Raw genomic sequence first — 288358 nt, 5'->3', positions numbered from 1 at the left:
GTTTTGTACTATGTCAAGTCACAACCGACTTACAGCAACCCTGTAGGATTTTCAAGGCAAGAGACATTCAGACATTGCCTGCCTCTGTGTAGCAACACTGGTATTCCTTGGTGTTCTCCCATCCAAATACTAATCCAAATACTCTGCTTAGCTTGCAAGAGCTGACAAGATCAGGCTAACCTGGCTGAGCTATCCAAGTCAGGACTGTTCTTAACAATGTATTAATAGCCTTCAACAATTGTGAATAAACACTTTGTTTAGAGAGTGATGGATTGCAGCCCCTGCTCATGCATTATGGACACCTTGAAAAGCCAACAAGCGCCCATCATCTAAAAGGTCTAAAAGGCAGAGGTTTCGTGTTTAGAAGGGACTCCCTGTGAACCATCCCAAGTCGTCTTACCATGTTTATTATATGCCTTCCATTGTCCTTATTGCCTTGCCATGTTTTGTAAACTGCCTTAAGTCCCAGTGAAAAAGGTAGACTATAAATAAAGTAAACGAAACAAGCAGTTCTGAATGCTTTCCGTACAACATTTCCTACCAGCCTGAAATTGCATAAATGAAGGGTTTCCAAGAAGAAGTAACCAATTAACATCTGGATTCCACGTACCTCAGTGTTTTCTGTTTTATCTACAGCCCAACTGGATGAGTGAAACACTCCTGAATCTGTGTTTGCCAGGGACCACATGACCACACTGTCCTTTTGCCCTTTCCCTGAATGCACACAACAGTAGCCTTAAACTGTGAACATGATGACCTTTACACCCAATTTATACTCTTAGACGTGGCGGTCTGCTCAATGTGATCCTAACTGTGTGGGAGCCACTTGTCTGTTAGCAACTTCTGTACGGTTAGGATAATGTTGCAAGGACCTAAGTGCACAAGTGGGATTGCATCATCCTTGATCACAGAGCTTGTCCTCTGCTAGGAGGGGCAATGTTTAAACCAGGATCTTTTGCATTATTCAGTCTTGTTTTGTACATGGCTTTTGGAGGAAGTGGGATGCCTACCTTAAATGAGCGCCCAACTTAGGACAAATTTGGGCTCCTTTGTCCCCATTTACATGGTGAGAAAATGTAGCATGTGAGAAATGTAGTGAGGTTTGCTTGCTTCTTAATTGATAAAGTGCTCCAATGCAGACAACCATGACTGATTTTGCAATATCCCATGTTTCTATGTGGCAGCCTCCCCCTGTGTCCTGTGTAGGGCAAATAATGTTCACAGGTCAAGAAAATGGCACAGGAGAAGGCAGGGCATAGACTGGCTATTAAGACCACTGGGGAAAATCCTGGAGGGGGTGATAGACTGGATGGCCCCCTCCCATGGAGCTACCCCCCCCCCCCAGCCCCATGTACAAGGTGAGCAGAAGTCACTGCCATGAGCCAGCAATCCTCATCCACTGGCCAACTCATTCTCCCTTCCCTCCTTTGGGCAAGGTGGAGTATGGGGAAAGCAGGGACCTGGTCTTGCCAGCCATATACCACATGTGAAGGAGGGTAACTGTCCCAATTGAGCCTTTCTCCATTCTAACATCTAGGTGGGGGGCTGTTTTTCTCTCCAGTTCACCATGATATGACCCCCCCCTCCACCCTCCATGTCAAAATCCTGGCCAGAATCAGGCTCCTGCAGCTCTTCTATATTGAGTTCTCATTGAAAATTTGTAGTTGGTGTCCTCCTCCAAGTCCCCATGGCCAAGTAGCAGGCATCTCATGTAGTCTGGCCCTCTGGTACACAGATCAGTTGAAAGGTGATAAGAATCCTTACTGCGCGGATCAAAAAGTAGTCTTTCCATTCAGAGAAACTGTTTCCCACTAACAGAAAACTGTCACGAACAACAGATTTCTGCACGAGTGGAAGAACAGCACCTTTGGATCCCAATTATCATTTCCTTAGCCCTCTATTCTCGTTTTGGTTCACGGTAACTGAAATCTACCATTATCATCCTGATTTGAAAGTGTGGAGAGATCTGTTGCTTAACAAGGAGGATGTGGATCAAAACAGCACGTGAGTCTCTTTCCCAAACCCTTTCCCCTTTTTTCCTGTATGTGTAAGTAAATAAATAATCACCACACATGTGTTTCTTTAGAAAGCTCCTATGCCACCCAGTGAGAACCTGTGAAGAAAAAGAATGTCTCTGGTGCCATCTACTGTGCATCTGACAAAGGGAATTTGAGCCTGCCAAAACCAGTAACACTTCAATACCTTTGTTAGTCTCTACAGTGTTTCTACTTTATCAGACCAACAAGGCTACCCTAATGTCATTTGTGCCTACATAAACAGCAAGTTGTAAATCTTTTTTAAAATGCCGTATTTCTTTATAAGCACTGTCTGACTTGGCTTGCTGAATCTTAATTTAAATGATCAGCTGTTAAGCTGATGTTGCTATCAGATGGGGGGGGGGTGAACAGCTGACTAGGACTTCTAGTGGGTTCTGTGAAAGTGCACATGCATGAAATGATGCTGGATATTCTATGCCAGAATATGAGGCCAGAATATAAGGAAAGTAATCCACCAGATGGACTTCAGCTGCTCCAAAACAGCTTGACCAAAAATGAGCCCTGCTATTGCCCAGCAAGTAAAAATGTGAAGCCAGTCACTGGGTGCTTGATATATGTAATATAGCATATTCATTGGCTTTATGGTTTGTATCTTTTAAAAAGTTATTACCATTTTGTTTGTATATGCTTTAATTTATTAGCTGCTTCATGCTTTGAAGAAGCAAGATAAAGATACTTAAATCAATTAAAATATGCCCTCTTCAAGCTTTGCTGATCATGATATTAAGAACATAAGAGAAGCCATGTTGGATCAGGCCAATGGCCCATCCAGTCCAACACTCTGTGTCACACAGTGGCCAAAATTTTTTTATATATATATATATACACACACACACACACACACACACATATATATATACACATATATATATACATATATATATATTTGTGTATATATATACACACACACACACTGTGGCTTATTTATACAAACGGCGAAATCAACAACATTATGGTCACTGCTCCCAAGCGGCGCAATCACTTTTACATCTCTCACCAAGTCTTGGGCATTACCTAGGACCAAATCCAGGATCACCCCACCCCTGGTAGGTTCTGAGACCATCTGCTCCATAGCACAGTCATTGAGAGCATCAAGAAACTCAATCTCTTTCTCTCGACCAGAACACATATTGACCCAATCAATCTGTGGGTAGTTAAAATCACCTATTACGACACAGTTTTTACATTTAGCCGCTATCTTTAAGCTTTCCATCATATTATAATCGTCCTCTTTCTTTTGATTTGGTGGGCAATAACAAACTCTCATAGTTAAATTTCCTTTTGGGCCCTCTATTTCAACCAAAAGCATTTCTAAAAGGGAATATAATTCTCTGACCTCAGTCTTACTGGATTGTATATCCTCTCTGACATACAGAGCCACCCCACCTCCAACCCTTCCCTCCCTATCCTTCTGATATAACTTATATTCAGGAATCACCGTGTCCCACTGATTCTCCTCATTCCACCAAGTTTCTGAAATTCCCACAATGTCTATGTTTTCTCCCAACACTAAGCATTCCAATTCACCAATTTTACTTCGAACACTTCTAGCATTTGCATGCAAACATCTATAATTTCCCAGGCAAGCTAGGCCTGTCACCTTCCTCCTGCTGCCTCGAGACTCTGGCAGACAGTCCATACTGCTTGTCACCATCACAGTGGACAACTCTGATCCGTTACCCGGTAGAAAAATAGAAGCCAACCCTTCATCTCTTTGAGACGAGTCCTCCCGAACCAGAGACATTTCATCTCCTGTCAGCTTTCCCCCAAGATTTAGTTTAAAAACTGCTCTGCCACCTTTTTGATTTTAAGCGCCAGCAGCCTGGTTTCATCCGGGGACAAGTGGAGACCGTCTCTTTTGTACAGCTCCTGCTTGTTCCAGAAAGCATCCCAGTGCCTAACAAACTTAAACCCTTCCTCCTTACACCATCATCTCATCCACACGCCCCCGAGAGTCTTCCCCAAGTGCCTAACTGACCTCCTCTGCTTCCCCGGGGCAGTCACCTCGGCCTCAAGGGTACGAACTCGTTCCCTCAGGACTAGGAGCTCCTTACATCGAGCACACACCCAAGACTTCTGTCCTTTGGGCAGATAGTCATACATGTGACACTCAGTGCAAAACAATGGAAAGCCCCCACCCCCCTGCTGGCATTCTATCTTCATGATATATATATATTTTAAAATATACAGTCCTCTTAAAATGCTGTTTGTTTAAGTGGCTCTCCTTCTACAGGGTCAACTTACCTTATTGGGAGAACAAGGAAATCAGGGATCTGGGTTTCTGGTCCTGAGAGAGCCCCTAGGCCAAGAGCCCTTTGGCAAGGCGCAGCTTAAAATGCAAAGAGGGTGGAGCAGAGGCACTCCTAAGCAATCAGCAGCAATCACTCTCAATCTCTTTCACCTTTAGCCCACTCAACCAAACAAAGAGCAGTTCCCCAGCTATCACAACTCAGAATTTTAGGCAGTCCCACAAACCTCAGAATGAAGTCTTTCAAAACTCCAATTCTCAGCAACTTCTCCAGCTGTCTCAGCTATGAGAGCTGCTCTGCTCTGTTCTGCTCCTCTCAGACCTCTGTGAGATGTGCTCAGCCTTTGGCAAGGCACAGCTTAAAATGCAAAGAGGGTGGAGCAGAGGCACTCCTAAGCAATCAGCAGCAATCACTCTCAATCTCTTTTACCTTTAGCCCACTCAACCAAACAAAGAGCAGTTCCCCAGCTTATCACAACTCAGAATTTGTCAGTCCCACAAACCTCAGAATCAAGTCTTTCAAAACTCAAATTCTCAGCAACTTCTCCAGCTGTCTCAGCTATGAGAGCTGCTCTGCTTTGTTCTGCTCCTCTCAGACCTCTGTGAACATGCTCTCCAATCAAATCAAGTCCGTCAAAACTTCTGCTTTAATGAAGAAACTGGAACTTTGCAGGCTCAGCTCAAGTTTTAACTGTCTGATAAGCTCCACATTTATAACTCTTTGTCCTCCTTATAATTGGTTCTATAGGACTGCTTTTCATTTCTGATCATGCATTGCTAGGTTTCAGTCAGCTGGCAGCCTGAGTTTATTAGCAGAAGGAACTATGACATGGTATAGAAGATAACAACAACAAACTTTAGTAGATATTGAAAAAATGGAGGTGCTGTAGGGCCAGGTTTCTTATTTTAGGTGACCCTACATTAGCTGTACTCATGTATGATGTCACAAAGGATCACGAAAATAAAAGATGTCATACAGAACTGGATAAAAGGTACCTCCAGGACTGTTCCAGTTCAGGACGACACAGGGGGACTGAAGCAGCTCCATGTGCAATGCAATTGCAATCCAAATCAGGACAACAACAACAATAATAATAACAACAGCAACAAAGAGGAGGAGGAGGAGAAGAAGATATTGGATTTATATCCCGCCCTATACTCTGAATCACAGAGTGGTCACAATCTCCTTTACCTCCCCCCCCCCACAACAGACACTCTGTGAGGTAGGTGGGGCAGAGAGAGCTCTCACAGAAACTGCCCTTTCAAAGACAACTCTTGCAAGAGCTATGGCTGACCCAAGGCCATTCCAGCAGCTGCAAGTGGAGGAGTGAGGAATCAGACCCGGTTCTCCCAGATAAGAGTCCACACACTTAACCACTACACCAAACTGGCAGAATGGCTCTCAAAACATAGACCCTTCATGTGTACTCTGCCATTTGGAAATTGGCCAACATTTAATGTAACTTTTGCTGTCCTTGAGTCACGAATACAGCTTCTCTTGCATATGAGAACATGTGCCAAATCCAGACTTTTATGTTTTGTGAGCAGGCACCCCTCCTGAACTTTAGTACTAGATTCTGTACCTACAGTATGATGATATAGTCATTATTGTTATTAGGTGGGATCCTAAGCACCAGCAGCAGAGTAATATGGGTGGTGGAATGTCCCAACATCCATACTGCTGCTGCAGCCCACCAAAACTCCTGTTCCTGGAAGGCCAAGGTATCCTTGCAATAGGAGGAGAACTGGCAATTACCAGTATCACTGTCACCATTGTACTGGTGGAACCACAACTTTGGTTCCAAAGATTTTTTTTCAAAAAACACCTGAAGTTGCTACAGCTGTATTGTTGCCACAGTGTACAACCTTCTAAGTGTGCATTTCCCAGTTTAGTCAATCCTAGAATTAAAACATATATCTTGCTGTGATCTTAGAAGATGTCAGAGTTTAAAAAGGTAAAAGTAGTCCTCTGTGCAAGCACCAGTCATTTTCGACTCTTACTGCTTCATAAAAAATAAAAAAAACTTGGTATATTCTGATTTCTCTTACTTTGGTCTCATTAGGGTTGCCAAGTCCAATTCCAGAAATATCTGGGGACTTTGGGGGTGGAGCCAGGAGACACTGGGGTGGAGCTAGGAGCAAGGGTGTGACAAGCACAATTGAACTCCAAAGGGAGTTCTGTCCATCACAATTAAAGGGACCTCCCAACTTTTTAAATGCCTTCCTTCCCTCCACCCTTCCCTTCTCTGATTTCACATCAGAGGCGGAGTGGGTGACGCTGCTGTGCTGCTGCTGCCTCTTCTCCGCTTCACCGTAGCTGCTCCTCCGAGATGGGCTCAGCCTGAGCGCATCTCGGAGGAGCAGCTACGGTGAAGCGGAGAAAAGGCGGCAGCGCAGCGGCGCCGCCCACTCTGCTCCGCCTCTGAGGTGAAATCAGAGAAAGGAAGGGTGGAGGCAGGCCAGGAGTGTGGTGAGCCACGAGTCCAGGTCCTAGAAGGACCCAGATTCACGGCTCGCCATGCTCCTGGCCTGCCTCCACCCTCCCCTTATCTGATTTTACCTCAGAGGCGGAGCGGGCGATGCCGCTGCCCTGCTGCCGCCTCTTCTCCGCTTCATCTTAGCTGCTCCTCCGAGATGGGCTCAACCTGAGGAGCAGCTACGGTGAAGCGGAGAAGAGGCGGCAGCAGCGCAGTGGCGTCGCCCTCTCTGAGATGGGGCAGCTCGCCACGCTCCTTGGCACCGTTTCCTCCCTCCCCCCACTTCCGTTTTTTTGGGGAGCGGGGGAAGAGGCTGGAAATTCTGGGGTCCCCCGCCAGGGCGGGAGGGTTGGGAAGACTAGGTCTCATTAGTGTGGCTTCAAAAGTATTAGCCCTGAACATACAATGGGAAAGCATATAGGCATATATATGGGAAAGCATATATGTTGTATGAAAGCATATACATACGAGATCACAATCACTGCTCTGGGCCACCCTCCCCCACATTCATGTATTTAGCCTAATGTCATCCTAAAGCCTCCATGCAAAAGACCATTACTTGCATGCTGCTTTCCTCATTCATTTTGGTTTATCAGGGTCCAGATTTCAGGGCCAGAGGCTATGCATGTATGCACATATACCATTGCTGTTACAAATACAAACAAAGCAAGGGACAAAGGTGCAGTGCTGCTTTCTGTGTGCATTACCTATACATTCCTAGGACATGCATCAGGCTTGTTCAGGGCTTTTTTGGTAGAAAAAGCCAGCAGGAACTCATTTGCATATTAGGCCACACACCCTGACCACAAGCCAGCCAGAATGGCATTCCTGCTAAAAAAAAAAAAAAGCCCTTGTTGCATTTCCCCTTGGTTGTTTTTAAACCCATGCTCCTCAGTTCCTGGATGCTTGTCAGTTATCAAGTGCGTAGTCAAAGACTGAATGAGAAGGCCGCTGACTCTTGGGGCTCAGGCCGTCTTCACTCTGAGGGGGGGAACTCCTTTTGGACAGGGGCTGAACTGAACTGATCAAGTGAGGAACAAGCCTGTATGGTCAAGTGCCGTGATATGGATTTTGTGTTTTAATCTGTGGGGATGTTCTTGCCTTGCAGCAGGTTACACTAGCTGGCCTTGTGGGGTAGTTTCCAGATCTGTAGCTCTTTAAAAAGGCAGATTTTATCATTCTGTCCCTAAATAATGATTCTTCAGTGCTTTTTCACTCAAGAAGAATTGAACTGTAAAGTAGACCAGTACATCAGAAAGAGAGAGAGAGAGAGAGAAAGAAACAGTGCTGAATATCAGATGTCAACATTTTGAGTGTTGCAATTTTGAACGGAAATGCTTCCACATTGTTTCGAGAAATGTGGCTTTTTGCTCCGGTAAGAAATTCTTCACCTTGCAAAGTTATTAGGACAGAGATGAACACTTTGAGTAGCAAATAATTGTTGGGATAGTTCTGGGCCTTTTGCAGTTGAGTAACAAATACACTTGCACATGTATTGTGCTTTATTATTATTGCCTACTGAGGCCCTGCTACAGCCACAGTAGTCATGACTAAATACTGTTCGAAGGAACAATACTTTATTTAGTCATGACTAACTTTATTTAAGAAGTAGACATCGTCTGGCCCACCTCGAATACTTCATTGTGACCTGGGATTTTTAGCTTAATGCACCAAATTACATCAACTGAATTGGCAGTTACCCACCATTATTAATACAATCTACTGAAAGAACAAATAGCACCTACCATTGTTGTATGATACTGTTTTATATATTTTCACCTATGATGTATTTTATATTTTTTATGTACGGCTTATGAATACTGTTTTTTTATGACCTTTCAATGTGAGCCACCCTGAGCCTGCTTCGGTGTGTGGGGGGGGGATATAAGTAAAATAATTAATAACAATAACAACAACTTAGCCCATTAGTAATCAAAGACAGAATACTGTACTCAAAGATAAGAACATAAGAACATAAGAGAAGCCATGTTAGATCAGGCCAATGGCCCATCCAGTCCAACATTCTGTGTCACACAGCGGCCAAATATATATATATATATATATACACACACACACACTGTGGCTAATAGCCACTGATGGACCTCTGCTCCATATTTTTATCTAACCCCTTCTTGAAGGTGGCTATGCTTGTGGACGCCACCACCTCCTGTGGCAGTGAATTCCACATGTTAATCACCCTTTGGGTGAAGAAGTACTTCCTTTTATCCGTTTTAACCTGTCTGCTCAGCAATTTCATTGAATGCCCACGAGTTCTTGTATTGTGAGAAAGGGAGAAAAGTACTTCTTTCTCTACTTTCCCCATCCCATGCATTATCTTGTAAACTTCTATCATGTCACCCCTCAGTCGACGTTTCTCCAAGCTAAAGAGCCCTAAGCGTTTCAACCTTTCTTCATAGGGAAGGTGTTCCAGCCCTTTAATCATTTTAGTTGCCCTTTTCTGAACTTTCTCCAATGCTATAATATCCTTTTTGAGGTGCGGCGACCAGAACTGCACACAGTACTCCAAATGAGACCGCACCATCGATTTATACAGAGGCATTATGATACTGGCTGATTTGTTTTCAATTCCCTTCCTAATAATTCCCAGCATGGCGTTGGCCTTTTTTATTGCAAACGCACACTGTCTTGACATTTTCAGTGAATTATCTACCATGACCCCAAGATCTCTCTCTTGGTCTGTCTCTGCCAGTTCACACCCCATCAACTTGTATTTGTAGCTGGGATTCTTGGCCCCAATGTGCATTACTTTGCACTTGGCCACATTGAACCGCATCTGCCACGTTGACGCCCACTCACCCAGCCTCAACAGATCCCTTTGGAGTTCCTCACAATCCTCTCTGGTTCTCACCACCCTGAACAATTTAGTGTCATCCGCAAATTTGGCCACTTCACTGCTCACTCCCAACTCTAAATCATTTATGAACAAGTTAAAGAGGATGGGACCCAGTACCGAGCCCTGAGGCACCCCACTGCTTACCGTCCTCCACTGCGAAGACTGCCCATTTATACTCACTCTCTGCTTCCTATTACTCAGCCAGTTTTTGATCCACAAGAGGACCTGTCCTTTTACTCCAAGACTCTCAAGCTTTCTAAGGAGCCTTTGATGAGGAACTTTATCAAAAGCTTTCTGGAAGTCAAGGTAAACAACATCTATCGGGTCTCCTTTGTCCACATGTTTGTTCACCCCCTCAAAGAAATGTAACAGGTTAGTGAGGCAAGATCTTCCCTTGCAGAACCCATGCTGAGTCTTCCTCAATAACCCGTGTTCATCAATGTGCCTACTCATTCTGTCCTTGATAATGGTTTCTACCAACTTTCCCGGTATTGAAGTCAGACTGACTAGCCTGTAATTTCCCGGATCTCCTCTGGAACCCTTTTTAAAGATGGGGGTGACATTTGCTACCTTCCAGTCCTCAGGAATGGAGGCAGATTTCAATGAAAGATTACAGATTTTTGTTAGAAGATCCACAAGTTCAACTTTGAGTTCTTTCAGAACTCTCGGATGTATGCCATCCGGACCCGGTGACTTATTAGTTTTTAATTTGTCTATTAGTTGTAGGACCTCCTCTTTTGTCACCTCAATCTGACTCAGGTCTTTCAACACCCCTTCCAATATTAGTGGTTCTGGGGCGGGCAAACACTTCTCATCTTCCACGGTGAAGACGGAGGCAAAAAATGCATTCAGCTTCTCAGCCATTTCCCCATCCTCCTTCAGTAATCCTTTTACCCCATGGTCATCCAAGGGCCCCACTGCTTCCCTGGCTGGTTTCCTACTTCTAATATATTTGAAGAAATTTTTATTGTTGGTCTTTATGTTTTTTGCAATATGCTCCTCATAGTCCCTTTTTGCCTGCCTGATCACAGTCTTGCATTTGATTTGCCACTGCCTGTGTTCCCTTTTATTAATCTCACTTGGACTGGTTTTCCACCGCTTAAAGGAGTCCTTCTTACCTTTTACAGCTTCCATTACTTTGTTTGTTAACCATGCTGGCCTCTTCTTATACCTGTTTGTGCCTTTCCTAACTTGTGGTATGTATTTTATCTGAGCTTCTAGGATTATAGTTTTAAATAGTCTCCAAGCTTCCCCAAGGGTTTTGACCGTATTTACCTTTCCTTTCAGTTTCCTCCTCACATGCCTCCTCATCTCAGAGAATTTACCCCTTTTAAAGTTAAATGTGGTTGTGGCGGTCTTTTTGGGCAACTCCCTATTTATATAAATGGTGAAATCAATAACATTATGGTCACTGTTCCCAAGCGGCGCAATCACTTTTACGTCTCTCACCAAGTCTTGGGCATTACTTAGGACCAGATCCAGGATCGCCCCACCCCTGGTAGGTTCTGAGACCATCTGCTCCATAGCACAGTCATTGAGAGCATCAAGAAACTCAATCTCTTTCTCTCGACCAGAACACATATTGACCCAATCAATCTGCGGGTAGTTAAAATCACCTATTACGACACAGTTTTTATGTTTAGCCGCTATCTTTAATCCCTCCATCATATTATAATCGTCCTCTCTCTTTTGATTTGGTGGGCGATAACAAACTCCCATAGTTAAATTTCCTTTTGGGCCCTCTATTTCAACCCAAAGCATTTCTAAAAGGGAATCTAATTCTCTGACCTCAGTCTTACTGGACCGTATATCCTCTCTGACATACAGAGCCACCCCACCTCCAACCCTTCCCTCCCTATCCTTCCGATATAACTTATATCCACGAATCACCGTGTCCCACTGATTCTCCTCATTCCACCAAGTTTCTGAAATTCCCACAATGTCTATGTTTTCTCCCAACACTAAACATTCCAATTCACCAATTTTACTTCGGACACTTCTAGCATTTGCATACAAACATTTATAATTTCCCAAGCAAGCTAGGCCCGCCACCTCTCTCCTGCCGCCTCGAGACTCTAGCAGACAGTCCATACTGTTTGTCACCATCACAGTGGACAACTCTGATCCGTTACTCGGTAGAAAAATAGAAGCCAACCCTTCATCTCTTTGAGACGAGTCCTCCCGAACCAGAGACATTCCATCTCCTGTCGGCTTTCCCCCAAGATTTAGTTTAAAAACTGCTCTGCCACCTTTTTGATTTTAAGCGCCAGCAGCCTGGTTCCATCCGGAGACAAGTGGAGACCGTCTCTTTTGTACAGCTCCGGCTTGTTCCAGAAAGCATCCCAGTGCCTAACAAACTTAAACCCTTCCTCCTTACACCATCGTCTCATCCACACATTGAGACTTCTAATTTGCGCCTGTCTCTCCTGTCCTGCACGTGGAACAGGTAGCACTTCCGAGAAGGCCACCTTGGAGGTCCTGGCCTTAAGTCTCCCACCTAGCAGCCTAAATTTCTCCTCCAGGACCTCACGACTGCATTTCCCCACATCGTTGGTGCCAACATGCACCATGACCACAGGCTCCTCCCCAGCACTGTCTATCAGCCTATCTACTACACGCGTAATGTCCGCTACCTTCGCACCAGGCAGGCAAGTCACCATACGGTCAATACGCGGTTTCGCCACCCAGCTGTCTACTTGCCTAAGGATCGAATCACCAACTACCAAGACCCCCCCTCTCCCCCTGCCCAGGGATGGTTCCTTGGCGCGAAAGGATACCCGCTCACCAACCGAAGAAGAGGTCCCTTCTGAGGGCGCATTCCCCTTATCCTCAGCAAGGTGCCCTGTTCCCTCTAGACCCTCACGCTCTCTGGCAGCAACGGGGCTGCCACATTCAGAGTGGGGCTCATCTAATACGCCCCCAAGAGTCTTCCCCAATTGCCTAACTGACCGTCTCTGCTTCTCCAGGGCAGTCACCTCGGCCTCAAGGGTACGAACTCGTTCCCTGAGGACCAGGAGCTCCTTGCATCGAGCACACACCCAAGACTTCTGTCCTGTGGGCAGATAGTCATACATGTGACACTCAGTGCAAAACACTGGAAAGCCCCCACCCCCCTGCTGGCATTCTACCTTCATGATATATATATTAAATATACAGTCCTCTTTAAATGCTGTTGTTTACGTGGCTCCCCTTCTGGAAGGTCAACTTACCTTATTGGGAGAACAAGGAAATCAGGGATCTGGGTTCCTGGTCCTTAGGAAGCCCCCAGGCAAAGAGCCACAGGCCAAGAGCCCTTTAGCTCTCGCCCTTCGGCTCGCGCCAAAGGCTCGCGCCTTTGGCAAGGCGCAGCTTAAAATGCAAAGAGGGTGGAGCAGACCACTCCTAAGCAATCATCAACAATTACTCTCAATCAATCAATCAATCACTTTCACCTTTAGCCCACTCACCCAAACGTACAGCAGTTCCCCAGCTATCACAACTCAGCCTTTTCAGCAGTCACCCAAGCCTCAGAATGAAGTCTTTCAAAACGCAGAAATTCTTAGCAACTTCTCCAGCTGTCTCAGCTTATCAGAGCTGCTCTGCTCTGTTCTGTTCCTCTCAGGCCTCTCTGAGATGTGCTCAGCCTTTGGCAAGGCGCAGCTTAAAAAGATAGAATTGTTAGGCACACAGAGGGACAAAGCCTGCTGAGGAGAAATCAGCATGGCTTCTGTAAAGTGAAGTCCTGCCTCATCAACCTTTTGGAGTACTCTGTGAAAGTGAACAAGCATGTAGACAATGGTGACCTGGTAGACATTATATACTTGGACTTCCAAAAGGCTTTTGACAAAGTACCTCACCAACGACTCCTAAATCAACTTAGCAATCATGGGATAAGACAATGGGTTCTCTTATGGATTAAGAACCAGTTAAATGACAGGAGGCAAAGAGTAGGAATCAATGGACAGCGCTCACATGGAGGAAAGTAAGCAGTGGGGTGCCACAAGGACTGGTATTGATATTGTTCAGAATGAACAAACAGAAATTCTACTTTACACAGAGAGTGATTAAAATGTGGAATTCACTGCCAGAGCTCGGCTGTAGTGATAGGCACAGGAATAAACAAGTTTAAAGGGGGATTAGATATATTCACGGAGGATAAGTCTTTCAATGGCTACTACTCATGGTGACTGAGAGGAATCTCTGAATGTGACAAATCATCTGAATCCCAGAGTCAGGAGGCAACATCAGGGAGAAGGCCTCTGCCTCTATGCCTTTTGTTGGCCATCCAGAAGCACTGGTTGGCCACCTTATGAGACAGGATACTGGACTAGATGGACTATTGGTTTGATGCAGGAGGACTCTTCTTATGTTCTTAATGTTTCAGTGAGACACACAGCACAACCCTATGTGTGTTTACTTGGAAGTAAGTCCCATTAATTCTGTGACATGCTCAAATAAGTGATCATAGAATTGCAGCCTTAGTTTTACCTTTGGCAGCGCTCAGGCCAGAATTTAAAACTTCCATGTTGTATCTTATGACAGTTCCACCAATGAGGGAGCCTCATGATAGCAGAAGAGCCCAATTCTGCCAGTTCAAGGTTCTTCATGCCAGAGGAAAGATATGCTATTGGTCAAATGGAGTTGTAGGATTCAGCCCACCACATGTAAGCTGCTAGGAAACAAGTGAAGTGCTTTCACACGCACTTAATAATGCCCTTTCAATCCACTTCCAGTGCACTTTGCAACTGGATTTTACTGTGTGAAATGGGAAAAAAACACTCGTAAATAGTTGCTGAAGTGGACTGAAACTGCATTATTTAGCATGTGTGAAAGTGCCCATAATAGTATTCTTGGTTGCTTTAACCTTAACAGTGCCATCACAGCCTGGGACACCATAGTGGTTAGAGTGTCAGACCCAGGTTTGTATCCTCACTCCACCACAGAAGCTCACTGGGTGACCTTTGGTTAGTCACAGGCTCTCAGCCTAACCTAACTCACAAGGATGTTGCAGAGACAATAAAATGAAAGAGAGGAGGACTTTGCTGTAAGCTGCTTTGGGTCCCCACTGAGGAGAAAAGCTGGATATAAAGATATCTAAATAAATAAGTAAACTTTATTAATATAATTTGTTCTTTACTGCAGTTGGCAGATTCAACTAGCCAGGTACACCCAGGCTCTTTAGGTACTATAAAAAGGAATATCTTTGCCTGACTTCCAGCTAATACCATCTCCAGAAGACCACACACCTGTCTCGAAGCTATACTTTCCATTATCTTGTCTGCTTGCAACACTTTTAATGGAACAAGTTTTTCGAGCAAAAGAACACTGATTTTTATCTTTAATGAGCAGCCTATCATTTGGCTGCAGGAATAAAGCTTCCTGGTTCTAAACTGCTTGTGAACATTGGCTGCTCGACAACTCTGAGAGCTGACAGCAGAGTTTGCTCTCGCTAAGTCTTGGGGACGGTTTCCGAAATGCTGCAAGCTAGAGAAGATGTGAGCATGAAGCAGGAAGACTCGGCTTCCCAGAATGGAGACATGATCAGCTGGGACATCAATGACATCAAACTTCCTAAGGCATGTATCTGGAATGCTGAGCATACTTTTGCAATTGCAGATATTTTCGACGTATCTTTTTAAAACATTTTATTCTCTCCCCTTTCTGGGAATGTAGACATTTGCAGAAATTGATTCAGGTATATTGCAGCAGCAGTATACATGGCATTTTATATAATTAATGTAAGCCAACCCAAGTCTTTCTCTTGAGGAACTATCCAGTCGTTAACTTAGCACATTGTAATGAAATTAAATACAAAACTCAACTGAAAGGTGTTGGAATCTGGTGGGGGAAGGTTGCCAGTGATTCCATTGGGGTCATAAAATATAGTTGCCAAGTGTTTGTACCATTTTAACCTTGCAGAACAAGATTCAAAAATTAGATGAACTGATTCTGTATCAGTACTGACTTCAACTCGACATAATGGGCTTGATTGCTTGTATGCTCATCTTAGCAACGGTGGGCCATCACCTTACCTTCTTTGCATGTATTCTAGCAGGAATTGCTCAAAGTGACTAAGAGCTTTTCAGTAGCCTCTCATGACAGATGAAACTGAACTTTTTATCATTGACAATGAGGCTGGAATATGAGTTCCACAGGGAAAAAAAAGAAATATACAAATATGCCATGGTATGATCTAGCCAAACTGAAAATGTATCTAGATTCCATTGATTTCAACAATGAAAGTTAAGCATATGTTTAAATCTCTTCCCACTGAAATTAATGAGATCTAAATATGTTTAACGTTGGCTGCCTTGCACCTTGTATATCTGCTTTTACACCTAGCTTTTCTTCATATATATTGCTTTGAGAGGGCTTTGGGGCACAGCATTTTTGCTGATGCTAAGCAAGTCCAAATCTGATCAGTGATCTCAGATGGGAGACCCTTTGGGAACCCCATGGACATCATCTTGAACTTCATGATGGAAGAAAACTAGGAGAGAAATACAATCAATAAATCTAATGGGAAAGCAGGTTCCTACAAACAACATAGGTTCACCAAGAATTTTAACCACTTTCTCCTGGCAACCCTCCCCCCCTTATGCCCCCAAAGAGCTACTGGTCAGGGTTGGAGGACCCCTGAGAACAATTGTGTCATGTAGCATAGAGGGATGCAGCAAGAAGGAGAATTGACTAGAAAAGCCCTCAATATACTTACAATTTTGGCTAATTCTCCCTTCTTGCCACCAACCTGTCACATGGCATAATGTTCTGGAGAGGCCCCCAACCATCAGAAGAGATTGGGGCATAGTGGGGTCTAAAAGAAAGCAAGAAAACTCTTTTGCACTTTCTTGCTCCATTTGCAGAAGCTAGAAGCCTTGAATCCAATCCATAACCTTTGAAACTTTTTAAACTGTGATTCCATGCAAAATTTTCAGATTTATGGCATATATCCTGACAATTACAGCACTTTGTGAAAACCACACAGGAAATAATGGTTTCTTCAGGCTTGTTAACTTGAATGGCTATCAGTTTGAAACCACACATTTTCACAATGCCAATTGGTGGTTAGGTAGTCTCACGCAGCAGCTAACCGCTAGCTGAATTATAGTGGCCACAATCCAGTAGACACATAAATGTGCACACACATTTTGGTGTTCCTTGCTCAGTAGCTGCCTCATACATAGCAAGATACTGTTTGCATAGAGTTCAAAGCAGTTTGGAAAAGTTGTACAAAAGATTTTTTAAAAGGAAATGCTGTCTAGTTTCTTTCCTGGATATAGGAAACTACTCAGAGAATGTTGAATACGCAAGAAGAGGATGTGGGATCACTCCTCTTTATTTTAGAATACTTTTGATGCAAACTGTTTCTTATTGGAGCAAAGCTATCCAGCCATCTTGGGAAGCTTCTTAGACAGCTCCAGCATGGGCCAAGTGTTTTGCTGCACCCTGTCTTGCAATCTGGAGCGGGGGTGGGGGTGGGTTCCAGAGCATCTGTGCACCTCCAGTCATTCTCCTTCCATGATTTCCCCTGGCTTGCTCCAATATTTCCCAAACCCAAATTTCAACATTTCTGGATAAATTGTAGTTCAAAGTGGGTTTATTCTTCATGTGGACAGGAAGGGGTGGATTTCTGAACCTCCCCTCTATAGCGATATAATTTAAATGGACTTTTTAAGACCTCCAGTGATGGGGGGGGGGGGGAGAGAAAGTGGCAGACATGAGGGGATCCAATGGGAACCATAGAGAACCACCCCTAGAGAACCACCCAGGTGCTCTGTTTCTCTTGCTAATGCCTCTGTGATCACAGCAGCAATGAGGCCATCATATGAGACCACCCTACTATGCAAGCAGTCCCAGAGGAAGCAGAAATAAGCTGTTTCTAACCCAGCAGAATCCTCAAGCAAACAGCAGTGCACAACCAATAGTGAAATCCTAAATGGGATTAATGACTTTTAAACTCCCTGACTCCAGTCAATTAACAGTGGTATAATTCTGCTCAGGATTGCACCACAAGTTTTCCAGTCTGAGGTTAAGCAGCAAGGCCATCTTGGTATGTCCCCTATGCACCTTGTTCTCATCTGAGGGATGCAACATGAATCTCAGCTCTTGTTATTACTTCTGACTGGTGGCTGCAGAAGGAACATACCCAGCTTTCAGGAAGCTGCTAGGAGATGCTCAAAGGCAATAAGCATTTTTATTCCTGGAAAGAACCAGGACACTGGGGGATGATGTAAGCAATTAATACATAACACAATAATAAGAAGAAATGCCAGTAAATCAGGTAGCTAGAAATCAGGTAGTTTTTGGTTCCATGTGTGTCTTTCAAGAGGTCATAGCAGGACAAATATTCACAGGACTAGTTCATACAAAATCACTCATGAGGTTGGCTTATACTGAATCAGACCACTGGTCCATCTGGTCAGTATCATTTACTCAGACTGGCGTCACCTGGACTAGTTCAAGGTCTGTTTTTACCCTCATCCAGTTAAGGCACTGCCCCCGACAACCTCTACCCCCAACTAATTCTCCAACAGCACATGATATCTTGGGGTGGGGGGATATACTATTTCCTAGAAAATAAATTTATTTTAATACGTTAATTAAGACTTAAATATATTACAAGGTATTGTGGCTTAGATCCTAAGCAGAGCACACAGAGTCCTGTTAGAGGAAGATCACTTTCCCATGTTCCCCTTTCTGAACTGGGAGGAGAGGGAATTAATAGTGGTGAAGCTGTTTGGTCAGATTGCCTTTTTCTTTGCATCAGGAGGCATCTAAATGGCTGCTGCAATAGCTCTGCCGCCTTATAAACAATGGGGAATTTGTGGAGGCCACAGAGATCAATTCACCTGGAGAAAATGGCCATTTTGAATTCTCTTGAGTTCCCATACCTTGCCCTCCTCAGGCTCTACCGCCAGAAATGACAGATTTCTTGAAACAGACATCATTGCTGAATTAGAATGTGTCAATAAATTTAATTGTATTGTCTAGGGCTTAAACAAAGACAACACGTTCCTCACCTACAACAGTTATTGAATTAGCTTAACACAACCAGGGATAGAGCCAGTGTGATGCAGCTGGGAGACCCAGTTTCCAATCCCACACTGCCAAGGAAGCTCACCTTGTGACCTTGGTCCAGTCACACACACTCAGTCTAACCTACCTCATAACCTACCTCACAAGATTGTTGTGAAGATAACATGGAGGAGAGGAGAAAGATATAAGCCACTGTGCATCCCCACTGGGGAGAAAGGCAGGGTAGAAATAAATATTGTGTCATTACTATTTTCAGATGTTGAAGATGAGCACATAAAATTGATTTATCTCTGGGCATAATGTAGACTCCTCCAGACACACTTCAAGCTTCGAATTTATCTCTTCCTCATTCCAAGGATGTGAGGGTAGTGTACATGGGAATGCTCCCATTCTCCTATAAACAGGAAAGTTGTAGGGGACCCCCCTCCCCACTTCAGCTATAACACAAAATGAGGTGTCACTTGCCCACAGTGTTCCATCTTTGAATAGGATTTAATGCTACCTGCAATTATCCTCTACCTCTGAGAACCTGCCTACTGTTCCCCAGCAAAACCACAGGAAGAACACAGTTCTGATACTGGAACCTGCTATCTCCTAAATAAGATTGTTTTCATTCTCACTCTCTTGTTCTCTCTTTCTCTGGTTCTCCCCCCACCCCAACACACACACGCACACATTCTCTCCAGATCAGACAAGGGCAACAGGTTTCCATGGCAAAGAATATGGCTCCAAGCCAGAGCACCTTTTCAGTTTAGACATTAAGCACTGACATTTAAGTCATCACTGGCTGTGGCGCAGCTCTTCTGACCTGAAAGAAGGGCCAGGGGCATACACACCGTCCTACTAGGGTGGAAGGAAAAGGGAAGGAGGCAAAAGAAAGTATAGGAAAATACAGAAAATGTGGCTATAATATTCTGCAAGCTTGTTTGTGAAGAAAACCCAAGTAAACACGAACAGGTTCAGGTTGTAGATGCTTGCATAAGGGAGGGACAAAGCAACAGACATGAAATTAAGAGGGAGGAGAAGCACAATAGGCATTTACTAACATTTTCTTGAATACAAAGAGGAGCAACTATGAATGAGTCTATTGGAGCAGAGGTCCATCAGTGGCTATTATCCACAGTGTGTGCGCGTGTGTGTGTATATATATGTGTATATATATACACACACACACACACACACACACACACATATATATATATACACACACACACATAAATTTTTTGGCCACTGTGTGACACAGAGTGTTGGACTGGATGGGCCATTGGCCTGATCCAACATGGTTTCTCTTATGTTCTTATGTCCCAGGCCCCTGCTCTATCATGCTTTTCAAAGGTGGGAACTAGGGCTGCCAACCTCCACGTAGAAGCTGGAAATCTCCCACTATTACAATTGCTCTCCAGGAGGCAAAGTCTCTGCCACAGAGATCAGTTCACCTGGAGAAAATGGCCATTTTGAATTCTCTTGAGTTCCCAAACCCTGCCCTCCTCAGGCTCTACCGCCAGGTATTTAATGCAGAGCTAGCAACTCTAGTGGGGACTTGGCAAATTCCAGCTCTGTAGCTCACATGTGCAGTAGCTGTTCCATCAGGGAGTTCAGTATCTGCAGGTGTTAGGAGGTAGAGCAGAAAAACATTTTTCCATGAATTCATCTTCTTTGATTTCAGCCCTTTGCTTGACTCGAAAGCAGAACAAATGCTGTTTTACTGGGCTAGTCTAGTCCCAGCAAAAGAATGTGGCCACATTCTAGTTAAACAAAAAGTTAGATTGCTAGAGAGGCTTCACTTGCCACTTGGTTCTGCAGGCTGCTTGTTTGTTCTTGTGTGAGAGCAAAATGCTGAGCCTTCCACCTATTTCAGAGTCCAGGGACTTATGTATCTGACCAGTGTGAACAGTGCCCTCCTCATAATGTTACCTGAGCAGATAGGGGAGGAGCAGTGATTTAGTGATAGAGCACCTTCTTTGCATATAGAAGGTTCCAGATTCAGTCCCTGGCATCTTTCACTAAAAGAATCAGACAGTAAGTGATATAAGAGCCCAAAAAACTGCTTCAAGGTCAAAGCAGACAATGCTCACTTCTTGTTTCAACATTTGCACCCAGAGTGGTTCATCAGTTTCTATTTTTTTTCATATAATTTAATGGCATATTTCACCAATTGTTTTTGAAATGGAAAATAATTTTCTTTTTACCTGTGCTAAGTAGCCTCAGCTCAAAATGGAACATTATCTGGATTCTTTTGCAGGATGTGAAGCAAGTCAACAGCTTTCAAGAGTGGCCAGATTCTTACATGAAATGCATCTATAGCAGCAATGACAAAAATGCTCAGCGGCACCTGAGCAGCTGGGCCATGAGGAATACCAACAATCACAACTCGCGCATCTTAAAGAAATCCTGCCTTGGAGTGGTTGTCTGTAGCAATGATTGCTCAACCCCTGATGGGAGGAAGTTGTATCTGAGACCAGCCATATGTGATAAAGCCAGGCAAAAACAGCAAAGTAAGTATGGCTCTGGAAAGAGGACCACTTTCCTTACTTTGCCATTGGGATTCCATTGGCATGAAACCCAGAAGCACCTAGAAGACAAGCAATTCCCATTTGGGACCAATAGAGTTTCATTCTTTGCTACTAAGTAGTCTCACTGGCCTTGCCAGCATGGCTTAGTGGTTGTGATGTCAGACAAGGACAGGGGAGATGCAGGTTCAAGCCCCCACTCTGCCATGAAACTTGCTGGGTGACCATAGGCCAGTCGCTTGCTCCAAGTATAAGCTATCTGACAAGGTTGCTGCGAAAATATAGCAGAGGAGATTAGAACAACACATGCAACCCTGAGCTCCTTGGAATAAGGGCAAGATAAAAACATACCCGCTTCAGGAAAGGGCAGGCTATAAATAGAAAATAATAAACAAACAAATAAATAAAATATCAAGTAAATAAATAATAGAGGCAGCCGATAGAGTGCACACTGCAGTATGTCAGCCTGATCCTGTGTATTTACGTCTTACTAAGTTTCATCATGCTAATTCCAGGTATATATGAACTAATTTTAAGGATCAGATAAGTCCCACTGAGTAGAGATGGGCACAACATGGGAAAATGTGTTCGGTTCAGTTTATGGTCCATAGTGTGCCCAGGTTGCAAACTGTCATGAACTTTTAGCCACCAAATGAACCTGTTCCATTTTGAGTTCTACGACATTGTAGAATACACAAATACACACACAGCATGCTAGAGACACCAGATCCGCAGGGAATTTCTGACACTCCTGTACCTGCCTTCCAGGTTTGGTGAGGATTGTATTTATGGAGTCTGAGTTACAGCCCTCCCCCACAAACACCTTCCGAGGGAAATGACAGGCACAGGTTCAGGAGGTTCAGAAATGTATAGAATAGATCCTGTGCAAGCTAGAGACATTAAAGTCACAGGGGACCTCCCTGGATGCTCCTCTAGGTGCCCTCCAAGTTTTGCCATCCCTTTTGCTTTGATGTTTGGTAAACATTTAGACTGAGTGTAGACAGTCTGTCTGGAAATGTATCCATGCATAAACCAGTATGAACAGTCAGGAACTGCTTGAAAGTTCATGGAAAGTTCATGCTGGTTGACCTGCCACAAACTTCAGTTTGTGATCTATGAACCAGTCAAAATTCATCACAAATTTTAGTTCATGATCAGGTTCATGTCTGTTCCTACTACTGAAATTAATGAAACTAATACATGGGATCCTTACACTCCAATTTGAAGCATCCATGCTTGAAAATAAGTCTCAGTTAAATTAATGGGATTAGTTATTATTAGTGTATAGGCTGCCTTTCAATTGAAGTCTCCAAGGCAGTTTACAATGCAATAAAAATCAATAAAAAGGCCAGTAAGGTACAATAGAAATTTAATTCAAATACAATTGAAATGGATAAAAACCAATAGAAATCAATAAATACCATAAAAAACAATCTGCACATCAACTTGCAGAGAAAACTCAGCCACAATCATTGAAATGGATTCATTTCACAAATTATGCTACTTACATTAAGTCCTATTATATTACTTGAAAAAGGACTCAGCCCATATGACATCCAGCAGGATGTTATTTTCTTCTTGACATTTCAAGAGAGCCAGTTTGGTGTAGTGGTTAAGTGCACGGACTCTTATCTGGGAGAACCGGGTTTGATTCCCCACTCCTCCACTTGCACCTGCTAGCATGGCCTTGGGTCAGCCATAGCTCTGGCAGAGGTTGTCCTTGAAAGGGCAGCTGTTGTGAGAGCCCTCTCAGCCCCACCCACCTCACAGGATGTCTGTTGTGGGGGAGGAAGGTAAAGGAGATTTTGAGCTGCTCTGAGACTCTTCGGAGTGGAGGGCGGGATATAAATCCAATATCTTCATCTTCTTGGCTAATTTTCTCACCCTCCTAAGGGAGGCAGGAAGCTTCTGTTGGATTGTGTCCTATCTATGTAAAATTGGTGTGTCAGTTTCACAGTTGTTTGCCTGAATCCAAGCATCTTCAGGGGACATGGAATGGATGCTCAGCAATGTGCAAGTGTTGCATTTATGCCAATTCAATTATGTCCAAACAATGTAGATGAGCTTAATTACATGAAATGTTGATTTATTAGGCATTTTAGCTAGACACCAATGTTACTGTAAAAACATCAAAATAACAAAATAAGCATATTCAGAGTTCTATATTAGCAGCCATACAAACCAGGATATTTGAAAATTGAAGCAAACCACCTACTCATTAGCTTAAATACTGTAATTAAAATTAAACATGAAACAATTTCACAAAAAGTTCCCAGCCTACGTTATAAACTGAAGGCTGATTGTTAATTGAATTTAAACAATATATGTTATTTGCTTCATTATAAAATTCAGAAGTCTAGAAAGTTAATGTTTGATAGTACATGAACAAAACTTTTTTTTAAGTGGGGACAAAGTGGGAATTAAACCAATGAAGTGTTGTATCAAACTATATTTTAATAGAGTTGTAGCACACAGCCAGCCCTGGTTTTGATGTCAGCTCTGAATTCTTCTTAAATGCTGGCTGGATCTGAAAATCTAATGGATGACCTTATTAGAACCAGTAAAATCATGTTAAAACTTTGGATCAACAGAGATTTAATAAATGGGGAGGGGAGTTTGTTAAAAGGATTTATTGACAATAAATTCAGTTGGATATTGATTGCTTTAATTCTAAAATGAGACTGTAAAATTTATGACGATAGGAAAAGAAAAAATAACTCCCTTCATGAATGGAATAATATTAATAATCTGAAACGATGTTGGGACCTTTGAAACTGAAGCTTTCCCAAAGAAATCTCATTTCATTGAAAAAACTTCCAAATTAATTATACTAATAAGCAGTTTCTAATATCATATGTATTTCTGGTTGTGAAAAAAATAAGAAGGCATTGAAAAACCACCTCTGCTTCTCTCTCTTTTTAAGAAATTAAATTGTATTGGTTTCAAAGAAGACATAAAGGCAATATACAGACACAGGCACACAAAAAAACACCCCTCTACCCAAAGTAAACCCCCCCCTACAATGAACATATAACCCCAAGGGAGAATTGGAACATTGATAGAGAGCTCAGCATTTTAAACCTTGAAATAAATATAGTTAAAATGTAGAGAGAGTCATAATTTTTCCCTGTAAACTGAGGAAGGACTTAAATATGCTTTGAGTATTATTCTGAGTTATGTATAAAATAAAATCATGCCACGTTTCAAAGAAATTTTAAGTTTTGTCATTGTCTTTAATTGTTCTGATTTGGTTCATTAATTTTTCAACCGTAGCTATCTGCCATAATGCAATATAACTCAATATACCAAAACTGTAATGTTAATACTTCTACAGATTCCCAACTTTTGGCTATTGTCTTATGGGCTGCCATTAACATGTAATCCTTTAGATGCTACTTTTTCATTTGTAATACTTGGGTGAGAACGGACGGGCATTTTAAGCCACCCTAGGGACGGGAGGCAGGCAGATTTTAAAAAAGTGCATCCACATACGCACATCTGCCTGCCATCCCCATTCTGCCTCCGAGTTGCTTCGGCTTGCCGGAAGGCAACTCAAAAAGGCACCATTTTCAAAGTGGGAAGCCCACAGATCGGGCATGTGAGCATCCAGATGCTCCCTGGGGTGCCAGCAGCTCATCCAATTCCGAGCAGTCTGGAAACTCCTGGGCACTCTATTTCCAGCCAGCTCTTTTCCAGGACAGCTTGATGCCACCCTGAGCCGGCTGCCTGTTGTCAGCCTTTGTGTCTTCCAACTAATGTGGTGCTTGTGTCTTTCATTATCTGATTAAATAATTTTGTCATAAATTGGAGAAATAAATTAAATGGGAGTAAGCAAATTAAATTAATAGGGTTTTGAGTGTTTTATAAAATTCTGACCATCTATGCCTGGGAATTTTCCATTTTTAAAAATTTTTAATGACTTCATCTATTTCTCTGCTTTCCACAGACTTACTTAAAATATTGTTCCACTCACTCTTCAATTTGGAGATATTCAATTTTTGTAGAAATTCATTGGTTTTTTTCTGATGGATTTTCTGAAGAATATATTTTTTCAAAACATTTTTCAAACTGCTCAGCTATTTGTTCTGTGATGTATTGTTTACTGTTACATTCTATCACTGATATTCTATTTTTATTATTGTGTTTTCTCAATTTACTTGCTAATAACTTGGAACTCTTATTACCAAATTCATAATATTTCTGTTTTAAATATAACAGGTATAGAGACTCTCTAAGACATCTAGTTCCTTCCTTTTATTTACCAAATTCTTGTAGATCTTTTTTGATCCAGTTTTTTTAATGTTTTGCTTCTAATTCTCCTATTTCTGTCTGCAGTTTCAATTTTTTGCAATTGATTTTATTTAATCTAGCCATCTCTTGAATACATATTCCCCTTATTACTGGTTTTAATGCATCTCAGACAATATACAATGGCATACCTTCAGTTGTATTTTCTTTGAAATAATTCCAAATGCCCTCTTGTATTCTTTCTTAAGTTTCTGGTTTCGTTAGTAGGATAGTGTTAAATCTTCATGTGTATGTAGCTGGCTGCTCTCCAAGGATATTCAAATCTAACCACACAGGAGAGGAGAGTGATTGGATAATTTCTTAATGCCGATTTCTGCTTTAACAATATTTTGTGTTAAACCTGATGATGTCAAAATAAATTGTATTCTGGACTATGAATTGTGTCTGTGTAAATAATAAGTGAAATCCTTTTTCTGAGGGTTATGTACTCTCCAGACATCTACAAGATTAAATCATTGTAGGTGTTTTACTAGTTTGTTTTCCCATTTTCCTTTTTCTTTCCACTTTTGTCCCTATAGTCTATATGAGTCCAATTTAGGTCTTCCCCTATTACAACTTCCTCCTTTCACAATGTATTTAATTTATTGAAAGTATTCCTTTAAAATTTAATTTGCTTCTTATTAGGTGCATAAACGGATGTGAACGTAAATATTTTATTTGCATATTGCCCTTTAACAAAGATGTACTGGCTTAGTTTATCTCTTACTAGGTTACTTTTCTGAGGTGAGATGACATAGATTGCCTATATCTATGCCATGCTGTGGCACCTTTGGTGGATTCATTCCCTTCTTTCCATGCCTCTGCCTCTGCTTCTCATTTGCCTTGGAAATGAGAACCAAAATCAAACAATCATGAGCTTGTGAATTGCAATTCAAAGCACACTTAGGAGATAAATCACAGTGGAAGCTGCTCTGTCTACAGCACATTCCACTTTCTATAGACAGTTGTTTACACTGATCCAATATCCTAAACCTTACTTTGAAGAAAATCTTGTTACTTCTGAATGCCAAATAGCTAAGTAAACTCTTCCATAATTACACAAGCATTTTTCATATCCTCATTATACAACAGCTCCTCATACTGCTGACAAACTGCTCATACAGACATTTAATGGCTTAACAGGTGGAAATGGGTTTTTCATAGCACTGAGGCAAATTTACCAAGTGAATGTATGCATTCACTTGGTAAATGCATACATGCCATCAAATAGCAACTGACATGTGGGAACCAAAGCAAGGGACTTCCAAGGCAAATGAGAAGCAGAGGTCTCTGCAGAACCTTCTCAGTAGTCTTCCATTCAAGTATCAATCCTGTTTAGATTTCAAGATCTGATGAGTTCAGAATATGCCATGCCACCTTCCATTCCACCTGGTAAATAACCCATTCACCTGCAGGACATTTTCGTCCAGACCAGCTGGCTACTTTACCAACATAGCATCATAGGCTAAAACCAGATTTGAAAATCAGGAAACCTTCCTTCTTCTCATCCACTCGCCATGGATACCTGAAAATGCTCTCCATGTTCACATTAGATCTCAGTCAATATATTTAGGGTCACAGTAGCAGCTCTGATTCAAGGCATGCTTTGAATTCAATGATACTTCCAAGCATATGGAAGTCAGAATTAAAAATGGTTTACCACTGGCCACGGACATCAATGGCAGCTTTGGCTTGTGTCAATCTCTTTTATCCAGCCAGAATAAATCTGTGTATATATGCTTGCTCACTCTCTTTCTCTCTGAATGTATATATAAACTATACTGTACTCATACATACAGTTAGCAAACCAGAAAGGATTAATCTTAAAACAAACATCACTTGAAGGGAAATATCTAACAGTGTATTTCTTACAGGGAAATCCTGTCCTAACTGCAACGGGCCTTTGAAGCTTATTCCCTGTCGAGGCCATGGTGGGTATCCTGTAACCAACTTCTGGAGACATGAAGAACCATTTATATTTTTTCAGGTTGGTAAATAATTGTTTGATTTATTCAAAGCTGAACTCTATCTTTATGGTGAGGCACTGCAAACACCTTTCCATTGACTAAATGAGAACCTAAGAAACTGTAAGCAGCACCTCAGGTAAGTGACCCAGAAAACCTGTCCAATCATACAGGGTGTCCATTAGGTTTCGTTACTTCAGGATCTCTGTTTTGGCTCACTACAATTGATCTTAGAATCGAACACAGGAAACCCTCAGTTCTGTATGACCATTGCTAGCCATGAAAAGCTTCAGAAAGTATTAAATAAGTACTAGAAAAGGAAGGAAATGAGCTATGGTTATTATAACAGCAATTCTATCATCAGATAAACAGGCAGGAGAAGATACAAGCCACTAAGTGCTCTTTATTACAGAGGATAAAGTCCTTAATACACCGGATTAAGTCCTATTAAAATAGATAGATAGATAGATAGATAGATAGATAGATAGATAGATAGATAGATAGATAGATAGATAGATAGATAGATAGATAGATAGATAGATAGATAGATAGATAGATAGAATTTACAGAATCACACTTTAATTCATTTGGCCTCAATGTCACTATCTTGAGGAGTGTAACTGACCACCCTTTTTAAAAAGATAATTTCTATGTCCAACTATATAGCCATTTACATTTAGGACAAACGTACCCTTGGGGAAATCCAGGAAAACATTTAAAAGAGACTAGAATAACCTCTTTTATTTACACCCTAATTCTATGTATGTTTTCTCAAAAGTATCGCTACCTCCCATAGGACTTACTATCAAGAAAGTGTTGTGAGATCCTTAAAGAATCAGTTAAGAATGTGCAGATATTTATGCTGTAATTTCTCAAGCATTTTTAAAAATATATTATTAGGATTATATAGTGACTCTGACATTGACAGCTGTCTTTTGGTTTTATATTTCTTTCCTCTGTCTGTTTTCTAAGTCCAAGGGTACCCACAATCACCCAAGGCCAGAAACGAAGTTAGAAGCAGAAGCAAGACGATCAATACAAAAGGCACATACAGCTGTTCCACCTACATCCCCAAGACTTAAACGGAGCAGGGATATTGAGGTAACTTTTGTTTTATTGACTAGTGGAGCAGGAGGGAGGGAGGGCTTTCAAGCTGCAAGGATCCCTAGAACATGCATGGCAGAACAGACACGTCCAGGGCTTTTTTGGTAGGAAAAAAACCATCAGGAACTCATTTACATATTCGGCCACACCCCCAACATCACCATTGTTTCACACGGGGCTTTTTTTGTAGAAAAAGCTCAGCAAAAACTCATTTGCATATTAGGCCATATCGCCTGACGCCAAGCCAACCAGAACTGCATTCCTGTGCGTTCCTGCTAAAAAAACCCCTCTGGACGCATCCTTACTGTACCAATGCTTTTCAAGTACAGAATTGGAGTGAATAGCAACCATACACTGATATGAAAAAGCAAAAGATTAAAATTTCACTTCTAAGACCAAAATTTCGGAGGGCTACTTCTTCTCCTGACCCTGGTGCCCCAATCATTTATCAAGGCTGCCTCTTTATCCACTTATTCCAGTCCTTGGTTTCATTTCTGTGTCATGCTAGGATGTTATGGAATGGTGGGAGCAGAGCAGAATGTTGGGTACTGGTTGAATGTTCTGGCTCTTAGCACCAGTATACTTACTGGCAGGCCTCATTTTGGACAGGAACTCATAGGAGTGGAGCTCTGGAATCTCTAAATTTTATTGTGCTCTTTCTTTCTTACCCCCACCCCAAATACGTGCTTCTGGCTCCATTGTTCAAGCACCCTGTGAGAATTTTGCTGAACTCTAAGATTTTACAAACTTTCTAATAGTTCCCCCCCCACACACACACACAAATGGGAAAATACCCAAAACGTATAGAGCAAACAGATGGAAATCTTCATCATGCCACTGTGGCCACATAGGAGAAAGTGATTTTAAAAGAATGATGGGAGTAAGGTTTTATTATGACAATTATAGTTCAGGAAAAATTTTAAGGTAGATGCTGAGCTGATATAATTTAGTACACCTTCCAGTGATGTCAGGGGTGTGTGGCATATGCAAATAAGTGGTGCTTATGAGCTCTGGCACTTCTTTTTCTATGAAATGACCCCTGGACTGGACTCCAGCCTAAAATTTCTGCATGCAGGGGCATCTTGGGCTGCAAAAGGAAGGGTGCAACAGGGAAATTGTGCTTCTGTCTATGGGAATGGTAGGCAGATCCAAGCACTTGATTTCATGATTGTTTCACATTTCTTTTTTTGCACGGCATGGGGACTGTGGCTAACTATGACTTTTTTCTTGGCTGCTGCAGCCTCATTCTACCACTGCATTGCTATTGGGCAAATCTGTGCCGAGAAAAAGGAAAGCAAAACTTTTAAATGACAAAAGCGTTGACAGGAGACATACAGCCTGCAGGTTTTACATTTTCTCCTCCTGCTTTGCAATGATTGAATCTGAATGTGCTTTATTTACCCTAAATCAAGTCCTGCTGTTTTCAGTTGGAGTTAAGCACGTCTAACTTTTTTCAGGTTGGGGCCACTGATCCTTCTGACAGCAACTGGTTCCAATAAGTGAGCATTCTGATCTCGGATGTCGAGCAGCTTTTTAAAATGCAGAAAGACACCCCAGTGCAATGCATCAGGAAGACCTTCTCCGATATATTTTATGGTCTAAAAATAGAATGGGCTATAATTAGATGGTCTTTCAACATTTTCCCTGGGGCATCACCTTGCTCTTTAACTGGGAGGGGCTCTAAAGAATGCACCACCAAAAGAGTGCCTTCACACGAAAAGTCCCTGTGCATAAGAAGAATCCTGCGCTGTGCCTAATTTCTACAAACATTAATTTACTAGCATTATAGGAGTAATACAAAAAAGGGGAAAAAATAATTAGTCTTTTAACACTGATACAATGAGAAGGCTTTTTTTTTGGAGGGGGCATTAGCCCTTTTGCAATTGCAATCAAATAACTAAAGCATCTGAAGACACCTCATGGTGACACACCCAAAGAAAGATGTTTAGAAAACCTTTTGTGTTTCCTCCTTTCAGTATACAGCATGGAGAACCAGGGTAATGTAAGACTGACAAACCCTGGGCTCCAATTTTAGCCCCTCTCTGAAGGTCGCATTCTGGGCACCTTGGATCACTCAAATATATCTCACAGGGTGGTTATTAGGAAAGATGACCTGAGTTTTACCTACACCCCTCTTGTGGCACCCCAAATGTGACTCCTTATAATCAAAACAGCTAAGGCTGTCAATTTTGGATTGGGAAATTCCTGGAGATTTGGGGATGGAGGCTGAGGAGAGTGGAGTGTGGAGAGGAGAAGGACTTCAGGGGGGTATAATACCATTGACATAGAGTTTCCCCTCCAACATATATATTTTTCCCCAGAGGGACTGATCTCTGTCATGTGTAGATCATTTGTAATTCTGGGAGATCTCCAGGCCCCACCTGGAGATTGGCAGCCTTAACACTGCACATAAAAGTGATGGTCCAACTTTAAACGTAAGCAACAGTGTCTGTTAACTACCACCACCCTATAATCAGCAGTGAAGGCAATTGGAAGTTCTTTGTTTAGATTATTACGAGGATAAGTCACCTCCTATAGCAATACCTTTAACATGGTAAGAACATAAGAATGTCCCTGCTGGATCAGACAATAATAATCCATCTTGTCCAGAATAGCACACAGATTATAGAGATTATGACCTTTTCCTGAAGCTGCCTCCTAGCGTTGGTATTCAAATGTTTACTGCATATATGGGAAAGCTTGAGATTGGTTTATAGGGCTGCCAGGTCTGTGTTGGTAAATATCTGGAGACTTTGGGAGTGGATCCAGGAGAGTACGGGTTTTGGAGAGGGGAGGGACCTCGGCAGGGTACAATGCCATAGTGTCCACCCTTCAAAGCAGCCAGTTTCTCCAGGGGAGCTGATCTCTGCCAGCTGGAGATCAGTTGTAAAAGCAGATCTCCAGGCCTCATGTGGAGGCTGGCAACCCCATCAATAGTTTAATATCTCATAAGAACACTTATACATTTAAATATCTGTATACAGGTGTTGCTGCAGGTGTAAGTCTTAAAGACAGACATATAAAGCTAAGTCCTGCTTATGTGTAGTCCCCGTAATCATGCTGGTGGCTACTTCAGGTAATACCATTTATAAGCAAAATAATCTTGGGTGCATAAGTGGAAGAATATGTTTAGAAATAGGGGGGAAATATTTTGAATTAGAGTGCCTTTGGAGATTAGACATGATGCAAGGAGATTTGCTAATGGATTTTGCCAGCACTTTGAAATGCAAACAGTTACCCCACTGGAGCTTTTTAGGCTATGGCTGTGATGCAAGGGAACAAAGACTTTAAGATTCCCCCCTGCCTGCCCCTTGTGGTTTTATGGATTGAAACCACCAGGACTGTTGCTAGTCCTTGCACAGAAAGGAAGATAGAGTGCTGTATACCACTTTGGATCCCCATTCAGGGGATCAATCCCTCTCTCCATTGAATTAGAAAATCACAGGTTGCAGTCTTCCAGTTCATGGGGGAAAGACTAAAGTCCTGTGTGAACCAATAACTTTTATATTATCGTGTTATCATAGGAACTGGATTCTAATACTCATGGAACCGCTGGATCATCAGTAGTGGTTATGAAGTCCATAGCACTGATTGACTCAGCTGATGTGATGGCTGGAAATGTTTAGCTGGCCTGTGATGTAAAATGTCTGCAGTCTAGTTTCCATTTGTCTGGAATTAAAAAAGGGGTTGGCTGAGAACTGGAAAAAAAAAATGAGGCTAAAGGAAGAGGACAGGGCCGGCTCACCCACTAGGCAAACTAGGCACTTGCCTAGGGCACTGGGAGGGAGGGGGTGCCAAATTGGGCTCTCCCCTGCCCATGACAAACACCTAGTTTGACTGTCTGCCTCTCTCCCCCCTGCCATCCCTGCCCCCTTCCTTCCCTTCCTTTCCCTTCCCTCTCTTTCCGCCTGCCTCCCCGATCACTGCCTCCACACCTTTCTTTCCCTTCCCTCCCTTTCTGCCCGCACCCCTCCCAATTAGGGTTGCCAAATCAAACCCCAGAAATATCTGGGGACTTTGGGGGTGGAGCCAGGAGACTTTCGGGATGGAGCCAGGAGACACTGGGGTGGAGCTAGGGGGAGGGGCGAAAACGGCGCCGGGGAGCGTGGCGAACTGCCCCGCAGCCACTTCTCCGCTCGCCGTGCTGCTCCTCCGAGATGGGCTCAGCCTGAGCCCATCTCAGAAGAGCAGCCACGGAGCGGAGCAGAGGCGGCAGTGGCGCGGCGGCCTCTTCTCCGCTCGCCGTGCTGCTCCTCCGAGATGGGCTCAGGCTGAGCCCATCTTGGAAGAGCAGCCACGGCGAGCGGAGAAGAGGCCGCCGCGCCGCTGCCGCCTCGCTCGCTCCGCCTCTGGGGTGGAAGCGGAGGTGGGGGGTGGAGGCGGGCCGGGGGCGTGGCGAGCCACAAGTCCGGGTCCTAGAAGGGCTCGGATTCGCAGCTCGCCATGCTCCTGGCCTGCCTCGCCCTCCCCTGCGCTGCTGCCGTCTCTTGGCTGCTCCTCCGAGATGGGCTCAGCCTAGGCCCATCTCGGAGGAGAAACTGCGGTGGGCGGGGAGGGGGCAGCAGCGGCGCAGCGGCCTCGCCGGCTCCAGGATCCAGCGGCTCGGCGCCGTTTCCCCCCTCTCCCCCTGCTTCCATTTTTTGGGGGAGCGGGGGAAGAGGGTGGAAATCCTGGGGTCCCCCGCCAGGGCGGGAGGTTTGGGAAGCCTACTCCCAATCGCCAAGGCTCGGCCCTACCGGCTTTGACGCGACCAGCATCTTTTCCCTGCATCTGCCGCCTACTCGCAAGTATCCCCATGCATACTCGCAAATAGCCCCCACACCTACTCATGAGTAGGCAGCAGGAGTGGGGCTACTCATGAGTAGGTGGCAGGAACAGTGACTCGGGTTAGAGCTGTGTTGCCTAGGGCACCAGAAGGGCTAGGACCAGCCCTGAGAACAGAGTAGGCATGAATCTGAAGAGAGGAATCTGAAGGGAGATTAAGTGGAGACTTGAGGAAAGGGGGAGAGATGATAGAGAAGAAAGGCAAAATGGGAGGGGAGGCTTAGAAGAAACTTCACAGTTCATCACAAGGAAAGGCTGTATGCAATGAAAGGAAGGAAAGTGGAACAAAGCAAATAGGCCTGAAATACAAAGGCCTGAGGAAACAAGAGGTGACAGAGAGTGAGAATTTAAAAAAAAAAGAACACAAGAAAAGGACAAAAACAGGCCTATCGAAAGAGATTGCTTTGACCTAGACAGCCCAGGCCAGCCAGAATTATCAGATTATGGAAGCTAAGAGTCATCCCTGGTTAGTATTTGGATGGGAGACCTCCAAGGAAATCCAGGGTTGCAACACAGAGACAGGCAATGGCAAACCATCTCAGAATGTCTCTAGCCTTGAAAACTGCACTGGGTCACCATAAGTCTTGTGACTTGATAGCAAAGAAAGAAAAGAAAGTAGAACAAGATAAGAGGACTGTGCATTATTGGTAGCATTTTGTGGGAATGTGAGGAAAGGGGTTAAGAGAAGACACGAAGGGAGTTTAGAATCAACATGGGAACTGTGCTAGTTGTCATGTCTCAGTAGCCTTTTGATGTGGTCGCTAGGGATGGGCATGGAACGTGAAAATGGTGGTTTGTTTCATTTCGTGGTTCATTGGGTTACCCAATTTGGTGGTTTGGTTTGGTTCAGTTCATGTTTTTCCCCCTCAAACAATTCTTGGTTCATTCAATTCAGAAAGGAGTGGAATGGCCTCAAGAGGGCTAGAAAGTGCAGGCGCATTGCGATTTGCCCAGTGCAATGATGTCACCTGGAAGTTTTTTCCTAAGTGATAGAGTGCCCCCCCCCAACCAGTGTGCCTGGGGCGATAACATCACTTCCAAGCAACGTCATTGCTCACTCACCAATTATGTCGCTTCAGCCTTCTAGTACTGATCAGTTCTGTAGTACTGATATAAACTGGATTTAAATTTAGTTGCATCACTTTATGATGTATTTTTCTTAAGTCTCTGGCAGGTGACATGCAGAGCCAGGATACATTACCTCTGATCATTTCTAAACAGGAAGAATTGTTATCACAGAACAACTTCGATGGACCATTCAGAGACAAAAGCTCTGAAGAGCAAGCGCTTGATAATTGCTTACCACTCATTGAAGGCTACAGTTTTGGGAAGTCGACTTATCTAACAGAGCATGCTCAGGTCATGGGCTGTGACCGACTCTCAAACAAATGTCAACAGATTGGAATAATGGACTATAACAGCAGAGACCCAACTGAACCCGCTGCCTCTGCCTACTCTGAATGCGGGGAACAACAAAGCTGGAACAAAAACATGGAGCTAGGCAGAAACCCACTGGCAGAAAAACATCGCAATGGCACAACTACATTTCTGCCAGGTTTGCATTGTGAAACATTAGGCTCACTAAATGCAGGTGATTTTGGCATGTCACATGCTCCTGAAATCCCACCTGCAGTAAAGGTTGGCTACCACCCATTACGGTCTAATGCAAATATGTTTGGAGAAGACACGTTTGAAGGAAAGCCATACCTGAATTACAACAGCAACATCCCTTCCGCCTTCTGTCAGCTTTCCCCAGAAGATCCTTACCTCATTGCAGACACTGCCCATCATTATTACCAGAATGCCTTGCCCATGAAAGGAAATGAATGGCACACTGAAGATGAAAGGAAATACATGAACCTGGATCACTGCAACAATGAGCTGTTTTTTAACCTCTTCCCTTTACGGTGACACCATGTTATCATTCCCTTGTTGGTACTTCTCAGCAATGAGGCAGGTTCTCTGTCACCTGCACTTTGAGCAGTAATAGCCATTGGGGGGGGGGGGGTGTTTGTGTCAATGGAGTTGCTGATGTTGCTGTACTGAATCCCTCCTTAGGCTCCACACTATTACATAGGTCTACTCAGGTAATGCAGCCAAACATGCATGACAGATGATTAAGGGCAACTCACAGCTACTTGCCATTCTGCCTACATTGGCAGCAGAAAGACTTCTGAACAGAACTTTTTTATATTAAGATTGAATCGTTCTATTTTACTCCTGGAGACATTTAGGGAGGAAGTGGAGATAGGGCATACCTGTTTATTTAAACAAACCAATATCGGTTTGTATACTGGGGAAGAGAATAACCAAATAACTACCTAACTAGAATATTAATCTGTTGGGTATAATAATTTGCTTCCTTCCAAAGTGTTCTGAAAACGCAAGCTGTCATTTGTACCCCCAAACCATTATAAATGGTATTGTTATACTGACATGGGCAATGGTCCTATGGGAGCTTACATTTCTCTACAGCATAGTTTTCTACAGAATGTGCTTAGAAATGCCACTGTATTGACAAATCGCCACTGTATTGACAAATTGCCACTGTATTGACAAATTGCCACTGTATTGACAAATACGAAGTGTCTTTAAACTGGTTTTAGTTCAAATAGTAAGAGGTCATTAATCCTGCTGTCAATAGAAACCTCATTTTTAATTTTCATTACCACCAAATTTTCCTGTCATTAGAAATTGCTTTAATTAGGCACGTTGCATTTCCCCCCACATTCCCAGCTTTGCCGTATCTTACCCTTGATAAGGTTGCAAGTTAGCCACCACATAAACTGTCATTTTTACACAGCCTGGTATATTCTTGTAGCCTTGAATGGCGCTGGAATGCACAGATGATTTACTTAGAATAGAATCCATTGTGGATGGATTCTGACAAATCCATTGTTTCCTGCCGGAGCTGTAATCACAGGGGAATATAGAGCGTTTTCCCACAGAGCTTTCCGCGGAGCGACCTCACTCTTCACCGCACAGCGTCTGCGCAGATTTCCCACCAACTGCTCCGCAGAACCAGGAAGTGCTGGGCCTTTTGCGTCGCAAATGTAAACCGCTAAAAACCAGTTTACGTTAGTGACGCAAAAGCCGCGGCTCTTCCTGGTTCTGCGGAGCAGTTGGTGGGAAATCCGCGCAGACGCTGCACGGTGAAGAGGGATGTCGCTCCGTGGTAAGCTCTGTGGGAAAACGCTCTATAGTCTTTACCACGTTTCCTGGTCATGCAAACCTACCTAATGAACAATTATGTCTCCTAATAATGAATTAAAAGTGCTTGGAACTAAACACTAGGCTGGGGTTTGGGATGTATTGTTTTGGATATATATTGTTGGATGTATTGTTTCCACCTATAGAACCTGAAGATTTCCCCTGCATGGTAGCTTTCCATACTATCCATATAAACTGATGTGTAGTCTTGTAAAATTTTATTGTTACAAGACTGGGAAAAGAGCACAAACTGAGCAGCAGTAAAATATTTTATGGCACGTCACACTGCACCATTATTTGGCTTCTGCCAACTGGGCCCCAGCCAATATAATTTGTCTTTTTGTTTGCATGTCTTCACCTCTTTAGAGCCCCTCTGCCTTTGCCTCTCTTTTCAAGCACTTTCTGGCTGAGGAAACAATGCAGTCAGCAGGAAGGGTGGCATTTAAGCGATATTGGTGGGCGGTGGATAGGCTGGATTTATGGGATGTTTCAAAATGTATATTGCAATTTGTGAAATGTATGAGCCTGTAGTTGTGTTTGTAACTACACACGGGTGGTTCTGGGCTTGATTGTTGTCTTTCTAGCTACAGGCAAAAAGAAAAAGATGTGGTTAATCTGTCAAGTGCTACTGTAGCACCAGATAACCCCACATTTTGTGAATTTTACTACATTTTGTGAAATCCATAACTATTATTACCTACACAGACAGAGCAAGAGAGAGAGACTACTCTTCTGTAACTTGGAATTTTTAGGGAGGGGAAATGTAATAAAATGGCTTTAAAGTCTGGTGCTCCTGGTCATAAGTAAATTCTCCAATATGGAAAGTTTTAAGGACATTTTCTCTACAGATTACTTTGTCTTTTTGCATACTTTGGAAACTTTCAGAACAACTCACTGCTGGTGCTGGAGATGGGATAGTGGACTTACAAAGACTAATACATAGTAATACATAGTTCTCTAACACTTAGCAAATGTAGCTTGTACTGTGTAATGTTTCTGTTTCTGATAGCCCATAAAAATCTCTGCTCCCCCAGTCCCAAAATGCCAGCGTACATTTTACCATATGAGAACTCTTCTGTGGCTTTATACCACCTAATGTACCCTGCCTATTACCTTCTCCAGCTTCACTCAATCATTTGAGACATCCTTGCTGCTTTTTATAACAGGAATGGCCTCCCAGAACCCCTTTAACAATGGCACAACCCATCTTTTTCATGGTGCACGTACACACGTCCCTTCTGAAGTTAAAGAAGTGTTGTGCAAATGAACATGCATTCACCGTGTTTAACCCAACTCTTCCTCCCCTCCTCTCTTTGTTGTCTCTCTTGGATCAGATTTTTTTAATCATGAGTTTCCTGGCAGTAGAGACCAATTTTCTTTGACTCTAAAATGCCATCTACAGCATGTCCTGTCTTTTAATTACTTCACTGAAAGTGTTGGTTTAATTCTCAGCAGTGCATTACATATGCTATTGTGCCAGACTTCAGCTTTACTTTGATTGTCTAGAACATTGTAGCTGTCCAGTGCACATCCAAATGTCATGATTCAACACTTCGTGGTAATAAGAGCATCTTGTACTACATGTATACAGATTCCATATTTTTAGATGTAAGTCACCAACTATTTTTAACAGTCCACTGAGTCAATCAGTTCCAAGCATTTTTCCATCCAAAATTTCAATGTTTTTCTTGACCTATTATTTCTTGAAGCCAGACCTTGAATTCAGCAGGAGCTCACAGGAGTGCAGCTCCTGAACCTTCCTGACAGTTCCCCCTCCTCCTTCCCACCTTGTCAGTTTGGTGTAGTGGTTAAGTGTGTGGACTGGGAGAACCGGGTTTGATTCCCCACTCCTCCACTTGCACCTGCTGGAATGGCCTTGGGTTAGCCATAGCCCTGGCAGAGGTTGTCCTTTAAAGGGCAGCTGCTGTAAGAGCTCTCTTAGCCCCACCCACCTCACAGGGTGTCTGTTGTGGGGGAGGAAGGTAAAGGAGATTGTGAGCCGCTCTGAGACTCTTTGGAGTGGAGGGCGGGATATAAATCCAATATCATCTTCTTCTTCTTGTCCATTGAATAATAGGTGCAGCTGCATAACAATCACTGGATGAGCTCTACCACCTGTTTTTCTACAAAATGACGCCTGCTTTAAGCATGTGTGCCCATGTGGAACTCCTGACATCCCATTAAGGAGTATGATAGATGTCAGAAATTTTGTGATGGTCACTAGGATAGATAGATTGTTTTAAGGTTAGACAAATTAATCTAGCAACTGCCATCAGACACTCTAACTAAAATTCCACATTCAAAGGTTGTGGGCCTTTGATTTCCTACATTCTGGAGGCAAACAATGACAGATCTGTTATTTCAGCTTTGCAAAAGGAATTGCTAGACTGGCAGAGGGAGCAGATCCTTGATCTGATCCAACAGGACAGTTTTTAGCACCTTAACTAGCCACATATTCTACTGGCTTTTGAATTAGTTATTCTTTAATAAGCAAAAGTTCATGCAAAAAGAAAGGGGGCTATAAATAAAGAAATAAACCATAATTCAATTCCACATTAACATATTTAAGGTATATTTACCATACTAAATGTAATTCCAGCGCTGTTGTGACCTTCATCTGCAAAAGGATATGACACAAGTGGGAAAATAAAAGAAATCAGCAACAAAGGTCCATACTTAGCAGTTAAAAAGTGGGCACGAAAGATGGGCTTGTCTGCTTAGAGTAGACAAATGAGAGAAGGCAGAGCTAAAGGTAATCATCGGATGGTTTGTAGAGAGAATGCAGGAAGTTGATTAATGTCATAACAGGAAGGCATACCGTGAAATCTGAATGCAAAGAATGGAAAAGTAACCAAAATATGACCTAAATCTGACCGTTGCCAGCTTCATTGTTTGGATCAAATAAAAAATAAGGATTGTCAGTGGATACTAACAAAGGCATACGACAGTTTGTCTGAGAATATCAAACACATGGTCCTGGAAGTTAGAAATCTAGTGGAAAATGTTATTGAAATGAAGGAGTTAATGAAATAGCAGAGGTTAAACAAGGCAATGCACCTGCTCATTCAGAAGGCAGACTTCCTGTCCTTGAGAAAAGGCCAGACATAGGTATCTTGCAAGAGCAAGAAAAGCTATTGAAACCTTTTCTTCTAAACAATAACAAAAGGAACTGGCAAAATGTATTTCCTTGGTGCTGTTATTCCATTTGTGTTCTCCTTGGCCGTTTTCGCACTAGCGTTTACTCCGGCGTAGCACCCCATTTACCTCTGGATCTTTTCCTGGTTTTCGCACCTGTTGCTCCGGCGCTGCGTCTTGCTCCGGTGCTGCAGGGGTTTCACGCCGGAGTATCTAGATCCACCTCCTTCCGGAGTTTTTGAAAACCTCCGGATCCACACCGGATCCACTCCTCGGAGTTTGCTGTGGGAAATCCATCCACGCCGGATCGACTGCTTTGTGGGTGTCACCCTCTCCCTTTCCGTCCTCCCACCCCATCCACCCCCCTTGGCCAATCATCAGGTCTGGCCCTGCAGCTATCAGTTACTAATCTTTATAGTAAGCTTATAGCAACTTGTTTCTGCCTCCTTAGTGAGCATCCAGAAGCATGCCATGTTCTTAGGAAACTGGTAACTTAATAGAAACTGGCATTACAGCTGTCATTCTAAGGTAGGAGTAGGCATGCTTTAAGGCACACTTCTCAATCATGTTTGTTATTGTAAAGGAAAGCATTCATTCTAATAGAGTGTGGATTTTGCATTTCGCCATTCACAAGGATTGTCTTTAAAAGCAATGTCTACTCTTGTTTCTATAAGCTTCAGTTCTACAGGTCAATAAATGATTTAATTGGAACTTACCGTATGTAGTGCATTTAATGCATTCCTTAGAACACTTTCCTGGGACTAAGCCTCACTGAATAGACCTGAGTAGAATTTTGAATAGACATACTTAGGATTGCTGTCACAGTCTGGTTTAAGTGTGACTTCATTTGCCCAGTTTCTGCACTGGGAAGCAGACACAGTTTTCGCACTCCCCGGCTGGCGCTTGCAGCTGCAACGGGGACCTGACTGACTCCTGCTGCCAGAGCTCCCCCCCCCCGCCCCATTCTCTCCTTCCCCTTCTGTGGCGCGTGTGAAGAGCGAGCTCGTGTCTGTTTTCTAACCGAGCGGAATGTAGCCAGGGAGGAGAATGCAGGACTCCAACTTCCCATTTTATACATGGCGATTTTGTGCAGGTCCAGAAATGCTGGTGGCACAGCTGAGGGAGGCATTGCCTTTTTAAAACACACACACATGAACGCTTTGGCCCACGCCGGCACTAGATTTCCCCCCCCCCCAACAATGTATAATGTATAATGCAATTTCGAAGTTGCGAAATAACGCAACAGCGGAAAAGCAACCTCACATACCCGCCGCTTCAGGAGGGGTTTTTTTTTCTATTTGTTAATTTTGAAATATCGCTATTACGCAAGAAAGATGAAGTTTAAAAAAACATGGCATGCTTCTGGATGCTCACTAAGGAGGCAGAAACAAGTTGCTATAAGCTTACTATAAAGATTAGTAACTGATAGCTGCAGGGCCAGACCTGCCTCCTCCACCCGGTTGCCAACATAGAGGTGACTGGAAGTGTTGGTCTACTGCCCAATACAATGTACTCCTCTACTAAACTAGTTTTAGACCAGAGAACTGCTGCTTCATGTGACTGAGTACAAATTTTTCAGGTGAGATCTTATGATCTGTCACAGGGCTATTTTTCTCTCAACAACCTCAACAGCAGTTTGCCCCTCAGCTGTTGAGAATGTCTTTATCTTCAGAGTGGGATTCAAGTAGCTACTTATCACATGACACTGCTTCAAACCTTTCTGTGGGGTAAACCACCTGTCAAATCATGAGCTGAACGTTACCCAGATTGCACAATGGCCTTGGAAAAAGTAGAAGCAGAGGTACCATCTGAAATGCTTTGAAGTGATGTCCTTAACTGTGGGAGGTTGTATAAAGCAGGAAAGCATATAGTGTGGGGGAGTTTAGGATGGGGTGGGTTAAAATGAGACCAAAATATAATCAATCAATAAATTAATGGCTGGCAGGTTTAAGGACTGTGGGTGCATTGAGTTCTGATAGTTTAAATGTGGGTTTGAGGACTAGAGGAAGAACTTATAAGGAAGCTCCACACACCATTTGTTGTATGCTTCCCCCCGCCAATGAAACTTGAAATATACTGTACCCCATCCCAACTAAAAGAAAAAAATGCTGTTTGTTACCTTCACCCTTGAGGAGAGACCAATGAGGTATCATAAAGGAATCTCTGTTAACTTCCCACAATTAGAAAAGATTTTCTCACAGGCTTATCCGCTATTTTGACATATTTATTGCTTCAACAATTGTTCCCCCTTTATTGGATCCATCAGCTGTTGACCTTGTGCACTTGGCTTGTTCCTGTTTTGTCTCAAAATATCTTCTTGCTAATTTGCTTTTCAGCCCTGTCTGTAAGTTTGAATGGTTTTCTTCCACTGCATTTTATCCAAAGAAGTGTGTTTGCACACAAAAGCTCATACCTTGAATAAAACTGTATTGGTCTTAAAGGTGCCATTGGACTCTATTCTGTTGCTTCAGACCAGCATGGACCACCTGGATCCATTCACCCAATAAAGATAATAATTGTCCATTTACTACTGGTGTCAAGCAGAAATTTTTAAAGGCTGAACTTTTTTTGCTTCAGGATGTTCCAAGGGCAGGGATACCAAGACCCCTAGTTGGCTGCCACCACTTGGAGTCAAGGACATTTTAAAAAAAAGAATCCTTATGTATTAACGGGAAGTTCTTACTGAAACTGGCAAAAGGTAGCTCTGGGAATCACTGGAAACTCTTGAGTGTGCTGTTATAAATAGGTCTGATCTTGTAAATGACTAGGCCTTGGGTCCCCAATCTCATTGAGCTTGTTGCAATTTTGAAACTTTGAGAACAGGAAGTGGGAGCTGCCACCACATAGCTGCCAAGGGGTACTGGGACAAATCACAGAACATTGGGAGATTACAAGCCAAGTGACTTCCTTTGATGGCAACAACTATTTCTTAATTGGTGCTCCACTGTAGTGAAGGAAAGGTATGACTAACTACTCGCTTTGAGAAAGAAGTAAATGGATGTCTTGAAACCAACTCACAAGCATTTTGGTGCCCATGAATATCACACTGTGGTAGGATTGCCAGGCTGGAAAATACCTGGAGACTTTGGGAGGTGGATCTGGGACAGGGCAGGGCTTGGGGAGAGGAAGGGCCTCAGCATGGTAGAATGCCATAGCGTCCACCCTTCAAAGCAGCCATTTTCTCCAGGGGATCTGATCTCTACCAGCTGGACATCAGTTGTAAAAGTGTGAGATCAGATTGGCAACCCTATGTGACTGTGGATCACTGAATTAGGGCATAACTCAGAATAAGAGGAATATGGCACATGAGACCCCTGAAGCATCTAAGGATGAAAGGCATTTCTAAATCAGTCCATCATTCTCTAGATGGATGACACTCCCAATCTATGATCTGGTATTAGAGGGAATGAGACTTGGCACAGGCTGCTATAGTTAGAGACAGTACTGGCCAAGTTTTCTGATAGGATGTTGTCCAAAATGCCATTAGCCAGTGCGCTTCCTTAGCTCCAAGCTGCCCTTAATATGGTTTGATGATATTGATCAGCCATTCAATTTAATTAAATAATATACTAGTTTAATCCAATAGCATGGTCTGGTGTGATCACTTTAGGAGAGGAGTGCTGAGCTAAAAATGTATGGGCATCTTGGAGTTCTTCAGCTGGCTAGCCAGAGGGATGATGGGGTTAGGAATACGGTATACAGAATTTAATTTATTTATTTAAAAATTATATTCCGCCTTTCTGTCCTTACTAGGGCCACCAAGGTGGCTAACAGTTTAAAACATACATGATAAAATTACACTATAAAAACATTGAAATCAACCCCTCCCCAAAACACATAATTAAAACAATTTTAGAAAGAGTTTAAAAGCAAAGTTAAAATAGTTTTAGCAATTCACTTTCTCCTCCTCCTCCTGGATGCAGAAGCTAAATTTCACTTTTGGTAGGAACCCACTGAGTGGCTTTATAAACCTCTCTTTCAGCTTTGGATCCCCACTTGTAATATGGGAGTAATAACAGTCCATTTGCCCCAACCCCAACCCATGGTAAGCTGTTCCACATAAACTGTTCACAGTGGGGTAAATGCATGGAATGACTTTCACAGCCTTCTTGTGCCGGCTGTAAAATAGGGAATGACCCTAAACTGCAGAACTACACTAACAGAGAGATGTTACTTATTGCTCACCAGCACTAATGGTTGTTAATTGAATGCAGTCAAAAACAAGGACCAGTACTAAAACTTTCAGGTGATAGATCCAAGTGGGCAGCCGTGTTGGTCTGAAGCAGTTGAACAAAGCAGGAGTCAAGTTGCACCTTTAAGACCAACCAAGTTTAATTCAGAACGTAAGCTTTTGTGTGCTCTCTAAGCACACTTCATCAGACGAGGGGATGAATCCTCCATCCATTTGCTAAAGAGTATGTGTAGCTGTGGTAGTAGTCACAGATCAAGTGTCTTCAGCAGTCTTGTGGAAGATCACTTCTCTTTGTGTTAGTTCATGGGCCAAGCTCAAGAGCTGGTAGACCAACAGCCCCTGTTGTTGTTTTTTCCATCACGCTTCCCAATCCCAAATACATGATACCTATCCAAGAAACTTGGGGTGGGGTGGGGGGGAGGTTATCCAGCAACAACTGTATTCTGCTCCATTAGCCAGTTGTAGGCCAAAGAGCCAGGACCAGTATTGCTGCTACTTTATAGAAATTACGGAAAACATGATGGCCCCATTAAGTAAATAATAAACATGGCACTAAAGTCACTCTGTAGGTTTGGCCAGTAAAGAACTAAGATTATGGGCTGTGGAAACAAATGGTTTTATGTCATAACTAATTTCTGTTTATGATCCATTATCCTCAGGGAAACGGTACATTGTGTAAGGTAGTGTTACATAATGCTGAATATCTTCATTATAACTACAGCAAGTAACATGGTGCTTTGGATGACTGCTCATGAAAATGCAACCCAGGCATTGTAAATAAAATGTGTGTGTGTGTGTGTGTGTGTATATATATATATATATATATATATATATATATATATATATATATATATATATATATACGTACAGTACGCTCCTGGTATTATGTACAGTATTCCTCTTGTGGAAAAGGCAAAGCACATAAATCATAGGTGGGTTATGTATGGCTGTCACTTTTTGAGGTAGGGGAAGTTGAATATGAGTCTAGATTTAATTCAGCCTGGAAGGAGGAGAACCCTCAATAAGTTATTGCATTGTCTGTTTATGAAACCTACCCTACCCTTCCATCAAGGAACTAGATGTGGTTCTCTCCTCTTCAATTTTATCCTTGCAACAGCCTTGTAGGGTACGGTAGGGTAGGGTAGGTAGAGCTAAAGATCATCCAGCAAGCTTCATAGCAAGGTTGGGACTTAAGTCTTCCCAATCCTATTCTAACGCTCTCACCAGAAAGGGTATCCATTCTTTTACATGTGAACAAAAAATACTTTCTATGAGGAATGGGGGTAAAATGAAACAAGCGAGAAATAAATTTTAAACTCTCACTCGTTTTTCATTCATTTGACAATACAAATGCCTGAATGTGCCATGATCACTTCTTAGACACAAGAGCTATATGGTAGGATCCCAATCAGGCACATAAAGAGCCTTCTATAAGTGTCAGCATCCCTTCTCAGAGTCCAGAATTGTCCTGCGAGATTCAGTAAAGGCAATCTGATATGAAAGGCCACATCTAGAGGGAGATGAGCAGGAATGGTACATGGGTTACAAGCAGGGAAAACCTGACAGGATCTTCTCTTGAAATGAAAGGGAACTGAATGGTAGAAACAAATGAAGTAACAGTAAATGAAAACAAAATCAGAGCAAAAATCCAGCACAATTTTATCTATTGATTAAATAAAAGTGAAAACAGCCTTGTAGGGTACGGTAGGTAGAGCTAAACATATGGGCTTCTCCTACTAGCCACTATGTTGCAGAACTCAGTAAATAAATGTTTTGAGAACTTAGGTACCACCCATGAGCTCCAAGTATGGTCAATACTAAAATAAGTAATTTGGATCTGCAATGCATGAGATGCTGCAATCAGAAAAGGAAACTTTTCAGTTTCCTTCTTTGAGGGCTCCTTTAGAAGTCCTCAAAACTTCAGCCATATTAATGTAAGGAAAGCCCTAGATACTTTGTTTCATGGTTCAATGACATCCCCATCACTTAATTTGGTTTTGAAGAAAATTCAGATTACATTGGGTCATCTACAATACCATGAATTTGATATCAGTGAAAAGAAGATCCTTACCAACAGCTAGGGTTGCCAGGTCCCCATAGGCTTACGAGTCCCTAGGTCTGGGCAGGGGGGTCCCCCAGTTTTGCAGGCTCCTCCCTGCCACCAGCCAACTGGTTGGCAGGGGGAAGCCCCACCCCAACAGCCACTATGTACCTTTATATCTCAGGCAGGTTTAGAAGCTAGCAAAATGCTTGTGTTTTGGAAGGTGTGTGTGTGCGTTTAAATCTAACCAAGACTGAAGCTTATGGGGCAGGACAAGCAGGCAGAGACACTGTGTGAGAGAGGAAGAGAGCCCAGTTCCTCTGATCATTTTGCATTCCTTTCAGAAGCTGTTTATATAGTGAAAGGGATAGTAAAGAGTTAACTAGAACTTGATTATGGGATAGAGGAAAATTCAACCCCCTAGACCACTCTCTCTTTTAGTTGGTTGAAATACAGCAGATTGTTACATTCAGCAACTCCAGTGATAAAGTGATCTATATCATTGTCCCAGGGAGATCACAAGTATGTGCATGCAAACTGTTTATTTTGGCTGCTTTGTGGGTAAGTGTGTTCACCTTAATTTAGTGGAAGTGCAGCTGCTAGTAAACAAAAAAGGAAAAAAAACAGGATGAGGAAATGAAAACTGTATTCAGGGGAGAGACGATAATACTTCGGTCACTGTACTTTGGGTCTTGGACTATAAGAATTTTCCTTTGGTTGACTATACTATTGTCCACCCCAGTAGCTCTAAGGAGCCGAATTATTTAATACTTATCAAATGAAAGGATTATTCTTCATGACCTAATATGGAAAATGAAAGGAAATTTTTGGCACTACATAAAGACAGGTACTTTTAGTTCCCCCCTGTATTTAGGCTTGCCAGCTTCCAGATGGGGCCTAGAGATCTCCCGCTTTCAGACATCAGCTCCCTGGTGAAAATGCCTGCTTTGAAGAGTTATGCCATTGTACCATGCTGAGGCCCCTCCCCAAACCCCATCATCTTCTGGCTCCACCCCCAAAGTCTCCAGGTATTTTCTAATACAGATCTGGAAACCATCTTGTGCATGGTTAACTCTTCCCCCGTTAAACCAGTAAGATTTTTAAAAACTTAATATTGGTTGGATGTCAATAACTTAGCAAGAAATAAGTACTGAAAGTGTGGATTTTTCCACAACATAGAGATCCCAAACTGATTAGCATATACAATCTGCCCTTAGGAAGAAATTTTATACTCGGGAAGCATAGCAATCATATACATTTACTATCCAGCATATGATCTCGCTCTCATAAAAGGCCTGTTAATTAGAGGAGAAACCAGATTGAAATCATCCCTGTTTTGTTACATACCCAGACAAGCATTCATCTCTTGTCTTCGTATTTTCTTTAGATTTTCTGGTTTAACTAGATTTTTGTTTTGAACAACTGTCTTTAGAAGCTCAGTCTACAGAGAAGAAGGAACATTTTAAGATAGCTCCTTTGTGAAAGCTTTCATTGAATGATCTTAATGTTCCATTTTTGCAAGTTCTGCAACAGTTGAAAAAAAAAAATTCATGCTAGATACAGTGAGTTTTTATCCCGGTATTTAACCTTGGGATAAAAGACACATGCCAAGCATTCCTGCAAAGAGAAAATGGTTTGAGTGGTCAAATGATTTTGAGCATAAAAACACCTGAAGGGGGAAATTGAAGTAGGCATTCCACTATCACTCCATGAAGACTCTAGTGCTGTTTTCCACTGGGAGGTAACCAACAACGAGAACACCACGGTATGCTAAGAAAGCCAAAACAAGACAAAAAAACCATGCATGCAATAATGAAAAATATGTGAAAGGTTCTTAATGCAGTGTACAAATTACAAACATATAACTGAAGTAGTAAAATAATATTCATTCCAAGTCCATGTCTAGCGTATATAAAAAGTCCATTAATTTCATTAGTAGATAAGAAGTTACTCCAAATGGACTCACCGCCAAAGCAGACAGGTGCAGGATCAATTAAGTCCAAGCCTGATTATTTTTTTCAAAAATATTTTGCTTTTTCAAGAACCTGGAATTCATACCACATATTTGTGGATAAATATAACAATTTCCAAAGCAAAACAGCAAAGTCTTCAATAATAACTGGTGCAATGCAAAAAACCCTTCCAGAACAGGCTACATGTTCTAGAAATTGTTATATTTATCCACAAATACACGGTATGAATTACAGGCTCTTGAAAAAGAAATGTATTTTCGAAACAATTGTCAGACTTGGACTTAACTGATTCTGTACCTGTCTGCTTCAAAGGAGAGTCTGTTTGGAGTCACTTTTTATCTACTAGTGAAATTAATTGACTTTTTATATACAACAAGGTTTGAATTAATTACTGCTGGAAATGGACTTAGAATTGCAGGCCCATCAGAGATATATAAGTAGTAAATCATGTATCAAAAATGTCAAATTGGTTTTTAAAGCTTTCACTGTGTGCTGTTTTAAACAGAAAGGTGGCAGCACTGACAGGTGAGTGGTGAGAGGGGCAGTAGCACCAATGAGAACTATTTAAGAAAACAGTTGTATCAATGCATACAGTTATGTCCAAATTCATTTAAACACATTTGAAAAACTCAGCAAAGCACCATGAATGGCAAGGAGAAGATGAGTCAAACTGTTGGTTGTTTGAGCATATTTAGACATGGCCAACCAGAATGTAAGCTGAGTAGCACTCCCTCTACACAAATCCTTGATGCTTTGCAAAATTCAGGCTATGATCTGGAAATATATGTCCTGTAACTATATTGCAATTACAGTTTCCAGTTGTTTTTAGTAAATAAATTGTAGATCAACATAATAAAAATTTTATTAGTCCTACATTGGCCATTAGAACTTACATCCCTATTATGTAAAGATAAGTTAGTTCTCAAGCAGTTCTCAAGCTTGATGTCTATACCTGGAAAAGTTTTAGAGCAATTAGTCAGTCCTTGAGCATTGAAAAGGATGGCTGTGATTACTAAGTGCCAGCATGGGTTTCTCAAGAACAAGTCTTGTCAGACTAACCTTATCCCTTTATTTGAGAAAATTACTACTTTGCTGGATCAAGGGAATGCTGTAGACATAGTTCAACTTGATTTCAGGAAGGCTTTTGATAAGGTTCCAATTACTATTCTTGTTGACAAATTGGTAAGATGTGGTTTAGATCCTATTACTGTTAGGTAGATCTGTCACTGGTTGACAGATTGCACCAAAGAGTGCTTGTTAATCCTCTTAATGAAGAGTGACAAGTGCAGTGCCTCAAGGATCTGTCCTGGGACTGGTTTTGGTTAATAGCTTTATAAATGATTTGGATGAAGGAATAGAGGAAATGCTTATTAAATTTGCAGATAACACTAGATTGGGAGGGGTAATAAATACTGTAAAAGACAGAGTCAAGATACAAGATGATGATAAGCTGGAAAACTAGGCTAAAACAAATAAAATGAATTTTAACAGGGATAAGTATAAAGTTCTGCATTTAGGTAGGAAAAATCCAATGTATCATTATAGAATGGGGACTTGCCTTGGCAGTAGTATGTGTGAAAAGAATCTAGAGTTCTTAGTGGACTGTACACTGAACATGAATTAACAGAGTGGTGTGGTAGCTAAAAAACCAAATGTGATTTTGGGCTGTATCAACAGAAGTATATTGTCCAGATCATGCAAAGTGATGGTATTGTTTCATTGTGCTCTGATTAGACCTCACCTAGAGTATTGTGTTCAGTTTTGGGCACCACAATTCAAGAAGGATATAGACAAGCTGGAACATGTCCAGAGGAGGGCAACGAAGATGGTGGGGGATGGGGAGGTGAGACCAAATCCTATGAGGAAAGGCTAAAGGAGATGAGTGAGAGGTGATATGATCACCATCTTCAAGTACTTGAAGGGCTGTCATATAGAGGATGATGTGGAGTTGTTTTCTGTGCCCCCAGAAGGTTAGACCAGAATCAATGGATTGAAATTAAATCAGAAGAGTTTTCTATTAAACATGAGGAAGAACTTCCCGACAAAGTGGTACCTCAGTGGAACAGGCTTCCTTGGGAGGTGGTGGGCTGTTCTTCATTAGAGGTTTTTCAACAGAGGCTAGATGGCCATCTGACAGCAATGCTGATTTTCTGTGAATTTAGGCAAATCATGGGAAGAAGGGCAGGAAGGGTTGCATCACTGCTTAGTTCTTGTGGCTCTTTCTTGTACACCCAGGGAAATGCTGTTCCCCACTTTGGGGTCAGGCAGCATTTTTTTCCCAAGACAGTTTCCATGGATCCTGAAGGGTTGGTTTTGGGGGTTTTTGCCATCGTCCGGGTGTGAAGCAGATGTAAATGGGGATATGTGGGGAGAGGTGTTTGTAAATTTCCTGCATTGTGTAGGGGGCTGGATTAGATGGCCCTGGAGGCCCCTTCCAACTCTATGATTCCATGACTCTATGAAACACTGCCATCCTTAGGACACTTTCCTGTGAGAAAGCCATTGAATTGTCTTAAATCATATTCTGATAATTGCACTTTTAATCATCCCCCCCCCCTCCACATATGTCACTTGGTTCTGTCTCAGCCTTTTAAGCTCAGTAATTCTTAAATTTTCACAGATATGATTACTCAGCAGAATTAAAGTTGCAAGTATTTGTTTGTTTATTTATTTACTTTAAATTTATATATTGCCCTCTCCTCAAGCGGTCTCAGTAGAAGCAGCATGACTCGCTAGCTATATATCACTGTCAAGACCCTTTCATCACCTCCCTAAAATCTAGGACTAGTTCTAAAGAAATAAATAATGATCAGAAAGCTTAAAACACCAGATCCCCTTGACTTCAGAAAAATTACACTACAAAGGACATTACATCTATTTATTATTGAATTCATTTTTAAACTGCCTATATCTGTGAAACAGGGCTCAGGGCAGTATATACAACATGTATATAATAAAAACATTTTTAAAATCCCTACAATATTACAGCAATAAATAAACCTATAACAAATAAGATGGCAATGAAACTGCTAAAAATATACCTTTGGCCTCATGGGGGGGGGGGGTGGCAGGAGAAACAAGAGGGTAACCGAATAAAAGCTGTCACTGCCCTCAACCAATCTAGCCAAAGGGCACAACATTCAGACAATCCTTAATCCCACCACCTCTCACAATGGTGTGTGTGGGTGTGGCCATTAATAGGCTTTAAATAAATGTAAGGACAGTGCCTGCTCTGAATTTTGAAACTGTGCAAAGATGCAGTGAGTACTTTTCCTACACCACACAGACACCACTAATTTCCCTCCCTGCTTATCTGGGTGTGAGTTGCTAGGACAGAAGTGAATTGCATGGTTACACCCACATTATTTCTCCAGGATAACTAATATGGTGGCATCCTATAGGTCTTTTCTCTTCAGCTTCCAAAATTGGATGATATTCTCTCTAGCAACAGAGTCATTTCTGATTTTCACTCTTTTCTCAGCATTATCTGAAATCCATAACCCCTTTAATGGCTACTTTGTGGAAGAAATTTAGAGTGACACGTTTCTTCGCCGGTTTGGTGTAGTGATTAAGTGTGCAGACTCTTATTTGGGAGAACCAGTTTGATTCCCCACTCCTCCACTTGCACCTGCTAGCATGGCTAGGGTTGCCAAGTCCAATTCAAGAAATATATGGGGACTTTGGGGGAGGCCGCTGGCCAGCTGGCTGGGGGAGGCGGGAAGGCTGTAAAATCGGGGTATCCCCCGCTGGGACCTGGGGATTGGGAAGCCTAAGCATGGCCTTGGGTCAGCCACAGCTTTCGCAGGAGTTGTCCTTGAAAGGGAAGCTGCTGTGAGAGTCCTCTCCAGCCCCACCCACCTCACAGGGTGTCTGTTGTGGGGGAGGAAGGTAAAGGAGATTGTGAGCCACTCTGAGACTCTTTGGAGTGGAGGGCGGGATATAAATCCAATATCTTCTCGCGCACATTATTGTCATTCCTTTAGCTGTTTAGAGATCTCTCACAGCACCAGGGCTTTCTTTGTAGCAGGGACTCCTTTGCATATTAGGCCACACACCCCTGATATAACCAATCCTACAAGAGCTTGCAGGGCTCTTAGTACAGGGTCTACTGTAAGCTCCAGGAGGATTGGCTACATCGAGCGTGTGTGGCCTAATATGCAAAGAAGTTCCTTCTACAAAAAAAAAGCCCTGCACAGCACAATCCTAAGGGGGGACAGGAATGAGCTCAGGGATCTGACTTAAGGACCAGTTCTGCCGGCACAGGCCCCCAGTGCTGCTGGGCTGCTCCCAGGCACTGATGCAGCTTCACAGTGTCTGCCTGTTGGAGCAACTGAGGCATAAGCTTCTGCACCAGCATGGCTGTGAGTGGTTCTGGAGTTAGTCAGCTCCCTGAGTCCTTTCAGCCTGGGAATGCCCCGTCAGTGGTACAGTTACACCAATAAAAAACACTGCATAGTTCATAGGTGCCACTGCTGTGGCCACACCTATGAGACCCAGAGCAGTTCCAAATACTAACTAAAGGTATCACCAATTGTCTCCATCTCTTGTGGTGGCCAAGCTTCATTCCCAGCACCCAGTCATGGGCACCCAGCCTTTCCAAAGTCTTAGCTTGGATGCCCTGCCACTCACAAGACAGGGTGTTCATCACATCATGGGAGTCTGTCTCCCAGCTCCCTCCTGTGTGGACTTAAAAATGTGTGGCAAGACACTTTGGTGGTGGGAAAAGCACAAGAAAGAGCACTTAGCACTACTGGGCGACTACTTCGTCAAAGCATCCAAAGAGAGCAAAGTCCACACCTGTCCCATCTCTGGAGGCAGGACCCAAAGGGGTGGCTGTGCACTGACAGGTAAACAGGCACTTTCCCCCAAACTTGCTTACCTGGTAATGTCTCCTGCCACACCCAAGCCCAGCAGCATTGCAGTGAGTTGAGGAGGCAAGAGCTGGGGCCTCCTGGCACCATGACCCTAATGCACAAGGAGAAGTGCCCCCAACAGAGCTGCTGAGGGAAGGGGCCTAAGTTTTTTTGCTCCACACTTGGCTATCAGCTCACTTCTATGCAGCCCCGTAGCTAGGGGCTGTGAGGGGAGGGGGCCATGGGGAGCTGCAGGAGAGGGGGCCATTTAAATAATACATGAGCCTGCCACCCATCCCTTGCTATTTGGACCCTACCAATCAGCGGATTTGTGGGCCCTTTAAATGGCATAAAAGGTGCAGTGGCTGCTCCTGGATTAGGGTTGCCAAGTCCTCTTCATCCCCCAGTGGGGGACAGTCATGTGCGCTCTACACGCTGAAATGATGTTGCCCAGAAGTGATGTCATCAAAATGGCAGTGCCTGTGCGGGGCTGCTCTAGGTGTTTTCCCAGACGCTGTAGCCATTTGGGAGGTTAAAACTCTAGGGCACCTATTGCACCATAGAGTTTTACCTCCCAAATAGCTAGAGCGTCCGGGGAAACCATAGAGTTTTCCTGGAAACGCCTAGAGCAGCCCCGCACGGGCGCCATCATTTTGATGACATCACTTCTGGGTGATGTCATCGTGCCAGCGATGCGGAGGGAGGTTCTCCCTGCTGGCCCAATGTGGCCCAGCAGGTTGAGAACCTCCTGGGCAGGAGATTCCCTGCCCAATCGGGGGGTTGGCAGTCCTATCCTGGATGACCCGCCCAATTTAAATTGCACAGCAGAGAGGGGCAGTCTGGGGGTAAGGGGGTCCCCCAAACTGTCAGGGGGTCAGGCCCTGTGGACCCCTGGTTAGCTACGGGTCTGTTTCTATAACAGGCTGCTAGTGCTTGACTGGTTCTGCCAGCCTTGTCCTTCCCAGTCCAGTTGCTGCAACACAAAATGCTATGGTACAATTGCTGGGATTGCTGAGAGCTGTGACCATGAAAATTCAGCAATGGACTTTTCCCCCCTGTTGGCCCCTGCCCTCTAGATCGCTCTGCCCATTATCTACCACATAACTGAATGAAACATTATTCCTGTTATGAATTAGGTTGTGGTCTGTGTTTGGTCTATTGACTTCTTTGTTTGGGCAAGTATTAACTTCTTTATTTTGAAGGAAATAGTAATATGGGGTCACCACACATGAATACTTGGACACCTAGTCCTTCCAAATGAATGCAGATTCAAATAACAAATTAGCAGTGTCATCCTAAACCCTTCTAAATCCATTAACTTCAGTGCTTAGGATACACTGTAAATAACTAAAGATGTTTTTCAGACTTCTTCTGTCTCTTAGGATGACATAATGCCCTTCTGTCCACTCACCATAAAAAGTCAAGCTATGGACTTTAACCCATGGCCTGTTGCAATTTAGACTTTAATGTCATCTTTTATTTCCCATGAGGAGGTGTAAGTTTCTAAACACATACTAACCTTGTCCACATTCTGTTACAACTTTCAATACACAATGTGCTTTTATTTTTGTTGATGGGGCTGAGATGTTCAAATCCTTCCAGCTCCTCCTCATTGGCTTCCCTTATCTCACCTTTGTTGTTCCACTTCCTCTTTTACCTTTAGTTTCTCATGGTATATTTGGAGAGTGCTAAAATTATCAGCTGCTACCTGATGTTATAGAATTAAATTTCTTATGTTTGTTCTGTGTTCAGCTGTGGAAACTAGTAACACAAAATCACTCAGAGACAAATACATCTGTTGGAGACTGGGAAAGGAGAGAGCACAATTCTCCTTCAAGGCACTTCAGTGCACGCCTATAGGATAGTCAATCCTTCTTCCATACTAGAGAATAGTGGAAACAGTAGTTCTCCCCTCCCTTTGCAGATTCACCTACCACCCCCAGTGTTTTTGTGGGGTCCCTTGACAACCACAAAGGGCTGCTATAGGCCAGAAAAAATCCAGTCTGTCTTGCTGAGTGCTTTTGTGTCTGTTTTGTATTTTAGCCAATATGTCTGTAGACAATCTAGATCCATAGAATCCCTTTGAGAGAAGATGGCTCTGACAAGATTGTTGAGAAATATTCATGTAAAATCAACACCTCTCTCCATAAACTACTGCTGAGCTAAGGACAGTTCAATGCAAGGTCATGTTCCTCCTACAGCATGCCTTTTCATAATAATACAAAACTAGACAGAATTCCTCAGTTTTTCCTCAACAAATCACTTAGTTTGCTGAACAGGAGAGAAATAGGAGCTGACAGAACACCCTTCATTTGTCCACTCTAATTTTTGTTCTTCTTGTCCATCCCTTCTGGTATGAACAGTAAGATCTGAAGTGTTAGCTATTCCCCATTTGACTATACTTGGTCTATGATGGAGGAAACTCTAATCCCCCCCCCCCTGCACACATTATAAACAGATATGCAGGGCAGAGGAGAGGAGAGGGAAACTGGATAGCAGACCCTTTCCCCAATCAATATGCATTATTGGAAGTTGTACATAGCCTGCATATGTACCTTTTAATATACTGAGATTTCTCCCAAGGGGTTGGGGACTCTTTAACAAAGCAGGATTCCCCACAATGGAGAGAGAACTCTATGCATGTTCTGTACATATAGGCTGTACACATACCTTGCAGTGAATATGCATAGGTCATGTGCAGGCCCAGCCACTCAATTCCCTCGCTGCTTTCCCATATGCATTTATTATATGATATCCATTGATCACTAGGAATATAGGCTGTACACATACCTTGCAGTGAATATGCATAGGTCATGTGCACGGTAACCTGTGGCTGGGAATATGTGTTTTCCAGTGCAGGCCTTGCTCTTAATCATCTATGCACAAGAAGAGCATGTTAACAGCTTATCAAAAATCAGAAGCGAAGCTATTAATATGTAAATGCTGATACTATGCACTTGAGGTAGATAGATTATATGCTTGTTAACATTGAAATGACATATGTTTAATAGTTCAATTGTATTAGATGAAATTTGCATCCCTACAATGTACTTAAATGTGAGTCAAGTGGACATGTCTTGCCATTCTGCACTGTTAATAGTGACACATTGGTAGGGCTGCCAGCTTCCAGGTGAGGCCTGGAGATCTTCCGCTTTTGCAACTGATCTGCAGAGGGCAGAGATCAGCTCTCCTGGAGAAAATGGCTGCTTTGAAGAGTGGACATTACGGCGTTGTGCCATGCTGAGGCTCCCCCCCCTCCCCCAACCCTGCCCTCTCCTGAATCCACCTCTAAAGTCTCCAGGTATTTTCCAACACAGACTGGCAACCCTATTGATTAGTGCAAGGATCCTTTTAATTGACACAAAAGGGTGCCCTGACCTGCCTGCCTATTCTAGAGGAGCCTCTCCTCTGGCGGAAGGATTCTTCGGCCTTGGGAATGGGCTGGGGTGGCAAATATATTAGTTGCATCCAACACTCCACACAACTAATGGCAACATGTTCCCTCAGAACAAGTGAAGCAACTGGCAGGACAAGTATAGCTTTTATATAATGTTTACTGTACTCTCACCAATTGACCTTTTTTCCTTTATAACTGTAAATGGCACTAACACCATTGCTGGCAAGTTACCTTCAAGATTCTTGGAAAAACTCCAAATTTCAAAAATTATAATTTACAAGGCAGGCATGTGTGCCTTCTACGCAGGGGTGTCAAACATGTGGCTTGGGGGCCAAATTAAGCCTCTGTAGGGCTCCTATCAGGCCACCGAGCTACTGGCTGTCATCTGCTTCCTTCTCTCTCTCTCTTGCTTCCTTCTGCTTAGCAGCTTGGTTTGCAAGGCTTGCCCAATCACACAGGAGCTACAGAGCAAAACCTCTGTTTTCTCCATTGGCTAAGGTTCCTCCCTTGGGAAAGAAGGGAGAAAGGTAGACCTTGTTTTTCCAGGCTCTCTCAATTGCACAGCAGAGCTACTGAGCCAACCTCTCTTCCTTCTATTGGCTGAAGCTCCTCCCCCTCCTGGTCCCCTGGGGAAGGAAGGAAGGAGCCAGAGCTTCCTTTGTCCAGTTCCCTAGATCCCATGGGAGAAATACAAAGAAAGTACCTTAAAACCAACCAGTGCTAATGTTTTAAGATTTTTATATATATATTTGTGTTTGTGTCCTTTATAAAATTAATCTTAAATGGGCCCAGCCTGGCATGGCCCAGCCCAACAAGGTCTCATTTATGTCAGATCCAGCCCTCATAACAAATGAGTTCACCACTCTTGTTCTACAGGTTCCTAGAGCCTCTCACAGCTTTGTGATTGACAAGAAGTCCTCAGAAGAAGGTATCCTATACTATATATTTGTAGTGAGAGAAATGGTTCTAGCTGATCTTCTCTGAGATGCAACTGTTAAAAGTCCAGCAGCCCTGTCAGGAGGAAGAAAAAGGAGATGACAACAAAGTTTTATTTTTAGGCTTTCACAATATAGACATTTATGATGAACAATGATGAACAAAGACTAGAGAAAGTTAGAGAAGACCAAGATTTAGATGACTCAGAATCCATTAAAAATCCCTTCCAAAATTTAGTGTTTTTTCAGCAGTTATACAGAAGGCAACAAAGGCTCTGCCGCTTCCTTTTTCCAAATCAATCTAAATGACAGGATTACTTTTCCATAAGATCTTCCTCAGCTCATTTTACTACAAACATTTCACTCAGATTAGCAGTTAAAATTCTCACCACAGAAGCAAAACATGGTATCAGTTTGTTTGTCCTGTTCTCTCCCACAAAAGGAGACAAAGGGCGTTTTCACACTGACCTTAATCGGGCAGCGACGTCCCTCTTCACCGTGCAGGATCTGCGTGGATTTCGCACCAATTGCTGCGGAGCACCCGGAAGAGCCGCAAAATCCTATGGCTTTTGCGGCACAAATGGAAACCGCCAAAAACCAGTTTCCATTTGCACCGCAAAAGCTGCGGGACTTTGCAGCTCTTCCGGGTGCTCCGCAGCGATTGGTGCGAAATCCGCGCAGATCCTGCGCGGTGAAGAGGGACGTTGCTGCCGATTAAGGCCAGTGCGAAAACGCCCAAAAAGAAAGTCAGGTTTCCCATCCTTGTGTAGATATGATTATTCCTGTTTTCTCCTCTTTGGAAAACAAACTGTGGTTAAGTGGTTTGTACACTAGTTGTATCCAGGGGTGGAATTCTTGCAGGAGCTCCTTTTAGGGTTGCCAAGTCGAACCCCAAAAATATCTGGGGACTTTGGGGGTGGAGCCAGGAAACTTTGGGGTGGAGCCAGGAGACACTGGGGTGGAGCTAGGGGGGTGGGGGGAAACAGTGCCGGGGAGCATGGCGAGCCGCCCCGCAGCTGCCGCCTCTTCTCCGCTCGCCGTGCTGCTCCTCCGAGATGGGCTCAGCCTGAGCCCATCTTGGAGGAGCAGCCACGGCGAGCAGAGAAGAGGCGGCAGCGGTGCGGCGGCCTCACCCGCTCCGCCTTTGGGGTGGAAGCGGAGGGGGGGTGGAGGCGGGCTGGGGGCATGGCGAGCCGCAAGTCTGGGTCCTAGAAGGGCCCGGATTCGCGGCGCGCCATGCTCCTGGCCTGCCTTGCCCTCCCCTGCGCTGCTGCCGTCTCTTGGCTGCTCCTCCGAGATGGGCTCAGCCTGGGCTCATCTTGGAGGAAGAACTGCCTCCGAGGCAGTGGTGCAGCGCGGTGGCCTCTGGGCGACTCGCCATGCTCCCCGGCGCCGTTTCCCCCCTCTCCCCCGCTTCCATTTTTCTGGGGAGCGGGGGAAGAGGGTGGAAATCCTGGGGTCCCCCGCCAGGGCGGGAGGGTTGGGAAGCCTAGCTCCTTTGCATATTAGGCCACACACCCCTGATGTAGTCAATCCTCCAAGAGCTTACAGGGCTCTTTTTTGTTAGGTCTAGAATGTTCCATATTAACAGCTGAAGATCATTGCATGCAAACAAAGTTGTGCTGATGTCTAGTTTAATTACTTCATAAGTACTTTGCAGACATGACTTTGGGGTAACATAATTTCATGAAAAATTGGCCTGATTTAAACAGTATTATTCTGGATTATTTTTAAATTGCAGGCAAAAAGACACTTCTGTGGTTGAAGAGCTGCTAAATGGAACATGGAGTACCCTCTAGTGGCAAAGAAGCAATTTGCAACTCACAGCAAAGACTTCACTAAAGGAAAGGCGTGTGCATTCAGTTCCTGAGCCATGCCTACTCATGTACAAGCAGCTGGCTAGTTCTGTTGGGTAAGGGTCAGTGGTCTTCTGACCTTACACCTTTATGGTCACATCTACTCAACCATTTTTCTAGCCTAAGCTCTGTTTGCTTTCCCCAGAATGTTACATATTCAATACAGTGTTCAATATTCACTCCAATGTTCGTATGAGAATGCTAGATATACATCTCATTACTCTTCTTCAATGAAACCCAGTATGATTATATTAAAATGGTCCCTAGTAAGGTATGGCAATTTTCTACAATACCCCAATAATTTCATTTTTTATTTTTTCTAGCAAGGAACCATCAAAGATTTCTTCCTAACATATTAAAGCATCCAATTTACAGTGCGGTGTAGCCAACTAGGGTTGCCAGCCTCCAGATGGGACCTGGAGATCTTCTGCTTTTACAACTGATCTCCAGCTGGCAGAGATCCGTTTCCCCAGAGTAAATGGATGCTCTGAAGGGGGAACTGAATGGCATTGTACCATGCTGAGGCCCCTCCCCTCCCCAAACTCCATCCTCTCCTGGTTCTACACCCAAAGTCTTCAGGTATTTTCCAACACAGATATGGCAACCCTATCTAAGGGCCATGTGGGCACCATGTGACTGTCAGAGGGACTTTTTGATTTGTTGGTTTTGTGCTTGGAATTTAGTTTTTGGGTAGAAGTATCAACAGGTAAACATCAGTTCCCTGGGGCCATTTCAGGTCAAAAGAGACTGAAAACTCTTTCCCATGTGCAGCACACAACCAATCTGAATTGGACCCACATGCCTGGGAATTAAGTTCCCAGATGGGAATCCCAGAATGTGTCTGTTGGAAGTTCGCATGGGGGAAATGTAAAATAGTGTTGTACTTACCTGTAAAAATTCTTCAAGAAATGGTCATCTGTGCAGTCACACATGAGTACTGATCATGTGCAGGCCTGCTGCAAGAGAAAAAGAAAGCTCTAGAAGCATACATGGTGCCCCCCTTCTTTTAAGCATGGAAGGATAGAGGAGTGTCCTCCCTTCAGTTCTTCAAGGTTGTTGCTGGACAGAGTAATTGGAGAGTCCAACAGATTTCACAGTGGAGCTAGAGGGAAGGATGGGGGACTGCACAGGCTACCACTCAGGTGAACAGTAGCTACAAGTAAGTGCAACCCTGTTTTCATCTGCATGGTGCCTGTGCAGTCTCGCACAGAAGAATAGCGAGCCGTCGGTAGGGTTAGTTCTAGTTGAATGTGAGTAGTAGCACCATCTTTTCTTTGCAGCATATGTGCCCATGGAGTTGTGTTTTGCAAAGGTGAAGAACCAAGACTACTGCATGGCTACTGTGCAAACTGCATCAGCTGACCAGCAACAGCAGAAGGCTGCAGAAGTTGTCTGTGCTCTTGTGGAGTCAGTGAAGACCTGCAGAGAACAGTCAACTCAGGCCAACTCACAGCAGAAACTAATGGCAGAAATGATCCATCAGGAAATGGATTGTGCTGTAAACTCTTAACCCTTTTAAGTTCAATGAGGAAAAAAAATAAGTCTGAATCTCTGGGAAAATCAGGTTTTCTCAAGACAGAGAAATAACACTTGTTGAGCATCCAGGGAACGGAAAGAATACGCCTCAGGGTCCATGGACGGCTGAAAGAAAACAAGCAAAGAGAGACGTGAAAAGGATTGACAACTTCGTGCAAAAGAAATCAAGAGAAGGGTGAAGGACAACCCTGAAGCCGAATATTTTAAGGAATAGGGGATGGTTCCTAAGGGCCTGCAACTTGCTAACCCTACGGGCAGATATTATAGCAACTAGAAGAATGACCTTCATAGTATAGGGCAGGAGGCTAATGGCTCAAAGGGCTTGGACATCGACTGGAACAGAACAAGGGAGAGGCTCCATTGTGGTTTTGGTTGGGAAATGGGAGGAAACTTGTTAAGTAGACCTTTAAGAACAAAAGCTGGCTCCTGCTGTGTGAAAACAAATTTGCTTGCTCTGAGGACATGAAAAGCAGCTATTGTTGCCAGATGAACCTTGAGCCAGGGATAGGAGGTAATAAAAATGTCACAGGAATCAAGATTTAGCCCTTTGCTGTCAGCTCTTAGAGTGAATCTCTTCCATCTTAAGCATGAGTGCATGTGGAGGGCTTCTTGGGGCTCAGAACTGTGTAGCAAATCATGCTTGTCTGGGCAAAACCAGAGTGATTCACATGGCTTGGGTGCCCTTTTCCCTCATTTGGCAGAGTGCCCTGAGAATTAGGGGAGCAATGGGAAAGCATAGAAGAGATTCCTTATCCACTGTGTCTGAAAGACATCCCCCAATGTTTGAGGGTCCCTCCCTGCCAGGGAGCAAAAGGATTGGCACATTTCGATTTCCCTTGTTGCAAATAGGTCTATAGCTGAAAATCTCCACTGAGGGAAAACGGGTAAGAATACATAAATGCACATCCCACTTGTGTGGTGCTATCAGAGTGTGATTGAAGTAGTCTGCCAAAAAGTTCTTGCAATCAGCTATGTGGACGGCCTGGATAGTTGGGGGGTTGTTGATGCATCAGTTCCAAAGGGTCGAGGAAGCCGTACTTCCTTGCTCATTCAGGTAAAACATAACAGTGACATTTCACCAAGTGAAATTGAAAAGACCAGAATACATTTTGGGGCCATGTGCCATGTGCCACTGGCTATTGGGTACAGAATGTGATCCACAGCAATTGAGGGAGGCATCTGTAATTCAGATTCACCATGGGAAGAATACCAAAAGGGACACCTGTGTGAAGACTGGTTCATCCATCTATCACTAAAGAAAGTGAATAACAGATCTGGGGATATTGAGATTCTTGCTTTTGGGGTGTAGGAGGATACTGAACATCTAGTTGAAGCACAATTGGAGGTGTCTCATCTGCAGCCTCACAAAGAGAACTTTGTGCCAAAATAGGGCAGGAAACTGGATGTGGGGAGAGGGAGTGCCCACCCCATGTGCCTCTAGAGCTTTCTACATTTCCCACAAAGGCTTGTACATACGCAGTACCCAGGCCTGTACATACACAGCACCAGGGCTTTTTTGAGCAGGAACGCATAGGAATGCAGTTCCGACTGGCTTGGCATCTGGGGGTGTGGCCTAATATGCAGATGAGATCCTGCTGAGCTTTTTCTACAAAAAAGGTCCTATGCAGCACATATGCAGTGCAATTAATGTCTGAATCACACATAAGTCTCTCCATAGCCTTAAGATTTCTTATGAGTCTCCATTGACCTCTGTTCTCCTTCTCATTCATCAATTACTAATCAAATCCTCAACTTCCATTAGCAATCATTATTTCTGACAGGCATGCTCTCTAGTAGCACCCACAGATTTTTTTCCCCCCTTAGGTTTCCTTGAAGAAATTACACACCTCTTTTCTCATGTTTCTCTTGACAATGCTGTATTTTGATTCCCTATTTTTCTTCTACTAGATTAATTGTGGCATGGGCCTTTTACTGTAACTTTTTTTTTAAAAGTTTCTTTTAAAACTGCTTTCTGGTTTGGTCAGTCACTGACATTGCTACTCTTCCTTGATGTGCAGCTGTTAAAGTGTTATGAGAAATAACGGCACTGTGGATAATGAAATGTCCCAGAAAACCAGCATTCTGGTTATATAGTTAGGAAGACCTGCCCATGCAGTGATTGGCAGAAAGTGGAAATGCTGACACAAAAATACAAGTCAGGATGATGCTGTCTATAGGAACTTTTCTGATTGGTCAACATACATATAACATGTATCTCACTGTCCTTGCCCTTCCTGCTACCTAGGAAATTGAAGCCAAACAGCAAGGTACCAGAATGACCATCTGTCGAGAGAGAAGTCATCTTCAGAGGAAAGTTCCACTTAACTTCTCCGCTCCTTTTTTGGTCTGGAGCAGGTGTTAGTCCCGCCCCCCCAAGATAGTTACTAGCCAAGGTTGTTGCTAAAACTTGTTAATTAGCTTATCTTTTCCAGCTGTGGATCTGGTTAGAAGGAGGCAACATGCTGGTATTGATATGATTCCTTGGAGACTTCCCTGTGATTGGTTGGGGAAGGCCAGGAGCTTATGGCCTACTTTTCATACAAAGTATAGCCTAGTATGGGACAATATACCTTCCCTTTTGCATATCTTGTTTCCTCTTCTTTACTCCATCTGTGTTGTCTATGGACTTTTGCTGTATGCTCTGGAACACCCTTGTTTTTAAATGAGAAGCCAAGTTAATGTATGTAGAGAGCTAGTTTTTATTATTTCTGTATACTTTAACTGCCACTGGAACTATATGTGTTGCTTTAAAAACCTCTCTTTTGCTTTATGGTTTGTGTTGCTGAAGAGTTTTCTGAACAAAACAGTTTAAGCTTGGTTATGTTATTGCAAAGAGATGGACTGGACTGTGCAACTTGGAAGACTCTCCTCAATGTCAGAAGTAATCCTGGTTAGAGGAAGATCCTTTACAGTATTTTAGAATGAGGTACGGGTTCAGATTGGTGTTTCAGTAGTAAATTTCTGGCTGCGTGTCCTTTGTCAAAACTAGTTGCTGACCAAAGGCCTAGCATTTTCTGCTAAGACACTACATACTCCAATTTTTGTGCAAATCTAAAGATATTTCTTAAATCATAGTTTGTCACTTTTCTTACCAAGCAGATGTTATATCCGTAAAGCAGAATTACAATTTTCCAGGACAGCTACTTGGCTCACTAAAAGCTTTAATTAGGGCATCATTAACTTCTGGCAACATTCTGAAGGCAACAGTTAAGTTCCACAGTACAGAACTGTTTTATTTTTCCAGATAAAACTATTGTACATGGTTTTATTTTGTCAACAAAAGCCAACCTTATCAGGAAGGCATTATGCTGCAATACTGAATTAAATGACTTGTTAAAATATATTACGTGATCGACATTTTCAAAGTTTAGTCCACTTACTTTTTCAGATTCTCCAGTTTAAGTAATGAAACTAGCCTGCTGTTACCAATAAATCTAAAATAAAATGCAATGTTATTGAAATTAGACTAATGCATACATTTCTATCACTCGGGTGTTCAAGTGCAATGAAATATTTCATGAAGTGATTTGGAATTTCATGGCTCACTTGCTTGTATTAGACCACACTCATACAACACGCTAAGGTACTTTTTCATTCCATCATGGGATCATCTAATACCAACAGCCAGAGCAAGGACCTTTGGTCCTCCAAGTGTCAGGATCACACAATCATTTAAAAGCAGACACTTCTAGTCCTACAACTCTCCAGCTCCTTCCTCTTACGCTACATGGCCTAACTTCACTTACCAGTTCGGTGTAGTGGTTAGCAGAGAGCCAGTTTGGTGTAGTGGTTAAGTGCGCGGACTCTTATCTGGGAGAACCGGGTTTGATTCTCCACTCCTCCACTTGCACCTGCTGAGATGGCCTTGGGTCAGCCATAGCTTTCATAGAAGTTGTCCTTGAAAGGGCAGCTGCTGTAAAAGCACTCTCAGCCCCAACTACCTCACAGGGTGTTTGTTGTGGGGGTGGGGGGTGGGAAGGTAGAAGAGATTGTGACCACTCTGAGATTCAGAGTATAGGGCAGGATATAAATCCAAAATCTTCTACCAATCTTTGGCATGCCTGTTGGCTTATCTGACTCTGGAAGCATGAAACCATACAGAAGTACTCATCACAAGGGCATAGGGTTATTGTTGCCAGTTAGCCAGAATGTTACAGGAGGGTGGGGGGGTGCTTTATCACATAATACATGAAAATATTGTTGTTGAATGCAAAAGATATACGTAGTGATTTATTGTGTCACTGCTTAATAAAAGTTCATCAAGATGTGTACCTTTTCTAAAAAAGCAGGATGTATTTATTAAGAGTGTATGTGCATGTCTCGGTGCCCCAGATATCAGACTTGCCAGTCAGCTAAGATAACCTTCTCTAAATCCAATGATACTCTGCAGTCTTGCCTCAGCCACTTCTGAATGTTGTGCAGCATCTTAAATATGGAAGTCAGACTTTTCCACAGAGAAGACACTGAAGAGTACTTGCCCTTTAAAAAAGAAACTTGGCACGATAAGAAACACTCAGCAATCTTACAATGATCACAAATAGCCAGGCATCAGGACATCCACTACATTTGCTGTGTGGAAGAGGCTTGCATTTGAGCTGTTTTAACTATTGAAATAGCATTTGACACCAAATGCCAATACTACTTAAGTTGGATCCCATTTCAAATGCATTATCCTGTTCTAACAATGCTCTTAATTCTGTAATCATGTAACTGCAGCATAGTTTAAGGTGACAGAAGGACTATCATCTTTATTTGGATAGTATCCTTCACTATCAAAGTAAAAAATAAAAAAGCAGCAACATCCTACATAAGGTTTAGCAGAGGAGGAAAGTCAAGAGGGAGTTTAGCATTTGAAAGCGTAGTCTTGATTACAGAAATATACAAGCAACCATCATTGTTCAGCCTAAATTATTCCCTTGACCTTCAACCATATTTTAACAATGTAATATTTTACTTTCTGGTATTCACTTCTATAATAGTGGCAGATCCTGCTCTTTTAACTTAAATTACTTTTAACTATGTTTTGAGAAAAATACCAGAAATAGAGATTTAAGCAGTAACATTTAAATTTAATGTACACTATTTGTATGGTTTTCTTACATAAAAGCATGTTAGTAAATCTTGTCTGACCTACATTGCCAGTTGTTTAACTGGATCTTACAATTCTAGCAACGAAGTTCAGAAGAGTACTGAATTTCAGGTATAGGGAGACTTATTGCATGACAATCTGAAAATGTTATATGTATCCAGAGACTTTTGTCTTGTTTCTCAAAAAGCAGTATCACATAAAACCATTTCAAAACTGAGGCAAGTTTCAAAAAGCTGTTTATGACCTACAGCTCAATTAAAAAAAAAAAAATCATACCCAGTGCCCAAGGTTGCTAAAACAGATTCCACCTACTGTTTTTAAGTGCAGGTTATGACCCCCAAACTTTAAGCATTGTACTTCTGGGACCATTACTCAGGTGTTCGGCGTTGTCTGTGGCATTACATTGTAAAAAACACTGTATTGCCTAGGTTGAAGTCTCAAGTGTTTTAAGATTCCTTCTATGTAATGTGTCATATACGCAAGTCTTTTGCTTTAAAAGGCCAAAGTGATGGAAGAAATAGCAATGTCAGATATGAACCAGAGACCCCCAAACTCAAATCCAAACAGTGAAGCTTACTGCCTGAACTTACCCAACTCACTAAATCTGCCTAACATGGACCATGCAGCTAAAATGGGATAACTAAACTGAATACCCCTGAAATGCTTAAAAGAAGCATGAAATAAAGTAATAACATAATTCACAATTTTGTGCTCCATTATGAAGAAAAAATGCTTGCACAACTTGGAAGAAAAACATTTAGAAATTTTTAATTTTATGACTGAAAAGTACATAGTTATGATAAGCATCATACAGCACTTGCATCCAGCTCCCAAAGTACATATGCAGGAGAAGCAGCACATGGTACCTGAACATCTGTAGGAGTCCCAGAAAGCAAAAGTTAGTTTCATGTGACAAAACACCCAAGGGTTTGCAGCATTCTTAGTTAGGGGAAATTAGATAAACAAAAGACGAACATACTTGAGTACAGCCCTATTCTCATTTGCATAACTCAATTCAAACAACACACATTCAAGTGCAGTGGTCTGTAGTGTTGCAGCATGAAATATTCCTTTTGACACCATCCCTGGAGAGTTGCTGTCTCAGTCCAGAAGTCCTTTCCCAGATTCAACAAGCAGAGAAAGGCAGCCACTTCCCCGATGTAGCTGGCCTTCTCTTGGCACTCTTATCTTCCATCCTTTTTGATGATCCTTCCCAAATGAAGTATGGTATCAGAGGCTGGACTTCCAACATCTTCAAGTTTGTTTGCCCTTGCTTAATTTTTCATAAGGCTGCAGATTACACCAAAGTCTTTCACTTTTTGAAAGGCAACCCAAATACAAGAATTTCGAAGTAAACGTTTATTTTCTGTTCCTGTAGGCCACACACAGATGTAGGACAAATTCTTCACATTTTGAGCCTCCCCTCCCCACCCCAAGCACGCAATCTGTCTTATATACAGCAATAGGTTTATAATGTTTCCTGAACTTAAGGTGCATAGGCAGATGAAGCCTTACGCTGGAGAGAGAACAGCTTATAAATCTTCTCATAAACCGACAGAGTAAAAATGCCTCTTTGTTATCAAAGTCTTTTCACAACATAGTTTAAAATAACATGTAAACTTGACTCAGACCAATAAAATACCCCAGCCACCCTAAATCAAATGTATTTCCAGTATATATTCTTCCAAAAAGATTCCCCCATTTTAAAATAAAATTCAAATATATATACACATTTATAACTTAAGTGTTGTTTGCTGTAATTTCTTCATGCAAGAGTAAGAGAAGAGATGTGAACTCCTTAGAGAGGCTTTTCTGAAAATGCAGTAAAGCTCTTCACCCGTGCAAAGAACAAAGGGGTGTACATCTTGTCAATGTCAAAAGAAGAGACTGCAGTCTCACCAGTAGACCTGTAGGGAAATATTACAAAAATGTATTAGATCTGCCCAGTATCTTAAGTGCAAAGTAATGAACTACATGATGGTAAGTTCTCATCTCTCCCTATCTTTGTCAATCTATTATTTGTACTTATGGTATGTCAGAATTCAGCACATTGCAGCTGCTAGGTTGCCCTGGCATCTATAAATTTCATCATTGTGGTGCATAGTACTTTTAGCTGTGATTTTATTGTAGCTTCTCTCAATGGAAGTACAAAGCTTACGGATCATTTCACATCAGAATATGTTTTGATGTATAACATAAAAATGCACATAACATTCTTGTCATTGAATAAAGTTGGAGTCCAGTGGCACCTTTAAGACCAACAGTTTTATTCAAGGTGCCACTGTTTATTTTATTGCTTTAGTGTCTAGACCAACACAGTTACCCACCTGGATCTATTCTTGTCACTGGTTATTTATATGTTAATTTTACACCATTCAGAAGTGGCAGATTTTTTAACGAGTAACTTTTTTTTACCAGCTCCAATATTCAAATAAATGGAGTTTTTAAAAGCAATAAAATTATGAGAAATGGTGGGAGGCCTTAGGATTAAGCATAGAGGTTACCTTTTTGTTGTGGCACTGACTATTAGGATTACCCAAAATATTACAAAACTTTTGTCATAGTTTTAATACAACTATGAGAAATTTAAAAGAGTTTAGAATTAGGGTTTGTGGTAGCAATTGTTTAAAAATATGGTCATCAAAATACAGAACCTTGAAGGCTGATAATTAAGTCTGGCTCCTAAATTTGGGGGCTGGCTTCTAGAGTTAAAGAAAACTTAACAAGACTGGTATATCAATGGCCTACCACAAGACTTTGTTATGCCATGATTTTGAGGACAGAATATAGAATATACTACTAGATTTCCTGAAAATCTTAGATTTCATTTTTTAAAAAGTTTCTAAAGGCTATAGTTGCAGAGATATGCTTGAAACTGTGTATGCCAACCTGGTAAAACTCAGAAGTCACATAAATTTCTGAATAAGAATTCCAGTAGTCAAGAGGTAGGGTTTATGTGACCTATATAGCTCGCTGATCAGGAAAAGCAGACTAAAGAATGCATAATTATTGCATGTTATGCAAATTTTCATATTCTAATAGAATATCGTTGGATACCTAAATCTGGGGACAGGAGCTGTGAAAAGGCAAAATGGATCTCTTTCTGTAAAGCTACAAAAAGCCCCAGGTCTGCAGAAAAATTATCAAATCTTAAAAAAAAAAAAAACCACTGGGAACGCAGCTTACAAATTCCAAAAATGATAAAAGGAGCACTGGTAGCTTTAAGCAACAGATTCCTTTAGTGGCTATTGCTAGGCAACCAAAGTATTCCAGGCTTCTGTTTCTGTGAGTAAAAAGGCAGGGCCATTTCCAGTCCAACTTTGGCCTTTGAGGGAGTACCTACCAGGGTCAGAATTGGCTAGGGCTGCCAGTTTCGTGATAGAAAATTCTTGGGAGATTTTGGGGTAGTGAGCAGGGTTTGGGGAGGGCAGAGGCCAGCTGCTTATAATGCCATAGAGTCTATCTTCCAAAGCAGTATTTTTCTCCAGCAGGACAGATCTCTTGTCTAGTCAGCCGTAATTCTGAGATATTCTGGAGGATTCTGGAGGATTGCAACCCTAACTTGGAAGCAACCTCTGGGAGATTTTGCTGATACCTGACTTGCAAGACTGAACTATGCCTGGCTGCTTGTTACTATTACCCTATGAAAGCGTGATGTAGTGGTTAGAGCTTCCAAGTAGGGTCTGTGAGATCCAGCTTTGAACCCGTATCTTGCTGTGGAAGCTCACTAAGTGATTTTGGACCACATCCTAACCTACTTCACAAGATTGTTATGCTGATAGAAAGAAGAGAATAATGTGTGCTGCTTTGGTCCTCACTGTGGAGAAAGGTGGGGTATAAATGAAGAATAAATACAGATGAAGATGGGAAGCAGATGAAAGCAAGGTCAGTGAACAGCTGAGAAGGAGAACGAGGCAGAGAGAGGATATGTGTATTGTCAACAGGAAGGGAAAGGAAGACATTAGGAAATTCCTACAATTTTCTTTTGGGGGGGAGGATCCTGGAGAGGGTGGGTTTTGAGAAAGGAAGGGACCTCAGAGGGGTATATTGCCTCAGATGCTACCCTCCAAAATAGCCCTTTCCTCCAGTAGAAGTAGGGCTGCCAACCTCCAGGTGGGAACTGGAGATTACAGCTGCTCTCTCACAGATCAGTTCTCCTGGAGAAACGGATGCAGAGACCTTGTGCTTGGGACTTCCGGGTTTCGTCGCCTTGAGCTCAGCAGGAGTTCGCAGAGCTTGTCTCTTGTGGCCCCCCTGAATCGGACAGTTGGAGAGGTGCCAAAGACATGGCACCTCTAGAGGGGACCCTGGAGGGGTTGCCTTTCAGCATGGGGCTTTGGCAGGGAGACAGGGATACAGCGGCAGCTGTTCCTGCGCTTCAATGCTCCGCTGCCTTGATCGCCATTACAGCAGAAAGAGGTGAACACCTGACCGCTTGCTTTCTTTGCTCCTAAGAAGCCTTTGATGTATTGCTTTCCTATCTCAAACACGGCAATTCTACTCTGCAAGTAAGTTTGCTTTTCATATCATCAGCTAATGGGTCGTTTTACATAACAACAAACAGGTCAGTTCAAAGGAAGGGAAAGAGGTGAATTCCACCCCCACCCCCCCGCTTTCCCGTGAATCCGGCTTCTAAAAGATAAAAAGAACAACTTTGAATGCCTGCAACAATCTGAATTTGACTGAATATTGATTCTTAAATTGACCTGGATTATGATTGAGTAAGTGATAAAGAGACTATTATTTGGTTATAATTTGGTCTGAACAAATGAGATATATTCCAAAGAGACTGGTATTTGTTGTCTGAGTGCAACTGAAATGGCAACAATCAAGATATATGAATGGTGGAGATTTGGAAGGATAGACTAACTGGATCTCTTAGTTACTTTTCAACTTTGATTATTAGACTGAGTTATTCTGTAGAGTAAAATGGCATCACAAAGCGAAATGTTTTATTAAAAAAATACAATGGATATCATATTTTCTCTAAAGCAGGACCTTGGTTTATTAACAGCTGATAAAAAAACAAATGGGAGCTTTTATGTTGAAAGCTAGCAAAAACTTGAATCTACATGGGCAGAGTGACAAAGAGATCTTGGTGACGTCTGTGGAGTTGGAAATGGAAAAATGAAAAGAAGAAAACTAAAATGGAACCTTATGGTGCAGTTACTAAGAAGAACCAGAAGTTAAGGCTGTTTGAAGTTTTTTTGAGAGGATCTAATGGCGTGGGATTTTTACTATCATTACTGAGAGGGGTGCTTGCATTAAGGAGACAGGATGTACATTTCATAAAAAAAATCAAAATGTGGAAAACTTTCAGGAAGAAGGAATTTTAAATTGTTTTCCCTCTCTGTAGGTAACTGGATAATATGGAACTCTCAGCAAGATATGCAATTTTAAAAGGCAAAGTGAGATCTTTGGGACATAACAGGTTTATTCCTCTCTGATTAATATGGACATAAGAGCTAAAGGATTGAAAAGTTCTGAAAAGAAATTTAGATAAATAAACAGATTAATTTTTAAGAAGACAGACAACACAATTATTTTGTAATCTGGTAGATCTGCTCTTAATATGTTTGGAGAAATTGCTTATATGCTCCTTGTTTACCATTTTTCTTTCTTATCTCTCCACTTTTTACGTTATTTTAAATTTGATCTTTTCCTCTATCGTTTTGAAATATGTAAGTTAGAAGGATAAAGAAATATTTGTTTTTATGCCTATCTAAATGATGACATTGTTAAAATAACAAGTCAATTTGTATTTTTAATATGGTTAAGCTTATCCAGCTAGTTCTGCGTTGAGACCTTGGTGACTTTTTTTTAATATCTATGTTTGCTGAAGAAGAATAGTTCAGACTTGTATTTTAAGTAATAGTTTAATAAAAAGTGTACAATGGAAAATGAAGACGGTAAATTATAAGGGGAAAACTCAATACTTGCAGGTAGAAAGGATTAGGCATTTTGTTTTGAGGTAAAAATGTAACTGATATATTTGCAACTTTCTTTGTTTCTGATCTCCCACTCTGTATTTCCCCCTCCCTCTTGATGTTTCTGTACTTGAGCTTATGCTTTTTCTTCTTGTAGTTAAAATTAATAAAAATTATAAAATCCAGAGAAATGGATGCACCTTTGAGGGTGACATTATACCCTGCTGAGGTTGTTTTCCTCCCCAAAGCTCCACCTCCAAATTTCCAGGGATTTCCCAACCTCGATCTGGCTACCCTAGAGGGACTAATCCCTGTAGTTTGGAGATCTGTTGTGATTCCAGGTGATCTCTAACCACTCACCTAGAAGGAGAGAAGGAAGCAGGAACAAGGAAGAGACTATGCAGCTTTCAGGAAAAAAGAAACACTGGGGAAGGGGGAAGTGAGATGCCTCCCACAAGTCCTTGCAAGTTCCCACTTGTATTTATCTGTTTCCTAAACTCACAGACCTTATTTTGTTGCCAAAAGATTATTCATTTGTTTGTAAAATTAAGAGTTCTCACTTCAAGTTTTAAAGAAGGAATTTGCATGCAATATGTTGAATTGCATAGAGGATTTCAATGCAAGGGTGATTTTCACCAATTCCTCTCCTGTGGAAGACTGAGGTTAGAGATCACCTGGAATCACAACAGATCTCCCAACTACAGGGATCAGTTCCCTCTCCCTCCCCCATCATGTTGTTCCTGGAGGTCCCTTATCCCTCCATGAACACATTTGGCAAGGTGGAAGTTTGGGGGCTTCAACAGGAGAGGCAAAGTGAGGAAACTGCACTTTATGGACACAAATCCTCCATGAGACCCAATCTGTGAAGCTGTTAAATTTAAAGGCATAGTAAATTATAAAGATTTGTTGAGAACAGAGGTCTTAACCTTCAAATGCACCCTTGCAAAATGATTATCACACAACAGGAAAACATTAAAAAAGGTCAGCCTAAAGTGATGCTGGGTTACAGCACCATCCTTATGAAGCAAGCTAAGGCATCTGGGTGGGCTTTTTTAGACTACAAATAGACAATTTTTTAGACTACAAGTAAATAACTAAAGGGAATGTATTTTAACTCTGTTTTTAATTGTTTTAAACAGGGGCTTTTTTAGGGGTGGGACACAGCAGAACAGAGTTCCGGAACCTCTTTGCGGAAGCAAAATTCTCAAAAAATGTTTAAAAGTTCATGAGGGGCATTCATGTGTTTCTCCTTCATTTCCCTTTTTTTCTTAAACCCCCCCCCCCCCCCTTGGTTTTAATGATGTATGTTCGGGAAGAGTGTTGATTCTAAAAGTTTTATAATGTAATTTTATCTTGTATGTTTTAAATTATTTGCAGCCTCATAAACACCATAATTTCCAGTATTCCACAGGAACTACTACTATATGGTATACAATGGGTCATATTCACTAGCCACGCGGTATCTCAGAATTAAGAAAAAAGTTGCCAAATTGTTTTAGACTAATATGTTAGGATTTGGAACAGAATGCATCATTTTCATAAACTTTAACCACAGTTTCAGTCTCAATTAAAACATAGTTAAAGATTTTCCATCACCCATACAAAAAGCCTTTTTTTGCAGTTCAGAAGATGGCTGATTCTTAGATACAGCATTTATTTTTACACACATTCAAGCTCAAGCCACTGAAGAACAATCACATATGGAAAAAAGGTTTTACAAAAAGGCAGCTGCTGATTAAATGGGCTGGGTAGTTTCATCTAGCACCCAGGGATTCATGAGATCTCTCTCTCTCACACACACACAGAGCTGTCTTATGCCAACTGAGACCACTGATCCATCAAGGTCAGTATTGTCTACTCAGACTGGCAGCAGCTCTCCAAGACCTCAGACTGCAGTCTTTCACATCACAAACTCCCTGATCATTGTACCTGGAGATGCAAGGGACTGAACCAGGAACCTTCTGCATGCTAAGCAGTTGCTCTACCATTGAGTCACATCAGAAAATACCGCTCCTTCCCTTAATATGATTTGTCTATAGACGGTTGAGATTGACAGGCACATAATGTCACCTAAGTCTGGGGGACTGCAAAAGCCTCAAAGTATCCAACCAAAAATACCCTATATTGTCTTTCTTAGGTTTTGTTCTCAACCCAAACTTACTTGTAAGTTATGTGACAAGAGTGATGAATCCAAACAAGTTTGTTGAATCTTTGGCGTCCACTGGAACACAGCTGTAGCCCTACATGAAAGCTGTGATCAGTTTCTTGCACAGGGACGCGGCAGAAGTATCTGTACTTGTGGTAGTCAATTGGTTTCTATGCAATAAGCAGAAAGGGGGGGGGGGACTTGTCAAGAATATGAAGCTAAAGAGATAATTTCCAAATTGGTATTATGAATCAAAACTGATAATGAATTACACAGTCCATATATTTTCAGTTGTACAAAACATTATAGGTTCTAAATCATTCACTGCATGACAGCTAGACTTGAGAAATTAGAACAACAAAGGGCTATCTAGGTAGAAAATCAGCACCCACTTAGTGTGGGCAAAGAACTCATTTTAATTCTCAACTAACTGGATATGTTATTTGCAATTTATTATTAAAAAGTATACAAGCATCCTAAGTACAGAAACCATATTTATAATATGAAGTCAGTACTAAGAACCTACAAGTGAGACCTTGCAAAAATTATATTGGGAAGCTGAAGACAGGACAAACAGACTGCCCATTGCCTCTACTTGTCTCCTACCCCTTAACCTCAAACGCTTCTTAACCTCCTCCTGTATTTGAAAATCAAATCAGATGACCAGTGGAGTCAACAAGTTCAAATATCAGGTTCCTTGTAAGCAGGTGTTATACCAAACCCTCTTTTTAAATTCAGAGGAATTTTTTTAAAAAATGTTGCCTGCTACTTTGTTTGGGTTTTGTTTTGTTTTTTTAGAAAAAAGGTACTTTAAGAAAATGGTCTATCTGTGAGAGACAGAAAACACACATTTCATACAAATAATTACTGTCTCCTTGCTGTATTAATGTCTCATTCCTCAACAGTTTACTTTTGTACATACCTCTTCCTTCTTCTTTGTCATTACAGCAAATACTTTGGTTTGATTGTCTGTATCCTGGGAAAGGCGATAATGGCCAAGCAGGATTGCATCAGTTCTACAGTTTAGAAGAAAGACAGTTAAAAAGTGCGGATTAAAAGTGGGTAACCATGTTAGTCTGAAGCAGCAGAACTAAGTTAGAGTCCAGTGGAATGTTTAAGACTAACAAAGTTTTATTCAAGGTATAAGTTTTTGTGTGCACACACACTTCTTCAGATACAATGAAATGGAAATGATCAGTCCAACCATATGTAGAGGGTGAGCAGTAAATCAGTATACAGCCTAATGAAGATGTCTAACAGATTCAAGGACCAAACAGAAATAACAATATAAACTATATTTAAACTAAGTTTGTTACTCCTATTCGGTCCCTGAATCTGTTAAACATCTTATGTTGTCTGCTGATTTACTGCTCACCTTCTACCTATAATGTATAGACTGGTAACTTCCGCTTCGTTTTATTTCAAGAAGTGTGCACACAAAAACTTATACCTTTGAATAAAACTTTGTTAGTCTTAAAGATGTCACTGGACTCAAACTTTTGTTCAGTTAAAAAGTATTTTTCCCAGATCCAGAAGTTCATTATCATAGATGCAACATACAAACAGTTTGATTAATATGTTTTTTAGTTTATCCCTCATAATGGTGACTATTGATGGCACAGTATATATACAATATTTTGGACTCAGTTGTTTCAACTTGTGCAAATTTTACACACCTTGTGTTTTTAGTTCGTAAACGAGGAACAATAGACTGAGGTTCTTCTGGAGTTGTTAACATCATTACTTGGCCATCTGGGAAGAATCTCAGGTACCTACAAAGTTAAACAGTGTTAAACATTGCAAAGGCCAGGTTTGATTTTCCCCTTGTTCATCCAGAGATTGCCCCCTTAATCACCTACAGAAAGGTGAATAAAGACAACATAAATCACACAGAGATTCTTTACATGCTTTCCTACTTGGAAAGCAGTATTTTATTTACTTTATTTATAGATGCATGCCCAAAAAGTATTTAACAGTCAATCAGAAGGGGGGAGGTGAAGGGCAAAAATCTTAACAAGCCCTGTGCATGGGGCTTATTGTATCTGCATAAGCACTAGATGGGATGCCTAGTTTCTTCTTTTACTCACAGCTTTTTCTACCGTATTGGAACTGCTCCTAAAGACATAATAGGCAAATGAAATTGTGTGTCAATTTTAATCTTGTTTGCTGAACCTAACAGTATTATTACGGACCCATTTCTGCAATCATACTTTTATGTTTATTCATAAGCAATCCAGGTCAATTTAAACTCTCTCAAATATACTCATCCTTATGGCATTTGGGCCTGCACGGAAATAGAGAGGGAAAAATAATCAACCAATTTTACAATAGTTGTACCTGTAATATTCCACTTGATGCCATGCTCTATAGAAGCCATCTAGAGACTGTTCTCCTTGACGTATGTATGTTGTCTTGCTGATATACACACCTATTAAATGCAGTTGACAAGCATATCCAATCATCTATAAATTCATGTTCTGTGATACTTTGTGTTTCAAGATTAGATATATCAAGTGAGAGTATTTTCACTGATAACGTATTCATCCCAAACCTACAAACCAAGAGGATTCCTAAAACAGAAGTTACACAATGATCTCCATCCTTTACTATAGGATTACTCTATATGGTAGTTATGCTCATTCAAGGCTTTTTTTTTGTGGTGATACTCACTAGTACTAAATACCAGCACCTTGTTTGGGGGGGGGGGGGGGCTCTTTCAAGTCCTGAGGGAGGGAATGGGGAAAGTTGGTGCAACCTTATATGAGTACCAGTATGTTTTTTGTTTACAAAAAAAACACTGCTAATTTTAATAATAATTATCCTAGCACACTGGTCTTCAACTGGCAAGATGTACCAGTGGCAATATAATTTTGTTTCTTTGTTTGAGTTTCTTTATAAAGAAGCGGAGAGAAGCAGACAAAGAAAATGGGGACCAAGCACAAAAGACTTCTATTCATTTTCATAGTAGTGTGAAAAAAGTATTTTAATTAGAGGATGTAACTTTTTTATTCTCACATAACACTTTCTTTGTTAAAATAGGATCCCTGCTTGCCTTTGCTTTGGGTCATCCTAAACAAGAAACAACAGCATATTCTGTAAAAACCCGTTACAGTTTGTGATTAATGGTGAGTTAGAAAAAAACAGAACAGAACTAGCGGTATGCAATCATAATGACAAGTCATATATACCTATAAGCATAACCATTTCACATTTTAGGTTTTGACATTTCTTTTTTGCCAAAATGGACCCAAGTGGCTTACATCATTCTCTTCTCCTCCATTTTCCCCTCAAAACAACCTTGTTAAGTAGGTTAGGCTGAGAGTGTGTAACTGGCCCAAGGTCACCCAGTGAGCTTCCATGGCAAAAGTGGTGACTGGAACCTGGGTCTATACCACAATGAGAACATTCAACATTCCTGATATTTTGAAGTTACAATAACCCGAGGTCCTATGGGCTCTATGGCTAATTTAAACAGTCCAATTTCAACGTGGTTTATCTTACCATCAAATCGAACTCTGGGCCTTTCCAAAAACATTTCCCTCCATGAGGTATACGGAACCATTTTATTACAACTTCTGCCCCAAACCTTCAAACAGGCCTGACGCCAGATTTCAGGGTCCCTGATTGAAAGGGAAAAAAAAAAAACATAACCTCAAAGCTCAGTCCTCAGCTCTAACACCAAGGCACACAAGAATACTGACAACAGAGTCAATAAATGGGGAGAGACAGAGAAGATGCCGCTCATGAATGATAATACCACATTGAAATAAGGTTATTCTCCCTACAGCTACAAAGGAAAGGAAAGGTCCCCTGTGCAAGCACCAGTTGTTGCTGACTCTGGGGTGATGCTAATTTCGCAACGTTTTCACGGCAGACTTTTTACGGGGTGGCTTGCCATTGCCTTCCCCAGTCATCTACACTTTTCCCCCAGCAAGCTGGGTACTCATTTTACTGACCTTGGAAGAATGGAAGGCTGAGTCAACCTCGAGCTGGCTACCTGAACCAGCTTCCGCTGGGATCGAACTCAGGTTGTGAGCAGAGCTTAGGACTGCAGTACTGCAGCTTTAACACTCTGCGCCATGCTACAAAACATTAGCCTTAATGGCTACAGTACCCCAGAATTTTTCTCAACCTATTGTCTTCAAAGACTATCCAAGAGGGAGTTGAACATGTATCATCAGTGTCAACAAGAATTACATCCCACATGTTATACATTTTCTGTCAGTCAACTGGGATTCATGTCTGGCCTTCACATGTAGCAGAATGAGGTGGCAGAAGGTGCACTGTAAATGGGGAATGTAGTTTTTGAATGTTCATTCATGTTTTAAAAAAAACCATGGGAACTTAAAAATTTGGGTGCTCAGCTCCACTTCATTCTTCTTCATATGTAGAACTAGCCTCTGAATCTTACAGAATTACAGTGTTAAAGGATCTCCCCAGTCCAGTGCTACAAATAAAGACTGTATAAAGGAATGAAAGGATCATGAATCTCCTCTTCCTGTACACCATGGTAGACATGTCCAGCATGATGCACATTCATTTTACCTGGCACAAATGTAAAAACCTCTGCAGACCAAAGATAACTGCTCTAAAGACCGCAGGTCCAGATCACTGGAAACCACCCATCGAAAAATATACATCAACAGCTCCATAGGCAGCGCTACAAAAAAAGAAAGAAAGTTATTATCTATTATTCCTTAAGTAATTGTTTCTAAAATTAATTATCCTTTGGGATTTATCTAAGAATCATTCAACAGATTGATTTAGAATACTGTAGTTCAACAACATTCTTCAGCTTCATGGCGACCTTTAGAAACTCATAACAGGTTAAAAGGCAATTTGTTATGGTGAGAACTCTAAAGAAAAAAGCCTTAAGTTTAAATTATGTAAGTATAAGCATCTTAGTATGATCTACAAATAGTTGAATCCTATACACCATCAGCACAGGGCAATAACGAATAACAATATTTCCCTGCTTTTTCAATCCCTGCAACAAGAATGTTGACTAGAATGAGTGACAGGGGCCATATCACTCCAGTCTTGTTCCTTCTATAGTGTCTTGCAATTTCCTTATGAGCTCCATTCAAGGTGCTAGCATTGACCTTTAAAGCCTTATACAGCTCGAGGCTAGCATGCCTCAAGGACTGCCTACTCCCATATGAATGTATGCAACCATTACAGACTGCCCCTATAGCAACGTGGACTGCAGGAACTGCGGAAAAATGGGCCACATTGTGCGGGCTTGCAGGGCCAAGGCCGGCTGCAGACGCCAGTCCACCAACCAAGACTTGACCGAGGACTGCTCGACCAGCCTGCAGGTAATGAACTTGCCCAGCAATACCCCCGACAAGGTCAAGGTATCGATCAGGATCGAGGGAAACCCCTGCCTGATGGAACTGGACTCGGGTTCCTTCATCTCCATAATTTCGGAGGAGTCCCTAAGAAAACTGTGCCCACGTGGCCGGCCTAGGCTGCGACCGGCTGGTTTCATACTACGGGACTTCCAAAAGAACCCCATACAGATCCTGGGATGGGCCACGGTGAGGGTGGAGTTTAAGAGCTTTAGGGGGAAACTGGATATACTGGTGGTCAAACGCCAGCTCACCACACTGCTGGGCCTGGCCTGGTTTCGTCCGTTGGGAATTCAGATCGTGGGGGTGCAGCAGCTGGGGACGCAAGGGTTTAAGCATGTGTGCAGGGAATTTCTGGAGGTGTTTGATGGGGCCTTGGGTGCTACAAGGGTCCTCCCATATCCTTACCCCTCGACCTCCACATGCGGCCGATACGGCTAAAGGCCAGGCGGGTTCCGTTCGCTCTGAAAGGCAAAATCGAAGCAGAGCTAGACCGCCTCACAGCCCAGGGAGTGCTAGAACCGGTTTCCTACGCCACATGGGAAACCCCGATAGTAACCCCGGTGAAGCCAAATGGGGACGTGCGCATATGCACCGACTACAAGTGCACCATAAACAAGCCACAACAAGATAACCCCTACCCCGTCCCAGTAGTCAGTCACGTTTTGGCAGCACTAGCGGGATCAAAAAATTTTGGGAAGCTGGACTTGGCCCAGGCGTACCAGCAGCTCCCAGTGGACACCGATACGGCGGAAGCCCAGATCATAGCGACCCACAGGGGAGCTTTCAGGGTGCGGTGGCTGCAATTTGGGGTGAGTGTGGCTCTGGGGGTCTTTCAGAGCCTGATGGATTCTCTCCTCAAAGGGATCCCCGGGGTGCAACCGTTTTTCGACAATGTTCCGATCGCCGTACCAGACGCGGAGTTCAGCAACTGGCTGCGCGAGGTCCTCCGCAGGTTCCAGGCGGCCAGACTGAAAGTCAAGCGGGAAAAATGTTCCCTCAGGGTGCTGAGGGTGGAGTTCTTGGGGTTTGCGGTGGATGCTGCTGAGATCCACACAACAGCCGACAAAACCAAGCCCATTGTGGAGGCCCCGACCCCCATGTGCAGGGCGGAGCTACAAAGTTTTTTGGGGTTATTAAATTTTTATCATTTGTTCTTGCCCCACAAAGCGGCCTTAGCAGCACCCCTCCATAGGCTCTTAGATAAAAACGCCCCGTGGGTCTGGGGAAAGAAGCAGGCAGCCACTTTTCAGGCGGTCAAGGAGCTCCTCGTATCCAATAACGTGCTCCACCATTCTGATGAAGCCCTGCCGGTGCTCTTAGCGTGCGATGTGTCACCATATTGGGTGGGCGCCATCCTGGGCCACCAACTCCCGGATGGGAGGGAGGTCCTGATAGCATATTACTCCAGAAACCTGACCCCCGCAGAGCGCAACTGTGCCCAGATTGATAAGGAGGCCTTGGCAATCGTGGCGGGGGTGCATAAATTTAATGACTACCTGTACGGTAGACGCTTTACGATTGCCACGGATCACAAGCCGCTCCTGGGACTCCTTGCCCTAGACCGCCAGACGCCACAGATTCTGTCGCAGCGCGTCCTGCGGTGGGTCACGCGGACGCCCTCAGTCGCCTTCCGCTGCCCTCCATGGATCCGGCCCCAGCCCACCATGTGATGCTCATTGAAACACTACTGGAGAGACCCCTACACGCCGCCGAGGTAGCAAAGGCCATGGGCCGGGACAAAATACTTGTGCGGGTTCTCAACTGGGTGGGGAGGGGATGGCCCGAGAGAAAACAGGCCGAAGAATTCAGGGCATTCACATCTCACAGGGAAGAACTCTCCTCACACAAGGGGTGTCTTCTCTGGGGAAGCAGGGTGGTAGTCCCCCCCCCCCCGCATTGCAGAAACAAGTGCTGTAGGCCCTACACGAAACTCATCCCGGGATTGTACAGATGAAGGCCCTAGCGTGCAGTTATGTATGGTGGCAGGGAATGGACGAAGAGATCGAGGGGTGGGTTCGAAGGTGCCAAGCCTGCCAGGAGTCCCGGCCCGAACCGCCCAGTGTCCCGGTCCACCGCTGTGAAGCTCATAGGAGGCCGTGGTCTAGGTTACATATTGACTTTGCGGGGCCATTTCAGGGCCAAACATTCTTCATTCTGGTGGACGCTTATACCAAGTGGTTGGAAGTTATCCCCGTAGCCTCCACCTCAATGGCGGCGATGGTCCGAGCGTTGCGCAGGGTCCTTTGCACACACGGGATTCCTGACACCATCGTCTTGGATAATGGGACCGCGTTCACCTCCCGGGAATTTTGGGAGTTCTTGCAGAGATACCTAATAAAACACATTCGGTCCGCCCCCTTCCATCCGGCCACCAACGGCCAAGCAGAGCGGATGGTACGCACCACTAAAGAGGCCCTGGGACGCATAGTACAGGGGGACTGGGACCACCGCCTGGCCGCCTTCCTATTTGACAATAGAATCACCCCCAACACAGTCACAGGGGTGAGCCCATCAGACTTGTTAATGGGAAGGAAGCTGATCACAAGGTTGGATGGGTTGCATCCTGACCGGGCCACCGATTTCTGCAGCTCTCCTGAGATCAGGGAAGTGGCTAGGGGGTTCTTTCCGGGGGATCCGGTATACGCAAGGAACTATGCTAGTGGCCCCGAGTGGGTAGCGGGTTGGGTGCTGCACGTGACGGGGTCCCGCCACTACAACGTCTCAACGGAGGAGGACCAAATCCTGTGGAGGCATATAGATCTGATGCGCCGCCGCACCTTGCCGGAAGAGCCGGCTGCAGTACGGAACGAGGAGGAACCAGCAGCCGCACCCCCGCTGAGAGCTACCCCGGCCCTGCCGACTGCTCCGACCGATCAGGCCGAAGGGCCACACTGAAGCGGGGGCGAAACCCCAAGAGTAGGGACACCAGAAGAGCAGCAGGGTGCGGACAACCATAGGCCAGCGCTACTCCCACGCGGGGAAACCGCCGCCCCGTCCGCCGCAGCAGCCACGGCCTCGGCAGCCCCAGTGACCGCTCCTATTCCACAAGTAACCCCAAGGAGGTCAACCAGGGAAAAACAGGTTTCCTACCTGTAACTGATGATCTTCGAGTGGTCATCTGTGCAGTCACACCAATGGGGAGAGGCGCCGGTGCCGACCCTGATCGGTAAACTTCAAAAGCTGCGGATTTCCGTGCCTCCGTCCCAGCGCGCATGTGCAGACCCCCCCCCCCACTGCGCATGCTCGCCAGGACGGGAGCGGACATCCCGCCAGTTCCTTCTGACCGCTGCGTTAGCCCACATACGATGGACCGGCAGCGGAGGGGAAGGAGGGCGGGTAGTGTGACTGCACAGATGACCTCTCGAAGATCATCAGTTACAGGTAGGAAACCTGTTTATCTTCTTCGTGGTCTCTGTGCATCACACCAATGGGAGACTAGCAAGCAAAGGACATACCTGGAGGAGGACGCAACGGTCCATCAGCAAGAGACACTGTAGTACAGCACGGTCCACCGCCGAGTCCTGACGCCGCCTCATATCAAGCACATAGTGCGACACAAAGGTATGCTCCGATGCCCAGGTGGCAGCCTTGCAAATGTCCTGCAGCGGAACACCTTTCATGAACGCTGCCAAGGTTGCCACCGCTCGCATAGAGTGGGCCCGCACTGGCCCAGGAAGCGGCGTCTTATGGAGAAGATAGCACAGTCTAATAGTGCCAGTAATCCATTTAGATAATCTCTGGGAAGAGATCCTCCGACCCAAAGAAGGAGCCACATGAAACACGAAGAGCCGGGAATCCCGTCTGAATGGCTTCATTCGGTGTAGGTAGAATGCCAATGCTTGTTTCACATCGAGGGCATGTAGTCGCCGTTCGACCTCCGTCGAAGGACTCGGGAAGAACACAGGTAAGGAGATCTCTGCATTCAAGTGAAACGCGGAGACCACCTTGGGTAGGAACCTGATGTCAGGGTGGAGCACCACCCCCTCAGGAGAGAAGCAAAGGTAAGGCTTGTCACACCTCAGCGCCATCAGCTCGCCCACTCGCCTCGCCGACGTGACTGCAACCAGGAATGCTGTCTTCCATGCCAACAACTGGTGCGAACAGGTAGCCATAGGCTCAAACGGCTTTCCCATAAGCGCCTTGAGTACCAAGGGCAAGTCCCAGGTGGATACAGACGAGCAATGGATACAGACGAGCGACTCCCTTGAGGAACCTCTTAGTCTCCGGATGGGCGAAGACCGAATGCCTATCAATCTGCATGTGCTCACTCAAGATGGCCGCCAGGTACACCCTCACCGAGGAGGCCGCCAGATCACGGTCCAACAAGAAATCAAAAACTGCAGAGAGACCCGCCGCCCGCCGCTCCAGCCCTCTGCTCGTAGAGAACTGAACGAACTTTGACCACTTGTAGGCGTACAAGCGTCGGGTCGAAGGCTTCCTGCTGCTCAAAATCACGAACCGAGCCATCTCTGATAACTGCGAGCGTCCAGATGCCAGGCCGTTAACTTCAGGTGGGGCACATCATGGTGCACCACCCGCCCCTGGTGCGACAGCAGCAGATCCGGAACCTGCGGGAAGTGGTGGAATGTCCCACGGGCAAGACGCAACACCACCGGGAACCATTGCTGCCTCGGCCACCATGGCGTCACCAAGATGCCCACCGGCTTCTCCCTCAGGAGCTTCTGCACCACCCTGGTGATCAGTGGCAAGGGGGGAAAGAGATACACCTCATGGTGTGTCCATGGGACCAGGAGCCCGTCCCCGAGGGACATCGGATCTACACCGCCCCTGGTGCAGAACGACTCGCATTTTCTGTTGTCCCGAGTCGCAAAGACGTCCAGCGTGGGCGCTCCCCACCGGCGAAACACGGGTTCTAGGAACGTCCAGTTGAGCTCCCATTCGTGGAGCGACGCTCCCCCCCTGCTGAGAAAGTCTGCCCGGGTGTTCTGAACACCTAGAAGGTGGGTTGCAAGCAGCGATATCCCTAGGGCTATACACGCTTCCCAAATTGTCATTACCAGCCGGCAGAGTCTGCGGGACACTGTGCCCCCTTGACGATTTATGTAGGCCATGCCATTGTATTGTCCGTGAGGACTGCCACCGCTCGACCCCTGATGAGCGTCTGGAACGACTGGACAGCGTGAAAAATGGCCAACAGTTCCAAGTAGTTGATGTGCCGAAGAGCCTGATGGGCCGGCCACCGATCCCCGACGCACAGGCCCAGCGCATGCGCGCCCCATCCCCAAAGGGACGCATCTGTCGTGATCATCACGGACTGCTGTGGTCTGTGGAAGGGCGCCCCTTCCGTCAAGTTGCGGTCCTGTCCCCACCATTCGAGATCCGCCAACACTTCTGGAGGAACAGTCAGGCACCGATTCGGAGAGTCGAAATTGCAGCGGAACTCCTGGAGGAACCACAGCTGGAGCAGTCGCATGCGAAGCCTCGCATTCGGCACGACCGAAGTGGTGGCTGCCATGAGCCCCAGCAGGCGCTGAATCCGGCGCGCAGGAACTGACGGATTGCGATGTAGGGAGCGAACTGCCTGAACAATAGCCTCCGCTCGATCCACTGGGAGGAATGCCTTATATGCTACAGTGTCCAGCACCGCGCCGATGAACTGCACTCTCTGCGACGGTTGGAGGTGCGACTTCTTCCATTTGACCTGGAGCCCCAGGTCTGACAACAGAGCGAGAGTGATGTCGATGTGCTGAAGCAGAGCCTTACTTGACCCCGCCACTATCAGCCAGTCGTCTATGTACGGGAATAGGGAGATCCTTTGGAGCCTTAGGTGGGCGGCGATGACGACCATCTTTTTCGTAAACACTCCCGGGGCCGTCGACAGACCAAAGGGCAAGGCCCTGTACTGGAAGTGGGCATTGCCGATCGTAAAGCGCAGGAACTTGCGGTGCCGGGGGTGAATGGAAACATGAAAGTAAGCATCTTTCAGGTCTAAAGTGGCCATCCATTCCCTGTGATCAAGCAGCGGGAGAATGCATGGCAGGGAGGTCATTCGAAATTTGTTGTAGCGGATGAACTCGTTGAGACCCCGAAGGTCCATAATCGGGCGCAGGCCTCCATCCTTCTCCAGGACAGCAAAATAGCGGGAGTAGAACCCATGGCCGCGTTGATCCTTCGGGACCTCCTCGATGGCCTGCTTTAGGAGGAGGGACTGAACCTCTTCCTGAAGAGGAGGGGAGGGTGCAGTGTAGGCGAACGTTGGGGTAGGAGGATGCTGGAAAAACTCTATCTCGCACCCCCATTGGATCACAGATAAGACCCACTGGTCTGAGGTGATACAGGACCAGGCTGGGAGGAAACGGGATAAGTGAATAGAGTCCGTGTCCCCATGGGGACGAGTAGGTGGAGGGGAGTCAAAGGCCCTGTTTTTGCTGCTTTGCCCCTTTCTGCCTAGAAGCCTGAGCAGAGGACGGCAAGTACTTCTGCTTCCGCTGGTACTGCGGCCTTGAAAAGGTGGTTGCTGACTGCCGCTCAGGAGACTTGGCATAAGGCTTCTTCTGCCACTGTCGCGGCCACTGCCACTTCGCCTGAGAACGAGAGGTGGAGACCCCCAGGTTTCTAGATGTCTTTATACTCTTGTCCATCTCCTGAAGGACCGAGTCTGTGGTGGCACTAAAGAGACCCGTGCCATCGAACGGGAGATCTTCAATATACGCCTGCGTATCGGGTTGCAGGGCGGTGGAGCGTAGCCAGGAGTGTCTGCATAAAGATATGGCAGTAGTGAGAGTCTTGGCACAAGCATCACCTGAATGCTTTGCAGAATTCAGCTGCTGCTTCGCAAGGGCCATCCCCTCCTTCTGCAACTTCTTGAGAACCGATCTGCTCTGTTCCAGCAGAGTGTTCAGGATGGGCGAGATCTGGTCCCACAAAGTATATTGATACCTGCCCATACATGCAGAGTAGTTCGCAATTTTCACCACAAGCGACCCAGTGGAGTACAACTGGCGCCCCATAGCGTCCAGCTTCCGACCTTCCTTATCAGGGGGAGTTGAATGCATTTTCTTCGCCTTGGACGAGGACGATACCACAACCGAGTTAGGCTTAGGGTGCGTATATAGGAACTCCGCGGTGTTTTCCTGCAGACGGTACATGTGGTCCAGCCGGCGCGATGACACCGGCGTGGACGCAGGCTTGTCCCAGGACAACTTTGCCGTGTGAAGCATCACATTGGTGATGGGCAGGGCAACCGCCGTCGAAGTGTCTCTTTGGATGATATCAAAGACACTGTCCGTGACCACAGGCTGCGGCTGAACAGTTGGTAAAGACAGCGCCTGCACCATCCTTTTAATCAGGTCCCCATAGGACTTGAGGTCTTCGGATGGGGAGATGGGATGATCCTTTGTGGTCTTTGCCGGTGGAGATGGTTCACCCGTAGAGGAGGCCCCTTGCTCTTCAGGCGACGACTCCCTCAAGGACCTGGGGGATACTTCAGGCAATTCCGACTGCTCAGACGGCTGACGCCGAGGCGGTGACGTCCGAACCGTGGGTGTCGTCTTTGGCTTCTCCGGGGAGGCACGCCGCTCTGGCTCCCGACGCCGATCCGGATGCTCGACCTCGGGCGGCTTCGATACCGTGGCAGAAGGCGCACGTCGAGGGGTCCTACACGACTTCCAGGACCGATAGGAGGTCTCAGAAGCCTGATCCCAGTCCATCTGTCGTGGTGGCAACCAGGGAAACGGTGGTTGCATTGGGTAGGCACCATAGAGGTACTGCCATTGCCGCTGATCCCAAGGAATCTGCGACACTGGCTGATTAGGAGAAGGATCCCTCTTCTGGTAGCGAGGAGAGCGGCTGCTTGACAACCGATCCCGGTGCGAGCCCCGACGTCGATCCCGAGCAGGGCTACGAGAACGCGGGGTCCCTTGCCCTAGCGTAAGCCGACCCGATGGGCTTCTATCGGTACCGACACATTGTGCTGAATCGATCTCGGAATCAGAGTCGGAGATGAACAGCTGAGTCGACATCAAGGTAAGTGGCGGTGGGCTCGATCGACGAACGGGTGAGGCGAATAGCTTCAGAGGCGGGTTCAGATAACGATGCAGGTGAGGATTGCGAAGCGGACTTATGCTTCGGCTTATCGGCCTTCTTCTGCTTCTTCGCCTTCTCCGCATGCGACCCCTTGTCCTCCTTGTGCTTCTTTGCCGGCACCGAGGACTCAGATGCAGCTGCTGAGCCCGGCAGGCGATCGGCGTCGGAGGGACCTTTTTCGGCGTCGACCGATTTCGGTGTCAACAGTTCAGCCGAAGGTTGTCCTTGATCAGTAGAGAGCGCACGTGGTGATAGTACCTTCTCCATAAGTGCTGCCGCCAGCCGCACCGCCCTGTTCTTTTTTATCTGCTTTGAGAACTTGGCGCAATGGACACAAGAGTCCGGCTTGTGCCAGGCACAGCAAGCCCAGCGAATGGCCATCCGGCGGCGCGATTTTGCTTCCGCACCTCGAACAGCGACGGAAGAAACCCCAACGCTTTTCCATGCGAGGGTTAAGAAAAATGGGTGGAAGGCCCGAAGGGCGGGAAAAACTCACCCCACGCTCCGGACGGACAAAAACTAACACTAATTAACTAACTAAACTACTAACAGCTAACACTAACTATACTAACAATTTTAGACAAAATCCAACCAAGTTCACCGACCGTAGCGAAAAGATCAACCGATCAGCGCGGAAGTCAGAAGAGAACTGGCGGGATGTCCGCTCCCGTCCTGGCGAGCATGCGCAGTGGGGGTGTCTGCGCATGCGCGCTGTGACGGAGGCGTGGAAATCCGCAGCTTTTGAAGTTTACCGATCAGGGTCGGCGCCGGCGCCTCTCCCCATTGGTGTGATGCACAGAAACCACAAAGAAGATCGCAAGGCCCCCGCTTACTTGCAAGACTATGTGTCCTGAACTAGGGGGGAGGAGTGTTATGTCTTGAAACATAAGCTGATGTACCACATGGCAATCGCTACAAAGGCGACCCCATGGGTCCTCGGATGTAGCTCGCCAGACACCCCGCCCATCAAGATCTGTGGCGGGAAGTTTGGCTGACCAGGATTGGACTGGTCAGACTAGGGGACAGTTCCGGGAAATGTATATAAGCGGGACCCGGCCCGCGTGTTCTCTCTCTTGTAATGTACCACTGAATAAAGCATGTTGCCTTCAACCCGTCTCGCAACTCAGTACATTACACCATGACTGGCTGGTTAAAGCAGAGTTGACTGAAACTAAATCAAATCTGTGTGTCTGAGCTGTTAGGGGATGGAATTGCGAATCCAGCTCCCAACCCCTGATGGGTACTATTATGGTCAAAACTGATGATGAGTTTGGGTGTGATTTTGGATTCCTTGCTTTCTATGGAGGCCCAAATCACAAATGTTGTTAGTCAGGCAACTGGTTCCCTACCTCTGTCCCCATGACTTAGCCACAGTAATCCATGCAATGGTCACCTTTAGACTGGATTACTAAAGACTGGAGTACTGTAAATGCTCCGGGGCTGCTTACTAACTGCCCTTGATTCTGCTTTATACGTTTTTAACACTGCGTGGATTGTATTTTGCTTTATTTTATCATGTATATTTACTGTTGTAACCTGCTTGAGCCCTGCTGTGCAGAGGTCAGGTTAGAAATTCAATTCAATACATTTTAAATAAAATTAATAGGAACAAGTTTTTTAATGTTCACTTTTCCATGGTATGTTTGTAACATATGAAATGATTAAGACAATTTTTCTCTGTCATAAAGAAAAAACGTTTCAAAGGAGGGCGTTTTTTAAAATAAAATTCTCATATTCCCAAATTTTCAATCAGAAAACCCGGGGGGGGGGGGTGTTTCATCAGAAAAAGGCCTGTTGTTTTCTCATTCCCCTCCCCTTGCCTTCACATTTCTAACACTATCAGCAGCACAAAGTGGAAAAACCCAGACACAGGTTTACCATGTCAATGGTAAACCTCAATGACTATGGTCAGTGTCAAATACATAGGATTAAAATGTCATTATAACAATATTTTGCATTTTAAAAATTCTCTTGCCTGAGATATGGGTCTGATTCACATCAAGTTCAGGCTGACATAATTTGATGGAAGATTCCTGAAGAGTGAATTGCTGCTGAAAGTAGGACAGAAGGTCAGCCATCTTGCTTTCATCTTCATTATCGTCAATGCTAGAGAAAGAAAATGTCACTTGAATTGGAACAGCATAAAACAGAAGTCCAACTTAAATGAAATCCTAACCATATTTATTCCAACATAAATCCAATTAATTTCTACTAGATTTACTTTGAAGCAAATACATGCCTAATTTGGCCCCAAGTTTAAATTTTTAGGTTGCTGGAAGTGCCTGATCTCAAAGATTAATAGTACTTTAAATCTACAATCCTAAACACACATTTATGGGGCAGTTAGACCCAGTGAATGTATTTGGTGGGGCTACCAACTCTGCCTTGAAAAATTCCTGGACATTTTGTGGATCTTTGCGGGGAAGATGAAGAAGAGGGAGTTTAGCAGGATATAAAGACAACAAGTCCACGCTCCAAATTTTCTGCAGGGGAACAGGTGTCTATCATCAGGAGATGTTAGAACTCTGGGAGATCCACAGGCCCCACCTGAACATTGGCAACACTCCTTGGACTTACTTTTCAATAAAGATGCTTACAACTGTGCACATGTGCACAGAATGTATTAAATTGTAACTGGCTTTAATTAGGCTTATAAGTACAATTTTCCATATCCCTGGTTTGATCAATTTACTTTCTTTTAACTGAAGAACAAGTCATATCTAAACAGCTTTGCAATATCAAATATATTAATATATTCAGGCAAGCATGGATTACAAGGTGGGAGAAGCTAACTGAAGGATGCAATTAGAAATGAGCAAATGAGAAAACACAGTTGAGGAAAGGGTTAAGTACTCTTCCCCACCTGCTTCTGCTTCCAATCTAGTTGTCCTGCTGAAATGGCTTCCCTGGTTAAAAAGCATGTGTATATCTAGTTCAGTATTAAGAGAAACCATATAAGAATACTAAACAATAAGCAAGTGAGATTTTTGCAATGCTCTCATTTTATTCATTTTGCTGCTAAAGTTAACTTTGATTTAATGAAGGTAGGAAAACAAGGCTTTAATTACAGCTGCTGGGCCCAGAAGGCAGAAAATTATTATAAAATATAAAAACTTGCTGAGTTAAGAAAAGTAGTCCAAGATGACAACACAGTGACTTGAAAGAAAGTTCTATTTTGTTTCACAGGATTTACCCCCAGATAAATATGCACAGAACTGCAGCCGTAGAAGCATTGTATTACAGAAAAGCAATATAAAATGAAATCTTAGGGTTTCTTTTTCTTTTTTACAGTTCTAAATTAATATTGAATATTTAAAACTGCAGATGTTCACAATCAGGTAACATATGTCTACACAACAGAAACAGCAGTACTGAATGGTAATTCCTCCAGCAAGACAAACCCATGCAGTACAATTATTTTAAAAGGTGACTGAAAATGTTACCTGACACTGGGAGTGGTTTTGCATTGATTTCAGAAGCTGTATGTTCATGGGGGTTTTTTTTTTGCTACACTGAACTGAATAAAGAGAGCAATGATAACATTCACAGCACAACTCTAGGCACGCTTGCTTGGAAGCAATTCCCATTTATTTTCAACTGGACTAGCAAACTAACAAGTATTTATGGAAAGCAATATTTTTATTTATGGATGTTGAAGTTATGCTTATTCTGTGAAACACTATTTTATTTTTAAAAACGACACACATGACACATTCTGATGTCACAAAGGAAGCAAGTGTTATTGTTTAGCCTTTGACCTGTAGGTTTATTTAGTTTTATTTGTATCTGCCTATTTTTTAAAATAACAGATCAAGCACTGGAATGAAATCTTCCACTCCAGCATCTTAGCCCTCAAAGTAATAGATACTATACTTACTAGTTTTTCCCAACACCATCGCCATCTGGAGATCGGGTATAAGCAATCTTAAACTCAATGTCTGGTACCAGTTGCATGGCCAGGCGGTAGAATTTAATAGCTAAAAACAAAGGTAGTTTCTACTTAAATGGATATTTAATGTTACTGGATATATATTCAAACTATGTTTCTAAAATTACTAGGTTTTATGCAATTCTGGTCATCTTACAGTATTTTTGTAACATACCAAAAAGCAACTTATTCAAAAGCAACTTATAAAAAGAATGAAACGTGTTTTACTAAATTAATATAAAACTACTTTTTATAGTTTTACCCTAGTAAATATTTTACTATTTTGATACTTTTTAACTTTTTCCCAGACAGTAAATGAATTCATTTGAATGATTACAAACTGTTGCTATGGAGTAAGTAGTTGACATGTGCTTGAAACCAGTCCAAGAACAGCCTGTTTGCTTAAACAGAAGTGAAATAAGGCCTAAGCAGTTACACCATTCTATATCCACTGACTTCAACGGACATGGGTTTAACTCCACTTAAGACTGCATTGTTACATTCTTAGTCAGGCAAGCGATTCTGCTCATGCGACTGAATCCCATTTAATTAACTAGTCCAAGCATTCATATAGTTCAGATGAGCTATTCATGCTTATTCAGCTGAAAAAGAAAATATGCTAAAAATCTTATATAACACAATACGCTGCATCTAGACAACTATTTCATACAGTCTTACTTTCCCTCCTATCTCACATGCACCCAGTATCTCCAACTCATCTTGGTGGTCAAAATACTGCTCCTTTTTTCACTAACAGAAAAGATAGCTGGATTCAGCTCTACAGCGTGAAGGTCATTTGAAGGACTGTCTTGCTGATCCCTGAGTAATGACCAAGTTAAAAGGCTAAGACTTGTGACTTGTATTGGTTAGAAACAGGACATCTGCTGTTTTCTTTTCCAGGCCAAATGGGGAGAAACTCAATTCCCATTCTCTATCTTCCTGGGGACGCCAACCTCATGGTTCATCACTATACTCATATTCAGCAGTTAAGTGTCAGACCAGCAATCAATGTAACAGTTCAAAATAACCATACACCTGGTCCTATAAGTGTAACAGAAATATCTGGATTTATATGGCTTGAATCACTGATGGTATACTGTAATTTATTTTCTGAAGCACAGGGGGTTTTAAGAGCATTTTGTGAAATGGTACAGCTGGTCTACCATTTAAAACAGCAGAGCGCCACAAACACAACAGTAGTGGCATTATGAGAGCAACCAAGTTATTTGAAATGCATGGGCACATGAAAGAATATGATCAATACAGAGAATTATATTACAATGCAGACATGCAAATAGGCCTCCCCCATGAAATGTGCCCATGACCAATACATGTTAAGACCAGTACTTTTTAATGTGAGCTCCTGACTAATACATTACATTCAACTCCATTAAACGTCTACGCAGCTAAACCACAATAAAACAGAAAAAATGCATTTTTCTATTTTATTGTGGTTTGGCTGTGCAGAAGTTTAATGGAGTTCAATATAGTGTATCAGTCTGGGGCTCTCATTCTTGGTATATGAGATTTATTTGTACATGAGATATCAACTTTGATATCAAAAGTTAACAGAACTTAAATTGGTCAAGATATGAACAAGCTAGAATAGGTAAAAACGAAAAAAGGGGAGGATTATGTTACTCTGGTCTTAACATGTATTGGTCATGGGCACATTTCATGGGGGAGGCCTATTTGCATGTCTGCATTGTAATATAATTCTCTGTATTGATCATATTCTTTCATGTGCCCATGCATTTCAAATAACTTGGTTGCTCTCATAATGCCACTACTGTTGTGTTTGTGGCGCTCTGCTGTTTTAAATGGTAGACCAGCTGTACCATTTCACAAAATGCTCTTAAAACTCCCCCTGTGCTTCAGAAAATAAATTACATTAATTCACAAACCAATGGGAATGGAATGGTACTGGAATTTTTCAGATAAAAAGCAAAAACATACTAAAAGGACAAACCTTCTTTAAATGCTTTTGGATTATCAATACCTGCAAAACATAATTTATACGATGGTGTCCCAAACAGGGTTTAAAACACTCAGAATAAAACATTTATTTGTCTCCAATTTCTGCCTTTTGGCATGAGGCCTACTTTCCCTCTTAAAAAGGTAACATTTTCCTTCCAATCTGAAAAATTCCTTCAAATACTTGTTACAATGGTCAGTGCAGCATTCAGAAACCATGTTTCATCTAATGGGATAAATCCATTCATACTGTAAAATGGCAAGAGGATATGCTAAATGTTTTGAAATTCCAACAGACTTCAAGAAAAAATGATATTTCCTTTCAAGAAAAGCTCAATGTGCAGAAATGGGCAGCTGAAAGTAATAATGGCATGCACATAAGTAACATTACCTGATAGGTAACATCACATTAAGTCTTTTTTTCCAGGCAACTGCAATGCCATAAATGTTTCAGTTTGTCAGTGATACTTCTGGAAGATTCAGAGTAAATACTCATACCCTCATTATACATTAGCCTCATAGGTTTGCTACAGAAAACCTTGGAACTGATACTGAGGCACAGCTAATTCTCAAACACGCCTAACTAAAATGATTACTAATTTGAGTGGGATTTATTTCTTGATAAGTGTGGTTAACTATGCAGCCTTGGAACCAAGATTCCCAAATAGGTTTCTGTCAAACTGAAGGGTGGAGAGAGCTCCTGACTCCACCACCTAGGACATGACAGACCCTCAGCTTAGCGAAGCAAAATTTAAAGCACGCCAATTTGGACTCAAGTGATATGTAGGTTAGAGTGCTAGAGCAGGATCTGGCTTCAAATCCCAAGACAGCCACAAAATTCACTGGGTGATCTTAGGTAAATCATTTCCTCTCAGCCTCTTTTTCACAGGGCTGATATGAGCATAAACTGGGAAAGAAGATACAAGATATGTGGTATGCTATTGTATGCTACTGTGACCTGCCTAAAGAAGGGTAGTATAAAAAAGTACCATTAAGAGTAATCCTAAACTTAACTCTGAGATGAGCCTATAGTTAAATGAAGTTGTCCAAAGAGTAGATAGGAGCAACTACTGAAAGACAAGTGTTTTTTTGAAGTGGCTGGAAATCTTTAAGATGGCAACACTCAGTACAAAAGCTTTTAACACTGCACAGTCCTGACTACACATGCCATCCCACTACTGATAAGTTACATGACAAGTTACACTCGATTGGTTAATATGTGTGGCTCTTAGAAATGATGTTGGCTCCACTTACATGATGTAAGACATATAATGCAAGAATTAGTACTCAGCAACAAACTTTTATATTACCATCAGTAAATCAGCTCCAGTTACCTTAATTCTTATGGAGACATTTTGTTCCAAAGGATTTTCCACTCCTAAATATATTTTCCAGACTTTCACACCTTGCAGGAATATCAAGTTATTTACACACAAGATTTTGAAAAGTGTTTTTATTTACAGACATGTACAGTAAACAACACAAAATCAATAAAACTCCACTGGGTATCTTCAGTACCATACTGTGAAAGACCTTTTTTTTTGCCTGAATGTGCTGCCAGACAAAGTAGATAATACTGAGCTAGATGGACCAGTAAACAGTTCTTCTGAAAGTGTAGAATGGGCTGCCTGATCAGCACTGAGACTATAAGCATTAAGATGACTGACAAGTTATACTTTTGCACAAAAGCCTCCAGATATGGAGGCATAAAGTCTAACGATAATCTATCCCAGATATGTTTGGTAGATCCTATAAGCTCTGATAATGTCCTTCGCCTTGACAGCAACACTGCTTCACGAATTATGAAGTCGATATTATGTGTTAAGAGAAAAATGTATGTTTGGACAAACCTCATTCAAGTCAAACTAGACTTCACTTGCAAGTCTTTCCTTACACAACTGAGGGAGTTACTGACAAAAAAAGTGTACAGTTCTTAAATATTAGATTTCAAACTTCTTATGAAGTCTGTTTTAAGATATGGTAAGCTTTTCTTAAATGCTAACATTTTCTTGGTAGATATTCGCTTGGTTTATTTTTTTTGAAACATCTAAGCCAAGGGTCCCTCACATGGTGCCCATGGGTGCCAACGGACCTTTCCTGATGCCTACCAAGTGTCTTTAGTATGTGGCCCAGCAAGGCTTCTGAATGGTCACTGAAGATTTGATTGGTTGTGCAGATTTTTAAAGAGGTTGCTTTGGCAGCAGCCAAAGGATCTTTACTGTGTGACTGAATGTAAGCTGCAGCAGCCATTTTCCGCTTGACTCCACTTCCTGCAGCAGCTCTTTGTGGCTGTATCCACCGTGCTGTGTCAGAATTCCAAAGATGCCCACAAGCTCAAAAAAGCTGTGAACCCCTGAAGTAAGCATTTTAAAAAATGAAGACACTGACATCAGCTGTATAATAGACATCATTTAAACAAATAATTGTCACATCATACTTTCTGAACTGTGAAATCTGTCACACCATATTATTGGTAAAATTCAAAAGTTGTGCAACTAACAGCCTTTCCCACAGAAACATTAATCTTGAGGATCAACTCTTCTGCAATGTGCCCATTTAAAACAAGTCAGATATGGAATAAGCTAACTATGAAACCTACTTCACCAGTGCCAATGAACTTTATCTGACACCAACAGATGCTGGATTTCTAAAAATAACCAAAAGCTCCATTACTTTATGCTACAGCAGCATGTATCTAGATGAGAAGTCTTTCAATTTGAGAGGAATAGCTGTTTACTATAATTCATCCATCTTGTTTTCATCCAAATCTTTCTCCAATAAGTTGTTGCCACAACCACCCTGTAAGATTCTTCTCTCTAACCTACAACTTACCAAAGGATAACCTTCATGATTCAGCAGGGATTTCAATTAGCCTGGCAGTTAACTGGGACACAACATTGACTCTCTACTGCCAGAGGTTATGCACCAATTCAAACTAAATTAGACCAACTCTACACTGGTGTAGCCCCAATAAAAGGCTGCAGATTATCTTAAGCTCCATATAGCCTAATATTCCATGGCAAGATGCTATTATTCTGTTCTTGATATTTTTCAATATACATAGTGCTTCGCAATACATTTATTCATCCTCACAACAACCCTGTGAGGTAGGTTAAGTCATTTTTTCCAATGTCTTGGTTTCTTGTCTGAGCTTTGAAGATAGTTGTCCATTTCAAAACCAACACCCTCCCAAATATCATCACAGGATCTCTGAATGATCAACAGTCTGCAGTTTTATCTTTTTTTCAATGGGTTTATTCAACAATCGGCAGAGGCAACAATACTGCCTCAATCAATCACAATCGCATTTACAATTTGCTTGCCCTTAGCAATTATTTCATCACAGCTGTTATGAACAGCTATGGTGTAAAATTTGTGTGATTAAATTAAAATGCAAATATTAGATTACCTTCATAAAGAGCCCCATTTTGTTCTTGTTCTACTGCCTTCAGGAACAGTTCTCTTGCCTGCATAAAAATTAGTCAGCTGTTTAAGAATACATTACAAACTAAAAAATAAATTACTAGTTGTCATGGATGAAAAAACAGTAAAATGTAAGTATTAGCAAGTATAAGTACAGTTAGGTATAGCTATTAACAATGTTCTTAGGGTTGAGAACACCCTGCAGAAAAAAAAAAACCTCCTGCCTCTTTAATGGATGCTTCATGTGTGAAAGTGGGCCCTTTGAACTTTCCTGGTCATGGAGATACAACATCACTTGGTAAATGTCATCCTATTAAGCCTCCACTAAGAGAACAGGACATTTCTTCAAACTGTTGCTAACCCTAACTGTTCTATTTTTGATATTTGTTTTTTGGACCAAGCTATCTACCAGTTTTAGTCACTCCAACTTCTTGCATGACAATGAATGATTTCAGTATTAGGACACAATGTTGACGCTATAATGGATTTTTACAGAAGCCTTGTCTGCTGGAATTAGCAAGTCAAAAGTATGACTATCAGTATCTACTGAAAACACTAAGTCCTTGGAAATTATATTCTTCACCTAGAGAAAAAGTCTGTGAAAGTGAAAATAAGCAAGGAAACAAGCATCTGGTAGATGATTTTCAAACTTGAAGTCTAAGGTGATTGCTAGAAAAACTATATTCCAGCTGTAATATTTCTGTCAAGCCTTAAAATTAAGGCCTGAACATAGAAGCTAGAACAACAACACTAAGTTATTTTAACATCATCAGTATTCTGGATAGATGAAAGTCTACTTGACAAAGTTTCTTAGGACACTGAGTGAAAAGGCCCACAGGAAGAACAGAAGCAAAAGTGAATTCAGGAGTAATAGTGAAGCGCCATTTCCTCTTTTAAGAGCAAACTATTTAAAATGAAAGTTACTGAAGTTAACTGAGTTCTTCTGTATGTTCATACTGAAATGCAATGTATTTCTACAATAAATTATATCTATTTGAACATATAAATTGCACAAGCATGACTCATTGCTTTTACTTTAGTATCAAATCTTGCATCTCAGGGCTACTGGACTCCAACTTTGTTCTATTCCTTCAGACAAACATGTTTGCCACCTTTACCTTAGTGAAGTTAGATCCAAGAGATTTAAGAACGTAGCTTAAACTGCTTCCAAATACTTATCTCCCACTCTCTTTTCCATATTCCCTAGTGCTGATATCTACCTACACAGTTTCTTCAATTCAGGAGACAAATAAGAGAAAGCAATAAAAGATGACACACTGGTAAGGACAGAAGTAGGAAAATCAGTCCATGCCTTGCATGCTTTGCCTACATAGACAGCATTCCGTTAGCTCACTGCAGAGGAATGTTATCATTTAAGAAGATCAAGTTCTTTACCTTTTCCTCTTTTGCTAGTTCTTGCTTTTCTTTGGCATCAACAGCCTTTATTGAAGGCCCTCTTGCCGATACTCTCCAGGGTCGAGTTTCCAAACCAGCAGAACCCACCCCTGGGGTAAGTTCAAACATCCACTTTGCTCTGAACATCTGGAGCTCTGCCTAGAAATCCAGAAACTAAGTCCAATATTTGGGTAATCTACATACAGGCAGTTAAATGATGTGCAAGTCAGAAGTGACAAGTGCTTACATTAATTCCTTCTTAGTTGCATAAAGAATAAAATATCCTGAGTTATTTGCTTTTGTTATTTACCCCAGGGTATATTTATCTTAGCTAGGAATGGACATGTGGCTGCTCCATCTGTGAATTCACATGCATTATCCAAAGCTAGCACTGTGTGACTGAGAAACTCCCATGTTATCAGTATCATGAACCACCACAGGTCAAATGTACAAGGTTGGAAACAAATGGGATCTCATCCTTCTCAACAATAACAGTGCTTCTGGAACTAGACTGTCACAAAAGCAGATGCATCTATAATTTGGTTCCAACAATGTAACACCTTTTATACTAACTGTTCAATGTAATCAACCTAGGATACTAAATGTGATCTCTGAACAAGGAATTGCAAATATTTCCCCATCCCTTCTTCTACAGGAACACTACAAGAATAAATGTTGAAGAGCTAGCATGTAATATTTTCATTAAGTAATATTTTCATTTAGTCAAGTGGTGGTTTGGATCATCACTGCTTGATGCTGCAAAATGAACACAGAATAACTCAGTTGAATAGTTGTAGTTATTGCTAAACTGCATGCTGTCCACTTCATGTTTACTGAAAGAAAACTGTATAATTGTTAGACTCCATATCCTGCAGATATAAATATGGCAGCTTTCACTTTAAGATGCTGTTTCATAAGATCCCTCAGTCTAAACTTTAAGACCCTAAAGAGAAAGAAAATGTATACTTGCAGATGGAGCTTACTATAGCTTATTCTTTGAAGAATGACCAATAAACTTCATAGAACAGTGTTTTACAGTTCTGAGAAAGAAAGAGGAAATTCTTTAATGAATTAAAATATAAATTTTCTTCAAGCTGCCTTAATAGTGACAGACAGTAAATTACTAAAAAAAAATGACTGAAAAGCAAAGTGAATATTCAATTCAAGAATTTTAGGCACATCTGCCTGATTATGAAAGATCATGTTTTCAAACCTAAAAAAAAGTCTCCTTCCACAGCTTCTGAGAATCTGATGCCATGCATATTTTGAAGAAATGAATGTGCTCCCTTAGATTAAATGATAAAGAAAGATAATGGAAGGAAAGATAAGCGCCTACTCTACTGTCTCAATGGACCTGTAACTTTATCTACAAGAACCTATATTTATACTATTTTAGTTCAGGAAATTAGGCACATTATGAAACAGTTTAACTATTTAAGTATTTTTACACACTGGCTTTACTATGCTTAAGACAAGAGTACTAACAAAAGGACATATGAACCAAACAAAAAAACTGTGAGGTCACCTTATGTCCCAAAGCAGAGCAGCAGACATACCTGAAGATTTGCTTCTCCAGACCTTTCATTGTCATCTGTTCTTACCATGTCAGAGTGACAATCTTCTTCACCTTCTGCCTGATAGAGAATAAATCACATAAATGAGAAGATTCATAAGATGTGTAAGAATCCTAAAACTACACAGAAGTTCTAGAAAACTGGTTACTAGAGGTGTGCAGTTCAAGTTTGCCTACAATAAGCACAACATTTTGCTAGATTACCTTAACATAGGAAGATATACACATACATTAATTTATAATTACATGCAACCACACTGATCAGGCAACCAGTTTTGATTATCACAGTATCAGAAAATGGAATGTGCATAACTGCCTTCATTTGATCATGTGTTCAGTTTGATCTTTCTACAGGAAACTAGATTCTGTACTTCTTCAACCATTCCCCAATCTCATGTGCCAAAACAACCTTATTATAGTTCAGTGGAAAAGGTGGAGGGCATCAAACAGGAAAAACAAGAAACAAAACTGAGAGTTCCAATAAAAACTCATTTGTTTACACAGCTCTGTCACATGGTCAAGGATATCTAAATGAGTTTGTTAATATATACACATACCTAAGATACTCATGTCAGCCCCTGGTTTACCAATTTAATAAACAGAGAGGCTTTTTTTGGAAGGGGGGATAATCAGAATGTAAATAAGGATAAAAGAGTGAACAGGTCAATACTTTCTCTTTTCCCTAGAATAGAGGCATCCAGCAGCCTCAAGTAAAGAGAGCAGAAATAACAAACAAGTTGTATTTCCATTTTTTGAGCTGTTTGGCTTTGTGATTGAATCCCTTTATAAATATTTTGTTTTATTGCTATTCTTTACTTGTAAATAATGTTTTCCTTCAAAGTAGGGGTTAATAACTCAATTATATCATTAAAAGAATGCCCCTGCACAGATGATATTTTAAAAATCACTACTGCTTACAGTAAATGAAAACCTGTCTCTTAATATTGTTTAAATGTTGTATTACACACATTTTTCGAGCTGAATTAGTTTTTTTTCCAAAAAAATAATTTGTTTCTGTACCTAGAACAAAATAAAGCCACCAAAGTGCCTTTTTTGTTCTGTCTCAGCAGCGACATGAATACACTGACAGAGCAACCCTAGGCGAAGTTTCTCCATTGATTTCAAAGGGTTTCAAAAGGCAGCGCAAAACAAGAGTTCCTGCAGTCGGAGCCAATGGTTTCGATAAGCTCACATCCAAGACCGCAATACAAACCATTCGATTAGAGCTTGACCTGTTTTGGTCTCGCCGCTCCAACTATCTACTCTGCCCCGCCCCTCCCGCACCTGCGGTGGGCGGGGATAAGCGGCAAGCCCCCTCCGCGCGCGACAGCGCACCCCCCCCTCCGCCCGTCACGCGCCGCCCCTCCCCCTCAACCGTCTCACCATGCCGAGGCTGTTACTGCTAGGCCGTTCCGTCCAACGGCCGCTCTCGTCAGGCTGCGGCGCTGTTTACCGTTTCACGCGAAGGCGGCCCCCTCCTCTTCCTCCGCTGGTTCCCTCCGGCCTTTCCTTCGCGGCTGACCGACGGCCGCGGGTGGCCTTTTGTTTCTTCTCCCCTTCTCAAGCGTTAGCAAGCAGGGAAGACAGTTTAGCAGAGTTCTCGGTCGGAGAAACGGACCACGCAGCGGGAGTCACTGCGAGCGCGGCGTACGGCAGCCATTTTCCCAACCCGAGAGAGAGCGAGCGAGTGAGAGCGCGAGCCGTGGTGTGTATTCGTCTGTGCCATAAGCTGACCAGCGGCGCCCAACAGACGAGCCGAAATGCCAGACGGGATCCCGCGCACGCGCGTTTCATGACAGCCCTGAAGGAGGCGCCCGTTGCTTTACGTTACGTTCGTGACGTATATGGAGAAAAATAGAGAGACAGATACTTTTAAAAAACGGCAGTTCCTACCAGGCAATGCTCCTGCTCATTTATTTGTACTAATATATCACGGAGATCCCTTTGGGGACATTTTAGGCAACGCACTGAACGCTGGGAATGTCATATGGACCGCATAGGCTTGATTGGGTAGATTAAAGCATAGAAGATTTCAGTTATGCTTGCGGTGACTGTAGGCTGGTTTAGGCGCTGAGGGGCGGCGCTTAACCAACCAGTGATCTGAGTGCTTCGTTTTAGCTTTTGCTTCGTACTGTTGCTGGGTCCCCAAATCAGCTGCGGACTCGCACTCAGCGGAACATAGGACTCTCTAAAAACAACTGAACCCCAGCAGCAGCAACAAAGGGAACAGTTTAAAGATGTAAAAGCATAACGTTGCTTAAAAGCGCAATGGTAGGGTCTTAGCACTGAGCGAAACCGTTACAAGGAAACCTAAACCACTAAAATCTCAGGACAACTTAAAAATAGGATTTATAAGATTTGTACAACCAAGTAACCTGCAACGAGATTCTAAGCAAGTATTGATTTCGTATAAGTCCTTGACATTTCACCAGTGCTTTTACAATAAAGTAGCCTACGATAACCTTAAAAACTACCTTGTGGCAGTGGCACAAGCTTTTATAGATTAGAGTCCGTTTCAACAAGACTTTTTTTTTTTTGCTGTAACTGTCTTGCTGGCATTTGTCATGCCACTTTTCTTGCTTTTATTAAGTTAGGGAAAGAAACGTGGCATGAAGTAAGATGATTTGGTGGCAGGAGAGGTTGGATAGATGCAGTCCTTTAGCTCAGTAGTTGGGACCCTCGAGTCACAGAGACCCGCCTGCTGAGTCAAAAGTCCCTATAGAAGCACTTTTCTACTTTTTGCATGCATGTTGAGAGGAGCAGCAGAACAACAAGGTGGAGAGTAAACATAACTACCTGGTGTCTGGCTAGTTTCCCATCTCCAACTCTCTTGGTCTGCAGGTAAGGGTGCTACTTATGACGTTGAATAGGCCAGAATATGGAGTCCTCCACTTCCTGTTAGGTTTTCATTTATTTAGTATAGCTGTCATTCTCCCCTCCTGAAAAAGCATGAGTGGCCCAAGGCATCAAGCTTTCATGGCAGAGTAGGGATCTGACTGGAGGTTGCCCAACTCCTCTTGATATGCTAATCACTGCACCACTCTGGCTCTCATATGATCCTGATATCATATGCTTGCAGTTTGGTGTCCCATGCAGCTGTCTGAGTTAAAAGTGGGTTCCAGTTCTGGAAAACTTGGTTTAATTGCTTTAACTAGACTGTACTGCAGTAATCTCATCACTGGAAAGCATTCTTCCACAGTGCCCATATGCATGAACGGGGACCAGTGGTTTTTAATGAAGGACTCAGCTTGTTTCAGTTTCTACAAGTGGTATCATAGCTCACACCTACCTAAATCCAGGTTGAATGAATTAGAAGCTCACCCAGTGTGGGGGATGTAATAGGTGCTTGGCACATGTTTAGAAATCGTGTTACTTCACACATTTTAGGTGGAATCCAAGTATTGCAAAGAAGTCCAGTGTTTGAGCCACAGTAAGCTTTGGCTTCAAATGAAGTCTTTCTTAAATCAGAGAATACGAAATGAGTTTTGGCTGTGTTCGAGGGTAAGGTAATTGGAAGGCCAGAAGGGGGAGCCGCTGAGTTTCTTTCGCCTGGGAAAGCTGCTGGTCGTCTCTGCTAAATGGCTGTGTTTTCCTTTTGTGTATGTGTGTTTTGCCGCTGGGTGGAAAGCTCCTTCCTGTCCAGCTCAGCGTGATGATTCTGTCACAGACCCTGGCTTCGTGAGAGAATTTACGGGTTCCGGCGGCAGGGTTTGTATTAATTATGCTACAACTACTATCCAGGGCAGGTTTTTTTTATGTATTGTAGGACCTGTATTCCCCCCCCCCCCCCTATTTGCGGGATTTACTAGCATCTTGAAAGGCTGCATGTGGCATTAACAGGCTTTCTTGGGAGGACTACTGTATATGTGTCACTGACCAAGACATGACAGATTTGAGGCTTCAGTTAATGAGGTTAATCCTAATGTGGGTTCTCCCCTCCTCTCCAGAATCCTCAGTGTGTTGTAGGGTGCCGGTTGGTTTTTGGATTTTTTTTTAAAAAAATGAATCTCTAAAATTGTTTATGATTTTACTTCTAAATTTTAGGATTGGATGCCCCAATAAGAGGCCTAACTTGATAGCTTTCTGATGAGGCCTTATACTGTAAGAAAAGACTTTAAAGCCATTGCTTTCTTACATAACAAACATGTAAAGTGATGCAAAGCTGGTTCTTAGAGATAATGTTGATTTGTGTTATAATTATCTAGTGAAAGGTGCTGCACAGGATTCAGTTGTAAATTGTGGAGCAAAATCTGGAAACGGTAGTTTTGGTTATTTAGCTTCTAGAATTGAACTAATGCTGTGAAAGTTGTGTTTACTTAAAGAATGCTGCTCATGATTGAGTTTGGATCTTCTTTTTATGCAGCAGTACATTTTTCACAGACTGTCTGGTGCCAGCCTGGATTCCTCACAAGTAAGTATACTTTAAATTGCCTATTGGATACTAGTGCTAGAAAAACTTGGGCTAAAACAGAGATCCTCATCTTTGCTATACATACGGCTTTGTTTTTGTTTGTTTATCCCTGCCCAACTTGTGACCCATAAAAGCAAGTTCAACTCACGAGCCAAATATGGCGAGGGCCCTTGAGGCTTTGTGATAAACATCCTGTTTTTGCTGAGAGCACCAAGACAAAGGGATTGCCATCCATTTAGCAAGCCAGATACATGGCTGATGAACCATTAGTTGTGGAGGCTGGCTTTAAGGGGGGATTGCAGTAAGTGAATATTTTGCTGTTATCTCTAATCTTGCATGAATTCAGAAATAAAACCAAAAGCCAGTAAATATAACGTTCTGTGATGTGCTTTGCAGTAGTTACCAGTATTTGGGAAAAACTGGTATCAGCCTCTCTTCTTTCTCTTCAATAATAGTGACTTATTCGGCTTTATGCATTGTCAGGATATGAATATTCAGGATATGGCCCTGTTGGCCTTCAAGTATCCAATATGAAAGCTTCATTGTTCTCATTCTGGCATACTCAACTGCCTGCAGGCTCAAAACGTTCTTTTTAAATAGCTCTGCGTTCTTCCTTTTTCAAGTTTACTTTTTCAGCTTTATAATTCCTGTGTTCTGCATTGTAATAACAGATTTTATTTGTATATTTAGTTTGTTATCAATGGCATCAAAAAACCAAACCAGCGGGTACGTGTAGCTATATTTTTGTTAAATTTTCCCTAGTGCAAACTCTTTTCTGTGATGTGCCTTGTTCTTCATAATTTCCAAGTCTCTTAGGTTTGACAGTGGCTATTCCAAAGAGCCATGAACATCATCGTTCTGTGTAGAAGTTTGATTTTATGTTTCTTGGCACTATGATTCACAGGCTGATGGCTATGAACAAAAATAAAGCTGTACTAAGCCACTGTGCTCTATATGTCAGGGACCTACTGCTAATGTCTGAACGAAAGAATGATCTTTTTGTGTGTGTGCCAATAGGAAAATAAACTTTCTGGTGTGGTAATTCTTCAGGTGCTTTGTTTTGCCCATGCTGTCTTGTTAAATGCACAAGATGTTTGTAACTGATAAGATTCTACTTAGCCTTTCTGTATGTGAGCTGGCTGTCATAAAGAATATGGTTGCCAGATGGTAGACGAGTCAAAATTCTAAGTCTCTTTTTCATCTCTTTTCTGTAGCTCTTATTAGGGGGGCATCTGGTCTGATTGATAATCCAAGGATATTATTGACAGTGCAATCCAGTGTAGAGTTACTCCAGTCTAAGCACACCAAGTTCAGTAGGCTTGACCTGAACTAATTCTGCCTAAGAATGTTCTTAGGCTATTTTAACCTTTTTGAACTTTGGGTCTGAGGCAGAGAAAACAATTTATTTATTACCTGGCATAGGATCACTATGTAACTCATGGTTTCTCTTTCTGCACTGGTAGCTGATTGCTAAAAAATTAGTGCCAAAGGCATGTCTGCCTGGTAGTAAACAGCTTGAGCTTATTGTGGTTCAACTTATTTTAGGAAACTTTATTGCTATCTTAAAATAAACTGTTTTGGGGAGTCAGCCTGGTTTTCATATTTTTATATTCTGTATAGTCTTTGTCAGGGATCGTTTTTTTTATAAAAATAGGTTGTGGAGCTCATCCAGGGATTGTTGTACCCCTGCACCTACTATTCAATGGACAAGGTGGGGAGGAGGAGGGGGAACCAACAGAAAGGTTTAGGAGCTGTGCTCCTGTGAGCTCCTGCTGAACCCAAGGCCTGGTCTCTGTATTTGTTATTTCTGATGTTAACATCACAGTGGCCTTTGGCAATTAGCAATAAATACAGCTAGGTTTCCTAAGATTGCATTGTCATAACGTAATCATAAAGAGAGTGGCACCATTATAAGGGTGGATTTTCTGTGTGGAACTTTTCTAAGTGCAACTCTGTTTAGGATTGCACTGTTGTCTATGTCATGCTAGGATAACTTGGCTGTGGAAAGTTTGCCTGGACTGTTTGTTTCTGGTCTGCTCTTCTAGAAGTGAGATTTTTGTGACACAGGAGTATTTTACATAAATAAAATAAGAGGGTCTGTAAGGATTTTACAGTGACTGTGCAAAATTAGCCAACTTTCCCCTAAAAGTGTCCTCCCAGTTCATACTTGTTAATGCCCTTATCAGTCTCCATTGCTAATATAAATTGCAAACATCTAGTTCATCTAGGCAGTTTATCAGTAGTCCTCATGTACCCTTGTTTAAGGGTCAGCTATATTTGATCCCCTATCTTCAAGCAAATAACGGCAGTGAGCAACACTGCAGAGATATAAGAACTTTCAGGCCATTGATATTGAGAAATAGTGAGCATTTCTCTTTGCTGTGTATTTTTGCAGGCAGAAAACTAGTCCTTGTGAAAATATGAGCCCTGACAACATTCACACGGTCCTAGATACTGCATATTTGTGTTGCCACCGAAAAAACTGGCTTCAGTCTTAAGTGAAATGCTTCAGCCTCAGCCAAGCACGCTCCACAGATTGAAATGAGTTTTTATCCAAGAGGAATCCCATCATGAATCGGTATACAACTATCAAACAGCTGGGAGATGGAACATATGGTTCTGTCCTCCTGGGAAGGAGTATTGAATCTGGGGAGCTTCTTGCCATTAAGAGGTAAGCTTTTTGGTCATGAGAAACTAGTTTCATGGGTTGTTGGATAGGATGTATGCGGCACTCTTGTAGTAAGGTGCCATGTGTCCCATAGATTCAATGCCATGATGCCACTAGAATGCAAACATGAAATTATTAATGGTGTTACTGGAGGGTAACATTAACTTCTTTATTCTGTGTTTTTAAAAGGATGAAGAGGAAGTTTTACTCCTGGGACGAATGCATGAATCTTCGAGAGGTTAAGGTACTGGGTTGTAAAGTGTTAGAAATGTATCGAGCAGCTTTTTCGCTCAGCTTTTCCTAATTCCCTTCCATGCTACAGCCTCCATCCCACCATCCCACATGCTCTTTGTCCATATAGGCTCCATGATCCTCAGTATAGCCTTTTTGGGTGGTTACCCTTTTTCACTAGCAAAAGGAGGTTGGATCCCACCTAACATCATACGCTGCATCCTTCTAAGTTCATTGCAGTAAGTGGCTTTACAAGGATGATACTCAGCCTGAGATTGTATTGTAAATCAAGGTGTTCCTTTTAAACTTACTATGTAACATTGAAGTTAATGCCATGCTTTCAACTAGCTGTCCAGACAGTGAAACATCTTGTGCATTCTTTCATGCCTGAACAAATTTTTCAGGGTTATCATAGACATTGAAGTGTATAACCTTGATGCAGCATTTGAGAGGCTGATGGATGGGCAAAAAGCAAACAGCTGGTTCTCAATTTGCCCCAGCTGACATTCAGTATAATGCTAAGCAAAGTTACACCCTCTAAGTCCATTGTAGTCAATGGGCTTAGAAGTGTGTAACTTTGCTTAAGATGGCACTGTTAGTGATAGCTATCATGGATGTAACATGAAGAGACAAAGAGAAGAAGTTGATTGGTGTTTTACCACCATAGATAGAGAGCATGATTGAAAAAATGAAGGCAGGATGTTGTACTGGAATAAGCAACTTGAGCATTCAGGATCATGGGGTGCTGAAATACATTTTGTGCAAATAAGCCCATTATCAGCATGCATCATATATGGCTGAAGGAACGTTGTGAATGTCTGAGTGAGTTTTAACAGCCATTTAGAAATATATCTTGTTTCTGAGACAAACACTCATTGTCACATAACAGGAAACCCAGACTGCAACAATGCCTTGATAGTCTTATCTTGTACTTTCAGTCCTTGAAGAAACTCAACCATGCCAATGTGGTGAAGCTAAAAGAAGTTATCCGAGAAAATGATAATCTGTACTTTGTGTTCGAATACATGAAGGAGAATCTTTATCAGTTGATGAAAGAAAGGTATGCTGTTTTTCTTGCACGCAAATTTTTGTATGGATGTCTTAAAATGCATTCAGGGATAATCAATACTTTGGGAACTGGTCCATTAAGCTCTGCTGTTGGGCAATTTACAATCATTTCAGCAAATCACAGTAAGTACACAACAAGCAAAAACTTGTGATTCCAAGTACTGTGGGATGAAATAATGTAGTGGTTAGTATGTCGCCTGAATTTAAATCCCTGATGTCATTCTGTGTCATCAAATTCTATCTCAGATGGTTGTTCTAGGGATTAAGCCGTCAAAGAGAAAACCATGCTTGCTGCACTAATCTTTTGGAAGGAAGGGCGGGTTAAAAATGGCAGATCGTACAAACTGGTATCACCCAAGTAAGAGAATCAACAGAGATATATGGAATGTGGATAGCTAGTCCCATTTGTATCAGCCATGAGATTATACATGAGTACATATAAGAAACCCATGTACAAACCAACTTTTCTCCTTAACTTCTATCTTACAGGAATAAATTGTTTCCAGAACCTACTGTCAGGAATATCATGTATCAGATTCTTCAAGGGCTTGCCTTTATACATAAACATGGTAAGATATTAATGCCAAATCAGAGTCATATCTGTAACGATGAGGATGGCATAGAGGAAGGAATATTAATAATATTATAGAAGTTTTTGGGCTGGTAACAAGGATGTCATATTTCTTGTTTGGATTTATGGTAGTAAAAATGGTATAAAAATGTGAAGTATCTTGATAAAATGGAATATAAAATTTTTGTGGTCAGAGGTCTTGTTAGTATACGTATGTATCATAGCTCTGTGCTGTTCTGAGTGAAGCAATACTTTCCTGTTGTATGTAAGGCTGTTTTAAGAATCATTGGTATAATGTAGGCAGAACGTTGTGTGGAAGCCAGAATATCTGCAAGAAAGATATTTTCCCTGCATACTGAGTTTCCATGGACAGCAGGTTCTTGTTTGATTTTAATAAGCGGGAGCATGTGCTCCTAGGATCCCCTGCGCCTACACTGCTGGAAGACTGTTCCAGGTACTAGTTCTGTGCTTTTGTAGCTTGTGTTTTGAATATTATTATTTGATTTGCAGTAGTAAGCCCAGTGGTTTACAAATGTAGAAAGGATTCCAATGGGATAGTGCTTTGGTTCCACTGGAGCATTTCCACCCATGGAGTGCAACTTGCTGCAGCCTGAAACATGCTCCCAAATCCTACTTTCCACGGCAACAGAAGGGCGGAGTCAAGAAGATCACAGTCCGCAGATAGAAATCCTTCCATCCATGGAAATGCTCTAGTAGATCCAAGCCACCATCTAGTAGGAATGATTTTAAACAGGGACTCAGCCTCAAAACCTCAGTCAACATGACCATATCCTCTGTGCATTCCTGAGTCACCATAACCACTTTTTCATCCTGCCAGAGACACTGTCTTGAGCTCCACTGTCTCTCTTTAAAAATTAAGTACTTACTAGTGTTTGCTGGGTCTCTAACTTGAACAAACTTTTATGGCAGAGGTGCAGACCAGGCCAGTTATTTCAGGTCAGTCAGCCAGCATGCTGATCAGCAGCCATGAAACCATGCCCAGTAGAAGAAAGAATATAAAGGTGGGGACAAAAGACTAACCAATTTTATTTTGAACAATAGGATTTTTTCACAGAGACTTGAAACCTGAAAATCTCCTTTGCATGGGACCAGAACTTGTGAAAATAGCAGATTTTGGCCTTGCACGGGAAATTAGGTCTAGACCGCCCTACACAGACTATGTATCCACAAGATGGTAAGCTCCAGAATTGGATTTTTTGGCATGTGAAGTTGAATTTAACATTAGCCTCACCGTTAAGTTTGAAACTTGTGGTGAAATGATTGCATTTGTTGAATATTCCTTACCTGGGTGCTGAAGCTGACTTAAGTTAGGGATAGGTTCAACAGGTTGACTGGTAAAGCCCAAAGAAAGAGACTGTCCTGACCTTTTGCAAGTTAGAAATGCTGACCAAGAAAGGTAAATTGGTAGGTGCTGAATAGTTTGTTCAAGTACTGCTCACCTTACATGCTTTATAAAATTCTTTGTCAAGGTGGATTCAGTATTATCACATGAGTCCTGGAGACGATGTTATCAGTAAGAGATCTGCATTTTATTTATGAGATTTATATTTCTCCCTTCTCCCACAGTATGGGGCTCAGAGTGGTTCTCAGCAGTTTAAAAGACATACAGCTGAACCATAGAGATCATTAATTAAAACCATTAAAAACTTGCGCTTCTTCTAATAATTTGGTACTTACTTCGCCAACTTAGAATTCTGAAGGTTCCAGGGCAGACTATTTTTTCCTAAGAATTTCAAGGGGAAAGACCAGAGAAAATTAACAAGAGAGATAAAGGGGAGATAAACTGACATCATAAGAGAGTTCAGATCACATGAAGTGATGAAATCACTTTACTCTGCTCTGGTTAGACCTCACTTAGAGTATTGTGTTCAGTTTTGGGCACCACTATTTAAGAAGGATAAAGACAAGCTGGAACGTGTCCAGAGGAGGGCAACAAAGATGGTGAGGGGTCTGGAGACCCCTAAAAGGAAAGGCTGAAGAAGTTGGGTTTGTTTAGCCTGGTGAGGAGATGACTGAAAGGTGATACAATCACCATCTTCCAAGTACTTGAATGACTGTCATATAGAGGATGGTGTGGAGTTGTTTTCTATGGCCCCTGAAAGTTGGAGAAGAGCCAACAGGTTGAAATTAAATAAAAGAGTTTTTGACTAAACATTAGGAAGAACTTCTTGACAGTTAGAATGGTTTGTTAATGGAACAGGCTTCCTTGGGAGGTGGTGGACTTTTTAAACAGAGGTTTGATGACCATCTGACAGCAATGCTGATTCTGTGAACTTAGACAGGTCATGTGAAGGAGGGCAGGAAGGGTTGTATTAGCGCTTAGTTTTCATGGCCCTTTCTTACACACCCAGGGAAATGCTGTTTGCCAATTTTGCCAGGGATCCTGGAGAGGGTTTTTGGTTTTTTGGTCATCTTCTGGACATGAAGCAAGTGTCATGGGGTTGTGTGTGGCATATGATATCTGTGAATTTCCTGTATTGTGCAGGGGGTTGTACTAGATTACACTGGGGATCCCTTCCAAATCTGTGATTTTATGATTCTAAACAGTGAATAGAAAAGGGCAGCCAATTGCTCCTCCTTCCTTCTTTGTATAGCCTCTGTCCTCTTCAGAATACTAAGCCGGAAGAACCCTCTTGTGATGTCAGTAGCATGTTGTTTCCAATATGTTTTTGAGATTCAGTTCCCCTTTCCCTCATGGCAATCGCAGCACTTCCAAAGCATAGTTACTTTTTTGGGGAGAGTTGCAAGCAGAACACCCCCTAGCTCATTCAGCCTCCACAGAGCCACCTGAACAAACTTTAAGATTCTGGATCTTTAGGTGAAGGAGAGCAGACCCCTTCAGAATGAGTGAGAAAGAACTAGCTGAAAAAGGATGGAAGGGCTCTTTGGCAGTAGATATGAGCAGTACACGGAGAGAGTGCTTTAATGCTGCTGGCTGCATTGGCTGCTAAGGTGTAATCCTGTGTTCTTCTGCAGGTAAACACAAATAGGTTAAAGGACCAGTTGCACATACCCTTTGTTAAGAGGGTCAAGTCTTCCCATTAAAAGTGAAAATTTGCAGTCCTAAGCATCAAAGAATAGATCATTGCAAACAAACCATAAATATGATATTGCTGCTTTTATATTGAGCAGTCAGTTCTGCCACAAAACATAGAAGGATTGTTTTTTAGAGGAACCTTTTCCAGGGAAAATGGCGCTTCTTGGAGTCTCAGGCCAATGAAAGTCCTATGCAACCTTTTGATTAGCATGCATTAGAGATGACCATCTTTATTTTTGGCTTCCAGGTACAGGGCTCCAGAAGTGCTCCTGCGATCCACCAACTATAGTTCTCCCATTGATATCTGGGCTGTTGGTTGCATAATGGCAGAGGTTTATACCCTGAGACCTCTCTTCCCAGGTTCCAGTGAAATTGATACAATTTTCAAGATTTGCCAAGTGTTGGGGACACCAAAAAAGGTACCTAACAGAAACTCATTGATGTCCATTAAGAAATGTGATTGTGTATATATGTTCTTTTATTTTTCCTGTTCCCTTTTAGCGTATCTGTGGTGTGGATATTGTACTGTTAATAATAGTCTTTTACTAGAAGTGCATGCCTTCATGTCACACAGTGATAAGGTGATGCTGTAAAAAAATAAAGAAAAAAATAATGTGCAGCCTTCATGTTTACTTGGCAGCAAGTCTTTCCAGTAGGACCAGCTTCCAAGTGTGTGTTTTTAGAATTGCATCCAAGGAATAGGAGCAGTAGTTTACTAAAATCCGAGACCCACTTCAGATGCTAGTTAAAACAATAATCCTGGTTGTCACTAACCTCAGTATGGAGGGAGGGCAGAATTTGCTTCAGAGAAGAAAAGAGGGAACGTGTGTTCCTGAGGATAGCTTCCAGGTTCTTAGCTATAAGCAAGAAGGACACAGTGTTACACCTGCAGTGGTCCAAGTTATAAACCATTCCATTCTTCTGTGTAATGAAACAGTTGTGTTATTAAAAAACATATTCAAATCTCAGTGAGATAGTACACCGTTGGTTTGACCGCTGTGGGGTTACCACACAGAGCGAGGGGCTACAGTAACTGCCTAGACATTTCTTTTAATAGCAGGCATACTTGCATTCTTTTCAGAATGATTGGCCTGAAGGCTACCGACTTGCAAGCACCATGAATTTTCGTTGGCCGCAGTGTGTACCTAATAACCTGAAGACTCTCATCCCTAATGCAAGCAGTGAGGCAATACAACTCATGAGAGACATGCTGCAGTGGGACCCCAAGAAACGGCCAACAGCAAGCCAGGTTTGAGCTTATTGCACACATCCCATATTGCAACCCACCTCCCTTCCTGGTAACATGCCGCCTCTTCTGGAATTGAAGGCTCCTTCAGCCATGAAGGAAGAGAATATTAAAAGAATTGTGTGTCCTTCTGTTCTTCCTCATCACTATTGCTTCCACATCCCCCAGTCTGTAAAATAGTTATATGATCTGCTGGGAGCTGCGGCCACAACTTTGTTTCTCTCTAGGCCTCCCTTCTTACTCTTCCCTATTCCCAGCTTTATATATCATCTCTTCCCCGCCCCTTTTCCTGCTCTCTGCATTGTAATCGCTGCTTTTCAGAAAGGACATTTGTGATGTTGGGGATTTGTGGGCACTTCAGAATCCTTTAAAAAGGAAGCGAGGGCTCTGGGCAGCCCTGTTGGCTCTGTGTTGGGTGTGCAATGGGAATAAAACCAAGTAAGAATAAACTTCATTACAATAAAAAGCAATATTTCAGAGGACAGACCTTCTAAGCCACCATTAAAAATACAGTGATGGCATCACTCAGTCCTGTCCTCTGTATGGGATTGCACTGTTATGTCAGCTAGTTAACAGAGCAGTGCATGGTCTCTGGAGTAGTATTCAACCAGTACAGGGAGGGTTTGCACAGACACAAGGCAAAGTTCCAGGCAATCGAAATTTCAAAAAAAAAGTAAGTTTGCTTCGTTTTGTTACTTTTGCACAATGAATTTTGCCTTTTTTTCACTGCATTTACCTCATGGTAGTTTTGCCAGCTCTGGACCAGGATACCAAGTTGTGCAGAACACCCCAGCCATTGAATTCTATTCAGTTAACCACTTTGGGTTGTAGGATTTCAGCACAGGAATACCCAAACAATGTCAAGCATTTCTTCTACCCCAAGGGCTACAAACAGTCTCATTTTCAAAAAATGAAAGTGGAGAGTTTGGGGAAGCTAGATGTTATGCCTAAAGTCACAATCTGGGTTTTTCTGCACTCCTGCAGAATTGTTGCATACCTAACAGCTCTGGTTATAGAGACTGAGAATGCAACATTATGTATGTTTGTGTGTGATGAGTCTTCAGGCTGTTGTTTCCAGTTCAATAAAACTGTCTATTATTTTATTTTAGGCACTTCGCTATCCTTACTTCCAGGTTGGCCAAGCATTGGGCATCTCTCGCTGTATTCAGGAACCTGGAAAACCATCAAGGGACCTTCCTGACAAAGCCCAAGTCCATGTGAAGCCCATCCCACCTGCTGAGCCTCCTCCTAAGCCACACATTCGCCTCTCATCTAGACCACTGCAACCAAACCAGCCCTCCCATCCCCTGATATTCCCATTCAAATCTGACTCCTCCATGAATGGCCATTTAAGGGACGAGAAGCCCAATCAGGTGGTTCTGCCAAACATTCACTGTAAAATTCCTCAGCAGGTAAGACCCAGTCTTTGGTGACCCCCTTCAAAAGGAAATAGCAGTGTGGTTTAGGCACAGGTAGTGGAAATGGGATTCACTCTGCATGCTGGCCTGGGTAGTGTTACATAGGTTTGCCTCCCTGTCAAAATGTTCTGTATCTTCCCAGGATGTCATGTAGAGAAAGGTCTTTCCTAACACCTAGGATCCTGTAACTGGGATACTTGGGACTGAGTCTAGGGCTAAGAATGTAAGAGGCTATGAAAGATTATACTCTGCTGCTGAGCCACAGCCTTTCCATGGCCTTATGCAGAACCTTAAAATAAAACCAGATGTTTACATCTCTATTTGGATGGAATATGAAGAAATACAGGGATATGTTTTCCAAGATCATTTGCCATGTACCGCAACCAAATAGTATTCATAAATTGAAATGCTGGTGAGATCTAATGTGTTTCCCTGGGCCCCACTTTAACTCCTACTGTCCCCCCTTTCCATTCCTCTGCCATTGTCACCTATCTCATGGCCTGTCTCATTTTCCTTCTGATTCTCTCCCACATACACTTTTTTGCCCTAATCCTATTGTTCATTATGTGTGCTGTTCAGCTGTTTCACTGGTGTGTCTGTCTATGACACAACAACAAAAATGATTCTATAGCTGAAAAACAGAGATTGGAAAACACTCTGAAATTCTCTAGGGAGATCATACATTACCATGTAGTGGATCCAATTCCTGTATTTTTAGATAGATTGTGTTTTGCTCCATTCCATGTGTGTACTGGCAGTTCAGTCTTATTTCTGACCCTTCTCTAGCTAGACCAGTATATTTGCACACTTATGCTGCAGTTCTAATCTCATCTTCCCGAGATTTTGCTCTGTTTTTCTCACCATCATGACAGAAAACAGCCCTTGAGACTGAGCAGACCAATGGTGAGCTGAAGCCAAAGACCAGGCGTCAGTGGGGACACATTACTGGGATGCTGAAAAGTTCTGAGGACTTGGAAGGCTCAGAGGAAGGTTCTTCCCTCCCCAGAACGGACTTCCAAAGCAAAGGACAGACTGAGGAAGCTCTTTGTAGGTATGTTACTTTGTTCTTTGCAGAAAAAATAATGTCCATGTGTATGCATGCACATTGAACCACTTCCTTCCTTCCTTACACACATACAAAACCCTTTTCTTGGGAGCAAGTATACCACCCTAAGCATGCTTACTTGGGAGTATTAAATCAGCTTTTGCTTGTAGGAATGGGCATTATACTAGTGTAGCTCTTTATAGTATATAACTCAGGGATGAAACAGGCCTGCCCAGGCCTTTAATCCGGCCTGGCGACTTTCTCCCCTCTCCATCCTCGCAGTTCTGAACTTGACCTGCATCTGAGTATAGAGGGGAAGGCTGCCTCTGAAAGCAGGAAGCCAGGGCGGGGCTGCCTCAGAACAGGAAGCAGAGGGCAGGGCTGGCGAACTTCCAAGCCACTACTCCAGGCCTCTGTAGTCCTCCTTGCAGGTAGGGGCTGAGGGCATCTGTCTGCAGTGAACCTTGTGCTTTTTTATTTTAAAAATTGCTTTGCAAAATCCCACTATTCCCCCACTTTTTCCATTAAGCAGGGACCTTTTAAGGGTGGGGGGGGGAGGTTTAGAACCAGTCACAGTTAAAATATAGAGTTCTGCAACCTCAAGGAACTCCCAGTGTTGCAGAGAAATATTAGTTATAACACACATCCCTTCCCGGTATGTAGCTCCAATGGAATAACAGAAAAACAAGTGCTGAAGTGGACAACCAAAATCATTATCTCAAACCCAGTAAAAAAACCCTGAGACCCTGGAGAGCCACAGCCACTCTGAGTAGACCGGGGGGGGTGGAGAGAGAAACTTGCAATGCTCAGCCATTTCATGTTTTTGCCCTCGGTCCTAGGCTCAGACCATTTATATTTTTAGTTTATATTTTTAAGGGCAGGGGGGAAGGTTTGGGACCAACCACGGTTAAAATATAGAGTTCAGCAAACTCAAGGAACTCTAGTTTTGCAGAGCAATATTAGATTTAGCAAAAAAAAACCCCAAAACCATCTAATGTGGAGCGCGAATGAAATAGCTGCTGTAATATCTTTAATTGTGTTTGTCTGTGTCCTTTATAAAGTTTATATGTCTAGCATTACATCACATGGCCCAGCCCAACAGAGTCCCATTTAGGTCAGATCCAGTCCTCATAATGAGTTCAACACCTCTGATATAACTGCTTCTCTGTTTTCACAGTCACATATGGCATGAGTGGCACAGAAGGCTGCACAATAGCATTGTTATACCATGCAATGGGGTGGGGGCCTTAAAGGATCTTGACTGGATGAGGGGCCAGAAGACTGTCAGCTGAGAGAGCAGCTGATGTTCTGGACCCCCTCCCCATCTTCTCACTGTGTTTCTCATGGCACAATTGGAGGGGGGGGGGTGGAGTTCTGAATAACATCTCATCAATGTATCAGCTCCCTCCTCCCCTCAGAAACTTCTTCCTGCATCCCAAAGCAGAGACCTAGGAAGTGGTTTTCAAGGTGGCAGTCTCTTAGATGACAGTTGGGCATTTGGGCTGCACATGGGTCACAGGGATCCTGCATAGGTAGGTGGAATAAATCTCTCTAACACTGTGTGTAATATAGCTTTGCAGTTTATAAATGTTTACTTAGAATTAAGTCCTGCTGAGTTCAGTGGGCTCTACATCCAGGTGAGTTTGCATTAGATTGCACCCTTAGATACTAATGGTCCATAAACCCATGTCCAGTTTATCTCCTTTCTGCTATGCTTTGGGTTCACCTCACCTGACTCCATGGCTTGGTAGAAGCCCTCTCTGCCCTGTGTGTCCTTCCTTCAGATTTCAGAGTAAGAAGTATAGTGTGCAAAGGCTTTTTATATTGGAGTTGAGCTTCTTTCCTTTTGTACCTTTAGAAGCTCATTGATTCATGAATTTTGAGCAACAGAAGACATTCATTTCTTTTCTTTTTTTTATTCAAGGGCTAAAAGGACTGAGACAAATTTTGCAATTGCTAGAGTGACCTTAGAATCCTTATCACTGAGCAAAAGAGCCAGGGTTTCTGTATGGCGGGGATGGCTGGTTGAATAAAGGCTTAATATAGTAAGCCCTCATAACTCAAAATATCTGCATTCCAGCAGAGCATGAAAGGATGTATCAATCCTGATAAGACCACAAGGGCAGATTCTATCAGTGTAGAATCTGTTCAAAAATCTCCCTTTCAAAACCATTGTAGGTATAATGTTCAGTCTTGCAAACAAAAAAGCTCTGCCATAACATGGGATGTTAAGATAGTATATATGGGGGGGGGGGGGTAGAGTTGAGCTTCTTTAAATTTGACTGCAGCTGCCGTGAGAAGACAAATTGTCGATCTTCTTTGTTTCTTTGTTCTCCACTAGTCATGGCAATATGAAGGAAGGACTGTGCCATAATACATAAACAGGAGTCTTTTCTTTTGTTTAATGTTACAGATTTGAAAGCATTTTGGATCTGAAGCCTTCATCCTGCATTGGCACCGGCAATAGTGCACCTTCCTACCTTCGGCAGGACACGCCCACGTTACAAGTTTCTGCAGCCAAACAGCATTACTTGAAACATTCTAGGTATTTACCTGGTTAGTAAAAGAATTCTTTACTAAGATACTAATTCATAAAATATGGGAATTAAACTTTGAGACGGGGTGGGTGGCATGTCATCAGGCCTTATTCTGCTTATGCTATTCCTCTGGATGCTTTACAATTCTTTAATTTCCTTATACTATTTCAGTAAGTGTCCAAAAAATCTGCCCCCACCTACTTATCACTGGGAATTATCTTGTGCTCTGGTTGCCCAGTCAAGTACTGGAATTTGCAAGTAGGTGGGTAAACGGATGGGGGGGGGAACACAGTCTGGATACGGGGGAGGATACTTACGCATACCGTTAGTATGCTTAAGCAGTAATGAAGATAAATAGAAATGCTGTAGTCTGTTATAGAACTGCACTCCTTCAGCATTTTAACTGCAGCCTTTTATTTTTGCCTTAGGAACAAGCACAAGGAATACTTTAGTGTCCAGTTCAAGCAAAGATTCCATCCCATCTCAACCATGGCCCAGTTCTAATTTTCCTGGAAAGACAACTGCAGTGGCAGGAGGGATCCCCAGGCTGAATTCCGGTAAGAAGCAACTTTGAAAATGATAGGAGAGTGTAGGATTCCACTGTCTGTAGGGTTCTTGGCTATCCTGGCACATTGACGTGCCAGAACTTGATTGGATCTTCAAGCTGCTGAAAATCAAAGCTGTAGAAATTCAGGTTTTGTACACAGGATATTCTTTGATGGTGTTGTATGGGAATGACTGGTTGCTGCTCATTTGAGTAGATGTGATAGTCCAGATGGTGTATTAGTGGTAAAACATCTTATTAGATTTTTAAAAAACAAAAGAAAAGAAAAGAATCCTCTTGATTCAGAAATTAATTAGTTAACTTGGTACAATCAGTTCACATGACTGTACCTTTGTAGATATTATGTAGCTGCTCTGCAAGGAAGGGCTGGCTTACAGCTTGGTGAAAGGGAAGTATCTTCTTCTTGGTCCCTGTGCAGTCTACATACTTGGGTTTGTGCCCTTTGCTCGAAGCCGACCTCGGAGAACTCCAATAGCAGCGAAGTGTGGTTTTGGCAGGCTCCTCTCCCGCTTTGGGGAGCAGGCACTGCATCAACAAGAAATCTAGGTATTTCCATACATCGACAATTGGCTGATAGTGGCAGCATCGGCCAATCAGCTACAGACGGACATTACATCAACCTAGCAGCTCCTTTACATCAACCTAGCGGACCTGGGCCTTTCTGTGAACTTTGTGAAATCGCATCTACAGCCCACCCAAATCCTCCCTTTTATAGGAGCTGTCATCAATACAACAGCATTCAAAGCTTTTCTGCCTTTGGATAGAGCCCAAACCTTAAAGAACTTGATCCAAACCTTTTTTCTCACTCCGATGCAGACAGCGGAGTCTGTTCAACATTTGTTAGGCCTCATGGCGGCCACAACTGCAGTGATCCCATTTGCCCATCTCAGGATGCGACCACTGCAGCTATGGTTTCTCCACAATTTCAAGCCAATGACTCATCCTCAAAATTTACTACTGACTATTCCAGAAGACGTCCTTCACTCTTTGAACTGGTGGCTGCTGGACCACAACATGCTAATGGACAAGGACTTTCAACTTTCTCTGCCCACTCAAATGCTGACAACCGATGCTTCTTTCAGTGGCTGGGAAGCCCACTGCGAGAACTTCACAGCACAAGGATCCTGGTCCGCGACAGACAGTGTGAGGCACATCAATACACTAGAGCTTCTGGCTGTGCAGCATGGACTGAAATCTTTCGTCTTGCACCTGACAGGCTGACACGTTCAAGTAGCCTCGGACAATGTCACTACTGTTTACTATATAAACAAAAAAGGGGGCACGAGGTTACCGTCCCTTTGCAAACAGGCCCTTCTTCTGTGGAACTGGTGTATTCGCAACTACATCTTTCTCTCTGCAGTACATTTACCAGGAATAATGAACACTCATGCAGATGCACTCAGCAGATCAAGTCCCAGCGACCTGGAATGGACAATCAACGATTGTTACCTTCATCCCATCTTCCAGGTATGGGGCCTTCCACAAGTGGACACATTTGCATCTCGAACCAATATGAAATACAAAATCTTTTTCAGCAGGGGTCCCCCAAAGGACCACTCGTTAGGGGACGCCTTTCTTCATCACTGGACAGGGAATCTATTTTACCTTTCCATCGATACCGCTAATATCCAGGACCATACAAAAAATATGAATGGACTACACGGACTGCATACTGATAACCCCGTCAGGCCTGGTTTTCCCCTCTTCTGCTTATCTCTTGAGGGAATTGCCGTCGTTTACCTCTAGCGCCTGACATTCTGGCTCAACACAATGGGAATGTCTACCATCACGATCTGAAATTTTTCCGGTTGACCGCCTGGAGGATCAAACCTTAGATTTCCCTCCAGAAGTCAGAGAAGTATTCCGGAATGCAAGGAAGCTTTCAACACGCAAATCCTAACAACTGAAGTGGAAGTGGTTCTCAGTCTATGTGGGAAAGCGGGCTGTAAACCCATATATGGCACCATTACAGATGCTCTTTTCTTACCTGCTTTTCCTCTCTCGTTCTGGCTTTAGTTTTCCTTCTCTAAAGGTCCATCTATCTGCCATTTCAGCTTTCCACGTCCTGGTGGACAATTCATCAGTCTTCTCGCATCCGTTGTCAAAGGCATTCCTGAAAGGATACTCACATATGAAACCTTCTATTAAACCTCTTATCTCCCCATGGAGTCTCTCCCTCATTCTCACACGGCTCATGGGAAAACCCTTTGAGCCATTAGCCATGACTTCCCTACAGCTCCTTTCCTGGAAGACGGCCTTCTTAGTGGCTGTAATGTCGGCTAAAAGAGCAAGCAACATATCAGCTTTCAGATCTGACCTGCCATATAGTGTTTTCCACAAAGATAAGGTGGTGTTGCGCCCTGACCCAACTTTCTTGCCTTTTTACCTATCGCAATCCACTGTATTGCCAACTTTCTGCCCGGATCCTATGGACAACATCCAGAAAGCTTTACATGCACTAGATGTGCGTAGGACACTTGCCTTTTACTTGCAAAGGACAGCTGCTTTCAGGAAAGACCAAAGACTATTTGTGGCCTGTGGTGTTCCTTCACGGGGTACCAAGGTGTCACCTCAACGCCTTTCCAAGTGAGTGTCTTCCACTATCAGGCTGTGCTATGAGATTGCAAAAGAACCCTTACCTGAAGTCATCCGCAGCCATTCCACTAGAGCTGTTTCGACTTCCTCTGCCTTCTTACATGGGGTTCCTCTGGAACACATTTGTGCAGTAGCTACTTGGTCTTCTCCTGCTACTTTTGTGACGCATTACTCCCTCAATGTGCGTCCTTCAGAAGATCCATACTGTCATCTATTTTCCAGTGACTGCACCAGCACTGGATCTCAGGTGAGCCTGTAACAAAACATGCTTATAGGTCACTAACCTGTGTTTGATTCTAGGTTGCTCAGATCTTCGTACCGACACCCACCATCCAGGTATAATAGCTTGCTAATCACCCAAGTGTGTAGACTGCACAGGGACTACAAAGAAGATAAACACGTTGCTTACCTGTAACTGATGATCTTCGAGTGGTCACCTGTGCAGTCACACACGACCCGCTCAGCCTTCTCCACTGCTGGCACTTTCTTCTACTTACCTGCTGGACTTGCTAGCGGCGGCTAGAAGAAACTGAGCGGGAGGCGGAGCTCCTCCCCCATTCTAGGCATGCGCACTGTCTGCCTGCTCCCCGGAGCAGGAGAGGAGCCCGCCAAAAAATACTTTGCTGCTATTGGAGTTCTTTGAGGTCGGCTTCAAGAAAAGGGCACAGACCCAAGTGTGTAGACTGCATAGGTGACCACTCGAAGATCATCAGTTACAGGTAAGCAACCTGTTTTTCTGCCTTTCAGTTTTCCTCATGGAGTGGAGTTTTGGGATTCGGAGAACCTACAAAAACAGGAAAGAGAAGACAGTACCATAGCAGAGACAGGCCTTTGAACTGGCCCTTTGTGTTAGAACTTCAGTCTTTTTTCTTGAAGACAGTTGTGAAGCCATACTTAATTTATATGTCAAAAATGGCAAGGTATAGGAGATTTCTTTGTTTGATTACCCTAGTTGCAATGAGCACAGGTTTTTGTGCTATGCTAAACTAGATACACTCAGTGTAATAGTAATTAATTCATCCCTGCTGCTATTTTTAAACAATGCACTTCTAAAGATATGTACTACTTGTGAGTGTTTGTGCTGATCCACTGTCTCAGCCTCAGTTGTGTCTGCTTCTGTTTTCCATCTTATTCCTCAGGCCACACAGGACCAGGTGGACTGACCAGTGTTTACATCCCTTCCTTTCTGAAAAAAGAAGTTGGCTCTGCTGGCCAGAGAGTCCAGTTGGCACCACTCATTGATCCGCCCCCTGCTGATCTGTCTTCTCGTAAGAGCTGCTTGTCTACCCCCTCACCCTGAAAAGCTGTAGAGCCAGTAATAGGGTGACTGTGCTAAAACCTAAGGACACATCCATCTGCTGTTTCATTCCAAAATCCTTAAGCCGGTACTAGTTTCCCTCCTGTCTGTATATTTTAGGTGGCCCCAGGCAGAGGCACCTACCATGCATCTAACATTGTTCTTTAGAACCCACTTAAATAGATGGGCTCTTATCTGCTAATACTACATTCTTACTTTGCTTTCAGTGATTGAAAACGGCTGGTAGAGTTGCACTGCAATCTTAAACAGAGTTATACCCTTGTTAAAAGGGTGCAGATTTACTTACGATTGCATTGGAAAGCTCCTCCTACGGTGTCGTGTTCAGAATTCTTCAGTGCAAAATGGTTCTTTAATAGTGGTGCTGTGTATGGTTCTGCAGTTTAATGATCATACCCCACTGGTGCAGAATTCAGTATCCAGTCAGCTCCACTGAAACAACTACCACCATGTATTTAAAGCTGTCAAAATGGACTTGTAATGTGTGAGCAGGACTTCAGTGCGTTTACAACTCTGCACCACTCCAGCTGCAGATTAAATTATTGAAAATAAGCCACTGTTCTGAAATCTGCTTACATTTTAGTTATATGTACAGTCTCAGATGGCCTAACAGGTAAATCCTTACAATAACATAAGTGATCCTTTCCGTGGATCTTGGCAGATCCTAGAATGGTAGTTTGAAACCACTTTAAATTCCATTGTCGTTTCAGTGCAACAACTCCTGTCTTTTTTATGTAAGAAGATAGAAAGTCTTGCAGTCAACAATGAGAAACACATTAAGAATAATTTTGGTCCTTCTAATAAAAGTATTCAAATCCTATATTTTAGCTTAGTTCATTGATTATTCAGGCTTTCTAAACCCATTAAACTCAAAGCGGTTCCCCCATGCTTAGTTATATTCATCTTCATTTAAAAGCTGTGAATTGGATCTCCTTTTTAGTTGAAAAGAATTAATTAAATTTTGGCACTGAAAATACCTTTATTTAAGGTGCTGATGTCTTGTTAAATAAGTGTTGATTCAGATGTGGGCTTGGAATCTTGGACCCTAAGACCCTAAATCCGTGCATGATCCTTTGGTCAAAATCACAAATTTCCTACCTGAGCGTAACTCCTGATCCATCCCTCTTTGTATAGCTTAGGGTTTTTTTAATTTATTTGCAGAGTATGCTTCTCTGAAGTCTGTCAGACCTCATATTGGGAGGCCATCATTTCATATACCTATGAGAAGCACACCTGGACTGCTGCCACGCCCACCCATGGTCCAGCCCGTTCATGGACGAATTGACTGGTCTTCAAAATACGGCGCTCACCGGTGAATTCTCGAGTTGGGTGTGCTTTTTATGGAACAGTGACTAATGCTAACATAACCTCTGATAACATTTCATAAACCAGCAGCTTTATAGATCCCTACACTCTATAGCAAAGACATTTCAAGACTGTTTCAGGAATATAGATATTTTAGTTATATGTATTTGAATGCAATCTTGTATCTTTTTGTATTGTTTTTATTATATGATGGGGACAATTATTTTCATAGAAACATAAACATTTGTATATCAGGCCTAGAATGGTTTTTTTTGGCATTTTTATATGACAAACTTTGAAATTAACTTTTTTTAAGAAAAAGATTTTTTTTCCCTTTGGGAATCATGTTTTATATAAGTGAATAAATGTAGCAATTTGATGCAGTATTTAATGTTATTAAGGTACAGTTAAAAGAAAGAAAAAGGCATTTACCAAAGTTCTGGACATGACATATAGGGCAAGCAGCAAATTAAACATAACAGATAGAATGCTAACAGACCCATTATAGCACATATCCAATTACACTGTTCTCCAAACTAATGGTATTTCCACCAATTCCACTTTCCCATTACAGGGCCTCATGTTTGTTCCCTGTGGTGTTCTTGGGGGTATGCAGACCCCCAGGAACAAGATGGGATGGGGGTATTCAGATATAAATTTTCCAAAAAGTCAGAAGCTCTGTGTGGTATTGGAATCTTGGGCAAAATTAAAATATATGTAATATTTACTTATCAAAATTGTTTTGCTGCTTTAACTACATAAAATTTGTCATTCATCACTTAATTAGCACTGACATTTTTGTGGAGTTTAAAAATATAAATGTCTTGGATTTCTACAAGTAAATTGTAAATATGCCCAGTACTTCAGAGAGATGCAAGTTGCTGTACTTTATGCTCTTAATTGTTACAATCTAAGCAGTAGGACAAAATAAAACCAGTAAACACATTGTGTAGTAAAAGAAAAGATAATATATAATTTTGACAGAAGTATTTAATACAGTCATGATAGTTACAACTTTCAGCATATTTGGATGTGAAATTAAACTGTATCATTGAAAATAACGAACTCTCTAATATTAAACACGTTATCAGATGTTTCCAAAATTATTCCCATTTAAATAAGAGAAATATCCTGGAAAACATGATATGTGTCTACAATATACATAGGAATCACCATTATCTGAGGCTGCAGATTCTTACAGATAAATGTTCACGCTATACATTTCAGTGAGTAATCATTGTTTTAAAATAATTTTTAAAGCATTTCAGTAATACCTAAGGAGGTTATTTCTTAAGTGTTCCTCCAATTTCCCCATTAGCAAAATTGGGGGGAGAAGTTCCCCCCCCCGGTTCCCCTCCCCAGGCCTTTCTAGTGATAGATTCATTGGTTTGCAGCAAGAGAAGGAAGTAGAAAGGTCCTATCCTGTGAAGGTCATGGCTGGTTGGGTCCATGCCTGTAGTTCTGCTTTCAGGGAAGCAAGATATAAAAATAACTGTGTATGAAACTTCTCATATTTCCCATAAGACTGAGAATTTTGGCATCCCAGTCTGATCAGATGGATTAAGTCAACAAAACGTTGTGTTTTTTTTAATCCTGACCTTCCTAGTTGAAAAATAATACATTTGAACACTGACCTACCTGTCAAACATCCACAAAGAAAAGCGTCTGAAGTTGGCTTTTTTCCTGATAGTCAATTTTTGTGGGTGCAGCTCAGTTTTCCTGTGTGAAGGAACATTCCATTCCTCTATCCACAGATCTTGTGGTCCAGGCTAAACTTTACCATTTGACTGGTAACTATACAAAAATTGTAGACAGGAATATGTGTGGCAGTTGTTAATGTGGAAGCTGTCCCTGTTCTGCCTGCATGCCTTGCCACTCTGCTGTAGTGAAACTACACTACCTGCAGATAGAAGTATGCTTCCTTCAGGTGGGAACTGGAGCAGCCAAAACCCTTGGAGAGTATTTTAAAAGCAATATTAAGTTTGACAAAGCTGGCTCAGAGTGATAGAAACAAAGTATTAAAGATAACCGCCAGCAGCATAGTTAAAAGTCTTTGTAATGTAATAAACTTCTGCATCAGGTTAACAGAATAATGTCGCCTACCCTTAATATAATTAGAATCATATCTTCAAAAATTAGTTCTTGGAATCTTTTATAGTGTACTTTTAGGGTTGCCATGCAGGCTTTCTAGGTCAAAGTTTAGCATATGCAAGTAAGATATGGATTTAATGAGCTAAAATTTGTTTTTGAAAGGTGTGGAAGCTAGCAGGTAACATACAAATCTGTGCATTGTTTTAAAGGACTATATCCAGATGATGGTTTGTAAGGAGGATTGCTTTCTGTGATTTGTATTTAGCTAAAATGTATTATTTCTTGAATGAGGAGAAAAGTGGAATACTAATCTCCATGAATTTCACATTGGAAGGCTGCAGATTGTCTCTTCTCAGGGAGAAATAATGACCTAAATAAATTGTAACGTTTCAGTCCAGCAAGCTCAGTTATATAATATTTAACATAGAATTATTGTGGTCGTTTTACCATGTTTGTGTCGGAGCCATTCCAGTCTTGCATGGCAAGAATGCCTTGTTCTGAACCCTTGGCTGCCATGGCTTCCTCCTTCTCCTTTGAAAGGTAGAAGTTGCAAGTAGAGAAACTAAACTTGTTCCTTTCCCATGCAGATGAATAGCTGATGCCTCTTTGGCTGGATCTTTCCCTTTATAAATCTTTAGCTAAGAGGGCAATCTCAGCTCCTCCAGCATGTTTCTGCTACAGTCCTATTATATGCTGCCTTTCTCTTTGACTGCATAGTGCACCTAGAAACCATTGTTGGCAGCCTGTAAGGGGAAGGCAACAGGACTAGCTACAAGGTGCCTGTTCTCATGCATCAGCTGACAATTTAAAGGACAGTTTCCAGACAAAGAGATTGGGCAGTTCCAACAGCTGAAAGAGCAACCATGCTGGTGAAATCTTTACAAGCATAGGAGCCGTAGCCAATGCTTCAAATGTTCTAGTGTGTCACTAGCACACAAAGCTCAGGATATTCTGACAAAGGGAAGAATCTCAGCTGGTGAGGTAAACCTTCAGGTGAACTACCTGTCACCTCCACCATGCTTACTGTCTGCTTCTACCTATTTTGTAGGTTATCAGAGGAAGGAGGAGGCCTAAAGCAGCTGCACGACAGAGTGTGTTGTTATTTACAGCTTGAGGTTCAGCACAACAGAGTGGCTACGATGCATAAGAAGCTTCAGTGGATCCTGCATAAGGTTCCACTGCAAGCCTCAAAAGGTGCTATTTCCAGATGTTGCAATATGTGTATTTACTCCAAAGGAATGCAACCCTGAAGTGTAAGAAAATTCCCCTCCCCCTCAATTATACACTTTTTAAAAATTAACTGTACGTAGCTGTAACTTGTATGTGGATTTTAGATGCCCCATTTTTCTTACCAGCATATATATATAATATGGTGGTGGTGGGGGACTAGTCTTCCTTTAGGGTAAATAGGTACATAGCTTTAAGAGTAATAAATTACTAAGAAAATAAATTTGTTTCAAATTCTGCAGTGACAGAATACATTTCAGAAAGTGAGGAATTAAGAACCTTAAATTGGGTACTAACTCCTGGAAGGAAGATAATTTTATTTAGAACTGGAGATGTCAATAATTGGTAAAGTTCTTATCAAATGAACAGATCTTCAGTTCTTGTAAAAGTTTTTTCCCTTGGCAAAGCGAGCAGCTATAAGCACAGTTAATAAATTCTGTTGAAATGAATGAGACATTTCTGTGTACATTCCTGTGCTTAGGATCCTTCATCGGACAAATATCTGAAATATACTGTTGGGAAAAGTAATTTACATATTTTGCTTTAAGAGATATGCCTAGAATAGATTCATTCAGAGTACCTCTAATTAAATGGAATGCTTTCAGAGTCGAATTCCTGAGTCGAATTCCTGTTCTGTTTAAAATTCAGGCAGACAACAGGTTTCTGAATTCAGTAAACAACATGCATCCTTAAGGCTTACTTCCGCTGCTGATGCCTGCTAAAATTTAGGATGGTAAGGCTTGCAACACCTGAGAGGGTTCTCGTAGGGTCTGTGCCATTTATAAGCAGCAACTTGTATCCTGGTCAGATTTGACCAAAGGCCATGTCTCTACAAATCTCACTGCAGTAAACAAATTTCCTAGTCATTTCTGTAATGGGCTTTCATGTGTTTTTTGTTTTGTAATCTCTTACTTGTCTTGCATTCTACCGAGTAGCTCCCTTATTAGCTCTGAAGAGAATTCAAGTCAGAAGTGCCCCTTGTTAGGTGAGGTTGGTTTGCCTAAATCATCCTGTCTGGATTAAAGGTTTGTTTAAAATAATCTGCATCCAGCAGACTGCAGAATCTTTCACTCCACTCTACCAACCTGTAAAATTACTTTTCTTAGGGCAGCGATCCTAAGTACATTTAGGAAAGAGTAAGTCCTACTCTGACCTTCCTTCTGAATAAACATGCTTAGGCACATGTTTTTTCCCTGGAGCTTTTTGAATATTGTCCTTTTATATACCATAAGAGGACAATATTGAGCAACAGTTATTGATGCAGCAGCTACGTCAATAAATACACAAATCAAATTCTTCTGCCAGTGTTGAATAAATCCATTTTATATTAACACTTTACACATTAAGTTAAAGTTTATAGATTATGACACCAAGGACTGATTTTTTATCATTTGTAGGAAGCCATTTGTATGAAAAAATTAAGTCCTGGGGTGTCCTTGAGAAATGAAACTCAGCATGTTTTCTATTTGGGTCTTTTGTAAACTTTTACATACTTGTTTGTTAATGTCAAAAGAAACTCCAGAATTAAAATGGTTTTGAACAAAATGTAGTTTTAACTTTTGTTTTTAATTAATCTTCTGTTCACTGATTTGCTTGTGCCTTGTGTCTCAATTTATGGCAACTCCAGCAAGGGGCTTTCAAAGCAAATGAGTAGCAAGATGTGGTTTCCCACTGGCTTCCTCTGCAGCGTTTATACCATGATCAGGCTGTACCATGTCACTTTCCCTCCCCTACTTATGCCTTACAAGTTCTCAAACCTTTCTCTTTACTCTATGGCCACAAATTCTTACCATAAACACTTCACTAAGAAAGGGCATGACGATCAAGTCTAAGTTAATCACCTTTGAAATTAATGGGGCTTTTAAAATGGGTAGCACTCACAGTTCCAGTTAAAGAGCCAGTTCACAAACCCCTCATCTGCAACGGCCAAGCTGTATTAGGGAGAAGGTTTTCACCATCTATATTTTAATACTTGGCATATTCTGGGTGATTAATGGAACAGATTGCTTTGAGTTCAATCATGCACCCAAGAAGGGTGTGTATAAGCCACTGCTACCTGAGGACAAACAGCAAATAAGCTCAAAGTAGTTGATAATAAATCCTTGAGAAACAAGAAGGTTACTGTTGGGACTGGTTCTTCCTTTCCCTGGGTTTGATAGCATGGAGATTAAAAAGATCTGCCTGCCTGCCAAATCCCATTGTGGCATGAAAGTATGGGAGCCGATGTGTGCATTATAGTTGTGGGGCATTGTAGTTATGAAGTGGAAGTAAAGGAGTGACTTCAGAAGAATGATTGTGCTAGGTGCAAAATACTGGTGATGATCCTATGGTGATGAGCTGTGTCATCAAGGGAGAGAATGAGCCAGGTAAAGCAGGTTACTAGTTCTTTACAATAACATTATATCAGTATTGCCCTACCAGAGATGTCAAACTCATTTGTGAGGAGGGTTGGATCTGACATAAATATCACTTTGTCAGGCCAGGCCATGTGTGCCATAAAATGTAATGCCAGGTACGGGAGACAGACACTTTATAAAGGAGACAGGCAAACTCAATTAACTTACTTCTTTACTCAAAATACCAACATCCTTAAAACATATCCTTGAAGTATCTCCCTGATGCCCACCCTCCCACTTCCACCTCTCGTTATGCATTAGCACTGGGACATTATACAGGGACATAATGCACAGTCTCTGTCCTCTGGCAATAAAGACAATGCCCAGTCGCTCGTGGGCCAATAAGACCCCCGATGGGCTGGTTTCATTCTGCAGGCCGTATGCTTGACACCCCTGCCTTATACAATTCTGTGTGTGATTATGGGAGGTAAATCACCTTAAATTCAGTGGGGCGTATTCCCCAGGGTATATGCTCAGAACTGGTTTGTTTACATCATTGTACATTTTTGCCCCCTTAACAATGAGTGGAAAGCATGTGGCCCATAAAAGATCACTGGGCCTACCGGTGCAAAGTACAGATTCCGGTTTGAAGTAAAGGTTTTAGTTCATCAGTTGCAGGAGTGCAAAAGCTGATATTTATGAAGCACCTCATTTTATGCTTGGTTCTGCATAATTTGAAAAAAATTCTTAGAACCATTTATCATTTTAAAAAGCCATTAAAAGTATAAGAATGGGAGGGGAAAATAATTTTAACAACTTTTTGAAGGAGCCTGTAAACTAGATTTTGGTCTCTTGAAAAGAACTATAACAAGAAATAACGGTAGCTTGGCCGGGGTGGGAGTTTGTGTTTTTGTTTCCCGCTACAGAACGTATAAATATCCTTACCCTATCTTAAGTGTGAATGAACTTAATATTCTGCTTACTTAAAATCACTTTGCTCAGTTAAAATCTGTCAGTCTTCCTTCAAGTAATTTAGCCCTTTTTGTGCCGTCACAGCAACCCAGTAACGTAGGCGGGTTAATTTCCAGATCACCCCAGTGCCTGCCAGTTGCTGAGAGTCTTCCAAAGAATGCCAGACAGATGAATGAAAAAGGCATCTCTGTTCCTAAACAACAGTGGACCTGACCACAAGATATTAGTTATGCCTTAATTGCTAGGTGGTTGCACACTTGACCTGAACAATTCCAACAGAGGACGGACCTTGGGGAAGTTCTGCTCAAGTGGGGCAGACTATGCAAGCAAGGCTGGAGCCAATGACCTGTGTTATATCACACAGCTTTCCTATCTCACAGAGGGGACCTATTACCAGAACTTTAAGGAGCACATAGGCATGACTGGAAGCATAATCTTTTTGCAAAAAATAAGTTCCGCAGGGCCTGCAAAACCATCTTCTTCCAGCTGGCCTTTAATTAACATGGAGCCACATCATAGGTGGAATGCCATTGCATTGAATAAGACATAATACCTAGATCCTAGCACCAAATGAAATGAAATGTTGATTTTAATTAGTGAATGTATAATTTTTATAGAATGTACTATTTTTATAATATGTATTCTTTTAACTATTGTGATGTTTTTGTGTTGTGCTGCTTCTGCGGGGAGGGCAGGATATAAATAAAAAAGAAATAAAATCTACCAATCATTTTAGCTGACCTCTAGAACACTATTATTTTTGATTAACAGGGGTTTTTTTTTAAAAAAAATAATCTTGGGCTGAGGGGCTACATTTACAATAATTTGTTTAGTGTTTGCAAAGGAAAAACATATAATGCAAATGAAATTATTTTTAAAACAAATATGAAATCCTCTACTAGTCTGGGGAAAAATAGATTTTAAAGATCCATGCATGCCTTGCTCACAGAAAACTTGCTTAAACACTGCTACTGTCCTCAAATTTAAACAGCCTGGCAGCATGGGGGAGGGGGTGGAGAGAAAATGTAGCTTTCTGGAAATAAAAACCGTCCTGGAACTGTGGAGCCTAATTCTATGCACAGCTGTTCTCTCATAGCTCCGTTTCCTATACATGTAAAAACGGACTGCTTTATATGTTTCCTCCTCCTTCCCGGGGATTTTGGAGCACATTTTTTTTTTCTTTAAGGCAGCAAAATTGCCCCAGAGAAGTACTGCAAGAGGAGGGAAACTCTTGAAGCCGCTGGCCTCGAAAAAGAATGGCATACTGCCACATGCAGCGCCTCACTTGGATGTGTCTGGAGTCTTGGAAGCTTGACTACCCTACGTTCTCCTACAAATGGACCTTGAGCTTGTTTGGAGGTTCTAGCAGGGGAGCGCAGCTATCGTATACCCTTGACCGAAGAACGGTACACTCCTTCTATCTGGGATGGTCGTCCTCTTCCACCGAGCGCGCAGCTTCGGGAGGGACGCACATGGAGCGGTGAGGGAGGTAGGGGACACCCGCCTAGCCAGCCAGATCAGCCGAATCAACCCTGGCGATCAATGGGGTGACAGATGTCGCAGCCAGATCGCCCTCACATCCAAGCAATAAGAGGACCCATAGCTGTATATAAAGCCCTAGAAGTGCAATGCACAGTAGGTTACAGTGATTTCGTCCGTTCCTCCGAGCCAGACGTTTTAATTGGGAAAAACCCCCCACTGCAGCCGCCGGAAAACAAAAACCCAAGATCTTTGCGACAGAACCCCCAGCCCTCAGTGCCAGCCTGCTTCCCAGAAAGCTTTGCGTCCGCATGCAGATACCTCTGGTGTTAGTGGCTGGTTCCCTCCTGCTTCCCCACGCCTCCTTTGCTCGGCTTTTTTAAAAACAGCCAGGCTCTACGATTGCCTCGCTGGGCTCGGTGGCGCGTTGCCTTTCCACAGCTGGCGCCCTCGTTGTGCCTGTCCCGCAGCCGGAGGTGCAGGTGGGTTGGGTGGATGGGGAGGGATGACTGAGAGTTAACCTTTTCGAAGCTCCTGGCAAGAGTTTCGGGGTTGGGGGAGTGGGAAAGAGCCGGGGCGCTTTCCTTGCAAGGATTGCTTCTTCCGTCGCGGTATGCCTAGAGGCACTCTGGGTAAGGAGGGGGCTTCGTGCCCAATAACCAGGCTGGGGGCTTAATTGAACGCCGTTGCGGAGTAGAAACTCTTGACTATTTTTATGCATAGTAAAGACCGGAATTTCCAACAAATGGGAATACAAAGCCGAGCCTTAGAGCTGCTCAAGGGGGCTCCTTGGTATTGGTCTGGATGGGCTATCAGCAACCTGGACAGAAGAGGAAGGGTTTCTTTCCTGCAGGGTTGCTTATGAATGGGGAGCAGGGAACTGGCGCGTAGCATAAGGTTGCGCCGCTACCGGGATAAAGCAAGCAGGTTTCTTCGACTTCTCCTGACCTTCCCTTATGCCGTAGGATCCTCTCTTGAGCTGTTAGGCTACATTCTAGCGAGAAGCTCCAGCCAAGTGAACTTCGTTTTTGAAACAGGAATCTCCTCTGAGCTTGGGCAGAGTGCCCTTTCTTGCATCAGCTGCATGTGCTTGTAGATATCTTCAGGCTTGCGTTGGGCAGCCCCCTCTTCTTCAGGCATAACGGGAAAAGGTACCATAATCCATAGATGATTTCCCTCTACAGAAACCAGTGGCTTTTTTCAGCATTTTGTATAAATAAACCCCTGTTAAGTATTGCCGAGGGCAAACACCCGGGAAAGTGGTTGGGGATGAAACTCATCTGTTTGATGAAGGGTTCTGGGTAACAGCGAAGTCTGTTTTATCAGTAAACTGCTCCGATGGCCTTGTCGCTTGTGTTATTTGCTTGGAGGAGCCTATGACTCACATACATTCCAGGGAAAGCAGTATCACTTGCTTCAGGGTTGTCTTACAGTTGTCTCTGACTAAATATCCACAAGCCCACCGCATCAGATCTCAACTGTTTGTTCCACAGCTCTTCTGCTCTCTTGCTGAAGTTCGGCCATCATTAGTTCTCGTCTCCTGTCTTTAGTCCACTGGCTGCCCTTTAGTTTATCCTTCTTCCAACAGATTTCCCATATAATATATCCCAGGTTTTATTTGGTAAGGAGGCAATGAGAGCATAACAAGCAATGTTAATGCAGTTACCATATGTATTGGTCTTAGGCTAAGCTCAGTACAGCCGGCTAATGGAAGGTCTGCATTTCTCCCCTAGGGAGCCCATAGGGTCTGCTAAAGTTGGTAGAGGAAAAGACAGAGCCTTTTCTGAGGTGGGGCTGCTCTTGTAGCATGGGGTTTGGTTCCGACAACTCTTTTCCACTAAGACTCTTTCCAACAAAAGAAAAGAGTAAGAGTCCAGTAGCACCTTAAAGACTAACAAAATTCGTGGCAGAGTATGAGCTTTTATGAACTCACAAAAATTGGTAAGCCAATAAATTTTGTTAGATTTTAAGGAGCTATTGGACTCTTACTCTTTCCTGCTACTACAGACAGACTAACCCAGCTACCCGTCTTGATCTCTTTCCAACAGAGAGTGGCTTTCTCCATCACATTGCTATGGAGTCATTTTCCACTGGAGGACATCTTCCTCCCTTGAAGGAAAACGTAACAGAAGAGAGTCATAGGATCAGGTGAAAGGAATCCTAGGATCCAGCCCTGCCTTCCCTGGATATATTCTGTACTGGCTTGTAGATTCTGAGTTCAAAAGGCAGGTAAGGCAGAGTCATTCAGTCCAAGGTGAGGGGTCCTGAAGTCAGGTGAAGCAGAGTCATTGCATCCAAAGTCAGATGACCAGAAGTCAGGTGAGGTAGAGTCTTTTGGCTGGTTTTATAGCCCCTTGCCTAAGGGTCATGCTTGCAACCAGTTGCTCAGAAACAATCCTGCAACTACTTATCTTTGTTATCAGCAAACAGCTGGTGTTGGGTCAGAAGGCATGCACTTTGCCGCTTTGTCTGCAGCTCTGTTCTCAGCCTTGATCTGCCATGCTCTAAGAGTGTAGGTGATGCTGGTAGGCTGGGAATGGCCAACTGAGGTTCACCTGCTGAATCGGGGCTGGAGGGTGTTGATGGCTCTGCACCAGCTGTTGGCTGTGAATCCTGACAAGCCTGCAGCTCATTTTCCTGCTGGTCAGCTTCTGCTAACACAAGGCTAGCTACACAGGGCTCCTGTGAGTCCCCTATTACTGAGCCCTGGCTGACTCATGACATATTCATATGGCACATTAGATGTTTCATTAGAGATGCCTCTAGATTTAATCCACTGCTTCTTCTTTTCTGTGATGGTTCCTCATCTTTATTTTTTCTTCAGCTGAGCTTTGGCTTTTCTGCTCTCCAGATAGCCATCAGAGCTGCAAGCATCGGGGTTCTAAAAACACAGGTTTCTCTAGAGCTTCCATTTCTTGCTCTGGGGGCAATGTCAGTTCCTTGAGTCTAGCAGATCTAGAACAGTGCAAAACTACAAGTCTACTGCTAGTATTTGGGTGTCTTATAATCCAGTGTCCCCTCCTGCCTGCTATAAGCTATCAGGGTTTCAGATCTGGTGCCTCACCGCTAAAAGGGGAGTGAGAATAGACCTGTGCCCTACAGGGGAGTAAGGGCTATTTAATGATGACACATTGCTGCTGCGAGCAGCTGGAAATCTTGGCATCCCTAGTTGTTTAGAACAATTTCCTCCTAACTCATACTCTCAAGCGTTGTTTGGTTGGAGCGTTGTTCCTGTTTCAACCAGCAACCAGGTTTGGGGAAACAGTTGTAAGAGATTTTACAGCACTGCTAAATTATTTGAGGCTGTGTGTGTTTCAGTCTATCATAGCCTTCTTTACATATCCAATACTTGTTGAGTGAGTAGTGGCTAGGGTGAAAATAAGGTTGTGGGAGCAAGCCGTTCACATTCAGGAGACAGTAAATGGAGTGTGTGCATGTACAATGTGTGCATGCGTAGCTTTTGTATGCACAAAGTAAGGTTCTCAGGCACAAATACAAAGCATACTTGCATACAGTTTGTGGTCAACTGAGCTTGCCTAAGTACCAGCATTACCACCCAGACACAAACAGACACTTCTCTTTCCTTCATGCATTCGCTCATTTGGCTCCCCCCCCCCCCCATGAAATGATTGTCTCCTGAAACAAAAAGTATTTTTATGAAGAATACTGTATCTACTTTCCTCCCACTGGGAACTCTGAACACACTACCTTTTGAAATCAGTGGGATTTCTAGCCAAGTGAGTTCCAGGTTGTCTGTGTCAGGTAAGGTATATTTAAACTTTGAGCAGACACATGCAAAGATCTACTCTAAAGGTTAACAGCTGGTTTGTGTAGTGTCGCTTTTCCAGTACTGCAATAGAATATGCGGGAATCTCATTGCTGAAAAGTTTTGGATTGGGGCACTAAACACAGGAGGCAGTTTGCTGTGGATAAAAGCAACAGTCAAAACTGTACAAAAGATTTCTACAGGTGCCTCCAGCTTCCTTCTCTTAGGGCAAAAGCAGACATAGCTCTGTTTCCCAAACTTATTTTATTCCCTGCCTTAAAGCCACTGTGCATGTGTGTTCAGTCACACACTGCACTCCACCCTGAGTTGTTTTCCACCCATATAATTTTGTTTTAGCCTTCCTTTTAAAGCCCATTGTGATTTCTTGCAAGTTCATCTTCTTAGTGCCATAGAAAGCAGCAGCCCCGCTAGTAAAGCAAACTCCACGCGTGTCAGCCGACATTTGTTGCTGTTGCCTTCCTGTTCATATTGCACTGCGAGGTTGAGACTGCTCTGTTCACAGAATTTCTTAGCTAACCCATCTTGCACAAGAGCTCATAATCTGTTCACCGTCCCCACCCCACCCTTTTTCGAGTTGGTGGTAGGAGACAGAACAGAGAGGGTCTGTGCCAAGTGGCTGGGATGTGTTTGTCCACATTCCTGGATCCGCAGTGGACACTTGAAATCGAATGTTTGAGGGGCTTTGTTTTGCTGCCCCTGAGCTAACAAGCAGGCATTCTCTCCAACAGTGCATCTGTCTTCCAAGAGTTTTCAGAGATTGGTTTCTCCTGGCTTATGAAGTGAAGTCCCTCTGCTACCACGTTGGAAACTGAGGGCCATTGTTTTTGAGCCAGTCTGTAATTTTTCCCAGATATTTTTGTGGAAAGGCTAAAGAAGCTAACAATTCAGCCCTAAGCAGAGTTACTCCCCTTTTAACCCCGTTTGAAGCCAGTGAACGAAGAAGAATATAACTGTGTTTGGGATTGCACTATAGCAATGTGATGCCTTTCCCACTTCAGAGGACATAATTAATTTGACTTGAAGGATTTGCTACTGGTGTACGCCTTCTGTTTTTCTTATTACAGAAAGGAATCCATGTCTATTCTGACCTTCTGTAATCCTGTCCAGGAGGAAGAACTTTAAAACAAATTTGCAATAAGCGGATGATCACGTTCCTGTGACAGTAGAGTTCAGGATTACACCTTAACTATCCAAAAGCTTAAAATTTGCTAGATGTTCTTAATTGATACTTGGTGGTGTCATAAACCAGTGAATTGAAAACCCACCTTTTTCCATGCTAGGTTGAAGTAGTATTATGCCTTAGGCATGTGCATTTAGATATTAACTAATCAAAGTCCAAGTTTTGATTTCCATAGTAAAAAGGTAAAGGTAGTCCCCTGTGCAAGCACCAGTCATTTCCGACTCTGGGGTGATGTTGCTTTTACAATGTTTTCAAGGCAGATTTTTTTTTAATGGGGTGGTTTGCCATTGCCTTCCCCAGTCATCTACACTTTCCCCCTAGCAAGCTGGGTACTCATTTTACTGACCTCGGAAGGATGGAAGGCTGAGTCAACCTTGAGCCAGCTACCTGAACCCAGCTTCTGCCAGAATTGAACTCAGGTCATGAGCAGAGCTTAGGACTGCAGCACTGCAGCTTTACCACTCTGCACCATGGGCCTCTTCTGATTTCCATAGTACAGTTACTATAATGAGTTCTTTTTGAAAAAGTAACAATAGTTGGTAATATTCAGAAATCTTCTTTTCATTATTGCAGTTCCTCAATTAGAATGCAAGATCAGAAGAGATAAAACAGAGTAACTCAGCATATATTGAACTGATGAACAAGTTTTCCAGTCAGCAAAGATACACACAGATCTTCCTACTAAATATGATTGTGCTGATAAAAGCTGTCGTGCAGCTCCATTTCTGGTTTGACTGTTCTCCAGTGCTGATGTGCCTGGAGGGAAACAGGGTGAGCGTTTTGCTGGCACATCCTTAAGATTTAGAGAGTGCTGAAGATTGGGGTGGGACTCTCCCAGCTGCTGCTGGGTGGGCCACCAGGCCAGTGTTTTGCTTACACCAGAGCCTGAGGAAGGGAAACATAGGGAAATGCTACACCTGCACCCCTCAAAGGTGGCTTCACTACTTTACGTGCACTTCAGTTAGTAATGTGCAGAGAAGCTATGTGTGAAGTTGCCTTTCTGCTGTAGGGGAAGTTAGAGGAACAGTTCTCACACTAATGTGCCAAAGTTGCTGCCTCTGTAAGCTGCACTTCATCTACCGCAGATGTTCTCTTTGGCCTGTTTTATTTTCACAGCAGTCCTGTGAGCTATGTTAGGCTAAGAGAGCATGATTAATCAAAGGTCAGCCTCCAAACTCTAAGGCAGAATGAGGGTGTGAACTCTTTTTTAACCACTTTCTCTGCTGCATTTCTTGTCCAGAGAGGACTCCTGTCCATGCAGCACATAATGTCTGCATGTAATATCAACACAATAGTGTTTTATTTAGTCTTCATGTAGGCTTTCTGTACCTTCTGCTGCTTGCTTTCTCTGGTTGCCAAGCACCTCTCTGGGCTCGCTCTGCAAGTGCCAATTTCAATTTCTTATAAATCAGGGACCTTTTCTTCCATTTGCCTGATGGAGAGAATCCCTCAGTGGAGGGGCACATTCTCTGAAAATGTCATCACTGTTGGAGTGAGAGAGAAGTTACCACCATAAATGCGCGCCCCTCTGTGACTAAGGAAACAAATCAGTTTGAATGACTTTTAATAACAAATTTAATGAAGCTGAGTGGAGGGTTTTGAAAAGGAAATGATTAGTTTAGTGTTTGCACATCCCTCTGTGTTTCTGGAGAGGGGACAGAGGGCAGCTAAAGAGTGCAAGCTTTACATGATAAAGGTTTCAAGGACAGTCTCGCTGTTTAAAGAAAAGAATCTTAGTAACTGCTGGAAGAGAGGCCTTGCTCTCCCAAAGTCCTAGGAAAGAGCTACTGTCTGTCACCATTCCCAGTAGAACAAAGTTTGAGTCCAGTGGCACCTTTAAGACCAATAAGGTTTTTATTTTGCTTTCATGCGCATGTGCACTTCTTCAGATACATTGAAACAGAAGTCACCATCCATTACATATAGTAGAGGGTGGTGGAAGGTGTTGCTAGGAAGGATTGATTAGAGTCAAAATAGATAAGTAACTGAGCCAAAAAATATAGCTAAGACTTGATGAAGGCAACTGGTAAGACCTGTGAATAGCAGCAAATTAGCATACGGCATACCGAGCCTTATGGGGGGGGGGGGGGCGGGATAGAAATATAAATAAATAAATAATGAGTTAGCAAACAGATGCAAGAACAAACAAAAAGATGAAAGCCTTAGCATGTGTAGTGATATAAGAAACCAATATCTCTGTTAAGCCCTGAGTGTTCCATTGTCTGCAGTATTGTAATAACTTATAACTCGGCAGTCTCCCATTCTAATCTGTTTTGCAAGAAAACAGCGACTTTGGGGTTCCCCATTGAATGTCTTGGGAGACTGAAGTGTTCTACAGGATTTTCAGTTTTGTGATTCTTGATTGTGTCCATTTATCCTTTGGTGTAGGGTTTGACCTGTTTAGTTTACAGTGCCAGAGTAGATGGACCAATAACTCAGTTCAGTGCAAAGCAGCTTCATAAAATCAGGTTTTTAAAAATTTGAATAAGCCTGATCTTTTTCAGAGGAAAATGGCAGGTTCTGTTCTTCAGCATTCCTCTGTTAGTTTCAAGGAACTGCATTTCTCTCATGAATTATTGCCTGCCCATAAAGATGGTGCTGCTCAAAGGGCCTTCGGTGTCCTGTAAATGTGCTGGAACCAAATTTTGATGTTGAAAGTTGTCTTTTTCTCTTTTGTTGACTGAAAGTGTACGGGGGAGAGTGTTGTGTGGCAAGGTTGAACTTTGCTTTGTGCTCCAGTTCCAAGCATTTGTCACTAGATCCACCCTGCCATGGTTGCTGGTGTTCCAGAAACATGTGTCTGTTATAAAGTTCATTTGGCTTTGTCCTCTGGTTTTCCAGGCCTGTTGCACAAATGCCTTCCTGAGCCTTGTGGCTGGTGAAGCCAGTCAGTGGGACCTAAGGTTCCCTCAGAATTACAACTCATCTCCAACTACAGACATCGGTTCCTCTGGGGTGGGGGGGGAAATGTTCACTTTGGAGGCGTTGTGAACCACTGAAATCCCTGTCCTTCTCAGGCTGCACCCCCAAATCTTCTGGAGTTTCCTTACTTGGATATGGCATTGCTCTCTCCCCATCCTCCATTGGTGATCTAAAGGGACCTTCTGCAACCCTGTTGGGAACAGACTGTTTATCATTTCTTGGGCTGTTCTTGACTGAGTGGAATGATGGAAAGGGCTGGTAGAAAAAACGGGTTGTGTCTAATTAGCCTTTTTTATGTTTGAGACCTGCTGTGTGAAAAGTCATATGGAATGGATGCTCTAATAAGGAGGGGAGTTGGCTGAGACCAAGCAGGGAAAAAACTGCCTAGATCCAACCCATGAATTAATTATCGACACCATTCTGAACTAATGTGTGGGCTTTAATCAAATACCCGGGATAGAATGCCAACAAGTAAATTGGTATGGGTTGCAGAGAGGCTCCTGTACAGAAATTTTCAGATTTCTCCATTTCATCTTGTCCTTTATGTTAGTGAAAGTTGTTATCCTGTCTGCAAGTTCAGTGCATCCCAGTAGGCTAGGTACGTGGCTGCCTAGGGTGCTACCTGGCCTCAGGGACAGCCAGCAGGCACCCCCTCCCCACACGCCCCTCCCCACTGCCCCTTTCCCCCCACCACACTCAGCCTTGCCTCCCTCCTCTCTGCCTACCTGTGGTTGGGCGGCGGTGGGGAAGGGGCAGTGTTGTGGTGGCAGGTGCACCTGGAGGTGCTCAGTGCCATGCTGTCCACTGCACTTGCCCTTGCTGCCATAGGCATGGGGTGGCGAGGGCCCGGGGGCCTAGGGTGCCAGAAACCCTGGCGCTGGCCCTGCCTGTCTGCTTTTGATTCTAATACTGTACAGTAGCTTCATCCTCTGTGGACAGAAGGAACATAATTCTGTGTTTAAATCAGGACTGCTGGTAGTTTCAGAAGCCCTGCACACAGTGTGTGTCACTGATTCCTTCAGTGGTGGGGACATAAAATACCAGTTCTGAGGGGAAAGATTGCTGTGAGCAAGCTTTGAAGAACTGAGCAATGACTCACAAAAGCTCACACCCTGCCACGAATTTTGTTAATTTTTTAGGTGATACTGGACTGTTGCTCTTCTCTCCTGCTACAGACAGACAAACATGGCTTGGCTACCCATCTTGATCTATGACCAGGCTTATTTGTTTGAAACATTACGCCCACCATATTGGATGACGCTGCTTGTGTAAAAGCAGCTGTCACATCTCTAGGAAATGGACACAGTAGTCCTTTTTAGGCACAATATGGGAAGCAGGACTGCCAAGCCCCCGGTCCGATCGGGGGTTTCCCTGCCCGGGAGGTTCCCAACCCACATTGGGCCAGTAGAGGGAACTTCCCCCGATGTCGCCTCCATGCAGTGACCACTCTAAGCATTTCTGGGAAAACTCTATGGTACAATACATACCATAGAGTTTTTCCTTCCCAAATGGCTACAGCATCTGGGAAAACCATAGAGTTTCCCCAGAAACGCCTAGAGAGGCCCCGAGCGGTGACGTGCGTGTGATGATATAACTTCCCGGTTACATCATTGTGTCGGGTGCACGCAAAATTCTCCAGCCGGGGAGCAGAGGGGACTTGGCAACCCTAGAAGCAGATGGCTATAAATATTTATCCAACTGTAGGTCTTCTAGGTATTGTACAGGTCATTGGCCTTCAGCCTTTCCAGCTATAGCACCCAGTGAACCGTAAGCAGGTGTCAAAAAGTAGCATGACAACACAGTCATGTGACAGGAAAGGTGGGAAGTTTGAATTTCCCAGTTTTCAAGCAAGACATCCTTCTGCTGCTGAGTGACCTTGGCTAGCTGTCCTGCTACTTGTCACAATATGGATGAAAAGAGAGGCTCCTGATATATGTGCACTAGGAGCATGCCCTTTTCCAAAACAGCAAAAAAAGACAGCTTGTAGGAACATGCAGACTGGCAAATGGGACTCCAGGAATCACCCCATTGCTGTAGGTGACCAGGGTTGGATCTAAAGGTTCAGTTCTGTCAACAGTGGAACTTCCTGGTGGTGTCTAGAATGTGTCTTACTGGGATTGGATGTGGTGTTTCTTTTTCTAGAAGGCAGAAGAGTCTTTGTTCCATTGCAAAAGGCTCCTTCCTCTTGAGGAAGAGAAACCTGGAATGCAACCTCAAAATAAAATCCATCAGATTATAAACTTCCCAGCAGTACACTGTGGAGCTTGATGTGCTCCATTTCTCTTGGGTAGTAATAACTGGCAAATATTTAAATGACCCATCTGAACATTTAATAAAATAGATTGCATTTAAAATAAATATTTGTACTTGCTGAAGTATCCTTTTTTGTCGGATTTAACATTTTCGTTATGTCCTGTCCATCTTTTCTTGAATCACTACTCTTACGTATTTTGTGTTCTTTTGCCAGGAGACCAAGAACTTGAAATTATGGCAGGAAAGCCAAAGCTGTACTACTTTGATGGACGAGGCAAGATGGAACCGATAAGATGGCTGTTGGCAGCGTCTGGTGTGGAGGTTTGTTTCCTTGTCTACCAACCCAGAAAAACGATGGGGAAGGGGGTTGTGTTTTTTATTTTTGTTCTTTTCAAGAAAAGAATGTCTCCCAAAGCTGTATGATCCAGCAAAGCTGAAAATTGGGAGTGGAAAAGTTTGTTTTCAGAGGAAAAGTTTCAGAAAAGAGAGCCAGCATAGTGTAGTGGGTTAGAATGTTGCACTGGGATCTGGGAGACCCAAGTTCAAATCCCCACTCTGCCATGGAAGTTTGTTGAGTGACCGTAGGTCAGTCAGCTACTCTTACAGGCTTGTTGTAAGGAAGAAATGATGAGGGGGGAAATGCTGTCAGCTACTTTAGGTGTCTTTGGGGAGAAATTCATTTATGTATAATGAATAAATGAATAATCATTCCTATTGCAATTTCTTTTGAAAACCTCCCAGGCAATGCACTAGTGCATTTTAATCTTGATGGGACCAGTCCTACTCCAGTGCTTTAACTTAGCATTTTCTTATGCAGGGAAAAAAGTATTGGCTTTGCTGTATAAAGTTGCCAACCTCCAGGTGGCATCTGGCGATCTCCTGAGATTACATCTGATCTTTAAGCAACACAGATCACTTGGAGAAAATAGCCACTTTGAAAGGTGGACTCTATGGCATTATGTGCCATTGAAACCCCGCCCACCTCAGACTCTACCCTCAACATCATTTTTGTTTTTGTAAACTGTGAGGGCTGTATCTGCAATTTGGAGGAGAAGGGCAAAATGAATGTAAAGAAAGACATTTTAAAATACTGAAAACACAAGTTGTATAGCACTACAGAACATTGTTCTAGAGAGCATGTTAGCTTTTCTGGGGTTTCCCACTAAAGGATGGTAGGAATGTTACTGTACCTAAGAAGCGCAGTGTGGGACAGTTCGATCTCTAAAGAAGGTATAAGAAATCCCACTTAAAAACTCAGACAAGAGATGTAGTTTTTAGTAGTAATATCACACACACTGGCTTATAGGTACTGATATGACACTTTCTACAATCATTTGAGAAAAGCACTCAGGATTCCTCAGCAAGTTAGTCAAAGCAGCACATTGTATTATCAGTGGGAATGGTCTCAGAAGCTTGTGTTGGTCCTGTAAAATTGTAACTTGATGTTTTAAAAAAGTTGGGAAGAGAGTTGACTCAGACCCTGAATTTTGTATGCCTTTTTGCCTCAAATCTGTCAGGACTGCTTCATGAAGTGATTTTCCTGAACAGCTTTGGTAATTTTCTGCCAAATAACATGTAATTAATCTTGATTTATGATGGTGTTTTCTGCCCTACATCAATCTTATGTGTTCAAAAGAGATTTCAGGTCCTGATTTGGTATGGTGTGCATGAGTCCTGTGTTCGTGCTGTCTTTCTCTGGGAATCCAACACATACACTTCCTGGAGAGATCTGTTTCTGAGATTATGCTGCTTTACTAATGTACCAGATGAGTGCCAGCTTGGTGTAATAGTTAAAAGCAATGGACTATAATCTGGAGAACTGGGTTTGATTTCCCACTCCTCCACATGAAGCCAGCTGGGTGACCTTGGGTCAGTCACAGCTCTTTCAGAGTTCTCGCCACCAAAAACATAAGTCTAGTTCTCCACCTAGTGGTGTGTAACCCTAAAAGAGCTAGAACTTCAGGCTGCTGGACAATCTTAGGATCTCCTAGCTATTCTACACACATACAATAATAATAATTATTATTATTAATGTGCCAGACATTACCTCTGACTGATATTTTGTCATGGGAGAGCCTACGTGATGTAGTGGTTGGAGTATTGGACTAGAATCTGGATGAGTGAGGTTCAGATTGCTACTCTGCTGTGGGAGCTTGTGGGTGACATCCAGGCACACACTCTCAACCTATCTAGTTCACAGGGTTGTTGGGAGAGTAAATCGGAGAGAAATGTAAACCACTTTGGGTCCCCATTGGGGAGAAAGATGGGTATAAATAAAGAAAATATGTTTAAAAGAAGCAAAATAAACTGACATATGAAGTGGGAGATTCTGACATCGCTTCCATGTACTGTCTTGATCACCAGGAATTTCTGTATGCTTCAGACTAGGGGTGTGCAAAAAACCCCCCGAAAAAAATCAGATTCGGAAATATACAGGGCTAAAAAATCTGGAATACCGTATATTTTCGAACACCGGTACTCGGAATAGCCATATATATGGTAGATGCGTGGCTGTTTCTGAATATACGGCCCCATTATACCCTATGGCCATTGAAATCAATGGCAAAATAGGGTATATTGGAAGCCGCCTGGAGGGGAGGGGGTTTGAGGGAGAGCCCCCAAATTTGCAGGGGACCTGCAAGGGACTCTCCCCTATGAACCCTCCAAGTCCCAAAAAGATTGGGCCAGGGGGTCCCATTCCAGGGGCACCCAAAGAGGGTGTCCCTATCCCACCATTATACCCTATGTGCCATTGAAATCAATGGCAACATAGGGCATAATTAGAGGCTACTGGGAGGCAAGAGGTTTGAGGGAGAGCCCCCAAAACTGCAGGGAACCCGCAGGGGACTCCCCCCTACAAAACCCCCAAGTCCCAAAAAGATTGGGCCAGGGGGTCCCTGTCTTTGGGCTCCTCAAAAGGCCCATTGCCACCAATGCTGGGGAAAGCCCAATTAGCCACTTCCTCCACTATAATTGCTGTGGGGAAAGTGGCTCTGGCCAGAGGGGGGTTTGAGGGAGGGGCCCCAAAACTGCAGGGCAGCTTCAGGGGACTCCCCCACATGCAACCCCCTGGCCCCAAAAGACTGCACCCATCTGTGGGCACCCCAAAAGGAACACTGTTCCCAATGGTGAGAAAAAACCAATTAGAGCCACTTCCCGCACTGTAATTATCGTGGGAAAAGTGGCTCTGGGGAGCAGGGGTTTTGAGGAGAGCCCCCCAAACTGCTGTGCAGCTTAAGGGCACTGTCCTACACAAAACCCACAAGGCCAAAACCCACTAGGCCAATTCCTGGGGCACCCAAAGCCAAACCTAACTTCACACCAGATAATCTCTATAGGACCCAACTGCACTACATCCCTCTATCTACTCTATGAACCCTGCTGGCCTGGAACCAATATAAACCCAGTTGCCAATGTCACTGCCACACAAAACACAATCTGCTCAAGGTCTGCAGAGCAGATCTGGCTGCAGCAAACTGTCAGTCCTATGAGGTGCTCAGGGGAGACACATTGCGTCTCGGGGTGGCAGGAGGGGCTGGCTGCCGGGGGGAAGTGGGCACAGATGGAGGTACCTCTTGTGTCTCCATTTCTTCCCCCTCCACCTCATGGAGCCTCCCTTCCTGGCCATCCCCTGAAGGACTGCTGGTGGCCGAAGGAACCAAAGAAGGGGGCTGGTCCTCCTCAACCAGCTTCTCCTCCAGCTCCTGCACGACGCTCTGCACCCTCCTTGGGGTGATAGTTTTTGACAGAAAACTGTCCCCAAAGCTCATCTCCAAGGAGGGCTGCTCTTGCTGCCCCTCCTCCGGCTGCTGAGGCCGAGCGACATCAGCTGGAGGAGAGACTGCCCGAGCAGCAGACCCCTGCTCAGTGCCAGCACCTAATGGGCGCCCCAACAGCAGCCTCGATGAAGGGCCCAAGGTGGGACTTCTTCATCACACTCCGGCCAGAGGTCGGAGTGCTGGAAGGTGGCTGTGGAGTGGCCCTACGCACAGGTGGGGGCGGAAACTGGGTCCTCCCCCTCCCCTCCACTCCTCTAGTCTTCTCCTTGGCCTTGCCCTTGCCCCCAGGGCCCCTCTTCTGCTGACTGTCACTCATGTCACCCTTGGCCAGTCTCACACAACCTAAAATGAGAGTGGGGTTTTTTACAAACCTAACTCACTGCACTGTACCCTGAACTAATAGGTGCCCTCACTTCTTTTTAGAAACCCTCCCACCAAAACTTGTTTGTTTTTTTGGTCCCTAACCTGTCCTTCTTTGGGTTGGGTGGTAGTGATCTGGTAAAGTTTAGGAGACTAGGTGATCCTGCCTCTACCTGGCTACAGTTTTTAAAAGGCTACCTTGAGATGAAGGCAATCCTTGTTATATCCTCCTAGTTAAACTTCTCCTAACTAGATCCTGGGACAAACCGGATTTCCTTGCAAACTAGAAATCAGGTGTCCCCTATAACTTGAGAGAAGCTGTGGTTTACCCTATGAAAATCTAAGGATGCACCAGCTTTCAGTGGCTGAAAGCAAGATGCACTGCAACCCTAGTCTCTTTAAAAGGGAGCCTGATGTAGCCTAGTAGTCACGCCGCCTTTTATGAGAAACCTAAAAAATTTTTAAATCACCCCTATCTGGCCTAGTTGAATTTTGAAAGAAGATAAATCTCTAAACTTGATTAATTTGTTTTTAAATTTCAAAAAACACAATCCCTAAAAACACCCTCATTAGTGGGGCAGCCTATTTAGTGGCCCTAGCCAAACCGAAAGCACCCTCAGACTCCATAAATAACTCCATAAAAACATGAAAATGACTCAGCCCACACACCAACCAGAGGTAATTTAAAAAAACCAAAACGTGACAGAAAGAAACTTAACTTTTAACCCCCTCCCCCCAAAACCAAAACCAGGAAAAGGGACAACAGGACATGATGCAAAACCAACAGCAACAGATCCAAACAGATCACTGAGAAAAGGGCAACAAACTCAACTGTTAAAAAAGTGACCTTTTCAACAATGAAAATTAGGCCAAACAGCCTCCTCCCCAAGAACCAGAAGAGAAAAGGAACAACAGCAGCACAACACAGCAGCAACAAATCAAACACAGAATCCTTTTAAAACAGTAAAAAACTTGACTTTTAACAATACAGGAACTTTACCAACCCCTCCCCCCCAAAAAACCTTCACCCTAACCCCAAGAAATCCAGGCCACCCAAATCAGGAAAAGTAAAAGGACACTGCACTTTTAAAAGTCCTTTCACTAAAGTAAGATATGGGCAAATTGGCAAGCCCCCACCCCAGGCCCCCACCCCCAGCAGAACCCCCTAACCCTAACCCCAAATAAGCTACCCAGTACTCACCCACCCAAATCTGGATAAGTAAAGGGACTCTGAGTCTTAAAAAGTCCTTTTACTAACTAAAATAAAAACAAGAACTGCAAGACTGTCTTACTGTAGATGTCTTCTCTTCTCCAGGCAGGTCAGGCAAGGTTGAGAGAGAGCAGCAGCAGCTGAGGCCAAGGGCCAGCGCAGCACAATCTCTCTCTCACACCAACACAGCAGCAATGGAATGGAGTCCAGCCAGGCAGACTCCTTAAAAAGGTTCTCTGGCCCTGCAGAGAGCAGTTTCAAAAAATACCACTGCTCTGTGATTGGCCAGAGAACACTGTTTACTTAGATACCCAAGTAAACAAAAGAACAACAATGTTGCTGTTGGCTGGGGGATTAACCCAGCCATCAGCTACACAACAGCCCTGCAAAGCATGCATTTGCAATGCATTTTGCAAATGCATGCTTTGGATTGGCTGCTGGGACTCCTCTCCTCCTCCCCCTCCCTCCCTGATCCCAGGGAGGCAGGAAAAGGCCTCCAAAGGCGGGAAAGGAGGCAAGCAGCTCCCCTGAGGCTTCAAAAGCTCCTTTCCCGCCTTTTCCATGGAGTTCTGTATACTTCCGAATAGCGATGGCTTCCAATTGGATTTGGAAGTATACAGCGCCGTATACTTCCAAATCAGGGGTGATTCGGGGGTTTATTCGGTTTGGCCGAACCGAATGCACACCCCTACTTCAGATTGCAGTCTGAACATCAGAAATGGCTCTTTACTGCACAAACCCACTGACTCTTTGCCTTGAAGCATTTATTTATCAGAATTTTTCAAGGTACTTATTTTTCAGAGTTCTGGATCAGGATTTTTAAAAAATCATGATCCAGAAATCTTACCACAAACCAATAGTCACAGGTTTAGGAGAGAGGGGGTATATGAGTTTTAATGCAAGTCAATGTATTTTTTTTTCTTTTCCTCTCCTAGCCTTCTGCAATGGCTATGTATAATTCAGTTTAAAAATCATTCCGCAGCAACATGTGGAGACAGAGGATCAGAAAGTCTCCTAGGAAGTGGAGACAGCATTTCACTAGCTATGGAGATCTGACTATATTGGAAATGCATAAACCCCTGATAAGAAACTGTACAGTGTAATACTTTCTGCTTACATTTGCGGTTGGAAAAAGATAAACTTGAGGAACTCGTCCTTGGATCCCGCTCAACTATGATAATAGGTTCTGAAACAATTCCTTATATGTTTCTCTCTATCGTAGTTTGAAGAGGAATTTCTGGATACACGAGAACAATATGAGAAGCTTCTACAAGGTAAATCTCACTGATAAAAGTGCTGATGTTTGACCAGATTTTGCCCCCTCTAGTTGTGGGGGAAGTAGAAAAAGCAGGGTAGCTAAGCTACAAAATAGCAGTTGAGGGTTTGTTGATCTTTGCTTTTGAAGCAGAGCTGTGATGTACTCCTTTGCAGCTTTGGGGCATCCTTACAAACACAGCATGTGGTGGTCCGTCACCACTGGAGCAAGTGGCATCCATGACAGTGTGTTCATCAACATACATCTGGGTTGCATTTGACAGATGCCTACATCTCTGTGACAAAATGATTCGCAATGTAGTAAGCACTGCTGCAGTAAAGGGCTTGTTCTGTAAAGAGATCTCTTAAAATAGTTTTCTTAGCATCTAGTTCAGAGACCTTGGGTGGCACCACACGTGAAATAAATGTAACATTCATCAGTATGGCTTATGACTATAGCTGGGCAAATCCAGTTCAAATTCCCATTCTGATGTGAAGCTTTTGTAATCCAATTCTTAGCTATCCATTACTGAATGAGTTGAAATCTCCTATGTTGCTGTGCTGCTGACAGCAGAAAGCTAGATGCTGGGTTATTGTTTTTTTGTTCAGATTTTACAGTACATAATTTGCATCATGCAAAAAAAAAAATCACAATATAAATGTTGCTTATTAATGCAAAAAATACTTTGTCAACTATTGACTTCAAGGGCTTCTTTCCCCCAGATAGAAGTGTTTTAAAATCACCTTCAGTGGTGTTATCTTCTCTCATTGTCTTCCTCCAGCAGGTGGAGACCTTTCTCAGTTTTGTTTGGCCAGTTCCTCATTGACTTTTCTTCTCTGCCAGGTGTCTGTGTCTCCATATGTTTTGTTTTTTAATTGTTTTATATGTATTTTCAAGCTTGTTTTTAATGTTCTGATGCCTTCAGGACCCCAAATTGAGTGGAAAGGCAGCTTGAAAATGTTTTGAATAGAAGTGGGTCATGTGCGGATGCAAGTGCATTCTGTAAGGCTGAATGGCTCTCTTTTGCAACACATTTGTTAGCTGACTGCATTGGTCCTGAATCCCTTCCCTTTTTGAACTAGGGGCAACTCATGCAGCCATCATGCTTGCAGTGGCCACTTCTAGTCACTAGTTATTTGCAGCCGCTGCCAAGTGCAGCGCAAGGTTAAGGGTTTGTGTCTTGCGCTGCATTTGATCCTCATGAAGGATCACACCAATACACCAGAGCTGTCATTCTGCAAGTGAACAGCTGGTGACCTGTGGAGACAGTTTGCTCACCAGTTTCAAGATAAACATGTGAATCAGCCCCTGGGTCCTTTATGATAAACACAATACTCGAGCCAGGAAGACTTGTTCCTTCCCCTTACCTGAATTCTCTGCCATTTTTCATTTCTGCATCAGTTTACACCTTTGCCAGTTCAGAAGGAAAGGCAACAGCCTCTTTTTTTGCTTCTGAGTTGCTTTCGAAATGGGACGCAACGAGAGGATTGTGTTCCTGTTGCTCAGCCTGTTGCTATCCTAGAAGGAATTTCTGGCTTAAGCCCAAGTTCCTTTTTTTGGTGTCTTAGAGGCTTGAGATGTGTTTTAATATAACTAATTAGGTTTGACCACTTGGGAAATGAGCAGTTGTTTGATTTGTGTGCTTTCTAAATGTCCTTGATAGTCAGACCCAGCAGTGTTCAGATCTGAGAGGCCATCTTGCTGTGTCTGTTGGTCTTGGATTTATGTTAGGGTAGTGAATATCCCCATGCTGAGTTATTAGTGATTTGGTTTTTGGCATTCTTTCCTTTTCAAATAACCCCAACTTGAATGCTGCCAGCAAGTGGTCCACCATCATTTGGGCAAACCAATGGCTCCATGGCTGCATTACCATCGCCTTTGTTCATCCTCACTTGCTATTAAAACCATGACAGTAATTTCAAGTTTATCTTGAAACCTCCCCCAACATACCATTCCAGCAACTGAGGACTTGGTTGATGCTGCTAAGCCCCAAGGATGTCTCTTCCCCAAGCCACTTGGCCACTTGAGCCAATTATGGTCTCTCTTGGCAATAGCTCTTCATCCTGAGATGCTTCAGGGTGTTGGCCAGCCAGCCCCAACTTAACTACCAATCCACACCAAACTCTTCCACTCTAGCTAGAACATAAGGGAAGTCATGTTGGATCAGGTCCATGGTCTGTCTATGTCACACACTGGCCAAAACCCAAGTGCCATCAGAAGATCCACCAGCAGGATACCATCAGAACTCCAGAAGCCCTCCCACTTTTGCCCTACAAGCACCAAAAATACAGAGCATCACTGCCCCAGAAAGAGTGTTCCATTCTGTACCTTGTGGCTAATAGCCACTTACGAATTTCTGCTCCATATGTTTATCTTGAAACTATCAATGCGTATAGTTGCCACCACTTCCTGCAGCAGTGACTTCCTCGTGTCAATTACTCTTTGGGTGAAGAAGTTAGGCCCTGTTATGTTCTGTTTCTTGTTTTAAGGAACTCATGAGAAGAGGTTGAGCTGGCTGGTGATCACTGGAGTGAGCTATAGGCTGCTTGCTGATCATCTGCACATTGCAGAGAAGTACATCTTGGTTTATTGCATCAGGTCCCCTCAAGAGGGAGCTACTGGCTGTCCACTGAGTGTAGCTCTGTGATGCCTGTGTTTGTCACATTGATTCTATTACCTGTTCATTCAGATTATTTTTAAATGAATGTAGTGGTCCTAATTGTGTGGAGTTCTAGGAGTAAGTAAAAGAAGCATTGACACCCAACACAGTATTACTGATTGCATGAAATACTAGGCAGGCGTCCTAAATATAGACTGGTGTTAAGCAGAGTTGCCAGGTCTCCTACTGTGGTGGGAGACCTCCTGCCAACAACATGCTTTACTCACTGATGCTTGGAGTGTTGGCAGAAATAAACAGAAATCACTGTTGGGCTGATGGCAAGATATCTCTTCCAGGGAAACTCCAGAAGTAATGTCCCACCTCTCCTGGAATAACTGGAAACTCTGTGGTTTTACCATAAAGTGTCTTGCGATTTCTAAGTAGTCATGACATCGCTTCTGGGGTTTCCCTGGAACAGATGTCATGCAGTTACCAATGGCACCCCCATGCCACCTCCCCAAATCTAAGCCAGCCCTGACAGCCGTACTGTTAAGATACATTTAGTATCTCAGGTTATCTGATAGTGCTGGAAATTGGCTGGACCCTAGAGGTACAGACCAAGATCGGGGGTAATGTCATGCCAAATATAAGGAATTCAATGCTGACCCTAATTCCCTATCCTGAGTAGTTAGAATAATTTAGCCTTCAAGAATAAGGTTGAGGGGAATTGCTTCTTGCATATAACATGAGATTCAAAATGATATTAAAACATGGTGAGACTGACCTTCTTTTAAAAAAAGAAATCATTATATTTAAGGACCCAAAATGTCCTTCAGCGACATTAGTGTTTGACAAGCTTTCAGTTTTGGAAGCAAAAAACTCTCATGATAGACCACATGATATGCTTGTTTTTGTTTCCTGATGCTCTCTTCTCAAATCTGGATTGCATGTGATAACATTCCAACTTGAGAAGCCAGAGCGGGTCTAATTTTTTCTTTCTTTCTTTGTTGGAGATGTGTATACAAATAATACCTTTCCCTTTATTCCCCCCCGACACTGGGCTGCTAAACAAGCTGCAAGCACTGTTGTTTCAGGGGGCTCAAGGCTCTGATGGCCCTCTGAAGAGAATAGTTTGTTATGCTTTTATATAGCATCAGCCATTTATAATGTGTTTGAAGGGTACATGGGTTTTCTGCATGCTTGTGTTCTTCATGACTTTGTACTGTTACAAATCACAATAAAAACTTGTTTATTAAAAAAAATGCTTCTTCCATTTGGCATGTTACATAAAAGATGTGGTTTGTACTGTGTGGAAATCCAAGGGCCCATCTTATCTGTTACTTGTGAAGTGTTCCTGAGTGAGTGACTTGAGGGGAACGCAGAGTTCTCTTCTTGAGCATTTCTAGTCAGAATGTTTGACTTCTGTTTTTCTCCTCTAATAAGATGGAGACCTCCTGTTTCAGCAAGTGCCCATGGTGGAAATCGATGGGATGAAGATGGTGCAGTCCCGAGCCATCCTCCACTACATTGCAGCCAAGCACAACCTCTATGGAAAGGACCTGAAGGAGCGAGCCTTGTACTGTAACAGATTACGTTTAGCTAGCTTTAAAGTTAGGGACCTGTTTCTTGCAACTGTGAGGTTGCTTTCTAGATAGGAACTTTTTCTCTTGGTCCACATAAAATGGGCCATACAGTGCTGGGCACTGCTTGCTTCTGGGAACATGGATGGTGGGCAGGCTTGCCGGGGGTGGGGAGATGAATGGGGACAGGTGGATGGTGGTGGCAGTGGCCACTGCAGAAGCCCCAAGTCCTGATAACTGTTCCATCTTGGTATATGCAGGATCAAGCTTTCTAGTTAGAAAAGTGTAATTCGAATGATTCTCCAACTGCTGTCTTCTTCCAGATGGTCATTTGATATCTTTCAAAGTAAAACTGTCAGTGTTGGCCTTTGAAAATCAACTTTTATTTCTCTTAAACTTTTATGGAGAACCCACTTTAGGTTTAGTGGTCGTAACCTTGTTCTAAAAGGGACACAAGGTTTCCAGCTCTGCCAGTGGACAGGAAAGGACAACTTGTAGCCTATGCTGATGCCCATGGAGACTAGTTACATACAGCAGCTGACCTCTGGGAAACTGTAGTTATCCTGGATTATAACCGCTGCTGTGCAAAGCAGATAAAAGATAAAGGCTGGTATGAAGTCTGCTAGTCTACTAAAATTTGCCTTTTGATAAATAAAAAACATTCTGAAATGATCTGCATATCAGACACATTCTGAATTGGCATCTCTTTTCCCCTTCTCCACTCTCTAAAACATTTTTTACAATAGTACAAAGGAAGGCAGCCAGTGCCTACAAACTCTAGCTCTACAATGTAAAATGGCTTCCCTGGCTATGTCAGTCCTTAGCAGAAGAGCCCTATGTATTTTAAAAGCTGGCTAATTGCTTCATCAACAAGACAGAGATTGTTAATGATGACCTGTGTACTTGTTTCTTTAGAATTGACATGTATGTGGAAGGAACAACTGATCTGATGGGTCTAATTTTGATGTACCCTTTTCTGTCGCCTGAGGATAAGAAAAAGCAACTTGTCACCATCATAGAGAAAGCAACTAAAAGATATTTCCCCGTGTATGAAAAGGTATGTGTCAGTAACCTGTTAGTTAAAGACTTGGGTTATGAGTTACTTTACAATTTAAGATTACATTTTAACTCAATGAGTATTTAAAATATTAACATGCAAAGAAGATATATGAAGGTTCAGGCACTAATGTGTGAAAGTTGTATATATGGGGAAATAGGATTAGCCAGGGTTCCCTGCTGTGTGCACATGTTTGAAGATTAATGAAATGAACCCTGTACAATTTTGTACTGAGTTCAAATTCTATTTAGCATTGGTCTACAACCCTGAAGACATGCATTGAAATCTTCACTCTTCCACAAAGCAGACAAATGAGCTTTGGGCCGCTTTCCCTATCTCTCTCAGCTTAACCTATCTCACAGGGTTGTTGTGAAGACAAAATAGGGGGGACCACATGAACTGGCACAAGCCATTCTACCACATTGTTCCCATTTCATTGTGCTATGTCTCTGAACTGGGCCTAGTCTAAATAAGTTTTTTTTCTGAATTCCTACCCCACCCCCCGGCCCTGAGCATTCATTCCTGTTTTAGAATAATTATTGGTAATTATCCAATTTCTTCCGTGTTTGCTTCTGTGCAAACCAAGCAGATGCCTTTGTTCTTTAAACAAAAAAAACCCCAAACCCAAAACTATACTAGGCATAGATGTTGGATGAAAAAGCAGGGGTTTTGGGGGTTTTTTAGATATCAAGGTCTTGAAATATCAGAAGATCATGACTTTTCTTGAAATTATACAAACATTGGCATATTACAGGTGCTGAAAGATCATGGGCAGGATTATCTTGTTGGCAACCAGTTCAGCTGGGCAGACATACACCTCCTTGAAGCTATTCTAATGGTAGAGGAAAAGGCCTGTGATGTCCTCTCAGAGTTTCCCCAGTTACAGGTATGGAGAAAAAACACAAAACGGTGGAACCAGCTATGCTGCTGCTTCCTTTGGGGCCTATTTCCCAGAGTTCCAGGTAAATGGCTTTCTGAGGAAAAGTACTCTAGAAAATTGTAGTTGATGTCTAATCAACTGATTTTCCAGTCTAACAACTTTCAGATAAACTTAGAAATAATTTGCTTGATCGATGGCAACCATTTATTCCATACTGGAATTTAACTAGACCTATCAAAAATGTTTGAGATTATTATTATCAGTCTCATTAATTTGTTGATATGCTTTGTAATCTTTTAAACCTACACTTCAGTAATTCCTTTTAAAAGCATGTAGTTTCATTTGGTGAGTTGATAAAAGGAGCGCAAAAGGTCCACAGTAAAGTGATAGAACTTTGGGTTCTTGGTTTTTTTCATATGCATATGTGACTGTAGCACATGAAGAAATCCAGTGTTGACAACCACTGGGTATTCCATAGCTGCCATCTCCTCTCCCCACCCTCTCCCCCCCCCCCCAAAAAAAAAGCTTTTCTACCTCTTCCTTTGGTATGAAGCACCTTTCAGCCAGCGGAGATAAAAATACTCCCTCTCTGAGACTAATTACACTGTGCACTTCCCTGGGGGACATCCTCGGGTCTGGTCATTAAACATGGTTTGGAATTTCCACACTTGGAACTTGACTCCTGGATGTACAGGGCCCAATTTGGATCATGACTGTGAGGCTCAAGCCTGTCCCTCATTCCTGACCTAGGCTGCTAGTTTTGTTGGGGAAAGTCAGCATTTAGCCATCAGTACTCATAAGTTTCCCCAGTGGGGCAAATAGAGATTTATGGTCCTAAATCCTGATCCAAATCAGGCTCCTGTGTGCCCAGGAATCATTCCATCTGGTAGCATGGAACTCCTAGAGCTGACATGTTGATGGAGCTTGAGGATGTGCCTGGGAATTGGGGATTACACTCTCAGGCAGTGAGCTGGGCAGTTCATCAACCAATGGATGGGCCTGACCAAAACATGATGCTGGTGAGAGCGTCCTTTTTCATATACCCAACTCCTTGTTTGAACTGAACTCTTGGGTCACCATGCATACATGTGTGCAGTATTAGTATGCCAGTGATCTGTGGCCTGGGAGACAGTAGGGTTGGCTGACATGCTAACAGTACACAAATAGTGGGATTGCACTTCTAAAAGGGCATATGCAAAGTTGTATGGCTAAGGGGGTTTTTTATGTGCCAGCATCAAGTTTAAATCAGGCCAGTGATGGTGTGTTCCACGCACACAACTTGTAGGCTAGCATGTTTCCCCAATCCAATCAAACCACACGGGCTGCAGAGTCCTCCAAACGCAGAACCAAGGGAATAGCTTACCAGTAAACTAGAACAAAAACATATGCACAGAGAGAGATCTCTCTGTTCCAAAGTGTTTATCAGTACTTCTCAAAGAATCAGTTCCATTACAATAGATTATATAAACTTTTTGTTAACATGCCCAATATGGTACAATTAATCTTTAATTACACAACTTTGTCCTGCTCCCTTTGGGCTCCCCCCTCCCCAGTAACTTGAGCTGGTGCAAAAAAGTACCTTCTTAGTGATTCTCCAAAACTGTTTTCTGGGACTGGACAAAAATTTTTTTTGTTAACATTAGAAGTGCCCAAGGACAGATATAGGCTCATTACTATGGAAACATGGAGTTCATTCTGGGATGGATCAGGCCTTTCCTAGAATGATGATGTTTGCTTTTCTTTTTATTGTCATCTTGACCCATCCAGAACTTCCTCGGAAGCCTTCATTTTGTCTGTTCAGTACTTCCCTCCAAGGTAGTGGTTCTGATGTGTTGGAAACTTTCATCCCCTGGCTTTCCTTTTAGTTAGAGGCTTCTTAATATAAAATGCGAGTCTTAATATTAATCCAAAATGCAAGTCTATATATTAATATGCAACAAGCCTTAATCAATATATCTCCATATTCAAGTATGATTCTTTGTGCAAAGCATGGCTATATATGGCTCTTAATTGGTTTCTAAGGCAATAGTGCAAACTTCAGGTTCATAGAGGCTGACTCATCAATGGGGGGGTGTTTTTTGACATCTTTGGAGTGCTTGATGACTGTAGCCTCTATCAGCATAGGGTATGGTCAGATGCTAGTCATATGTATGTTTTCTAAAAAACAACAGCCCAAAGCATAGACACTGTGGGTCTCTTTGTCTGCACAAAGCCACTGGTAGATTCAAGCAAGAGAAAAGCAAAAAAAGGCAAACTTTGTGTTAAGAGCATGCTATTTTGTTTCTGATCTAAACAGTGTGTGTGTGCATGCTTGTTTCTTTCTTCTCATCCCCTCATTTAGGTCTTTAAAGCTAAGATAAGTAACATTCCTACCATTAAGAAGTTTCTGGAGCCGGGAAGCCAGAGGAAGCCTGTGCCTGACGACAGATACGTGGAGACAGTGAGAAGAGTTCTCCAGGCCTATCATGATGTGAAAGCCACTTAAGGGCTAGAAGTTCCAGGCTATGACTACCAGTGTTGAATCATGATGGTTATGCAAGGACCTCTTGTTTCTTCAATCACGTGTTCTTACACTAGAGATGAGTGATTGGTATTTGACACTTAGCTGATCAGTGAGCTCCAAAGTAGGCCTAACACATAGATAGTGGTGGCGGCCTGTAGCAAAAGGAGGGCAGCATATATAGCATGTATTGGATTATTCAGTTCTTTTGATCTAGACCCTTAGGCTTAATCCTCTTTAAAGACAGCTTTTGTGTATTCTACTGCATCAGGCAAAGAACTTTTCTTTGGATAGGTGGATAAAATATACTGTATTAGTAGAGAAGCTCAGATAACTCTTTTCTGCCCAGCAGTGAGTTCTGCCAACAGGAGTGATTGGCTTTAAAACAGACCAGCCTTTGTTTTCAAGACTGTCTTTCCTTCCTCGCTAATTCAGATTGTGACAGATTTGTAGAACATGTAGAAAGGATGTGTTGACTGCAAGTGAGTTCCTGGAAATGGATATTGCCCCAATATCACAGCTGCTGCTTAAAATCTCTACATCTGTTATAAAGCTTAACCTGATTTGTGAGATTGCAGTCCTTTTTCATGTACTGTACTGGAATACTGTCTCATTGTAATAAACAACTTGCATAATATGAAATATTTGTTTGCCTTATCGTGATATATGAGCTTGCATTCTTTTCAAATTTGCAATTAAGCATGTTCATGGGTATTTCAATAACTGATCATTGTTGCACTTATGGTTGAGAGAGATACTGGAACTAAACAGGGCAGGTTGTATGTTGCTTTCTTTGGCCTAAAATCAGCATTTGTTACTAGGGTTGCCAAGTCCAATTTAAGAAATATCTGGGGACTTTGGGAGTGGAGCCAGGAGACATTAGGGATGGAGCCAAGATCAAGGCTGTGACAAGCATCATTGAACTCCAAAGGGAGTTCTGGCCATCACATTTAAAGGGATGGCACACCTTTTCAATGCCTTCCTTCCATAGGAAATAATGAAGGATAGGGCACCTTCTTTGGGGACTCATAGAATTGGACCCCCTGGTCCAATCTTTTTGAAACTTGGGGGTATTTTGGGGAGAGGCACTAGATGCTATACTGAAAATTTGGTGCTTCTACCCCAAAAAACAGCCCCCCCCCCCAGATACCCACGGATCAATTCCCCATGATTTTCTATGGGAATAAATCTCTATAGGGAATAACAGAGTTCCCAGCAGACATTTTCCTCCCCTCCCCCCACTTTCTGATGACCCTGAAGCGGGGGAGGGCCTCCAAACCGGGGGATCCCCTGCCCCCACCTGGGGATTGGCAACCCTATTTGTTACAGTCCTTCGGGATTGACTCTGGGAGAAGCTAGGCAGGATATATATACCAGTTAGATTTTTTTTTAGTCATCTTTAATACGTTAAAATCCATTATGATGTAAATGGCTGTTTATCTGCTTCCATAGAGGTCAGGAGGCACATAAGACAAGGTTGTGTCCCTGGTCCTGGTACGTTGTATAATCTTTACATGAACGATTTAGTTCTACTGCAGACAACTCGGCTCTGGTATCAGTAACCAAAGTGGGATCGTGTCGATCTATTGAGATCTTCATTCATTAGTGTGCTGATGAATACCTGGTAATTAATTTCAAAAAAATCCAAGGTTTTAGTTTTTGCTAGATCTTGTAGGCCAGAGTTATTACACTGAAATATCTCAGGTCACATTATGGAAGAAGTCCAATTTTATAAATATCTGGGAGTTGCATTCCAACGTTCACACTCTTGGGCTTTGCACGCTAAGGAGATATCTATGAAAGCAATGAGTACAGCTACAATTTTGAGCACCTACCACGGGTGCTCAATTTGTCCTTGCAGCTTTGGATGCATTTTGGGCAAAAATAACCTCACTGGTTATGTATGCTGTTCTGATGTGAATTGGTAGCCTGGGCACATGCCCAGGTATAATCCAGACAGATTTCCTTAGATCAATCTTAGCATGTCCTAAATGTATCACCTCTTCCTCCCTGTTAATGAAAACTGGGCAGAAGACAATTTCTCTTATAACCTGGTTAATGGTTGTTAAATATCAGCTTGAAATTAATCTAGAGAGTAAGGAGGAGCAGGCCTCAGATTCAGTGGGAACTCACAAGAGCACAACTCCTGAACCTTTCTAAGAGTTCCTCCTCCTCCTCCTGAGAGTTCCACCTCCTTGTCCATTGAATGTATTGCAGCTGCATAACAATCCGCCCTGAGTCCGCTTGCGGAGAGGGCGGGATATAAATGGAAAGTAATAAATAAATAATAATAATAAATCCCTGGATGAGCTCCACCACCTATTTTTCTACAAAATGACCCCTGGTAAGGAGTCACTAGTTTCACTGTTAGTATTAAATTATTTAAAACCTGGATATGTTCACCTGTTCATAGATAAACTGAACTCACTTGATTTGGATTGTGACTCTCTTCTGACCTTAGGGAAGACTGGTGCTTATTGTTTGGTTAGTAGACATCTTATGGCAGAAGTAGGGCATGGTCTGCAGGAAGACAAGTGGCACATACATTTGTCCGTGTGTTTTGGATATTGATACTTCAATCAATGCCAATTATATTGTTTCTATCGTATTACAATACCATGCAATCAGAGATTTTTTTTCTTGCAAGAATGAAGTCACATCCACTTTACATGGAAAAGTTACAGGCCAAGAAAGGTGATCTAGAGTTTGTATCTGTGATTAGTCTTTGGTAGAAACTATTGAGCATTTCCGTGTAATTTATTTGGATCTGAGAAGAAAATTTCTGGATCCTCATCTGAATAAGAAGGCTGTTCACTCTTCTGACTTTCATTTAAGGACTCTGTTAGTGGACCTGGATTTTTATATAACATTAGATGCGTGCAAATATATAGCTGCTGTAATTAAACATTTATTTTAATGAATATTGAACAGCAGTAACTTTTTTGTTATATTGCAGTCTTTTTCTGCTTGAACAGTCCATTGGCTTTAAGACCTAGATGGAATATAAGCATGTTCTACAGCAAATGTACATCTACTTTGTTCATTTGTGGTTGAAATTCTACTTCCCCAAAGGGCATGCAACACTTTATAAAACTTATACAGCAGACTTAAAACACAATAGCAGTGGGATGAACATACCTCTTTGTGAAGAATGCTGTTAGGAACAAAAATGAATGCGCAACTGAAGAAACTCCCTGGTACTAAGCGTGACCGTATCTTACAAATAAAATGCAAGATGTGGCACAGTTCATACCGTTTTCCTTGCTTAAACACGGGGAACGATGTTACACACATAGCACAATTCTGAAAGGTAATATTTCGATACAGGAGTGGTAGAACCCTCAAATACACAAATCTGAGGTACTGAAATCTTAACATACATTTTCTTACTACCTTAGACCAGCAAGCATATATTTTGAAGTTAAGATTCTGTTGGTTTTTTTATACAGTATGTGGATAGCTTCTTGCCTGAGGGTTTAGCTTTCAGTAAGAGTCTTCTACAAGTCACTGGGTTCATAGGCAAGGCTTTGTAATAGGGACTCACCAATATTTTGCTCCCCGCTGGGTTTCAACAAGCTGACACATGTTCCAGATCTCCCCCTCCAGGATTTCATTAAGTCTCAGGACCTCACAGCAGGCTAATTTCCCTTGCCACTTGGGTTTTTAAATTGGTGCTTAACTGCTGTCAACATTCTTGTTCCTGGAGCATATTCAGTACTCACTGAGGCAGTTATGAAATCATGTGTTTCTGGAAAATCCCATGAGGATATATGAACCCTTGCCTTGCCCATAGATTGCCTGGGTTTGGTGTTTATTTTACTACTTGAAGTAGGAACAATACATTGTTGGATGCTATACTATTGTGTTGAGGAAAATAAGCTATATAATGAGATATGGATTGACGTGATAAAGGAAGTCATGACCCTAAGTTTGCAAGACCTGTTAATGATAGGATGTTTTGGAGATCATTAATTCATCAGGTTGCCATAAGCTGGAAGTGGCTAGACAGCACTTAACGCCACGTGTGTGGCAGTATGGCAGAGATGGTTCACTTCTTCAGAAGCTGAGAACTCCCTTACTGCACCACTTATGACCTACGGTTAATTTATTTAGGAGAGTTCCATGCTACCTCAGCAGACTCCTGCTGTGCATGTCTTTTAAGGCTTTGTGCTTTCTTTGTCATCCAGCAATGGAATATCAAGTGTGTGCATGATAAACACACACTGGCTGCGATCACACACACTAAATAATGCACTTTCAAACTGGATTTTATTGTATGAATGGGCAAAACTCAGTTGGAAAGTAGATTGAAAGTGCACTAATTAGTGTGTGGGATCACAGACTCTTTTGATTTAATTTATTTAATGTGTCAAACAAGTAAATCTAATACACCCTGCAGCCAGGGTTGCCAGGTCACCTCACCTGTCCAGCAGGGGGATTTGGGGGGCTGTCCTGGGGGGTGGGCGGAGATGTTGTGCATGTCCCCAAAACAATGCTATCATTTCTAGGTGATATCACACAATGGAGGCTGAATGGGGGCACTCTGATATTTGGGCAAAACTCTAAGGGGTTTTTCATCCTCAAAACCATAGAGTTTGCCCAAATACCAGAGAGTCCCCACTCAACGTCCCTGGCACAATGACATCACCTAGAAGTGATGTCCCTGTTTAGGGGTGGCAACCCTACTTGCAGCAAATCTACTCCTAAAATTGCCATCCTTATAAAAATCCTTAATCAATTGCGAGGTAGTCAGGCCACTTTGGTGTAGTGGTTAAGTGTGTGGACTCTTATCTGGGAGACCCAGGTTTGATTCACCACTCCTCCACATGCATCTGCTGATATGACCTTGAGTCGATCACAAGTTCTCTCAGAGCTGTTCTCTCAAGAGCAGTTTCTGTTAGAGCTCTCTCAGCTCCACCTACCTCATAGTGTGTATATTGTGGGTAGGGGAAGGGAAAGTTGATTATAAACCTCTCTGAGACTCTCATCAGGTAGTGAAGGGTGGGATATAAATCCCATCTCTTCTGGAACCCAAAGCAGACTCTCATTTATTGCAGGACGTCAATCTGCTATTCTGACGTTTATTACTGTTTTTGTTTTTTTAGCCCAGTGGACACAGGCTGGCAGTGGCTAGACCCCAGCTTGTGATTCTTTTAATCTGCTAAGGGACATTTCCATGATTTTGCATGCTGATTCACTGCCCATTTTCTCTATATTTAGGGCTGCTTGCCATTCCATCCTACTGTCTGATGAAGTGTGCTTAGAGCACACGAAAGCTTACATTCTGAATAAAACTTCGTTAGTCTTAAAGGTGCTACTTGACTCTGCTTTGTTCTAGGACATAAGAACATAAGAGAAGCCATGATGAATCAGGCCAGTAGCCCATCCAGTTCAACACTCTTGTGTCACACAGTGGCCAAAATCCAAGTGTATCAGGAGGTCCACTAGCAGGGCCAGAATTCCAGAAGCCTCCCAATGTAGATCCCAAACACTAAGAATACAGAGCATCATTGCCGCAGGCATAGTGTTCCAGCTATATGTTGTGGTGCTGGACGAGTGTTAAAAGTAAAGCTTCCAACAGACTTGTAAGAAAATATCCTTTTCATAGAGGCTTATCATGTAGAAATGGGAGAGCTCAGATGGACCTGTTTTTTGCAGGCAAGTGGGCAAATAGCCTCCCTGGATAAATCTTAAGTCTCTGTTAAAGAGAGACTTTTTTTTTCTTTAGGCCACTGGCAACTCTACCTAAAAGAAGGTGGGATTTTGGGGTTTTGGGGGGTGGTGTGGAATTATAAGGAAAGATGGTAGCTAGCTTAAAATTTATCAATATTATTTTACTATTGCCATCTAGTGGCTAAAAGTTTGTTTTCTGGCTGAAGAAAGGCATTAGGAAAACAAGTCTCAATGTTGAACTGGGCACTGCCACCTAGTGGCCAATGATTTGTTTTCTACCATTTTCAATTAAAAGCACCAACATTTGGGGGATCCTAGATAAGAACTTTGACAGAAAAAAAGGAAAGAATGCAAGAATGACTTTTGCAGCTTATTGTCATAACTTGATTTCTAATGCTGATTTTTAGTCAGTTAAGCACAAATGCGGGACTGAAAAAATACTGATATGAAAAACATATTTCTACATTGATCTAGATAGATATAGTACCCAGCTTGCTGAGGATAAAATGTAGATGACTGGGGAAGGGAAAGGCAACCTACTCCATAAAAAGTCTGCCAAGAAAATATCATGTGAGGTCACCCCATGGGTCAGTAATAACTCAGCGCTTGCACAGGGGACTACCTTTTTATATCTTACAGTGTAGAGTTTATAAAGGAAATAAAATACTGGTTTCAAATTTTATATGAAAAAGTTACTTGTGATTTAACAAATATCTGGTTGTTAGCAGGGTCTGTGGGTGGAGTAGCAGCCTGAGTTGTGCTGTATTTTCTGACACCTCTTGACAAATCCATTTTGCTTTCAAATAATTCTTGCCTTGTAGAAAAATACATACTTTTGTTTGTCCTTTGATAATTCATTCCTTCTCATTTTCCATATTGCCTTAATATGCTATTTTCATTCCTCTGTGTTACCATTTTTTCTTGTGTCCAGACAACTTTGTTAATATCCCTGTGCTGTCCCGGTTTCTCCTTGTTTTTTTTTTTTTTCCTATTCTTTCCTAAACTAGTTTTTCCTTGGGTTGCCAGGTCCGACTCAGGAGATATCTGAGGACTTTGGGGTTGGAGCTAGGAGCAAGGTTGTAACAAGCATGACTGAACTTCGAAAGAGAGTTCTGACCATCACATGTAAAGGCAGGCCTCAGATTCAGTGGGAGCTCACAGGAGCGCAGCTTCTGCACCTGGCCTACTCAGACTCCTATTTAATTAGTCTATTCAGCTGGGCTTACTCCCAGGAAAATGTTCTTAGCATTGCACTGTACCCATCTAGAATTCACCACACTCTAATTCCTCCACAAAATTAACCTATACTGATCTCAGTGGAAAGCTGAAATTTCAGGGTTTTCTACTCATATGGCATTAAAAGACTGGAGGATCTGAATATTCATCTCCGTCTGGACAAGAAAGTCACCTGAAGCTGCCTAATATTGAGTCTAACCACTGATTTGGCAAGGTCAGCATTGTCTCTTCCAGGGCTTTTTTTTTTGAAGAAGCCCAGCAGGAACTCATTTGCAGATTAGGTCACACACCCCAATGCCAAGCCAGCTGGAACTGCGTCCCTGTGCATTCCTACTTCAAAAAAGCCCTGGTCTCTTCTACCTGGCAGTGCTTCTCCAGGATCTCAGGCAGAGCTCTTTCATATCACCTCCTACCTGGTCCTTTTCTGACTGGAATGCCAGGGACTGAATCAAGGACCTTCTGCACATGTTCTGCCACTGATCCACAGTTCACTTCCCTACAGCAGGTGAATTACTGCAATAATGCTGTGTTCATGTGTGAGTGTTTTTAATCCAGGATAGAAAGCAGGAATTGAGTGTGCATTCTAGCAAACAGTTTTATACACACGTATTACTGATACCTGAACTGCCAAATCATCATGTGCAAAAAGAGGCCTGTGTCTGCCTCTGGTTGAATAAATGTCACATGACTGCAAAAGTTACTTTGTCAGAGGAGTTCCAGAAGGTGATTGTTCCGGGTAAAGCTTCTTATGCAGCAGAAGGAAGGGGTGGCTGAGACCTCAGATCAAAGACTCACCAGAGGTTAGTTACTGAAAATGCAGTATGCCTTTGATAAGATTCTGCCGACACTTTCCATTAATATGTGCTGGTGAACTGTTTAACTTGTAGAAGTGGGTATCTGTGTTTGCATCTGAGAGAACTCTGGTCGCCAGTGTCTCCATACCTGAATAAATGTACTTTATCTGTTGAGATTTTGTTTATTGGGCAACATACGAGACTCTGAACTCCCCACAAAAAGTGTAATCTGGTAAACATACTTGAATTCTATAAGAGCAAGGTCGTTGGTGTAATGGTTAACTGCCATCTAGAGTGGGTTAAGTAATAGTTAATTAAATATCTACAAAGTGATCCTGGATACATCTATAAGACATTTTAAAATCCTGAATGGATTTTTAAGAATGCTATTTTGTGACTCAAACATTATATTTTGGTACGATGAAACTGGCATTTCAGAGAAAAAAGCAGGTTCACTGTCCCCTGGGCACATTTCCATGTGGAAGGCCTCAGGGTTCCTTAGGAAGACTAGTTATACGTGATGGTATACTCTGATCACATAGAAAGCCTGTTTGCTTAGCCTGATACTTGGATTGCGGAAGTTCAGTGCTTTGTTATGTGGGAACAAAAGAGCTGGCAGGTGGATGCTGAGAACTTTCCCAGCAGCTGAATTTTTTTCTGAAGGTTTTGTTACAGTTTTTCTTTTCCAGTGTTATTGTTCACCCTAGAGTATGCCACTCTAGGCTCCTGTAGAAGTTGGGTGTGACTGCTTGAAACAAAAGCAGTAAAGCACTCTCAAAGATCTGTGTTTAATTCTCAGATTTTGAAATGCAATTTGTGAACTGTCCACCCTGCAGAATATCTTGCTAGCATCACATTGGTGACCTGCACACTTTTTGCCTTATATTTCAGAATTGCTTGAAAACCATGGCAGAAAAACCTAAACTTTACTATTTTAATGGAAGGGGGAGAATGGAATCTGTCCGCTGGCTCTTGGCAGCAGCTGGTGTTGAGGTTTGCAACTTTTTTTTCCCATAGGGAACTTCTTAGGGTTGCCAAGTCTAACTCAGAAAATATCTGGGGACTTTGGGGGTGGAGCCAGGAGACTTTCACATTCCCTAAAATAAATAAAAATACAGCAGAGCAGTTCCCCTGAGTACAGTGTTCATTTCTTCACCCCCAAACAGCTGCACGTCCCCTGTATTCTCTCTCTCTCTCTTTCTCTCTCTCTCACACACACAGACCCATACACACAGAGAAGCCAAAATAAACAGTTTGCAATCCCATACTTGTATGGTCTCACTGAGGCAATTAACTCATGAGTTATTAAAGTTCCAAGTTTGTCAGACTAACACAGGGAAACCAAAGGTTCTAGTTTATCCTTTACTATCCAAACGACTTCTGAAAGGACTGTAAAACAAACTGAGAGTCTGGGCTACTTCCCTTCCTTTCTTACAGCTTCAAAGCTAACTGGGAACAGCCATGTTGTTCTGCCAGCTCACCCTGCCCCCATTCAGCCTGAGTCCTACAGATTTAAAGGAACAGACACACCATCCAAAAACCAAGCCTTTCCAAGCTTCTTCTAGCCTTCCAAAGTGGAAAGGCACATGGTGGCTGTGGGGGTGGGGCTCTTCCCCCCACCAGCCAGCTGACTGGAGGTGGGAAGGAGCCTGCAAAACTGGGGAATCCCCTGCTGGGACCTGGGGATTGGCAAGCCTTATCTTCATACAGGTGGCTTGCTAACATAAATGCCTACATTATAATGTATTTTTTATTTCTAAGCCAAGAGGAAAGGGACCTGGGGATTGGCAAGCCTTAACTTCATACAGGTGGCTTGCTAAAATAAATGCCTACATTATAATGCATTTTTTACTTCTAGGCAAAGAGAAAACTTAGGGACAAACTAGACATAACTATGGATTGGGAGGGAGGTGTATTTAGATAGGTATACACATGTGGGAAAGGAGAGCTAAACCTTGCCCCTTCCTCATGTTCTCTCACTGTGTTCCTTTACTTTCAGTGCTTGTCATGATTCTAGGCCTAGTGAGGCCTACAAGCCCCAAGGAAGGCTGTATTAAAGTAGCTACAGTGCCTACATTTCCCAGGATCCCTTCTTTCCCTTTGATTGGGTGGGCAGAAGTTTTGGAGGGAAAACTTGCCCAGTGGAGACCAGAGGGCTGGGACCTAGGAGGAAAGGATAAAAGGCCTAGCAGCAGGAGGAGTGTTCTCTCTGAAACAGCTGGGCTGGAGAGAAGACTGCAGTCATGAGAGTTCCCTCATCCAAAGAGTGGTGAGTCAGTTGGAAGTAGAGGAAGGGGACATGTAGTTAGTCACATCAAGGCTTTTATTTTCATTGCACCATCTTTACTGTTTTTCACTATTGCATCAATAAGGAAAAATCATGTGTTTGTTCTTGAGCACTTATAATAAAATTGTTGTTGTTATACTGCCTGGGTCTGCACACCACTTGAGTAACACCTCTTTATTGTTGTAAGCTGCCTTATTGTTGTAAACCTGCTTCGGCGGGGAGAGCGGGATATAAATCCAATACAATAATAACAACAACAACAGATAAGAGGTGCTTGTTGAGAAGGAAAACACAGGGGTTGGGTAGCCGCCCTGAGCCTGCTCCGGTGGGGAGGGCGGGATATAAATAAAATAAAATAAATAAATGTTCTGGGCCCTCCCAGATGGACCCTTACCAGAGTGGTGGCAGCCAGTAGAGGCCTTCCTTGGTCCCCTGCATGTGACAGTGCTCTTCATGGTTTCAATAACAGAAGAGATCTTTTTTTGAGAGAAAAGTGCAAACAGCAGCAAAGTCAGTGAAATTAGGTAGGGGAGGAAGCACAGCTTAGCTGCACTCATGAAACTGCTCCATTTTGACTTTAATATGACCTTTTTAAAATCTGCAACCCACTAACTCCTTGATTTAGAGGAACTGGTGGACAAATGCTCATGCTCTCCTCAGTCATATTTGGCCTGACTCTTCCCCCCTCCCCCATTTCACAATAATAACTGTTTGGGACCTATAATCTCATTCATGGTCATATGAGTGTTTTTTCAATGCAATACCCTCGCTATTTAAAGAGCCAACCGGTAGATAGCAAAGCAAGTCCAGGGCTGTCATAATTCAAGAGATGTTACGTTTTGTCTGGTGTGGCACCATCTTTTAATATTTAACTAATAAAAAGAGAAGTCAGACCTTGAGTCCATCTGGAAGTTATGCTGTCTGAACTGGAACTTCTAACCCAAAAGATGTGGCAATGGGAAATGATTACTCAGTGTTGAGGAGGAAACATTCTGCACTCCAGAACAAGCTGTAGTTTTTAGCCAAAAAGCTACAAGTGGATGGTCATTCTGGCCCTCACCCTCTCTAATTCTCCCTTAATTATTACTTTTATGAAAGAAATTGATTCTGAAACTTTCAAGTGAAGTTTCTACGCATCAGCATGATTACTATTTGCTAAAGTGGAAAGTCTCTCTCTCTCAGACACACACATACATGCATGCACACATTTGGAATCTCTTTTATATTTTATACAAGTAATGTGCATACATACCCTAAAAACAGCAAATGATATGATTAAGGCCTGATTATACCTCCATGAGTTGGATAACATGGCTCTAGTATAACGTTGCCAAGTCCCCCTGGCCACTGGAGGGCAATAGAGGACAGAGTTGCCAGATCCAAGTTGGGAAATTTCTGGAGATTTGGGGGTGGAGCCTGGGGAGGATAGGAACCTTATTGGGAGATACAATGTGTTAGAGTCCACCCTCCAAAGTAGCCATTTTCTCCAGGGGAAGTGATCTTTGTAGTCTGGGGATGACAGAAGATTCCCAGGTACCACCTAGATAGTAGCATCCTTGCTCTAGTAATATGTATATCTTTTGCCTGTATTGTTAGGTGGGTTGTGTGACCTACCCTTGCAGCTCATACACAGAGACAAATAAGGAGCCACATATAGGATGTGGTGGTGTTTTAATGTCGCCATCCTGGTATTTTAATTAAATCTGATGTTTAACTTACAATGATGTATGATATTTCTTGTATTTTATGTGTAAAAACATATAAAAATTACAGTTACCCACCCTAAGCCCATTCTTGGGAAGGGTGTGTTATAAAATAAATAAATAAATAAAGTTTACTGAGATGAATCTTGGCGGCATGATGTGACACTGTGCGGTTTCAGCCAATCAATATAGCTACTAACACATACATTTATTTAGTGTAATTCTGTTTCAGCACTCCAGAAACCAGTCTTTCAATCTGTTATGCAATCTGTCAGTATTTGGCAAGTATAATACATTTACTTGTTTGTTTCTTATTTCCTTAAAATAAGAGCAGAATAACTTTGGGGGTTCCAGTGCCCAGAAAAAAGCATTAGTCCAGCAGGAACTGCTCTTCACCCGTCTCATGAATGCAGTGCTGCACAGCAATCAGATATTTTTTTACTTAGTCATACAGAACCTGATTAGAAGAAGGCTTTCGTTCTTTGCATAGTACGGAGGCACTCTTTCTGTTCGATGTTCTCACAGTGTTGTAGCTTTAATAAATGGTCGACAAAAGTTTGTGCTTGTTTCCGTTATGCATACATAATTTCTTTCTCTCCCTCTTCAGTTTGAAGAAGAGTTTTTGGAAACTAGAGAGCAGTATGAAAACTTGTTAAAAGGTAAGACTACCAAACTAGATGGGATACAGGAAGGGTGAGATTAGGCTCTCCGAATCGTTAAAAGCACTCACTGTGTGCATGTGTGACCTGAATAACAGCCCAAATGCTGAGCTGGTAAATGACCCTTTCCCTTGTGCAGTTTCCCCCATCTAAATCACACAGACAGAAGAATCGGGCCGGATATCCCCCGCAAGTTTGGTGTCTTTAGCACTCGGTGGAGGGGGGGTTCATGCCCACCCTGCCCAGTTCATGCCCACCCTTCCCAGCAACTTTCACCCTGTGCTGTTGTATCCCCATGTTTCAGCATTCCCCATCCCTATGCTGATTTACCAAGGGGGCATTTTGAAATTCTCCATTGCAAATGCAGTACAGTATTTTTGCGTGTGAGGAAACAGTATCTCTGTTCTCTCAGCCAAGATAGTATAGTTTAATAGCTGATTGGATGTGATCCAGCTGAGATTGTAGAACAGAGGAGAAAAGAAAAAGAATAGCACATGCAATCATATCTGTTGAAAGTAGCAAGACCACCTGTGTAGGAAAAAGTTCATCCCTGTGCATCTCTCTGATGGGAAATAATACCATGCTTGCAACTAAGATTGCATTACTGGATATTGTGCAATGACTGTCATTCAGCTCCTGAATATGCTGTCAGTCATGTCAAACACTGAGATGTTACTGAACTGGTCTGCTGTGCAAATAAAGCTTGACTAACTTGGCACCTGCTTAAATTGAGTTTTAAAAAAACCCCTTCTTTACCATACTAAGGATTAAAGTCACACATTACTTAAAACAACTGATGCAGTACTTGGGGCTCTGCTTAACTGGTGAGCAAGCTGAGGCTCGCATGCAATCTTCAAAGTATTCAAAGAACACAATGCACAACCCTAAAAGTGAGCGTACACAGTGCATAACTTGAGTCTATGTGCACAACCATAATCCACTACAAAAAAAGAGAGGGGGGTGAATTAGGTTAAAGCTGATTCTATAAATATTGCTGCCTATGGATCTGGTGCTACATGAGCAGACATGAAAATATGCTCAGTGTGGTTCCCTTTGCATGAGTAGTAGGACAAGGGCTCCAGCAACAAATAACATTTCAGTATAATTTTTAATGAAATGATAATGTGTACGTATAGCAAGTGGACATACAGCAGATTTCATTATTTCATTTAATTTATTCTTGAAATGGTATTAGGAGAAATAGCTTCTGCTCTGCTATGCAGCTGAGGGAAAGACCATAGGAATATGATCACATTCACTAAGTGCAAGCGGAGAGCAGGGAACAATTTTGGCACTTCTGCTTGTCCAAAGATTGTTGCACATGCAGAAATCCTGTGTGAGATCCATCTCCATGTGTCACAGAAGGGGAATATTTAAAGACGTTGTCAAGTATGTTTGATGGGTCTTGCATAGGAGGTATTGTTAATTTTTGATTGAAGCAGGATGTCAAGGACCCAAGCTTGGGTCCCTCTGAGCCATTACTCAGAGCTGTGACTCCTCAAGGTTAGCTGCACACAAGAAACCAGACCTTGGTTAGGTCTGGTTTCTTGTGTGCAGATAACTCTGAGGACCCACAGCTCTGAGCACTTATGTATGTGTGTGTGTGTGTTTATTAATTACTTTAAGAGACAAGATATCACTAGTCAACACAATCTCAAAAGTCCTGCAGCAAGAAAATAAGAAAAGCTAGCTGTTCTATCTAATACTTCAGTATCTAGTATTAGATGACACACCTTTCAGAGTCCAAGCTAGAGGCTTAAGCGTTGTCTGTGTAGCAGTCCATTGCAATGGGGCTTGACATAGTCTGTGCCGCTGTCCAGTCAAATCATGAAGTTAGCATGGATTCCCTCTTGTCTATGGCATAAGTAAAGCCTTGGGCCATCTTGCATCAGGTCTCAAGCCCAATCAGGGAGCTTGCTTGATGAAACCCTCCAAAAGAAGATGACCTCTGCTCCTGCTTTGCCCTTCCCACCTGGTTACAGAACTGGGCACAGCTTCCTGGGATTAGCAATAGCAAATTACCACATTCTTCAATCCGGCCTTGAAGGATGGTATAGGCAGGGGGAGGCCCTATTACAGATATCTGCAAACCAGAGCAAGACTACTAATATTCACCCAGGGGTGGGGAAGAAATCAGGGTTCTTTGCCTCACAGAGACATTGGCCCACAGTGCTGGATTAAACCCTGTGGAGGCCCCTGGGCAGTCAAAATCTCGGTGGCCCCCTTGCAAATTATCTCTGAGTTGGAGCGCCTGCCCCACCACCCATTGCAGCTTGCAGGCACCTTCTCAAAAGCCCCTTTGACAAAGCTGTGGGGGAGAAGCAGAGAGAGGCAAACTTGGCCATGATGCTAGCAGCAACCTCACCAAGCAAATTGGGCAAAGAGCAGCTCAGTTGCTGGCTTCATATGCAGGCTCCAACGGCTGCAAGCAGGGGGAAAACTGGGGGGAAAAGCCGGTCCAGGGCCTCGAAAGGTGTGGGGGCCCATTGGCCAGTGCCAACTTGGCCTAATTGTTAATCCGAGCCTTTTGGCCCATGAAGCTTTTAACATTGTCTCTACCTAGAGAGATAACCCTAAAAGAGTATGCAGAAACTAAATGGTGTGACATGTTTCTCTTTCAATAGATGGATACCTGCTCTTTCAACAAGTCCCAATGGTGGCAATTGATGGACTGAGGCTGGTGCAAACTCGAGCCATCCTCAACTACATAGCTGCAAAACACAACCTCTATGGGAAGACCCTAAAGGAGAGAGCTCTGTACTGTATTAACAACCACATTGCTTTCATATCTAATGAAGATGCAAAATGCCTCTGTCCAAAGACTCTTGTCCAACATGCACTTATAGCAAATAGACTTCAGGGTAGGCTCTAAAGAGGCTGCCTTGAAGCAAAATGCAGAAGCAACTTGGCTTTAGCTAAGAAATGCCATTATTCTGCACTGACATGATACTGGGGCAAACTGTGGAAATATTTACTCATGGAGTCTTAATGAACTTGGGAACGGCTAGTTTTAAGCCTTCTGTACTATGGCCAACTGAATCAACATGTCCATTTGAGCATGAAGCATGTATGTATATGCTTGCAGTGTACACGCCTTTCTTTCTAATTGAAAGCAAAAGGCTGGGTTAATTGACATGTTGAGGCTGTTATCAGTCATCACACTGCTTTTGTCTCCTCCCACCTTATTTAACTTTCTAAGAAGTAACGATCCAAAGTGATTCATCTGGGTGGTGATGGTTTTAGCAATTCTTCTGGAGGCAGACTGAAAATTCATGTAAATTCAGCTTAAGAGAGCGAGCAACCTCTCCTATGAACTTCCCCAATAGTCTACTAGTCACTATTTCTCAGCTTCAGCTTTCATCTGAAATAGGAAGAGAGTCATACTGGCCTACCTTGCAGGTTTGTTCTGAAGATTAGTAGAGGCGATGTATCACAGGCATCCTGAATCCTATAAGGCACTCCATTCCCCTTTTTGAGTATTTTGATTCCTTTCCTTCTCCTTGTTTTGAGGCAAGCCTTAGTTTGCTATTCCATCTGAACCATCAAACTGGTTTGTGTTGCCTCACAAACTAGGGCCGTTTTCCCACTTAGCGTTTGCTCCCCTTATTCCCCGGCGCAATTATCTCCGGATCACTTTTTTCGGTTTCCCACTAGTGACTCTTTGCGGAGTCGCCCTCCCTGAAGCGCCGGCTCAAATCGTTTTCCCACCGGCGTTTTCCCAGTGGCATCGACTGGAGTCGATGCCCTGTCAATCATTTTTTTTTAAACGTCATTCTAGTTGCGTAATTACGTAACAACGTAACAACGCGACAACGTGATAGAGAATCCCCTTTTTCGCGGGCAAACCATCACGTGACGGCTCTGTTTTAATACTGGCCGCAGCGGCGTCCTCCACACTGCCTCGTATCGTCAGAAGCATTCACAATGGAGAATCCTGATGACGAGACTATGGCGCTGCTTTATTCAGCAGTGGATATTCTGATTTTGTGTATCTACGCCGCGCGCCAAGTGCTCCGCACCGGAGAAAAACTCCTCGCTCATGGACTTGGATCACCGAAATCTCTGGCCGCCTCTAGGAAGTCTGACGCCCGGCTTCGGCTGATTAGAGGTGGCAGTCGCCGCCAGCAACGTAGATGGCACTACCTTGCCGGTATCCGGTTCGCTCCCAGGTATTGGGTGTTCCCCCGTGAACTCGGCTGGTGGGAGAACTTTGTGCTTGTGTACTGGGGCGACGAGCAATGGCTGGATAACTTCCGGATGACCAGAGGGACCTTTATGGAGATTTATGCCGCTTTGAAGGACAAGCTGGAAAGGCAAACCACAAGGATGAGGTCTCCGGTCCACCCTGAGAAGCGGCTCGCGGTAGCGCTGTGGTACCTCGCTACCGGAAGCGCCTATCGGGAAGTCGGCACGCAGTTCGGGATCGGCGTTACCACCGTCCATGGGATTGTGATGGAGATCTGCGAAGCCATCGAGAAACGTTTGTTCTCAAAGGTCGTGTGCCTCGGTGACGACATCGGAACGGTGTGTATTTTTTTTTCTTTTCCCTAGTTTTGCGTTATAACGTAACATCGATATATCTGACCCTGATGTGATTCTCTATTGCTAATACAGTGGAAGTTGAAATATCCCTGATCCATTGTACTCCATTTCTCTACAGATTATGGATGGCTTCGGTAAGCTCGGTATGCCGCATACGGTGGCTGCTCTGGATGGATCGCACATCCCGATACGGGCGCCTGGGGGCAAATCGGAGGAGTTCTGCAACCGGAAGATGTTCTGCTCCATGATCCTCCAAGGCACGGTTGATCACACAGGATGCTTCGTGGATGCAGAGTTCGGCCACAGCGGAAAGACCAACGATGCCTTTGTTCTCGCGAACAGCCATCTCTGCTCTGGCAATGATGCAGGGCTCTGGGTTCCGGGGAACCCCACGGTGACTTTGGGAAATGTAACCATACCTGCGCTTGTATTGGGCGACGGAGCGTACCCCCTTAGACCGTGGCTGATGACCCCGTACAGGACACCCGTCGGGCCCGTGCAGAAGCACTTTAACAAGCAACACGCCAGGGCCAGGAACGTGGTGGAGCGTGCTTTCGGGAGGCTTAAGGCTCGCTGGCGTGTCCTGCTAACGCGAATGAACGCGCAGTACCGGAGTATTTTCTCCATCGTGACCGCATCTGTGACTCTGCACAATATTTGTGAGGGAAAGGGACATGCGGTCAACCTGGACATTCCAGATAAGGAGATAACGCTCCTCCCAGACCAAGAAGAACCAGACTTCAGGGTTATAAACAGGAGGCAGTTAGAGAGTGGGAGGACTGTGCGGGATGCTGTCGCAGAATATATTTATCAAAGGAGATGATTCTTCGGCTTTCCGTCCCCCATGCCTCTCGCTGCCGCTGCCCTTGAATGAAAGACTGCTTTTCCGGTGCTGCGAAGTTACGCTGTTTCAATCGTTCTATGTATAATCGCCTTAACGTTATACCTGCGTTTGTTTGTACTGCTTCCCGTTTCAGCGAATAAAGCTTTGGGCATTATAAACTGCATAGTGTTCATTTACTTTGGTTGCGGTTGGGGGGGGGGGTAATTTTTTGGTGCACCAGGGGTTTCTGACACGTGTTTCTGGCCTGGGTCTGTTTTTGCCTTGTCAATCAGGATATGCCTTCCACATGATTGGATAAATCAAATCAGAAAGGGGAGGCTGCTATTTCGCAACATCGAAAGAGCGTTAGTTCGAAATGGCAGCCAGGGGAAGGAGAGGGACGTTCTGGCAGCGGGAGGAGGTGCTGGCTATGCTCGATATTGTTGAGAGGAGCGGGCACGCTGCCGAGGTGATGTCGAGCACCCACCTCAACACAAGCCACATCTATGCGGCGATAGCCCGGAGGCTGCAGCGGAGGGGGTTTGACCGGACTGCTGCGCAGTGCCGGTCAAAAATCAAACGCCTCCGCTGCAGCTTCATGGCTAGCCTTGAAGCTTGGGGCGGTATCCCCAGGGCGTCAGGCCGGACGCCGTACCATGACGCCATGGTGCGTCTTTGGGAGTTGGCGGGGCGGCCCCGTTGGGAGGACCGTCATCATGATTGTGAGTAACACCACACACACACACAACACAAAAACGCCACACACACCCCTCCCTTCTTTATTACTGCCTTATTACTGTAATGTAATGGCCATGGGTGACCACAGAAACCTCCTTAATTGGATCCAACAGCCAAACCTTCCTATGCTCTGCTGAGCATTCCTGGTGGAATGGGGGGGGGCCATGGGTGACCACAGAAACCTCCTTAATTGGATCCAACAGCCAAACCTTCCTATGCTCTGCTGAGCATTCCTGGTGGAATGGGGGGGGGGCCATGGGTGACCACAGAAACCTCCTTAATTGGATCCAACAGCCAAACCTTCCTATGCTCTGCTGAGCATTCCTGGTGGAATGGGGGGGGGCCATGGGTGACCACAGAAACCTCCTTAATTGGATCCAACAGCCAAACCTTCCTATGCTCTGCTGAGCATTCCTGGTGGAATGGGGGGGGGCCATGGGTGACCACAGAAACCTCCTTAATTGGATCCAACAGCCAAACCTTCCTATGCTCTGCTGAGCATTCCTGGTGGAATGGGGGGGGGCCATGGGTGACCACAGAAACCTCCTTAATTGGATCCAACAGCCAAACCTTCCTATGCTCTGCTGAGCATTCCTGGTGGAATGGGGGGGGGGCCATGGGTGACCACAGAAACCTCCTTAATTGGATCCAACAGCCAAACCTTCCTATGCTCTGCTGAGCATTCCTGGTGGAATGGGGGGGGCCATGGGTGACCACAGAAACCTCCTTAATTGGATCCAACAGCCAAACCTTCCTATGCTCTGCTGAGCATTCCTGGTGGAATGGGGGGGGGCCATGGGTGATCACAGAAACCTCCTTAATTGGATCCAACACCCCGCCCCCACCCCATTCTATTTCCTGATGTGCCGTCCTGATCCAGTACATATTACCTGCAGGTTACAGTGCATTTTTCACATATGATGTGTGCTTTCATTCACACCACTTGCATGTATGAGTTTCATTGTTTGGTTTTTTTCTAGTTGACACCTGTCCACGAGGCACGGCGGAGCGGCCAGGCCCACCATCGGAGGGAGAGGAGGAGCAGGGTGCGGGGGAGCAAGAAGGTACATTACCTGACAAAGCGGCCGCCTCTTGGTTACTGTGCAGTAAACGCATTAATAAGCCATGTGCGCAGGGGGTTCAAGATAATAACATAATGCTTACTTTTGCAAATCTTAGGCGGTGTGAGCCCAGCAGCCCAGCAGGCCGGAGGCGCTGAGGAGGCGGGAGGCGCTGAGGAGGCGGGAGGCGCTGAGGAGGCGGGAGGCGCTGAGGAGGCAGGTGAGTTCGCTGAGCTGAGCCGCAGATAGAAATCAATAGGCATGGCATGCAAGTTTCTAATAAATATGATGTTGCAGCCCTTGTTAGCCGCCCTGTCAGATGAGTACAGGAGTGCACTAACTACCTGTCTCTAGGGCCACGAGGCGAGGCAGAGCGGCCAGGCTCACCCTTGGGGGGAGAGGAGGATGAGCAGCAGGGTACTGAGGAGCAAGAAGGTACATTACCTGACAAAGCAGCCACCTCTGGGTTACTGCACATTAGAGGCATTAAAAAGCGATGTGCGCAGGGCGTTCAGAAAAAAAAATTAATGATTAAAATGATTAAAGGAGGGCGGTGATCCGGCCAGAGAGGCAGGTGGGTTTGCTGAGCTGCCTCTCAGGGCACTGCGAACTAATGTTGCTATACAATGGACACATGCCTATACAATGCACACATGCTATGTGTGCATTGTATGTGCTATACAATGCACACATGCCTATAATTTTCTAATGTGCATGCATGGTGTGCTTGCATTTCAGTGGTGGAGGAGCCGGTGCAGCAAGCACAGGACACCATTGCCCGTCTCGAGGCCCTGATGCGCCGGATCGAGGCCATCGAGCGGCGCCCATCAGTGCCGGAAATGGAGGCCCTCACCCAACGGGTCGAGGCCCTCGAACGGCGCCCATCAGCGCCGGAAATGGAGGCCCTCATCCAACGGGTCGAGGCCCTCGAGCGGCGCCCAGCACCGGAGGCACCGCTGGAGGCCATTGCCCGGCTGGAGGCCCTCTGCCGCTCAGCGTGTGAGTGCTCACTATTTTGCATGATGGGTGGTTCTTGTGAGTGATTGACTGCTGTGCGTACATTACTGAGGGCGTTGCACTTACTTGCTTCTTTTCTAAATTCCAGTGAGCGCCTTCACACGCCGGATTGACGCCCTGGAGCGGCATGTCCGGAGGCAGGAGCGGCCCAGGGGTGGGGGGTTGGAGGAATAAAGTTGTATATATGTTGTATATATGTTTAAAGGTGTATATATGTTTAAAGGTGTATATATGTTTGTCAGTTGTAATAAATTATTGTTAATGTTGAAACCTGAAGATATCGTTTTTCTTTACCTAAACACCGAGCTGGGACCTTTGCAAAACATAACTTTATTAAAAGTGCGTTAACCGGACAAGAACACAACATCAGCTGTACACAGCTGCTGCGTAATAATCGCTAAGGTAGGAACAGCCTGCCCGTGCAGGTATAAGCACTGAGATAACATCATCAATAACAACATGCACAACATGTAATCAATGAAATAACATCATCTTGCCCCTACGGGAAGCCGCCACACTGCCACTTGAGCAGGGTGCAGGAGACAGCAGGCTCTGCCAAAACCGGGCAAGCTATATCTGAAGGCAGTGGCCCATGAGTTTCGCTGCAGTCACAGTTTAGGTGAAGCTGCCAATTTATTTATAAATTGGTTTCCCAATTTATTTTGGGTGGGGAGAAGCTGATATCTCGGCTTGTGAAGGGTTCAAATGCTTTACATTCAGACTTTATTAGGGATCTTCTTGAAAGACAGGTGGCCTCCCTGATTAAAGCAAAAGTCACTTATGTGTGGAAAAAGGACTTGGCAAGTGAAGCAACTATAGCAAGTCCAGAAAAAGAATTCGGGGGAAGGGAGGAAGAAAAAGCCTTATCCAAAACCCACTATGCCTTATTTCGTACTGAGCCCTATGGTTCCAAGCTAATAGAATTTTAAAAAACACAATATTTCATTTCTAAAGGACATCCGTGCAGTTCAAAAAATCAGGACTTCTGACACATTCTGAGGATTTCCGCCACAAACACACTTTTTAGGTTTCCACCCTGATCTGGGTAGCTCAGGCTAGCCTGATGTTCCATCTCAGAAGCTAAGCAGGGGTCAGCCCTAGTTAGTGTTTGGATGGGAGACCAGCAAGGAATACCAGGGTGGTGACACAGGCAGGCAAGGGGAAACTACCTATGAATGGCTCTTGCCTTGAAAACCCTAATGGGTCACCATTTCAGCAGTCGAATCAGCTGCCTAGGGAGGTGGTGAACTCCCTCACACTAGTAGTCTTTAGCACCTGACAAACACTTATCTTAGGCCGGAGGTGACAAAGTCATTTGGAATGAGGGCTGGATCTGACACAAATATCACTTCGTCAGGCAAGGCCATTGTGCCATAAAATACCAGAGATACTAGAGGAGCCCCGTGGCACAAAGTGGTAAAGCTGTAGTACTGCAGTCCAAGCTCTCTGATCACGACCTGAGTTCAATCCCGGCAGAAGCTATGTGTGACAGATGGTGGAGATGCTGCATATGGTGGAGATGTTGCAGTGGCTGGTGCCTCACCCACCCTTCCCTGTGCCCGACCTTCCCTAAAAATTTGGGCAATGCTGCCTAGCATATCAACAGATGCCCTCATAACATCCACAGTCTACCTTGTGGCCTGTTCGAAATTCTTTACCAAGCCTGTGTCACGCTCTCCCTGCAAAGTGAACCTGCGTTCTTCAGAAGCTAGCATTCGGTCAAAGCACTCCATCGCATCTTCATGGTCCAGACGGCTTTCCAGGTCCTCCCCTCTGGATAAAGCACCCTTCTTCCTCCTCAAAGTCACCTGGAATTGAAATTGACACCACACTCATTCCTCTCCATGGTTAGTGCTGCAAAGCCCATGCTTACCTTAAAAATCTGTGCTATAACATGTCTTCAGGAGCAGTTCTGCTCATACATGAAGCAGGAAACGCAGGGTCAATGGCTCAGCAATTGTAAGCTGGGCAATGCATCTAAGTTCCACTGAAAGCTTTCACATTCCACATAAGACTTATCAGAAGCACTGCAGGCCGCACTTACCCCGAAATGACTCCTCGCCTGGATGTCCATCAGTAAAAACCTGGCTGTGTTCCTGTTCCTGCAACGCACTGCTTGGGTTCACGCCGCTTGTACCTATAGCAATGCAGAGAAATCAACAGTACCACGCAAGCGGGGGGGGGGGGAGGGAGGCAGAAGGCGGAGGAGTGTCGCGGGTATAATAAGTGCCAAACACCAACGTCTCCCTTCATCTAGGGGCGGTTTCATTAAGGTTTTCCCCATGGCCCCCTATCACCGGCCAACCACTTACGTTTTGTAGTTTCGTTAGTACGAAGTATCGCTATTGCGATAAAAGATAAAAGTCAAGCTCCTCTTAAACGGACCTGCTGTGCGGTGGCGGGAGTAAGATGCTCAATGGCGGCCAGCAGTATCTGTCCCTTCTTCCTCCCAGTGTTCTGTTCGGCTCCTGCAAATTGTGACGACAGCTGCTTCTCGCCTCATGATTGGCCACTAGCATCGGCAGCATGATGTGGGCGATTCCCTGATTCTAGCTCCGCAGCTGCAATTCTCGCGAGACCCAACACCCTCAACTATAATGTATCGTCCGCAATTCTCGCGAGACCCTCGCCATAGCACCCATCAGAGTCTCGCAAACATAACACCCAACCAATAATAATGCATATTATCAATAATCACGTATCCCCCGAAATGTGTTATTTGTAACGCAACTACGAAGTAACGAAACATCACCCGTAATGACCCTTCGGTTTAGTGAAGTAAAAAAAAAATAAAAAAAACATTAATGCATCCACCGTTGAAATGGTGTAACAGCGGAGAGACAGCGCAACATTGCAAAAAAAACTGCAATTGAGGCTATTCCGGGAGGGGTTGTTATTTCGAAATATCGCTATTACGCAAAACTGAGATGCTTTAAAAAAAAAAAAATGGTCGCGCCGGCACTTCGGGGAAGCGCCGCGAAAGGGTGATGATTGGCCAAGAGGGTGGATGGGGTGGGAGGACGGAAAAGGGGGAGGGTGACGCCCACAAAGCAGTCGATCCGGCGTGGATGGATTTCCCACAGCAAACTCCGCTGAGTGGATCCGGAGTGGATCCGGAGGTTTTCGGAAACTCCGGCAACATGCTGGAAAACATACTCCGGCGTAAAATCCCTGTAGCGCCGGAGCAAACCGCAGCGCCGGAGCAACATGTGCGAAATCCAAGAGAAGATCCGGAGGTAAATGGGGCGCTACGACGGAGCAAACGCTAGTGCGAAAACGGCCCATGAGACTTGTGCAGATAGTCCAATGGTATGTTGATGTACTGCATGGAGGGAGATAGTGGGTTTGAGCATGCTGACCCTACCTCCCTGCAATCATGGAGTCTTGTGCATGGTGCAAACTTGTGGAGGAAGTGCCTGCTCTGCCTGATGAGCAACACTGCTTCCCAAACATTGCTGATCAAGGGGAGAGGTTGTGAGCACGGTTTCTTCCCCTGCACATTTGTGCTGTGCAGATGACTCCATAACTGCAGTGAAGTGAGGGGTGGGGCTGGTGTGCTGGTGAGTGAACAAGCAGATAGCTTATCTGCATAAGGCTAGAATTACAAGTGATGCTGATTTGCAGTCCTAGTTTGGAGGGCAATGGTAAGCAACAGTTTGCCTGTTTGGATGTAATTATCTTGAACCAGGCAGGAAGAGAAGAAAGGACAAGGGAGGTGGGGGGCTGTCTGGTCCCAAGCTTACTCAGTAAAGCCAAACTTTGGCTTGATGTTACATATGAACAGAGTCATGGGGAATCTCACATATTTGGGGAACACTGAGAATTCTCATGCTATGATTGTGAGATTAGTAGGGTTCCTGCAGAGAGAAGTAGCAGCGCGTGTTGTATACCTGGAAAAAAAAATTCCATAAGGTAGTGATGCTCACGATTGGAACCTATGTCTAAATGGACCCTAGTTTTTCAAAACAGTGCAATGATTGGTTCAGACTTAGCCATTGCTAGTAGAGGAAGTGTGTCCACTGCTTATCATGCTGCTAATGGTTAGGAGCAAGCAGTGAACATATGAACATATGAAGCTGCCTTATACTGAATCAGACCTTTGGTCCATCAAAGTCTGCCTTCTCAGACTGGCAGTGGCTCTCCAGGGTCTCAAGCTGAGGTTTTTCACACCTATTTTCCTGGACCCTTTTTTGGAGATGCCAGGGATTGAACCTGGGACCTTCTGCTTCCCAAGCAGATGCTCTACCACTGAGCCACCATCCCACCCCAGTGCTCTTGGGAATGAATGGGACCACAGAGAAGAGAAGGGAATAAAGTAACTCAGCCCTCTCTTCTTTTCCTGCAACTAAGGGACACAGTCTCCTCTTCCAGCTCAGGAATTTAAACCTTGTGAGTCATTTGTGAGAGGGTCATGACCTTGTTTTAGGTTACAACCCACAGTTTGAGAACCACAGCCATAAGGCATAGGTGAATAACATTGACCATAGCAAGTGTAACTCATTATGGCTGATTGTTTCCTCTCCCAGAATTGATATGTATGTGGAAGGAACCACCGATCTCATGGGACTAATCAGGGTTCACTACAAATTAGAGCCTGAAGAAAAGGAGAAGAATCTAAGTTTGATCATCGAGAGAGCCACAAAAAGATACTTCCCAGTATATGAAAAAGTATGTAACAAATAGACAAAAAATGTTCTGTTGAATCACAGTATATTTTACTTAAAAATATCACAAATAATGTAACTTCTGGCATTGGGCAGTAGCATTTTGACTTAGAAGCAAACCATCTAGTGCACAGAGAGGAAACCTGTTTTGGCCCATGTGCTGAAAAAATGCAGCATTTACCTGTGAAAATGCTGGTGGGTCAAACAAGGTGACATATACGTTTCATTCTATTTGTTCACACTCAGTTGGTGCAAGCAGCCAGGTCCCAATGGTGCTGCCTGCATTTTAGGAATCTGACTTGGACTAAGCTGGTGGCTGTGCAAGTCTGGGAGGTGTTGAGAGGCATAAGCCACACCTGTTGCCTTCTCCTGCATTGCTGGCCTGGCAGTGCTGCCAGTACCTCAACTGCCTGGACAGAGATCTGCCTATGGGCACCAAGCAGAATGGTCTGGTGTGCATGCCAAGGGTTGCCCAACCTGTGGTCTCATGGATCAGTGCATCAGGCCAACAGAGTTCCTCTTGTGGAGAGGCAAGGTGGGCGAATTTGGTTGGATGAAGGGTGAGGAATTTGTGGTTAGTGTATGCATGGAGTACTTATGTGCCAAGTGAATGTGATCCGTGTACATCTGTCAAATTTTTATCTCATAGGTTTTAAAAGACAGCGGTCAGCATTTTCTGGTTGGAAACCAACTAACCTGGGCTGATGTCCAACTAATTGAGGCCATATTCATGGTAGATGAAAAGGAGCCCACCGTTCTCTCAGAGTTTCCTTTATTGCAGGTAATAAAAAGTGGCCAAATAACTTGTATTTGGTGTAGTTGATATTAATATAAACCCTCACTATGGCTCAGAGAAAGTTTGCCTGACAATAGGTTGGATCCAGTGACTCCCTTCTGCGAAGTGAGCATCTTCCTCTAACAGAGCAAAGCATATTCCATTTGAGGAAAACTCTCACTTAGCAGAGCCCAGTCCACTGCCTCCACTACTTCCAGGAAACTGGTGCTGCTGTGTGTCATCTGACACCACTGAGAACAAGGACGTTTGTTAAGCAAGCTGAGAAATATTACAGTGAAAACCAGAGTTTGCAGAGAGCCAAAGTTAGTGGCTTGAATTACACTGAAAGTTGTGTATTTTTACAGTGCTCTGTTCTAGGTTCGTAATGCCATCCATTTTTTACTATTGTTGTATGAGCTGTGTGTGAGGAACATGCTGGATGTTATACAGCATTTATATGTAATAGTTTCTTGTGTATTTTTTAAATGAGCTGATCCCTGTAGGTAAACAAACAGCTTGGGGTAACTTTGAACAGCAAAAATGGCTCAAACTGTTAAACACCTCCAGTTCCCCCCCAAACACCTCTAGACCCTTCATTCCTCTCAGTTCTAGTCTGCCAGGACTGGTTTTCATTATGAAAAAATGTAGGAAAAATTGTACAAAAATTGTTCCTGGGGAAGAGAAGATTTGGCTTTAAATTCACAGAACCTCATTTAATCCCTTAGGGATGGGGGTAAGCATTCTGTTCACTTGGTTTTTCCTTATTTTTTTGTTAAAATATCTCTGAAGTATTCACCTATTATTATTATAGAATTTATTTAAGGGTTTTTTCATATTTTTCATATTTCATATTTTGCAGCAGTAATTTCTGCAAATGGGCAGGATTTCCATTTTCAGAGTGGTACCCCCTCACCTCTCCCCTTTCCTGCTGTAGCCTAGGGTTCCAATCCCCAAGGAATGTCTCCTGGGCACTCCATTATTCCCTATGGTGACCAATTCACACAGGGTATAATGCTGAATTGATCTGTGGGTATATGGGGCTCAGGGGGCTGTTTTTTTAGATAGATGCACCAAATTTGCAGCATAACATCCAGTGACTCTCCTCAAAACACTCTCTAAGTTTCAAAAAGATTGGACTAGGAAGTCCAGTTCTATGAGCCCCAAAAGAAGGTGTCCCTATCCTTCATTATTTCCAGTGGAGAGAAGGCATTTAAAAGGTCTGCAGTCCCTTTAAATGTGATGGCCAGAACTCCCTTTGGAGTTCAATTATGCTTGCCACAACTTTGCTACTGGCTCCACCTCAATGTCCCCTGGCTCCACCCCCAAAGTCCCCAGATATTTCTTGAATTGGACTTGGCAACCCTACTATAGCCCCAAATTCTCTTCAAAATGCTGCTCCTTTGGTGGGGGGGCTCTGTGTAATAGCATAGGGGGCAAATTGTAGTGGAAGGGGGGGAATCAGTGACAATTACCGCCCCTTTTTCATTAGCAGACAATCCAGCACTGGATCCAGCCCTTTCATTGTGAAGTTCCTAGTTAGACTCAACAATGATTCTGAACAGTGTTGTCTTGGAGATGTGAGTTAGGTCACACCTGTAGCTGGTCTAGTCATGATGCCTTTTCCTTGAAGAATTGCCATTGTGATCAGCAAACTCTTAATACTCTTGCACCTCCTCTTCATTTCCCAGAATCCAGCACTGGGTTAGTCCATTTCCACACAGGTTTTTTCCAGTTTCAGTGCTCTTTTGAAGTGGGTTTTTTTCCTGCTTCCCCAACAACATCATTGTACATTTGTATACATCTCTAGGAGTTTGCCAGATTGTCTCAAACCTGCTTTACTGTCAAGTTTGGGGAAATATTACAGCAAAAGATGGCTGCAATAGTGGTGGGAAAGTAGTGGTTTTCCTTGTCTACCCAGCAGCCATTTTCCCTACAGTAGCTATTCTCTCCCCCTGCCACCATGGAGCTTTTAAGATTTTTTTATTATTGGCAACTGAATATCATTGTGCTGAGATAACATTATAACAATATGCGTTATGAATTCCCAGCTTTTGTGTTAAAAGTAAATCTATGGAACCTTAAGTTGGGGAGATGTAAGGGGACAAGTATATCTTCTCAAGTAAAAAGGCTAGAGACTTACTTTTTTAAAACTAAAATCTTGGCATTTAGAGAACAGTACACAGTAGGGTTGTCAAGTCCCCTATGTTGTGGAGCGGGCGACTTTTGCACACGCGCAAAGCGTGTGCATGACGCAATGACGTCACCCGGAAGTGACATCATCGCACCAGTGATGTTGCGTGCGGCTGCTCTAGACATTTCCAGGAAAATTCTATGGTTTTCCCAGATGCTCTAGCCATTTGAAAGGGAAATGGCTAGAGCGTTCAGGAAAACCATAGAGTTTCCCTGGAAACACCTAGAGCAGCTGTGTGCAATGTTGCCAACGCGACGACATCACTTATGGGTGACATCATCATGCCAGTGACTTAGGGGGAGGTTCCCCCTGCCGGTCCAATGTGGGCTGGCGGGTTGGGAACCTCCTGGGCGAGAAATCCCCGCCTAGACCGGGAGCTTGGCAGCCCTAGTACACAGATTGATATAAGTTTATGCCAATTGACAATTTTAAAAGGAACACAAAAACCTCTGGTAGTGTCAAAGAGGTGGGAATAGCTGCCAGACAACCAAGGCAGGGAAACTGGCCATGTTGGAAGCCCTGTTGCTGTTGTGTTATGTTGGCAGTTTCAGCTGTAATAGGATACTACACATGCCTTTCCCCGTGTGAAAAACACTTCGTATTCAAACGTCAAAACAAGCTGTGACTAAGCCAAGATCTGTACAAATACCGCTTATTGTCATGCTTCCCCTCCCCTCTCACATAGACACAGGAGTAGAGACTTCTCTATTTCTTGTGGAGGATGGGGCTGAACCTGGTCCAAGTCCATATTTAATAATCTATATTAAATTATTTAAATATGAAATAATTTATATTTCCCAAGAAACATATGCCATCAACAATTAATTATGTGGTTTAAAAAAATTATTACTCATAATAGTCTGACTCTCAGTCAAAGAAAGATCACTCTGTGAGAGGAAAGATGTCATGAACTCCTTAACTGAGACAATTTGAGTAAATATTTATGTTTGAAAGAAAATACTCTTTCTTTTCCTCACAACTTCGGCTGAGTGAGCAATTGACCCATGGTCACATTGTGTGCTTTGTGGCTAAGAGGGAATTTCAACTCTGGTCTCTCCAGTTTTATACCAACACTCTAACAATACATCACTCACATACTGAAGACTCAGTATGAATCTCCACATGAATCTCAGAACCCCCAGTTAAATCCACAGTAAATAATGGCTTCTAAGATACCCTGACCTAAAATTATGGGAGTGTTTTCTTTGGTTAAAGTACAGTCCAGGACAGCAGAATTGCCTCACTTTCTATTTTTGGTGATTTATCTACCCCCCTGCCATGTACCACCCTGCCTCACAGAGGCAAAAAATAACTTCCATTTCTTCTTCTCTAAAGCTACAAGTCTTAGGTACCCAAATTACCTTTACTTCCAACATTTAAGCCTCAAGCTTCTTCTCTCCCTCCAACACGCATAGCTAAAGATAGAAATATTTGCATGTCCTTTATTTCTTCTCCTGTTAAGATGCAAGTTCCAAGATACTGAAATTATCCTAACTTCCAGTAAAATGTGAGTTTTGATGATCCACAAGTTGCAAGTAGGGGCTTTAGACAGAGCTTCTATAGATCCCAAAGCGGGGAGCAAGATAATGTAGTACAGGGCTGCTCCTGTGTGGCAAGTAAATGTCCCAAAGTCCCATAGAAAGAAAGTGGATTTGGTAGCTTCTGCATGGATTGAGAGGATGAGACTGCACAGCTGAAGCCTTAACTGGTTCATGATGCTACCTGGCAGCCTGTGTGTGGGAGGGTGCCCTCTCTGGGAAAACGGGGTTGGGGGGGCTTGATCCCCACTGCCCCTCTCCCAGTTTACACTCCTGCATGGAATACAGTTCCTAGTTAGAAACAATCTCCAGGTCCCAAGATGTATGAATCCAGGCAGCAGAGGTGAATCAGCATTAATTTCCTCTAACAGGAATTCTGTACGTGGATTAAACCACAGTATAGAAACCTGATTGTGAGAAATAAACAAAATTTGATTCATCCAGGTACTGGCATTTGTACATTGTGAGGAATAGGAGTTTGTTTCAAACCAGGAATCCTTAACTGTGTTCCGTGTGACAAGGCAACATGAAAGCACAGTTACATTTGTGTACAATCTCAGTTTAACACGAGCTTGTTTCAACCTGCAGCTTTTTAAAAAAGAGTTTATAGTTTTAATTCTTAGTACTACTTTATACTGCAGGATTAATTTTCAGGGTGTGAACTCTGTTTGGCATTTTAGGCTTTTAAAGTGAGAATGAGCAACATTCCTACAATTAAGAAGTTCCTGCAACCCGGCAGTCAGAGGAAGCCTCCTCCTGATGAAGCTTTTCTAGCAACGGCAAAGAGAGTCTTCAACAGGAAATAAAACAAACTGGGAACATGCTGTGATTATGAGCTTATTTAAACTGCTTCTTGTGAGGAGCTGTTTATATTTGAGGTTGTACTGATGATCCTGGACATTTGTGGACTCCACTGAATTATTAGTTATGCTGGAATTGATTTTCCTAATAACATTCTGAGACTGATTCAAAACCTATTATAACTAAATAGGAAAAATGAACATCCAGATCTTGATTCAAATATTTGATAATTTGTAATCCATTTACTGATCACGTGATGTTATCATATTTTGTAATCCACCTTCTGGTTGATGGGAAAGGTTCTGGGTTTTTTTGGTCATACTTGTAATCCAGTTTGAATCTCAGTGGGAAAGGAAGACTATAAATGGAAATAATGACAAATAAAGTATACTGAGACATTTTGTTTTTCTTGATATACTGTTTAAAATTGAGCCTCAATAATCTGCAGTCCTATACAAAGTGGCTTCAGTCTTTGTCCACTGAAATCAATTAGATTAGACTGGAGTCACTCTGCATATAGGACAATGTTCCCTCTAAGCAGCAGAGTCTTGTGAGCAAAAAGTTGTGGCATTAAAGTTGTAAGCTACTGCATAAATTATTGTGCTCTGGGGCCATCCTTCTTGAGCTAAGACAAAAATGTGTGAGCTGGAGGCTAAAAATCTGTGAGCTAGCTCACACTAACTCAGCTTAATGGGAACACTGATATAGGAGTGCAGTGGTAATATCATGACCTGGGAGAATATGTCCAGAGGCTCCAAACTTTTTGCTGAGGAGCAAGAAAATTCTTTGTTTGGTTTGGATTCCATTCTTGCCTAGTGACACAACCATATCTGGAACTGCATATAAATATTTACATAGACTCATGATATGGAGAGGGGGAAAACTGACCCAGTGGTAGAACCCAGACCCTGCATGAACTTCTTAATCTGAACTATCACAAAATTGACCATTGAATCTCTTAATGATCAGTCTCAAATGCAGAGGATTCTGCTTACCTTTCAATCCCCCAACACTCCTTCACTAATTTTGAGGCGAAAGAATTACTTACGGTCGAAGGGGGTTTTCCCTGTGTGATCCTTTATTAACTCTCAAACTAATGATCTGCTGCCTAACCTGTCTGCAAGGGACAATACGTGAAGTAATCCTCACCTTTTGAAGAAGGCATCATCTTCAGCGGCAAAATATAAGGCTTCGATGTGTTTTAAGGTATCCCGATCTGGTCAGTCCCAATCAAACCCTGAGCTGGATAATGAGTCATCAGTGCAGCCCTCTATGGATGTGATGCATAGTCCCCTTAATGTTTCAATAGAAGATGACCTTCTGCAGTCATTTGGGAGTCTTCCAGCAAAAGATCAACAGGCAATCCTTGTAAGATTTGAATGTACTAAGCGGCTGCTGCAAAGGTCTTTAGAGCTGGAGAAATCAGTTCCCTCAATCAACCTGGATCCTGCAGGCAACCCCCTGTCCCCTTGTCCCCCATCGGCTGATTTAATTGATCTGTCTATGGAACCCTCTCTAAATGGCTCAAGGGCACCCCAACATAATGGCTGTATTTTCACTGATGACGCCAGGGTGCTAGAAAGGATATCCATTACTGATTGACTACCAGCTAGGGAAGCCACAAGGAATATCCACATTGTCTCCTGGAACATAGCTGGGTGGAAGAGTAAAGTGAATGACTCAGATTTTTTGGACTGTGGCATTTAATTAGTGGGTAAAACATATTCTGTGCATCCTCAGAGGAATACATTCTTTCACACAGTTAAGTTGCAAAAAGGTGGCTTGCAAATAATGATTAACATCAAATGCCAGGCTGCATGAAACTGGGAATTTGCTTTTCTGCGCTGCACCTCCCCTCCCCCGGCCTAGGTACTGCTGTCGCAAATTCCCTACTGAAAACAGAAGAGACAACCCCAAACCAGTATATTTTCTGCCCATTAAAGAATAAAGGAAACAAGCAATAAGAATTTAAAAGTTCCAGAGTAAAATCTATGGAACAGACCAGTGAAAATGTACTTGGCCTTTTAGGGGTTTCTCAGGACGAGTGCTCCAGAGCTGGCCTGAAGCTCTCCCTATGCCAGAGTTACACATTGAACATTCTCCCTTTTATCTTGTAAGAAAGGAGGATTTGCTTTTTAATAAATGGAAACTGGAAATTTAGGAGAAGGGTGTGATAGGTTTTCTAAATGAGCATGGCTCCCCCTTGCCCTCTTTAACCTAAATCACAAATTGCCTGTGTTGAATGAAAAGGCCACACAAAGGCAAACTTCCTAAAGTCTTAAATGCTTCATTCAAAAGTAATGCAGGGTGGAGTTCTCATAGTTGTCTGACTGCATCACCAAGGGTTTTTTTTTTTGAGCCGAATCCTTTTGAAAAAGAAATGGTTGAGAAGAATCCTGCATCTTGGTGGGCTTGAGAAGTGTGAAGACAACTCACAACAAAACTTTGCAAGCAAAAACCAGGTGTTTAATTGAACTTGGAGAAACTACTGGTTACATTTCCTAAAGCCTTAAATGCTTCATTCAAAAGTAATGCAGGGTGAAGTTCTCATAGGTCGTTTTCGCACTCACCTTAATCAGCAACGACGACCCTCTTCACCGCGCAGGATCTGCACGGATTTCGCACTAATTGCCGCGGAGCACCCAGAAGAGCCGGAAAGTCCCGGCGCTTTTGCGGCGGAAACGGAAACCGCCAAAAACCAGTTTCCGTTTGCGCCGCAAAAGCGCCGGGACTTTCCGGCTCTTCTGGGTGCTCTGCGGCAATTAGTGCGAAATCCGCGCAGATTCTGCGCGGTGAAGAGGGTCGTCGCTGCTGATTAAGGTGAGTGCGAAAACGACCATAGTTGTTCCCCCTTAAGCAAAATAAGCAGCCAGTTCTGCCTTCAGTGGCTGTGTGAATAGAATCTTATGGCTGTTTCATACATGCTGTGGCGGCATGTGGATTTTGCCTGCCACCATCATTCCATATTGTGGGAGGTCCTGCAGCCATTGTGGTACGGTAGCTTAAGAGTGTTCAACTAGGACATGGGAGGCTAAGGTTTAAGCTCCTCTCTGCCATAGAATCTTGCTGGGCAACTGTGGGCCATTCATGCACTCTCACAGGCCTGTTGCTGGAGAAGAGGAGAATGATATCAGCCATTCTGGCTCCTCCCTGGGGAGAAAGGGAAGGAAGGAAGGAAGGAAGGAAGGAAGGAAGGAAGGAAGGAAGGAAGGAAGGAAGGAAGGAAGGAAGGAAGGAAGGAAGGAAGGAAGGAAGGAAGGAAATTCTAATGTGCATATAGTAACTATGGTGGAAAGATGTAGTCAGACCTAACTCCCTGGCTTATATATTGCACACTTTTGCCACTTCGTGGTATGCATATGTAAACCCCATGAACTGGTTCAGCACAGTAGAGGAAGAGTCTGTGAATGCAGACTAGCAGGACAGGGAGAGTCTGCTGGGGAGATGAATACAATTCTGGGCTCTTACATGTATAAGCTGAAGATTGCTGTCTATTGACTGCATCACCAAGGGTTTTTTTTTTTTGAGCCGAATCCTTTTGAAAAAGAAATGGTTGAGAAGAATCCTGCATCTTGGTGGACTTGAAAAGTGTGAAGACAACTCACAACAAAACGTTGCAAGCAAGAACCAGGTGTTTAATTGAACTCGGAGAAACTACTGGTTACATTTCCTCTTCACTGCTACAGTAATTATGTGTGAGCCGTATCAGGTTTGTGGCATTGTTCTGTTTTGAGCTAAAGAATTCTTTTTATTGTAAATCAATGTGTCTTGCAAGTTCTGTCTCTGAATTAGCCCCATGAAATCCACATAGAAACCAGTTATACATGCATTACATTTTGCGTATCCATGTGAAAACAATGTCTGGTTGCAGTAATTTGGCACATTCAGATCAGTGCTGAAACATCTTCTGTTTATACATAAAGGAAAACAGATTAACTGTGGCATAAGTTTTCTAGGACTAGAAATGTAACTGACTAAATGGGCTGTAGCCCAGAAAAGCTTATGTGCCAATCAGTCTGTTAGATGAGCAGCAAGATTCCTTTGGGGGTTTGCCGTATTAGACTTGGTACACCAGTGGAATTCACAGCAGTGGGTGGGTGGGTGTGTCTGCATAATGCAAAACAGTGAAGATAGTTTTCTTTCCTGTCTGAGTGCACACTGTGATAAATTTAGTTCTTCTGTAAAACACAGTCGATCCAGCAGTTTCACTAGCAGATTCAGCATTTTTAAAAATTTTACTTATGCAACTCTGAATTTGGAGATAGGAGGAGGAGACTTCCCCAGAGTAGGTGGTGCTTCTGTGGTGCTTCTTCATAAAACCTGAAGGCACAGTCTCTCAGTGGGAAAGGAAACCACCTCAGACATTGAAGAAGGTTAGTGTGGAACAAGGGGACCTCAGCTATTTGGGTGCTTTAAATTCAGCCTCAGGATGCTTTAAATTCACTGCTTATAGGGATGAGCAGATGTGTAGGTGGTCATATATTGTATGTATTGAAATGCTTGTATTAAGCCTGCAAGCTTTACCTTTGTTTGCAGACCCTTGATGTGAATGAGCTGGGAAAGAAACGATTACACTTGAATCTACTAAAGAAGCATATTGTAGATTAGGAAGGGCAATGAGTGAAAGTACAAAATGTGGGGAGGGGGAAGAAGAGGAGTTTGAATTTTGGTTAGATGAAAGACAACAGCAAAATGGGCATGCCTGGATGTTGAACTGCCACATCTGATCAAAGTCAAGCAAGAACTGTCTCTCCTGCTGTGAAATCCTCTCTTCTCCTCTGTGAGTGTGGGGTTCCTTACATATTATATTCCTCTGGAAGTGACTTTCTTTTTGAACAAAAGAAATTAATTGCTATAAAAAGTTGGTGGGAAGGCACTACAACTGCAGAGGGTTCAGGATATTTAACATTCTCTCCTCAAACTATTCCATATGCACCAGCTATTTTTTTAAAAAAAATCTACAAAAATGACCCTGAAGTTTTTGATCTGCTTATGTGTGCAACACCACCTGACATGCTGATATGACTCATGCAAAGATGAATTAAGGGGGAAGACAGTATTAACATGGAATGTTTATCTAATCCTTCAGCGTTCAAAACGGTTCCCACACACACTTAATCCTCACCACAGCTCTGTAAGGCTGGCTAAACCACTTCCCTCAGTGTTTTTGGGCTGTTGTTTAAAAACACTTAGTATGCCTTTTTGCTGTGCAATGTGTGCTCCTATGATACAAACATAGAGCATGTGCGAATGAGCCAGTGTGATAACATATCAGAGAACACAGACCATTAATGGTGCATAGCAAGGCCTCAACAGCCCTGGGAGCAGTGTTTGTTTGCACTTAAAGAATGACAAGCAACTTAAGTTTTCATTCCCTGGCATCCCCAAGTAAAATGATCAGGTGGCCGGTATTGTGAAAGACCTCTACCTGCAACCTTGGAGAGCTGCTGCCACTCTGAGTAAGCAATAATGACCTTGAGGTTCCTGTGGTATGACTCCGTATAAGGCAGCTTCATGTGTTCATGATGGAAGTGGACACATGGAAAAGGCAGGAGGAACTATCATTGACCATTCTTCCCAATTTTAGACACCATCACTCTTCCTTAGGGTCTTCCTGTAGGTTTTACTGCCATTAGAAAATGGGTTTCTGTATTAAGCTTGCATGTCAAAAGGACAGATCCTTGGGTTTCTTAAAGAAAAAAAGAACAGCTAAATGACCTGTGCACATAACATATATTTAAAAGTTGTGGCAACGAATAACTCTACCTCTTTACTGTCTTGATGTGTCCCATGTGCTGAAATACAAAAGTATTTCCAAAGACCTCTGGTAACTTTAGAATGCTGGTCTCAAAATAGGTATTGCAGGCAAAATGCTTCAAATGAATTGCTCTGTGTCCACACATGTTTTCATATAAACGCTGTACATTGCAATGAGTTTTTACTTCTACAGATTCAAGTCAAAATGCTACCTAGGAGGAACTCTGTTCCCTCCTTCATAACTGTGTTCATGTTTCCAAAGCCACTCACTTGTGGTCTCACACAGTTGTAAATACCTTGCAATTCAGGAGTTAACGCTATTGGTGGAGCAGCATCAGTGGTAATTAAGTTCACTTGCTTCTGTCACAGAAATGCTCTCCCAGAATGTACCCCAGTTAACTGCAGCTGCTGAGGTCAATCCCAGGATCCTGATTAGAATGACCAGATACCTATTTATTTACTTATTTGGAAAATTTATGCCAAGAAGCCTAGAACTCCAGTATATTTAACTGTTATATGGAAAAAGGAATTTCAGCAACCTTGCTCATTTCTGCAGGATAACCTACAACTATTTAAATTATTTTTCATTGTATTTATATCCCATCTTTCTTTTATGATAGAAATCAAGGTATCAGATGTAGGGCTTGAAAGAGATACCCCAATCCAAGCACTACCCTGATCCATTACTCTTGAGTGAGGTTGCTGCATAACAGGCTTTAACAAATACTTATTTTCACACAACCATGTATCAAAACCCTAGTATTTACAAGCTGGGAGCTCAATGGAGAATTGCTATAATTAATGGGTATTTTCTTTTTGGCGTTTGCATGATGTGTATGTGGTTGGGGCTCCATTGTCCTTAGTTTAAAAATCTAAGCACTGGTGTCATCCATTTCCTGTTTTGACATTCCTAGGCCACCACTGTTTAATCACCCAAGAGACAAAGGTGTGTGGGGGGGATCGGCTTGTTATAGGTATGTAGCTCATCTTTTTATTTCTGTGTAACTGTTACAGAATTTGTAGGAAGAAAATAATAACAACGAACAAGTCAAGCATTTGAACCAGGCTAGAATGTTGACAAACAGCTAAGCAGCTGGTTTCTGTACCTGTTGGTTATGTTGTAGGCTCCACAGATGGTTGATAGTGCACTGCGAAATGGGGACTCTACCCCACTGGAGAGTGGTATGCAATGAGCTAAGAAAGACACATGGAAGGAAGGTACTTGAGGCCACACTAGATGTTCCCCAGACCCAACTTGGGTTCCCCACAGCCACGCTGATGGAGGAAGGGCTACTGCCTTTCTCTCCAAGCCCTTTTCTCATGCAGAATCAGTGCTGGAGAGGGAATAATGTCCCCATTTTTTTACTGCTCCACATGGAGTATCCTCTACATGTGGCACAGTAAAAATGGGGAAGTGCTGTGGCATTCCAAGCCCAAATTGTCTCTCCTTTATTTTTAAATAGCCATTCCACATTTGCTTTGTGGCTGCAGGGAGCTCAAGATGGGTTTGGAGAACCTTTAAAAAACCCTTTTAAAAAGTGAATGTCTAGTTTGGCCCTTGCTACTGCTGGACATAATTAACAGCCAGCATATGGGCTCAAGAGCTTGGCACATGGTGCCAGTCACCCACCTCTTCTAGTAAATTGCATAGAAAAGTCTATGTAAGCAGTTTCTGTTTAGGGAGCTCCCTGGAGATCAGATCCTGCAAGGCAAAGGGGCTTATGAACAACTGGAGTGGAGTAGGTGATGTTCATCCTGAAATATGGTTATTCTCATGTTTCCCCATTTGCATGTGGGGTTACACTGGCAAGACAACACACCAACCTGGCAGTGCCTTCTAACAGTATATCTTGGGGGCGTGGGAAATCCCTCTCTGCATTGTGTATTCTTATCATGTCCTCAGTGGAAAACATGGCTAGCAACTGATGAGGGAGGAAGGGCTGCTGAACAACACACTGCAGCATGCAGACCCATGTTGTAAGGAAGTTATATATTTTTACCAGAGTTCAACGCAGGTGAGTCTCCTCCCTTGCTTATGCATGTGTGGGGAGCATTAGAGATATGGGTGACTCAGATTGGTATTTGTGACCTGAGGGGTACTACAAATGATTCTGACTAGAGCAGTATTAGCTATACGCAGCAGTTCATTCTGTTTGGAGTTCTTATACCTGTCTGTTTATGCAAAGTGCTCTTTCTTTAGAGTTCCCATTACCAAAGGCCCCCCAATATATGTGCGTGTTCTACATTTGCATGATACAAGGGCTAGAAATGTGTGTTTCCAGCCACATGAGGCTCACAGTTTCCATCCTTATCAGTTCTGTCTGTGGTTTTAGGAGTGGACTCAGGATTGCATGCCAATTGTTCTAAATCCTACTCTTGTGAGCAATGCAAACTAACAATAACAATTTTAATGAGACAAATTCAAAAACAAATGAATAAGTTTTGCTGTTAAATGCAGGCACTAGTAGTTATATTCTTAATAAAGATACAGCAAGCGTAGAAACAAAATGTCCTCTAGGTCCTGTTCCCCATTCAGAAATTTAAGCACCTATGTGCCAAAGCATGTGCAAATTTAAAAAAAAAACAGGCCCCAAATTATTAATTTCTTGGGGGGGGGGGTGTATTCCATCCCTGGGTTTATAAAATACATATAAGCTCCTAATTTTAAGAACAGAAATTACATATGACCAGTGCTTGTTTGATCCTAAGGAATGTTAATTGATTTCAGTTCCAATATGGAAACATCAAATATTGAGAAGAATTTCAAGATGTGAACTTGAACTCTTGGTTTCTTAATTAATGATGCCAAGCGTCTGCTGGTGGGGGGCAGAGAATCCTCCACCCTCAGCTCCCATTTCACACTATTGCTTGGGATACTGGTGGAAGAAAAACTGCCATTAGGCCAAGAGCATGACATCACTTAGGGCTGCCAAGTCCAATTCAAGAAATATCTGGGAACTTTGTGGGTGGAGCCAGGAGACATTGGGGGTGAAGCCGGGAGCAAGGGTGTGACAAGCATAATTGAACTCCAAGGGAGTTCTGGCCATCACATTTAAAGGGACTGCACACCTTTTTAAATGCCTTCCTTCCATAGGAAATCATGAAGAATAGGGGCACCTTCTTTTGGGGCTCATAGAATTGGACCCCCTGGTCCAATCATTTTGAAACTTGGCGGTATTTTGGGGAGAGGCACTAGATGCTATACTGAAAATTTGGTGCCTCTACATAAAAAAAAAACAGCCCTCCCCCAGAGCCCCTGATACCCGCGGATCAATTCCCCATTATTCCCTATGGGAATCGTTCTCCATAGGGAATAATTGCCCAGTAGACATTTTCCTCCCCCCCCCCGCCACTTTCTGATGACCCTAAGGCGGAGGGGGGGGGGTAAAGGGCCTCCAAACCTGGGGTTGGCAATCCTCTCTCTCACACACACTTACCGGTTGGTTCCTCCACAACGACATCTGAAAAGAACAGGGGCTACGCTGCTCTCTCCCTCTCCCTCTCCCTCGCCCTCGCCCTCTCCCTCTCTCTCTCTCTCTCTCTCTCTCACACACACACACACACACACTTAATTCCTCTGAAAAGAAAGCAAAACAAACCAAGGGACTGTATTGCTGACCCTTCCCATGAAGTACTTCCTGCTCAACTTTAAAGGCACACTGACACACACACACAGTTTGAAACGGACCTGTTTGCAAGTTTCTAAACCTGCCGGAGATCTAGAGCTGCATGGTGGGGGTGGGGCTTCCCCGCTGGTCAGCTGGCTGGGGACGGGGGGGGGGGGGAGCCTGTAAAACTGGGGGATACCCCGCTGGGACCTGGGGATTGGGAAGCCTACAGCACTTCCAGAGAAAATACAGAATAATGTCATAGATTTTACCACAGAATTTCTTGCGATCACTAGAGAGGTAAGATGTCTCTTCTGAATTTCTCCTGGAAGTGAGATCACACTACCCCTGACAGTGTCCCCCTGTCTTTGTTTCACTGGCTACCAGGCCATGGCCATGACTGACAACCCTACTTTTAATCCATTTTGAATTGCAGCAAATTGTTTGGTTCGTTTCCTACCATTTCATTTCAGCCTTACAATAATAATAATAATAATAATAATAATAATAATAATAATAATAATAATAATAATAACTTTTATTTCTATCCCGCCCTCCCCGCCTAGGCGGCTCAGGGCGGCTAACAACAACTTAGACATTAACATAAATGATAAAACTTTAAATTTAACAATTAAAATTAAGCATAAAAACCAGTCAGTTAAGTTAAAATACATGATTTTCGTTAGCCTAGATATATATGAGTGTATCTGGCAGCGATTGAGCTGTTATGGCGCTGGTTCTGCCAGTTTAGGTAGTCTTATAGATAGTCTTATAGATGGCGGTTCTTACAATAAACAATTCAGATATGTAGAACTGGTAGTGTTCTTTTGAAAGGTAGTATGTTTGCTGTTCAAAAATAATACTAAATGCACAGCAACAGTTAATCCATGTGTTCTAAAGATCAATGAGAATCTTAGTGGGGTAATGTCAGCAGGCTTTGGATTAAGTGTCTATATTTCACCAAGCCTTTGAGCTCTAATAACTGTAACCCAACCAAACTCTATTTACTTTCTTCACAGCAACGCCCAAAGTACTGCTCTTTTCTCTCCAGAATCTCTCTTTGTATCAGATATTTCCATTAAAAGCACTATGAATTGAGGGCGTTTCACACAGTTCCTGACCTGTTTACTATGCAGGCACCACACTTTTCTATAATGTAGACTCTCATTGACCAAATACATTGAGTGGAAAGGACTGGAATGCCAGAGGAGTACATAAGTCTTGCTTTCCCAGCAGGATCTGTTGCACATGGCCTAGTGCAAGGGTGGGGGAAGGGACAGAGCTGGGCTTGCAAGTTCTAACTTTTCCCCTGTAGAAAACTTTTCAGTCATTCATTGTTTATTGTAATGACGTTTTTGAACATCCTACAATGTTTTTTTCAACATTTCCCAATCTTGTGTGTTAGAATTGTTAATCAAAGACCAGTTCCTCACTAGCTGTTACTCTGCCCCTGGGCTTCTGCTTTCCTCGGATCAAGCAATTAATTCCCCGCTAGTTGCTACATGACTGCATTTTGACTCGCAGCTCCCTCCAATTTCTTTCACAGCTTTCAAATCTCAAAAGAAGAAGAAGAAGAAGCAGCAGGATCAAAATGTGCCTGTGCAGCAACTGGTAGGAAATGGATTGCTTGATCCAAGGAAAACACAAGCCTGGGGGTGGAGTGGTTGCTAGTGAGGAATCTGTCAAAGTCTTCCTCTCAGCAAGAAGCATTTCATCATTATTGATATTTTGTTTTGTTTTTTTTAAAAAAAATACTAATTTAGATTAAATTTAAAGATAATCTCTTCCCCACTTTGCATTATACAAATCAGGAAATCATCAACTCAGAAGCATAATGTGTGAGAAACCCAAACTTACCTACTTTAATGGAAGAGGGCGAATGGAATCAATTCGATGGCTGATGGCAGCATCTGGAGTAGAGGTTAGTTGTGTGGTAAATTGAAATCAGTGTTTTTGTTTGCTCTGAAATGTGAACTGTGGATGGCCCATTTCATCGCTCACATTCTTAAACATGCAAGAAACTTAGCGGTTAAAAGAACCTACATGAGATGTGGGGATATATAATTTCTCTCACAATTTTTTTGTACAGTTTGAAGAAAAATTCTTGGAAACAAGAGAACAGTATTTGAAGCTAATCAAAGGTAAACTTTATCAGCACTGTAGTGCTCAAAGTGTGTGCAGGGCGAGAAGGGGGGGAGGCAGAGGGATGGTTCCCTGTCATATTAGGTCATACTCAGTTTAGCCAGTGGTCAGTCCACCCACAGGAATGCATTAACTTAGAAACATGATGTCTCTGTAGAAACTATGTAATAATAAGCCTGATTTAGACATTAACACTTTGAAATCATTACTGTCAGTTAGTGTCCCCTCTAGGCTGAGTTGGCATGAGCTAGCTCACAGATTTTTAGCCTCCAGCTCACATATTTTTGTCTTAGCTCAGGAAGGATGGCCCCAGAGCACACTGATTTATGCAGTAGCTGACAACTTTAATGCCAGTAGCTCACAAAGTAGGATACTCACAGTGTAAGCAGTCATTATGCTAGTGTGTGTTCCCACAAAAATTTTATATGCTGCATTTCCGCCCAAATAGAGCCCCCAAAGTGGTGAACAACAAGGCATTAAAACATCAAAAGCACACACATTACACACATATGACAATAACAATAAGACATATAAGCACACCAACAATACAGCCATGGAGGAGGGACAACAGACATTTACTGGGGGGATATCAAATGAAACAGAAAAAAAATTATGCACTGGCAAAAGGCAATGACCAAGGCAGAAAGATGAATCATCCTGTGAAGGGACCTCCACAGTTTTAGAGCCATGACCAAGAAGACTTTTTCAGGTTGCCATACGCCTAGCAACAGCTGGGGTGGGGGGCACCTGAAGCAAGGTCTGTGAAGATGACTGAAATAGACCCTGAGCTATATCATCACCTGGAAAAGGGGGTTTACCCTACCTCTATGTAAGTGTGAACCCAATCCCCAAAGCCACTGTTTTAGCCTGCTTGCACACAAGACAGAGACAGGATCCCTGCAGTCTCACTCACTGAAAGTTCAGACTCCATCTGATCAGAGCTGACAGTCTAATAGCATTTTCTCTCTCCCTCCCCACTCCTGTCTACCGTCTTCAGCCAGCCCTGATTAGCTGCTCTGCACAGATATCAAATGGCAGACGGGATTGGTGACTGATGGAAAGAGGCAGGACCTTTGTCTATCATCCCAATGTGAAAAACACCCCAGACTACATAGCACAGATGTTGGCAGCTGGCTAAAAAGACTGTCCCTGAGGTGGTCATGTGGATGAACTTGAATAGAGAAACCAAAGCAGTGCTGACTAGGCCAGACTGTCCTCCTCAGCTAGGTACATAGCTACCGAATGACATGATGGAGAAGTTCAAGTGGGAAGCTTTGGGGTGAGCCTTGAATAAAGGCAATCATAGAATCATAGAGTTGGAAGGGATCTAGTCCAACTCCCTGCACAACTCACAAATACTTCCCCCTAAATTCACAGGATCTTCATTGCTGTCAGATGGCCATCTAGCCTATGTTTAAAAACCTCCAAGGAAAGAGAGCCCACCACTTCCTGAGGAAGCCTGTTCCACTGAGGAACCCGCTCTAACGATCAGGAAGTTCTTCCTGATGTTGAGCCGGAAACTCTTTTGATTTAATTTCAATCGATTGGTTTTGGTCCTACCTTCTGGGCCACAGAAAACAATTCCACACCATCCTCTATATGACAGCCCTTCAAGTACTTGAAGATGGTGATCTTATCACCTCTCAGTCACCTCCTCTCCAGGCTAAACATGTCCAGCTCCTTCAACCTTTCTTCATAGGACTTGGTCTCCAGACCCCTCACCATCTTCGTTGCCCTTCTCGGGACCCGTTCCAGTTTGTCTATATCTTTCTTAAAATGTGGTGCCCAAAACTTAACACAATACTCCAGGTGAGGTCTTACCAGACCAGACCAGAGCAAAGCGATACCATCATTTCACATGATCTGGACACTATACTTCTGTTGATACAGCCCAAAATTGCAATCATACCTCCCTAGAGATTTCAAAAATGGCAGCCGGAAGGACCTATCATGAGAGGTAGGAGGCAGGAAGCTATTGGCATTCCTGTAATTCAGAAAGCAATCTTAAACAGGACAATTCAGAATCCACCTCAGGTCCATTACACTGGGACTTATTCCCAGGAAAGAGTTCTTAGGATTGTACTGTCAAGTGCTGCAATGAGGACACTTCTGTCTTATTCTTTGACATGGGAACATTTGTTTCTTTGCCAGATGCATTGTCAGTGCATGAGATGTACAGCTCAAAATTCTTTTTAAGGTGGAGTATAATAATAAGGTGTATAATTACATTAGATTTGGTCAAATATAGCCTGGCTCTTTGGTTTTTGCAAGAAAGTGAAGCACACACTCACTTGAATATGCCTTAATTGGGATTAGATCTCATCGCAGTTCCTGAATGCCACAGAATATCTTTTCACAGTACAGGACTGATCAGTGTTTTTTTTCTTTTCTTTTCAACAGATGGCTGTTTGCTATTTGATCAAGTCCCCTTAGTGGAGATGGACGGACTGAAGCTGGTCCAAACAAAGGCCATTCTCAGCTATTTAGCAGGGAAATACAACCTCTATGGGAAAGACCTGAAAGAAAGAGCACAGTATTGTATCATGATTCCTCTTCCTATACTTTGCAGCTTTAAAACCATTAACATTATAGCATTCACATGTGCTCCCCAATGTGCATTAAGCAGGTGAAGCAGCTTCTATTTGCCCCATCACATGTGTTGATGAGGCACACAAAGATTTTTCCAAAAGGGCAAAAAGTGGCTCCCAGAGGTCATTCCAGGTCAGTAAAACAGTGTGGAGAGAAAGGCTTAAGCCCCATCACCCTGCGCACAGCAGTTTTGAAGCACAGTAGGGCCACACACAGGGGAATAGAGTTCTCAGCATGAAATTGTAGGATGTGTCTGATCAATGGGGCTCAGGAAGGATGCAAGGAAATCATAATGTGTAGCTAGGCCCTTATATCTGAAGAAGTGTGCATGCACACAAAAGTTTTACCTGGAATAAACGTTTATTGGTCTTAAAGGTGCTGCTGGGCCAGAGCCGGCACATCCATTAGGCAGCTGTAGGCAGCTGCATGCAGCACAGCCCTGGGGGGAGGGCGGCAGTTTCAGCCCTCCCACACACCCTCACCTCTTTGGCAAGGGAAATAGAGAGCATGGTGGCTGCTGCTGCAGGGCTTCCGGCCTCAGCACACATGCACGCTGCTCACCCATGCATGCCACTCGTTCCTGAAGCACAAAAGGAGTGGAGCAACAGTGAACGAGTGGTATGTGTGTGCACTGAGGGAAGGAGCCTAGGGTTGCCAATCCCCAGGTGGGGGCAGGGGATCCCCTGGTTTGGAGGCTCTCCCCCCGCTTCAGGGTTCTCAGAAAGCGGGGGAGGGGGAGAGGGGAGGGAAATGTCTGCTGGGAACTCTATTATTCTCTATGGAGATTTATTCCCATAGAAAATCATGGAGAATTGATCCGCGGGTATCTGGGGCTCTGGAGAGGCTGTTTTTTGGGGTAGAGGCACCAAATTTACAGTATAGCATCTAGTGCCTCTCCCCAAAATACCTTCAAAGTTTCAAAAAGATTGGAACTGGGGGTCCAATTCTATGAGCCCCAAAAGAAGGTGCCCCTATCCTTCATTATTTCCTTGGGAAGGAAGGAATTTAAAAGGTGTGCCGCCCCTTTAAATGTGAGGGCCAGAACTCTGTTTGGAGTTCAATTATGCTTGTCACAGCCTTGATCTTGGCTCCACCCCTAATGTCTCCTGGCTCCACCTCCAAAGTCTCCTGGCTCCACCCCCAAAGTCCCCAGATATTTCTTGAATTGGACTTGGCAACCTAAAAGAGCCCTGTGGCGGCTGCCGCCATGCTCAACCTTGCTGGGGTTCTTGAGATCCAGTGATATGTATGCTGCATTGCCAGAGGTCCTTTGATAAAGCACTAAAACTAGCATGAGGACACACTGGGTGTTCTTGTGCCTACTCTCAGGGCTACTGCTGCACCAGGGCCACTACTGCTGTCCTGAGTGGTGATCACTTGCAGCCTTGTTTTGGTGGGTTTGGCTGCCACCCAATGTCAGTTTAATTCTCACTCCTCTTTCCCAATGCATTTTTAAAATGTCCCTTATTTCCCTGTACATAGGCTTGCTCTTTGTGTGTAGCTCCGCTTCCAGTGGCAGCCAGGGCTTTTTTTTTAGCAGGAATGCACAGGAACACAGTTCCGGCCGGCTTGGTGTCAGGGGGTGTGGCCTAATATGCAAATGAGTTCCAGCCGGGCATTTTCTACAAAGAGCCCCATGTGAAGCAATGGTGATGTCAGGGGGTGCGACCTAATATGCAGTTCCTGCTGGGCTATTTCTACAAAAAAAAAAGCCCTGGTGATAGCCATTTTGTAGCTGTGCCAAATTTTAAAGGGGCTCACAGGCTCAAAAAGGTCAGGGGGTGTTGGAGCAGCAGTGAAGCAGCAGTGTTGGAGCAGTGAGCAGCAGTTTCTGCCACCAAAGCACAATTGTGTTTTTCTTTGGGATAAAGCCTAGGGCAGGGGTGGCCAAAGGTAGCTCTCCAGATGTTTTTTGCCTACAACTCCCATCAGCCCCAGCCAGCATGGCTGATGAGAGTTGTAGGCAAAAAACATCTGGAGAGCTACCGTTGGCCACCCCTGGCTTAGGGGAAAGAGTAGCAAGGCCAAGCTTGCCAGAAGGAGAATTATATAAGGGTTGTAATGCACACGGTTGTTTCTTGAGATTCTCATGCAGCTGATTTTATGCAATGTTACTCATTCATTTGTGCAGGCTATTGAAAGGAAATTGGATGATGAATCATTGAGCACTGCTGTGGCTGTAATGATAAATAATATACCTATGTATGATATATAATGCATAGAGATTTGGACTTATACTGGGTGATGTTGGGGCAGTTATTCATGTTCTCTCTGGACTCAACTAGGGCAGGAAGACAACTGACCTGACTTCTGGTCACCCTTAACATTAGGGAACTAACATTTCTAAGCACTTTGGGGCCCAATTTGGCTCAGGAGCATGGCATGGGAGGTAGGGCTTCAGCTTTCCCTCATGTTCTGTTTTTGCATGCTGAAGCAGCTAAAGGGATCTCTGTTTGTCCCGCTATGGGGTACCACATGCTGCAGTCAGCACTCATGGAGCTCCACAGTGAAGAAAACAAACCCCTCCCCTGGCAGCTGATAAGGCTTGGGGGAAATGTGGGGGAGGGCAGGTTGAAGCCCCTCCTCTCCTTATGCTGCACCTCCAAACTGGATCAGTCCCTGGAGCACTTAGAAAGAGTAGCTTCTGAATGTTGTATGTGTCTCTTCCACATTTTTTTTTTGCAAATGTTAGTCAAAGTATGCTGCCCTGATTCCTTTGGGGGTAAAATAGATGCTAAATAATTTTTTTAAAAAAACCAGAGGCTTATCAATCAGGTGTTCTAACAAGAGCCAGTTTGGTGTAGTGGTTGAGAGCATGGACTTTAATCTGGGAGAACTGGTTTTGATTCCCCACTCCTCCACATGCAATGGGTCAGTCATGGTTCTCTGAGAGCTCTCTGAACCCCACCTACTTCACAGGTGTTTGTTGTGGGGAGAGGAAGGGAAGATTGTAAACCACTTTGTGACTATGAGTGAAGGGCAATCTCCTCCTCTGCTTCTCCTTCTCTTCCTCCTTCTAAGGTCTTGGGGAAAATGTACTGGAATGTAGTTTCCTTGCATGTTATTAATTGATGCTGCAATCCTAAACAGAGTTATACCCTACTAAGCCCATTGATTTCAATGGACTTTGAAGGGTGTAACTTTGCTTAAGACTGCACTGTTAGACTTCTAACAGAAACTGTTTAATAGATGCTAAAATGTGATTCTGCTAAGTAGACAAACTGTTTAATAAACTGCAATGGAAAATGGCTGGCTTGACTTTGTTCTCCACCTCCTGTGTCTGCAGAATTGACATGTATGCAGAAGGCACTCTGGATATTACGTCAATGATGTTAATGTATCCATTCTGTCCACCTGAACAAAAAAAGGCTCAGTGTGCCTCCATCATTGAAAAGGTGACAACTAGATACCTTCCAGTCTATGAAAAGGTATGTCATGGTGATTCCTGCTATGTACTGCATATTACTTTGGACAAGTGGCAGAGGCACTAGAACAGCAACGGAAACACAGAAGGCATATTTGCGCTAGTTCATTTTGAGCACTGGGTTTGTTTCAGTACACACTAGAAGTCAGACAAGATAGGCTGAGCTGAAATCAGACCATGTGACAGGACAAAACTGTAAAAATAACATTCTCAACCATGGAAGCTTCCCGGGTGACAGTCACACACCCTCAGCCTAACCTGCCTCACAGGATGGTTCTGAAAGTAAGATGGAGGAGAAGACAATGATGTAAGTCACTTTAGGTTCTCACTGGAGAGAAAGGGAGGGTATAAATGAAGTAAATAAATATATGACTCCAAAGTTTATGTGTTTGATTGGCTTTCTCACTGTGAATAAGGGACCAGTGTCTTGACAAAAGAATGTCAGTGTTGCTTAATGACTGCACAGGGAGACAGAATCCACATATTATGAGAAATTACACTATCAGAACCATTCACAGCCTGAATTTTCCTATCCACTCAAATGTAATATCCAGTAATGTGTGGATCCACCCATCATTTCCTCTTCATGAATGAGCTCCATAACCTTTGCCTTCAAGACACTCTTGGTGAGAAACAGCACTACATAAATATAAGCCACTCAAGGACACTGCATAGATGGCTGTGGCACATATGACATCTGAAGCTTGTCCTAGAGTTGCAATGGTGTTATTTAACCAGCTTGCTTTTCACCTAAACTAATGACATATTTTCTCCTTTTCTAGGCATTTAAACAGCATGGGCAAGAATTTCTTGTTGGTAATTGCTTTAGCTGGGCAGATGTACAACTGATTGAAATAATTTTGATGTTAGAAGAGCTCAAATGTGACATTCTTGCACAGTTCCCTCAACTACAGGTAATCAATCAATATATCTAATTCTCAACATAGTCAAATCTGTGGATATTTAAATCTGGAGACTGGAGCCATGAACAAACAAGACAGATCTTTCTACAGACCTGAGGAAAAATCCCAAGTCTGCAGAAAAATCTGATACCTTAAAAAAAAAAAAAGGAAATTAACGCCCACAAAATAACAGAAGCAGCACCAATAGCTTTAAGAGACAAATGCCCTCTGCAGTGGTCATTGTGGAGGTTGAAAGGCAACCACAATTTTGCCAGCTATCAAGCCTTGGTTTCTGTCAGTAAAAGAAATGGTGAAGAGCTTTTGGCTTTGAGCTCACTGGGGCCAGGACTGGCAGCAACCAGTGGCAAACGAGCTGCTCTCTGCTATTCACAGCTACCGCCGCATGAAAGCCAGTGGGGTGTACTGGTTAGACTTTCAAGCTAGGATCTGTGAGACCCAGATTCAAATCACAACTCTGCTGTGGAAGCTCAGTCAGTGACCTTAGACAAGTAGTGCTTTCTCAGCCTACTGTGCATCACAGCAAATTATAATAAAAAACAACAATAATAATGACCAGGCCCTTTTTTGTAGCAGGAACTCATTTGCATATCAGGTCACACCACTCTTATGTAGCCAATCCTCCTAATACAATCCTCTTAGTACAGGGCTTACTGTAAAATCCAGGAATATTGGCTACATCAAGGGTGTGTGGCCTAATATGCAAAGGAGTTTTGTTCCTGCTACAAAAAAGCCCTGATAGTGACAACTGTGACAATGATCCAGAGCTGACTTCAAACAGTACCAAACCTGAAGGTGGCTTTGCCTATAAACTGGGTGTTTCTGTAGGAGAATAATGGTGCCAGGGGAGGGGATATTTTGTGGCAAAAGTTACACTGATGTAATTTACTAGAAATCATTGATTGTAATCTGATCACTTCTAGGTGTTGGTTTCCAGTCAAGGCTTCGTCTCTTGCTTTTCTTCAGATCTTTCTGGATGTTGCCTAATCTCTTCCAACTAGTTTGACTGAACTGGGTGTATCTCTTGTCTTCTGCTCAACCTCTGCCTTTGTCTTTTGCGGGTTGAAGATTTCTTGCATCAGCTTGAAGCAGGTTTCATGCACATCAGGTAGAGAGCAGGCCTCAGCATCAGAACCAGGGTTTGGGGCAAGAAGGGAGCATAGAGAAGCAGCAGGGGCATCTGATTCAAAATTCATCATGTTCAGCACAGAGGTGACTGGCTGCTACATTCTGAATTCAATAATAGTTTGATTAGCTCAGGGTTTAAAACCCTTGAATCTTAAAAGATTTCGTGCAGCTTCGTGTTATGGTAGGTACATAAACTGAACAGCATAATTTAAAAAAACAACCCTATCTTGTAGTATAGTTTAATACAGTCAAGGGCCAATCAGATAAAATGTACATTCTAGATAAAAACATACATTCAGAATAGAACATCTAAGTATAAAACCAACCTCAGATAAATATCGTGTTCCAGATTTTCAAGTCTCAAGGTTAATAAACCAGTTAAGTCCTTCCTTCAGCGATTTGCTTCTGGGATCTTATAGCTTGCATAGCCAATATTGCCACATTTAAGGTAATTTTTTTGTTCCTATCAGCTAGAAGCTTATCTAAATAAAATGTGATATTTCCCCCTGGAAAGTAATTACAGATTGGAGTTACATAGGTGGCTCTAATACTTTGGTAAAGCCTTCACTCAAACAAAACATGTTCCCTGGATTCCAGTTTCCCATCTTCACAGATACAGTCTTTCCTCATATGGCTACTGTATGCATCTTTGTCACTACTCTTTTGATGAGGTTTGCCATTAGCTGTCAATCAATTGTCGTTTGAAACTGGTTTGCACCAGCTCAGGTTTTCTATTATGTCCCAACTGAAATGAACATAGTTCATCCTTTCCTGACTGAATTCAGCCCACAGAAAATCAAGAACATGAATGGGATGGGAATCGGGCAGTGATGGGGGAAGCAGGGAGAGTGAGAATTAATGCATTGGTGAGGAAGTCTACGGCAGAGGCTGCAAGGAAAGGACGAAATGCCCTGTGTGATTTCCACAGCCAAGATAAACATAAATGTCTCCAAAGAGGTGTGCCTTCTGCTGCTACTCCAATGACAGGCCAGCACACAAAGGAACACTTTGCCAGCAGTAGTGCAAGCAAAAAGCAGTGCTTTTACAGAAACCATCCAGGGATTCTTGGGGGAGACAAGTGTTAAAACTTAGAATGTGATCCATGGATTGTGTGAATATTTAGAAGGCAAACTGTGGTCTCATCCATAAATTACAGTTTGTGCAACCTACGATTTGGCATGAATTGTGACTGACTTCTAGTCTCTTCTTTGTTGCAATGAAGGCTCTCATATGACAGATAAAGCTGTTTTCCCCCAGCACTGTAGTTGACAAGAACATTTGTACCTGTTGACGCTGGTCACTGTCATGCAGCTGTTACAGGGACAAAAAACTTCTCTCTAGAATGGAGGTGGCAGCCCAAATTCATTTCAGACAGTTGTGTTTAGGGCTAAGGCAGAAGTCAGGAGCGATTCATACTGATTGTGTGGGAACACTGCAACCATGAGACAAATTGACACCATTTTATTAGCACATATTTGGGGAATTCTTCCTTAAAACTTATGGACACAATCCAGATTCCACATTCCACACACCAGTCCACATTCCACACCAGTCCAGTGATGCCAAACCCTTTGGGAAGTACCCTATTTGAGTTCTTGTTATTATTTATTTCTTAATTAAAATAGTTACATACCCAGCCTTTCCTCTTGGTTCAGGCAGCAGTTGGGATAATAAGTATGCTATTGGGAACAGCCGAAATGGGGAAGGGCTTATACACATTGCTCAACAGCTAGGGAGCAACTGTAGAGAAATGGACAGTGAGAACATGTACTGAAGAATGTGTAAAGCGGGAAAGTTAGTCATAGCTGATTCTTGCAGGCCCAATCATATTGCAGGACATTCAGTTCTAACAGTTGGGAAGATGCAGTACTGATATGGTAATATCCTATCTGGGGTGTTAAACATGCGGCCCAGGGGCCAAATCAGGCCCCCGAAGGGCTCCTATCAGGCCCCTGAGCAACTGGCTCTTGTCTGCTTGCTTCTCTCTCTCTCTTGCTTCCTTCTGCATCTCAACTTGCTTTGCAAGGCTTGCTCAATATCACAGGAGCTATAGAGTAAAACCTCGATTTTCTCCATTGTTTGAGAACCCTCCGCCTCCTGGTCCCCTAGGGAGGGAGGGAAAGAGCTAGAGCTTCCTTTGCCCAGTTCCCTGGATCCCATGGGAGAATTACAAAGAAAGCACCTTTAAGACCAGCAAGTGCTAATGTTTTCAGCATGTTTTAAGTTTTAAAAAATTTAGTCCTGTTTGTCTATGTCCTTTAAAAAGTTTATATCTCTGCTACTTAATCTTAAATAGGTACACACATGGCCCGGCCAAACAAGGTCTCATTTATTTCAGATTCGGCCCTCATAACAAACGAGTTCAACACGCCTGTCCTACATGATCTGTCAATCCCACCTCACAGTACAATCCTAAACAGAGTTGGACACTTCAAAACTCATGGATTTCAGGGAGCTTAGAATGGTATAACGGTGCTTTGGATTGCATTGTGAGATGCTCACACTGCAGTATGGAACCAAAGCAGTAGCTATGCTACCCACAGACAACATCCAACTCCGTTCTTTGTTTATATAACAAGAAGTTTCTGCTTGTGATGGCTGACTTACTTTGGAAGAGTTGCTGAAGTTAAATAGAATATGCTTTAAAAATGAGTCTTTAAAAGGGTTTTGTACAGACTGCAGAAGCAGTTTTGTTAGTATAACTTTGTTTTAGCTTCCTTTTTAAATCTTTGCTTTAGGCTTTCAAAGCAAGAGCATGCAACATTCCTACCATTAAGAAGTTCCTACAGCCTGGGAGCCCAAGGAAACCACCCCCCGATGAGCCCTATGTAGCCAAAGTGAAGAAGATTCTCGCCCTGAACTAAGAATTGCATCAAGCATCAAGAATGCCTGTCAGCGTGCCTGAGAATGCTGAAAATTAGAAGGCAGTTAAATGAAATGATCACCTGCATGATTAAAAGCACTAAGTGGGAATGTAGAATGTTGAGTAACCGTTGTTTCTTGGAGTGTAGCTTGCTTTACAGGGCGTTCAGTTATTTGCTTGAAAATATTCAATATAATGTAAGAGAATGTTTATCCATTCTTGAAAATATTAAATATATTTTTTTCTGCTACACTTCATGTCCAGTGGGAATTATTTCTCATCCAAAAATGGATTATAACTTTGTCTTTGGATGCATGGCTGAATACCATTGACTGAACTAACATACCACCAGTGAGCACACAAAAGCTGGCAGGGAGGTCATACCCTCAAGAGGGGCAAATTACACCAGGGTCAGATTTGGGATGCAACAGTATCATCCTAAACAGAGCTGCACCCAAATCCATTGGTTTGAAAGAGTGCAATTCTCTTCAGGGTTGCATTGCAGATTTTATTTTGGAAAAGAAATATTAAAACATAAAACAAGAAGACCAACAAAATAAAATTTTATAAGTCAACCTTTCCTATCACCTGCTGCCTGGTCCTTCTAACTGGAGATGCTGGGGCCTTCCAGATGCCAAGCAGATGCTCTGCTCCTGAGCCACAGATCTTATTTGAAAATATGAGATAATGTAGACTATTGCCTGGGTGGCTAGAGGATTCTGGCAGCATTTAGCAACTGTGAAAGCAATGCTAATACACACGGCATGATTACTATTAGAAGTCACAATTAACATGCATTTGTGACTTTGAGCCGACAGAGTGTGGAGCTAGAACATGCTGTGGAAAGTGCCATCAAATCACTGCAGACTGAAGGGTTTTTCAAGGCAAGAGACGTTCAGAGGTGGTTATCCATTGCCTGCTTCCGTGTCACAACTCTGGTATTTGCTGGAGGCCTCCCATCCAAATACTAGTAGGGCTGACCCTACTTAGCTTCCAAAATCTGACGAGATCTGGCTAGCCTGGGCCATCCAGGTCAGGGTTGAGTTGGAACATACCACATGTAATCTAAGTGTTTTGCCAAAGCCCACCCCCCTCGGTTAACGTGCACATCTGAATCACTCTGGCTGCTTCATCAAGAAGCTGTGTGAAGAATACCCACACCATAGCAGCAGCAACAAGCAGGGCAGGAATGGGTGGAAACAGTATCTACATTCACTTTTCCCTACTGAGCTGCATAAAAAGGCGTGTGCTCTATTTACAGGATTGTAGATTAACCCAGTCTTCAGGCCCTATGAATTTACTCTAGATGGCTCTGGTTATCAGTTCAAAATGATTCCATAGTCCTCCTGAGCTATCATGAACTGGCAGAAAGTGCAGCTTCACTCAGCAAGTTTCTCAGAACACCCATCCTCTTGCCCAGTGTGCATTCTCTCATCATACAAGCTTGCATCAGAACTGTCTATACAACACAAAATTATGCAATAGCCTCATACTGAGTTGAGACAGTTTAGCTATTATTGCTGCTCAGGGCAGCAGCTGTCAAAGATTTCATCCCTGTGCTCTGAGAGCCTGTGAACCGAAGGACATTCTGTGTGCAGTAAGTTGAGCAATGTGTTGGATCCAGCCAACTTTTTATCTCAGCTTTTCCCTTACTACAGCCTGCATCCCACGTAGCTTTTATACATACAGGTCTTCCCATGATCAATGGAATAGCCTTGCTGGAGGCCAAAAAAGGATCCCCTCCTTTGTTTTTGCCAGTGGGAAACCTGGTTGGATCCAACCCTTTGCCTTTCCCTTTAAAATCCCGAACAGCTTGAACTGCTTCATCTTGAGTTACTTACAACATTGATCCATCAAGCCCAGTTCCCGTCACTCTTCCTGGCAGAAGTTCTCATTTTTGCAGCCAGACATCTTTCCCAGTTGTATTGATTTGGAAACTTTTAACCAGTAGAGATGCCAGAATGTGTTTCTGGGGTTGCCTGCTTGTATAAAGTGGATGTGTGTGAAAAGAGGGGGTGGAGGTCAAATCGTGCTGCTCTGCACACTCCGACTCAAAGGATTCAGCAACGGGCACAGGACCCAAATCACCTGTGAGCAAAGGAGAATTCAGGAAGTTGTAAGCCAGCCATCCTGCTGGTGTATCAGTCACCAGGAGCAGGCGTGAAGTGATTAGATTAAACGCATTACCCCATATCTGCACTGTGTTACATCATGTCATATGCAAGAGAAAGCCTTTCCCTCTATGGATTAATCAGTAAGACAGCTGTACTGTAGGTGAAAAGTCATGTAAAAGTCAGAGCAGATTTCTCCCTCCCCTTCGGTTTGCTCTGGAGAGTTTCCCTTCCCGATTGACTGCTCTCATTTTAGGTGGAGCTCTAGAGCTATATAAGCCTGAGGCATACCCATTCAACTTTCTGCCACAGAAGAACCTATCCAGGAATTCCAGAGGTTAGTACTTTGAGTTAGGAAACGTATTCAACAGTCTATAGTTGCTGACCTCATCCTTGAGGGAAGACAAGTTGCAGGGACCAAGCCAAGCCCTTGGTCCCAGCTGAGATCCAGTGGGGGTATTTTCAGGGGGGCAAAGTTGTATTTGAATGGGCCCATTCTTACACAACTGTAAACTTTCCCCCTTTTACCTACAGAGCCCAAAGCCAGGAATGGTGTAGCAAGTAGGAGTTCAAAAAAAGCTATGTTAAAAATAACATAATTTCTTGCTACTGCCACCAAAGAGAAGTATCCCAGGAAGGTTGCACAGTGTTGCTTGCAGGAAGGTTCTTCATCTCTATTGTCTCTTCTAATCTGAACAGGAACCCAAGAATTTATAGCCATGGCCAGTAAACCCAAACTCCATTACTTCAAAGGAAGAGGCCGCATGGAGAGCATTCGGTGGTTATTGGCAGCAGCTGGGGTTGAGGTTTGTTTTTGTTGCTCGGAGAACTGTTTGTTTTTTATTGCTTTTATTTCTTGGGGAGCCCTGGCTTGGAGAACTGTTGAAGACAGCTGCGTTTATTCCGGGTTCTACATTGTAGGCAGTGGCTGATTTGAGTGCAGACTGAAGGTGACAGAGTAAGCTTAGGGCTGGGGAGGCTGGAATTGGGATCCTTACATAACCATAGCCCTCCCTGGTAACCAAAGGACAGTCATTCTATTGCAGCCTAATTCACAAAGTCATGATAGGATACAGTTGGGGGGGAGGGGGCTACGTGTGCTTCCCTGAACTCCCCAGAGAAAGGATAAAAATGTGATAGTTCCTATACCTCATGTTTGCACAGGGCAGAAGATAGTTCCCCAACTGGCCTGAAGGTACTGAATTATTTAAATTGATTGCTCACAGCCAGTTACAGATAGTTTCCCTTTATATTACACTACTGCTTTGAGACACAAACCATACTGCACCTCAGCTTTCAGATACAAAATGTAACTCTTTTCTATCCTATTCTGTATGGAGTTCCTTCACAATGAAGGACTTCTGTTCTTTTCTAAAGCAACACGTGTAATGCGAACATTATTCCCAAAGAGAATCCCCTTTACACGTACTGTGAAAATCTGGCAATATGTTGCACATTAGATAATAAATGGCAAGTGGAGTGAAGGTTCCAGAAGTCTGGTCAAAATTCCTTTCCTAGCAGATGTGTCTTCCTGCTGAAAAATACTCAGTGGTTGGGTACAGTCCTTTGTCTCCAACATCATACCTGATAACCCTCTCTCAAGATTTCCTAAAGTGATCATAAAAGAGGAAATAAATTAGGAACTGAAACTGAAATTCTCTGACATTTGTGAGATTCCTAGCATCTTTTGGCTCTATTGTTTTCCAGTATGAAGAACAATTCATTACAGTAAAGGAAGACCTAGAAAAGTTAAAGAAAGGTGAGTAAAATAGATGAATATTTGGTATGTTATTTTAACTGCAGCCAGAATTCTCTATGCAGCTCACTGGAAACAGACGTATGTACCCACAAAAGAAGAGCTCATTGGAAAAATTTTAGAGATTGCAGAACTAGATGTTCTGACTGATATTGTAAACGGTAAAGCTAAGGAAGAGGCGCTAGCTAAATGGAAGAAATTCTATGATTAGCTAAAATAGTCCAAAATAGAATATTTAAATATATTATGTGAATGGATAATAAAAATTAAAAGGTGGAATTTATAATTATTAGTTAATATTATAGAGGTCAAAATTTGTAAGAGAATGTGTATTATCAATTTAAAAGGGTCTTAGTATTGGAGAACGGAGATTTATCCCTCAAACAAAAGATATTGAGTAGTTGTTTACTCTCTACCTCTGTATGTACCGTAAATATAATTTGGTTTCTACAAAGTGACCTACTTGAGAAAACTGATGAGAAGTGGAAATATTATGTTTTCTTGGTTATATTGGTCATTTCAATGTAGTAACATATAAGGAAAAACTAATAAAAAATTATTTAACAAAAAAAAAGAATAGTTAAAGAAAGGTAAGATGAATATTTTATAAGTCTGTTTCTGTGCACGTGAATATAGCTTTCAGAATTGATTTAATCTAAGTATGACACTTGGACATCAGGATAGCACCAAATATAATGTCAAGATTACCATAAAGCAGGATTGCAGACTGATTGGGTTCTTTGTACAGCAGCATTTGAAGAGCAGGTGGGCCATTTTGAGAAGTTTGGGTCAAATGTCCTCAAAACTGTCCTTGCTATGCACCAGTTTTCTCAGATTCTTAGTTTAGGCTCAGTTATACTGGCATTATTATAGGTAAGAATAGCTTTGAATGCAGAGTTACCATGCCGTCCCTGCCACCAAATTGTATATTTGGGGAAGGAGATGAAAGTTTCTTTGCCTGTTATTGGAGCAAATTAGCACCGCTGGGCCATTTGTGGTCAAGAAATTTGGTGCAGGGGAAAAGCTGAAGCCCTTTCTTCCTGTACTCCACAGTCCCAGTCTGAATCAGCCGCCTGTACCTTGTGCTTGGAAACTGAGCTCCCAGCAGGGAATCTGATGCTGACATGTGACTGACTGATTAAAATTCAAATTGGGAGACTCAGATATAACCCATTTTCTAACTGTCATGTGTAGTGTGGCTTTTAAGGGTCAATAGTACAGAGCAGCTTAAATGACAGGAATGGACTCATACTCTGAATCCTCTATAAATGTTTGTTGAAACCTCTGCAGTTTCAGGACAGCAACAATAGTTAAGACTTTTACTGCATCCTAATTTGAGAACTATTAAGTTATTTGGGGGTTTCAGCAGATTTTTATGGGGGGAAAAGTGTAGATGACTGGGGAAGGCAATGGCAAACCACCCCGTAAAAAAGTCTGCCGTGAAAACGTTGCGATGTGATATCACCCTAGAGTCGGAAAGAATTGGTGCTTACGCAGGGGACTACATTTACCTTTTTTTTCTTATCCAGGAGAGAGTTGGTGCTGAAATTTAGCTGAATATCCATCTTAGGCAGTAGGAGGCCAACCAACCTTAATTAAACTATATTATTTATCCAGCATCTTGTTTTTCACTTTGGAAAGAAACTTTAAAACAACAAAAAAGCACAATGCAGGGGTGAGATTTAAATTCCGAACAAGAGATGTGCTTCTGGAATCCTCTGTCAGGATATAGCTGAAGTAATTTCTCATCTTCTGTTCTCAAGGTGGATCCCTGCTGTTTCAGCAAGTGCCCATGGTGGAAATCGATGGCATGAAAATGGTGCAGAGCCGAGCGATCCTCAACTACATTGCCGCGAAATACAAACTCTGTGGGAAAGACCTCAAGGAGAATGCATTGTACTGTAACATTTTTAACACTAGCTACTTATTTCATATTTCAGCTTACTATACATAACGTTAGGCAAAATCTCTAGTTCGTGGCAAGATCGACTGACAAATTATGAATCTGCATATTTCAGCCCAGGGCCACTATCAGCTTGGACAAAAGAAAGCAAAAGGGCATTGTGGAGCAATGAGAACTCATTTCACCTCTTAGTCATGGCAGGTGAGAGGGAAATATCTTTTCCCTCAGCAAACAGGGTAGTTGAACTCTTTTTCTGCGAGGGCATCACCATAGCACGTGTTCCTGTCACACATGCACTCATGTCACACTTTCCTTTTATATGGTTCATACACTATTGAAACAGTTTTGTACTTTGTTTCCTGTAAACTAAATGGTACATTGGGAGTTCTCTTTTCAAAGGTTCATGGAGGTCCCCTCCCCCTTTCTTAGCACTGGAACAATGATGCTTCATATACACATAGTACTCTAAGTACCAATTTCCTAAGCTGAACCTGAACCACTGAATTGTAAAAAAGTAAAAGGGCACTGTGGAGCAGTGTGAACCCATTTGACCTTTCAGTCATGACAGGTGAGAGGGAATTGTCTTTTCCCTCAGCAAACATGGTAGTTGAATTCTTTTTCTCAGGACTTTTTTTTTTTGAGCAGGAATGCACAGGAACAAAGTTCTAACTGGTTTGGTGTCAGGGGTGTGTCTTAATATGCAAATGAGTTCCTGCTGGACTTTTTCCTACAAAAAAAATCTTGCTTTTTCTGCAAGGTCATCATCATAGCACACGTTCCTATCACAGACAGACCCTATCACACATGTACTTTCCTGTTAGACAGTGGTTTCATGTGGTTTCAAAACAGGTTTTGTTCTTTGTTTTCTGTAAACTAGATGACACATTGGGAGTTCTCTTTTCAAAAGTTCATGGAGGGTTTTTTTCTTTCTTTCTTAGCATTGGAACAATGATGTTTGTATATACATAGTACTCTCAGTACTAATTTCTTAAACTGAACCTGAACCACTGAATTGTTATATGCCCCACTGGGACGATCATGAGGCAAGCAGTTTGTAACCTGTCCCAATGGGGTAAATACTCATTTCATGTCAAGAAAATTGTGTATTCACTCTTTCCCTTTATTTGGGAATGGGTATCACTTGCTGAAGTTAGCAAAAATAAAACATTAACCTTACCTCCACTGTGAGTTTATTACATGGCCTTAGGCAATCTCCCTTCTCTGCAATATGGACATAATAATACTAACCTATCTGACCAGGTGATATACATGTACCTAGATACTTCATGTGAAGATATTGTATGTAAATGGTTTTAAACATTGAAAAGTTCTATGTAATATATTCCAAGTGTTATTATTTATTTGCAGTCAGATTGGTCTACTTTATTCAGAGGAACGAATACTTCCACTGTTAAAGAAACTGGCCTTATTACTCTGAATTCAGTGTATTTAAAATGACAAGTTAATGCTCACCAGATATCTGGTGTTATTTCTACAATCTCTTCTGTTCAGAATGGATATGTACGTCGAAAGTATTATGGATCTGGGTGAAATGATCATGCTTCATCCTTTCAAGCCAGCAGATGCCAAAGAAAAAGATCTTGCACTGATCCTTGAAAGGGCCACCACCAGATACTTTCCAGTCTTTGAAAAGGTATGAAGCAACTTAGTTTACAACCATAGTTGGATGAGAAGCTCAGTAATGCTCTAGTGGGTTTGACAATTTCAACTCTTCATGATCCCTCATTTCAGTCTCATGATTTCTAATATGTACAGCTTCTCAGATACATAAAATTCACTTGTGCTTTGTAAAATCCAATTGAAATCCTCAGTATAGCACATCAGAATGCCTTTCCTTAATCTAGGATTTCTGAAACTTCTGATAGCTGAGGTATAATGCTTTTGTATTACTGAAAGCACACTCCACTCTAAAAGCAAAACTTTTCGCTCGTGACAGATATATGGGATCCTGATCTGCATGTTTGTTGACTGCAGCAAGGCAAGTATAGTGCAGGAAGTATAGTGTATAGTACAGATCATACATATATGCAACAGGCATCCTCCTCTGTGAGATTATTCTGCTCTAAACTTTTCCATTGGCCAGTTGGCATATTGAGTCACTCTCAATGCAGTGATTCAGCAGAATTATCCTTCTCTTAGAGTAAGCGACTGGAAAGACATATGATACAAAAATAGTATCTTATGCAGGTCAACCCATAAGAGCACTGTTACAAATTCTTACAATGGAACGTTACAATTGGGGAGATGAGAATTTTTAAAGTAGTCCATACCTTTCTCCTTTATTTTGTATATGATAATTTCTAAGCATAATATGAGCTCCTTAACATATTTCCTGTTCTGTAGGTCCTCAAAGATCATGGTCAGGATTATCTTGTTGGAAACAAGTTCAGCAGAGCAGATGTTCAATTGCTTGAAGTTATTTTAATGGTAGAAGAGCTCCAGTCCGATGTTCTGTCAGCATTCCCACTTTTAAAGGTAAGCACTTAACAACCCTTAACAAGTTGTGAAAGATGTGGAGAGGCCATTCCTTGATTGAGTTCAGTGGACCCTGCTCGGGCTTTTCCAGTGACCAAATTGCAACAGAGCTGAAAGCAGTAATTCATCATGTCAGTGGTGCTCTCAGTTACTTTCAAGTAAAGCCGCAGGAAGTCTTATTCTATGCTTAGATTCCCCAGTTAATCAGGGAAAACATTTTAAATATGAATTGTTTCTGTGGGTGTTGTGTATGTGGTATGTATGTCTCTAAGGCAGAGGATCCTATGTTCACTGTCCCTTTATGATTTCATATATAAACTGCATCTCAGATGCACTTAACTCACTTTCCCACAAGGGCTGCACCATTAATTCTTTGGGTATACCTGTTGCTCCTATTTTTAATGAATAAAACACCTTTCATACATGGAGTCCTGAATCAGGATAACTGTATGCAAAAGGATCCAATATTTGGAGCTTTTGTTCTTTGAAAACCCTTTGCCTCAGAGCCCCAGAACCTCGAGTTACCTTTCTCAACTCATACACCATTACCGCTCTTCATTTACTTAATCAGTCTACTATAATTCATTTCATCAAAGAGAATGGCTTATGTTCATCTGGCACTAAAGGGTACATCTACCCTGCTTTTTAACCAAATTTTTGTACCTGACAAATTTCTTATCTGTGGTCTGGGTATCATATGATTCTCTTTGAATGAGAAATATTACACAAACTCTAAAATATATACGTGAGCCACCTAATGGACAAGCCATTAGGGAACAGATTGCAAACATGCCCAAAACATAATTATGAATTTCAGTGAGACAGAAATGGTGACCTCAGTTTCCCAAGAACCAGCCTTGAACTAAATGGGATTTTAGGTAGATGCCAAAGATTTTCTCACAGGAAGCTTTGTTACTAATCATGAGGATATCATCATCAGCAGCAGCAGCCTTTATTGGTATAAAAGAAATCAGTTATACAGAGTACATGAAGATATATCATAACCTTAAGTTCTTCGGGTGACAAATGACTCCTGGGAAATGGCACCTTTTCTTGCTAGAAAATGCTTCTTGAGCCAATATTTTTTCTCTCTAGACTTATAAAGGAAGAATAAGCAACGTACCAACAATCAAGAAATTCCTTCAGCCTGGTAGCGCGAGAAAACCACGCTTAAGTGAAAAAGAGGCTGCAGAAGCCATCAAGATATTCACCTGAATCAGGATCATGGCTACTTGTAGCTGCAAGCAACATGCCTTGGTTGGGACACTCTTCAAATAATTTCATGAGGCCAGCAATGTCCAAGTGCAGCAGACAATGTGGAGTTAAATGTATGATCACAGGAAGATTTTTGAAGTAGAAATTGTGTCAATCACATGCTGTTACACTCAAAATACAATAAAACATTCTGTTGTGCTGGTATTTGGCTATGTGATTTGCTTGATGTGTCTGAGCTGCCATAACCACATTGACAGATGCTTCTTCCCAATGGTAACTTGCATGAATTTGATGGGCAAAAAAACAGATACCTGCTAGTTTGGTCAGAGTGAGTTATTGGCAGACCAAATTTAAGTCTATGTGATGGTTGGAGACATTGTCATCAGCAGGGCTGTGACTACACATTATTCACAAAGATAACTAGTTACAAAGACAACATAGATCTACTGCGTTCTAACCCCTTGGAGCAAATACTGCAACACTAAGCAGAAACAGGGCTTTTATTGTAGCAGGAATGCACAGGAACGCAGTTCCGGCCAGCTTGGTGTCGGGGGGGCGGGGGTACGGTCTAATATGCAAATTAGTTCCTGCTGGGCTTTCTCTACAAAAAAGCTCTGTGTGAAACAATTGTGATGCCAGGGATGTGGGGTGTGGCCTAATATGCAAATGAGTTTCTGCTGGGCTTTTTTTTGCCAGAAAAAGAAAACCCTGAACAGAATTCTACTCTTCTATATCCATTGAGTGCCCTGACCTGGATAGTGCAGGCTAGCCTGATCTCAGATTTCAGAAGCTAAGCAGGGTCAGGCTTGGTCAGTATTTGGATGGGAGACCTCCAAGCAATACCAGCGTCACTATGTGGAGACAAAGCAATGACAACTGAATGTCTGTTGCCTTAAAAATCCTATTGTGTTACCTCAAATTGGCTGCAACTTGATGCCAAGAAACCAAAAACCACTGGTATGATTCTGCTTCTGATGACACTGCAAACTTGGTAATGCTGATCCTGGTATTTCTTACCATAGAGAAGTGGCATGTAGGTAATGCTATCTATGATTAATTGGGTTTGGAAATTCTTTTGCAGAGACATCAATGAATTTAAATTGCTTGTCTTCTGCCATCCTTCATGAAATCAGCATTCCAGAAGTGGAATGGTTAGTGAGACTGAAATGCTTTCTGCATTCTCCAGTCTTCAGCATCTGCTATGTACTTACAAATTCTCTTAAGCAAAGATAGAGCCACTTAGCTAATATATGCCTTTTCGAGGCCACGTAATGGGAAAAGGTAGTCTAGAAGAACACAGTATCATAATGCCCCTGTATAAATCGATGGTGCTGTCTCATTTGGAGTACTGTGTGCAGTTCTGGTCGCCGCACCTCAAAAAGGATATTATAGCATTGGAGAAAGTCCAGAAAAGGGCAACGAGAATGATTAAAGGGCTGGAACACTTTCCCTACGAAGAAAGGTTGAAACGCTTGGGACTCTTTAGCTTGGAGAAACGTCGACTGCGGGGTGACATGATAGAGGTTTACAAGATAATGCATGGGATGGAGAAAGTAGAGAAAGAAGTACTTTTCTCCCTTTCTCACAATACAAGAACTCGTGGGCATTTGATGAAATTGCTGAGCAGACAGGTTAAAACGGATAAAAGGAAGTACTTCTTCACCCAAAGGGTGATTAACATGTGGAATTCACTGCCACAGGAGGTGGTGGCGGCCACAAGCATGGCCATCTTCAAGAGGGGGTTAGATAAAAATATGGAGCAGAGGTCCATCAGTGGCTATTAGCCACAGTGTGTGTGTATATATAAAAATTTTTGCCACTGTGTGACACAGAGTGTTGGACTGGATGGGCCATTGGCCTGATCCAACATGGCTTCTCTTATGTTCTTATGTTCTGAAATGTAAGCCACTCAAGAACACTGAATAGATGACTATGGCACATATGACATCTGAAGCTTCTCCTGGATTTCCAATGTTGTTTTTTACCCAGCTTACTTTTTACCTAAACTAATGACATTCCTCCGCCCCCTTTTCTAGGCATTTAAACAGCATGGACAAGAATTTCTTGTTAGTAATTGCTTTAGCTGGGCAGATGTACAACTGACAGAAATGATTTTGATGTTAGAAGAGCTCAAATGTGACATTCTTGCACAGTTCCCTCAACTACAGGTAATTGGTTGATATATCTAATTCTCAACCTGGTCAAATCTGTGGACACTTAAATCTGGAGACTGGAGCCATGAACAAACAAGACAGATCTTTCTACAGACCTGAGGAAAAATCACAAGTTTGCAGAAAAATCTGAACCCCACCCCGCCCGCAAAAAAAAGCACAAGCATTGGAGATCAATGCCCCCAAATAAACAGAAGCAGCACCAATAGCTTTAAGAAACAAATGCAGTGGTCATTGTAGAGTTGGAAGGCAACTACATTTTGCCAGCCATCAAGCCTTGGTTTCTGTCAGTAAAAGAAATGGTGAGGGGCTGTCGACTTTGACTACATTGGGGTCAGAACTCACAGCAACCAGTGGCAAACCAGCTGCTCTCTGCTATTCATAGCTACCGCCACATGAAAGCCAGTGAGGTGTACTGGTTAGAGTTTCAGACTAGGATCTGTGAGACCCAGGTTCAAATCACAACTCTGCTGTGGAAGCTCAGTCAGTGACCTTAGACTAGTAACACATTCTTAGCCTACTGTACATCACAGCAAACTATTATAGTGACAATGATCCAGAGCTGACTTCAAACAGTATCAAACCTGAAGGTGGCTTTGCCTATAAACTGTGGGCATTTCTGTAGACAAATAATGGTGTTGGGGGAGGGGATACCTTGTGGCAAAAGTTACACTGATGTAATTTACTAGAAATCATTTATTGTAATCTGATCACTTCTAGGTGTTGGTTTCCAGTCAAGGCTTCATCTCTTGCTTTTCTTCAGATCTTTCTGGATGTTGCCTAATCTTTTCCAGCTAGCTTGATTGAATTGGGTGTATCTTTTGTCTTCTGTTCAATCTCTGCCTTTGTCTTCTGCAGGTTGAAGATTTCTTGCAGCACCTTGAAGCAGATTTCAAGCAGGTAGACAGCAGGCCTCAGCATCAAAACCAGGGCTTGGGGCAAGAAGGGAGCACAGAGAAGCAGCAGGGGTATCTGATTAAAAAATCATCATGTTGAGCAGAGAGAGGTGACTGGCTGCTACATTTCCGAATTCAATAATACTTTGATTAGCTCAGGGTTTAAAAGCCTTGACTCTTAAAAGATTTGGTGCAGCTTCATGTTATGGTAGGTACATAAACTGAACAGCAATCCAACACTAGACAATTATGAATAAAAGTTCCACACAGTAGTCTCAGCTCAAGGTGCGTTCCAGATGAAGACCCCAGAATTTATTATCTCCATTTCATAACATCTTCAACACTGGAATGCACTACAATGTATAAGATATTATTAATTATTAACAATTATTTTTTTAAAAAAAACAAACAATTTCATTATATTAGATTAATTCAGAAGGTGACCTTCAATGAATAATTCTGGACCCCAATGTTCATGGAAATTACTCCTGATTATTTCTACTGCAATTAATTGAAAATATTAAATTAATACATGCATCATATTATATACAAATTATTAATAAAATTACTTATATTTTGATACCTTAGTATTTGTGAAAATTCCAATAATTATTTTATGGTGATTTCCACCCAATTTCAGTCTTTTCTCTACAAACAAAAATAAATTCTTTTTATAATCATTCTTCTTATTATTTTTTTTATTTTATCATTCTGCAATATAACTTACCATTTTTAGTAAAGTTTATTTCATAGGAATCAATCCTTCATCCTATGTAACACACACCTAATTTACACTCCCATGCAATCTTCTGTATATCCATACCTTCTAGCTGTAGCCAGTTACAGTCTCACATGTCAATTCCATGTTCACTGAAAGTAACAGAACATTTTACAGAAAGCAATAATGTACTTGTTGATTCAAGCCCTTTGGCATTAATATATTGAACTGATGTATATAATAAGATTCTCTCTGTAATAAAACCTTTTGTATATCTATTCTGTTATACTTATGATGCTTAACGGTTTCCAGGAGAGCAAATCTGAAATCTTCTACGGTATGTCTCATTTTATTGAAATGAAGTACCAAATTTGTTTCTGCCATGCCTCTTCTAATTGTTGATTTATGCTCAATTATTCTGGTGCGGACAGATCTAGTTGACATGCCAATGAATGCCAAATCACATTTGCAAATTAAAATATAAATACAGCCTTTAGTAGCACAGGTATATAATTCTTTCATTTCTTTTTTAAAAGACATACCCGGTAATTCTATGCTGTTTGTCTGCCTTGTCTGAGCACAAATGGCATGTCAAATAGATATGTCCGCACCAGATTGTGTGAGTATTTGGAAGGCAAACTGTGGTCTCATCCATAAGTTACAGTTTGTGCAACCTACAATTTGGCACAAAATGTGACTGACTTCTAGTCTCTTCTTTGTTGCAGTGAAGGCCTTGTATGACAGATAAAGCTGTTTTCCCCAGCACTGTAATTGACAAGAGAATTTGTACCTGTTGACACAAGTCACTGCCATGTAGCTGTTACAGGTACAAAAAAACTTCTCTCCAAAATAGAGGTGGCAGTCCAAATTCATTTCAGACAGTTGTGTTTAGAGCTAAGGCAGAAATCAGGAGTGATTCATACTGATTGTGTGGGAACACTGCAACCATGAGACAAATTGACACCATTTTATTAGCACATATTTGGGGAATTATTCCTTAAAACTGATGGACACAATCCAAATTAACATTCCACGCCAGATGCCAAGCCCTTTGGGAAGTACACTATTTGAGTTTTTGTTATTATTTATTTCTTAATTAAAATAGTTATATTCCCAGCTTTTCCTCTTGGTTCAGGCAGCAGTTGGGATAACAAGCATCTATTTACTGGGAACAGCTGAAATGGGGAAGCGCTTATACCAAGTGTGACCAAACTGTGGCTCGGGAGCCGTCTCTTTCACACAAACCGAGCCAGCTGACAGCTTGGAGAATGCATTTAAAGTTAAAGTTGCTTTCTTTCCACCTCTCGCTCCCTCCTCATCTTTTTTCCTCCCTCCCTTGTGGCTCTTACATTAAGCAAGTTTGGCTACCCTTGGCTTATATACATTGCTCAACCGCCAGGGAACAACTGTGGAGAAATGGGCAGTGAGAACATGCACTGGAGAATGTGTAAAGGGCAGAGGTTAGTCACGGCTGATTCTTGGTGGATTGGGCCCAATTGTATTGCAAGACATTCAGTTCTAACAGTTGGGAAGATGCAGCATTGATATGGTAATATCTACATGATCTGTCAGTCCCACCTCACAGTACAATCCTAAACAGAGTTGGACACTTCAAAACTCATGGATTTCAGGGGGTGCTTTGGATTGCACTATGAGATGCTCACACTGCAGTAGGGAACCAAAGCAATAACCATGCTACCCACATCCACACCCACAACATCCAAATCCATTCTTTGTTTATATAACAAGAAGTTTCTGCTTGTGACGGCTGGTTTACTTTGGTGGAAGAGTTGCTGAAGTTAAATAGAAGATGCTTTAAAATGAGCCTTTAAAGGGGTTTTGTACAGACTGCAGAAGCAGTTCTGTTAGTATAACCTCACTTTAGCTTCCTTTTTAATCTTCGCCTTAGGCTTTCAAAGCAAGAGCATGCGTCCTTCCCAACGTTAAGAAGTTCCTCCAGCCTGGGCGCCCAAGGCCTCCCCCCGCCCCCCATGAGCTGATGTAGCCAAAAAAGTGAAGAAGATTCTCGGCACGAGCGAAGAATCGCATCAAGAATGCCTGTCAGTGTGCCTGCACGCCCCGGCCTCTCTGCAGCGCTCAGAGCAGGGCGCCCTCCCCGTCCTCCTCTGGACACAGGAGACTGTGGTGGGCTGGGTGAGCAGATTTGTTTTCCAGGAGGCCCGCCCCCAACCCCAGGGCGGAGTGATCAGGAGAGGAGAGCGCTCCCCTCCACCTGTGCCCCATCCAGAGATGCAAGTAAGGGTAGGGTGGGGTGGGGGGAGGTCAGTCACTTTCTACTTTTCAGGGAAGCCGCCCCATTGACTCCTGTACCCTCCCCCAAAGCAGAGAGAAACCAATTCCCATTCCCAAGGCAGCAACCCAAAGCCAAAGTAAGCCTTCAGGGGGCTGGGAAATTGACACGTCCACGCCCGCCCCGTTTTTGCTCCAGGCTTTTGGACCCTGGTCGGGGCTTCTCGACTTGGCTCGCCATCTCAAGTTGTCCGGCGCTCTTTCTTTCCTTCTGCAATATCAACTGCGGCGTCTCCGTGCTCCGGTTGAGTTCAGTGACCTCTGTCTGTGGCTTGGATAAAGAGGACGCTTCCAAAAAAGGAGCAGCCAAGGAAAGTAAAAGAGCACTGAAAGCACTTCCGAGGTTGCACGCGAAAAGACGGACAGAAGGTTAGATTTCCGCACAACACACACACACACACACACACACACCCACCCACCCACCCCGCTGCCGCTTTCCGCATGTAGATTCTGAGGGCAAAGCGAGGACACTCTTTCACCCTGCTGGTTACGAAAACGGAAGCGGAGTAATAGCTCTTCCAGGTTAGTTAATAAGGAATGCGATTGTGCGTAAGTGGCTGCTTAGGGTTGCCAACATTGGGCTAGAAATCTCCTGGAAATTTGGGGGCATAGCCTGGAGGCCAGAATTTGGGGAAGGACCTCTGAGAGTTATAATGCAATGCAGTCCACCCTCCAAAGCAGCCATTCCCTCCATGGGAACTCAACTCTGTAATCTGGAGATCAGTTGAAATTTCAGGATATATTTATGCCCCAGAGAGAGAGAGAGAAAGCTTCCTTAAAATCCAGGGATTCCTACACTCCCTTTCGTTTGTTTTGTTTTTTTGCCTTCCTCTGGGCAGTGAGTGAGGGAAGGGCATAGCAGTGAGAATTCCCTGCATTGTGTGGGGGGTTGTCCCTTCTATCTCTGTGTTACTGTGGAAGTAGTTCACTGATGTCAGTGGGGATTACTTCCAAGGAACCATGTTGTTCGGGGCTGGCAGCTGTCCAGATCACAGCACGGTTGGACTTACTTGATGATCCTGGAGATCCCTTCCAACTCTATGATTCTATAGTCTTTAGGGATTGGAGCAGCTTTGGGATCGTTTTGAAAATGCTGACTTCCTGTCCAGGAAAACAGTATAGAAAGAGATACTGATATTACATACACACTTTTTGGTGGGTGGGTGTGAAAGAGAATATGCAATAAATGGGGCTAATTTTCAGATAATAAATCTCTAAATGGAAAAATTACATTGCTAGCCTTCTAGAATGTAGTAGCCTGACCTTGATCTATGGCAACAATTGAACAAGTCGACTTTAAAAAATTCATTGCACTCTTTTTTATCTTCTGTTCTTTCCTCCAAGTAAATATATTCCAAGAATGCTTACCATTTGGTGGGATGAAAAAGCCACCCATTTTTACAGGGAGCATTGCCGTGCCGTTCTAAATGAGAATGTTTACGGCTCAGTGCTGTAAAATGACACAAGCACTTGGAGACCAGCACTAGCCATGCTTTCAAATGTGTGCAGGAAGTATAGAGGGAATACTGAAGCCAGAAATCGCTGGGATTGCAATTCAGAAGCATAATTGTGTTTAAGTTTCTATGTGAAAGGTGATTTCCCTCTCAGCACTTTCATCAGGGCAACTGTGATTAAAACATCAAAACAAAGAGGAAGCTGTCCTTTTATTTTGTTGAACTGTCAGTCACTTAGCTGGTATGCAGGTGTGGAAGGAAACAAGGAATAAAGTGCATGAGAATGTGCAACTGGAAATATGGTAGTTACTGAAGGAGAATGCATATTCAAGATACTTAAATTGTAACTTTACAGTTCCATAGGATGATTCAAAGTGATTTGTGTGTAAAACTGTTTTCTGTTGAGAAAGAAAATACATGATGGTTGTCTTACTTGTTCTCACACTTATTTTAAAAAACAGTGATTTCAAGTTGGTTTCTTTGTGTGTGTGGGTGTGTACACTTGGAAGTCATGATGGCAATTCATCTGTTTTCAAAAATTGGTTATCAGTGCATGGGGGGGAGTGACAGAAATTAATCTTGCCTAGGGCACCAGATAATCTGGCAGAGATCAACTCAGCTAGAAAAAATGGCCATTTGGGAAGGTGGATGCTATGGCATTAGACTCCATTGGTCCCTCCCAAATATAAGGGAACACAATTTTTTACTTTTGCCCCCCTCCCCCCCCAAAAAATGTATATCCAGCCTGGACACCATCTACATCCACTTTTCCCTGCTAAGCTGTATAAAAGATGTGTGCTCTATTGATGAGATTATTAACAGGATTGTAGATTAACCCAGTCTTCAGGCCCTATGAATTTACTATAGATAGCTCTGGTTATCAGTTCAGAATGATTCCATAGTCCTCCTGAGCTACCATGAACTGGCAAAAAGTGCAGCTTCGCTCAGCAAGTCTCTCAGAAGACCCATCCTCTTGCCCAGTGTGCATTCTCTCATCATACAAGCTGGCATCAGAACTGTCTATACAACACAAACTTATATAACAGCCTCATACTGAGTTGGGACAGTTTGGCCATTATTAGTGTTCAGACCAGCAACTGTCTGAGATTTCATCCCTGTGGTCTGAGAGCCTGTGAACCGAAGGACCTTCTGCGTGTGATAAATTGAGCAATGGGTTGGATCCAGCCAGCTTTTTTTTCTCAGCTTTTCCCAGTTCTCCTCCTTACTACAGCCTCCATCCCACATGGTTTTTATACATGCAGGTCCTCCCATGATTACTGGGATAGCCTTCCTGGAGGCCAAAAAGGGACACTCCTCCTTTATTTTTGCCAGTGGGAAACCTGGTTGGATCCAACCCTTTGCCTCCCCCTTTAAAATCCCAAATAGCTTGAACTGCTTCATCTTGAGTTACAACACTGATCCATCAAGCCCAGTTTTTGTCACTCTTCGTGGCAGAAGTTCTCATTATTGCAGCCAGTCATCTTTCCCAGTTGTATGGATTTGGAAACTTTTAACCAGAGATGCCAGAATGTAGGGGAGGGATGGTGGCTCAGTGGTAGAGCATCTGCTTGGGAAGCAGAAGATCTCAGGTTTAATCCCTGGCATCTCCAAAAAAAGGTCCAGGCAAATAGGTGTGAAAAACCTCAGCTTGAGACCCTGGAGAGCCTCTGCCAGTCTGAGAAGACAATACTGACTTTGATGGACCAAGGGTCTGATTCAGTATAAGGCAGCTTCATATGTTCATATATGTTTAATGTGTTTCTGGGGTTGCCTGCTTGTACAATGTGGATGTGTGTGAAAAGAGGGGGTGGAGGTCAAATCCTGTTCCGCACTCTCCAACTCAAAAAATTCAGCAACTGGCACAGGACCCAAATCACCTGTGAGCAAAGGCGTATTCAGGCGGTTGTAAGCCAGCCATCCTGCTGGGGTATCAATCACCAGAAGCAGGCGTGAAGTGATTAGATTAAATATATTACCCCATATCTGCACTGTGTTGCATCATGTCAATTGCAAGAGAAAGCCTTTCCTTGTATGGATTAATCAGTAAGGTGGCTGTATTGTAAAAGTCACAGCAGACTTTACCTCTCTTCCAGTTTGTTCTGGAGAGTTTCTCTTCCCAATTGATTGCCCTCGTTTTAGAAGGTGGAGTTCTCGAGCTGTATAAGCCTGAGGCATACCCATTCAACTTTCTGCCACAGAAGAACTTCTGCCTATCCAGGAATTCCAGCGGTTAGTACTTTGGGTTAGGAAACGTATCCACCAGTCCATAGCTGCTGACCTCATCCTTGAGAGAAGACAAGTGGTAGGGGCCAAGCCAAGCCCTAGGACCCAGCTGAGATCCAAAAGGGATATTTTCAGGGGGGCAAAGTTATGCTAGAATAGGCATATGCTTACACAACTGTAAGCTTTCCCTCTTTTACCTACAGAGCCCAAAGCAGGGAATGGTGCAGCAAGTGGGAGTTCTAAAAACAACAACAGTTTCTTGATACCACCACCAAAAAGAAGTATGCCAGGAAGGTTGCACAGTGTTGCTTGCAGGAAGGTTCTTCACCTCTGTTGTCTTTTTTACATATGAGCTCATCTGATCTTAACAGGAACCCAAGAATTTATAGCCATGGCCAGTAAACCCAAACTCCATTACCAGGAAGGAAGAGGCCGCATGGAGATCATTCGGTGGTTATTAGCAGCAGCTGGGGTTGAGGTTTGTTTTTGTTGCCTGGAGAACTGTTTGTTTGTTTTACTGTTTTTATTTCTTGGGGAAGTTTTGCATGGAGTACTGCTGAAGATGACTGCATTTATTCCGGAGTCTACATTGTAGGCATTGACTGATCTGAGAGCAGATTGAAGGTGACAGAGTACGTTTAGGACTGAGGAGGCTGGAATTGGGATTCTTATGTGGCCATGGCTCTTTGTGATAATCAAAAGACAGTCATTCTGTTGCAGCCTAACCTATCTCACAAAGTCACTGTGGAATAAATTTGGGGATCGGGGCTACGTATACTTCCCTGAACTCCCCAGAGAAATGATAAAAATGCGGAAGCTTCTGTATCTCAAGTTTGGGCAGGGCAGAAGATGGCTGGTCCGAAGGCACTGAGTTATTTCAATTGGTTGTTCACAGTCAGTTACAGATAGTTCCCCTCTATATTACACTACTGCTTTGAGGTGCAAACCATATTGCACCTCAGCTTTCGGATACAAAATGCTACCTTTTCTCTTTTAGATCCTGTATGGAGTTCCTACTTCTTTTCCAAAGCAACATGTGTAGTGTGAACATTATTCCCAAAGAGCTTCCCTTTTCCACTTACTGTAAAAATCTGTCAACATGTTGCACATTGGATTGTATCTAATAAATAGCAAGTGGAGTGAAAGTTCCAGAATTCTGGTCAAAATCCACCACCACCACTCAGCAGATGTGTCTTCCTGCTAGAAAATACTCAGTGGTTGGCTACTGTCCTTTGTCTCCAACATTATGCCTGATAATCCTCTCTCTAGATTTCCTAAAGCGAGAGGAAATAAATTAGGAACCTGCTACGAATTTACTCAAGAAGTTTCAGCAGTACTGAAATTGAAATTCTCTGACATTTATGAGATTCCAGACATCTTTGGGCTCTGTTTTCCAGTATGAAGAACAATTCATTAGAGAAAAGGAAGACTTAGAAAAGTTAAGGAAAGGTGAGTAAAATAGATGAATATTTGGTATGTCTGTTTCTGTGTATGCTAATACAGTATTCAGAATTGATTTAATCTTTGAGTATGATACTTGGACATCAGAATTACCCCAAAGCTCCCCTGTCAAATATAATGGCAAAATTACCATAGAGCAGGACTGAAGACTAATTGGGTTTGAAGAGCAGTGGGCCAGTTTGAAAAGTTAAGGTCAAATGTCCTCAAAACAGTCCTTGCTATGCAGCAGTTTTCTCAGATTCTTGGTTTAGGCTCAGGTATACTGGCATTGTATAGGTAAGAATAGCTTTGAATGCAGAGTTGCCATGCAGTCCCCTGCCACCAAATTGTAATGTTTGGAAAGAGGTGAAAGTTCCTTTGTCCATTATTGGAGCAAATTAGTATCTCTGGGCCATTTGGGGTCAGGAAATTTGGTACAGGGGAAAAGCTGAAGCTCTTTCTTCCTGTGCTACAAAGTCCCAATCTGAATCAGCCCCCTGCACCTTGTGCTTGGAAACGGAGTTCCCTGCACAGAATCTGATGCTGACATGTGACTGACTGATTAAAATTCAAATTGGGAGACTCAGATGTAACCCATTTTCTGTCATGTGTAGTGTGGCCCTTAAGAGTCAATAGTGCAGAGCAGACACAGCTTAAATGACAGGAATGGGCTCATGCTTTGAATCCTCTATAAATGTTTGTTGAAACCTCTGCAGGACAGCAACAATAGTTAAGACTCTTATTGCATCCTAATTTGAGAACTATCATCTATTAAGCTATTTGGGGCTTTCAACAGATTTTTATATAGATGTTTGTATTCCGAACAATAGATGTGCTCCTGGAATCCTCTGTCAGAATATCAAGTAGCTGAATTAATTTCTCATCTTCTGTTCTCAAGATGGATCCCTGCTGTTTCAGCAAGTGCCCATGGTGGAAATCGATGGCATGAAAATGGTGCAGAGCCGAGCGATCCTCAACTACATTGCCGCGAAATACAAACTCTGTGGGAAAGACCTCAAGGAGAATGCATTGTACTGCAACATTTTTAACGTTAGCTACTTATTTCATATTTCAGCTTACTATACATAACGTTAGGCAAAATCTCTAGTTCGTGGCAAGATCGACTGACAAATTATGAATCTGCATATTTCAGCCCAGGGCCGCTATCAGCTTGGACATTGTGGAGCAATGGGAACTCATTTGACCTCTTAATCATGACAGGTGAAAGGGAAATATCTCAGCAAACAGGGTAGTTGAACTCTTTTTCTGCGAGGGCATCACCATAGCACGTGTTCCTGTCACACATGCACTCATGTCACACTTTCCTTTTATATGGTTCATACAGTATTGAAACAGTTTTGTACTTTGTTTCCTGTAAACTAAATGGCACACTGGGAATTCTGTTTTCAAAGGTCCATGGAGGTCCCCCCCCCGGCCCCTTTATTAGCACTGGAACAATGATGCTTCATATACACATAGTACTCTCAGTACTAATTTCCTAAGCTGAACCTGAACCACTGAATTGTTATTTGCCCCACTGGGACGATCATGTAATCTGTCCTGATGGGGTAAATACTAATTTCATGTCAAGAAAATTGTGTATGTTTGGAGGGTGTAGTTTTTTTTTTTAAAAAAAATTCTGTTGGCTCAGGTTTTGTTTTTCAAGTTGACTCAGCCTTCCATCCTTCCGAGATCGGTGAAATGAGTACCCAGTTTGCTAGGGGGGAAGTGTAGAGGACTGGGGAAGGCAATTGCAAACCACCCTGTAAAAAGTCTGCAGTGAAAACATTGTGAAAGCAACGTCACCCCAGAGTCAGAAACGACTGGTGCTTGCACAGGGGACTACCTTTACCATTTTATCTCTTGCTGAAGTCAGCAAAAATAAAACACTAATCAATAAACTCCACTGTGAGTTTATTACATGGCCTTAGGCAATCCACTATTTCTTCATCCTTCTCTGCAATATGGCCATAATAATACTAACCTACATCACCAGGGAATATACATGTACCCAGATACTTCATGTGAAGATATTGTATGTGAAGGGTTCTGAACATTCAAGAGTTCTATGTAATATGTTCCAAGTGTTATTATTTATTTGCAGTCAGATTGGTCTACTTTATTCAGAGGAAGGAATACTTTCACTATTAAAGAAACTGGCCTTATTATTCTGAATTCAGTATATTTAAAATGACAAGTTAATGCTCACCAGATATCTGTTATTTCTATACTCTCTTCTCTTCAGAATGGATATGTACATTGAAAATATTATGGATCTAGGTGAAATGATCATGCATCATCCTTTCAAGCCAGCAGATGCCAAAGAAAAAGATCTTGCACTGATCCTTGAAAGGGCCACCACCAGATACTTTCCAGTCTTTGAAAAGGTATGAAGCAGCTTGTTTACAACCATGGTTGGATGAGAAGCTCAATAATGCTCTAGTGGGTTTGACAATTTCAACTCTGCATGATCCCTCACTTCAGTCTCATGATTTCTCATATGAATAGCTTCTCAGATAAATAAAATTAACTTGTGATTTTTAAAAACCAATTGAAATCCTCAGTATGGCACACCAGAATTCCTCTCCTTAATCTAGGATTTCTGAAATTTATGATAGATTTTTTTTCTGAATTACTGAAGGCACATGCCACTCTAAAAGCAAAACTTTTTGCTTGTGACAGATAGTGTGTTTCTATATGGGACCCTGATCTGCATGTTCACAGACTGGAATAAGGCAAATATTGTGCAGGAATATACATACAGGTCATAAAGCTATGCAACAGGCAATGGCAAACCTCTGTGAGGCTAGTCTGCTCTGCACTTTTCCATTACCCAGTTAGCATACTGAGTCACTCTCATTGCAGTGATTCAGCAGAATTATCCTTCTCTTAGAGGAAGCTGATTGGAAAGACATATGATACAAGAACAGTATCTTATGCAGGTCAACCAGTGAGAGCACTGTTACAAATCCTCACCATGAAAAGTTACAGTTGGGGAACTGAGATTTTTAAAAAAAATTAGTCCATACCTTTCTCCTTTATTTTACATATGATCATTTCCAAGCATAATATGAGCTCCTTAACATATTTCCTGTTCTGTAGGTCCTCAAAGATCATGGTCAAGATTATCTTGTTGGAAACAAGTTCAGCAGAGCAGATGTTCAATTGCTTGAAGTTATTTTAATGGTAGAAGAGCTAAAGCCTGATGTTCTGTCAACATTCCCACTTTTAAAGGTAAGCACTTAACAACCCTTAACAAGTTGTGAAAGTTGCGGAGAGGCCATTCCTTGATCGAGTTCACTGGACCCTGCTCAGGCTTTTCAAGTGACCAAATGCAACAGAGCTGAAATCAGTAATTTACCATGTCAGTGGTGATTTCAATTACTTTCAAGTAAAGCCTCAGGAAGTTTGATCCTATGTTTAGACTCCTCAGTTATTCAGGATAAACAATTTAAATATGAATTGTTTCTGTGGGTGCTGTATCTGTGGTATGTCTGTAGAGCGGAGGATCCCATGTTCATATAGGAACATCATCTCAGATGTCTATAACTCACTTTCCCACAAGGATTGCACCATTAATTTGAGGCAGTAGACACTGTTGATGGTCTTTTCTGTGTGTATATCTGTTGCTCCTATTTTAATGAATAAAACACCCTGCATTAAAAGAGTTCTGTATGTTCATACATGAAGAGCCCTGTGGCACCAAGTGGAAAGTTGCAGTACCGCAGTTCAAGTTCTGCTCATGACATGAGTTTGATCCTGGTGGAAGCTCGGTTCAGGTAGCCTGCTCAAGGCTGACTCAGCCTTCCATCCTTCTGAAGTCAGTAAAATGAGTACCCAACTTGCTGGGAATAAAGTGTAGATGAATGGAGAAGGCAATGCAAACCACCCCATAAAAATCTGCCAAGAAAACATCAAGCAGTGACATCACCCCATGGGTTGGTAACGATTCGGTGTTTGCTTAGGAGACTACCTATACCTTTTTATGTTCCTACATGGAGTCCTGGATCAGGATAACTGTATGCAAAAAGATCCAATATTTGGAGCTTTTGTTCTTTGCAAGCCCTTTGCCTCAGAGCCCTAGGACCTCCAGTTACCTTTCTCAACTCACACACCATTACTGCTCTTCATTTACTTTGTGTTCTACTATAATTCATTTCTTCAAAGAGAATGGCTTCTGTCCATCTGGCACTAAAGTGTACATCTACCCTGCTTTTTTACCAAATTTTTGTACCTGACAAATTTCTTATCTGGGGTCTGGGTATCATACGATTGTCTCTGAATGAGAAATATTACACAAACTCTAAAATATATACATGAGCCGCCTTCACTGAATGGGCAAATCATTAGGGAACAGACTGCAAACATGGCCAAAACATAATTATGAATTTCAGTGAGAGAGAAATGGTGACCTCAGTTTCCCAAGAACCAGCTTTGAACTAAATGGGATTCTAGGTAGATGCCAAAGATTTTCTCACAGGAAGCTTTGTTACTAATTATGAGGATATATCATAACCTTAAGTTCTTTGAGTAACAAATGACTCCTGAGAAATGGCACCGTTTTTTGCTAGGATATGCTTCTTGATTCAATATTTTTTCTCTCTAGACTTATAAAGGAAGAATAAGCAACATCCCAACAATCAAGGAATTCCTTCAGCCTGGTAGCGCGAGAAAACCACCCATAAGTGAAGAAGAGCTTGCAGAAGCCATCAAGATATTCTACTGAATCAGGATCAAGCAACATGCTACAGTTGGAACACTCTTCAAATAATTAAGAGGCGAACAATGTACAGGTACAGTGAACAATGTGAAGTTAAATGTATGATAATACAGAAGAGGAAGATTTCTGAAGTAGAAATGGTGTCAATCACATGCTGTTACACTCAAAACACAATAAAACATTCTGTTGTGCTGGTGTTTGGCTACGTGATTTGCTTGACTTGTGGGTAATGTGTCTGAGCTGGCATAACCACCTTGACAGACACTTCTTCCCAGCGATAACTTTCATGAGTTTGATTGGAAGCAACAGATACCTGCTTAGCATGAGTCATTGGCAGCGTGAGTCATTGGCAGACCAAATTGAAGTCTTCCAATGGACAGCTGACAGGCTCCTCAGAGGGCACAGTTTTGGCTTTACAGAGAAACCTAGAAGCATGCTGCAATCTGGAGCCAGTCCTTATAATCACAGACACCAGACTGAGAGAAAAGGCTAAAATTAGAAAGCATCTTGGAGCACCTGATATACTGTCAGATTGCCTGCGGCATCCTCCATGTTTGTGTTTATTGGCAAAACTGTAGACGTGTGTGCATACGTGCATACGTACACACGTACTCAAATGTAGAGGGAAAAACTGGGTCCAAAAGTCCATGAAATACAAGAGCAGTCTTCTTGTTCTTGTACTTTGTGCATTTTATGGGCTTTCTGCCACCCTGGTTCGCTTTGTACCCATGTGTCTGTGTGTACATATAGAGCTGCATATTCAACATAAAAACGCATGCATCTGCTAAACAGAGATTTAATTTATACAAATTCAGGCTGGTACAAATTAGCTTATCTTTAGGGATGTCCCAAGACTCCCTTTTTGTTTTGGCAGCCACTGACTCGAGCACTCCCTTGGAACTTGAGCTGGCTCTAACTCCTCAACCTTCTGAACATTACCATAGCAGAGAATTCCCTCCACGCACACACACCTCTCATGGCTGAGTGAAAAGACTACTGAGCTTCTTCGTAGGCAAAGCAGGGAACACTGGTTCGATTCGTTAAGCAACAGGAATTATAATTTCTGCCAGTAAGATAGATTCAGAAGGTTCCCAAAGAAAGGTGGGAAGACGTTGGATTCAGACTGAGAGGTTAGTTGTATCCAGTAAATGTGTGTATATATCCTTTGCTGTCTGAAGGCTTATCTTTTTTAAAAAAAAAATCAGGGGTAGTGGATGAAACATGTTTGTTTTTGTTTTCAACATATTAAACACACTAGAGGTAGCAGCTTGCAGTAGAGAGGAGAGAAAGGGGTGAGGAATTTAAAGAACCAGGAAGCTGAATATTAAGAGATAGGAAGTGAATGTAAGAGAACTGGAAGCAAGCTGAATATGTCATCAATATGCAGAAAGTGGAAGGTAACGAGGGAAGAGCTCACTCTACTGCTGTATGGGTACTCATGGAAAAAACAGTACAGAGGAGGAACGGGATCAAACAAAATCTCCACCATTTCCTCCTCTGTGGTTTGCAGGTGGAAGCCAGAGCTGCTAGGCTGGGCTACAAACCCTCTTCATCCAAAGCAATGGCTCTGTCCATCTCCCAATCATAGTCCTGAGAAGGAATTTTTTTATACCAGTATTTAGTCAGAAAATGAAACTAGCCTATTTTTAAATAAGGTGGGAGCGATTCATTGTCACTGCATGAAAAAGTTCTGACAAAGTAAATGGGGATGGGGGTGGGGAATGAAAACTAAAGAATGATCTTGCTTAAAAGTATCTTCTAGCAAGCCTATTCTTACAGGAATTCCAAGGTTAGGTATTGTATAGTAGATTCTATGCATTGAGGATTCTCAGGATCAGTGATAACACACATTTTATTAGGAGTAGCATAGTAGAAAGCTGCACTACAAGACTGGATGCTGGGGCCACAGGGTCCAACTTATATACATCTCTGGGTTCCCACACGAGCACGTAATTGGGTCATTCAAACCGGTGGGGGCTTGGGATTGGTCCAGGCTGCAGAGATTTGGATCCTGCAGCCCATTGTTCCCCAGTCCCCAAACTCAGTCCGTATGGCTCCAATGAGCCAGGCAGGAACACCCAAAGTCTTCCCTTGAGTCCACATACAGGGTTGCCAGCCTGCAGAGAGCCCGGAGATCTACCAGAATTACAAATGATCTCCATACTGCCCTGTCTCTAGCAAAGATTGGATGGAGGGGAGCAGAGAGGGAGTCACATCTGCAATAAGGTTTTGCAGCAGATTAGGGGCCGAGGCAGGGATGGACCAGCCCAGTGGCAAGCTGAGCAGAGGAGCTGAGCCTCTCTAGTGCTGACCATGCATCTGAGTGGATCCAGCCAGCTGTGACAACCATGATGAGTATTGGCTCACCCATTACCTTCTCCTGAGCTCCCGTATGCCTGGTCCAAGCTGAGTGGCCTTGCAGTGCTGCCAACGCTGCTCCTGGCTTCTGTTTCTGTTTCACAAACTCTTCCAATAAGTGAAAGGCCAGTCCACCTCCGGACAATGGGCCTCTCTGCATTTGCTGGCCAGGGCAGAATATACTGGGGACACTATGGCAGGACAGCCCTGTAGGATTGAGAATGGCTCCATGCCCAGGGACCAAAGCAAGACGATTCCTGCTGGTGCCCAGTCTGAGTAAACCCTGGGATCAGGTCCAGTTGCCTTGAAGAAGGGAGCAAATCGGCCAGAGGAGTCCAGATGGGCAGGTGTAGCTGTGTACTAATTGATGAGGGCAAGGGAGGCTGGCCTGGAAGATGCCTAGCAGTGCATCAGAGAGGACCTTCAGGCTAAGAATAGGTCTGTGGGAAGATATTGGGGGGGGGGGGGAGAGGGGAGCAGGTCTGACATGCCCAGGACAACACATACTTAGATAGGTTTAAAAAGGAGAGGCACAACATAGCCTAGGTCCAGATTAGGATGACTGTGGTGAGTGAGGGAATTTGGCAGATGGCCAATATATGGACTATCTTGTAACTGTGGCTGCTGCAGCAACTGGGAGTAAAGTGAAGTTGAACTGTAACTCCGCCATTTGCGTGAGTTACTGGGGTTTGGCAGAAAGCTACAGGCTGTGGTCTGGCCTAGTTTGCTCAGGCCCATGGTGGACAGTCATTCCTAGTCATTATTTCTCTACAGCTCAACAGGTTTCTTTCTTTTTTATTAAGATAAGGTTTTCTCTGGAAATAGAAGTGTAGTTGACCACTTTTCTCTGATAATATTTTAGCCTTGTGTTTGTCTCCTTAACCACTACACCAAACTGAGAGCGAGTCTGATATAGTGGTGTGTGGACTCTTATCTGGGAGAACCAGGTTTGACTCCCCATTCCTCCACTTGCAGCTGCTGGGATTGTCTTGGGTCAGCCATAGCTCTCACAGAGCTGTCCTTGAAAGGGCAGCTTCTGTGAGAGCTCTTACAGAAGTCCCACCTATCTCACAGGATGTCTGTTGTGGGGCAGGAAGGTAAAGGCGATTGTAAGCCTCCTCCCCCCCCCCCATCTCCTCTCAGGAGGTCCTAAAGATATGCATAACTCCAGGTAATGAAACAACATCTGTATAAGCAGAATTTCAGCTGTTTATTAGGCATATGTGTCTCCTTCACAAGCAGTAGTTTGACAAGCAACTAGATAACAGTTTATAGGTATGACCTTCAAAATTCACAGAGGAAACATGACTTTTTATTGTACAGCATTGGCTGCTTGTTCCAGACTTCAACACATGGCAGTTTTTTAAATGCTAGGTAAACATCTCATTGGTCATGTAAACATCCCTGCTAGAATTTCACTCTTCAAGACTGCCTGCACTTTACCTCCTATTTGGAGTGTACATGCTCCTCTTTCTCAAATTCTAGAAAATCCCAGATTAGATAATGTTGTATAAATTTAAAGACAGCTCTGGAACCATGGAATTTAGTAATATTGGTTAGTCGACAGAGATAGTGATAGAAAGCTGAGAGACAAGTATGCACGCAAACAGGTGTTGCTATGCCTCCAACTGACTCTACAGCTACAGAGCTGCATTCTCCTAAGGCCCACTGTTGTCACCCAAGGGTCATTAGCAACCAGTCCCAGCTAGCAAAACAAAAATAACACCCCCCTTCAACTTCTTGTGGTTTTTTTTTTAATCACAAATTTAAATTCCCCTTTAGTCCCAGTCCTACAAGTAGGTTTAACTTAAAGAATCTGCAACAATACTGTTTTCCATAAATGGCGAATGTATTTGCTATTTAAAAGCTGCCATGTCTGGTATTAGAAAATACTTGGAGACTTTGGGGGAGGATCCATGAGAGGCTGGGGTTTGGGGAGGGGCCTCAGCATGGAGTCTATTCTTCAAAGCAGCCATTTTCTCCAGGGAGCTGATCTCTGCCAGCTGGAGATCAGTTGTAAAAGTGGGAGATCTCCAGGCCCCACCTGGAGACTGGCAACCCTAGTGGGCATAAAAGAAAATACCTATTCCATCAGGGAACCTTTTTATGCATTACATTTCCAAGTTGGGATGCCAGCCTCCAGCTGAGCCTGGGGATCCCCTAGAATTACAGCTCATCTCCAGATGAGAGATCTGTTCCCCTGGAGAAAATGGCTGCTTTGGAGGGTGGAGTTGGTGGTATTGTACTCTACTGAGGTCCTTGTCCTCCCCCAAATCTCCAGGAACTTCCCTACCTGGATCTGGCAACCCTCCCTCCTCCATCACATGCTGGAGGGGGGGGCACGACCTGGCAACCCTATTTCAAAGTATCATCTTCAAGAGTAGAGATACATATATATCACACAGGAATGCAGGTCAAAAAGGTAGGACTGGTAAAGACTGCCTGTAGAATGTGAACTCTCTGGAAAAACTGAGCATGTTAATGTGTAATGTTATAAACAGGATGTTTGGCTAGGGTTGCCAATCCCCAGGTGGGGGCAGGGGATCCCCCGGTTTGGAGGCCCTCCCCCCGCTTCAGGGTCGTCAGAAAGCGGGGGGAGGGGAGGGAAATGTCTGCTGGGAACTCTGTTATTCCCTATGGAGATTTATTCCCATAGAAAATCATGGAGAATTGATCCGTGGGTATCCGGGGCTCTGGGGGGGCTGTTTGTTGGGGTAGAGGCACCAAATTTTCAGTATAGCATCTAGTGCCTCTCCCCAAAATACCCTCCAAGTTTCAAAACGATTGGACCAGGGGGTCCAATATTATGAGCCCCAAAAGAAGGTGCCCCTATCCTTCATGATTTCCTATGGAAGGAAGAAATTGAAAAGGTGTGCTGTCCCTTTAAATGTGATGGCCAGAGCTCCCTTTGGAGTTCAATTATGTTTGTCACAGCCTTGATCTTGGCCCCACCCCTAATGTCTCCTGGCCCCATCCCCAAAGTCTCCTGGCTCCACCCCCAAAGTCTCCTGGCTCCACCCCCAAAGTCCCCAGCTATTTCTTGAATTGGACTTGGCAACCCTATGTTTGGCCCAACAGGGAAGCCTAACTCATAGCAGTTCTATCATCCCAGAACCTAAGGTTGCCGTACTCCCAGTAAGGTCTGGAGATCTCCTGGAATTACAGTTTACCTGGAGAAAATGGCTGCTTTGGAAGGTGGCCTCACCTACCTTGCCCTTTGCCCAAACCCCACCTTCCTCAGGCACCACCACCTACAAATCTTGAAGAATTCTCCAACCCAGAGCCAACAACCTTGCCTCCATCTGTGAAAAATTGGAAAAAATATCCCTGTCTCTCGAATCTCCATGCCAGACAAAGCTGTGGGGGAGGACAGGTGGATAATCAATTGAGAGGTTTCTAGACAGATAGATCTGTTTAGGAGGGGAGGGGGCTGGGTTGCCACCTTTTCAGCCTGCCGCAGTACCTGCGCTTTCAGCAGTAACTTGATGTACTGTGAGGAACCAGCAATAATGTTTACAGTGATGCTCAAAAATCAAAGACATAAATAATTCCAGGAAGTTTTGACCATCCAGTTGCTTTAAATGCACAAGAGTGCAGATGGGTGTGTTATTTCCAGGTAGATGGCAGTCCTGCTAGGATGGCATCATGGCAATCAGCTAGCAAGGCAAGGCAAGGCATCTAAGCAGGTAGTAAGAAAAAGGAGAAGAAAATAAGGTGCACGGCTGTTGACTTAAATGTGTTGTTTTTTTACATAGGTGCCATATTTTTTCCCCTTGGCAACAGCTGCAAGATATGCAGAAATTCAACAGGGAAAATCTTTATCCCCAGTGTGGGTACAACTCACCAGATTAAAATTCTGCCTACTATTCTTCTGTAGAGTTCCTGGGAGCCCTGCCAGAATCAGTACTCCTCTTGGCAAACCAAGCATGGTTACCGTTGCCGCCACACACCCCTCCCCCCGGATTATTATAAAACTTGTTGTATAAGTTAATCTTCAATTTCTCTGCCCTTGAACAATACAAAGGGAATGACTAAGCAGATTTTTAACTCTTGGGCTGAGTTCAGCCAGAGCAGACAGGGCTGATTTATCCATTAGGCACAGTAGGCACAGTGCCTAGGGCCCACAATACTTTTAGGGGCCTATGGAAACGTTTTGATTCCTTTTAAAATCATAAGGGGAAAAAATGAACTGTTAGGGTGAAAGAAAATGACCCTGCCCCTTTCCATCAGTCGCCAATCCTCTTTTCTATGCTCCTATATGGCTGCTATTAAAATAAAGCAGTTGATTGGTAGCCAGTGTAATTGTCGTGGTATTGGGGTCATGACTTGAATTTGATCCTGGCGGAAGCTGGGTTCAGGTAGCTGGCTCGGGGTTGACTCAGCCTTCCATCCTTCTGAGGTCAGTAAAATGAGTACTCAGCTTGCTGGGGGGAAAGTGTAGATGACTAGGGAAGGCAATGGCAAAGCATCCCATAAAAAGTCTGCCATGAAAATGTTGTGAGAGCAACGACACCCCAGTGTCAGAAATGACTGGTGCTTGCACAGGGGACTGCCTTTACCTTTACTGGGGTCACATACTCCTGACAGCTAGCCCTGACAGGAATGTAGCCTCAGCATTCCGCAAGAACGGCTACTTCCAAACACTCTTCAAGGGTAGCCCCAAGGTTAGCACATTGCCCTCGACTAGTCTAAATATAACTAAGGCTTGGGCCACAGTGGCTAGATCTGTGGCAGGAGCAGATGCAACTGTTGCACTAGCTGAAGCTGGGCACTCTGACACACTGTAGCCACTTGGTTTTCTAAGGTGACTGCTGTGTCAGGTGGCACTCCCAAGTTGCAAACCTGACTTTTCAAGGGGAATGCATCCCCATCCAAGACAGGAGAGATCTGAAGTCCAAAGTCTGCCTTTCTACTAACCCAGGGAATCTCTGGCTTGTCAGGATTAAGTTTCAGCATGTTTAGTTTCATCCAGGCCATTATGGTATGTCTCCCCCTGCCCCCATAAAGCTAAGAACAATGGCAAAATGTCACAAGACTAGAGTTGCCAGTTCCAAGTTGGGAAATACCTGGGGATTCTGGGGGTAGAACCTGACGGAGGTGGGTTTTGGGGAGGGGAGAACTTTCCGTTGGGTATAATGCTATAGAGTCCACCTTGGAAAGCAGCCATTTTCTCCAGCTTTGCTGATCTGTCACCTAGAGATCAGCTGTAATAGCAAGAAATCTACAGCCATCACCTGAAGGTTGTCAACCATACAAAAGACACAAGTTTCCCCCCTCCTTTTCTTTCATTCACCTTCTGCCATAATACTGCAAAGGCCTGTAGCTACCTGTTCTTTGTTAGGTCAGTGTTCGTTAACAACTGTGGATATTTCTTCAATGGATTCAAAATGTTAGCAGATCGCTCCCAATGACTTTGTTGAAACACCCCCCTCCAGCTCATGTGAGATGGGGTGTGTGTGTGTTATGTACACACGTACAGAAGAGACTGAGGGAAAAGCAGACAGACTACTGTGAGTAGGCTGAAGCCCCTAGAGAATAGAGAATCTACAGCAATAAGAAGGCCTCTTCATATGTCTGTAAGCAAATAATACATCATTTCCAATGCTTTCTCTTCCAAAGATAGCCAAGCCAAGCAAGTGCTGTCCCAGGAACTTCTCATTCAGGGCACTGGGGAAAACAACACTATTTTTTCATGAACTCAGTTTTTCTTGTGTAGTACTTAACAGACAAAAGCAAACTTGGAAGATGGCTGGGAAACCCAAACTACATTATTTCAATGGAAGAGGGAGAATGGAGTCTATCCGCTGGCTACTTGCAGCAGCTGGAATTGAGGTTAGTATGTCTGCAAACAGAAAGAAAGGCAATGCTGGGTGAATGAACTGATGATCAAAAGGAGAGGGTCTTTTTCACAAATGGTTGCTCAATAATAACTGGTTCAGGGTTCCGGTAAATATATTCCTTTGTTGGCATCTCCCTTACGCACTTTCCTAATGAAGAGTGTTGTAATATAATTGCTGTGCTTTTTCAGATGTGCTTTGCTTGACTTGTTCCATTTGTCTCCTCTAAGAGAACAGTTTGCTCACAGAGCATGATGGACCATTTGTCCACCAACGTCGATATTGTCTGTTCTGATTGACAGCAACTGACCAGGGTCTCCAGTAGAGGTCCTCCTGATCCTTTTAACAGGAGATGCCAAGGATTGAACCTGGGACTTTCTTCACGTAGAGCAGATGCTCTGCCATTAAACCTCAGCCCCTAGACAGGAGACATTTCCTTATATCCAGGGGTGGAATTCTAGCAGGAGTTCCTTTGCATATTAGGCCCCACCCCCTAACATAGCCAATCCTCTAAGAGCTTACAAAAAAGAGCCTTGTAAGCTCTTGGAGGATTGGCTACATTAGGGGTGTGCGGCCTAATATGCAAAGGAGCTCCTGCTAGTATTCCACCCCTGCTTATATCTCTTCCCACAGACAACCGTACAATGAAACAAGCTGAGGTGACTCCCTCAGGCAGCGGACTTGAGGAATCATTCCTTGAGGATGGCAGCTCTGTCTTCAAGACATTCACTGTTTGTAAAAATGAAATGAAACTGTTTTTGTCAGTCTTGAAGATCAGGTAGGGTTCCCAGTCCTCCGATTTCAGGGCCTCCAATCCACTGGCACAGAAATGGCTGGCATGGGGAGCCCTGCCCCCGAACAGCTCCATAGTCACCTAATGTGTCCAGTTCAATGATGTCACCCGGAATTGACATCATTGCACTGGGTATGTTGTGAGGGGTAAAAAAAAGCTCTATGGTGCCATAAAGTCTCCTCTTGGCAGCCAGGTAAGGCCTGAGAACTCTAAGAGCAGGACACAAGGCTGTTTTCAATAAGTTGCAGCTGATCAAATAACACAGTATTATTTTAACACCTTTAAAATATTACTAGGTGGGACATGTCTGAGTCCTTTCCACAAGCAATGAGGAGCAGCCCTGGTTGGAACATTCTCTGCCCCAGAAACTGCAGTTTAGGATCTGGCCCCCACAACCCCCATTCCTAAACCAATGTTCCTTGCTGAATCTTACAGTCTAGTTTAGATCTAAATTCTAGGTTCTCAAGTATACATTAGAAAGTCTTCATTTTCTGGAACCAAACATTTTAATTAGACAATGTCAAATAACACAACAGTTGTACATTTCTGAGAGTATCTTTTCATTCAGGAAATATAAGCAAATAATGGAGAATGTTTGAATGCATTTGGGAAAAATTTGAGCCCAGTAATTTTATCTAAGGGGAAATCATTACCGACAACTACAGAGGAAAGGGCGGAGGCGCAATTGGCATTATGGAGATGTTTAAGAGTCATTAGCCTAGGCTAGGTTTAGCAGGATGAATTGTTTGACATTGCAGGCCATGCCCAGCTCTGTGATCCCAGTGTAGCTGATCTGCGCTGTGAAAGTGAAAAGCATAAAAAGGAATCCATACTATTCAATACTGTATACTACCAAAACACATGATTTCTATAGAGACAAAGTGTCCATTTTCTTTGCAGTATCCTTTCAGTGATGAACAGAACAAGGATACAATAAGTTTCATTGTTCCAATTCTACAGCACCTAGTTTTTAAAAACAATATTCCATGGCAGAACAAGGATACAATAAGTTTCATTGTTCCAATTCTACAGCACCTAGTTTTTAAAAACAATATTCCATGCTATATCAGCTGCTTTTAAGCTAAAATGAACGTGGTTTTAGCTATGATTTGTATAACTAAGGAAACATTTGTGTTTCAGTTTGAAGAAGTGTTCCTAGAAACAAAGGAAGACTTTGAGAAATTATGCAACGGTAAGTATACAGTTTAGGGACTGGTTTATCTAGCAAGATCAGGATGTCAATAACAGATTCTTTTAAAAATTATTTTCTCTAAGCCGCATTGTGTATTGGCAATCTGAGTGTTTTTATATTTGGTAGGCAGCTCAGATCAGTTTCAAGCATTCAATCTCCCCAACCTCACCCATTTTAGACACAAGCCCTGTTCACATGGAACAGTGGCCGCATGTAATCCTGCATGTACGTGCACACACCTATTTGTAAGAAAGAGCCAACACACATTTTCTTCACAGATAAAACTCAGGATTAGATAAATGTGGGGTTTGCATCACATGTGCAGCTGTTCATATGTTAAATATAAAATAATTACCCAGTACATGTATAAAGAAAAATTAAGTGTACATTGTATACATTTGGAACATCCATTCACTGTGACCTGTGAACAAGTTTAAAGTTTGTGAAGACCAAACAGGGTTGCCAACTCTGAGGTGGGAAATTCCTGGAGATTTGGGGGTGGAGCCTGGGAAGGGAGGACATTAGCAGTGTATAATACCATAGAGTCCATACTCCAAAGTTGTCATTTATTCCAGGGGGAACTGATCTCTGTTGTCAGGAGATCAGTTGTAATTTTTTTTTGGGGGGGGGCGGGTTTGACCATAAGACTGAATTTGTCTCTTCCTTTTGTTTCACTAGATGGAGCCCTGCTTTTTCACCAATTGCCCATGGTGGAAATTGATGGGATGAAGATAGTGCAGACACGAGCCATTCTCAGCTACATAGCAGCAAAACACAACCTCTATGGGAAGGACCGGAATGAAAAGACACTGTATGTTCTCATGTTCTCTTGTATACTAGTGTTTAGACTTTATTTTAGACTTGTGTTATCTGTAGTAAACACATTGGCTTGAGCTTCCTAGTTTTCTGTAGGAGTAAGGATTTTCAGCGGTGGTGTGCAACTTTTTTACCTCTGCTCAAAATGATTGAAGGGTCGGGGGTCAATCTGGGCTGCTGTGGGAGGGTTGAGGTGAAAAACTCACACAGGGTGGGCACAAATGCTTGGTCCTGTGGGAAAAGTCCATTGGATTCAAACCACTGCTGTTAAATTAATTAAAAACTGCAGAATAGATGCATTTTAAAAAGTTCAAATATATTCTGTATCAGTATAGCAAAGGACCAATACTCCCTTTAAGTTGTGGAGTCTTGTGAGCAAAAATTCTACTTCGTGAGCTACTGGCATTAAACCTGTGACCTACTTAATACATTAGTTTGCTCTAGGGCCATTTTTCCTAAGCTAAGACTAAAATGCGTGAGCTGGAGGCTATAAAACTGATCTACCTCATACTAACTCAGTTTAGAGGGAACACTTCTCAGGACATAGTTTCATGGGGAAACAAATGCCGTCTTATAACAGGCTGAACCCTGATGCAGAAAGATGAACTTCTGTCCATAAAGGCAACTGCTCCAAAACCTGGCAACTAGCAAGGCATGTTTCCTAGGATCTCGGGATTCTGGGTCCCTTTAGCAGCACCGAAGCTTTACTTTTCTGCACTCAAATGGAAGTGAGCCTATCATTGTGGTTTCCCATAAGTCTCAAAACAGTGATATATTACCCATGGCCAACATCTATCTCCACTGCAAAGTCAAAATGGGACAGTGTGGATTATATATATGGAATCGCATTGGGTGGGTGGAGACTGGAAACAGGCATTGCACAACGCTGTGACATCACTTCCAGTCATGTACCCAGAAGTGACATCACAGTGCCACGCAATGCTCCAGGAATTTCTCAGACTCCTATGGTTTTTAACACTGAGAACTGGGAAATTCCCATAGCACTGCATGATGCTGCCTTTTCCTTCCATTTGCTCCATCAACTATGACAGGCAACTTGGCAGCACTGTTGGTATGCAGCCAGCTTTTTTACTCAGTTTTGCCCTATCTCAGTCCTGCTTCAGTCTCCAATCCCTCATGGCTTTCGTATATGCAGATTCTGTGATCCACAGCATGGTGTTTTTTGGTGATCATAGCTGACTCTTCTTTCCAGCTGGTTGCATCCCTCCCTATATAATGTTATTAGAACCAATTGATGCACAAACTATAAGCCATCTCAATTACATTATGCTTAACTGTGAGAACTTTTTATTTCAGGATTGACATATATGTGGAAGGAACAATTGATCTGATGGGGATGATTATATCTCTCATGTTTCAAACCACTGAGGGAAAAGCAAAGCAAATTGCTCTAATCATTGACCAGGCTACAACCAGATACTTCCCAGCTTATGAAAAGGTAAATGGCAATAAAGCGGAAATAAACAAGGGTGCATCAATATGGAACCCCTATTATCTCAAGCTAAGCAGCAGTCATTAAGTCTTGGCACCAACTTTGAAAAGTGGTAGACTCCATCGTCCTGCATCACCAAAAACCACCTGGAAGCACTTAAATGCACCAGTGTTGCTGAGCAGTTAACCCACATGTTACATCAAATGCCCTTTCCACACATTATTTACTCCAGGTTTTTTCAACGTTAGATTCAAGGAGATAGGAAGGAATGGTCCCCTGTGCAAGCACCAGTCATTTCCGACTCTGGGTGATGTTGCTTTCACAACGTTTTCACGGCAGACTTTTTAGGGGGTGGTTTGCCATTGCCTTCCCTGTCATCTACACTTTTCCTCCAGCAAGCTGGGTACTCATTTTACCGACCTCGGAAGGATGGAAGGCTGAGTCAACCTCGAGCTGGCTACCTGAAAACCCAGCTTCCACTGGGGATTGAACTCAGGTAATGAGCAGAGCTTAGGACTGCAGTACTGCAGCTTTAACACTCTGTGCCACGGGGCTCTTCTCAAGGTGATAAGTTTGTGGCAAAACAGCATCCAAAACCCCTGGGGCAGCAGTGGGTTGAAACCAGGCTGACCGCTGAGGGGAGGGAATGTAATGCAGAAGGGGTGGTGGTGGTGGAATAAAAAGGCTGAATTCAGTTTTAGTGCAGAATTGCTTAGAAGTGACCATGGTGAACATGGATTAAAGAGGTGTGGAAAGAGCATAAAATGGAGTAGGGCCTCACTGTGTCATGCATGGGTGCCCTTTCAGGTGTACCTGGGGATCGCCTGGAATCACAACTTCTCTCCAAATTACAGAGATCAGTTCCCTAAAAAAAATGGATGCTTTGGAGGGTGGACTCTGTGGCATTGTACCTCACTGTGGTCCCTGTCCTCCCCAGGCTCGAACCCCAAATCTGTAGGAGTTTCCCAGCCTGGATCTGAAAACCTTATTCCCACATCTCTTGTCAGTGGCCAGGCGGACCTGGTGACCTTAGCACTCTTGTTTCCCACAGGACCTACCAAGTGATAAATCACCCGTGGTGTGTGTGTGGGGTGGCTGTTTTGGCACTGGGGAGAGAAGAATGGTTGGTCCTGCCATGCTGTGATTGCAATCAGGATTGGGCCCTGGTGGCAATTTTAAATTGGCCACATTCAGCTCTAAAGTGGGGGTGGTATCCATGGGCCATCCCTGGGAACACTGTCACATTTAATTGTTCCTGAAGTAGATAACATAGCTTTGGTTTTCCAAGGAACACGAATGCCCACAACTTCCACTTACTGTGAAAACTGACTTGATTCTTCATAGGTTTTAAAAGACCATGGACAAGATTTCCTTGTCGGTAACCGGCTTAGCTGGGCAGATGTACATCTGTTTGAAACCATTCTGATGACGGAGGAGTTGAAGTCTGATGTTCTTTCCAAATTCCCCCAGCTACAGGTGAGAGTGATATGACAGCTTTTCCTGGTTTTGAATACCTTTATGTGCAAGCAGGGTTGTGTGTGATCTAAATTTGTAGAATGCAACTACTATAAAAATAACGTACTGTTAGCTAGTGGGTTTTTTTTTTAAATTATAGTGCTTGTAACCTGAGATTAGGCACTTTATAGTATCTCCAGTTTCAGCATACTAGAAATCCTTAATATAAAATAGCAATATATGGCAAAGAGACTGTAACCATACTTTTAAAACTTGTATATCCAGCCAGAGGGACAAACTTCCCCATTTTAAAAATAAACTGATATACCACCAGATCATTCCTAGGCTGCCCATCCCAAAACCTTTATCCATTGTGATTATTTTTCTTGACTTTTTAAAAACGGCAGCTGTAGGAGTGGCTAGCGGATGGCAATTGAAGCTATTTAACAATTGCATCTTGTATCATTTTCTGCCTCAGAACTGCCAGTAAACTTTAACCTGTGCTGGAAGAAAATGACAGTGACGGGCATTAAATAGCCCTTCGCATTGTTGTACCTTTTTAAATTGCAATTCTCTGAAGCTTTTGTTAAAAACATTATTGGGAAAAAAATAACCAGCTGCTAGGTACTTAACTTGCTCTTATATTATAGGATGCAATCCTAGATTGGTTGCAGTCCCAATTACCTAAGGAATTAGGGATCCTAGTATTCAGATGGGGACACCATGGAATTACAGCTCATCTCCAGACTACAGAGATCAGTTTCCCTGGGGTGTGTGTGGAATAGATACTTTGGAGGGTGGACTTTATGGCATTGGAGTCCATGTTCTCCCCAAGCCCCATCCCAAAATCTCCAGGAGTTTCACAGCTTGGATCTGGCAAACCTATGACTCACATCGCCTGCCCATGACCATGCAGCCCTAAGGAATGCAGACATATATGGCAAAGTCTTTCTCCATAAAGACAGTTGGTAAAATACTTTAGTACTGACAACGGCTCTGTGAGGCTGTATTTGCAGGGAAGTAGATCAGATCTAAATTGTTCATATGAACCAAGAACCACCCAATCATATCTCTGGAAAGATGTCCTTTTTTGGTTGTCCACTAAAGAAATAATTGCATTTACTTTCTCTAGCCTCTCAAAATCTTTATTTGCTAGAACATCACAGTGCTTCTTACAATAATGGCTATAGCATACCCATTTCATGAGTCTGGAAGAAAGAAGGAACTTTTAAATGTTTGTAATGATCGCTGACATTCTCAAACTTTCACATCATTTTTAAAAAACCCTACTCCTATGATATATGATGTGTGTCATTCCAGACTGACTCTGTAGTTGCATTTCTCATGCACTGTGTACTACTGAAAGGAGGCCTAGTAATTCAGACTGTTTTTGGCAGTCCTTCTGAAGCACTATAAAATCACCAATTTGGCCTTTAATGTCTCAGACAAAGATGACCAGGGAGTTGCTATCACCTTTTCAAGGCATGCCTGGAAGCTGGGTACAAACAACTCTTTTTCATGCAAGCTAATCTAGGCCAGCATTTTTTTTTCTTTGAAGCTTTCTTTGTTCCTCCTTCTAGGCCTTCAAAACAAGAATGAGCAATATTCCCACCATTAAGAAATTCTTGCAGCCTGGCAGTCAGAGAAAGCCCCCTCCAGATGATGAGCTTGTTGCAAAGATCAGGAAAATGTTCAACATGTGACAATGCCTGCAATGAAGCGGACTACAAATTACTAGGGTATAGTTATGTGATTTCTACTTTTTCCGTACATGCACCATTAACTGTGTGGCCTTTGCTTGCAATATTTTGGTATATAACAATAACTCCTTTTGACTTTGTGGTCTATGAAACTAGTTTGTTAGTATCTGAATGCTAGCAGTGTAAACAGATAATACACATAAAAAAGTCTTGCAAAACCACTAAAGGATAAAGTTTCCAGAGATCAATACAATACAGCCTATTGAACCACTCACCCTTAATCTGAGCAGCCTCATGAATGTGGTAGAAACTATCCTGAAAATGTTTATCTTAAAATGAATTATATTAGTAGTCTTAAAAATTGTACTGTGAATTATCCCTTGCCTACAATTTCCTTATCTTTATACATGATGTTTCTGTGCAAATAATCTCATTATCAAAGATATCTGTCCTTCAACAATTACATACATTTTATTTGTTTTTATCTTTATGTTGTCTGGTGATCAACACCTCTGTGAGAAGCATTATCTTAGGAGCAACTACCACTGATTTCTCAATAAAGTATGCCTAAGATGAAATTTAAATCTTTTAAGTTTTGTTATTTATAATTGTCTATAACAACGTACAACAAATTGTAATAGAAGGGCTGTGTGGCCAGAACAGACAGGAAAAAAGATAAGTAACTGCCACATAAACTGCATTAAAAATGCCATTTCAAATGATACACCTGGTTAAACGTGGCCACCACACTGCTCATCCCTAGTTCCAGATCATTTATGAGCAAATAATAGTACTAGCCCCAATACTAATCATTGTGGGACTCCACTGCTCACTGTCCTCCATTGTGATAACTATTCTTACTCTTTGCTTCCTGTCATTTAACCAATTTTTAATCCATAAGGATTTATTTATTTTATTTGTATCACGCCCTTCCCTGATGGTCTCAGGGCAGCTAACATCAATTAAAACAATATAAAATTACATTATTACAATAAAATCACAATAAGTTATTAAAAACATCTCACACATATAATATATAATTTTGATCCCTAGGTGGCATTATTATTACTTCTTGATTAGCGCTGTTTACTGTGATGTTATTGAGCGCCTTGCCTTTCTGTTTGGGTCAGGTTAGGATATTAATGCTGTGCGGTGGTGAAGTACTGGACGCCTCCATTAGATGTTAAAAGTCTGTTTGAAAAGTTCTGTCTTGCAGGCCCTGCGGAATTGTGGCAAGTCCTGCAGGGCCCTGCTGTTTTCAGGGAGAGCATTCCAGAGGGTAGGGGCTGCCACCGAAAAGGTTTTCCCTAAAGCAGGCTTTGTTCCTTTATGTGTCTAACCATTCTACTGCCTTTAATTCCTGTTCCCCTCTGGACCTCTTTAGAAAAACCAATGCATAATTTGCCATTCTTTAGTCTTCTCATAAAATGGCCTAAATACAGTGATAGGTTACATATATGGGTTAATAGATCAACAATTTCACATTTGAATGCTCTAGAGAGCCAGTTTGATGTAGTGGTTAAGTGCGTGGACTCTTTTCTGGGAGAACCAGGTTTGATTCCCCACTCCTCCACTTGCACCTGCTGGAATGGCCTTGGGTCAGCCATGGTTCTTGTAGGAGTTGTCCTTGAAAGGACAGCTTCTGGGAGAGCTCCCTCAGCCTCGCCCACCTCACAGGGTGTCTGTTGTGGGGGGGTGGAGAAGATATAGGAGATTGTAAGCCGCTCTGAGTCTCTGATTCAGAGAGAAGGTCAGGGTATAAATCTGCAATTCTTCTTCTTCTAAGAGCTCTCAGCTATATGCCATCACAGTCTGGAGGTTTATCATTTTTAAATTTCTCAACTAGGTCTACAACTTCATCTCTGGTCGCCTTATTCTGACATCACAGCCCCTTCCTGAAATCAATGGCTGTGGCATGACAACATTCTACACACTTTCCATAATGAACACAGAAGCAAAAAATTAATTGAGCTTCTCTGCCATCTCCCTGTCTTCCTTTAACAATCCCTTTATTTCTTGGTCAGCCAAAGGCCTAACTGCTTCTCTAACTGGTTTCCTGATGCTTATAAAGAAAAATTTCTCTTGGTACATTTAGCAACCTGCTCCTCAAAATATCGTTTGGCATGCCTATTGACTTAAGTTTCTTTTGCCAGAACCTGTGGTCCCTTCTGTTCAACTCAATGAACTTTCCACTTTTAAAAACAAAGCCTTTAGACTTACTTATTCATAGGATACAAACTCATCATTTTTAATTTGTTCATTAATGTGGTCCAGTTTAATAGGCCTCCATTTATTACATTGCCACTCAGACCATCATAATTTTATACTTAGTTTGAGAATAGCAGATGTCATAGAATAGGAACAAGAAATTTACTTTTGCAGTTTAATATTACAATACCACTCAGGCCATCCTAATTTTAGACTTAGTTTGAGAACAGCAGATGCCATAGGAGAGTAACAACAAATTTACTTTCCCACTTATCCCATGTAGATGTAATTTTGTCTATGATGTGGACTTTTTCAAATAAAACTTTCATCACAAATCCTTTTTTTAAGAAATTCAAATTCTTAGTAACACAGACAAAATTTTGTTCTATTAACATTGAGGGGTCTCTCTGATCATGAAACCAGTGAACTCATAGGATTCTGGATATGTGGTAACAGAAAGAAGTATTTGGGACTGAAAGGCCTCCCACACCTCAATTTTTGTTATGCTTCTTTCCATTTAATTCTTGGTATTTTCCTTTCCAAAACATAGTCTAAAATCATCTTCTGACACTTCTTAACAACAGTCTCTGTGATATAAGCTGGAACACTGTGAAACAGAAAGATCACCTTGACACTGGTCCTGTCTTGCAGAGGTAAGTTAAGGGAAGACCAATGTAGTAATTTCTTTATTAAACCACTTTTTAATGCTTTTCGATGAAAACAATTTGTACATTAAGTCAACAGGACTACTTTCAAAGATCAATGCTTTCCCCATTCAATTAGATGTGACAAAAGCTGAAATCTTAATCACACTCAAGGAAGCTCAACTCCAAATATGTTTAAGAACAGATTTTAAATTTGTGCTAATTTTTAAAAATGCACTTTCTCCTTGATGGCTTCTTAAAGGAGACAGATCACTGGGAATGACTGCTTCAAGACAGTTTCCCTTTGAACAAGATCCAGAAAAGCAGAGTGTGCTGTGTGTACAAAAGATTTGACAATAACGGTTGCTACAGAACAGACTACTTGCTATTCAGTTTTAGAAGCATTTTACCTCTTTGACTGAGAATTCTTTTGGTGGAAACAGTCAAGACATGTCCAAGTACAGCCTTACTTTGGCCAATGCTCAAAAGCTGTAACACTCGAGACAAGACTACAGTTTGGGAGTTCAAATCTCAACCAAGCCACAGGGCTTCCTGGGTACCTTGCACTGGTCATTTCCTCTCGGCTTAACCTACCTTTCAAGGTTGTTGTAACAATGATGTGGAAAAGTGTGCATACAAGTGCTGCCCTGGGCTCATCAAAAGAAGTAAAGGATGGAAATGAGACCGACCTTTACAAGAAGTTTCTAAATGTTAACAATTACCAATCACATGATCTCAAAATATTAAATTTTATTATGTTTTGGTAGTTTCTATCTTTGCAATTTCAAGAGAGGAGTAGAAATTGACAGCATTTTAGAAATACAAAAGAAATCCTTGTTGTTAGCTGCAATACAATATTACAAGTCTCTACCATTCCACAGCATGACTGGCCAATTTCAATCCAGGTCTATATATTTATGTCCTACGACATAACTGACCTGGGCTTCAAAAGCCATTTATTTATTTGGGCGAAAGGAATCACTGAACATTTTTTCACCTCCCCAAATTTAATATTTAGACAAGCCAGTTGCTTGCTCTTAACAAGCACAGTAATATCTATCATTAAAGAAATGTAGCCTGAAGAATGAAGCCCAAAATCCATGAGTAACAACATTTTGTGTTCATTCAGTAACAAAAGGAAGTACTGCAGCATATTTCTGTGGAGACATTCAACATACAAAGTTTGTTCATGTGGAATATGAATACGGATTCTTGCTGCTTTGGTCTCATACCAGCAAAAGCACAAGTCTCAAGATCATCAGCAAGCTAAAAAAATACAAGAGAGTAAAATTAACAAACACGCAGCTTGCTAAGGCTCAAAGATGCGATAGGCCCCTAGCCAGGGCTGAGCCCACTTTTATAGGGCTGGTGCTGCGTAGCAGTGATTGGCCTGCCATCTGGAAGACTCAAGTTCAAATCCCCACTTTGCAATGGAGGCTTGTTGAGTAACCTTGGACAAGTCCAACTGTATCTCAGCCTAATCTACCTTGTCAGGGTTGCTATGAAGACAAAATGGAAAAAGGGATAATCATTTATGCTGCCTTGAACTCCCTTGAGGAAGAGTGGGATAAAAATGTGCTATGTTAAATGTACTAGATTAAAATACAAGAAAACAGAAAAAGATGCAGTGAGAGAACTTAAAATTTCCTCCTAGTAAAGATGATCATGTGGAATGAGGGGCAGATGACAAGATACGCTGTGCCTGCTGTGGAGGTGGAACGGTGAAGCGGTGTCCCTGTGATGGGCAGAGTATGAGAAAGACACACTTTTCTGCATACAACCTAAAGGGAAAGCATGCTAGGTCTTTGATGTGTTAACACCTTTTGATTGGAAGTTCCATGTTTTGGTGGGCTTGAGTCCCAAGGACCTGGCACCTAGGTTGGCTATGGCTCTAGGAGACCATGTGGGAAGGGCTCTGAAAAGGGGAGCTGTGTCTTTGTTTGGGGTCTCAGAGGAAGTTTTTGCCATTGCATTCTCAGTGTTTGAGAGCAGTGCACTCACCCATGCATGAGTTTGTGATGAGAGATGGCAGAGGGGAACGGCGCTAGAAGAGGCTTGCACGTGTGCTTGGACTATGCAACTCTTAGTTGGATTAGCTGTACCTAGAGCTTGTCATGTAGCTACCTGAGTTTATGCCTTGTAGAAATAAAAGTTATTTTAACTACAGATTTCCTTACTCAGAGCCTTGCCATTCAGCATGCTAAAGAAATGAACTTGGTCAATCTCATGAGACAGATGGGCTGATTTTTACTTGGGGTGGTTGCACCTATGAGAACGGAGGGGCAAGAAATAACTTTCTGCCACAGCATCCTAGCTGGGCTGGGGGCTGGCAGGGAAACTCTACAGGGAAAGTTTCCTCATGTTTACAGGGTGGTAAGACCATCCCATCACACATGCATAAATTCCTAAATGTGTATATTGGATTGGTTTGCATGATTTGCATATTCACATTACTGGCACAGATCCCTCTAAGTGGGCCCAAGCATGAGGGTCTGGACTAGACTGCAAGCATATTACCATGACAGGGTTTAAGACATTTTAGAAATGAAACAGAAAGTCTTCTTCATGATATTTTATGAACAGAATGGACCTATGCCCCAGTATGAGTACAAGGTCCTTCTGCCAATTTTTGTTGATTTTCTTCTCCACTGCATCAAGTGCCATTACAGAAGGCCATCCATCCATCCTTCAGGAGCAGTTTTTTAGCAGACTACGTAAGGGAAGCCTCAGTTTGCCAGTTATGAACTTGCTCGACCATATGGAGCAGCAATCAGTTATGCTGTCCTCTACTGCAAAGCCTGACCAAGATCACGCCTATCTTTCCCCTTCTCAAGTTTCATCAGGTACTGTCTGTGCATTACTCTGAAGAACAAGAAAGAACATTAAAATGTTCTTGATTCTAACTCCCATACCTAATATAAAATTCTTACTTTCCTATTACCCATAGTCAAACTAACAACAAGGACCTGTCTTGACAGTTTTTTTTAAACAGTCACTAACAGAACAATACTTCACATGCCTTCCCTGCCATAAATCCCGCTCAGCTCTCCCTCGTAAATATGATAAGACTGCAACATAAAATACGATTTTAAAAAATTATTATTATTATTTACCTTAGGCCTGCTAGAATTCCAGCTGGCATTAATCTCTTGGTCCTCTTAAACCTTACTCCCATTACAGTAGTCAGAAGAAATGCTGTGACTGGAGAAAAACATACAACATAGTTACTTGGTTGTTTAAAAAACAGCCTTAAAAACAATGTACCACTTCCATCTTTCCCAAGTGTAGAGAACATTGTTTTGAATCAGAAATGGAAAATATAGATAAGAACACCAGTAAAAGGACTGCACACTCCTAAACATACATCTACAAATATTTTGAACCTGCAAATTCAATCAGCCATTTGTGCCTACAGACTGAATGGGCAACTACATTCTTTCTCAAAACACACAATGTAGGTATCCTTTAACCACAAAACTTTAAAAAAATTATGCTCCAGAAGCAACAGGCACCTTACAAAATTTCACTAGTGAAGCATTACTGTTCATTTGATCTGAGCCCGTTAGGGGAGGGCAGGATATAAATATGATAAAATAAATAAAATAAATCTCTAAGGTCCTGCTCCCACAAGCTGATCTTTTCAGGAATATGTATGGACAATACTCTGAAGGAAGGAAAGATGGCAAGAAAAGAGTGCCCTAGGGGCCAATCATAAATACAAGCTATACAATTCTGACAAGCATAATATAGCTAACAGAATTTAAGGTATTATGACAAAATACCAACAGCCAAATCAAGACAGGCAAAATATTGACAAAAACATTAGGAGAACAATAAACCTTATGAATAAGATTAACAAAAAACCCATACTATTAATACTCTTGCCGTGAACCTGTATACACTTTTCTAGGAGTAAGCCTCATAAATGGGACTTATTTCTGAATAAACCTGCACAAGATTGCACTATTGGATGTAGCTAAAGATTCTAATTAGGTAGAATGGCCATTTTTATTTCAGGTTCTGGGATATTTTGGTATAGGTCTTAGTACAATACACCGTATATTGGCAACATATATACCTCCTGCTCAGCAAACATCCTAGTTCATTTAATGTGTCATTGGCACTGATAAGGCCACCCTTTATTACCTATGCTCCCTGCTTTTGCAACTAAACCATTAGCTGAAGCTATTAAACTGAAGACCCAAATTTGCAGAGGCAAGCTGTTGTCTTAGCTGGTTAATATTTCTCCACAAAGGTGATGACATGCTTTTATGACTCAGACTTTTTATTCTCTATCTTGGCTGTTATTGTTAATTACAAAATTAACAATAACAAAGAACACAGAAACACCATGCTTATTATTTAAAGCAGTATGGGGTTCCTTTCCTTTAATCCAATAAAAGCTCTATGACACATTGGTCTTATATATAATAATAATAACATTTTATTTATATCCTGCCCTCCCCACCGAAGCAGGCTCAGGGCGGCTAACAGCATTCATAAAACATACAATGCAATAAATATACAGGCATTAAAATTAACATATTTAAAAACCAATCAGTACACGATTAACTTAATTTAATCTGACAGCAGTAGTGATGTCCCGGCGCTATTTCTGTCAGCTACATAGTAGCAAGGGTCCTTAAACAGAACCATTTTTGGCAATTCCCTTTATTGAACAATCATGAATCAGCAGTCCGTAAAAGCCAGCTTAAAAAGGGCGGTCTTGCAGGCCCTGCGGAACTGGTCAAGGCTCCGCAGGGCCCGCACCTCCTCCGGGAGCTGATTCCACAAGCATGGGGCTGTGATGGAAAAGGCCCGTGCACGGGTGTTCTGGCGTTTAGCCTCTTTTGGCCCAGGGATGGTCAGTTTGTTTTTCCCTGCTGACCTCAGTGCTCTCTGGGGCTCATATGGGGAAAGACAGTCCTTCAGATAGGCCGGTCCTCGGCCATATAGGGAATTAAAGGTAATGACCAGCACTTTGTAGCGAACCCGGTACGTAATCGGCAGCCAGTGCAGTCTGCGTAGCCCCAGCTGTATATGCTCCCACTTCGGGAGTCCTAACAACAGCCTAGCCGCCGCATTCTGCACTAGCTGCAGCCTCCGGGTTCAGCACAGAGGCAGCCCCATGTAGAGGGCATTACAGTAGTCCAGTCTTGAGGTGACCGTCGCATGGATCACTGTTGCTAGGTCCCGACGCTCTAGGAAAGGGGCAAACTGCCTTGCCTGCTTCAGATGGAAGAACGCTGACTTGGCAGTGGCTGCTATCTGGGCCTCCATTGATAATGAAGGCTCCAGTAAAACACCCAAGCTCTTTACCTGGTCTTGAGTAGTGGATAGTTGTTGTTAATCACTTTTCACCCAATAGACAAAAGAGTTTAAAAAAAATTGCAACTGCTAGAGTTCTTTTTTGGATTTCTATCAAAAAGTAAAAAGTTAAGTAAATTAGAATGAGCCTGCAAATGTCAGAATGAGTGAGCAAAATATAATGCCTCCTAAGATTAGCATACAAAGGATACTCCAGAAGGCATGTGCTATCATGTCCATCTGAGAGCCAGTTTGGTGTAGTGAAGTGTGCAGACTCTTATCTGGGAGAACCGGGTTTGATTCCTCACTCCTCCACTTGCAGCTGCTGGAATGGCCTTGGGTCAGCCATAGCTCTGGCAAAGGTTTTCCTTGAAAGGGCAGCTGCTGGGACAGCCCTCTCAGCCCCACCCACCTCACAGGGTGTCTGTTGTGGCGGGGGGGAAGATATAGGAGATTGTAAGCTGCTCTGAGACTGTGATTCAAAGAGAAGGGCAGGGTATAAATCTACAGTCGTCTTCTTCTTCCATCTTACTTAAGGGACAGGAGCAGACTCGTCCTGAGTAAGGCTAGTAAATGCATGAACCTACTCCTCCCCTAAAACTAAGGCAAAAAAGGCAGCATCACTCCAGCCTTCAAGTATTTGCTCCACATGTGAAACAGAACCACTAGGCCAAGATATACCAGTCAATTGAGATATGAATCAAATTTAAGGATCCTTGCTACTTCTAATAATTTCTGATGCGGTAAAAAATGTTGTGTACTAACTTCTGCAGTTATCAAAACACAGAACTAAAGATTTACAATCCTGACAAAAAGTAACATGACGTTATGTTGTGTACTAAACTGCAGTTCTTATGACAACACAGTACTAAAGATCCATAATCCTGACCAAAAAAAGGCACTATGACATTTTGTTTGCAATGGTTAAAAAACAAACCCCAAACGATGAGAATTATGTTTTGAGTTTGCAGTGCGTTTTTTCTTCCAGTAAGCCAAGGTACTTACATAGTGATACTTTTACATCTTTGGGGTTATGTGTCACACAGTACGCTCCATACAAAGCCAATATTCCAGAGACAAGGCCAGCAACCAAAGAGATTTTGCTGCCTGCAGTAACAGTCACACGTAAGAATTCAAAGAATAAAAGAAAACATGCAAAGATCACTTTTGAAGGAAAAAAAGAACCCTGGACCTTTTAAAAAGAAATGGAAGTCACTTCTAGAACTTGAAAATATTCATTTAAAATGTATTATCACAGAAATAGGAATTCAAAGCAACTTTACAACAGAAAGTTCATAACTGCATAAAACCGAACAATTTTGCTAGTATGTATGTAAGTATTTTCTCCATTACAATCACTGAAATAAAATGGATCTTTTATGCCACTGCAAGTGAGGAGAGAAGCATCTGCTGACACTGGGCAGAATCCCATGAACTCCACTGAGTATGCATCTGGGATTTCAGAGCTCCCACAATAACTGCAGCCTGCCATGCCCTCTCCCCCACCCCAGTGTTGCACTGACCATTAGAATGAAGCAACTTTGCAAAGGTCAAGCATAAGACAATCAAAGCTAGATGTGGGGTTCAGAAGCTTAAACTGTGTGCTCTTTTGACTATGACTGTCTTTCTTCAGATAATTAGTCATGTTCATGCATGCAGGTCAGTAGCATGTTTATCGGCATATAAAGATTTGCCGGAACTGTTTAGTTCCAGGCTCCTTATTCATATCTGGATGGAGAAACATGTAAGTGAAAAACTCCCTCTAGCGAACATATCACTAGGAATAGTCTATATAATGCCAGAAAATAAGAGATCAACTGAGAAACGTTTCAAATGCTTTTGTGGACAAAATCTAATTCAGTCTTTGGATTTACTAAAATAATAAAATGAGTAAATGGCAACTCTGCACAATCAATGTATCAAAATAAAACAGAAGACCAGTGGCAACTACAAATATCTAACAAAGTTTTAGTCTAGTTAAGGCAGTATACGATGAAGTGAGATCTGACTCATGAAAGCTATGCTGAATAGTCTTTAATAGCCTTTTAAGGTGCCATTGAATGGCTGCTTTATTTTGCTACAATAGGCTATCACAGATAACCCCCTAGAACTATCATAATGGAAATCACTTTATTGAAGTGACTACATGTGCTCTTTGTCATAGCCAGACCAACACGATGAATGCACCACACTCCCTTCAGCTCTTTTCTTAAGAGAAAGACAAGTGGATGTTTTGCTTTAGTTTATCTAATGAATGTATATTTCACTCTATCCCACAGACTCAGCATAACTTACAATGTTTCCATATGCAAATACTTATAACCATAACATAGTCTGGAAACTGTGAAACAACACTGGGTCACAGCTGGAAAGGGTGCTGAAAAATATATGAGAGCCAGTGGTGTTAGAGAATAAGACCAGAAGGCCTAGGTTCAAATTTCATTGTCACTGCTTGAGCCAATGTTACAGATATGTGGTCTCTACATGTGTCTGACTTTTGTGAATGAGCCCAACTCTCAATATGGACTCAGAGCTACGCAAGAGAGCCAAGGGGGGGCGGTATCCTCTACAACCTCTCACTTTCTGTCCTAATACCTTGGAGCCAGTCAAACTCTCAGCTTAATCCGCATTCTCAACAATGTCGTGAGAAGAGAAAAACATGCATCCTGGAGATAACATATTTAATCTCATTTTTCTGGCATCCTACAGGATCTACCTTTGCGAATATATCCTACAGCACCTCCAAGACCCAAAAGTGCAGAATAAGCAACACCAATCCAGTCCACACTCATGATGAGAGATCTAAAGGAGAAAGCAAGGAACAAATATGAAGATAATAAAACCTCAGTGAAAAACTGAACAAGAGACCCAAAAGACTCTGCGAGCTCCTAATAAAGGAACGGATATTTCTAAGGAACAAACCAGAGTGTATGGAAACGGCAGCAGGCTCTGTGTGACAATTCTGATTTTAAAGCAACCAAAGTTCACCTACTTTCAATTAGGTAGCTGAAGGCAGTTTCCAGTGGGTAGTCGTGTTGGTCTGCAATGGAAGAGCAAAATTTGAGTCCCGCAGTACCTTGAAGGTCTACCAAATTTCCAAACATCTCAGAGGCAATGTTCTGTTTCTCAGATACAGATGAAAGATCAATATAATCCTTCCCCCGTCCTCTAATGCAGTGCCTCCAAAAATGCAAGTGCCTTGCTTCAAACGGGCAAACTGCTTACTGTCACTTGGCCTGACTATACAGTCTGTATGAATTTCACCACCCTATGGTGTAGGAAAAAAATCATGCAATCTACATAAAATCGACAGCATTCAAGTGGTGTGCACCTCAATAACAGCACTAACGGTGTGTCTGAAACAGCATCCAAGGGCAAACTAAGTGATCCTTAATTGTGGCCATTTTAGCAAGTCTTATCTAATTTTGATGGTGTCATGTACTAGAAGAAAGAGCCCCATGGCGCAGAGGGTTAAAGCTGCAGTACTGCAGTCCTAAGCTCTGCTCATGACCTGAGTTCTATCCCCGGTGGAAGCTGGGTTTTCAGGTAGCCAGCTCGAGGTTGACTGAGCCTTCCACCCTTCCGAGGTCAGTAAAATGAGTACCCAGCTTGCTGGGAGGGGGGAGTGTAGATGACTGGGGAAGGCAATGGCAAACCACCCCGTAAAAAGTCTGCCGTGAAAACGTTGTGAAAGCAACGTCACCCCAGAGTTGGAAACGACTGGTGCTTGCAGTTTCCTTTCCAAATATTAGAAGCCATCCCTAGAGCAAGTGGCTCATAGAAGTCACAGAATCACAGAGTTGGAAAAGGCCATGCAGACCATCTAGTCCAACAACCTGTTCAATGCAGGATCAGCCCCTAGAGCATCCCTGACAAGTGTTTGTCCAGCCACTGCTTAAAGACTGCCAAGTGAAGGGAGCTCACCACCTCCCCAGGTAGCTGATTCCACTGTTGAACAACTCTCACTGTAAAAAAGTTTTCCCTAATATCCAGCTGGTACCTTAATTTAAACCCATTATCGTGAGTCCTATCCTCTGCTATCAACAGAAACAGCTCCCTGCCCTCCTCTAAGTGACAGCCCTTCAAATTACTCCTCCCTACCCAGAACTTACATTCTGTTACTTATTTAAAACAGTTTTTTTTCCTGCCTTTCAATTCCAAAATGGCTTCCAATACTAATTATATAATGACCTGGATCAAAAGGTTCTGGTCCACTAGTGGTCCCCTTTGCCAATGACGATCTCCTTATACTGTCACAAAGCCCTTTCATTAGCAAAATACATCTGGATCCAACCCAATACATCACAATAAATGTGCTAACACAAGAGCAATAAAAGGTGCATCAATAAGTAGAACAGTCATCATTAGGCAACTATAACAGTTCTTGAACAATACATTTTCAATAAAATGCATTATATGGAAATGCTATGGAAATGCACAGTCTAGCATTTCCATATAAACTCCAAGGCCACCATAGCAGTTTCTGTACACATGCTGGAATAGTTCAGCCCCCTTTCAAGAGTCCTTTACAGCACTGTTAATGTTTTTAAAGACACTATAGCTTTGGAGAGCCTCTGATGTTTGATCTGACATGGGGCGATAAGACTTGAAGCTGGAAGCAAACATCAGCAAAAACCTCTGCACTTTGGGGATCTTTGGCATATGTTCTAAACACATTGCAGACATAACTTTTTCATAAGAACATAAGAGAAGCCAAGTTGGATCAGGCCAATGGACCATCCAGTCCAACACTCTGTGTCACACAGCGGCCAATATATATATATATATGTATGTATATACACTGTGGCTAATAGCCACTGATGGACCTCTGCTCCATATTTTTATCCAATCCCCTCTTGAAGCTGGCTATGCTTGTAGCCGCCAACACCAACTGTGGAAGTGAATTCCACATGTTAATCACCTTTGGGTGAAGAAGTACTTCCTTTTATCCGTTTTAACCTGACTGTTCAGCAATTTCACTGAAAGCCCATGAGTTCTTCTATTTTTGAGAAAGGGAGAAAAGTACTTCTCTCTCTGCCCTCTCCATCCCATGCATAATCTTGTAAACCTCTATCATGTCACCCCGCAGTCGACGTTTCTCCAAGCTAAAGAGCCCCAAGCGTTTTAACCTTTCTTCATAGGGAAAGTGTTCCAACCCTTTAATCATTCTAGTTGTCCTTTTCTGCACTTTTTCCAATGCTATAGTATCTTTTTTTAGGTATGGTGACCAGAATTGTACACAGTATTCCAAATGAGACCGCACCATCGATTTATACAGGGGCATTATGATACTGGCTGTTTTCAATTCCCTTCCTAATAATTCCCAGCTTGGCATTGGCCTTTTTTATTGCAATCGCACACTGTCTTGACATTTTCAGTGAGTTATCTACCACGATCCCAAGATCTCTCTCTTGGTCAATCTCTGCCAGTTCACAACCAATCTACTTGTATTTGTAGCTGGGATTCTTGGCCCCAATGTGCATTACTTTGCACTTGGCCACACTGAACCTCATCTGCCATGTTGACGCCCACACACCCAGCCTCAACAGATCCCTTTGGAGTGCCTCACAATCCTCTCTGGTTCTCACCACCCTGAACAATTAAGCGTCATCTGCAAACGTAGCCACTTCACTGCTTACTCCCAACTCCAAATCATTTATGAACAAGTTAAAGAGCATGGGACCCAGTACTGAGCCCTGCGGCACCCCACTGCTTACCGTCCTCCACTGTGAAGACTGCCCATTTATACTCACTCTCTGCTTTCTATTAGCCAGTTTTTGATTCACAAGAGGACCTGTTCTTTTACTCCATGACTCTTGAGCTTACTAAGCAGCCTTTGATAAGGAACTTTATTAAAAGCTTTCTGGAAATCAAGGTAAACATCCATTGAGTCTCCTTTGTCCACATGTTTGTTCACCCCCTCAAAGAACTGCAGCAGGTTAGTGAGGCAAGATCTTCCCTTACAGAACCCACGCTGAGTCTTCCTCAATAACTTGTGTTCATCAATGTGCCTACTCATTCTGTCCTTCATAATGGTTTCTACCAACTTTCCCGGTTTTGAAACTTTCAATACCAACTTTCCCGGTATTTTCCTTTGCTACTTTTAAGTATTAGCATTTTTTAAAAACCTTGGGTCTGGATGAATGGAATCTTGCACACATAGCTCCAAAATGCAGCAAATAACCCCCCCCCCCCATCCAGGCCATTTGGGCTCTGGAAAATGGCACACTGGGATCCAAAGTTGAAGCCTTGCAGCTGCTGTGCAGGAAAGAAAAACCAGGTCACAGGGAATCTCACATCTGATTTGTTAGAAAATAAAACATGCTGTTTGGACTAGAGTCCTGGGGATAAAAATTAAAGGGCGTTAAAGGCAGCTTCACATTGTTTCCTGCTCCCTGAACGACTAGCAAAGCACTGGGAAGGTGCATCACCATAACCATAAGCCCTTGACTTAGCTATGTCTCTGAGCTGGGAAACTTTTCCCTATGATGGTTCTGGCAGCAAACTGTGCTCTTTCTTTAAACCAACAAAACTGAAATCAAACAGCCTCCTTCTTATAGCAAAGTGCCAATCCTGGTTTCCCTTGTGTCTCCAAAAGAGTACCTCAGAAGAGACTGGAAAGCAGCACCTCTGTGTCTACTGAGAGAGCTAAGCAGTTGCCTCCACTGTGGAAAGATTCTTGGCTTGAAACCTAACATTTTGTGGCAGGCCCCAGACTTATGAAAAGATTTCCCAAAAGTGCTCACAGGCTCAACCAAACTGGAGGCCGCTGCCTACCTTTGCTATGAAGAGATACAGTATTTGATTATCGTCCTTGAAACAGATTATGTCCTGAAGCTAAAACTCCTGTTGGCTTTTAAAAACAATTATAGTTTAAAGTTCTAGTGAAAGGTGCCTTTCCAACAAGGCACTCCCAAGGTGCTGGAAGATGTAAACTACTGCTCCATTTACCTATGCACTGACACTCCTCCTGCCTAACAACCTCAGGCACTTCCAGAACCCTTTACCTTTATCTGCCTACATCACAGGTACCGACCAGAGCAGCTGGCTCCTTTCCAATGCCTCCCAACAATCAGACTCAACTATGCTTGCAATGACGCTTTACCCACTATCAGGCCCCCACCACCGGCTTGAAACGTACTGACTCATTCATCATTAGGTGCCAGTGTGCTACAATGGCTAGAATGTCAGGCTAAAGTTGGGAGTCACAGGTTCAAATCCCCACTCTGCCATGGAAGCTTGCTGGGTGGCTGGTCACCTACCTCACAGTCTTCTTAGGATCAAATGGAGCATGAGACAAAGATGCTGCAAGCAGTTTTAGGAGCCTGCTGGGGAGGAGACAGGTATAACTTGTTTAAATAAATAAAATTTACAGAGAGGCCTCTTCTAAAGGATTTCTCGAATGCAATTATATTGATTTCTTCAATGCAATACCTCCGTGCCCTTCTCTATAGCAAAGAAATCTCAACCCCTGCAATTTTTGTCTAGATACCTTTGTGCATCCCATTCGGCTCAGCCCAGCCTCCAGAAGGGAAAGTGAGTGTGCCTGAAAACCCGAGCACAGAGCCCTGCCAGTAGGCAGATAACTAAGTGCAAAACATCAGCCTAGTCCCCACCCATGTCTATGTCAGCCTATCTTTCACGACCTTACACGGTTTTGCAAAAGTAGGGCTTAGGCACGTGCAAAGTTATTAACCTCTCCCTTAGATTACCCACAGCGAGACAGCCTCATTAAGTCAAACAACAAGCCTTCCTGACCCTTTCCCTGCATTTTCATCTCGCCATGTCCCCCGTAAACGCAGGCTAGCGATGGTTACAGATACACGAGTCAGGTCTCCGGGAAGGAGGAGCCTGTCGCCAGCAAGGGGTTTTCGCAAACGGCCCTGCGGCTCAGAGCAGCAGCTCCTGCCCTGAAGGAGCCTCGCCTGCCAAAGAGGTGGGTGGGCTCACGGCGGAAGCTCCAGCAGTCCCTGCAGAAGAGAGGCACGACAGGCTGGAGACCTAAAGCAGGCGCCGGATGCCTGACGCGCGCTCCGATGCTCCTTCTTCCTAGACTAGGGCTCCACCTGCCTGCAAGGAGACCGGGCCTCCTCCCGCAGCCCCACTGACTGTGGGGCGTGCGGCGTCACCTCCTTCGCGGTTTCCTCGGGCCGCCCCTCTGTGGACTGCCCAGTTCCCACTCTCGCGAGCCTGCAGGAAGAGGCCGCCTTCCTCAAAGAGGCGAAGTGGCGCGGCTTTGCGTTTCGCAAGAGGAAGGCCCACGCTTGAGGGAGGGGGGGAGACGACGCCTCCCATCAGCACAGCTGCAGACGCGAAAAGGGAAGTGTGGCGACTGCGAGGCAGAACCTCCCGTGGAGAAAAACAAAGTCTACGAAATAGCCAAGCGTAACCCCCACCCCCTTGCAGTTTTTTGGTTTTGTTTTTGTGTAGGGCGCAGTGGGATTGGGGATGGGGTTGTCACAGACGCGCGTCTCTCTCCTCCCGCCCCCTCGCTTGTGTTTCACCCTTTGCTCTTTTAAAAAGCGCAACATTGCCACCCTATGGAAAAAGCAAATATCGCTTCAGGAAGCCTGAAAAACAAGTTTGAAAAAGTTGATATCAAACAACAATAAAAGTAGGTTAAAGTTCCTAGAAACGGATGGAAGAGGACTTGTTTTTCCTTTAGAATGCAGCAAGGAAAAATCCCATCGAGGTGTGTCTTTTTCTTTCACTGTAGAATCCAACTTGAGTTTTGAGGAAAGGTGGAATATAAGTATTTTTCATACGCTAGAAAGTACAGATGCTACCTACCATTGCCCATTTTAATTATATGTCAGTCAGCTGTAAAAAATCATATAATAAAACCTATAGTGTTGTGGTTTGTTTGTTTCAGATTACTGCTATTTAGTAACAATTTGATGCAATTTATTATTTTAGCCAACTCTGACTGTAGCTGCAGTTGCGGGTTTGCATAGATTTCATGCATGCCAGACCCCATGAGCTTCTTGCTCTGTACGTTAGTGTGGAAAGTTTCAGATTGCATGTCCGCAGGATGAGAATGATGAAAATATTTGCTAAATAATATATTCTGCATAGTTCCTGGTGAAATATGTGTTTGTCTCACTGCCCGCATCCCACTCCTGATATGCATGAATTAACACTGCAGCCAAGCATGACAGTTCTTAATGATGCTCTGCAGTTTGTGAAGTTTTAAAAATAAAGTTAGTAGAATAACAGTGCAATCCTAAAGTCACTTTTTTGGGAGTAAGCCCTACTGAATAGACCTTAATAGAATTCAGAGTAGACCTGCTTAGGATTGCTCTCTAAGAGTTGGTTTTATACCCTGCTTTTTACTGCCCAAAGGAGTCTCAGAGTGGCTTACAATCTCCTTCCCTTCCTCGCCCACAACAGACACCCTGTGAGGTAGGTGATGCTGAGAGAGCTCTGAGAGAACTCTGTCTGGCCTGGCCCAAGGTCACCTGGCTGGCTTCATGTGGAGGAGGAGTGGGGAATCAAATCCAGTTCTCCAGGTTAGAGTCTGCTGGTTTTAACCGCTACACCACACTGGTGTAATAATAAAAGCACTGGCTGCATTTTTTATAACACCCACTGTAAAAATACTCGTTAAGGGCTGAAGTGATCTTAAAAACATATACACTAGTTGTTTGAACTGTCAGATCAATTAACTACAGATCCAGGTGACTAGCAATGACGACCTAGGCAAAGTTACACTAAATTTGTTACAGTCAATGGGCTAAGACGGATATAACTTGGGTTACAAGGGCCTTGTAAGACTGCTTAAGACTGTGATCTTAAACATAGGTCCACTGGCAGTAAATTTACCTGAATTCAGTGGGATCTGTGAGTGAATAAGAGGGTAACCCACAAGATTTATGGAGGTGTCCCATCCCAGCTGCCTGCTGAGCCAACCACTTGCTAGGCAGACCATCTTTCACAGCTGTGCTGCTTTCTTTTCCTCATCCCTCCCTGGTTGGTGGCAGGCCAGCCACTTGTGAAACAGGCAGCTTGCCTGGTTTGATGGTTTCCCCTTCCCCACCTGCTTCAAGTGCCTTGGGGCAGCAGGGTTGCCAGCTCTTTCTTGGGAGATACTTGGAGATCTGGGGAGTGGAGTTTGGGTTAAGTGAGGTTTGAAGAGGGGAGCGACCTCATAAGGGTATAAATGCAATAAGAGTCCATTCTCCAAGGGAGGCATTTTCTCCAGGGGAACTGATCTGTCTATACAGAGAATGAACTTGTGCCTTGTATGGAATTGACAGGAAGGACTGGTTTCACTTTAAGCCATCAGTCTTGAGAAAGGCAACGAAATGCATCATACTGGTTTTACATGGACTGGCTTTGTATGAATGGACTTTTTCTCCTTACACATCAATGCTATATTGGAGAACTGACTTTTGGTGGAGGATCAAAAAATATTTGTTTGCTGTGAGGATTTTGGAAAAATTCTTTGGGGAAACTAAAAAATGCCAGTGTGAACAAGTTTTGTAGGGATCACTCTGTGGACTCCTTTGAATGTTTATCGTGCCTGTGAGCACATTCTGATTTATGAGTCCTTACTCTGGATGTTTGTAAATGAACTGTCAATGCTAGGACTGTGGCAGCTTCATCCCTGCATATGGGAGTACTAGTAAAGCTGCCAACCTCTAGGTGGTACTTGGATATGTCCTGGAACTAGAACGCTCCAGACTACTAAGATTTGTTTCCCTGTAGAAATTGGCTACTTTGGAGACTGGACTCCATAGCATTATACCTGCTGATATTCCACAGTCCCCCAAACTCTCCTCCACAGGTGCCAGATCCAAATTTTCAGGAATTTCCCAACTTGAATTTGGCAACCCTAGACAGTGGCTGTGATGGATGTGCATCATGCACAGTTAACACTTCTGTATGGGGGTGGTCCCTACCACTCCCTGCCAATTTCCCCTTGGATTTCACTTTTTTGTTGTTGTTGTTGCAAACTGGTGCAGTCCCCTCAGGTTTGGAGGAAAATGTCCCTAGTCTGTACATGGCCCCTATCTGCAGGTTTAAGTGATGGGGCCATGTTGACTAATAGATATATTCATGACAAGTGGGGACATGGAAGGGGTTGCTGGGGGCATTCATTTTTGATCCCCTAATTAGGGCCAACATGTCCCAGTAGGCCAGGTAGGCAGTAACTTAGGGTGCTACCCCATGCCCTCCCCATGCACCCCAGGTGCCCCTTCCCTCCGCAGCAGCCTCTACCAGGGAAAACTGAGTCCTTCTTGAAAGGTGCCTTGACTCTGCCTTTTACTGACAGAAGCCAAGGTTTGAAAGGCATCTTTCTATCTAATTCCCAGCATGGCCCCATGTACAGATACTTATTCCTGCATACCAGGGGCACATGGATCTGATATATTGAAAAAACTACATGGGGGATTCTTAAATCTCTCCCTCTCCAACGAAAACTGATTGCTCTGCACATGCACACAGAATGTAATTACCATTGTGAACTATGGCAGCAGCTGATTTGCAAATGCAGCAGATTTGCAGAGGGGCTGCCAGATGCTTGTGGCCATCTCCTCCTGCCCAGGGCCACCGAAGCACTCTGGGCTGCAGCTGCAGCCACAGTGAAGAAGGCTGCCCAGCTTACCCTGGCTGGTTGGCTGGCTAGCTGGAGGGAAGGGAGTGCTGTGGTGGTGGAGGATCAAGTGGGCTGCCAGATGCTTGTGGCCATCCCCTCCTGCCCAAGGCTACTGGAGCCCTCTGGGCTGCAGCTGTAGCCACAGTGAAGGTCACCCAGCTGGTCCTGGCTGGAGGGAAGGAGTGCCATGGCAGTGGTGGCAAATGAGCAGAGGCTGCATAGCTGCAATGCCTGTAGGGTACACCCTTGTGCACTGCAAGCGGATGGGCTGGTGGCTGTGCAGTGCCTGGCAACTAGGAGCTCATGGGCCCAGGGGGAACAGCATACGAGGAGAATGCCCGGTGGCGGGGCTGGACTCTCATAAGGGTGGCCAGTTGGGGCTGCTCCCTATCTTTAGTTGTATTTATTATTTTATAAATTTAAACCTTTCTCCACAATGGGGATCCAAAGCAGTTCACATCGTTCTCTTCAATTTTATCTTCACAACAACCCTGTGAGGTAGGTGTGGCTGAGAGTGTATGCCTGGTCTGAGGTCATCCAGTGAGCTTCCATGACTACAGAGGAAATTGGTTTCTTAAAGCTATAGGTTTCTGGTATTTTGGAAGGTTTTAACCCCAATGTTTTTTGTTTGTTTAAGATTTCAGATTATTCTGCAGTCCTGTCGCTTTTCTCAGGTTTGGAGAAAGATCCATCTGATCAGTTCAGAAATCTGTCTGGACCATCTTAAATCTCCTTATTTAAGAATGCACTTATAGGGGCAATAAAGGGACTGACTGACAGACTGAGTGGTAGATTCTCAGAGATGCTTCAAGGGGAGATTACAAGATTTCTGAGCTTTAGTTCATTCACAAATTTAGAACAGTGGACCCTATAGGGCTGAATAAGAACATAGGATTCTTATCTCACTACAGGTGCTAATTTTCTGCCCCCAAGCATTTCCCCTCTGCGCTAATCAAGATGATTACTTTGTGCATTGCGCTTCTGCATCCTGAGTACCCTCTTTGCAGCTCTGCTCCCATCTTCTGATGAGGATACAAGGACTCTAGGATCTCCATTCTGACATATCTGAGAAAGGGAGCTTTGACTCGAAAGCTTATGCCTCCCAGTTTTGTTAATCTCTAAGGTACTAGAGAATTCAAATCTGGCTCTTCACAAATGAAGGAAGCAGAGTGCTGAACAGGTAAAATAACGAGACATTATTTGCTTAACTGAGAATGTTAATTTCTTTTTTTTATTATCTTGCCCAATAGCTTCCATTCCCCCTCAATGACTACTTCTTTCTTGTTCTTTCTCTTCCTGTGATCTGTGTGCAGGCTTTTTCTATAAATTGTGCAAAGCCAGTCTAAGTCTAAAGACAGAGTTCTAAGCGGATGCCACAATTCTCTGGGGGAAAGGAAGACTAGATTATACTATCTCTGGGAAAGGCCTTGGGGCACTTAAGGGCAGGAGGTCCCCGACACTAAAAATAACCCTTTTATTGCCCATCCCTGTGCATGTCCTGCTTGGAAAGTGAGCTTCTGATTGCAGATCTACAGATTAGCTGCTCTACAGATTATTGCAAGGTTGGCTACCATGCTCTCAGGGACTTCAGGAAACAACTAGTGAATCCTATTTGCGAGTTGCATTGGGTTAAGTTCATGGTGGTCCCGAGTCCTGCAATTTTGTTTTCTCTGCAGAAATATGCCTGCCCTAAAAAGAGAAGACTAAAGTTCAAACATGGGTTCTATTGGGGTGAATTCCAAGGGCTTCTATTTGGGTGGATTCCAAGAGGCCTATAGCAAAGAAGATTTGAATAATGAACTGGAATGGCTGCTGCCCTCTATGTTCCCAAAATAAGATTTGGACCACTACATAACACACATTTCCTGGTCCAAACACTTCTTGCACCAAATATACTTTTGATCACCCATTTTCACATATTTCCTTGCCCTGGGGGTACACTTTGAACCAGCACCACATACTATAATTGTTCGCTACAAACTCCACAGCTATCTGGAAAGTTCAGATTCTACATTCAGCTTTTTGGGGGGACACTGTTCTTATATTGTGATCACAGCTTTGCTTTCATGCATTAAAAAAAATCTACATTAGATACTGTGTTGATGTTTGGTGTAGGGTCTAAGGCGGTTTGCAGTCCCCAGTGATTACTTCCCTTCTCTTTGAAGGTTCCTGTAGCACCATGGCACAATGCATATTGTTTCTGCCATCAAATCGTGCTGAAGCTATCTAGAAGAAGAAGAAGGAGGTTGGTTTTATACCCCAATTTTCACTACCCAAAGGAATCTTCCCTTCCCTTCTTCCCACGACACCCTGGGAAGTAGGTGGGGATGAGAGAGCTCTTAGAGACCTGAGACTGACTCAGGATGACCCAGCTGGCTTCATGTGGGAGAGTGGGGAATCAAACCCAGTTCTCCAGATTAGAGTCCACCACTCCTAACCATTACACTACACTGGCTTTCCTTGCATTGGGATGTATCCTTGTGCTGCACAACTGGGTTGAGGAACAATTTTCTGGGAGTGAGCCTTGAAAGCCCGAAGTAGTAGGGAGAATGTGGAGGAGGAGAAGAAAAAAGGTCCAAAACCAGATGTTCAAGAGTCAGAATCATAACTTCACAGGGCCCCCTAGTCACCGGTGGATCATATCTCTTGATGTAGTTTTATGTTATAATTTATGCCAACAACAAAGATGTTACTGGTTTTTAATGTGTAATTATGCATGTGCTATGCAATTAGGGTGGGTTGAATTCAGGGTACTGGCTATCACATTGTTTTGGACCTTTGTATCTGCACCTATACTCTGCCATGACAGCTTTGCTCATCTGTTCGGGGCCTTCTGCGGGTGCCACTCGGCAAATGGGCAAGATCAGCAATGACATTCTCTGTGGAATTCACCTTGTGGAATGGACTGCCTGAAAAGGTCAGGAAGCCTCTGGTGTATCTGTCATTCTGCAAACTGTGTAAAACAATAGTTCAGGAGGGAATTTTTATACAGGCTGAGGCAACAATACTACAGTTCAGGAAGGAGCTTTAATAAAAGTAATAGAACTGTGGACTTTGCTGTGTGTATTATCTTGTTTTCTCTGCTTCGTTTTCTGCTTTCCGCTTTGCTTAACATATCATGCCAAATACTTATGCTTTGTTTCAGATTTCTGTAATCCTTGTTCTATTATATTGCTTATTAGACATCTCATCATTGATTGCATTGACTTACACTGTGTAATCCACTGTGAGCCTCAGTGAGAAAGGTGGGCAATAAGCATAAATAAATAATTAAAGTATCCCATGGATACTTGGTCAGTCTTCTCACTCATTGCTCATTTTTTCATGACAACAACTATTGCATAGCATGTCTGGGATCCATTAATAACATTGATGTGTCCGCTCCATCCTCTTCAATACTTAGACCCCACCCCAGAAAAAGGTTCTGAAAGGAAATCCCCAAAACTGTGGGCTTCTTCATGGTCCTGAATTCATAATTGTCCAAACAACCATTTTGCTACTAACAGGTGAAGGGTAAATAATCTACTGCCAAGTCAGAAGTGACTTGACTTACATACACTTTGGGGTGGGATACTAGCAGGAGCTCCTTTGCATATTAGGCCACACACCCCTGATGCAGCCAGTCCTCCAAGAGCTTACAAGGCTTTTTTTTGTAAGCACATGGAAGACTGGCTACATCAGGGGTGTGTGGCCTAATAGGCAAGGGAGCTCCTGCTAGAATTCTACCCCTGCACACGCTATTAATCAAAGCTAGCATAAATGAGAAGCACTTTAGCTAAACCTCGAGAAAGATCCTAGATGAAGTAAGAAGAAAATATTTGTTCAAAATTTCCTTTGAAGCAGAGCTCCTAACACTTTTTGGGAGATTATCCAGACTCAGGTATTGCTAGATAAAAACTCCCATAAAAGTAAAGTAGTAATTACAATAAGTTAATTAAAAAAAATATTGAGAACTATGGACTCAAACTTTGTTCTGTTTCTAGACAGACTGTATGGCAGAGAACAATGTTTAATGTAATGATGATGAAGGTGCTGGTCCAAAATTTACACCTAAGGTAATGTGTTAGGGTTACCAGATCTGCCCTGGCCAGCCGCAGGGGATGGGGGATAGGGCTGCTAGATCCAGGTTGGGAAACTCCCAGGAATTTGGGGATAGCGTCTGGGGAGGCCAGTGGGGTACAATGCCACAAGAGTGTACCCTCCAAAGTATTCATTTTCTCCAGGGGAACTGATATCTATTTTGGAGATCAGCTGTAATTTGGGTTGGATCATCAAGTCCCATTTGTCGGCTGTCATCCTTAGAACATTTGAATATGGATAGTTATAAGCCTAATTTGGGGAGATAGAATTAGTGTGTTCTGGACTGGGCACCAGTGCATGTCTTCTTTTAGGAGGCAGTCTTTGGACTAAGAGGATGAGGGATTTGGGGTGGTCTGAAGATTATTTTTGTGCTCAAAACACACCCCCTCCTTTTCTGCATGTGCATTTGTCCTGTGGATATCTCACTTTGGAGCAGTTAATAGAAGGACTGAGCTTTGGACCAGGAAAACAGCATAGGTCCCCTTGGAGGGCAGTGTCCCCTTAGTATGGATATGCATATGTAGTGTTCTAAGCCTCATTTTGGGGTGCAGAGCTTTTAAATTGTCCTCAGGATTTGTGACTAGACTCATGAATAAGTAGTTAAGAAATGTGAGTTGGGAACTGGGAACCAACTTCAGACTCATACTAAAAAGCTTCCTTTTACAGCACAGTTGAAGCTGATAGTGTTCAGCTGAGCAAATATTTGTTGAGATTGCTCACTATGTTTGTTTTTTAAGCACGCGATAATTGCTTTGTTTTGAATGTTTCACAGGAGATGAGCATGTTTGTGATTTAAATCCTATCTAGTATTGTATTTCACTTGCTTGAAATCTTTTTTTAATGGCTTGAAAATAGTTCTTGTTTCTTGAGTTAAAAACTCCTTGCTGAGTTTAACCCATTATTGTTTTTAAAGAATACTTTTCCTCTTAAGAAATTGCTCCTCTTGATTCCTACACATCTATGTTAGAGCTGTTCATAGTCATGAAATCCTAACGATTTGTCTTTACAGCAAGCATGGTGAGTTGATTGATACCTAAGAGGTCAGGGCTGTAGTATTTAATTGGCTTGAGGGAAGTGAGCACAGGGATATAACGTGTTCAGTATCCTATCTTCTGTTTGTGGCTTTTAGCATACTGCCAACTTGCTACGCCCATGTGAAATATAAGCTGCACCTGCTGAATTCCTCTTCCACAAGAGTACTAGTAAAACATAATGTTCCTTTGTTTCATTAAAATAAATTTTAAGTTACCCCCATTTCGAAGCAGTCATGGCAATAGCTCCAGGTTTTGAACTTAAAACATGGAATAGTGTCCTAAAGGTGTACATGAACTTTGATTTGCAATTTCCATCTTCACACAGTTGTTATGTTTACCTCCTCCAGGATTTTAGGCAAAGATTTTTCACATCACACCTTTTTAGTTGTTACGCTCAGTGAAGCAAGCATCCCCATTTGTGGTGACCAAGTAGCAAGAAGAGCAGGATACCATTTATTGTACTGCCAGGAAGAGGCAAAATATATTACTTTAAATATTGTGGCCCAGAGCCCCATAAACATCATGCACGACATATGATTGGTTAGGTTCAGGCTTGGTAGGGGCTGGAGGACTCAGCCCCCACAATCCAGGAGAAGTCAAACAGAACCCCTCCCAGCTGGAGGGCAAAGGGTTAAATTATCAGTTTATCCTGACTGTGCCAAGTACCAAGAGCAGGGAATCTGACAGGAAACTGATTGAAATTTGTCCTGTTTTACAAGTTCCGGCCAATGTTGGATTACTCAATAGGCAGACTAAGCATGTGTTTAGGGCAATTGCAAAGCAGAGACACCCCCTGCCGATAACTTTTTTATTTTAAAAAAATACAATATTTGATATTTGTTTTTTAAAAGCACTGAAGTCGTATGATTGTGTGTTGGGCAATTATCACATGTTGAAATCTGTAATACTTATTGGGAGGAACATGCAGTGACCATAAGTGCAATTCTGGGTCCTGCTCAAAAGATTTGTGGATGCATTAAAAAGTATAGCTGAAGACCAGTCACAAAAGGGAAAAATTATATGGGAGGCAACTTCCCCCCCCTTGCAAACATTGATGAACACTAACTGTTCCTCAGAATGCTCTCTTTCACAGATGAAATGAATAAAACCCTCAGAGAACAACAATGTGTCAGGACAGACTTGATTCACTTTCCCAACTGTATCTGGAAGCAGGCTTGCTTAATCAAGTCAATTTCCATTAATTTATCCAGATTTTTGCAATCAAAATCTAGAACGGAGCTTTTAAAATTTCAATATACATAAAAGTTTTGTGTCATTTCAGAAAAGTGTTGTTTTTTAAATTACATGGTGTGGCACCATAATCTTTGTAGTGTTTAGGGCCCCTGAAATGTCTTAATCTGGCCCTGGTTCCACTGTCTTGTGCACATTTTTCTGGGAGGAATGCAAGGGTAAATCAATGGTTAGTAATGTAGTCAGTACTTTACTTTTCGGTTTGTTTCCTAGTTTCTGTAATACCTGTAGTATTGCTGTGGTATTATATTCCCATGCTTCTGTGCTCTTAGTTTGAAACTGCCAAAACAAATACCAAAAAGCAGCAGCAGAATGAGGAAGAGGAAGAATCAATCCCAGGTTCTCACATAAGTGATTACCAGTCCTTATATTGCCTTGGCGAGGCTAAGACCCAGATCAACAATCTGTAACTTACTGTAAGCATAATACAAGAATCTATGACTACAAGGGCCATGTCTGCTTTCTGACCATGTCATAGCAACTTCTCTTAAAAGTAGAGCTTTTTTGTAGCAGGAACTCCTTTGCATATTAGGCCACACCTTCCTGATGTAGCCAATCCTTCAAGAGCTTACAGGGCTCTTGGTAAAAGGCCTATTGTAAGCTCCAGGAAGATTGGCTACATCAGGGGTGTGTGGCCTAATATGCAAAGGAATTCCTGTTACAAAAAAAGCCCCGCAAAAGGATATTTCAGAAAGAACAGAGCAGTTTCCACTTTAACAGAGTTGACATAGGAAGGTGTGGGTTTTTATTATTTTGGATGAGTTTCTTGGAAAATAAATTTATTGGCACCACTTTTTTCTAGGAAGATCTGCAATAACTCAAGGGGCGGGAATGTTATTTTCTGACTCCGTTTCACTTTTCTTCTTTGCCTACATCTGGCAGTACCTGCAGCCTCCTCCCTTCCCACCTGTCCTCCCCATCCACCTGCCTTCTTCTCCTGGTAGCCTTCAACTCACCCTCACCCTAGTGGAAGCAGATTATAGCATGTCTAAAGCCTGTTCCCTGCATACTCTATCTTTAAAGTCTCATCACACATGCATGTACACAGTTTCTCAATCCCATCTGAATGTGGTTGTGTATATTGTATTTTAGGGTTGCCAGTCTCCAGGTGGGGCCTGGAGATCTGCTTTTAAAACTCTGGCTTCTCTTCAGATTGCATAAATCTTTTTTAGTAAGCTTAGAACGTAATAAGTGACTATACTCAGGTTCTACAAACATCTTTCAGGACCCTTATTTACTTGCCCCTTGTGAATTTCAGGTTTGGTGACTTATATTGTGACTACAAGAAACCATGAAATGACTTAAAGCTAAATAATTCTGACAGAACTTTAAGAGCTGTTTGGAGAACTGTTTTGCATCATGTCAGTCAACAATACTTAGGTGACCTCTGTTCTCATAACATAATTTATTGCAAATGTCTCTCTTGTTCCAAAGTCTATCCGATCACTGGTAGAAGGAGGAAGAGCTACAAGCATCTAAGTTTAGCTACTTAAGACTTTCTCAATTCCTTTTGAGTTCAGAGGCTCAAAAGTTCATGTATTATAAAAAAGATGGTCATTCCTCATGCTAACTGCTGTGGTTCTTATCCTGTGTTACTATGATATATTTACTGAGAAAATCTTAGCAAATAAGCTACAGTCTTCAACCCCTGAACCCTTCTGAAACCAGTCAATTCCCATGGGAGGGGGGTGGGGTGGGGTTCAGGAGTTTTTATAGATAAATAGTTTTCTCATGAGAATTTTTCAAGAATTCATAGACTAGGAATTGACACAGAAATGATTCAGGAGGTTATACTGGAATTATTGTTTTCTTTCCAATACTATAAGAATTCATACATTAAAACATGTCCAATAGTGTCACTTAAAAATGGGGGATGCTTAGTGGTATTTCCTAAAGGCCGAGTAAACCTATTAGAATAAAAGTATCTTTGAACTCAGTGGGAGAAAGCAAACAATTTAATTTCCTGTATCAGTCTTTAGAGCAAGCTGGAAAATAACAAAAAAAAGAATAAGTAGGTGAGAAAAGCTGATAAATACATCAGATGTTCCTCTGTTGCTAGCAGCAGAAGTAATAAGGATTCAACGAATATGTGGGGCTGGAAATATAAATTTGATTTCCAATCCCAAATATTTTTTGGGTATTCTTTGGCATTCCCCTTCCCTTTAAGTTTCATTAAAATTTAGAAGTGTGCATTTTGAAAGGCAACTGGTATCTTTCATACTAATGTAATTCACTTGGATATTTAGCTTGAACTAAATAATATAGGTTGGACTAGTGAGCTCCAATGAAAGTTGTCTAAGGAGGAGGATGCCTTCCAAAGATGGTCCAGTTTTCCAACAGAACTACTTACCAAACATTAGAGTAAGGGTCTAAACAAGGATGGAAAAACTCTTTCCCAGAAGTTTTTCTAATAGCAAGTTGCAAGAGCTGCAGGGGACGGAACCTGGGACATTCTACATGCAAGGTAGTCGCTCCGGCACTGAGGCATGACCCCTCCGCAGCTGCCCACTTGTGCACATTCTCTGTGGGAGCTCCCAACTTGTGGAACAGCCTGCCAGAGGAGATCAGGTAGGCCTCTACACCATCACTCTGCAGAATGTGCACAACAGAAATGTTCAGTAGGGCATTTTTAGAAAGGGGCCAGAAATCTTCAGGAGGTCACTTTTCTAAGGAATAGAATTGTAGTTAATTGCCTTGTAAACTGCATGTATCATCCTTTTTTACTGCATTGTTTTATTCCTTTGCATTACGGTATGTCATGCCTTAGGTTTCTTTCAGACCTGTAGCCATGGGGAGGGGCTGTGGGGGCCTTGCTCAGGCCCAACTCAGGGCCCCCAATCCATGGTCTCCCCTCCCTCCCCAGCAATTCAAATCACATAAGAGGGGTGTGCTGAAGCAGGCCCGGCCTCCCTAAGCCATTTAAAGGGCCCATTGATAAGCCAATCAGCGGGGCATTTAAATTGTGCAGGGAGGCTGGCTGCTGTCTCTCTTGCATGATTTGAATCACCGGGGAGGGAGAGGGCTCCTTGCTTCTTACAGCTGATTGGAGACATTTTTAGCTGGCTGTGAGAAACTGGAAGACCGGGCCTGCCAGCTCCGCCTTTCTCTCTCTTCTTGCTTACAAAGCAGGAAGGGAGAAAGAGAGGGGAAGGTCTGTTTGTTGCCAGAAGCAATTAGACCTAGCCTGCCAGCCCTGCCTTTTTAGGTCAGGGGGCTATTTTTAAATAAGAGGAAAACTACTTAAGATCATTTTGGCCATCTGTAATGCTTCTCTGAGTAATGTTTAATGCTCACAATAAGTTGTAGAAACTGGCATAAAGTGACTTCCTGAGGGTCACTCTCAAATTTCACATCTGAACAGAGATTTTAGTTATCTGTGGGCTACAAACATTAAAATTAATTCAGCACAGAACTTCATTCAGGCGTTACCTCAGGTACCATGCTTGACAGTGGAAACAGTTACCACATTCAACTGGGATTGATAAACACTATACATAGGGTTGCCAGGTCTGTGTTGAAAAATACCTGGAGACTTTGCGGGTGATCCAGGAGAGGGTGGGATTTGGGGAGGGGCTTCAACATAGTACAGTACCATAGAGTCCACCCTTCAAAGCAGCCATTTTCTCCAGGGAAGTTGATCTCTGCCAGCTGGAGATCAGTTTTAAAAGCAGATCTCCAGGCCCCACCTGGAGACTGGCAACCCTAAAATACAATATACACAACCACATTCAGATGGGATTGAGAAACTGTGTACATGCATGTGTGATGAGACTTTAAAGATAGAGTATGCAGGGAACAGGCTTTAGGCATGCTATAATCTGCTTCCACTAGGGTTGCCAATCCCTAGGTGGGGGGCAGGGGATCCCCCAGTTTGGAGCCCCCCCCCACTTCAGAGTCATCAGAAAGCAGGGGGGAGAATGTCTGCTGGGCACTCCATTATTCCCTATGGAGACCAATTCCCATAGGGTATAATGGAGAATTGATCTGTGGGTATCTGGGGCCTTAGGGGGGCTGTTAGAGTGCTTTGCCCCCCTAAGCTAGCTGCCCTCTTCCAGATAGCTTTTTAAGACAGAACTCCTGATAAGATCACTAATACCAAGCCATCTTATATGCCATTCGATTGTATTTTAACGTCATACCGTTTTATTGGTTTTATTGTCTAAATTATTATATTATCTGTTATTTATCTGTATCATGGTTTACCATGTCCTGTTAGCCGCCCTGATCCTGCCTAGGCGGGGAGGGCGGGGTATAAATAAAAGTTTATTATTATTATTGTTTTAGCACAGTTGTTTTAGTATTTCTCAGTGAGATAAGAGTTTAATTCAAGATTTCCACTCCACTCACCCTCAGAGATTCCCATGGAACAAGACCTCTACCACACTAGGACAGGCTAGCTGTAAAATGCATTTTTTTATTTTTTATTTTAAATGCATTTTAAAACAATTTTTTTTTATTTTTTATTTTAAATGCATTTTAATACAAATAAATTGTTTTATTTACACATCTAATGTGGGTGAGAACTATTATCTACATTCTGGGATTCCATGCCATTCGTATGATGTGCAATTGAATAGCAAGTTTTGAAACTCTCATTTAAATTGTCTTGGGGTAGAGTATAACTTCATCGATGTTAATGACCATGCAGAGGTCAGTTTTAGTACTAGAGGAATCAGTTTCCTATCTACTGTTACTGACCTCTTAAACTTTGCTTTTAAAATGTCATGCTAAAATAGTCTCCCTTCAGGGTCCAGATTTTGGCTCAGGATCACTGTTTAGGACTACTTATTTACCTATAGGTTCAGATAGCAATGTGATTTTGCCATTCTTATTTGCATCGCTCTGATCATCTTAGACATGCCATATATATTTATAGTATGCAATAGTAAAGGAAAAAGGAAAAAAAAGAAAAGTGATAGAATCAATTACAATCTGTTTTGCACATGGGCTACACCAAGCAGACTCACGGTGTTACAATAGTTAGGATAGAGTAACTAAATTTTGTCGATGCAAATGCTAGAGCAACAGCAGCATAAATAAATAAGATGACTGAACAACAAAAAAAATAAAGTAAGGTGTTAAGCATACAAGATAAGGAAATGAAGATAAGCAGTGTTTATGTATATTAGAGGGTACAGTAAAGTGCATCTCCTTGTGCTAGTTATCTATTTTTAGAGAGAACATCTTACTTGATCTCCTTCCAACATAGTTTGGCTGTTAACCTAATAAAGGCTGAGAGTCTTTTCATAAACAAACTGCACTCCATTTAGCACTTGGGAGATTGCTCTCTAAGGCAGCTCATGGATTCTCAGTTTTACGCTCTTCCTTCTTTTGACCGCTGACTGCACTCTTCCCAGCAGATGCATCTGCAGCCAGCCTACTGCTGAGTACATCACCAGGATGCTTTGACAGTGTAACTCCATTGCAGCATTTTGTATACTTGAACCACCACAACCTCATCATCACACATATTTATTTATACCCACCTTTTCCCCAGTAGAGACCCCAACTGGACTATATCATTCTCCTCTATGCAGGGCTGGCTTTGCCACAAGGCAAACTAGGTGATTGCCTAGGGTGCTGGTCTCCTGGAGACACCGAATTGGGCACCCCCCATGTGACTCAGTGATGTTATTGGTGTGGGGGGTGGGCGCCAGAAGCTAGCCTTGCCTATGTGCCAGGCAGTCTAGGGCTGGCCCTGCCTCTATTCCATTTTATCCTCACAACTTTAAGGGCTTGCGTAGGCTGAGGGAATGTAACTGGCCCAAGGTAGCATTTTATCAAACTGCATCTAATTTTGGCTTGAAGAAAGAGCTATTTTTGCTGTCTTCTCGGACAGGTAGTAGACTGTAGATGAGACAGCAGAGATTATCCTTTTTAGAACACACCATTGTCGTTTTCTGCCCGAGTATGGAATTTGGGATAGTTCTTATCGTTTATATTTTTCTTGTCAAAATAGGAGTCAAGTTGTACCTTTAAGACCAACTTAGTTTTCCTTCCTTTTGACCCAGGCTTAATACAAAATAGTCATTAACATTTTCACGTTTTGACATATTACTGTTTTATTGCTTTTGCATGCTCATGCTACTCAGATCAAAGGTTTGCTCAATTTGTTACTTTTACTATTCTGTCATTGCATCTTAAATTTGCATTCTAAACCACTCCCTACCAGATAATTTTACTATACTGTGATTGGATCTTAAATTTGTACCAGTTTGCATTCTGAGCCACTGACTACCAGCTATGTGTGGCTTTGCTCACTGTATCGGATTCCTTGCCTGATGAAATGTGCTTAGGGAGCACACGAAAGCTTATGTTCTGAATAAAACTAAGTTGGTCTTAAAGGTGAAACTTGACTCATATTTTGTTCTACTTCAGACCAACGTGGCTGACTACTTGGATTTTTCATTTCAGCTCACCACCAGATGGTGCTAAAAGGAAACACTCTAATAATCCTTTACTTGCCTACAATGATTCCCTTCTTTAGTAAGGACATTTCTAACTGTTTTTTAAAAATAGGCAAAATACATTGTCCCAGAGACAGATTTTTTAATTGTGGAAGACACAGTCACTGTTTCAGGAACTGTTGTTTTTAGGGAAGGTGTCTGAAAATGCCAGTAATGATAAATAAAATCATGTAATGATGAGGAAAGGGCATATATGTAAAAGTTACGGAACCCACATCCAAAATTGATGGTTTAGGAAAATGTATGCAAGTTGTCACTAAACTGTCTCCTCTTCTGGAGAATTGGAAAATAGCAAGTTCCGGAAATTACAGGCTAGTTTATCTTAATATCTTTCCTGGTTAAATTAGTGAAAACACATGTTAAAGCTTGAATTATAAGCAAATAGTACAGAGGAACTAACACGACTGAGGAAGAACTATCATGGCTTTTGTAGAGGAAATCTTGGCCTCACCAACCTTTTGGTGTTCATCTAAAATGTATGGGAATAAGGAAGTCTGGTAGACATTATATACTTGGACCTTCTAAAAACCTTTGACAAACTCTCACAACCATGCCTCCTGAGTAAACTTAAGTCTTGGCATAAAAGGATACATCTGCTTGTGCTTTAATAACTGATAAAACAGGAAGTAGAGGGTAGGAATAAACGGACAATTGTCATAATGAACAGAAGCAAGCAGTGGAGTCCCTTGAGGATCTGTTTTGGGACAAGTAGTATCATATGTCTTCATAAATGATCTGAAATCAGTTGCAGATGACACCAGTGTTGTGAAGCCAAAGCAGCCTGCTGTGAAGACCTCCACAATCTCGCCAAATAAGATGAGGAGGGGAAAAAAGTAAATTAAGTTTAAGTAAATAAGTGATGCACATTGTGGCAAAAGTTCCTAATTCACATGTACACTGTGGCAGTGACTAGATAGTGCTGGTTGCAGCAAACAGCTCAGTGAAAAAGTAGTCTCAGTATCTGGGAAAATTGAAAAAAGTAAATTTTGCCCCAGGAATTATAGGAAAGCATTTGAAAATAGAGTTTGTATAGCTTCCCGCCAGGGGTGGGGGTTCTCCAAATTTTAGGGCCTTCAACCTGTTACTCCATAATGGGCTGATGGGGGGAGCCTCACCCCCAAAGAGCTCATGCACACTGCAATGTGCCTGGTGTGATGGCATCACCTGGAAGTGATGTTATCACGCCGGGCATGTTGTGCACATCAATCAGCTTAAAAACTCTATGGTGCCATAGAGTTTTTACCTGATTACTAGGGTATACTCATTTTACTGACCTCAGAAGGATGGAAGGTTGAGTCAACCTTAACCCAGCTACCAGAACCTGGCTTCCGCTAGGTTCAAAGTCTGGTTGTGAGCAGAGCTTGAACTGCAGTACTGTAGCTTACCACTCTGCACAATGGGACATTAGAAGAAGAACCACTTAAGTTGGAGTAAATCTCCTTAGGCTGGTGGAAGGCTACCTTTGTAATTATAACAGTTATTTTATCCTTTGCAAATTGTATAGAATCACCTTTACATCTTTCAAACTTATTTATTTACATTCAGGGGTGGAATTCTACCAAGAGCTCCTTTGCATATTAGGCCACACACTCCTGATGTAGCCAGTTCTCCATGACCTTATAAAAAAAGAGCCTTGTAAGCTCTTGGAGGATTGGCTACATCAGGGGTGTGTGGCCTAATATGCAAAGAAGCTCCTGCTAGAATTCCACCCCTGCTTCCATTTATACCTTGCCTTCCTCTCCAGTGCAGAACCAAAGCAACTTACGTGTTCTTTTCTCCTTTATTTTATGTGCTTATTCTGCCTGTTTGTTACATCTTTGAATTGCAGAGTTAAGTCAGCTCACTCAAGTAAAGTATCAGTTGCAAATGGCTGTCCAACAATTGCAAATGAATAACTTCTGGTTAATGCTCTTTACAGTGGTACAAAAGAACATGCAAATCAAACCTTTAGAACATGATTTGTTGCATTATTCATAAAAATTCCCTAACCACTCACAATAATCCACCAACATTTTGAATTTTGAGAATATTGTAAAAGGCTCTTTATTGCTTGAGCTTTGATTATGACATGTTTCATGCTTTTATTACAAAGTACATAACTATTTTCATAACTATGCAGAAGCAGCAAATGATAGTTTTAAAAGCAAAATGAAAAACTTTATGGAATTCAATACAGTGGATGGGATCAACTCCTCTGAAAATGGAGAATATTTGCAGAGGAGGCCTTTTGCTTTCTACCCCTTCCTCATGCAACTCCACCCACCTGCTCCAAGCCATTTCTGAGATCTGGCCAACTCTTGAAAACAGCAGTTGCAGGGGGCTACATTAGAGTTTCCAGGTCTGTGTTGGGAAATACCTGGAGACTTTGGGGGTGGATCTGGTAGAGGGGAGGGTTTGGTGAGGGGAGGGACCTCAGAATGTTACTATGCCATAAAGTCCACTCTTCAAAGCAGCCATTTGCTCCAGGGGAGCTGATCTCTGTCAACTGGAGAATAGTTGTAAAAGTGGGAGATCGCAAAAAAGAACTTAGAATCAACTAAAATCCCACCCCTTTCCTCAGCCCTTCCTAGAGGAATTCTGGCTGTGTCTTGGTCCAATCAAAAAAGATTTGTTGGGGAGAGAATTTCTGCTTGCTTCCTTTTTTTGCTGAGCCCTCTTCCTACCTGCCTTGGGAGGGGAAATCCCCTTGCCAGTCCTTGACGGTGTGCAGCTTAAAGCGGCACACAGGGTCAAGAGCCTGGGGGTTCTTCTGGAGCCTTCATTATCAATGGAGGCACAGATAGCAGCCGCTGCCAAGTCCGCGTTCTTTCATCTTCGTCGGGCGAAGCAGTTGGCCCCCTTCCTAGAGCGCCGTGACCTAGCAACAGTGATCCATGCTACGGTCACCTCGAGACTGGACTACTGCAACGCCCTCTACATGGGGCTGCCCTTGTGCCAAATTCGGCGGCTGCAGCTGGTGCAGAACGCGGCGGCTAGGCTGTTGCTGGGGCTCCCAAGGTGGGAGCACATACAGCCGGGGCTGCGCGGACTGCACTGGTTGCCAGTGGCATACCGAGTTCGCTACAAGGTGCTGGTTATTACCTTTAAAGCCCTATATGGCTGAGGACCTACCTACCTAAGGGACCGTCTCTCCCCATATGAGCCCCAGAGGGCACTGAGGTCATCTGGGAAAAACCAGCTGAATATCCCTGGGCCAAGGGAGGCCAGACTGAAAGCCACCCGGGACCGGGCCTTCTCTATTACTGCTCCACTACTGTGGAACCAACTCCCTGAGGAGGTGAGGGCCATACGATGTTTAGAGGGATTCCGTAGGGCCTGTAAGACCCACCTTTTCAAGATGGCCTTCAACTAGCGAAAAAATTAGTGAAAAAACTTGTGACAAAACTAGATATGCTGCTAGAAATGCTTTTATTCTTGAAATGTTTTTACTTCTGAAATTTATTGAAACTTGTTTATAACGCCATACTGTTATGTGAATTTTAATACTTTGTAATTGTTTTAACCGTGTTTTATAATTATAACTGATGTAATGTGTGTTTTATGTTGTGAGCCGCCCTGAGCCTGCTCCGGTGGGGAGGGCGGGATAGAAATAAAAAAATATTATTATTATTATTATTATTATTATTATTATTATTATTATTATTATTATTATTATACACTAGTGGTTTTTCAGGTGGTGCAGGGAAGGGAAAAGCAGAAAAATGTTTCTTCCACAAACTAGCACCTTTAATGGAAGGATTTTGTTTGAATGCTGCAAACTTTCAAATTATAAATTTATTTCAGCACCAGCCAAGTTTCATGGTGAAGAATGTTCATTTTTAAAAACAAAATACCATACAGAGCAGTTCCAAAGGAGCTGACTATAATCTATAATACACCTACACATTGCAGATCAGAAGACAATCACTTTTTGTGGCAAATAAAGCCAAGTGAGTCCCAAGGGTTTCAGCTGAAGAGCCATTTATTTCTGTTACAGGTACAGGATCCCATGCTGTATGGTATGAGCCCCACAAACCACCCCAACAAGTCTCTCACCCAGCATAGGGTCTGATGTGGAGGAGTGGACTGGCACCACTCCTTCTCAGCATCTGACGGCTGCATGACTGGCCAGGATCCCCCCCCTTGCCTTCCTGGTTGCCAGCACTCATCTGCAGCTCAGGAGCCCTTAAATTCTCTCCAGTACCACCTGGAGAAGGGCTGGGCTTCAGTCTTGACTTCTTGGTAACCTACAACTCTTGCAGTTGCTCCTGAAGCCTCCTCAGTCCCACCTGACAAAGGGCCTTGCTCTAAGAGAACCAGTTTGGTGTAGTGGGTTAGCCATAGCTCTCGCGCAGTTGTCCTTGAAGGGGCAGCTGCTGTGAGAGTTCCCTCTCAGCCCCACCCACCTCACAGGGTGTCTGTTGTGGGGGGAGAAGACATGGGAGATTGTAAGCCGCTCTGAGTCTCTGATTCAGGGAGAAGGGCGAGGTATGAATCTGCAATTCTTCTTCTTCAAGCATCCCTGACCCTTGGGGAATTCTTACACATTTCTTCAGCAATACTAGCTCCCCCCCCCCCCCCCCAAATGTTGAAAACAGTTTATCTTCTTGCTTAATAATGTTAAGAGCCAGGGTGTAAAATTGCTCTCTGCCATGTCTTTTATTTTTGACTGACAAAAGATACCAAGGTTCTATTGTTTTATTTTAATCAGCGAATGTACTAAGAGCCTTCACTGGGCTTTTCATAGACTAAAACAAATGAAAAATCCTTGTCAAACATCCTAAGACACAGTGAAGGCTGCTTAATGTAATTCTTATGTTACTCTGTTAGCAGACTCCAAACACATATCTAGTTTCAAAAAATGAAATACCCTGGGAAAATTATTGCATACTATTGTCTCTCATCATAGCCAGGCAGATTTTAAGAACTTGCTGTAAATCCCTATAGCTGCTAAAGTTTTAAGAAAGTGTAGATTTTAGATGAATTCTGAAATAGGCACTGGATGCCACTGAGGAA

General features: G+C 42.9%; 10 protein-coding genes across 14 annotated transcripts; 8 read left to right on the top strand and 2 right to left on the bottom strand.

The window, feature by feature from the left end:
- Positions 1-15025: 15025 nt before the first annotated feature.
- On the top strand, positions 15026-35311 carry GCM1 (glial cells missing transcription factor 1). The gene is made up of 5 exons (XM_060231368.1): positions 15026-15191; positions 20894-21146; positions 27323-27435; positions 28385-28513; positions 34505-35311. The coding sequence occupies exons 1-5, from the start codon at positions 15090-15092 to the stop codon at positions 35249-35251; spliced, it is 1344 nt and encodes a 447-aa protein (XP_060087351.1). The 5' UTR covers positions 15026-15089; the 3' UTR covers positions 35252-35311.
- Positions 35312-66302: 30991 nt separating this feature from the next.
- On the bottom strand, positions 66303-101092 carry FBXO9 (F-box protein 9). Its single transcript, XM_060235085.1, has 13 exons — positions 100707-101092; positions 99307-99384; positions 97751-97909; positions 96342-96399; positions 90908-91007; positions 89006-89136; positions 78176-78290; positions 77132-77250; positions 75968-76058; positions 75307-75402; positions 74553-74646; positions 73646-73800; positions 66303-67464 (listed from the first exon to the last, which is right to left on the bottom strand). The coding sequence occupies exons 1-13, from the start codon at positions 100707-100709 to the stop codon at positions 67356-67358; spliced, it is 1308 nt and encodes a 435-aa protein (XP_060091068.1). The 5' UTR covers positions 100710-101092; the 3' UTR covers positions 66303-67355.
- A 1802-nt stretch (positions 101093-102894) lies between these two features.
- Positions 102895-123742, top strand: CILK1 (ciliogenesis associated kinase 1). Of its 2 annotated transcripts, XM_060235073.1 has the most exons (15): positions 102897-103031; positions 103687-103734; positions 106130-106405; positions 106592-106646; positions 107572-107693; positions 108191-108270; positions 109335-109467; positions 111578-111749; positions 112412-112579; positions 113686-113988; positions 114867-115045; positions 117453-117595; positions 118005-118133; positions 121876-122004; positions 123213-123742. In XM_060235073.1, the coding sequence occupies exons 3-15, from the start codon at positions 106305-106307 to the stop codon at positions 123365-123367; spliced, it is 1869 nt and encodes a 622-aa protein (XP_060091056.1). In that variant the 5' UTR covers positions 102897-103031; positions 103687-103734; positions 106130-106304; the 3' UTR covers positions 123368-123742. The 2 variants fall into 2 exon arrangements, 1 of the variants encoding a protein (XP_060091056.1); XR_009555222.1 differs by lacking the exon at positions 123213-123742 and having other exon boundaries at positions 102895-103031; positions 117453-117584.
- Positions 123743-131814: 8072 nt separating this feature from the next.
- Positions 131815-157465, top strand: LOC132568935 (glutathione S-transferase 3-like). Its single transcript, XM_060235120.1, has 7 exons — positions 131815-131943; positions 141818-141924; positions 148175-148226; positions 152250-152382; positions 153302-153443; positions 154198-154329; positions 156665-157465. The coding sequence occupies exons 2-7, from the start codon at positions 141838-141840 to the stop codon at positions 156806-156808; spliced, it is 690 nt and encodes a 229-aa protein (XP_060091103.1). The 5' UTR covers positions 131815-131943; positions 141818-141837; the 3' UTR covers positions 156809-157465.
- Positions 157466-165425: 7960 nt separating this feature from the next.
- Positions 165426-187726, top strand: LOC132568864 (glutathione S-transferase A4-like). 3 transcript variants are annotated; one of them, XM_060235052.1, is made up of 6 exons: positions 165426-165519; positions 169124-169175; positions 171800-171932; positions 181883-182024; positions 182670-182801; positions 187205-187726. In XM_060235052.1, the coding sequence occupies exons 1-6, from the start codon at positions 165433-165435 to the stop codon at positions 187328-187330; spliced, it is 672 nt and encodes a 223-aa protein (XP_060091035.1). In that variant the 5' UTR covers positions 165426-165432; the 3' UTR covers positions 187331-187726. The 3 variants fall into 3 exon arrangements, with proteins under 3 accessions (XP_060091035.1, XP_060091042.1, XP_060091047.1); XM_060235059.1 differs by having other exon boundaries at positions 187166-187348; XM_060235064.1 differs by lacking the exon at positions 165426-165519 and adding an exon at positions 166738-166795.
- Positions 187727-191669: 3943 nt separating this feature from the next.
- Positions 191670-210006, top strand: LOC132568850 (glutathione S-transferase A4-like). Of its 2 annotated transcripts, XM_060235046.1 has the most exons (8): positions 191673-191698; positions 193997-194056; positions 198502-198611; positions 198780-198831; positions 201233-201365; positions 204708-204849; positions 205628-205759; positions 209632-210006. In XM_060235046.1, the coding sequence occupies exons 3-8, from the start codon at positions 198525-198527 to the stop codon at positions 209755-209757; spliced, it is 672 nt and encodes a 223-aa protein (XP_060091029.1). In that variant the 5' UTR covers positions 191673-191698; positions 193997-194056; positions 198502-198524; the 3' UTR covers positions 209758-210006. The 2 variants fall into 2 exon arrangements, with proteins under 2 accessions (XP_060091020.1, XP_060091029.1); XM_060235037.1 differs by lacking the exon at positions 193997-194056 and having other exon boundaries at positions 191670-191698.
- Positions 210007-212014: 2008 nt separating this feature from the next.
- Positions 212015-219441, top strand: LOC132568824 (glutathione S-transferase-like). The gene is made up of 7 exons (XM_060235006.1): positions 212015-212204; positions 212567-212673; positions 213575-213626; positions 215387-215519; positions 217039-217180; positions 217891-218022; positions 219118-219441. The coding sequence occupies exons 2-7, from the start codon at positions 212587-212589 to the stop codon at positions 219235-219237; spliced, it is 666 nt and encodes a 221-aa protein (XP_060090989.1). The 5' UTR covers positions 212015-212204; positions 212567-212586; the 3' UTR covers positions 219238-219441.
- A 9441-nt stretch (positions 219442-228882) lies between these two features.
- LOC132568833 (glutathione S-transferase-like) lies at positions 228883-235365 on the top strand. Its single transcript, XM_060235016.1, has 7 exons — positions 228883-229015; positions 229381-229487; positions 230407-230458; positions 231348-231480; positions 232695-232836; positions 233552-233683; positions 235056-235365. Exons 2-7 carry the CDS (start codon positions 229401-229403, stop codon positions 235173-235175), a joined length of 666 nt encoding a protein of 221 aa, XP_060090999.1. The 5' UTR covers positions 228883-229015; positions 229381-229400; the 3' UTR covers positions 235176-235365.
- A 7883-nt stretch (positions 235366-243248) lies between these two features.
- LOC132568816 (glutathione S-transferase-like) lies at positions 243249-250905 on the top strand. The gene is made up of 6 exons (XM_060234995.1): positions 243249-243359; positions 245298-245349; positions 246028-246160; positions 247483-247624; positions 248963-249094; positions 250654-250905. The coding sequence occupies exons 1-6, from the start codon at positions 243273-243275 to the stop codon at positions 250774-250776; spliced, it is 669 nt and encodes a 222-aa protein (XP_060090978.1). The 5' UTR covers positions 243249-243272; the 3' UTR covers positions 250777-250905.
- Positions 250906-254355: 3450 nt separating this feature from the next.
- On the bottom strand, positions 254356-261769 carry TMEM14A (transmembrane protein 14A). The gene is made up of 4 exons (XM_060235026.1): positions 261649-261769; positions 259938-260039; positions 256739-256826; positions 254356-254891 (listed from the first exon to the last, which is right to left on the bottom strand). The coding sequence occupies exons 1-4, from the start codon at positions 261722-261724 to the stop codon at positions 254852-254854; spliced, it is 306 nt and encodes a 101-aa protein (XP_060091009.1). The 5' UTR covers positions 261725-261769; the 3' UTR covers positions 254356-254851.
- Between the last annotated feature and the right edge of the window lie 26589 nt (positions 261770-288358).

Source organism: Heteronotia binoei, chromosome 1 (genome assembly GCF_032191835.1).
Source record: "Heteronotia binoei isolate CCM8104 ecotype False Entrance Well chromosome 1, APGP_CSIRO_Hbin_v1, whole genome shotgun sequence".
NCBI lineage: Eukaryota > Metazoa > Chordata > Lepidosauria > Squamata > Gekkonidae > Heteronotia > Heteronotia binoei.
The sequence above is the reverse complement of the archived record's forward strand: the minus strand, read 5'-3'. Positions and strand labels throughout refer to the sequence as shown.

Excerpts from the sequence above, each read along its gene's own strand:
- GCM1 (XM_060231368.1), top strand. The coding sequence starts at position 15,090 with ATGCTGCAAGCTAGAGAAGATGTGAGCATGAAGCAGGAAGACTCGGCT. Across the intron at positions 15,192-20,893 it reads ATGACATCAAACTTCCTAAG|GATGTGAAGCAAGTCAACAG; the intron begins GCATGTATCTGG and ends ATTCTTTTGCAG. Across the intron at positions 27,436-28,384 it reads AACCATTTATATTTTTTCAG|TCCAAGGGTACCCACAATCA; the intron begins GTTGGTAAATAA and ends CTGTTTTCTAAG.
- FBXO9 (XM_060235085.1), bottom strand. Across the intron at positions 96,400-97,750 it reads AACTAGCAAAAGAGGAAAAG|GCAAGAGAACTGTTCCTGAA; the intron begins GTAAAGAACTTG and ends ATTTTTATGCAG. Across the intron at positions 67,465-73,645 it reads TCTTGTCACATAACTTACAA|GTCTACTGGTGAGACTGCAG; the intron begins GTAAGTTTGGGT and ends ATTTCCCTACAG.
- CILK1 (XM_060235073.1), top strand. The coding sequence starts at position 106,305 with ATGAATCGGTATACAACTATCAAACAGCTGGGAGATGGAACATATGGT. Across the intron at positions 106,647-107,571 it reads TGAATCTTCGAGAGGTTAAG|TCCTTGAAGAAACTCAACCA; the intron begins GTACTGGGTTGT and ends TTGTACTTTCAG. Across the intron at positions 113,989-114,866 it reads ACTGTAAAATTCCTCAGCAG|AAAACAGCCCTTGAGACTGA; the intron begins GTAAGACCCAGT and ends CCATCATGACAG.
- LOC132568935 (XM_060235120.1), top strand. The coding sequence starts at position 141,838 with ATGGCAGGAAAGCCAAAGCTGTACTACTTTGATGGACGAGGCAAGATG. Across the intron at positions 148,227-152,249 it reads ATATGAGAAGCTTCTACAAG|ATGGAGACCTCCTGTTTCAG; the intron begins GTAAATCTCACT and ends TCCTCTAATAAG. Across the intron at positions 154,330-156,664 it reads CAGAGTTTCCCCAGTTACAG|GTCTTTAAAGCTAAGATAAG; the intron begins GTATGGAGAAAA and ends CCCCTCATTTAG.
- LOC132568864 (XM_060235052.1), top strand. The coding sequence starts at position 165,433 with ATGGCAGAAAAACCTAAACTTTACTATTTTAATGGAAGGGGGAGAATG. Across the intron at positions 165,520-169,123 it reads TGGCAGCAGCTGGTGTTGAG|TTTGAAGAAGAGTTTTTGGA; the intron begins GTTTGCAACTTT and ends CTCCCTCTTCAG. Across the intron at positions 182,802-187,204 it reads CAGAGTTTCCTTTATTGCAG|GCTTTTAAAGTGAGAATGAG; the intron begins GTAATAAAAAGT and ends TTGGCATTTTAG.
- LOC132568850 (XM_060235037.1), top strand. The coding sequence starts at position 198,525 with ATGTGTGAGAAACCCAAACTTACCTACTTTAATGGAAGAGGGCGAATG. Across the intron at positions 201,366-204,707 it reads GACCTGAAAGAAAGAGCACA|AATTGACATGTATGCAGAAG; the intron begins GTATTGTATCAT and ends CTGTGTCTGCAG. Across the intron at positions 204,850-205,627 it reads ACCTTCCAGTCTATGAAAAG|GCATTTAAACAGCATGGGCA; the intron begins GTATGTCATGGT and ends CTCCTTTTCTAG.
- LOC132568824 (XM_060235006.1), top strand. The coding sequence starts at position 212,587 with ATGGCCAGTAAACCCAAACTCCATTACTTCAAAGGAAGAGGCCGCATG. Across the intron at positions 213,627-215,386 it reads CCTAGAAAAGTTAAAGAAAG|GTGGATCCCTGCTGTTTCAG; the intron begins GTGAGTAAAATA and ends TCTGTTCTCAAG. Across the intron at positions 215,520-217,038 it reads GACCTCAAGGAGAATGCATT|AATGGATATGTACGTCGAAA; the intron begins GTACTGTAACAT and ends TCTTCTGTTCAG.
- LOC132568833 (XM_060235016.1), top strand. The coding sequence starts at position 229,401 with ATGGCCAGTAAACCCAAACTCCATTACCAGGAAGGAAGAGGCCGCATG. Across the intron at positions 230,459-231,347 it reads CTTAGAAAAGTTAAGGAAAG|ATGGATCCCTGCTGTTTCAG; the intron begins GTGAGTAAAATA and ends TCTGTTCTCAAG. Across the intron at positions 233,684-235,055 it reads CAACATTCCCACTTTTAAAG|ACTTATAAAGGAAGAATAAG; the intron begins GTAAGCACTTAA and ends TTTTCTCTCTAG.
- LOC132568816 (XM_060234995.1), top strand. The coding sequence starts at position 243,273 with ATGGCTGGGAAACCCAAACTACATTATTTCAATGGAAGAGGGAGAATG. Across the intron at positions 245,350-246,027 it reads CTTTGAGAAATTATGCAACG|ATGGAGCCCTGCTTTTTCAC; the intron begins GTAAGTATACAG and ends TTGTTTCACTAG. Across the intron at positions 246,161-247,482 it reads GACCGGAATGAAAAGACACT|GATTGACATATATGTGGAAG; the intron begins GTATGTTCTCAT and ends TTTTTATTTCAG.
- TMEM14A (XM_060235026.1), bottom strand. The coding sequence starts at position 261,724 with ATGAGTGTGGACTGGATTGGTGTTGCTTATTCTGCACTTTTGGGTCTT. Across the intron at positions 256,827-259,937 it reads AGATGTAAAAGTATCACTAT|TCACAGCATTTCTTCTGACT; the intron begins GTAAGTACCTTG and ends GTTTTTCTCCAG. Across the intron at positions 254,892-256,738 it reads GGAATTCTAGCAGGCCTAAG|CTTGCTGATGATCTTGAGAC; the intron begins GTAAATAATAAT and ends GTATTTTTTTAG.